A 288358-nucleotide genomic window follows, 5' to 3' on the forward strand; every position below is an offset into this window, starting at 1 on the left:
AATAATATTGGACATTTATGTACTATCCACATATAAGATGAGTAGGCCTATTGAACATATAGTTTACATATACGTTATTCATTTTATTTTAAAAAAAAATTCTAGAAATTCTAGAATTTTCCCCCTGGCAATTTTGGTTTGGACATTAATTACTGTTAGGTAACACTAAAGCAGCATTACCAGAATGGCTAGTTGTGTCAGTTCCTTAGTTTATGCGTGGGACAGGTTAGTAAAGAGAGGCATGCTCGCGTTTTGGATGACTCACTCTGGACTATGCTCTGATAGGCCACTGCTGCAGGAGATTCTGGAACTTCAGTTAGGAAAGACTTTCCCTCGTCACAGCTTTTCCCTTGAAAAGCAAAATACAGAAGTACATTTTGAGAACTAGAAACTGCTGGCTGCAGACTTTTCCTCATATGTTTAAGAAGAACCACTGAAGGGAGTTTTTTGCACTTGATTCAATCTACAGACTACACGCTGTAAATATAAAAACAAGGAAACACAAAATCAAGAAACGGGAGGCACCGCTTTGCTATGGTGTAAATTGTTAAAACTTCCTCATAGCCTGACCACTTAATGCGGAACAAATGTAGAAAAGAATTTCATTACTATTTAATCTGGTTTAAAACAATCTCTTCCTAGGTAAAAGATTAAGCTTCTTGTACCTATTCGTGGGTCCAGGGGTACTCTGCCCAAAAGAGGGAGATTTAGTTCTTCACACATTCTCTGTGCTCCTCCTGTGGTCGGAGGGAATATCTGTGAAGTATTCTGTAAACAGAGACAAAGGGTATCAAAAAAACAACACATAAAAATGATTTGATCTCTCTTTTCCTGGAGCTTTCAAAAAGGACAACAGCTTTGTGTGATGAAGAGAACGGCATTTAAGTTGTTCTTCCCTGACAATCTTTCTGTCCAGTGATCTGTTAGCGACTGCAGCATTGAGTCGGAACTCAAGAACCGGATCATTCAGATTGGTGAATGAATGATTCTGCGTCTATTTGTGAACTAGATCAACATATTCATTTAAAAGATGCTACTAAAAGAACAGTTTGTTCAGAAATTGGGGAGTGCTACTTCTCGGTGGATATCTGCAAATAACGATTTTTAATAGCATTCGAAAGTTTGAGGGTCTGCAACATTTTTTTATGTTTTTGAAAGAAGTCTCTTATGCTTACCAGGGCTGTATTTATTTTTGGGCTTGATTAAAAATACAATGAAAAAAGTAATACTGTGAAATATTTTGACAATTGTTTCCTATTTGAATATATTTTAAAATGTAATTTATTCCTGTGATGGCAAAGCTGAATTATCAGCATCCTGTCTTCGGTGTCACATGATCCTTCAGAAATCATTCTAATATACTGATTTGATGCTCAATAAACATTTCTTCTTCTTATTATTATTATTAAAGTTGAAAGGTTGTGCTGCGTCTTTGATGAATAGAAAGTTCAGAGATAAATATTTTGTAACATTATAAATAAGGCCACTTTACAGTCACTTCTGATCAATTAAATGTATCCATGCTGAATAAAAATATACATTTCTTTAAATTAAGTCTTACTTAGTTTAAGACATTACATTTGCCATTTGACAAAAGAGGATTACAGGTACTTTACTATATAATAATTACTTTATTTTTGGGAAGTGCAAATGAGAGTGGTATGAATATGGTAGATTAACTGTGCTTCTGCAACTGCATAGATACACATTGAAAACCATCATGCTAGGGATGATAAGGCATTATTAATTCCCCTGACCTGTGTTGTTGTAACAGTATGGTCTGCAGCACACTTGTTGAGACGGAATATGAACTCAGAATAGTCTTTATTTAAACTAAACGCTCAGGAACACACAGGGAAACGTAGGAGAAATCACAAACCACTGAACACATACGAGAAGCAACGAGAGACTGAACATAACGGAGTTTAAATACAAAACTCATGTTTTTATGGTCGCATAAATATACGCAACCATAAAAACAAATGATAACCAGTAACCAAGGAAATCAAAACTAAACGGAGCAGAGAAACAGGAACTAAGGCAAGCAAAATAGAATATAGAAGTCCATAACCATGACAGTTGTGAACTGAAGTAGATCAGCAATATCTTTGTCAGATTCACGTATAGATTGAGGTGAAGATCAGGAAAAATGCAAATGGTTATTGCCAATATACAGTATAACAACACTCAATTTCACTATAATCCTGATCTTTCGGACGCACGTAGAGATGGAATAACACAAATACATTCAGTTGTTTTTGTGATTTGTATGAGGTAGATATACTCATAACATTTGAGCAATTGAGTGCAAAGTTCCTTTATCAGGATTTACAGGTGCAGCATTATATTGCTACACAACAAGGTTGTAATTTACTGCATTTTTCTTTTAGTTCCAACAGATAACATCATAAAAAGTAATGAAAGGGAATAGAAAAAAGAGCTAAAAGGACTTATGTCATATCAGTCTCACTGATTTTTATGGAGAGGATACACCATCTTCTAAATCCAGATGGGAAAAAGATTTGGAGTGTATTTTTGAACAAGATACTTCCCTAAGATTCCCTAAGATGTTCATGTAAGAGCAGGCATAATTTTTTCGCTGCTAGGGGTCGCTAACCTCTTACAATAACAAAGGCGTAGATTGATGACGCAGTAAATAAGCGTGGAATCATGGAAGTTGTCGTCATGCCGATGGATCTAACGTTAATAATGTTTAAGGAGAAATAATGTTTATGGATGAGTGAATACAGTGCTGAATTAATACTCACACAGGTCAGTTTATTTGACGAATTTAACTTGTGAGGTAACGCAGCGCTGTTTCACTTGGTCGAACGTTACACTGTCATACTAAAATGCATTTGAGCGAGTTGAAAGTTATAATGTTATTCTATGTGTTAGTTTGTTGGCTAGATAAGCTAGATCAACATTAGAATAACATACTGATTATATTCTAGCATTTCATCATATTTAGATATATAACTGATTCGTTTTATGTACATTTGCTCACCTGTCTAATAAAGTACATGCAAGAGCAGCATCTCTGTCAAGCCTAAGTTTTAAGAGCTCTCGGCATCTCGAAAAACGCCACGCCGATATTGATCCTCGTTTTATTTCTCCTTTTGTCCCAAAGTGTGCTTGCCATGATCCCTAATGTTTGAACGAAACAACAACAGCGTGCCGCTAAACATTACGCATTGTCCACATCTGTCGCCATGGTTACTATGGCAGTACGAGCGGAAACCAGGGATAACGCGGATATTACATCATTGACAGGCAAATTCTTGGAAACAATTAGGATAATGTAAGTACACAATTGAAAGAAATATATAAGACTGTGCAAGTGTTTTTTGGATATTTTGATACAAAATTCTTACATATTGTACCTTTAATATTACATACTGGAGAGATTACACAAGATGATTGCATAAGTGATTCCTATTCAGAATGTCACCCTACCAGGATTTAAAGAGGTTGGCACATTATCACATAAGTTTTGGGTGTGTGCAAAACTTAAAACCTATTGGGAAAATATACTACATATTGATTATATGAAAACCTGTGGTGCTACACTGGTAGATTATGTTGATGTAGCAATGTAACATTGTGATTGTTTAAAATTAATAAAACTTACGCTGTTACAAGTATTATCACATAAGTATGTTAAGTAATATTTTTTTATTTTTGCTAACTTTATCGTATGCTTATTATTTTAATGTAAACTTTTTTTATTGATCTGTTTTATTTTATTCACTGCAGCTACCCGCTCTGAAATTAAACTGCTGTCTACCCAGAGGGAGAGGAAGGTGGTTTAGAAAAGACTAATGACTTTCATAAAAGGACAATAAACAGAATTATCACACAAGTCCTGATATGGCTTCGGAAAACTTGGCATGCAGTATACTGACTCAAATTGACTTCTATCATTCTTCAAAACTACTTTTTCTCCCTTCACGTAAGGAAGTCATACAGTTTGGAATGACATGAGGCTGAGTAAATGATGTCAATAAATATAAATCAAAAAGAAGAAAATATCAAGCTTCATCACACGAGTTCAATGAAAAAAGAAATCATGTGCAACACTGCGCATATGTTTAGTTACCTATGATCACGCGCGTGAACTCGACAATCGACTACTTTGGACTTCAACCGAAAACAGGGTGTAAATACAGGTATGAGCGCTGGCCGAATTAACTTCATTTTTATTCATATCTTTCACATCTACTGCAGTCAGATTCACACGCGTTCACTCTGAAGGAATCACTCACATTGGCTGGGCACTTGTAATGACACATCAAGGATGTTAAGAGGGTAAAAGCAGGTTTAAAATATGCCCCATTGAAGTCAATAGGGTGCAAATTTTAAAAAGAGGATAACACGGTGTAGGCAACACCGATTTTTGTCGTTGTTCTCTGTACTGACAGCACTCCAAATGTATAAAAAAATGAGCTCAATGTTAAAATTGACCGGAGTTCTCCTTTAACATACAGAAAACATTAAGGGTGATGTGTGCTGTATTTTGCCGTAAGATACTGCATTTAAACTTGTATACTATACCTTGCATTTAGGACAAACAAAGCCACTCATGTTTTCAATCACACCTATGATGGGCAATTTGACCTTTTTACAGAATCTGATCTCTTTTCTCACATCCTGCAAAGATACTTCCTATTTGAGAAGGGAACAAAAAGAAAAACATTATATAGTAGTCAAAACATGCAGTTACATTTTAATAGGGATCATTGAACATGTTTAAATGCTTGTATAAATTAAAAATACAGAAAAATTGTATATGTTGGCTGATACTTTTCTTCTCATGTGCCACGACAATGGTGACCCTGACAGCTACAAAGCAAACATTTAATTTATAGTGTACCACTGCAAAGCAGTCTGGTATTGAAAAAAAAAAAAAAGACCTTTGGCTATTTTTAAGGAAGTGTAAGTGCATTTGTGTCCTTTCACACAGCTGCAGTATAAGCCGCTCTAAACCTGAATGATTCTTGATGTTATTAATTAACTGTATAGTAATCAGTGTTTAAATGCTCAGTTGGGAGAACTATTTGTTGGGGGCTTCGTTAAGCATGTGTGCAAATAAGAAGCACAACTTGTCTAAAAACATAGACAACTTTTTTATACACTGTTCACACCATTGAGTTCCACTTCACTGGTGGTAACGTGCAGGAAACCAACATTTTTTTTTTTAAATTTCAGTTAAGTGTGAAAGCATGTTGTTCCCCACACCTCAATACATCTGAACTCATGATTAAAATCAAACTAGATTATTTTGCACTTGTTGTTTCTGTTCTTTTATGCAAATATTTTTTTTCTTTGATTTTAATCTTTTTTTAAATGCAAACTAGATCACAGTGTAAAAACAACTTCCTGAAACATGAATTGTTGCTGTCCACCTGCGGGGTGGTGATGATGACCGCCCCATCGATGCCAGCGCCGCTGAGATACTGCACAATGGACAAGTGCTCATCAGATGTTCCTGGGGGCGTGTCTACGATCAGATAGTCCACTTCTCCCCAGTCTACATCCCTCAGGAACTGTTTTATCATCCCTAAACAACAGCAAGATACCGAAAATGAGACAATGCACCATAGCAAATGTATCAATTTGCAAACAATTGCACTGTTTAGCCTCTTTAGTCTTATCTTTTTTCTCTCTCTTTAAAAATGTGAAGGCCAAATATTGTAACCCATACTCGGAATTTGTCCTCTGCATTTAACCCATCCAAGTTTGTAAACACACATTAACAGTGGGCAGCCATTTTTGATGCGGCACCTTGGGAGCGATTGGGGGTTCAGTGCCTTGCTCAAGAGCACCTCAGTCATTTCCTGCCGGTATTGAGAATCAAACCCGCAACCTTCAGGTTATCAGTCTGGCTCTCTAACCATTAGGTAACGACTGTCTTATATGAATTAATGCAATCTCAGTGATAGTCAGATAAGCAAACAGCTTGGCAGCCAAAGTCCTTTTTTTTTTTACAATTGCAGTGTTTTGATGCTTGATGTGCACCACACTGAAGCCTAATCCAATGCGTCTGCTTATGTGTTTATCTCAAATGCCAATATTTTATACATAAGCTGTTATCCTGCAGATATACAGTACATCGATAGTGATTTACTCCCTCTAAAAAAGCAAACAAAAATGTTGATGCTATTTAACCATACAAAAAAAGATGACTACAGAACTTGACAAATATGGTCATTCAAAAGTACTTCAGTTTGAGTGCATAGCATCTTACTTTAGTTTTCAACTACTCACTGCAATGTGCTGTAATAAAGGACCATGATGCATTTTTTTCCCCAAGTGTTCTAGTTTAGTTAGTGCCATATAAATATAATTGCCTGTTTGGAAAAAAGTAAAATATTGGTTGATGGTGTCGTTTATGGTTCCAACATGTCACTCAAATTTCCCTTAAAGCTGATTAAACCATATAACTGAACCTCAAAATGTTAAACAACAACTATTATTAGTTAGTTAGATGAGTCAGTGAGGCTGTTAAAAATCTCCTTAAAAAGTTCTAGTTCACAAGAGTCATTTGTTTGTGAATCGGACATCACAGCTTGTGTTGTGTTTGATGTTGCATGGAGGAAACAGTGGCCCATTAACCCTTACAAAATTATATCTGGAGAAATCACCTATCGACTGACTAGATTTTATACATTTGTTGCAGAATTATATTTTTCATTTGTGTCCATTTTAGGTGCAGTCCGGAGATATGGACTATAATCCTGATTTTCTAAAAACCTATTCCAGCCAGACAAGGCCAGCGTTACTAACAATAAGCCTTTCTCGTCACAACTCTTAAGTAAACAGAAAGTACAGAGATAACAGAGTGCTTAACACAGACAAAATTTCATGTTTGGAATGATACCGTACAAAATGTACCACACAAAATCATTCTAGATGCATAATAGTCACTGTCCTGCCAAACCACCCACCTGTGCTAAATGATCACACATAGGACACATAGATACATTAAATTATATATTATAATATATATATATATATATATATATATATATATATATATATATATATATATATATATATATATATAAAATAGACTTCTATTTAAAAAGAAAGAAAGAAGAACAGAACAGAATTTGGTTTTGTAACAGGTAAATGTCAGTGTCATAACATTTATTTGTCATAACCATTTGCATTATGAAAAAAAACAAAAAACAATGTTACTTCCTAAAATACAAAAACAACAGCCGGCTCGACATCTGATAAACACGATCGAAAATGGCTAATTGCATATTTCTGTGTACATGAGATTCAACACCAATCAAGAGTCATTCAGTTCACATATGTGCATCAATGGGGCCACTCAACATCTTGTCCATTACTGTATCAACAGAAAACAGAATGGACATGACACATTCAGCAACACACCTGTGAGAAACAGTCCTCATCACAGATGAGACACTCAGATATCAGACAGTGGTTACAATACACCACATAAGGAAGTGAAACTCCTCTGGTCTAAACTTAACTTTGTGCTTCAGATAAACAGAGCTTTTTTTGAGCATGTCATCATGGAACAGGATGCCAGTGTTTCTGTTCCTTTGTAGTAAAGGGTATAAAACACATTTTACAGTTACACTTTATTTCGATGGTCCACTTTAGACTCTCTACTAGAAAGTCTAATAATACTCTAATGACTAGTAGACATGTAGTTGCAAAGTTACTAATAGTTAGTAGAAAGTCTAAAGTGGACCATCGGAATAAAGTGTTACCCATTTAACCAATAATACTTCTAAGTCTAATGCAGAAAGAAAGATGAATTTCATACAGTACATCATGATATCTATTTTGTTTTGTTTTGACCAAGTTCTGCTAATAGTCATATCTGTCGGAACAGAACCGTTTTTAAATTTATTTTTGAAAGCAGTACTTCTGCTTCATATATATAGTTGTATTGTGGCAGGAAGCTAACACTGCCCTTTTATCAGTTCTTTTGCCCTTTTATTTATTTAATTACATTTACATGTACACTAAGAAGCATCCGTTATTTCACATTGATTGGCAGAGATAGAGATGAAAAAATGGTTTACTGAAATGAAACCTGCAGATTAACCAAGTGGAAACATTTTATTTAAAAACTGCTATATGAAACCAAAAATGCACCACTAAGATAAACTTAACCATTAAACCAACAATCCTATGACTGCTACTACCCACAAGAAATACACCACATGCACCATACATGTGATCTTTTATGCCAAGGACATAATTAGACTTGCTCTAGGCAAAGTGCAGTCAAATACTGTATACACCTCCTGTAAGTTTCCTGTAACACCAAGATGTGATTCTTCAACTCAGATTTTATACCTGCATAATGACCCTGTTTTTTTCTAGAGCATGTTCCGGCAGAGGTGATTGAATTCCCCCAGCACTTTGAAATGGAGCATTCTGGGTAGAATACAAATAGGTCACATGATTTTGTGGGCTAGTGCAGCACTACACCCGTTGATTTGACCTGTGCTGCACAATCGTGCAAGTGAACAGATACAAATAACTGCTTTAATGTCAGTTAGCACATCCGGTCACACTTTTGCCATCTTTGGCTTCCAATACAACTCACAGCTAAATTAAGACTGCATGATTATGAGGAAGGCCATTTAAACCACTGAATAAAATATATAAAAGGGCTAAAGTGAACTACAAACCATTCTTTTTGGGGCCTCTCCAGATAACAGCATCATCTGGACTGCTGAGCAGAAAGCCGATGGACATGACAGCCAAGTTGTCCTCAACATACTAGACACAGAGAATATATCAGCATGTAATAATGACACAAAACCATTTGAACCAATGAAGGGGCATCAGAATCCTATGGAAGCTTGTTTCCGCCACGAAATAAAACAATTTAAATGATAATTGCGACTTTTTATCTCACAATTGCGAGTTTACATCTTGCAATTCTGACTTTATTTCTCAGAATTGTGTGTTATAAAGTCACAATTGCGTGTTATAAAGTCAGAATTCTGACTTTTTTTCTCGCAATTGCGACTTTATATCACGCAATTCTGACTTTATAACACGCAATTGCGACTTTATTTCACGCAATTCTGACTTTATATCTCGAAATTCTGAGAAATAAAGTCAGAATTGCGAGATGTAAACTCGCAATTGTGAGATAAAAAGTCGCAATTATCATTTAAATTGTTTTATTTCGTGGCGGAAACATAGAATCCATAGAATCCAAATCAAAAGAACAGATTTAAAAAAATAAAAATAAAAAATCTCACCACTGGGGACCAGCCTGAGCCACTCTGATGAACCTGCAGAGAAAACAAAGACAGAATGAGATTATAAAACATTCAGACACAAGTATGATGCATAATTAAGTCGGTCTCTGCAGTGACATACCTGCTCCCCCTCTAAGCCCATTATTCTTGGTATAGATGGCCCACAGATGTCCACATCTAGGAGTGCTATCTGGAACAGGGAAAAAATATATATTTATTATAGATATGGATTATGTAATCATTGAATGTTTATTTTTTACATAGTGTGCCTTTTAACCAGATAATTAAGCTAAATAATTATTGTATTAATTTTTTTTTTTACATTTGGTCAGTCTAATGGTGTACCTTGCTCATAATATCTGCTTTAATAAACAAAACAAAGCAAAGAGGTTGGGATTTGAACGACATGAAAATTGCACCACTGCAGTGCAGTACAATGATGTTAACACAAGATGTCAGCGTGGCACAGCTACATGCACATACACAGTCTGAGCAGCACTGACTCATAAGTCATTACATAAGACCATCGCACTTCAGTTCCAGCTCTATACACACAGACCTCAACAACCTCCAAAACATAAATTCACCTCTGAATACCACATTACCCTGATGTGACTGGAAAACATAACCTTTCCATGGCCTTTGTGGTATGAATGAAATCATTGCGTCTGTGGTATCATGTCTGAGTGTGCAGCCTTGATTTGATGGTTATATGTGAACTCTAGGCCAGATGTGAAGCAGAGCTGTGAGATAAGAACAGATGCCCAAGTTTGTGAAACAGTCTCCCGTTGGCATCTCATTTAATAATGTCTAGGGTCTTAATTTGTATCATTGATTGATGTAGTGTGGATTTTTGTTTTATTTGTTGGTTTACTGGTTCTGTACAGCAGTTTGGAACAACATGTGCTGCATTTATATGTGCTTTAAAAATAAATTGAACTGCTTAAACTGCTTAATGTGCATTAGTGTGTGTGATAACGTCCAGAACACTTCAACAAATACTGCCAAAACTACAGAGCAGGTGAGATCGATCAATCAATCTATCTCTAGCACTAAAAAACATCTCAGCGGAGCCTCACAGAAAAAGCTGCAGATGTCATTTGGCACAGGAAAAAAAAGAATGGGAGGGGGATGATATTCCTGGCTTTTGTAAAAAGGAGATAATCAAAACTCTTCTTCATCTCTTACAAATAGACCCCCGAGGGCTGCTGCATGCCAACTCCAGCATATGTTTAGATGATCACACCAGAGCAAATCTCCAGCCATGAGTTAGTGTTTGTGTGTGTGACTAATCCATGGACATGATAGGAACTGAGGAAAATTCCAGATGTGCTGATGATTTGACTTTTTAGATCCATGGAAGGGAGCCCTTGCTTTTCCTGCAACAAAGACATGACTCGCACCTAAATGGATCAGAGATATCAACAATGATTTGATTACAAGTTCTCAAAGCGTTTGTTTAAGTGTTCAAATGCATTTAGTTTAAAAACTAAATATAGAGTCTAATAAACGTATGACCGTCTTGCCCCCGGCTTGTGTTAAATGTTATTTGTCGACGGCTGAATTAAGCAGCACTCTTTTAAACACACTCTTGTTATGGTCACACTCAGATGATGTTTATTTCTCCCTCCCTGTTCCTCTGCTTCCTGAAGGAAATTTACTGAAAGCAAACTAAGGAGTGAAAGCAGCAAAAAAGGAGCACAGAAGCTCTCTCTCAGGAAATGGCTGCACAGTGAGCAGGGTTGTAGAGAGGCTAAGACCATAGTGGCAAAAGTCAGGGATTCTCCCGCAGAGCTACAGGGGAAGTCACACCACATCCTCCCAGAGTCTCAATACTTTTTTCTGGCTACCGCTCTTCTTTTCCAGTACTTCCCTTTTTCTTGGGCTAGAAACAAAAATGTATATGCTCTCCTGTGTCTTAGTTGGCCTTCTTAAATCCATGTCTAAAAACCCTTAGGGCTCATCAAACATATGTTGAGCGAGGAAGGGGAGGATACGTCTTAACCTTACAAAATGCTAAGAATCCCACAGACCTCTTGAGGGAATATGGAACATCCAGAACAGGCCTGTTTGGTACCAGATGTAGCCTTTATGCTTCTAAACATTTGCTATGTTTCCATTGAAGTTGCTAATTTAATGCATGGATGCACGAAAAAACTAAAAACTAAAATGTATTACTATTTGCAAATAAAACATCTAACATTTAAGAGAACATATTACATAGTTTTCCCAAATTTAAAAATAAATGATACCATACTTGACTATGCAAAGAAAAGGTGATCAGAAGAAAAAAAAAACTGAGAGCTAAAATGCAACAAATGTTCATTATTTATCCCAATTAAGCAAATATTGCAAAATTTGTATTAAAATATTTTGATGGAAACCTGACTAATGAGAGGTGAATATTTGATCTTTGAGAACAATTTGAGTACAGTGCTACACAATTAAAACAAAATATGACTGTTGGTAGTGTGGCTGAGCAGTTAAAGACCTGGACTGGTAACCCAAAGGTTGTTGGTTCAAAGCTTAAAAGGGGAGATTCCTGAGTGAGTCATAATCAAATACCTCTTAGCGACTGGTCACACCACAATAACTGATCATCCAATATCTGATCAAATGTGTTAACAATACTGTTAAAGAACTGGGACTTTTAAACTGTCCAGCTGCAGGCAATTATTCTCAACCATCAAAACAAGTAGCTGCTATATTCATCATGATTCTGCAGACAGCTACTAAACCACCAGCATTTCCTTAGAAAGCAGCTTGGGATATACAGCTTGGGTTTTACATAGGCACAGCTCTCTCATAAAAGGTATTTATCCTCTGTTAAAGAGGAGGAGGAGGAGGAGGAGAGTGTTCATCCAAAGGGAAATTCTTATATCTTATTTCTTCACACGTCTAGAGGCAAGTTAGGGAAAATACGTCACTGTATCTCTACAGACAAACAGAAAAATATTTAATAGAAATGTTTAAGAAAAATGAAAACAAAAAAATCGTGGTTTCTACTCAGAGAATCAAGAACCATAAAAGGGTGTTTTCAACAGCCTAAAGCACTTAAAATGGCACAAGAACAAGACATTCTTGGGTCAAACACAAGTCTCTTCCCAGTTTCAGTTGAGCGGAGTATTCCCCTGTAATCAAAACTATGAGACAGACTCCAAATGGAAATACAGCCTTTGCTTTTTGACACAAACATATTCTAACACAGTGATTTAACATTAAAATATGTCGCATCACAATTTCATTGAGTTTCAGCTAAAAGTACAAAACTAAAGGATGTTTCAGTTCAATTTATAAACTTGATCTAATTACAACTGTACAGCAGGTTCATCCAGTTATCACCAGTAACACACAATCTTCCTCATTAACAGCTACATAAAGCTTTTCATTATGCTCTAACGATGACCTCATCCCTCATCGCACTACTCCAGTTACTGTGAGTGAACGCCACACCTGTAAATTACACTGCTTTTCCAACTCGCATGCACCTTCTGTCAAAAGCCTGAGGCACTCAACCTATTAAAATGTAAATTGAGTAAATTCAATACATAGATGCTTATTAGCAAGAAATGAGCCTTAGGGTAAACAATATGTTTACTATGATAATCTACACTATTAAAAGAACACCATGCACTCTTTTAATTCATGATGTCAGTCTACAATGTTTAACAGTATGACCTTTAGCGTTTACTGTTGCAAACCAAAATAACAAACCAAAATAATAAGAGTAGATGAATGGATGTGCTTAAACTGGGATAGTTTATCTATCTACTCCTTTTAAAAATATATTTATTACGTAATATACACACACACACTAATGTTAAAAAGTTTGGGGTTGGTATTTTCATGTTTTTTAAAATGGTATTTTTATTTGTCCAAAAGTAAAGACAATAACAGAATTGCAGTCTTCAGTGTCACATGTATATACAGTTGTAATCGAAATTTTTCAATCCCCATTGCAAATCAGTTTTATTGGCAAAATTTGCCAAGCTGTTTGCAATGAACAAATCAAACAAAAGTAATTGAAATAGCTCAACACATCAAATGTTTCAAGTGGTTTCCCCAAATTCAACTGAAAGTGCAACTTTTAATGACTTCTGCAGTCTCAAAATTATTCAACACCCTGAACAGAATCCCTCACAACAGCACAAATCTGCAAAACAGGGGTTGTCTCAAGCACACCTGATGCAACTAATCAAGGGATTCATTAGTTGCACCAGGTGATCTTGAGCTAGAACACATGTAATATCTGCTAATAACTGCTAAGTTTGTTGAGTGTCATGTTTGACTGCATGTTAGAAATATGGTCAAAAGTCAAAAGAATGGTCCAAAAAAGTTAAGAGAGGATATCGCCCTTCACAAACAAGGAACAGGATACAAAAACATAGCTAAGGCACTAAATGTTCCTAGAGACACAGTTGGAAGCATAGTCCGCAAGTTCAAAGTTTAAGGAACAGTGGTTACACTACTTGGACGGGGCAGAAAAAGGAAGCTATCAATGGCTGTAACCAGATTTCTTAGAAGGCAGGTTTAGAAAAACCCTTGAGTGACCGCAAAAGACCTGCAGCAAGACTTGGTGGCAACAGGCACTGAGGTTTCAGTTTCCACAGTAAGGCGCGTACTAAACGCATGCAGTTTCCATGCCAGAACTCCAAGACGTACACCACTACTGACCGAAAAGCACAAGAAAAGTGCTAAAATCATACATAAGCCACAAAAGTTTTGGGATTCTGTTCTGTGAAGTGATGAAACAAAACTGGAACTTTTCGGCCCTATGGATCAGCGGTATGTCTGGAGGAAGAAGAATAAAGCATATGCTGAAAAGAAAACTGCCTACAGTTAGACCTTCCAACAGGACAATGATGCCAAGCATACCTCAAATTCCACCAAGGCTTGGTTGCAGAAGAAGTCCTGGAAGATTCTACAGTGGCCATCACAGTCACCTGACTTGAACCCCATAGAAAATCTCTGGTGGGATTTAAAGGCGGCAGTTGCAGCACACAAACCCAAGAATATTACTGAACTGGAGGCCATTGCTCATGAGGAATGGGCTATGATTCCTCAGAAACGCTGCCAGAAGCTGGTGTGTGGTTATACATCTCGTTTGCAGCAGGTCATAACAGCAAAAGGGTTTTCTACTAAGTACTAAAGATGCTTTCCATGAATGTGGTTGCATAATTTTGAGCCTACAGAAGTCATTAAAAGTTGCGTTTTCAGTTGAATTTGGGGAAACCACTTGAAACATTTGATGAAGCTATTTCAATTACTTGTGTTTGATTTGTTCATTGCAAACAGCTGAAAGTCTGTAAATTTTGCCAATAAACCTGATTTGCAATGGGGGTTAAATATTTTCAATTAAAACTGTATATCACCAGAAAAAAAAGGTAATTTCAAAGCTAATAAAGTTGAAAGACTTAATCATAAAATTAACATCAAATGTGAGGTTTCTCTTTCTGTTCCACATCCAGTTTTCTCCATGTGAAAAACTCCTTATGACTGATATCAAGCATGTGCGTTAAAGTGCCTCTTATCTGCTTAAGGTTGCACTAGGAGGGTCTCTCAACGCTTTCCTGATTCTTTCAGTTCTCAGGAAGTGTGAACACCATGCAAGACATGCAACAGGAAGTACCCACTCAAGCTCACAGCCCTTCTGGAATTGACGGGGGGACTTTTGACACAGCAGATAAGTGTGAGCTATCAGCACAAAGGCCTGAATGGAAGGTGATTCACCAAAGGTCATACTAACACACACATTGGGTTTCATCTGTCAACACCATCAGCCAGGGTGACCATAGTCCCACACTCACCTCAGATGATCACAAAAAAAGATATCACCTCGATTATTTTCTGCAGGCTACAGCGTCCCATTACTACATATACCATGTGCTTGAGAAATAGTAACAGTCCCTCAAGAAAAAAGTAAATATAGAGAAAAATGCAGTTGCACAAACTGCAATCTAACAATGGAGAGTGGGATATAAAAGAAAAGAAAAAAAACATGACCCATAATTTCACAGTGAGACCTTTTAAAGGCACTTCTGAATACTGGAGGCAGAGAGCGTGGGACTAGATTCCTCTCGGCTTTTTAGATGTCGGCCACATTGGATCGCTTCATCGCTTCACATTGTGGATGTCCCCAAGCTGTGAGATTTAAATTGTTTGAGGGATTGAAGATTATTTCATTCAGTGAGCTGCCAAAGGGTAAACAGCGGACTCAGTCTGCACACGCTGACAGCACTATTGTGGCCGCAGTTTGCTGAGACGAGATCAATACAGCTCTCCCTAGTGCACTGGCTCAGAAAGAGTCCCAGGCAGAGCCGTGCGCTTCTCAATGAACCCGGTAAACACAGCTCTTTCTGCCGCAGAGCCCTACGATGCACTAAAAATAGCCAGCAGTCTCAGACAGAGAAACATTATTGTGAAGTGCTTGGCTCGGATGCTGTGATACAAACAGAAGCTTTTCCTGTTCACCGCACTCTCATAGTGATTCATCCAAGTTCGAAAGCATAAGTGTCATGTTATCCCTCAGCGGTTGGTTGGTTTTCCTATTCTGATTAATACAATAATGTTTTAATAAAGGCACTGCACTTAAAATGTCTGATATGATTTCAGAAATGTTTCTGAACGAGTTTGGAAATGTGACTTAATGTTCATAGTGCTGTAAGGAAATCTGTAAATAATACATTGAATAACAAGCTAGAATGAAAATGAATCAAAAGGTATGAGCTGTTTATATTTAGCAACTGACCTCTCGTTAATATTTAGCTGTATTGTCCCCACTGTTTTGTGTGATGTTGTTGGGCTGTGTGTGTAATATGTGCTAAATTGTGGAAAAAAAAGTGATATATATATATAAGAAAGGTACGAGTTAGGCTTTCAGCCTATTTAAATTAGTTGTGGCACTTCATATTCTGATGCGTGCAAAAAATATATTTTTAATCGAAAAGGGGAAGTCATAATTAAGTCTTGATTAAAAAAAAACATACATTCACTGGTATCACAATAGTAAGAGAAATACTGGACAAAACAAAGGCTGTGGATCATATTTAGTGATCATATTTCTACTAAAACCTACAGTAGTTGACTAAGTCGAAGGCAACATAGATGTAACTCATGACATCTAACAGGCGTATGTGCGGTTAGTTAAAAAAATAAAAACGGCATTAGAGCGGGTGAAAGAAGCTGATGAATTTTTTTTGTACATAATTTACTTCTATGGATTCAAAGGATTTATCCTACCCATATACAGTATATAAACTGGACACAGCGACCCCATAGGTTTCAACGGAGAAAAGTGAAGTCAATTAGAAGCTCTCACTTCCTGATGGCTGAGCGTACTGCGCAGACTCAAACTGAGCTTGTGACGTGAGCAACCCGTCTGTCTTCTAGTAGCTGTGCCAGGAGAAATCTGAATCATTCCCTTCTGAAACTTGCAGAGACGGAGAGCGTGAGTAGGAGCTGTCTATGAGCTAGGAGCAGGAGAAACTTTTGCTAAGTATTCTGATTAATTATTTTGTCATTTTGCCTCCACGTCCCCCCGATTGCCCGCGAGCTTCTCCTCCTGTCCATACGGTAATCTCTCTACTGTGCGACAGAGAGTCGCGTGGTTATGGCGCAATCGTTAGCCTATTTTTAACTGCTTCTACGCGGCCATAACGTAAGATAAAAGGTAATGGAGCCTTTTATACATTTTCGTGTTTCTTTAGAAATAAATAATGGACAAATGGAGTCTTTAAACGCCTCACATGTAAAGTTATTCGCTGTCAAAGTGACGCCAAAATGAATGGGAGTCAATGGAATGCTAACAGCAGGTGGGGGTCCGCTAATAATCAATGGCGGCGCCCGGGGAAGCTTCAAATTTTTACGAAACATTGGCCCCCTGATCCTACCAAGAAAATAGTACTTCAAAGATGCAGTATGTAATATTGACAGCTAGTGGTTGAAATGTGTACTGCAAGTGTCCAAATAGAAATACTAAATATTGGATAGAGTCGTTACCCCACCCTTTCCTCCTCAGACTCAACGATCACGTGCATTGCCAGATTGAGGACAAGCAACAGGAACGAGCACTTACACTGAAAGTTGATCAGTTGATTTATCTGCATTTTAATATGTCTCTGGTTGTCATATAGCTTTTTAGATGGATGCCAAGGCTTCCACCTGCGATCACTAACCTAGTTTGTTTGCTGACTTCCATGGCTGCAATACGCTAAGTTTCCCGCCAACTGGCAACCCGGGGTTTAGAAATATTATTGGGTAAATTGGCTGTGGGCGGGGTCACACAGTCCAAAACAAAACCAGGCATTGGGACACGGAACGCACATTTTACATTTCATGGCTTGGCATTATTTTTCGGAGGAATAAGTATGTGAACTTAGCATGTTGCCTAAATATCTGCAAACATATTATGGTATTTTTATGCTTTAGTACACTCCCCAAAAATTATATACAGCACCTTTAAAAAAATCTGTAAAGTTCAAATGAATTTGTTTTGAAAAAGTGAAAAAACAAACAAACAAGAAATTGACTTTTTTTTTGCTATATTAAAATTAAGTGAAATCTACCCCAACTCTAACCCTAACTTTTCAACATAATTCTGTATTAGAGTGCGATTAAACATAACTTAAATCCTTTCAAGTTATTGAGTAACTTCTACTTGTAAATCTTTTACTTGCACATTTAAAAACAATAGCATAAATAATATACATATGTATGTATAGGCTTCATTGAATCATATTTGTATTTGTGGCTTAACACATTGCGTAAAAAACAGCTGTATGCGACCCTAAAACAATAATAATAAAAATTCACAAACAATTACATGAAATCTTTAAAAAAATATATCTCAGACACCATATCTAAAACTAATGAAGCCAGGCAGAAATGAGGGAACTCACCTCTTTGGAGTCATCACTTGCTAATGCATGAGACAGATGTGCGCTGAATGTGCTCTTCCCAACACCCCCTTTGCCAGACAAAACTAGAATTTTGTGCTTCACAGAGGTCATTTTTTGTCTGATTTCCTCTATGGCTGCAATGACAGAAAACAATGTCATACACTTCAGATTTAGATGGAGCTAACAAGCTATTATAATTAAAAGAACACTGACGTTAAATAATCTTAAAGAGTCATATTAAGACATGCAATTTGCTCTTTCTTTCTTTTTTAACATTGAAAACATCTAGAATGAAACTGCTCACATATACAGCTGTAAAAGTGTAATATATGTAGCAGCTATTCAAATAAATGAATCAATGTATACCTGGATCAGGGGCTTTAGCGGCACCGGACGCACATATATTCTGGTTTGGGCATCCCTGACATGATGAAGATTTACCAGCCTGGTCACTGTTTGTGCCCGGACAGTCTAGACAGAATGACAACAGACTTTAAAAAAAAGTAAACAGACATATAAAGTGTGAATCATGTACAGATGCCTTCATTTTCTTTATTTTAACTGAGATTATTAATAAACACAAAGACAGATGGACTCAGACACAAGTTCAGAAGATCACACTTGATTTGATAGCATGTTGAAACTTGCTAACTATCTTTATGGATGTTAAAGTAAACAGTAGATACACGTCTAGGCAGCTGTCACAGGCAGTTGTAGTGCCAGACTGTCTAAAATGACAGATGTCCGTTTAAGATAAACATCAGAGAGGCACAGCGAAACGTGTAGTTGGATATGCGTATAGTTGGCGAAAGGGCAGTTTAAACTAAACTGTAAACAGATGGCAGTTAAAAAAAAGTGTGGATTCAATGTCCTTAGAGTTAATGATAAACACATTTTTTAGACTTACGCTCTGGCGCATCACTAGGAACATCCGCCATCTTTCAAATCCTGCGCAGTTCCTGACAGTGGTGCAACGACCACGAACTTCCCCGGATAATGCAGTGTGTCGAAAGTTCCGCACGCTCACATTGCGGTACTTTGACTCACAGTGTAAAGTCAAATGTAAAAATATTTTTTAAGGTTTACTCACATCAGGGACCACTTAAAGTGGAAATGAAACAGTCAGTCATTAAATGAATTCCCACTCTAATTAAAAATTATATAACAAACATGACAAATGAAAAAATAATTTAAAAAGAAAAATATAATAAGAAGAATAAGAAAATAATAATAATAATAATAATAATAATAATATACAGACGGTTGTGTTATTTACGGTTTGTTTATTTAAGGATTTCTTAACTCTTTATCTGATGTGGTCTGGAGTGCATTTTATGAGGAAGAATTCTCTGAATTACTCCTCATTTCTAGGTGGTAGCCTAACCAGTTTATGCAGATAAGTTTGTACAAAATGAGCATAGCCTACAGTAATATAACTCTTACTTAAATGTAAGCTTTGTCATCGTCCTTTAAAAAAAACAAAAAAAAATCAGTATGTGGCATGCTAAGTGGTTAATTGTAGATTTCTTAGTGTCTTACAAACTATATTTGAATGGCAAACACATAGCTTTTGAAAAAAGTCAAATATTGTGGCCTTCTGCTGCCTATTTGAGCGAAAGAAAGTGGATGAGTGGATGGTCAGTAACACTTATGTAAATCAAAAGGAATGTAGCTCTGTGACTACAAATGCCAATCATATTACCATAGCCATAACTTTTGATCTCGGATCTTCACACTCTCTCAGCTTTTAGTTAATGATTAAAATGCAGTTTTACCTTTCAGTCTCACAGAAGGGTTAACTCAAGTGTTTGTACAGGGCTTTTGAGGAAGCAGAAGTGACTTTCTGGCAACCCTGGAGTTAGTTTCCTACATCCTCCCAAGGGCAGTGTCACTGTATACAGGATGTCTTTGTGCTTGAATTGCCCAGTTACGGATGTTTCTTTTTAAATGCCAGAGAAGGACATAAAAGGCAAAAGGTGATTGTCTGACTTCTGGCCATTTGTCATCAACAACTCTTATAAAGCTTTTGAGATTGACTCTTTAAACTTCTCAGACATTTAACATATTGATGTTGTGGAACAGATGGCAACATTAACCTCAAGCTACATAAACCTACATACAAAGATTTTCTGTCCTGTATGGTGATTTATCCATGATAAAGTTTTATTGGGTCTTTTTCTGAAAGAAAAAAAAAAGAAAAAAAATTCTCTTGTGCATGGGGTTGGTTTGTTTTCTTGACGGTTGTAGCTCCCAGTGATCCGAATCTGAATTTTGGGCCCCTGAGTTCTTGGACATGATGTAATATGAGATGTCCTTTGTTTTTTAACATCCTTCACAAATGCTTATAGAGTGCAGCTGGCCATGAAGAGACACGCCCATAGACAGGCATTATGGGAGGAGATTCCCCTCGTCCCACAATTCATATAAAACCTCTTTTATGAATCCCTCAGGTGTGCTGAGGAATTTTCTCTTTTGCTGAGTTGATCAGAAAACTTTTTGTTGTTGAAAAAGCTGTACTCTCTCTGAAAAGCAGTTCAAAATATTATTGATGTAAATTTTAAAATGCAATTTAGCACTGATAAAGAAAAAAAGTGTAAAAAGTGCAGCAATATTATAAAAGTTTTTTTTTTTTCTTCTTTTTTTTTTTTTTTAGTTCATGCACACACCAGTGTAATATTGTATGCTGTCCTGTAGGGGGTGACAAAAGAATCACTGAAGAAAAAGAGAATTTTATGTTTTTATTCTTTGCATTTATGTATTTATTTGTATGCATTTATGCATTTATAAATTATGGAGAAATAATTATGGAGAATATCTACAACCTGAAACTTCAAGAATACTAACACAAAGCAGTTTCATTTGGAATAAAAAGCACATTATTGTGATTGGTTATCCCCTTACATCGCATGACCTGCACTCAAATCATGCAAATTCATATAAAAGCACTGACTCATAAACGGTAGAAAGTCACTGTGTGTCCATAAAGGTGTCTCTGTCTGTAACCTCAAATACCCCAGGGCAAGTACACAGATAGATGTCAGTTTGTTGCCAAGGAAACTATTCTACCTGGCTAGCTTAAGATGGACCTAGTCACCACTCCTTGTTCACTGGAAATGGTGTGGGAGGGTGTGTTTTTGTTTTATTGTACTGAGACCAAGAAGAAGAGAGTGTTTTTCTTCATTTATCTTACGGTTATCATGTTTACATTAGTGTCAGAGACCAGAAATGAGGGGTTTAGAATAGCTATGTTATGAATAAGGCAAGACATGGAAAGTGAGCTTGTGCTTTGAGTGTTAATATATAGCTATAACGTCTTGTAGATGTTCATTCAATTTTACGGATCAAGTGTTTTGTGCAGCACCCTTATCTTGTGCTACGTTATGTGAATCAAAGAAATTAATCATCAACCCTCTCATCTCAAAACCTTATTTTCTTTTAGTCATACACAGTCTCATGGATGAATGATTATGAATGAAGAACGGCTGCACCTGTAAACTGAAAAGAATGATGCTTGCCTTAATTTTTTAAGTACAATCAACTTGGATGTTTTAGTCATTTCAACTTAAATTACATTCAACTGACTTTAAAAAATGAGTTGAATCTTGTATAACATAGAAAAGTTGAAAATTGCTTGACTTATTTTAATGAGTTAAAGCAATGTAAAAACATGTTGTCATAACTTATTGATCATATCATTTTTTATAGTGCAACTGATCTGAGATGCCAAATGTGTGAATCTTTGGTTTTGAGCGAGCTGAAATATGGTCTTAGAGTTTCAAACTAACTTAAGTTCTCACAGGACAAAATAGGGCCCATATTTGCTGGTTAATCTAGTTAAGAAGCATGTACACAGCACACCTGCATCCAATACATTCATTTTACCTCAATTGCTTTGTGAGAAAAAGTGACTTCAAGGCCACCTGACAACTTAAAAAATTCAAGATACAGTACATATTTGGACATGATTACCTGTCCAAAGGTTTCTGGGGTGAGGATTATTATTATTATTAATATTTTAATTTGTTATGAGTATTATTTACCAGAGAATTATTTTCGTTTAAGAAAATAATCTCACATTATCAACCCAAACCATTTGAGAAGTCAATTCTGGATTGCATCTCTATTGGTTGGTGAGGGTAAAGTGATTTCATGGCCACCTGTCCAAGTTCAAGAAACACATTTGGACAGGATTACCCTGCTTCTCAGGTAAGGATTATTATTAATATTACAGTAGATCATGCTTTTCATTTAAGCAGCTATATGTAAGAGATTCTGTTCTTCAACCCAAACCTTTTGAGAAGAAGGCTTTATGATTCATGGTGGAGAAACTGAGATAAGCCCCCATCCCATGTGATAGCTCTTTCTTCCAGACCTCAAGGACAAAGACTTAAATCTTCTCCACTTCCCTCAGGCTCACTCGCTCTTCTGTGCAGATTAGCCTCCAAGGCTAGTGCGAGCAGTCTTGTCTACCGGATTAGATTTTGCTCTTGGAAGCTTTGCCATACCCCACACTTAAAGGCCAGGACAAAGGATTGTGGAGCATACTTCAATCAACACGAGGATAATCGACGAGCGCTCCAAGAAAGTGGAGAATGCGCAACTAATATCCATGGACGCACTCACCCTGAAGGGCCAGAGACATGTTCAACACTTGTTAACAAGTGTTCTCTTGTGACGGCCCTGTGGATCATTGAGAGTTGATCTCCAGTATTCCAGTACAGCCGTCTAGAGAGCGATGCGGACTGCAGTGGATTTTCATCATACACAGCCCTCACTTGTTGTACTGGAACAACATGACTTCTGTTCAATGAAGTGTCTTGATGATTCCAAGTGGAACAGTAGATGTGTTATGGATGATCCAGGATTTCTGCCAAGACTTCATTTAATCCAATATATTTGGAGGAATGCTTGTGAGAAACCAGTCTTTGCTGTGTCTATACTCAGTGCTTAGTAGGCTATTAAGTGCGGGAGCTCTTTTTTCTTTGAAAGTTAATTACAGTAATCGCCATACTAGGATGGATAGAATACATAGTGTTATTCTGACCTTAAATTCATCCCAACAGAGTATGTATGTGAGCATCGAGTGAAAACAGCAATCATTGGAAGAAACAATGACAATATTTTATTAATAACCAAACAGATGCTAAATGAACCATATGAGACAGCGTTCAGGATGAATTTATCTCTGAGGAAAGAAAGATCAACAAGATGTGTGAGTGAATTTTATAAAGTGCTGGTAAAGCAAAGAGCAAAGCGAGAATGCAAATGTGCATTGTTGCAGTGACTCAGTCAGAGCGCCAGCTTGCTGCCCAGGGGGAGTGGCTCGCTGGCAGCACCAGCCATCGCTATGATTGGATTCACTCACTACAAATGTGCTAATCTTGCCATTTCTCATTTGTCTCCATAGCACTGTAACAGAAACAGAGAGTCAGACAGAAGCATCAGTCCACATAGTCAGACTGGAGTGCTTGAGTCACACTAGAGAGTCAGAATATGACAGCATACCAGCCACAATTTGTTCTTGAGCTCTTTCCGCAGACCCTGCAGGAGATTTGCTAGATTGAGCGGACAGCCAATGAGCTGGAACAGGCCATATATAAATAAATAAGAAAACAAACACACACACACACACACACACACACACACACACACACACACACACACACACACACACGATTTGGAAAGACACATCTGTCTATAAAAAGGTCTAACAGCTGAAAGTGCATATATACGTGCATATATACAGTGTATATATATATATATATATATATATATATATATATATATATATATATATATATATATATATATATATATTAAAATAGAACATTTTGAATTGCAATATTTTTTTTTCACAATAACCGTTTTTACTTTATTTTAATCAAATAATTAATGCAGCCATGGTAAGCAATTTCTTAAAAAAAACATTACAAAACCTTTGACCAGTAGTGTATCTCAATACAATTTATTAAAATATGTATCTTGTTTATGAACTAGCTAGTAATCATTTTTTATATTTAACAATATAAAATGAACAATATAAAAAAGTGACAAAAGTAGAATCAACAAAGATTTTCAGACTAGATCAGACAAACAAAAAATATACAAAAACATGCCAGGGGTAAAATTACATTATATAAAATAAATTTGCCTTCAAAAGGCACTTTTTAACAACCAGGCAAAATGTCACAGAGCACACAGTCAACTGTAGGCTACATTATAGGAGAGAATAAATATATAGACAAAAAAACTAGAATGATACTGATGCACAAAAGTCACTGAAGGTAATGACAACTTCCTGTTCCGTAAGTGAATTGAATCAGATCTGAATGATTCAGTGAAAGTTTGTCAGACTGACTGGTTCAAACCTGTGAGTTCTTATTTTCGAACGATTCATTAAAATAATCTCATAAGAGTCGTTTGCTCGTGAATCAAACTAAACTGCGCGCAGTGCCTTACAGTTCAATAATTATTCGTGAATAGAAAAACATGTTTTTTTTCCATTTCTAACGAGGACTGAAAGTAACAGCATGCACAAATGTGACACCATACAGGTGAGTAAATAATACATTTTTGAGTTTGAGAACTGTTCCTTAAAGAAAAGATTTTCCAAGAAATCTTCCCAGATCTGAATTTTTCAGCTTTTAATTTGTCTACCTGTTCCTTATAGGCCTACTTTAAAATGCGATGTGCTGGACTGGTAATAATAATGACCACGTCCACGTGGCATTGAGCCTTTTGTTTTGGGGTTTGCGCTCCTCATAAATCCCAGCCCTGTTCATTCACATACTCAGCTGTCAACTATAGGCCTATCTTTAAGGATACACATTCCATAGAGTCGCTTATTGTTTGGCCCATATCTCACCCTTTGTTTATGCTGTCTACTCTTTGTTATGAAATCTTTCAGCTGTGTCAGAGCCTCACATGCCTCTCATGGTATAATATTACAGTTCTCACTGCTCACGTTTTATTTTGTCAGACAGGAGCCCGCAAAAGATCCGTGAACCAGCTTGGAGATTTCTCCTTGTGCGTTACGAAAAAGTGGCATCTGTCTAAGCATGAAACGGAAGCTGCGCTAGTGTTTTCTATCCTTTTGTTTATCTGAGTAAAACGGCTTCTTGAATAAGAATAAATGCGGGACTTCATTTTGTCCGGTTGTGGTTTGCTATTGCTGTGATCTCATTTGAGTGACAGATTGTCCCACCCTCGCACCATGTAGCCCACAGAGATGTCACTGCAAGAGGGAGAAGTTATTTTGATTAAAGATTACGAACACTTAAATAATATATTTAAAAAACGACGTGCACAAATCAATTAGTAGCCTATAAATACCCTACTACAACTTTCCATAAAAAATAAGAATTTAGTCGTGTCTTTATAACGAGAAGAGCCAATGGCACAACAATTAGATATTAGCAACAATTAGTGTAGACCTCCCTGATGTAGTATGATGTGTATGTGTGTGTTTGGCATTGATTCCTGGGATATCCGTGAGACAATAAACATGCTGGAACAGTGCCAAGTGATGCACGTGACACAATGTGGCAGCTGGTTGGCTGACTTCAAGGCCACACTGAAGCAGGAGGCCAATTCATTGTTTACAGACCTGGAGCGCTGCACGGGCTTGAAGAGTTTTACCTGTGCACCCCACCAGGTGTAAGATTCATTCAAATTTCTAAGCACAACAGCCATATATGTAAGGGCGCACAATAGATTTGGGTTGAACATTGGGGAAATTGAAGAGGAAACCGTTTTAACAGGGTCCTGGGGGATTTTTATTTATTTTTTCACAAAATTATATTATGTGGTAGTTCATCAACACATGCAAAATTAGTTGAAACCACATAAATGTATTAAGTAATAGTTAACATTTACTAGATTGCATAGAATATGTGAGGTGTTCTATTTTAAGCATATGGAACCTTATCAGTTTGACAGAATTGTACTGATTGTGTATGATTAGTATGTTTCCTGTAATGTTTGTATACAACTCAGTTGCATATAAGGTAGTTTTCATAAACACTTGTCTTCATGACAAATTTATTCAAACATACATATATTATTAATAGCTAATAAACTCCTCTCTGGTGTTTTTTAGCCAACTAATGAACCGTGAACACTGGATAACTTTCCTGAGGGAAAGTTAAGTGACATTATTTACAAGCTGTTTTTTTATTGACATCTTTCTGCAGTTGAAAATACTGATTGAGCATTAAACATTATACATTTCAGTCAGTTGTATTGTCTCTTTCAACATACCTTCTGATGTTCATGGTTTTTTCATGCTATAACTTGTATTAAAGTGGTAGAACAGACTAGCACTGCTGCTTGAACTGAGGTGCTACAGAGATCTGTCAAATCACATTTAAGAGAATTTGAAAGCTAAGACTTTGTTTCTTATCGGAAGTAACAAAGCACAAAGCTCTTTCCGATTATTGGATGGGAGGGGCTACAAATAATGTTTGATGTAGGGTAAAACCACAGGTGATTCATAGGGTCAAAGAGAGCCTGTTTTAACATTGTCATTTTTTAAACTGTTAATGCGTTATTGTCGTGTTAACTCTGACAGCCCTAAATTCAACACAAGATAATTTTTTTTATCAAACACAGTATGAGTTGGAATCCAACTCTGATCATCGGCTGTTTTTAAACAATCAACAATTGCTTTTATCGACCGATGCCGATTATTGGCCGATATATATCGGTGCATCCTTGCTTCAAAGTGCATGAAATCTAAGATATATTTGTCCCTCCATTGAAAGTCTAAAACATTCAAATTGTTCACAAAGAGACAGTGTTGGCCCTTGCTTTCTTGATTCAAATCACCTGGTTTCACCTAACCACCCACATCCCCAAAGTACACATTGACACATTATTGTAAAGTTTTACCAAATTGTATTACCCAGTGTATTTATCTTTAAAGATATAAATATGAATATATATTATTTATTAAGCATATTTTTACATTTTAAAAGAGTTTAATCGTTGCTTTCAGAGAAATTTATCAAATTAATGATCTGCCAATGGGGTAATTACAATAGAGAATAATATATTATTATTATCAATAATAATAATAATAATAATAGAGCCTATCTTAATTGGCTGGCAATCTTAGTCCAGACTAAAATGCACAAATGTATGAGTGTAAACAAATGTTTGTGGGGAAAATGGTGTATTTAAGTATTTAGTGTTTTTTTGCTCCAAAAACACCAACACGGATAAAAATTCTGAAAGGCTGTTGTTTGGAAACATGTAAATACAGTTTGACTTACTTTCTTCTTCGTGACAAGCAGGTGTCAGAAACAGAAAGTTGTGCTTGTTGTAACCACAGTAACAGCTGTATTTATGTTGTTCCACAAGCGCCACCTACTGTCAGAGTACAGTACAACCCTCTCCATTGACTTTGCATTACGAGAGGCTGCCTCCTTGTCATTTCTGACTTATAACAAAAAACAAAACAATGTCGAAAAGCTGCTATGTGACAAGGTGTACAGCAAACAAGCTAAAAAACCCAGAAATAAGTTTTTATAATATGACGACCCCCAAAAACAAGCATTTAAGGACAAAAAAAGTGGATACAGGCAATTGAAACAAGGTGTCATATTCATATATATCATATATAAAGGCTAGATGTCTTGTGCGCGCTGCTGGCCAATGGAGGTCGACGTCCGCACGTGGCGGCCATCTTGCCACAGTGTGCTCGCTCACTTGTTTAATGGTGCATGTACTTTTAAATAACCATAACTTGCTCAATTTTCTACCGATTTTCAAACGGTTTGGTTTGTTATAAACGTCAGAGATGTAGTTATGACACTGCATACATACACTGCATACATATGAATAATTATAACATACATGTTCAAGCATTCGGAATTATAGCCACGTTAATAACATTTGTAAGAAACCAAACCGTTTGTAAATCCGTCAAGATTTCAGCGAGATAAGAGGATTTGTGTGCGTGCTGATCACTCACCTTAATTCACAGCTTCACTGTGACAAGATGGCCGAACGGTGATGCCGGAAGTGACTGCGCCATAAGACATCTAGCGTTTATATCTATGGTCATATTACTCTGAGAACTACGTCCACTGGAGCAGGGAACGTAATCGGCGACAGTATAGCTTAGTTTACAAAAATATAATATATAAAACTGACATTTGGATATTTGACTGACAAAATGTTTACTGCATTTTTTTAGTGCATACTGAGTGTCAGGATCCCAATTTACCCATTCGTTCCAGCCTTTACCCATTTTTGTGTCCTTAAACGCTCGTTTTTTGGGGTCAACAGATTATAAAAACTTATTTCTGGGTTTTTTAGCTTGTTTGCTGTACACCTTGTCACACAGCAGCTTTTAGGAATTTTTCTGTCTTGTTATAAGTCATAAAGGAGGCAGCCTCTCGCCATGCAAAGTCAATGGAGACGGTTGGATTGTCCCCCCCCCCGGTGGGCGTGGTCTTCAGATTATGACGTGTTGCGCTCTGTCTCTATTAGGTAGGGCCGGTGATTTGCTGAATTTCGACTGCCTGCCAAATTTTTACCCCCCTCGTTGAAGTATCTACCTGATTGCCTAATCCTAACCCCCACAACTAATCCTAAACCTACCAATACTAGGGGGGTAATAATTTGGCTGGGTCAGAATTCAGCACAGCACTGTAAAGAGATCTGAAAAGAGATTAATCCAGGTGTTTTGTAGAGACACAATCAATTTATATGATGAACAGATTTAATCTAGGCTTTTATTTACATATAATCATTGATCAGCAAACTTCACTCAAGTATGGTAAACAGAAGCTCAACCGTACATGCTTAATGCGTGAGAACCAATGAGTTTTGTTGTTGCATGTCAAGCAAGTACAGTTGAGCTTCTGCTTACCATACTTGAGTGAAGTTTGCTGATCAATGATTATATGTGAATAAAAGCCTAAATTAAATATGTTCATCATACAGTATAATGCGACATGTCTCTCACCCTCCATCTCTCCAGAAACTATTACGGCAGCATCCTGCACACAAATATACTGAGAATTATTCAACTGTTTTTCTTTCTTATGCAGAATACAAAATTAGTAAGAATATTGAAGTATTTTATTGAATATTGAATATTTTATATTTTATTGAATATTGAATATTTTACAGTGAGTATATTTCAGCAAACCTGTGGGTGCTCTGTCCATCTGGATCAGTTCATTCAACAACTGTTATGGTGTCCCAGCCACATTCCCCTTTATGAATTTTTTTCAAACAATGATGCATGACCCGTTTCCAACAGCAATACAAAGCAGCACATGCGTGACATGCAAACCACCCCTAAAGACTGCCAGCTCTTTCCATCCATTCAACATCTCATGCATGCAAATTCTGGACCATCAAAGGCACTACCTGTCATTTAGTTCCCCGTCTTCACCTTGCTGTTCCACTTATTGGGTGGAACAGAGATTTAGAGTTGTGAATGATTGCAGTCTAGTTCCTTTATTTAAAGTCAATCTGAATACAATGCAACTATTACCGGTACCACCCACCTTTTCAGCCGTGTTGGTTACTGTAATATTTGTCCTATAAATTTTTTCTGTAGAAATTGTAAAGGATTTTTCAATAAAATGTTCTGATTTTGTAAAAAGTATATACAACTCAGGAAAATAAATACTTATATTTATAGTTAAATAATAAAAATAAAAAGTTAGATAAGTACAATTATCAGTAACAGTAATTATGTAACAGCTTTTACATTAAGGATTTTTACTTCCAGAACTGTTTGCAACTCATTTCATAAATGTGACATATTTCCAAAAGAAAACAGAAATTCAATGAGAAAAGATGTACGGGACTTGATTTTATTAATCTGGTATTGATTAGATCTTGGAGAATGGGCGTTACTCACCAGACTCAATGTGAGATTCCTGAAACAATGTAAATAGTTTTTTTGGCCTATTGGTTAACATTATCTAATAGTCTACGTGGCCCAAGTGACATCAGTGGAAAAGTTGTTTCAGAGAAAGAGGAAAACTTAGAAATTCCAAATACATTTTCTTTGGAATAACATCCACCAATGAATTGTTCACAGTAAGACCAAGAACATGCAGGGAAATAAATTTGTCACGATTGATTTCATGTTTTTTTCTGAACTGATCACGCTCTTTTTGTTACAGCTTGTTTTGTTTGCCAGCATTCTTGAGAGTAAAGCTAGTTTTTGTTTGGAGAAGATAAATTAGTTTTCATCCAGGTTGTTTGCACACATAGTGCCTGTTGTGTCAGCAGGGAGCCGTCCATTGAACCTTAGATCCTGTACTGAAGCTCCGTCATTAGCAAAGTGTCATTCAATCTTAGTTTACAGAAAGAAAATGACACCCATTAGATTGAATTCTGGAACGTCAACCTGTTACAAAAGGAATAGCAAGCTCATTTCTAAATATATTAGCTCAATTTATTCTCAGCTGGTGAAATCATGAAATTCCAAGATGTTTGTGAGGTTTTTCTGCATTGAGGCTGAAACAAATTTGGCATGTAGGAATGTGTGGGTGCCAGGATGGAAAATGCTGTGTATGTGATCCCCAACAGTTCAGTCCCTCCTATATGTAAACCGTATGGTCAGGCCAAATTTAACCCAATAAACCAGGTCAGGTGTCTGAGGTCAAACTGGCTATGTATGGCAAGTCACTATAGCCAACAAGCCAATTGGCCTTGCAACTACCATTTATGACACAGTTTCTCCAGGAAAACACTCAACCCAGCACAGTTGTGAGGAAGGAAGCTTTCTATTTTTGTTGCACTCCAACTAGTATAAGATTAATCCATTCTTAGCAAAGGATGACATGCATTTCCTTACAATGCCAGCTACGTGTGTTTCCCTCTTTGAATAGTGCAGGACTGGCAGGGATGTTGTATACTGGGCTACTAGATCATCAGTCACCAGTAGATGTTCGTCTCAGGGGAGGATTGCCTGCAATGACCTCAAACAGCTGTGCAAACACACTCCCAGCTTACAAATCATAGACATCTGCCAATGGATTTTTAGTGCCACATTTGAAGAGTGTGGCAGACATTCAAACAGTCAATGGTAGCTGAATGCTGATTAATTGAAGGTGTGTTAGAAGTGTTCTTGCAGTGTAATTCAACCCTGGGATATTCTAACCCGTGAGAGATGTTCAGTGACAAAGAGGCTCTGTAGGTTCTTGTCGCAAGTTTTACAAGTCAATCAGGAGTGTGTGCAGTTGTTCAGAATTGAATTGAGAATACCTTTTAAATTTTAGTTCAATTATGCCATTTTAAATCAATGTAGCAAGCAAACAGGATATAAAATTTGAATTTGAATTTATGAAGGTAGAAGTAAAATTGAATAAAAAGAAAAGAAAAATGTATAACTACTGCTAGTAGTGGTCAAATGTTGGAAATTATACAATTTTGTATTTAATTTAAGGTGAGACAGAGGCAAGCGATCACTTCTTTTACTCCATTGAATATTTTTCATTGCATATTACATACAGTATTTGTGTGGATACATACCTTAGCCTTGGCTACAAAAAACAAACAAATTATAACCACTGTTGTTTTCCAGAAATAAATATAATTAATAGTTCATGCATATTGTGACAGTTTGCCCTGATTTGAGATCACATTTGTCATTTGTCGTACTGATTTTCCTGTCAGTTATTAATACACCTTCATGTTTAAAGTTGACTAAGCACATATAAACAAAACATTTTTGTTCCAACAGCTATAGTAAAAACACAATGATAAGGTAATTTTAGTTTGAAGGACAGAATTTACAAAAATTCTTCTAAGGTTTCTGAACTAGTTGAACTTGAACCAATACTAGAGAAAACACATTTGTGTTATTGGATTTTGATGCAATGTAGTCATCATTATTGTTCATAAATTAACTGTCAGTATCGTTATGGACAGGGCTGGACTGGCACAGAAAATCGGCCCTGGCATTTTGGCCCAGACTGGCCCACTACATATGATCATAAACACCACCCATCTTCGCACGCCCTTGAATATGTTTTTGTTCAACTCCTATTCATTAAAACCACTAATGCCATGTAATGAGCGAGTATAAACGAGTGAGAGTTAACAGATGAAATCAGTACAAAATTGTAATTTATTAATACAATTGAACTATACTCCACAGTGATGCATCCAAAAAAAAACAAGATATAAGCTGCATTGGCAAAAATTTTGTGCATTTTAATGTTAAATTCATCAATCTGGTGCAGTTTGAGGGTTCAAAATGAAAAGCTCCAACCCATATTCAGTGTGCAAATATAACAAAGAAAAAAATCAAACCGATTTTAGTAACAGTGTCTGTCTATATTACACTACTACATTATAATATTAATCTCATGACAGTAGCCTAATAGCCATATATTGTAAAACAAATGCACTGAAAAATAAAGAAAACTTTCATAGTTAGTTTTGTACTAATTTCTATACTTGAAAGAGATCAGCACATGATCTTTTATTTTGACGGAAACTGCATCAAGCTTTTATTTTGGCGGAAAACATGGATAAAAACACGTCTCATTAAACTTCTAGTAAATTTCTGTAATCGTCAACTATGCAGATGTGGAAATAATGCGTAACTGGGTAATGGGTTCCTACACTCATAGCCAAAGTGTTTTGAAAGTAGTTCTGCTTACCGCGCGCGGACTCTACACTTTCTCATCTCTCTCCTGATCCTCCTCACTATCCTCCTCATCAGCCACTGGAGCTGATGAAGGTCCTGCTGCTGCAGAAAACATATATATTTTGACACATTTTACAGCGTCTGCTATTTCTCTGCACATTCCTTGCGTTTCTTCTCCATCTCTCAGACTATTTTTTTTGACAGATACACACTTGACACTGCACGCTCACTCAAAGCCCAAAGGGGGAGGTTTTTAAAGCTGTGATTGGGCCAGCCCAGTGTCAATCAAGAAAACAACCAATGGGCCGCTGATCTACGCGTTTCATGGGCCGGTCTGTCAGTGGAAAAAAAACTAACGCTTACTTTTTTTTTTGACCAATGCATTACACCGGCACTAACAGCGCCGTCAATTAAACAAAACAAAACGAATGGGCCGCCGATGTACGAGTTTTATGGGCCGTTTAAAAAAAAAAAAAAAAGTATGAGATGTATCGGCCCAAAAAGCACGTCGGCCCACCGGGCATTTGCCCGGTATGCCAGATTACCAGTCCAGCCCTGGTTATGGAACATGGAGGAAGAGCTTAATTTCCCAGAATGATCTAATTTACCCGAATTTAGACTAGTTCTTGCCCATTTTGTTGTTGTGTTGGACTAATGAAATTCCACTATTGAATGACTGTTTAATTTCTTTGCATTGCAATTAATTAAACTCCTCTTCCTGTCATTTCAATTGAAATTTCACTTCAACATCCTGTGAATGGTGGCCAATTCATTTCAAATTCCAGCTTGTGTATTATTCCAGGAGCTTATTCTTATGAGTGTTGCTCAACCCAGGTGATCATCCATCTCATATAGGACCAAGTTTACTCAAATTCTCTGGTTTATTGACCTATAGTGTATTTCATTATTTATCGAAGTTATTGAGGTCTGTTGATTCAGAAGGTGTGGCCTCAAGTCAATGGCCAGAAGCGCACATAATCAGTTGAGCTGCTGGCACAAGGAGAACAGCTCCAACAACTGACAGGAACTACACTCTGTTCAGAAGCTTGGGTACAATTAGAGCTCTTTTATAAATCTTTCATTCATATTCATCAGTAAGGACACTTTTGTCTTCATTTCCTTCCACTTCAGCAGGGCTACTGGAGCTCTTGAGCTTAATCAGAACAGGGAGAAAGCAATTCATTTTGCTTATGTCAGTGTGAAAGAGGAGCCTCTGTCAGGAGGCTAGAGAGCTCTTGACTCCTCTGCTCAAATGCTCTCCAGTGGGTCACACGTTTTTAAACAAATGAACGAAAGATGAAATGCAAATTGTATGTAAAACATGTCCAGCAAAATAAATGTTGTACTGTTCACAGCTATTGATGGGACTGGAAAGGTGTAGGAGGGAGTGTTTAAACTGGCTTTACTGCTAACACAATAGAGCTTTTTACCCCCATTCCCCCCCGAGCAAATGGGCGGTGTCTCCATGCAGGACACTATATGCACAGAGCTTAGAGTTTAACACCAGCTTATGTTCTCAGCAGAAATCATAAAAGACAAGGATCTTCCTGCCTATAACATAGTATTGTTTAAGTTTTGGAGTTTTATATAATGTGGTAACACCACTGACATAAAAATTACTTTTTGTAAGTTATTAGAAAAAAATATTATTCCAGTATAAAATAATTTATACTATTTTTTATAATTAAATTAATAAGAACTATTTAATTAATTGTTAATTATTGTAAGATACTACATTTTTTATAGTATACTTTACTATATTATATATACTATATATCCAGCTTTTCAAAAATATATTTATATTTCTATTTTGAAAATTGAAAACAACTGGAAACATGCATCTTCTCTAAGATACTTTCAAAATTAAAATAACTGTAAATATTCATTTTATTATCAAGTACTGTATACGTTTCTGAATTACAAAGTATTTAAAAAAGTACATGAATTTCTAAAGGATTTTTTTTTTTTTTTTGCCATCTAAAAGAAGTGGCAGCATATTCCCTTAAAACTCAAATGCTTTTAGCTATGATTTTTTTTTTTTTTTGTATTCTATTGTTCCAGGTTAGTTGCGATGTGGTATTTTGCATACCGTACATGGTAAATTAAATGAACTTATTAGGAAACAAACTCTTTATCATGGAAACAAACAGTCTTGTTGCTTTTAAAAAGTTCAGAGACATGGTGTAGTCCAACCCACTTCAACCCCCCAGGGTTTTACTGCTGTACTTCTCCACCTGTGACCTGGTAATCACCCACAGCATTCTTCCCAAAACAGCCTGTCGCTTCTGACCTTCCTCGTCTGCACTTTGTCACCTTGGCTGCTCAAGAATGGTTTGTTGACCCTTGCAGTGAGGAAAACACCCACATAAGAACACATGAATATGATTCATTAGAGCTGTTTGAAATGTGAAGGATCACTTTTATAGAAATTAACCATTACATTTTAAGGAAGCCTTTTTCTAGGTTGATTTCCCCAAAAAGTTTAACACACTGTGGCGCTATCAAAGCTGAAGGTTGCGGGTTCGACTCTCAATACTAGCAGGAAATGACTCAGGTGCCCTTGAGCAAGGCACCGAACCCCCAAGGCTGCCCACTGCTCCGGGTGTGTGTGTCCACAGTTTGCAGTGTATGTGTGTTCACTACTCACTACTCACTACTCCTAATGTGTGTGCCCTAACTTGGATGGGTTAAATGCAGAGGGCAAATTCCAAATATGGGGTACCATACTTGGCCTTCACATGTTACTTTCACTTAAATGACCAATGCGAGACGGGGAACGGTGTTCAGGGAACCTGTTTGAAAGCAGTCATTGTTTTTGCAATTCAAAAGAAAGAACACACTTCAGCCTTAACTTGGAGATGGTTTGTAGTTCCATTCAGTCATTAAAACTTATATTTGACAACAGTGATAAGATGGGAGAAGACTGACTTGGAAGTACAATGGCAGGATGACAGACTTTAAACAAACAATAATTAGTTCACACACTGTGCTCTGATCCTGCATGCATGCGTACAGATTCCCGATGCATGAAATCGAATACTTGTTCCATTTTTCCTTTTTCATTAGGCAGAGATCTAAAGCACAATGCTAGACTAGTGCAGAGGGTTTAGAGAGGCCAGGGTGGGGCCACCCCAGTTTTTGGCTTCACCTTATTCTGCGCTGTTTGGCAGTCAGCCTGCTGTTTCACAGCTGTCTAGATCTCCAGAGTTTCCACATCACTGCACTGACTGAGCCAGAAGCATCCAGGCATCCAGCACAGTCTGAGCACATAAACCTGCTATGTCTGATCGAAACCAGAACCTTTTTAATTGTAAAGGAAGCATAGAGGTGACGGGTGTAACTTTTTGATAAGCCATTCATAGGTTGATTTCCCCGAAAAGTTTGAGCTGCCCAACATTGCAACATTTGATATGATTTTGGGATGGGACTGTATGTTTGTTAGACCAGTGGTAGAAGGCAGTTCCATTTGGTGATGCTACTAAATCACACACTTCACCTTTAACGCACTGCAGCAGTATTTTATTTTAGTTACAGTATTAAGTATTTTATTATGACATTTATGGCACCTAGCAATGTCCTAACATGCTGTAACTTTTACTCCAAAATCTTGCATTTTAAGAATTTTTTTAAAGACCTAATGGTAAATACACATTTTACTGCTTTCATTTTTTTTATTATGTCTATCTGTGCTCTGATAGTTTTGTCAACAAAAGCACACACATCTAAAATTGCCAAGACAGGCAGAGAAAAACCAGTTTTCACCTGCATTACTTGTCTTTGTAATGTTTTGTACAGCATAAATGTGGGCTGTGGGTAAAAGCGGCTCATAGGCATTTCTCTTGGCAATGCTTTTTAAGTTGTCTTTAATTGAACAATGGCACTTCATAACCCATAGTGGATTTAAATATAGCATGAGCAAAGTTTGCCTGCTCTGTAATCACTGCGGAATATGACAGTTGAGTGACAAAAGAGGAATGCATTGACTGAATATATGGAGGAGTGTGCATGCTTGGAAACTCTTCCTTCTAGAATAGAATTTTGCATTGTTAGTTACGATTCCAGTTTTCAGAATTTTGGCACCAGAGTAAGCGTAAAAGATACATGCCTGATGCTTTAAGTTGTAAATGAACACAATCATTGATTGGGACTGTGACAAGATTTGTTTTCCCATGACAAATTCTAGACAGTACTTTGTGCAGGCATCCAAGGTATTTTCTGAAACCGCCATGGATGATAAAGGCATGTCAATATAGATAGGTATAGATGTTAACTTGAGTAAGTAGAATATATTTTGAGTAACTGTAATGCAAAAAAAATATATATTCTAAAAGCGTTAACATGGGTATTCTCGCATATTTAGTTATTTAATTGACCTAGTGACTTAAAAATTGTGTAGAATCTTAAATATTTCTTCATTACTTTACATCATATTATACAATTTATAAGATTTAAAAAACTTGTATCCCTGATTTTGAGTTTGGAATCTCACTGTACATTTATACAATTTACTAGTGCTGGTGATTAATATTCCTCTTAATTAGGATTAATTAACGAACATCAAAGTTTGTCTACTATAGTTTGAATATCAGTTCATATATTTCCCCATGTTTAAAATCAGATAAAAATATATTTGGTTTATTTAAGCACTGCTGTCCTGTTAGAGAGTCAGTCAACCCATAAAGTCAACTAGCGTAGATCTCATACACATACTCAGGAAACCCAGGGAGCCAGAATCCTGGGGTTGTAATGCAAAAGGGAGGAGCGCACAGGAAATGAAAAGACACAAATATTTGCAGATGGCTGCAGATGGCATAAAACAATGCTTTATATCAATATAGCCCTGTTACGTAATAAATATGCACAGTGGAACTACAAATATACATACAAGCTACATTGTTCTTATCTATTGATAAACAGTATGTACCGTACTTAACTATAGGCATTGTAGTAATTTTATATCGGGAGAACCATATGGACGTCCACAGAAGCAGCTACTCAGAAGAACAAGGGAGAGGTAGCTGAGCATTCAGTGGCTGAATTTGGGGGCGAAGCTGTTGGATTTAACAGTTTCCTATGTGAGTAAATCTCCTTGCTCCACTCTTCCTGCCGCTGGCCTCATTCTCAGTTCCCGCCAGGAACTTTACTAAGGCTAAGACTGAGACTTTCCTCTGCACTCTTGGTCTTCTTTAACACCACAGAGAACCACATATAGACACACACAAACCACCAACCAAATCTGTCACACTCTCTTTCGAGAGCATGTGAGAATGAGAGGAAAAATAGATGCACGAGACATTTTTAGCTGGCTGTTTTAAGACAAATGACATGTGATGTTGACTTCTGAAGTTTTAAACTTTGTACAGATTCAAAAGGAAGCATTCCACAAAGAATTCAGTACATAATGTCAACACCTAATGCTTCCAGAAAAGCTTCCCCTCCCTCCCTTCCCCAGCACAGCATGTATTGAGTTCCAGACCACACCCAACCAGAGTTCTGGGCAGTTCAGGATTTTGGAGAGGAGGAGCGCGCACTTTTTCCTCATTTCACTACTACTACGTTTACTCTGCAGTCACGCTTGCATCACTTCGTCTCCACATCTGGCTGCCTTTTCCAAACTATACAATATTTGATCCTTTTAGGCTTCTCTACAGTGGTGAGTGTGAATCATAAGTTACTTTTTCTGCATGCAAACAGTTTTTAGGTGAGTGATAAAACTCTTAGAGAGGATCACAGCATCTCAGATGTCTAGAAAATACTGGCTGGAGTCAGACAGTTGATTTATTGCTGTCTAAGAGATTTTATTTATGTGTTTGACAGTTTAAAGCCTTTTAAACTGAAGACAAGAAAGTTTGTGAGAAAAGGGGCGTTGGCGGTGATGCTTCGCTGATGAATCACCAGCTTATACTTATTACTTAGACATGTTTTGTTTACTTGTAATCTTTTTAATTATACTTTGAAGCAAGTGGGAGAATCTAGATGGACTTCAGTTTTTACATCAGAAAAGAAAAACTAGGTTTTAAATTATCCAGCAGGCTACTTAAATCTTCAGCATTAGTTCTCATGTTTGGCGGCTGTGCATTTTTAAATCTTTTAGAGCAAAGAACCACCAAGTTTGTCTCCTATATCGCCCCCTGGTGAAAGCATTTTATCTGTCAAAATAGTAAATATTTAATGAACAAACATGTTCCAGTTAAAAGATGTTGTAGATGAAAAATAAATGTAGATGTTATAAAAAAGATGAACATTAAATGTAGAGGGTGTGATGTTTTGTGCTTTACGAGACCAAGTGTTGTTCCTGAGGTGGTGCTATAACATGTTTCGCATGTCTGATTAATTTTGCATGTGTGGCATTTTATCACACTCAGTTCAGTTTGTGCGAGATGGATAGTTGCAGTGCTTTCTTAGTGGCACATTCCAGCGTGTTGCTCGTGGGATTTTGGGGGTGTTGCTCGTGGGTTTTGGGGGTGGGGAGTGTGAAGTGTGTTCATGAGGTGCAGCCGTTTTCACTGGACTGGATTTCCGGATGCCCGTCTGCTCTGCCATTACAACACAAACACAGCCGCAGCGAGTGCCATAATTCAAACCAACCTATCAAAAGCCAAACCGCCCTAGGAAAGGATATATGCACAAGCCTTTAAAACACAATATGATTTATAGTCTGGCCACTATGAAAACTCATATCCATCGTTATTTGAAACATATTTATCATTCTACACACAGTTTGTGTGGGAGTCCAACCTTTCCATACATCACCCATGCCACAACTGTTGTGGTGGCCATTTTGCACCAACTCCCCTGTTGAGAGTCTATATTGGATGATTGGATGACAAAGTGATGGCTTTTTTTCCTCCATGTATTAATTTTCCATGCTGCAAAAGTGAACGATTTTTCCAGTTGCTTGTTGACTAAGTTGTTTCCAACCTCAGTTTCTTTTTCTCTTTTGTTTTGGGTCTCTGATTGATCTAACTGATGCCACTCAGAAATGTGCTGCTTGCAGGGCTTTCCAGAGGATAGGTGGCGGGTTTTGTTTGTGGATGGGCTGTTTCATTAGAATGCATGCTGTCAATGATTGGATCAGGAAATGCCTCTCCCTTTGACTGAGCCTAAGCTCTGGATACTTTGTGTTTTTTTTTTCTCACGTCAAGCTCAGAGTGATCAAGCTACAGTTGATTCTTCCATATAGTCGTAGATTTGTTTGTAAGAGACTAAATCCCCCCCCAATTTTTTTTTTTTTTTAAAAAGAGTTTAGCATGTAATGCCGGTAGTTAAATAAACTATAGGGTTGAATCAATAACTGACTCAGAACACCATGTGAATAAACATCAATCTGAATATTACCATATTCACAGTATTGCAAAGCAAAATAAAACTTTGTTGTAAACCATTGTACTGGGTATCTGTTTATATTTTCCTGATTTGATTCACTCTGTATGTTTTAGATTCACTCATAAGAGTAATTTGTTGGTGAATCATGCAAAATTAGTCTCAATGTTATCTTAGCATCACATTCAATAGAGACTGCAAACTCATTCATAATACATGTTAAATGTGTTGTACACTGTTCACATGCAAACATAAGCAGCATTAGATCTTTAAAGGGATAGTCCTAGATAGGATACTCACTCAAAAATCATTCATTTACTCACTCATTTACTCACCCTCAAGTTGTTCCAAACCTGTATGAGTTTCTTTATTCTGTTGAACACAAAATAAGATATCTTGAAGAATATTGGTAACCAACCAAGCCACTGACTTCCATAGTATTCCTTTTTCCTACTATGGAAATCACTGGTGACCATCAACTGTCTAGTTACCAACATTCTTCAAAATATCTTCTTTTGTGTTCAGCAGACGAAAGAAATTCATATAGGTTTGGAACAACTCAAGGGTGAGTAAGTGATGACAAAAGTTTCATTTTTGGGTGAGGGTTAGGGTTTAGGTTTAAGGTACATGAAACTTAAAATGTGCCGCTACTCCTATTTACATGGTCATTGCATGTTCAAATGAAACTAACGCGACATGATTCTGAACTTTAATTGAAGGGAGACTGTAATGGACTGGGAGATTGCTTCAGCAAAACTATAACAAAGAATTTCAAATAGTTTCATCTTGCCATGAACTACTATTGTGAGGATTCGGTAGATAGTATCAGATCATTGGAGAGTTCTCTGGAAAATAATGCGGTGAAATGAGAGAGAAAAAATGAAACAGTCCTCTAATGATGTTTCTATTGACTTGAGGCTTTGTAATCTGTATTTGTTTTCACCAATTACAGAAAGAATAACACTGAAACTCATTCCTCTCCAGTGATGGGTTGAATCCAGGGTCACTGTTTTGTCACTGATAAAGTGGCTTGGAAAATGTGTGAATCGTAAAACCAGTCTGAGTCTGGGATGTTATGATGTGTTTGCATGTTGTTGGGATTAAGGCAATGAGTTGCACATGTGTTGCTGTGAATTTTGGTAGCCAAGTGTGCACAGGGGTGACATTTCTGAAGCTTAAAGACGCGTTAGCATATGAAAAACTCTACTTATGAGATACCAGCCTTACCAGAGACTCAGACCAGTTTCAAACACAAGAACAGTGTCATGTTTAGCAATAAACAGTCTCACATTCCATACTAATGTAAGAGAGGAGAAAGGAAGAGACATATATCTCCTACAGACATGTATTTAGAGATGAGAGGAGGATTTGATCATATGGGTGTGTCTGTATTGTCATGCCTTAAGGTAGTGTTTTACCAGTCAATTTTCAGTCAGAAATTTTATAGAATTTGGAGAATCAAAGGGAGCGTGAGTAAAGCAGTAATGTTCATGTTAATGCCAATAATCGCCTATACTTAAACCTATAATATTTTTCTAAGGAAACACTAAAATCATTGTCAATTCAATGTCTAATCAATTTTGTGAGTTTAAGTATAGTGTAAATTCTGGATTTTGAGATGACAAATACTGTGAAAAAAATGGCATAGAAATAGAGTAATAGTGAATACTACTTAGCCTATTACTGTGATGTTTCTTAGATTTCAATGTGTTTTCAGACTCCTGGATAATGTAGCATCAGTTTTTGAGTGTGTGTCACACTTTTGTTCAAAAGTTTAGGGTCAGTAAGATTTATTTGGAAAGAAATTAATACTTTTATTTGTCGAGGATGCATTAAATTGATCAAAAGTGACAGTAAAATGATTATGACTATTTCAAATAAGTGGTATTCTTTTGACATTTTTATTCGAGAACCCTGAAAATGTCATAGTTTCCACAAACATATTAAGCAACACAACTGTTTTCTACATTGATAATAATAATAAATGTTTCTTGAGCAGCAAATCAGCATATTAGAATATTAGAGTAATGGTGCTGAAAATTCAGCTTTGACATCACAGGAATAAATTACATTTTAAAATATATTCTATTCAAGCATATAAAATATTTAAAATTTATACTTCACAGTATTATTATTATTTATTTATTTTACTGCAATTTGGATCAGATAAATGCAGGATTGAGCATAAAAGACGTCTTTAAAAACATTTAAAAAATCTTACAGATCCCAGAGTTTTGAACGGTAGTGTTTATGACCTTAGTCAGTCTGATTTTACTGAGCATTGGCCTCAAAACTTTTCTCTTGTCTGTAGTTTTAGCACACTTAAGATTTAAAACTTGCTGCTTTAATTGCACTGGAAGCAACAAGAAGCTCTTTGGGAGTAACAAGAGTCCTCTCTTCATGCCTGATGAAAGATCAAAGGAGCTACTGAGAATCTGGACAGTGTGTAAATGCATTAATCATGGCCGTCCTGATTCTCAGCGAGAGAGGTCGTCTGGATGTAGCCGCTGGGCTTCGGCAGCGTGTCTTTTGACAGATCCATGTGGGAGCCGTTACTCATGCTGGCGGCGTGTCATCAGTGGAATGCGATGTGAAAACACAGCCTGTGGCACCTGAGCGCCATTGCTCTGTGGTAGAGCCACAGCAATGAAGATGAAAGCCTATCAGCTCCCAGTGCAGACTTTCAACCCAGCAGGCCACGCCGAGAGCCGAACGGGACCCTACCGTGTGTGAATGAGGCTCCTCCTGAGATCAGCTGCAGCAGGAACACATGTGCCTTGCCAAAATACACTCCTTTTACAAAAGGAGGAATCCCTTGTGCCAAAACTGCCCGGTGTTGAAATATCAGTGGAGAACCTCAGGGTTGTGTACAGAGACCTTAAGTCTTCGTAAAAGTTGTGTTCACACTGTGCACATAATTTTTGCTGGGAGTATGTTTTGTTTTTTCCTTTCCTTTTTTTGTGTGTGTGTCCAAAAGTACTTGTGGGTGAGGCTTAAAATGCTTTATAGACGATACCCAAAACCAAGATTTGTTTGTTCAGTACATTTAACTTCATTTCTGGCAGCCTTCCAAAGGCAGCAATTCTTGCTTTTGTGTTTTCTCCAAAAATAAGCCTTGTGTTCCCATTATATTTCACAAGCTTCAGTGGTGCTGCAGGGGTTGAACAGTAAGGAAAAGATAATCAGAGATGTCAGGAACAGATATGATTCTTGGCGTGTGTTCAGAGCTGCATAATTTCAGTTTCACGACATATGCAAGTTGTAGTTGTTAATTTGAGGAGCTATTTCTATCTGAACTCACTCAAAAATGACTTGTTTGTTTTAAGTATGGTTTGATTCAGGCATATTGAATAATATGTTTGAATTAAACCAGAATAAAAACAGGTCATTTAGATATTAAGGTCAGCATGAAATGGAAATTCACCCTTTAAATGTTTCTTATTGATCTTATTGTGAACAATTGATTAATGCATAACATTTTTTAACATTTTAAACAAAAGGTCATAACTGGATCTTCCAGTGAAATTGATGTCATAGTCCAGATCTCTCCAATAATTTTTCCTGCTTTAGCCCCTGCCCTTTCTCACAATCGGCTGAAATCTCATATTCAGATCTGCCTCTATCCCATATTCAGATCTGCCTCTATCCAATCAACAAACGATACATAGAACCAAGTCCCCGCTCTACATTTTTGTCTAACTGCTATATGTTTTCATTAGGAAACACAAATCACATGACATTTTAGGTTAACCGACAAAACATATTTACATACTATTATGGCTTTGAAGTATGTCATAAAATTAGTAGGGGTGGGGAAAAATTATTCACCAATGCATTGTAATCCTTCTTCAAATGATTCTGAATTTGATTGATTAAAATGATTTAAAATACGTTTTAATCAGAAATTTTCATTATTATTAAATCTGCTTAAAAAGCAGCTAAAATAACAGTTCACCCAAACATGACAATTCTGTCATCATTTACTCACCCTCATGTCGTTCCATACCCTGTGTGTCTCTCCTTCTTCTGCTGAACAAAAAGACGACATGTAAAAAAATAAAACATTTATACAGTGGAAGTCAATGTTGTTTGGACCCCAAAGTTCTTTATAGTATCTTATTTTGTTCCACAGAAAAAAAAGTAATACATGTTTGGAACAACATGAGGGTAAGTAAATGATGACAGAATTTTCATTTTTCACACGATGTAAGCTGTCCACACCTTACACCCACAAGTAGCATTGAAGTATGTCAGAAATAGAATAGGGCGTCAGTTTACTGTCGGGAATTTGTCGTGTCACTTCGTGCCATGCTGTATTTAGTGTAGACAGCATCACGGATTATGAGTTATAATTAATTTTTGTCACGCCTCTCACGTCTGGTGTAGACACGATGTTACACGCCCAAGATTTAACATTATATGGTAAAAAGTGTGATGTAGAATATAATTCTGCAGAATAGCAGACAAAGAAAACCAAAAAAGTATGGAGCCCAGCCCAGTATTCTCCATCACGTGAATGAAGTCAAGTGTCACAGACGAGTCAAAGATGTGTGGCAGAGGTCTGTTTGTTTCCTTGATCCTTGAAGCGAATTACAACACATACCCCATATTACAGATCTTAGCTACAGATTACCCAAGATGCCATTGACAAATATACTGTACGGCAGAATGTGTGAAAATGCTTATCTTGATGTTTTGATGTGTGAACTGCAGCCACCGAATGTTACAAGAGGCCTGTTGGGAAATAAGTTAGTTAGGACCAAGCAGGCACATTTCAGCTGCTTGTGCTTAATTTGAACTTTATTGAGCAAGAACGAGCTGTGTTTAATTTACAACTGTATTTTAAAACAAACGCCTGTCCCTGATAGGATAAACATGAGTGCCTCAGTGGAAATGAGTCTGTGAGAATGCATTGATCTTAATTAAATCATTGTTTATAGCTTTAAGAAAGCCTAGCACTTGCCTGAGAGATGAAGATGTTGTTCATCCATGGCCGTTAACCTTCACTGTTTCAGAGAATGGTTCTTTTTAGCCCCTTTCCTTTTATCCTGGCAGTGAAGGACATCTGAAATGGAAGGCGTGTACGGGTTAACTCCACACTAAACTCATCATCATTTCTGCCCGTTTCTGATCCATTGCACGTTTTTCTACCCTTTTATCTGCATTCTTTAAGATCTCGAAGTGTGAGTTGGTCTCAGGAGTGTGAAACAACCCATGAATGCTTTGTTACTGTGCGGGACGACATTTGAAACCGCCGGCCATGTCAACCGACACACTAAAACATTCCTCCTCAAATCCCTCGTTTACTTTGAGGTTTTCCCTCTTGCTCAACGCTGCAGTTAGGGTCAGGTTAGGTCAAACTGGGTGGTAGTGTGTTCTGCAGTTCACATTTGCATGTTTTTCTCATCATTTATGGATTTATTCAGTTCATGAGCACAATATTTTCACCAGACATAATTCATAAAACACCTAATCCTTTGGATTTCAGTTTCACTCAGAGATTTGTTTCATGAGCAGAGTTAGGGATGTCTGGCTGCGTCATGTTGCTGAGGAACATTCCTTTCCATGAGTTCACTCTGCTTCTGTTTTAATTCTGTAGGAGACACAATGACGCACAATGAAATGGGAGTAATTGTTGGGTCGTCTGTGCGGTAACTGCCTTTGACATCACATCTCAGGATAGTCACTATGGCTTATTGTTTTTGTGGTCAGAGAACTCAAGTCGCCTCAAAAATACATGTAACAATGAAAGTTATAAAGGTAACATTTGTTTTAATCCATTGATCTATGTGCATAACTCAGATACAACTGCAAATATAATGTAAAAACTATATTTTGAAAGTAATTTTATAAATATATTAATATAAATATATTCAGTAAAATATTTTCTTTGTTGTTAAACAATTTTTTTTTCATAACGCATTGTTAAAATATGTTAAAAACGAGAGAGTAATAGCATAATAATCAGAAAATATATAAAAATCAAGTATAATATTTTACTGGTTTCAATAATCAAATTGTTTATCAGCCTCCTAAATGGACCACCACTGTTTGCGTATAATCAGCCAATCAGCGTTCACATCACTTTCAAAAGTAATTTGTCACATGGTATTTAGATTAAAAAGGTTCTGTGGTCCCATGAGGACTGCAAAATATGCCAATATGAAAATAAAGTGAAACTATGTTGCACTTAAAGGGATCGTTCTCCCAAAAATTCAAATTCTGTCATCATTTACTCACCCTCATGTCATTTCAAACCTGTAGAACTTAATTTTTACATTTTTCTTATTTAAAAAAAAATGTTTGGGTCCATACAATGAAAGTAATTGAGGTCTGTTTTTTAGACCACATTGACTTTCATTTTACAGTTGAAATATTCTTGGAATATTCATGTTTGGAACAACATGAGGATAAGTAAATGGTGATATAATAATAATAATAATAATTTGTTACATTTATATAGCGCTTTTCTGGGTACTCAAAGCGCTTTTACATATGGAAGGAATCTCCTCAACCACCACCAATGTGCAGCATCCACCTGGATGATGTGACGGCAGCCATATTGTGCCAGAACGCACCAGCTTATTGGTGGAGAGGAGAGAGATATATAGAGATGATTAGGAGGCCATGATGGACAGAGGCCAATGGGCAAATTTGTTACACCCCTACTCTTTTTCTGAAGGACATCCTGGGATTTAATGACCACAGAGAGTCAGGACCTCGGTTTACCATCTCATCCAAAGGACGGTATAATTTTTATCTATTGCTTTAAGACAAGTACATAATAATTGAAGCAGGTCTGTTGATATTTTTACTGAAATGATTCCCAAATGAATAAAATCAGAATTAAAACAAATCAGTGCTGATATCCTAGTCATACCGTAACTTATATGCCCGCGATTAAATCCACAAAGCTTTGCTGGGTGGCATTGAAGCTTTCCTTCTCATCTCAATCATTTGTTCCATGACTGCAGTTTCTGTTTTCAGCAGTGGCCAACTTGGAAGCTTGCTGGAGACTGCGGCTTTTATGAAAAAATGACATTAAAAGTGAAACTCAAGTCAGCGTTTTCCACCAAGCTTAGGGGAAATGAGCAGGGGCTTCTGTCTACACACACACACACACACACACACGCACGCAGGCAGACATTTCTCCAACAGAAAGAAGTCGACATGGCTTATCTGCTACCTTAAAATGCTGACTCCAATTAATTTACTAATGATGGTTTGTAAGTGCTCTGGAAACCTCAAGGCTTTGGAGGTATGGCTGTCATTATCATCCCGCAGGATCGTACATCGCAAACTGAAACTCCGTTTTGAGGCTGAACTAAAAGCTGGATTTTTTTCTCTCTCTTTGTCTTGTGCAGCTGTGGTACAGGTGTCTGTGATTTGTGATTTGACTTTAGCCTGACTGATTGGTCTAATGTAGAGAACCGACAAATTTATTCATTTAAAATGGTTAGCCACACTCAAAGCCACACACGGTGTTTAGACTGCACTTATGTAACCACAGTTGTTGCAGTTCTGTTCTCACTTGTTTCATAGACATAATCCAGATCCATTATTTAAAGGAATATTCTGGCTTCAAGTTAAGTTCAGACCAGCGATATTTTAGTATTATTTATATACTATTGTAGACAGTTTTTTTATATTTTGGATGTGCTTTTTTTATATTTTAATTTGAACTTTTTTTTTGTCATTTTATTATTATAAATTTATTTTAAATATTATTATGTAGGTTTAATTTATTTCAATTTAAATTTAGTTCAGTTTTAGTTTTTATTTATTTTCCATCTAGCAATTTTAGTGCTTAATTAACAAAAATGATCAGTTTTAGATTTAGTTTTTGTTAACGATATTAATGTATGAAGGATTTTTTTTAAAGCAGAAAAGGGAAGCTTATTATACAGTATCACTTACATTAATTGATTATGGCTTTATATTTAGATATGTCGCATTATATTTAGATTGTGGCATAAAAGGTTGCAGTGGGTGGGCATTGTAGGTGATCACAGACATATTGAGAGCATGAATACAGTGATCTCATCATTTCTGCAGTCTCACGAATGCTTTCATCAAAACTAACAGTGCCAACACGATGTAAATAAGAGATTCGTTGATTATAACGGGGGTTTTGGCGAGACTCCAGAACTCAGTCACTGATAAACTCGCGCTGTTTGATTGACAGCTCCAGTGATTGTAAAGGAAGCATTCTTTGATCGTTTTCTATATATAATTTAATTACAGTTTAAACAACATTATTTTCTTCCTACTAAGAGAAACAATGTGAAGTTGACAGTTTAGTCACTGGTTTGATTTGCACATACACATAGACAAAGAACATCTGCCCACATCTGTACATGAATAATCATTACATATCGTAAATCACTGGTTCGATCACTTGGTTAGACATATACACATAATCAGTACATATCAAACTATCTGTAACAAAGCAATTGTGACACAGTAAACACTTTTTTACTAACATAAGTGTGTTGCGCTGTTCCTGTCGGATCCAAAATAGAAGGCACAGTATAGTTTTTTAATTTCAGTCTCTCTGCAAATCCAGCATCAGAAGGAAGGTTATGCAGAGACTGTGTTTTTCCACAACCTGCACTACAATACACAAAATTTTGCACTCTTCAAAAGCATGTTTATTGCTTGGTTGCTCAGTCCAGTGTTAGCATCACACATGTTGTTTACTTACTACTTGTCATGCGTGAATCAGTGGGCGGGGCTACAGTGGTAACAATGTAGAAGTAGGAGTTCTTTCAAATATCTATGACATCATAGGCACATTCCAAAATGAGTCATTTTCTGTTTAATATAAGCTGTTATTGGTTTTCAGTTCTGAAACTTACAGGATATTCTTATAGTATGATGACCTCTTATATGTCAAAAGCTCAAGGAAAATCTGATTTCATGACCCCTTTAGGACCTGTGTGGTTGTGTATTGCCGCTTTTGATGATTACAGGTTCACAGTTCCTGTGAAAGCTGAAGTAAATCAACTGTGAAGCTCATTCTACTCTTGCCCTTGGTCTCTAAAGACCTCTACAATAGATCTTTTGTTCCTAAAAGGTCTTAGGGGACAGTGCACAGACGATTATCCCTCTGTGTAGCCAACATACAAATTTCAGTATGTTCTTCCTCATGTATCCTGTATGCGGTGGGCCTCTGTCTAGTCAAAGGATTTAATTTTTCCTCACTTCTAAACCATTTACATGAATTTTCCTCCTCAATTTCCCACCATTCAGAGAGCTACTGTGACATAAACAACAAAACACTAGTTCTCTGTGTGTTAAATGCCACATTTGTGCCATTATAGATTTCAGCAAATTAACAGGCGCCTCCCAGCAGCTCTTGGGAATGCAGGGCTACTTTTACACTGTTGCCGCTGGGTTAAAGCGACACTCCCATCCCCGGGACGTGATTTTTACCCCCAGGATCGCGATTTTAATTTCCCACACCCCCGGCGATTGGGCTAGTTTTGGCCGTGATTGGGCAGGTTTTGAATAGCAATTGGGCTGGTTTTGTAAGCAAACCTGGAAACCCTGAGGCAGATGAATGTGAGCTTGCAGGGGCAGAGTCGTGAACTAAATGATTGGAGAAGTCCTGTATACATCACAAAAAGAAGTCTGACGTTTTCACCGGAAGGTTATTACATTTTGATTAAACATTATGAGCAGGGTTGGTGCTTGGTCCCACAAAGTCGACAGGGCAGCGGTATAAAGCGTACGGAATTGTACAAAAATAGAACAATTTAGAAAAAACACATCTGTACTAATTTTCATCTTAATGTCTTCAAAAAAGGTGTAAAAAAGTCATACAGTTTGAACTATTGCCACAGAATGATCTGCTCAACACATTTGCTATTGAAATCACAGATTTTTGGACAGCATGTTTTGAGATTTTCGTCTCCCGTTCCTCTTCCTCTGGCTCCTCCCCTTCCATGCCTCTACGCCTCTCAGTACAACACAGGAAGGCAACTGCAGAGAAAATTAAGAACATGTGTGGACTGAGACCATGATACACTACTATTTAATGAGACCAGCCTCCCACTTTACACTCTACAGAGGCAGACAGCTAATGTACAGCCTGGGGGGATGAAGGTCTCCAGAGGATTTCCACTACAGGCTCTGAATAAATGACCAACATGCTCCGTCTTTATTAAAGCCTACGCTTAATTCGGTTCCCAGTACCTTCCCTGACCTTACAAGAAATTGTGAAAGTTAAAAAAGAAGTGATTTTTCAGGCTTGTGATTGTAGAGACTGCTCTGAGAAAGACGAGCGTCATCCTGTATCCTCCCACATTGTGTCTCCCTTGTGTACTGAGGCTGGATTCCTGTTAGCCGACTCAGGTCTCTTTTATCATGACCGTGTTGGCTGAATCACTGTGGCTTGGTTGTGAGCTGTAATTGGGTATGTTTTTTTTGTTTTTTTTGCTTTCTATGGGCCTTAATTCTTTAACCATTTTCCCGCCTAAACTCTGCATTGCTGAAATGCCACACCCTGTGTCCCACATCCCTTCTTAAAGAGACAGTTCACCCACAAATGAAAACTCTGCCATTATATGCATGTTGTTTCAAACCTGTATGACTTTCTTGCATACCAAAGAAATTTAGCAGAACGTCTGGGTTCTTTTCTACGCAGTGAAATTGAATTGTGACTCATCAAACTCCAAAAAGGACAGGGGAATAAAACAACATAAAAGCTTAATAAAAGTAGTCCATGTGACCTTGTGACATTCAGCTATATTTCTCCTTTTGTGTTTTATGACTTTCTATCATGGATAAGAGAAAGTCATATCAGGATCTATCCCTCCATCCATCCATTGTTGATGTAAAGTGAGTTCACCACATATGGTTTTGCGAAAGTGATCTGGTCATGTATTTCACAGCCTTAGTACTGGGGTGATTTTGTCCTTTTTTTTATTGTATCCTCTAGTAGTGAGCATTAAAGCACTTAAGTGCAAAAAATGCACTTCTCACCCCCAGTATAAACTTACACCCACTATTCAAGGTGAAAGGGGAAAAAGCCATTCATAAATGGCTCGAAGCGTCTGTGGTGCAGGCTGAGACGTATAGGCTGTCTGTACATGGCCATACTGCAGTGAATCATGGGAAGCTAAATTAGCAGCCGACTCCAAGGCTCACGTGTGTGACGTAGGCAGAAGCTGACTGCATTTTTCAGCAAAACCCGTGTGAGGTTTTGAACTTAGCTTCTATCTACCGGTACTTGAACAGGGAAGGACTGAAATCTCAGTAAAATAGGACAACTGGTATCATATATGTAGCTTCCTACTCTCAAATCATGCTAAAAACAGTTTATTAAATAATAATATATAATGGTTTGACTCTTTATTGTTTATTTATTTATTTTGCTGTTAAAAAATAGTGCAAGGTCTAGCAAATGTGCAAAACAAAATTAGGTAATTAATAAAATAAATAATTTTAAAAATAATGTTTGTCCGTTAATTTCCTGTCATTGGTGTTCACTGTTCTAAAGTAGTATTTTTAAAATGCAAATAGTTGTGGAAAAGTACTTCCAAGGTCAAAGTTCAGAGTAAAAAGAGGCTGTTCAAGTGGACACATGGTGATTTTCCCACCAAATCTAGAGAATCACTGTTTACACTATTATTGCTCAAATTACAGTTCCAGTTCTCAGTTTCAGCTCTCATGAGTGTCTGTGTATTCATTCAACAGGATGTTTAATATTCATGTGTCTTCCTTTTTTATTTTATTTTTATAGATTCTCCTGCTTTTGATTTTCTGTTCCACCATCAGCCATGTTGATTATTTTGGCCGCCATCATCCTCTTCCACATCACCTCCGCAATACTACTCTTCATAGCAACCATCAGAAATGTAAGTTGATTTTTCTTTTGTCTTTTTTAATTAATCTGCTCTTACTGCTCATCATTAGTATTAGGGATATTTTTTTCAGCAAAAAATCCCAGCATTGAGCAAAACTCTCGGAATTAAACTTTGGCGTTTAAGTCATCCAGCACCATTTCTGCTAAGGTTACCTCAAATGGTGCAGCGTGCTGTAATTTTTCTAAGCAATCAAACTAAAGATTTTCTGCTTTAAATAAATAAATACAAAACTTTTTGGAGCATGTTTAGGCTTCATTAGTTCTTGAGATGTTTCTTTTATAATATTTTCTTATCATGTAACATCAAGAAGTTAAAATGGCATCATTTTGGAATTTCTATTGGAATAAATTTCAAAATGTAATTTATTTCTGTAATGACAATGTTGAATTTTCAGCATGTAGCTAAATAAATGCAGCCTTGGCAAGCATAAGAGACTTCTTCCATAAACATAAAAAACATAAACTTTTGATTGGTACATACTGTTTATTTTATATTATATTATATAAAGTAAAACTAAACTATTCTCCATCTTTTCTAGAAATGGTGGGTTTCGAACAACTCCTCCTTAGGTCTCTGGTATCACTGCAACGGCACAGGCTGTTATGATATACCAAACAGTGCAACCTCTGATGCAGGTGGGCCTAGATTATCATAAAATTAAAAAATGTAACCAGTATTTATTTATTTTATATGAACCTTGTGTCATGTTCTCTTCTTCTTTATCAGCCTATCTCCAGACTGTCCAGGCCACCATGATACTGGCCACTATCTTGTGCTGTGTGGGTTTCTTTGTCTTCATCCTTCAGCTCTTCCGTCTGAAGCAGGGGGAAAGATTTGTCTTTACGGCCATCATCCAGCTCTTGTCCGGTGAGTTCATGCCCACAATATATATTTTAAATCATATTTATCAGCACATTTGCGATTTCTCAGTTATTTCCTATATATGCAAGTCAGCTGGTCATTACACAAGTCAAGAGAGGTCTTGAATCACCTTGAAGTGGGTGGTTTTGTGACTTTTTTTCTAGTCTGTAAATTGCCCCAATTTTGAAAATGTTTGGGCCCCACTTTATAACTCCATGAAACACCTTGATTGTATAGTCTTGAAATTTCACAATATCCCTCATTTAAATAATTAAAGGCATATGCAAATAAAAAGGGCATTAGTTGTGTGCTGAAGCTTGCCGTTATGGTAAGGGACTTTACATTTCAGAAAGCAGTTGACCAATACCAACACACTGGTCTAGCCGACCAATCAAAGCACATTGTGCTTTTCGGAAGGAGGGGCTTTATAGAGACAGGGACTAAACATAGGGTTACTGACAGACTGGGTAGAGAGGTGCTGCAATAATGTAAAATATGTGAAAAATAATGTTTTTTGAACATTCAAGCATGCAAACTTGTTTTAGTTGTTTTAGTAAAAGAGCATAATATGTTTTTTATAAGTATAGCTTTAGCTACTATGTACTACTAACATTTAAATGAATCATGTGATACAATACATTTATTGTATACATACAGTACATGTTTTTACATTGTACTTGTATTTTAAAAATACCTGCATGTGAATACAGTTATAATTAATTTGTGTAATTAATAATCTATAACTACACTATTGACCCTTCCCTTCCCTTAAACACACCACCAAACCTGTGCCTAACCTTACCCGTATCCCACCTCAATAGCAGCAAAAGTGTTTTGCAATAAAATATGAACAAAATAAATACCTAACAGTTGTTTTCGAAAATACATAGTACTGTAGTTAAAGAGTGAGCAATGTTGGCATCTGTTTTATTGTTTGCTGAATGTTGAATCTGTATCTGCCACATAACAGCCTGTGAAGCTGAAATGGCAATCAACTGAAATGTTATCAACCAACTGTAAATTGCCTCTTTTTTCTTTACTTCCACAGCCTTTTGTGTGATGACCGGTGCGTCCATCTACACAGCAGAGCACTTACTCTTCAGTGGTAAGGATATTAAGGACGGAGAGTATGGATACGCCTTCGTCGTCGCCTGGGTCGCCTTCCCCATTACATTTCTGAGCGGCTTGATGTATCTAGTACTAAGAAAACGCAAATAAAGCGCAACGCACCACCTCACTAGCTGCCACCAGCTACAGCCTTAGCCAAGAGACTTTATTTGTAATGATACTTGTTTTTATATGTAGATTAAATAGTAGATCAACTTGATATATTAATCACTGCATACTGGAAACCTAACTAGATTTTATTAATAGCCTATGTCACTTTTTAAAAAAAACCTTTTTGTGTATAATTTAGTTCTACCTGCCCAGTAAAATAAAAGTAGTGCTGTGATTTAGAGTTAAAATAGGGAGTAGAAAAAGACACGAGTGGGAGATATAATAGGACATATTTATAACATGGAACCACTATGGGCTCGACGTGTATTCATACTCAATACATGGTGTGAAATTGGCCGTATACGTAACACTTAGTGTGTAGTAAGTAACATGCTATATTGTGATGTTTCCTGGTCATTATATGTGCTTGGGGGAAAAGTAACTAAAAACAACAAAATCTGAAATATTGTGCTGGCAGTTTGCTGAGCACTATATCATACTTGAAGCTGAACAAATTGTCAATATTAGTACCACGATATGTTCTCGTGTATAGTTTTTTTTTTTTTTGTAAATTGTTTTTTAGTGTTGATTAATTATATTGCATGTTTTTATTTGTTTGCAGCATTTAATTTGAAATCATTATTAACATAAGTACAGATCTGTAGTTCTTTAGGCATTGTGTTTGATTGGGGCACTTGTGATATGCGTCATATTCATGCTAATAACCTGAAGATGATGGTGTTGGTGAAGCACACCAATTCAGTTTTCCTGTCTTGTATGTAATCTTTTCATCCGCAAATTTGCTATGGAATAAAAAGCATTTAGCTAAAATTATTTAGGCGAAAGTGAAGTTAAGCTGTATTTATTATGACTAACTGCATTGTTGCTGTTAATATTTTTTTGTAATGAAGTATTATATCAACAGGCCTGAACATTTTTGTTTAATGCTCACTTTTCAGAAGGTTTTAATGAATATTAGTGAAGGCTTTTGTAATTGGAATGAAACCACAATGTGGCAGCTTTGTTTTTTTAAACGTCTGCTGACTTGTTCAGGTCTGCTCTGTTTCTGGAGACTGATCCCCACCAAGGGCTCAATATTGTTCTTTTTTAATCAAATAAATGTATTTTACATTAAAAACCATTTGAGACTCTCTTTCTGTTTTGGTGTACAGCAAAGTACTGCTGGGTCATTCTCAAAATATGGTGACAAGTATGATCCAAGACAGTTTGGTCATGGAAAATATTTAAATGTAAAAAATAAATAAATAATTAAAACAGGCAAAATTATAGTTAAACCATTTATTACATAAAATGTTAGGTTTTAGAATAAAGCATTTTCAGAGTAAAGACTTTTATTCTGAAATCTGACATTTTACAGTGAGGAAAATAAGTATTTGAACACCCTGCTATTTTGCAAGTTCTCCCACTTGGAAATCATGGAGGGGTCTGAAATTGTCATCGTAGGTGCATGTCCACTGTGAGAGACATAATCTAAAAAAAAATAATCCAGAAATCACAATATATGATTTTTTTAACTATTTATTTGTTTGATACAGCTGCAAATAAGTATTTGAACACCTGTCTATCAGCTAGAATTCTGACCCTCAAAGATCTGTTAGTCTGCCTTTAAAATGTCCACCTCCACTCCATTTATTATCCTAAATTAGATGCACCTGTTTGAGGTCGTTAGCTGCATAAAGACACCTGTCCACCCCATACAATCAGTAAGAATCCAACTACTAACATGGCCAAGACCAAAGAGCTGTCCAAAGACACTAGAGACAAAATTGTACACCTCCACAAGGCTGGAAAGGGCTACGGGGAAATTGCCAAGCAGCTTGGTGAAAAAAGGTCCACTGTTGGAGCAATCATTAGAAAATGGAAGAAGCTAAACATGACTGTCAATCTCCCTCAGACTGGGGCTCCATGCAAGATCTCACCTCGTGGGGTCTCAATGATCCTAAGAAAGGTGAGAAATCAGCCCAGAACTACACGGGAGGAGCTGGTCAATGACCTGAAAAGAGCTGGGACCACCGTTTCCAAGGTTACTGTTGGTAATACACTAAGACGTCATGGTTTGAAATCATGCATGGCACGGAAGGTTCCCCTGCTTAAACCAGCACAAGTCAAGGCCCGTCTTAAGTTTGCCAATGACCATTTGGATGATCCAGAGGAGTCATGGGAGAAAGTCATGTGGTCAGATGAGACCAAAATAGAACTTTTTGGTCATAATTCCACTAAACGTGTTTGGAGGAAGAAGAATGATGAGTACCATCCCAAGAACACCATCCCTACTCTGAAGCATGGGGGTGGTAGCATCATGCTTTGGGGGTGTTTTTCTGCACATGGGACAGGGCGACTGCACTGTATTAAGGAGAGGATGACCGGGGCCATGTATTGCGAGATTTTGGGGAACAACCTCCTTCCCTCAGTTAGAGCATTGAAGATGGGTCGAGGCTGGGTCTTCCATCATGACAATGACCCGAAGCACACAGCCAGGATAACCAAGGAGTGGCTCTGTAAGAAGCATATCAAGGTTCTGGTGTGGCCTAGCCAGTCTCCAGACCTAAACCCAATAGAGAATCTTTGGAGGGAGCTCAAACTCCGTGTTTCTCAGTGACAGCCCAGAAACCTGACTGATCTAGAGAAGATCTGTGTGGAGGAATGGGCCAAAATCCCTCCTGCAGTGTGTGCAAACCTGGTGAAAAACTACAGGAAACGTTTGACCTCTGTAATTGCAAACAAAGGCTACTGTACCAAATATTAACATTGATTTTCTCAGGTGTTCAAATACTTATTTGCAGCTGTATCATACAAATAAATAGTTAAAAAATCATATATTGTGATTTCTGGATTTTTTTTTTTAGATTATGTCTCTCACAGTGGACATGCACCTACGATGACAATTTCAGACCCCTCCATGATTTCTAAGTGGGAGAACTTGCAAAAAAGCAGGGTGTTCAAATACTAATTTTCCTCACTGTATGTAATAACGGAAATGATTTGACTATAAAAAAATATGCAGAAGTGCCTGAAAAAAAAAAAAAATCTCTCGTCCCCTTCATCTGGTGCAAATGTCACTTATGTGACATTTTCAGTTTTTTATATTTTACTCATTTTGCTTCTTATTAAGCATTAATGTAAAGTCTTTAAGTATGCAAATGTCTGAAAGTAATTTAATAAGAACATTTAATGCCTTCAATTTTAGAATACAAATTGTTGTGGAAAAATACTTCCCAGATATTTCCCGTTTTCAAAACATTAAGTTAATTTTTTCGATTTAGATGTCAGTGGTGCAACATTGTTTAATGTTTGCTTGAAATACTTTTTTTCTGGAAAAATGAATTTCTGTAGATGAATGATTGTATTGATTTTAGTCAGACAATGCTACTCTCATACCATTTGAGGAAAATTATATTTTATGGAAATTTCAGTTACAAATGTCACTTCATCTGTGAAATAAAATAAAGATGAAATCAAGATCTAAATAAATACCAAACATCAGCTCTTATAGCAGAAAATGGAACAAAGCTCAAGACTTCAACATTTGTAAATCATAAGTCATATTTCTAAGACTAGCATAGACTCAATGAACATTGGATTTAGTGGTATATTTTCATTCGAGTTGAATGTCATTTCTGCAGCAGCATGAAGTAGAATCCACAAATGCAGTCATTACAGGAAACAAATGTTGTCTCAAATGGTTTTCTGCCACTTGCATTAGACGTTAACAATCAGATTTCACTCTGTCTATTACAGCTAGTGATTGCTTTGTTGACTCATACCACTGACGACTTCATATTATGAAGGCCAGAGGCAAATTAAATCGTTTTGTAACTTTATAACCAATAAAAACAACAGCTTTTTCTTAATACTTCTGTGTTTAGTGCCTTTCAAATATAACATGAAGGACTTTCAGGGCTTACTGACATTTAAAAGAACAAACAAAAACAAACATATTCTCTTGTCAGAGAAAGAAAAACAACTAAAATACAAAAAAAGGAGAAAAACAGCAGCTTCAACTTTATTTTTACTGAACTCAACATCTTTTGAGAAATTCAAATCTTAAAAAATTCATTACTCCATATACCAATACGTTCATCCTACCTGAATCCTTATATGAACAAGGGTTCCGACTCACTAGAGAATTGTTGCCAAAATCATATTTGTCCTGCTGCAACAGTACGTATGTCACTGTACGGCCCATAACGGCCAAATATATCCTTCCCCACAACAGTAAAACACAGTCGTTTATCTCCTTTACAGTCAGACACCTTGCAGGCCATAGGAAGAGGCATGGCTTTGATCACTCCGAGGCACTTCCATTCCGAAAAAGTGCAGTTTTTGTGTTCATGGGAAACGTAAATGTAGTAGCAATCCATCTCAGCTGCGTGGGGGTCATGGCGATCAACGTTCCACGCGATGCCTAATTCTTGTGCATTTCCAATCCGAGCTAGTTTCACCACTGGCTTCTGGGGCAAGTTATGAGAAGCAGCTACAACCGGAAGCTCCTTGGGGAACGGAGTGTGTGGAAAAGGATGGAGTTTGGAGTGCCAGTCCTCCTATTAAAGAAAGGTATAACTGAAATGTTATGACTGTTATGACATAAAACTTAGTGGTGTTGTAGTAGCACATACTAAACAATTGCTTACTTTTTCCGACTGTACTGGAGAAATGACACGGTGCTCCTCCATAACACTCTGCTTTTCTTCTTTTCATTTAAGAAAATTACAGTAAAAAAGACTTGAAGACTTGTTAATATTTAGAAAAAAGAATAACAAAAACAAACATGATAAATTCAATGGCATCATACCTTTAATGGCTTTGGGTGGCGTACTTGAGGGTTTTGATGGTTCTGGTTTTGAAGGTACCAATTTCTGCAGGGCACAGATGTGAAAACAAAACTACTAAGAAACAGTCTGAAAATGTTGCAGAATGAGAGAGAGCATGATGGCATACCTGATCTGGTGGCTGGGTAACCGGACTCTCTTCATTCAGTCTGGCCGCTGAACCAGGACAAAAACACATCATTCAGTCAATACAACAGCGCATTGTTTATAAAGTCATTTGTAGAGATGCACCGATTGATCGGCTGGTGACCGGAATTGGCCGATTTTCACGTGATCGGCCATGACCGGCGACCGGCCGGTCAGTCTGACATATGCCGATTTTATGCCCGTCAAATGCACTCGGGCGCCGCATGATTAACCTTTAGAGCGGTACGGTTTCATATATGGGATTTTTATTTCTGTGCCCCTGAGAGTAGGTTATGGTGCCACATTTAGAATGTTCAGTGACGTCTTATAACTGCCAGATTCAAACTGTGCTTTCGCGCGTTGGCTGGCGCTGAGCCAGAGTCGGACGCGTTCAGCGCTGTCATATGTCACAACTAAGCAGTGTTTTCAACCTCATAATGTTTATTTTAGGTTTCAGATATTTAAATACACATAAGCACGAGTAAAACAATGCATTTGGAGTTTGTAAAATACACACTGATGTCTGTGGAAGCAGCAATAACAGTCTATTCAAATATAATTTGCCGACATGTGTTATTCATATCAGACAAACATAGTGGAAGTAACTATAAAGTTTACTCTATTATTCTCAGTTCACCGGCCACTTTCTTGCATTTATTTCGGGAGAAACTGATGAATTGACGTGCTGTAAGTTAAATCCGACTGACAGGACAACATTGCGACGCCCATCTCATGTTATAGATCAAGATTATTTATAAAGGTTTTTAAACAACCAAACACACTCACTTACACGTATTTGAGAATCGGAATATCAGATAGGCTAGTTGATGACATGGTAACTTAAGCAAGTTTGTGAATATTTTGAATAAAAAAGGAAAAGCGAAATAAAAGCGACACATCTGTCATACAGTATTAAGCCGCTTGTCCACCAGTGTCTCGATTTCTGACGCGACGCCAAAGCCCATTCATTTCCTATGAAACTACGTCAGGCAGCAAAAACGCCCCCGCAAAGCATGATGGGTCGCGTCGCGTCGATTTGGTCAACAGCGGCGCTGCAAAAAAGTATCTCGGTGGATACTTTACGCAAATGAGAGCGTCAAAACGCGGGGCAGCAGCCAATGGAAACTCGGCGGCGAGAATTTGTGTATGGCCGTTGCTATGGTTTCATATTTAAATTACACACAAACCCCGGCCCCAAGCAGCGAAAACGTCACAGGCGTCGCGTCGGAACAAAAATTGATCAGACGCTGGTGGACAAGCGGCTTTACGGTACGTTCACACGGGTCGTCAGCGTCAACGCTTGACGGAAGGCGTGGCTGAAGTTTGGCACTGACGCCATGGTCATAGCAGCGTCAGCCAATGAAATTAGACAGGAACTCAACAACAAGCTTCATTGTCATTCAATGGTCATAAAGGACCGGGTGATTGCCCACCGCAATAATTCGTTTCTCCTCCATTTTAAAATTTATCCTCAGTTTGCTGCTCTTGAACAGGATGAACGTGATTGGCTGCCGCCTGGCTACTGTATTTGCATAGAGCGATCTGATTGGCTGACGCTTCCGTCGGCGGCGCTTCACTGGCGTTGCTCGCGGCAGAAGTTGAAAAATTCTCAACTTCTGCCGCGAGCAACGCCAGTGAAGCGCCGCCGACGGATCCACAATTCTTTTCGGCAACGCTTGACGTCACCCATTCAAAGTCAATGGGAAGCGCTGACGCTGACGCCCCGTGTGAACGTACCGTTATTGTGGCTGCGGTGTATCGCGTGACGCGTCGCCATGGAAACATTAAAGGAAACGTTCGCCTTGAAAAAACTCTGGGGGTGGGGGAGTCAGTTAGAATATTTTAAACTTACGCGTGAAAGGGTTAAAGAAAAGATCGAAAATAAATATGTGTGTGTGCTGTAAAGTGGTTAGAAAAAAAATTAATCGGAATCGGCTAAAATCGGTATCGGCAGGTCAAACTCAATGAAAAATCGGAAATCGGAATCGGCCTAGAAAATTGTAATCGGTGCATCTCTAGTCATTTGATTTGAATTCAAGATCAAATACCTCTGTCTTCCTCCGTAAGGTCAACAACTGGTTTCTTAGACCGCTGAAATAAAAAGAGAACGGTTTGCTAATTTGAAGTTTATATATAAACAATTTTAATCTATTGTCTCCAGCACGGTCTGGCCATGGCGTCACAAATCACATGAGACATATTACAAATCTTATACAAGAATAAACAAGTAATGAATGACAAGACATTGAAGACAATGAAAGAAATAGTTACCAAACTCTGCCAGAACCCTTCCTTTGGTCTTCTCAATGTAGACACCACACAGTCATTGACTATTAGTGCAAAAACAATCATTTTAATCTGCTGAATTACAAACGTTGGACATTGTTGAAGCTAGAATACCATGATGATAATAGCAACAAGACCTGCTGATGACACTGAAGCGTTGTCAATGAAACTGCCTCCGTTGACTGAACTTCTGGTAAAAAATATTGCATGAAATTAGAATTCTGCACCCCAACAAGACATTTAAAAGTGATGTATAATTTCTGCACTTTTTTGGGGTAATTGTGCATTCCCACTTCACCTTGTTTTTACATTTTATTACCCAATACTCACTTAAAAATTCATCTTTAAAAACATTTGCTAAATGTGATGTTCAGCAAATCACAAAATAATATCCACTTTCATGGATTAATGAAATCAGTACATTATAATGTCGTGATGCCTAAATTCAATTCTATAGAATTGTATTTAGTGGTTTTATTTCATAAAAAACAACAACTTAATTTTAATATTGGTCTATCGGTATTGGCCATAATTAGAATTTTGCTGCATCTCTAGCAGACAAATCAAACCTACAATGACTAATTCGGCTTTTCCATTACCAGTACCAGCTCAACTCGACTCGCCTCGTCTCGGCTCGCTTTTCGCTCCGTTTTCCATTGCAGATAGTACCTCCACAATAGTACCTGGTCGTCATAGCGACGCCGCAGGAAACTGCCGTGACTTCTTCTATGCGACACACACCCGCTACCCACACACACAGGACAATGGAGGAAATCGAGTGTATGCTGTTTTTGGATGGTTTTGTTTATGTTTTTGCTGTTTTTTATTCAGGATACTCCGTCTGGCGCGTGCAATGATGACGCAGTGAACAGTGACGATTCTCTCTGACCAATCAGCAGCCTGCCGTGTTTTCACGTCACATTTTAGTATCGCCTCAGCTCGCTCAGAACCTCGCCGGAGGTGGTACAAAAAAAAGTACCTGGAAGCAGGTACAGGTACAACTTTTACACAGTGGAAAACCAAACAAAGGCGAGGCGAGCTGGTACTGTGTAGTGGAAAAGCGCCATATGTTTACGTGCACATGACATGAGTCTTCATTTTACATCAAAATTTCATTATTCTGATTATTTGCTAAGAATTGTGGTTATTTTTACCACAATTATTCATACACCCCAACACACAGGGCAGATGAACTCGCATACAGCAGGTGTGTTACTGGCCAAGCTCTTCCAGCGCATATGGATTTTTTTTTTTTTATGACGCGCCTACAGATGTCTCTATATCAATGTTTTCAACCATCAATATACTGCCTTATATTGATGCACGCAACATTATCAAAATTCATGAAATTCATCCAAACACAATGTAGTACACTCACCATGGTTTTAGAGCTATGGTTTTATTTTGATTTTATTATTAAAAGTATTACTATTGTATTTAATTACTATAATGCAGTGTTGTATGAAGAAAGATGCGTCACATCTCAGATACATTTGGAGACAGTAGAGCCGAGCTCCTCGAGTTTCTGTCCATCACACTTGAGTTCTTGCAGTGAATTGTGATTGTGGTAATTCAACAATTAAGCGGATGGCTAGAATAACAAATAGCTGTAATCATTACTTTGAAAGAGTCTGGTTTGTTGGCCTTGGTACACAAACATTAAGTGGCAATGAATGCCTAGTTTCCAGTGAAGCACACTAGTTTAAAAGACTGCAACAGCCACACATGAAAGTGAAGGAACGCCACTCAGCATGAAGCACCTCAGGGAAAGAAAAGAAATGGAAAGGTGCCAAGACTGCAGCCTTGAATCATTGCTGAATTTAAAACAACCAACCGAAAAGCAAAAGATCCACAGGGGACCACTGAGATGATTTCACTTTGATTATTCTATTAGAATAACTTCTGATTAAACAGTAAATGGAATATTTAAGTGAAGCAGGCTCTCTGCCTCATTTTCCAAACAGAATTTGAAAAGCATCAGTTTGCAGCACAAGTGTATTCAGTTTCTACACCAAAATTAACAACGATTTTTACTAAATTGGTGGCATGCATGTATTATTAATGAAGTTTGTAATATGTCTACAATACTGCAGAATACCTGGACATATAGATTATTGGTTCGGCTGGAGAGATGCATCGCTGTGGCTGGTCAGGTGGAGGACTTAAAGAAGGGGGGGACTGTTAAAAAGATAAAAAAGACAACAGTGATGGGTTATACATAAATACCTCAGCTTTTTATATATTATAAATGTCTTTCAATTATGATAATCAAACCAAATCAATCTTTGAGTTTAGCGCTTTGAGTTTGAGAAAGGCGCATTACAAATAAATTGTTTTATTATTATTATAATGATTAATCTCATAATCTAGTTCATACCTGACTGTGAGAAATCCCTAAGGATCTGAATTTTCTGATATATGTAAATACTGCATCTCCTCTTCGCTTTATCTTCCTTACATGGGCCTGAAAACAAAAGAGAATGAGACAAAGAAAATGCAAATGGTGGTTATGGCATTCAGGCCTGCAGGGCACTACAGTCAACTGGACAGTTTAATACACATATTGTCCAAAAATGCAAACAACTGAAGTCCACAGAAATGGGCATTCTGGTCACTTACTTCCAGTTTCTTGATTCTGGCATCATATTGTGGTTCACTATTCACCTCAGCGATTCTTTCCATCAAATTCTTCATCTTGAGGTCAGACTGCTCCACTGCAGTCCCAACCTTATCTGATATTATTTTTTCAACCTATCAATAAACAGATCACAACTGGAAGAGATGAAATGCAATTCTGACAAGTGTAAAGCAGGTTTTGCACCATTCAGAATTGAAGTAACAAAAAATATATGGATTTTTGATTAAGAACATATAAATTAGTACTATAACTTTTGCATGCTTCGTTCTGCTGCTAGGCTGATTACTTTCTACGCTGATAACAGTCTAACTCCCATTCCACAGACAAGGCTTAAGATAGTCCCAGACTAAAATTCATGTTTGAGCTGTTTTAACTGAAAGAAACTTGCCTTAAAATCTGTCAGTAGCATTGTTTTGTCTCAAGATGCACACCAGTAATGTTTTTTTTTTAATGCCCTAATTGCGTCCTTCGGATGGGACGTTAAACCGAGGTCCTGACTCTCTGTGGTCATTAAAAATCTCAGGATGTCCTTCGAAAAAGAACAGGGGTTTAACCCCGTCATCCTGCCCAAATTTGCCCATTGGCCTCTGTCCATCATGGCCTCCTAATCATCCCCATATATATACACTGATTGGCTTCATCACTCTCTCTCCTCTCCACCAATAAGCTGGTGTGTGGTGGGCGTTCTGGCACAATATGGCTGCCGTCACATCATCCAGGTGGATGCTGCACATTGGTGGTGGTTGAGGAGATTCCCCCCTTCTATGTAAAGCACTTTGTGTACCCAGAAAAGCGCTATATAAATGTAACGAGTTATAATTATTATTAATTGAACTAAGGCCTAATCCTGGCTTAGTCTAAGCCCTGTCTGTGAAACCGGGCCTAAATGTCACCACGTTTTGTGATGCTGTATTGAAACTAAAATCTTTTTGATTGCCGTTTTGTCTTTTGACTGTACTTAACTTAATAAAGATGAATGTCCATTCATTAAATAAAAAAATAGAAAAAGTTCTCAGTAATTGAGAGAATAAATGCGGTTTGTGTAACTTTATACGTTTGTGTAAGTTAACTGTATAGGATTTCTCAGAATTGCAATTCAGTAAATTATTCCTGTTATTCAAATTCATAATCAGCCCGTGAGTTGTGGCCAATTCAATATTAATTCCAGCTCATGAACTAAAAGGAGAATTTTGCACAACCGTAAATGTAAAGTACAATAAAAGTACTTTCATTAAAACAAACAAACAAAAAAACTTATCGAAGTCATTATTATCGTTGAATAATAACATCCAAAGGACGTAACGTTAAATGACAAACTTGCCTCGGACCGAGGGAGCTTGTTCGGTCTCTGCCATGTTTCCTCTTCATGTCTGCTCCTTTTCATAACTGAGATATAACGTTAAAGATGTAAAGCACATTTCATTTCGAATGATTCGTGATACATATTATAATGAAAACCAAACAAATTAGAGATATAATTAATCATTAGTTATTTTACCACCGTCAATTTAAACATTTGCACTTCGTTTGAGATTAACCAACGATTCAAAACGATTATTTATCGCTACTATTACAAGCATTTGGCTCACTTTAAAATCAATGAAGGGCTTTCTATATATAAACATCAACACTGAAGGAAACAAGCAAACCGGAAGTGACGTGCCTAAACAGTATACGGCAACAAGATCGCCACTTATAAGCGCTAGCGACATGGTACGAATGGTACCAGCTGCACGAATGGTAACGGCCTTTCCTATGAATCGCAACGCAAGCTACATTCGACCATGACGAACCAGACGCCACTGTTGCCACTGACAACTGCAGCTAACACTGATGCTAAAATTTACTCCACTACCCTGGTTAGGAGTAAACGATGAAATGTCCACCTAATGTGCATTCCAAATGGCTTACTAAATCTGCTGGCCTTGAAAGTAAGCTTTCTATGACCATGCAGATATATTATAACGCGTTTTCAAAACCACTGACTCTAGCGCTTGCCATACAACGCGCGTAACAAACTCCAAACAGAGCCCGCGAATGCTATCTGTGACACCGCGTGCGTTCTCTTTGAACAAAACAAAGGAATAAACAATTTCAAACACAACTCACCTGAACAGAATGCCGAATTTGTAGTAGCCAGTTATTGTGTATTGTCCCTGTGCAGGATTTCCTGCTTCTTTAAATAATATAAGTCCCGCCACGAAAGGTATTGGGCAAGCGATGCACGCTTTATGAATGAATCGTTTTTGAGTCGGATCTTTGCAATGAATTGGTTGAACCGGTTCACAAAACCGGTCTGAACGATTCGTTCACGAATGTGGCTAACGAATCAGAGGATTTCACTGATGGAGCGAAAAGTAAGCTAGCCGAATAACAGAAAGAATAATCTTTTACAAATATGATTGTATGACAATTTTATTTGTAAATTAAGTAATATAAAACATATTTGTAAGATATTTTTAGTATTAGCCTATAATTTAAATGCAAATAAATTTAGTTTATAGTACACTAACACGATTTTTTATAAAAACTTTAAAAAAAGAGAAACTTATAGGTCTAATCCTAATGGCTTTATTGGACGTATAGCATCTTGACGCGTCATGGCTGAAAAGAATCACTGAGTCGGTTTTTGAACCACTTCTTTAAAATGAACTTTAAGAAATGACCGCGGACCTTCTCTCACTTGTTGAAAATCAGCAGTGCCAATATTTTTTTGTATTCCTTTTTACTATTGGCTGCTTATTATTATTATTATTTTTTATAGGTTTCGCTCAACCTACAGCATGATGTTTAGTTTAGAGTAATTAAACTATTTTTTTCTCCACAAAATTGCTTAGCTTGAATGTAATCTACATTAACTGTTTCCCCTCAGTCTCACAAATTCAAGTTGGCCCCTTAAAAGCGCTACCCAGCGGTTGGAGATGTTTTTGCAGACTGTTGACGTCTCTGTCCCACAGGAGTTCTGTTTGAGCAGCACCACACACACATTTTACAGTGTGAGGCTTGCTCAGAAACATAATGAAATGTTTTCCCCTCTAAAAATACCCAATTAACAACGTCTTTGATTGAGATATAAAATATTGTAATCCTAACAGGCATAAGGCATAAACAATTCACACCGAATAAATGCTGCTATGCCACTGTGCGGGAAAGAAGCCATAATATTTCCATTTAATGATTATGAAACTACACTCAGTGTCATTGGATCCACACTACTGAAAGGTGTAATATACAGTCATACCAAAATTTATTCAGACACCTTCAACGTTTCTCACATTATCACAGTTTATTCGCTATAGTTTAGAAAATGGTATTAAATATGACAATTTTCACAGTTATCAAATCAGTTGATATTTCACTGGTTTTGGCCATCCTTCTGTTAGACTGTCTCACAAATGAATTAGGTTGAATAGCTGTCATTTGATAAATTTAAGTACACAATTAAATAATACCAATTTAGGTCAACCAATTACCAAGCAATGCTTAATTTTGATCAGTCTGTGGTGTAAAAAGGTCGCATTAGCAATTAAAGAAAAAACACTTAAGCAAAACATGGTCAGGTCAAAGTGTCTGAATAATTTAAAATAATAATTTATTTAATGTATAAAATAATAATTTTATCAAGTTTACTGGTAGTCCACTTTATGAAGAATTTTTGGGTATAATATGTCACAGTTTACTTTATTTTGCTATCCTCACTTACATAAATTAACTATAGTGTCCTGTACCCACTAGTAAAATTTAATTATTCTATTTTTTTTTTATATATCTGATGTCTGAATAATTTTTGGTTTGACTGTAGATAGTGTCTACAACTACATATACATTGAGACAGGCTGTCCCTGTTTATTCAGAATAGTGGTAAATCTAAATATTTTTTCCTTCCAATGACCAATACTTTATTTTAATTTTGGTTTCCCTCAGTTTTGAATATTTGATTGCATTCTGGAATAGGCTATAAGTTTGTAATCTTTGTTTGCACTGTCTTTCTGTACAGCTCACATTTTCTTTGTTTTGCATTGCAGGGGCATTCACTTTGCATTACTTCTCAAACAGACATGATACCGCTTCCCTGCATTCACGCATGACTCTATACAGCACCACAGTAGATAGTATGAAGCTGAAATACAAAACCTTCAGGGAAAACCCAGAGCTGCAGTTTGAGCGTGAACATTGCTTGATATATATAATGTCCAGAAAATTAGGGCCAGTATGATGGTTGAATGGAAATGGACCAGAATAGAAAGGGTGCTTGGTTGCTCACATTTTGTGTGTGTGTGTTTGACATGTAGAGCTAAAATAGAAACGTTTGCAGATGTGTTAAAAAACTACATTACCGAAGAACTTCACAGGCAGGAGGAGCGTGTTCTCCTTTGAGATGTAAAGGCATAGCCATGTTCTGCACCTGCTGGAGTCTGAGTCTGCTAATAAGTAAATCATGTTCATTGCGATTGCAGAAAATGAGAAAATGGCCATATCCTTCTGTACGAGTGGATAATGGGAGTTGGGGGCTGAGTCTGACTGTGCAGCAAGTGTTCTGGCTCTGATCATCTTCCATGAGCTTGAGCTTGAGTCCTTCCCACAGGATCTGGTGACATCACACAGAGAGCTTTCCTATGAGTCATGCCTGTGTTTTGAATGCGTAGTTTGAATATACCATAGCTCATGTCACGTTTACTGAAACGATTCAGAGGGGGTTATGATGCTAAAATAGAGAAGTAACGTCATCATGTGGTGCTGTTTGGGTGCGTTTCTTGAATGCAGCATCCGAGAATCAAGAAATATATTTGACAGCTATATATATAAATATCAGCTATAGCTGATCACTATTAGTCAAGAATATTGTTTTCCCTCCATCCATACTTATATTTAGAAACTGCTACATTAAAGGCTTAGTTCACTTCAATTTTTTTTTACAAATTCTGTCATCATTTACTCACCCTCAAGTTGTTTCAAACCTGTATGAATTTCTTTCTTCTGTTGAACACAAAGGAAGATATTTTGAAGAATGTTGGTAACCAGTCAGTTGATACCCCATTGACTTCCATAGTAGGAAAAAATACTATGGAAGTCAATGGGGTATCAAATGACTGGTTACCAACATTCTTCAAAATATCTTCCCTATTGTTTGCCTTCATCTGTATGTTGTAATTGTAAAGAAAAGGCAAAGTATACAGTAAAAACCTGTTATTTTCGTAATCAGATGTTCATTAGGGTGTTTTATGTTCATGTTGTTTATTAGTTAATTTAGTTTATGACCATCCCTGAATACCTGAAACATTGTCACTGTTTTTATTATTGTTATTTTTACCTATTTAACACGATTTGTCTGATTTACGCAACTAGACCAGAAAACGAGAGGATAAGCGCATAAGTGCGTGTTGAGGGTATATAACGAGCTGAGATAAAACGCTCGAGGTTCCCTCATCTCATCGAAAAGTATTGAACGACTGATGTAGAATAGAATGGAATCGAGCATGTAGCTTAAAGAACGGTCAGGTGAGTAGCCTATAATGTAAGATGTGTGTGAGAGCAGCATCTGCACTGATGATCCCCTGGTCCGAGCAGCGCTCGCTCGCTCACTGTACATTGGGAATGATGAGCTCAGTGGTTTCCGCAGTGAAGTTTGGCTCTGGAATTTCAAACGCACGTACGTCACCGAGAGGCAATCCCTCACCGAAACGATTCAGATCACTGAAAAAGCAGAAGAATCACGCCGCGACAGGTTAAAGCTCAACAAACAGAACCAAGGCTAGTCCGCAACAAAGTATTGGCAAGTTTATGAACATTTTGTTTATTATAACTTTTACGCTTATATACTACGACAGGTGACGGTTGGAATGACATTTAAACGGTCGGATGTTTGAGACCGATGACCAACTGACGAGATTTGAAGACCGTTGCTCTGAAAACTGTTTCCTTCTTAGGGGGTGTCTTGCTTTAAAACAGGGTGTAATTCTCATTTTCACCTTAAGGATGTGTTACTGACGGCATCCCTCAGTTCCAGAGAGGCTGTGGGGAAAGAGGACTGTGTGGACTGTCCTGTGGTTGGCTACTGCTTGCAGGTTCAATCCCAATTTCTTGCGGATTCAGTTACCAAAGTGCGAGACTCGCGGTTCTATTCATCGATGAAGAGTCATGGATAATTCATAAACATGCAAACCACTGGATTAATTTCATTCACATGGTTCTGTGGTTGAACTTAAAGGAATCGTCGGTGGGAATAATTATCCATATTTCCAACCTGGCTGGTGAGAGGAGGAGGACTGTTGCAATGTCACCCCATTCAACATCTTTGGAGCTTTGTGGAAGAGGGATGCTGTGAGTATCACTGTTTTTTCCCTCTCTGTTTTCGTTAAAATTCGCGTACGTGGTTCATTACGGTGTGGTGTCTAAAGGGCTATGGAGAATGCACATAAACGTTTTCAAATTCAGTCTCACCATTCAGTTACACTGATGTGAATTTGATGCAGGAAGACGCGGCTTTTTCCTGCATCATTAGGGATGCGCGATCCTAAAAAATGGTATAAAATGAAGAAAGGGGGATTGGTTATTTTAGATCGTTAGAATGTAGCTGGTTTTAACAGTATGTTGGATTTTATTGAGTTATGTTCAACAACACGCTCTTATTTTACCTGTAAGAAAACTCGTGTCACGATCATGTGAGCTTCCCTCAGGAGTGCGCTTCGGTTTTGCTGGATAAAACGAGGGAACTCGTTTACTAATGAACGAGAAAAAAAAAAAAAAAAATGAACAGAAAAAATACATTTGTCATTTGAAAAGGTTTTACATGATAGAGGACTTGTCTATGCTTCCTTTGATGTGTAACAGATGAATGCGGATTTTGGTCGAGTTGTTGATCCAACTTCGAATAACAGCCTACGTACTTTTCTTTTAAAACTGATTTTATTTTTATTTGAGCATAGGGGTTGGTCATTTCTTTTTCTTCTTCGTTTTTTTTTGTCAAATAGTGGATATTATGAACATTAGTTGCTTCTGTTGTAAAGTTGTGACGCGCATACTATACTTTCCCTTTGAATATGATGGTGTCCTATAGCGTACTGAAGTTCCAGCTGAGAACGCAAAACGAGACGCGTCAATAGGGGGCGCACTTGCATAGTGGTCGTTTTGAGGAAATTAATGAGGAATCAAAAGAAATATTCATCTATATATATTCCCCATGTTAAGATCTCTGTCACGTTGTAAGAACACTGATATCGTATTTGCCTAAAATAACAAATCAGGTCAGTTTTTTATTCACGCAAACAGCTAAATCTACATAAATTAAGCCCCCACCCCCACCCATCTCTAATTAATTACATTAAAGTAAAAGATTATATAAATGTTAAATGAAGGCCTAATTGTCATAAAACCTGGTTTTATGACAATAAAACCAGGTTTATTTACCCCCCCCCCAGTATGTTTAGAGCATGAACACGGCAAATATTTGCTTATATAAAAACATGATGTGTTGGACAAAATGCCATGAATTAATTTACAACAGTAATCAAATATACAGAACCTTAAACGAGGATGTTTCTATTGCACATCTAGCCTATATTTAATAATTATTAAATCACTGTAAAGCTAAATTTAAGCGTCTAGTCTAAATGCATATATATGCAAAAAATGCATCACATTTTGAGTCTTGGTCTCTTAAATTTCTGCTCAACTGCATTTAAACAAATCAACCATTCATGTTGCTCTACTGAATTCTTATCAGCCGAAACGAATAAATCTTGCTTGCTCATTAATTTATCTTTAATAATGATGATAAAATGCGTTATTCTTCATGAGAATTGCAAGCTTCAACAGCCCCTGCACCATATGTTGTTTCTCTGCAGTTTTATGCCTTGCTTTACAATGCATCTGTTTGCGTATACATGCTGGCCACAGTAGCGGAGGGCCTGTGAGCTTCCTCCGCTCAGTCAGTCCAAGACTTTTCATGTGATGATGTCAGCTCCGCTCTCTTCTGCCCTGCTTGCTGCTCAGATCCAGTGTCACATGTAATATTCATCATTTGCTCATTGCTAGTTATTCATTGCCTAATTCCAAAATGAGATTATAAAATCCTGCTGCGCTCCTCGCCGTTGTTGTGTAACTCCACTGGATGCAATTGTGTGTATATAGTTATCAAATAGGTATTGTTGGTAAAACTAAAGTATGCATTAAGCAGTGTTGCATAAGATTTAGATATGTTGAGTCATTTTGTGTTTCTTCTTTAAGAAGAAACTCTTAGCAGTGTATTACATGGTATATTTTGTAAATCTCTGAATGCATTATATCAAAAACAGCCTCTGTTGTGTGTGTGTGTGTGTGTTTGTTCTGCAGGGAATGAAGTCAAGCACTATGGGGCTTTCCAGGTTGGTTCTTCTGACTCTTCCAGCTCTCCTTACCCTCATCAGCGTCTCACATGCGGCAGAGAAAGTGCCCATACTGAACATTGCTGTGATCCTGGGTCAAACACGCTACATTTCCGATCGAGATATACGGGCTCTGTGGAGCAAAGATGATCCCATTGACGTCAACGTGGTGACCTTGCTGGTGAATGAAACAGATCCCAAAAGCATCATCACCCATGTGTGCGATCTCATGTCTGGGACTAAAATCCATGGAGTGGTGTTTGGGGACGGCACAGACCAGGAAGCCATCGCCCAGATTTTGGATTTTATTTCCTCTCAGACTTTGATACCCATCCTGGGGATCCATGGGGGCTCGTCCATGATCATGGCGGATAAGGTCAGTCTGTAGTATGTCAAGCATCAGCTCACCTGGAGCAGGGTACATCATTGAATACTAAAGTGCTCTACTTTTCAAATTTGTTTAGTCAATATCTGGAGCAGAAGATGAGCTTGAAATATTATTGAGATCACAAAATGTGCACTCTTAATGTGGTTTGGTAATGACAATGATGTAAAATAATATCATTAGTGCAACGTGCAGTCGTGCCTTAACTGTTCCTCTGACAAATTACAATATGGAGATATTTCACAACATATGTTCCATCAAAAAAAATTCCACTAGAGTAATCACTTTACTGAATTCAATAACAAATGTCTCTTTATACTGAACCATCATAATTTCAATCACAGCTGTCATCATGCAACACTCAGAAAGAGGAAAAAAACAAAACTCGGATTTGAGATCAGTTTATGGTACAATTTAAGATGGTAAACCCAGAGAGATGATAATTTGCCACTCTGTTGACTTTGTTCCATTTCCATTACTGACCGCCACTAACTGCACATCTGAATTTCCACTCCCAAAAAATCCCATTGAAGATCTGCATTGAGTTTATATAATAATCCTGTTTCTTATGAGCACTCACTGCTGCATTTAAATGTGTTTACTCTCTTTTCATCTCGAGATGTTGCTATATCAAATGAAGCAACGTTTTGAAAGCTTATTCTCGGGAGACATTCTTCAGCGGTACATTAAGTCATTCTAAAGCACTCTGTGTTGATCCTTAAGGAGATAAATGTCGGGACTGTTTTAACTCACAGGGACCTTTGTGTCTTCTTTTGTTGAATAATACATCACGTGCATACATTTTAAACTGTATGTCGCAAGGATGTGAGTATATACTACCAGGCAGTGACATGTAAATGTGACCTTTGCTTGGTTTACATACATCTATGTCATGGTAGCATTATTAAATCACTATATGCTACAGCTCTTCAAATGTGCTTTGTTATTAAACATTTTGTGTGCATTTTTAATGCCCTAAAGGTTGCATTTTAGTGGCATGTCAAAGTGATAGTCATTTGATTCGATTCTGAGAACCGTTACTGGTAGCTCAAGGCTTTTTCATTCTTCAGGAGACAAGAAAGCACACATGTGGTAATTAATGTTGGGTTACCGGGCAAGTCTTTCTTCATTTAGAGCACAGACAGCAGGATTTGAACCCAATAAACACAGTGATCATTGGCATGTGTCAGGGTATCCTTTGTTTTATATCTAATGTGCTTCCTCCCACTGAATGTGGCCAATGCATGTTCACGGCTAGTTACGGCCAAAGATCAACTGACTGTCTTATTGACGTTTTTAGGTTGCTTTTCCCATATATCTCCAGCCTGAAGCAATTGATTTAAGACACATGATTGTCATTTAATATACGCAGGTGATAGCCATTAACATACAATGGATTGCCATTTATGCAATTTAGTTCTTTCTCTCTTTCATCACTGACAGGGAAATGCAGTGATCTGTCTTGCCAGTGTGGATATATAAATTCTTTAGTTCTTATCCATTTATATACCCCTAATAGATCTCAATAGATTCATAATATGCACACTATGGCTCAAACTAAAGCCTCTGCTATCTTTGAGCTTGTTAGATTCTTTCCAGTGATTCGACACATTCAGAGGTAGTTGTAAATGCATGTGTCCACATTGCATTTGTAATGTACAGACTAATCTGATGAGTTCTAACAAGAGTTTTAAATTGGTAGTTGTGTGTGGCTTTTACAGAACTATTTTGATATGGCTGATATCAACTGTGCTGTTTGTGCTTTGAACACACAAATCATTCCGTTGCATTTGACACAAACGTGTTGGTGAGTTTTTCTGTACAGAGCAAACACCATTAATCTTATTGTGGCCTCATTTAAGGCATGTAGAGAGTTGTTCATGGACATGGTGTTTAAGGAGTGTGCTGATCATGACGTTCTCTTTTGGACGAGATCCGACCGACCAATAGCCTTCAAGTGCTGGCAATTTAAAGACTTCAGTTTGAAGGAAGGGCATGTGAGAGCATACCTACCACATGGACACAAAAATTAGCCCAGGACCTATCTTAGAAATTCAGCTGATACAGGAGTCATCCACATTTAGAGTTATCAAAACTCGATACTGAAATTTTAAAAATGTGACGCTTTGAGTGCTGTTGAGAGGAATCACCTCTAATTGCCCATTGTGCTCATGCGCTCATCGGATATGTCTGTGTGATTGGCTACAATGATCAGTGCTTCAGAAACATGTTGTAAATATACATCAATGACGCTCCTCACCAAGCGCTTACACAGATACAGACGGGAGCGCTGATAGACGCCTGCTAAAAACACTTCCGTGTGCTCTCAAATGCCTCTGTGCGTTGATCATTGTAGCCAATCACAGACATATCCGATGAGCGCATTTACGAATTTGATCAACAGCGCTCAAAGCGTCACAATTTTAACATTTCAGTACCGACTTGGTACTCTGAAGCATAATTGTTAGTTTTACTTCTGTCCCATTTCTCATTGCCTAGAGAAAACTGGCTTATCTTATCTGCCTCTTGGGCATAATTCTGTAGACAACCTACTATTTGCAAGCTGACACAAAGTAAAGAGTTGGTCAACTTTTTAATAGCAGTGGGCTCTGGTTTTGTGGTCAATGTTTGTTCTGTTTAAAAGTTTGGCGTCAGGAAGTCTCCTATGCTCACCAACATCAAGGATGCATTTATTTGATCAAAAATACAATAAAAAACAATAAAGTTGTGAAATAGTATTTACAATTTAAAACGACTGTTTTCTATTTTAACATATTTTAAAATGTAATTTATTCCTAATGTAATTCATTTATTTAGCAGCCTTTACTCCAGTCTTCAGTGTCACATGATCCTTCAGAAATCATTCTAAAATGATGATTTGGTGCTCAAGAAACATTTCTTACTATTGTCAATGTTGAAAACAGTTGTGCTGCTTAATATTTTATTGGAAAGCGTAATAATTTTTTTTCAGGATTTTCTAATGAATAGAAAGTTTAAAGCATAGCAAAAAGCATTTATTTATAATATTAATATTTTGTAACATTATAAATGTATTTCTGTACTATTATTTGTGATCATTTTAATGCATCCTCGTTGAAGAAAAAAAATAATTTCTTTAAAATAAATGTACTTACCCCAAACTTTTGAACGGTTGTGTAAACATAAACATTACTGCTATACATGTATGGTGTTTGCAAAAAAATATATTTTGTCAGAGTATATGACTGTGACAATCAATGGAGAACTTTAACATTCAGCTACAATCCCTTATAATACTTTTGAGTTCTGAATTGGTCCCGTAAGTCATATCCGTTGAGCGCTTTATGTTATTTTTATATGCTGATTCATTAACAAATTCATGCTGTGAACAAGCACAGCACTTATGCTTACTGTTCACTAATAATAAGAGAGCATTTATGAACATGTGAATTATGAAATGTAATTAACTCACTGCCATCTTACAACTAATAACCTGCTGTTGCTTTAGATGAGGGAACAACCACAGGGTGGAGATTTTAAATTATATTATTAATTAACTACAATGAGGCCATTGTGATGTCACAGCATTTTCTCAAAACTGCCATATTGCTGACCGCAAAAGTGGTATCAGTCCCTCCGAAGAGATGCCTTTGTCTATCCTCATTGTGCCCATAAATGTACTCTCTATTTGTGATTTCAGTGAGTGCTTATGTAGCCTCATGTGCACGATTTGCAGGTGTGTCCAGCGAAACGCCCTAGTTGTATTCATTCGAAAGGATTCTGAGCCATGCTTCTGAACAAAATAATTGCGCTATTGTAGAGCAACACAGCAGAGATTGCAAATATCTTCTCAAATTCTAATGTCCTGATCCCCTGAGCATCATCAAATATTCTTCGCAGCCATATCACCACACGACTAGCCTTGAGGGACAAGCTGAAATGGCACAGTTGTAGCTGTGACACCTCTTATGTGCTCTAAACCTCACACAGATGTTTAATGTTCAACACATTGTCTCTAGCTGTTACCTCAGAGGGGTTAAACATGGGCACCCATTATCATTCTTCAGCAGCATCCGGGAGATGGTGGCTTGCACACGGGGTGCAGAACTCATCAGATCACAGCACATGTCCACCGGACAAGCGTTACAACACTCTCTTGATTATAGTTGTGCTTTCTTGTGTGCCTGGCTCCCGTGGACAGGACAGCAAGAAAAAAGAATTTAATTAGCTATTACTGCTATTTTCAAGGCAATAAGGCTTTGCGCAGCGGTGCTGGAGAGTAATGATGAAAGGAAGCACTTTCCCACAGGAAAATCACAAATAAGATCACTTTAAAATCTCAATGGTTTCTCCTAGACTTAAATTATATGAAGAGTGAATGGAGAATTTAGCTACGCCTTATCACTTAAGGATACACTCCAGTGTCACAAGAGATTTCAAAGATGTCTCACATTGGGTCTTGTTTACTAATAATTTCTAAAGTTAATTATAACAAAAGTTTTGTGTCACATAACTAACCACATATTAAAGAAACATTTCTTATTATTATCTGTTAAAATAAAACACTTGTGCTGCTTAATATTTTTGTGGATTCTTTGATGAATAGACAGTTAAAATAAAAACAGCATTTATTTGAAATAGAAATCTATGTAACATTAAATGTCTTCAATTTAATGCACCCTTGCTAAATATATGTATTAGCCTAATTTTTTTTTTTTTAAAAGTAAAAAATAGAGTAATTTTAAGTATACAAGCATAATGTTGAATTCTTTAACAAATGATCACACACAGGTTTTACACACAAATACAATGATTTTTCATTAAATTCTTGCAAATGTAAATGTCTGAGATATGCAAATGGCCATTATATTTCTTCATTCTTACAGTATCTCAACAGAATACTGAAATCTACAGAGCTCGTGCTTCTAGTCAGTTTATGGTCTGTTTATGTAAGGTCAGTGTAAGGTCAAAAACAAGGATGACACATTTTCATTTATTCCCTCCTGGAAGCATAAACAGTTGTTATTTGGAACGGTTCTGCTAATATAATATTTGAGAAATAGAGCTGTTTTCACTGAGTGTCACGTACTGCTCTGACACACACAGGTTAAAGATATAAACGCAGCTTTATTAGGGTAATCCACAATCATAGTCCAAAATACAGGTGAAGGGTCAAAACCACAGGGCAAACAATCCAAACAATAGCAGGGGAGAAAACACAGGCAAACAGGGAAATCCAGGAAACCAGGCTGAGAGTCAGGATCATTACACAGGAAAAGAAAGAGCCCTCAGAAATGCAGCGATGACACAAACAAGACTTCACAAAAAAAAAAGAAAAAAAAAAAGAGTGAAAACATAGGGCTTATATAGGCAGGACTTAACAAGCTAATGGAAAAACAGCTGAACCAAATCACAACATAATGGCAAATCACAAAAGTCAAGGCAATGGGTTATGGAATTTAAAGTTCTTGATGAGATCGCCCATGAAGTCACAGTAGTGCCCTCTGGAGATTATGGGCACTCCAGCTGGTGGATGTGACACTGGGGAATGGCATGCTGCAAATGTTACTTAAAGGTGTGTATTTGTTTTTTTTCAGTATTAAATGCAAAATGTAATAGCCTACCTATTATGCAAAATTAACTTTTATATTGTTTTTTAACATAATTATGTGTCCGCAGGGGAGCAGCAGCTTATTTGCGTTTAAAGATACATGCACGAAAACAGCATGTTTTGCTACTCAAAAATGGGCATTTACAACATGGTATAATAAATTATCTGTGGGGCATTTTAAGCTGAAACTTCACAGACACATTCTGGGGACACCTAAGACTTATATTACATCTTGTAAAAAGGGGCATAATAGGTCCGCTTTAAAATACTTCCTCATTTCTCAGCAAGATGCAGAGCCAGCTGATAGTAAGTGATTTGTGGGTTTATGCAGCAACACTGGCTCAACCAATTGCATGCGATTTGGGGCGGGACTGTCTGTTTGTCCAACTAATGGCAGATTGGGAGTGTTCAAGAAGCCTGTTTAAAAAACTAAATTGTTATTAAAAACTAGTCATTATCTTGGCAGATTTGTGTGGTTATGCTAGAGCTTTCATTATGGTTTCTGTTTCAAGAAAGTCTATTGATTGATACAAGGTAGGAGCAAACAATTTTGCTGCAGTCCTGGATTCCCAAGCAGCTGCAAGCTGCACTCTGTGCTGGAAATGTGCCATTGACCCCTGGAAACGCTGCAGTTCAGATTTGCTGATGTCACTATTAATGAAGGATGTTATGAAGACAAGGTAGTTTGCACCGAAGCAATCTAGGGTCACAGGTTAGCCATCTGTTGTTTAATTCGTTAAATGCTGCAAATTATTTACTATCAATTATGAGGTAAATGAAGCCTCTGACATTTATTAGACAACAAAGGTCTAGCTGAGAGATTGACCCCACAGCTATATGCTCTCTTATGTAAAGACAAATCCATTGGAGGGTGTAATCACACACTGGACCACTTGCTAACAGCGGACCTTAACAGCCAAACTGTAATCTTATGTAAGGCAGGCTGAAAGTACAGGGTGAGCTTGAAAATAACAATGATTCCATTGCATTATGAAACTTGGCTCATTAATTAAAGACAGGTCAGTGCAGTTGTGAAGGGTGAAGCATGAGGCAGATGTTTTTCTGGCTTCTGCAGTGCTCTTGTTTGGCCTGGTTAAGGGCACGCAATGTTAATTTGATTGTTTTACTCTCTCACTGTAACAGTACAGGGCTTTACACAGTATATAACCACTGTGGTTACATTGTACAGTAAATGCCTGATTATTTCATCCAGAAAAGAAAATTCTGTCATCATTTACTTGCCATGTCATTCCAAATGTGACTTTCTTTCTTTGAAGTGAACACAGTATGAGAAAATTTAAATGATTGTACTGTTTACTCCTTCAATACAATTAATGTAAACTCGGTTTTTCAAGCTTCAAAAAACATGCAAAAGTATTTTAAAATTGGTGCATATTATTTGTGTATTATATTTTTTATATTTCTTTAACATATATAAATATAGAATAATATATATATATATATATATATATATATATATACACATATATATATATATATATATATATATATATATATATATATATTTACATTATGTGAAATTATACTTGTGAACGTATTCAAATCCCTTCATCCCCCCCCCCCATTTTGTTATGTTGCTGCATTATGTTAAACTACTTAAATTTTTTGTCCCACATTAATCTACACTCCATACACCATAATGACAAAGCAAAAACAGATCTGTGATAACTGCAAATTTATAAAAAACAAAACTGAATTAATTACATTGCATAAGTATACCCATTTCTGGGACACTTCAAATTTAGCTCAGGAGCATTCCAATTTGGCTTGTGGATGTTACTACACTTTAAGTGGAGTTAACCTGTGGCAAATTCAGTTGAATGGGTATGATTTAGAAAGGCACACACCTCTCAATAAAAAGTCTAACAGCTGAAAAAGCATATCAGAGCAAAAACCAAACCATGAGGTCAAAGGAACTGCATGTAGAGCTCAGAGACAGGATTGTATCAAGACACAGATCAAGGGAAGACTACAAAAAAAAAGTTCTGCTGCATTGAAGGTTGACAGAAGCATGTAGCCTCCTTAATCCGTAATGGAAGAAGTTTGGAACAATTAGGACTCTTCCTAGAGCTGGTCTTCTAGCCAAACTGAGCAATGGATGGAGAAGGGCCTTGGTTAGAGTGATGACCAAGAATGGTGGTGGTGGTCACTCTGGTTGATCATATATGGTGATGGGAGAAATGTACAGAAGGACAAACATCACTGCAACAATCCACCGATCTGGGCTTTATGGCAGAGTGGCCAGACTCAAGCCTCTCCTGTCAGTCAACATGTGTTTGCATAGCATGGCACAGCCTGTTCAGCAAGACATCATACGTCATCAGCACATTTCACGTTCGCTGTGCAGACAGAGCAAGAATGGCAGGCAAACAATCTAACTTTCCTTCTGAACCGACAACAAGTGGCAAGTATCTACATTTTAGGTTTGACAGTAAAGTTCTATGTACCGCTGACTTTGCCCTATGCAGATAATTCAGTGAGATTCGATTGTGTTGCCGCAATGTCCTGAAATCCCATATGAATACATTTTAAATAGTACAGTGCATTCTTTCCTTTATGTCGACAGGTCAACTTCTGAACTGGAGTCATTTCACAATCACATACTTGCATATGCAAGCAAGCGCTTCTGTTTCTCCTCTCACTGTAATATAAAGTTTTCTCACTGGTGAATGACACATGATGTAATCCAATAACGTTGTCTCTGGTCGTCTCGCTTCTGGTCTGTGCACGTTCATGTGTTTTGGAGGAGGTGTGGCTTTGGACGGCGATTTGGACATGCTTTCAATGCTACCAGGCTAAAGTTATCATTTCCCAGATCACCCATTGCACCTTCAAGGGTAGAAATACTTATGCAATCTACTTATTTCAGTTTTTCCTTTTTAATAAATGTACAAAATTGTCACAGATCAGTTTTTTTCTTTGTCATTATGGTGTATGGAGTGTAGATTGTATGTGAAAAAAGTTATTTAAAGTAGTTTAACGTAAGGCAGCAACATAAGAAAATGAAAAAATTAAGGGGTTTCATACCCCATATATCTCTGATTCACTGACAATCGTCACCACCAATGAACTGTTATTTGCAGTCAGATTTGTGAATGAATCATTCAGATGATCAACCAATTCATCAAAAAAGATCAGACTGAGAAGAATGATTAATTCACAATAATATCAAGTATCAAGATGTTCAGTGAATAACATCTTAAATTGAATAAAATTGTCTTTTGCACAAAATTATTGTATGACTTGAGAACACTTGGAAAATAGTGCATCAGTTATGTGTCCCACCTTTATGTTTTTATTTTATTTTTTATTTTGGTTCTTGACAATCCCAGTTTTCATTCACATTATAAAGAAGTCACCTTTTGTTTTTCACAACCTTTATGAAAGAACGTTTAGAATGAGGGTAAGTAAATGATGATATTGGAGTGCAAAAGTAGAAAAGCTTATCCAAGTCTTGAAGCAGAGATTGAAGCGCTTCTTCCATATGCTTTTTTGGAATGCATATGCCACATGAATTACATGCTTTGCTTCTAACTTTTCAGTACCTCATACTGTATTTTAGGCAAAGTAAAACTGCGTCTTCGCTGCACGCTGTTTGGCTTTCATGCGACTGCAAAATGAATAAAGCTTTCCTCTAGACTTGCTTTTCCTCCGCCGAGGCAAGATGAGAGATGCACTGCAGTGCTCATGCAGCGAACACAATTACATCAGAATACACTACTCCGTATTGGTACAATTCCTTGTCAGAAGCAGTGAAGTGTGTTCAAAGACAGAAAATGGAAGTGGGACACTGAATTAAATATATTTAGCTTTTTGCTCCATGCATTCAGTAGAAACACTTTTTATGTATGATGGCCCAGCGGAAATTACAAGATTGTTAATTGCTCACAAAAGCAAGGCATAGTCTTGAGGAAAATTTAAGGCGTATCCCGTAAGGCTAATGGGTTGAAAGAACGGCATTGAGTGGCATTGTTCTCTTTCTGCAGAGCTCAGCCTATTAATGTTAAGGACATTTAACCTGCTCTGGAATAGATCCTCTGCTTCAAAAGAGCACTCAAATGTACATAATGTACTGGACTAAGCCTATGGCGGCTTCACTAAATTACAAAGCATTCAAGGTGACTTTTCAAACTAAATAAGATTGCAAAGAATAATTGTGGACAGAAATCATCTAATTCATGAAGCTGTTAAGCACCTTGAACAAACCTTTTTCACATCTAGCTGCATTTGCTCCAGGCACTAGACTAGAGGCTGAATTTAATAGAGGTTATCCAAACAGCATTATTGTAAAATGTATTACAAAAGTGTTTGCTTGAGGATTTTGATTGGATAATTGATTAACAGAGCTTTAACATCTTAATCGATGGCAAGATATTGACTTATTTTGTGCTCAACGAGAGGACCGCTGTTCTTATTTCTGAATGGCCTAAGGTACTTTAATTAATTTTTTTGTTGCTTTCTTTTAGTAATGTCTCCATGTAGCCTAATATTCATAGAGCATACTGTATAGACTCATACCATGGCCAGCTTGGGACTATGACTGTCAATGGGCGCTGTCTTCGTTTTATTTTCCTGAACCCATGGTCCTTTTTAAAATCATCTTTCTAAAAGAGAGTAAACTAGTTTTTGTTCTACTTCTTCCCCATGTTCCTTCGTTCTCAATACATGGACATGCCTTTAAAAATAGGTCCAAAGGTAGCAAAGATAAATGACAAAACAGCTGACTTTTTTAGGGTCAGCTTTGACAAATGAGGCAGCGGACTTTCAGAGCTCCAGAGACTTCCACAGTTAGGTCGCTAATCTCAGGAGGTGGAGGGAAATGCATTTTTGTTATGCTGGAGGAAGCAGCCGAGGTCTTGAAATAGTGCTATTTGCTGATGTAAATGTATATAGCTGTTCTTAGTTGTCAGGGATGCAGGGGATAAACGTCAGACTGAGGTTTAGATTAAATGAAATTCTTGTTCCTGAAACCTTGACTGCTTTTTGTGCATGACAAAAACCAAAGACTTTCAGCACGGTAATATGTGCGAATCGTGACAGCTGTCTTTATAAAGGAAAGTGTAGAGGCGTTCTGGTTTATAAAGCGGCCTTGAAGATGTACGGAACATTGAGGGAAAATGCCAAAGGGTTTATTTCATTGGTAAGGTGAAAATGTTTGACAGTCATAAGAAATATTGTAAGGTGCTACAATATGTTTTGTGAACAATGAATGGGAAAAACTTGTAAAGAAGCAGCTTGTTCACCGCAGCTGAAAAGAGTGATTATCTTGCTGATAAATAACGGCTTCCCACATTACTCAGTTTCTGAGGTGGAAAGATGAGCTTCAAACTTGAGATTTAGGCTACCTCCTCGATGTAGGCAAAATAAATGAACAATTGAGTGTACAAACAAGCTGGGCTATGTATGTCTGTTCACATGTTATGGAAAGGTTTATTCAGACCACCCATAAAAAAAGTTACCCTTGGGGAAACTACATACATAATAATAATAATAATAATAATAAAAACAAACAAAATCAATCATTTTAAATGCTGCAAGTGAATTTAGGCATCACAACATTATAATGTACAGCATGAAAAATGGATATTCATTTTGAGAAATATTTGTTATATAAAATGATTTGTGTTTCACAGATGAAAGTAAGCCATACAGGCACATCATGCGGTGAGTAAAATATAATTTTTGGTCATCTATTCCTTTAAGCGAACATTTGATGATGGTAATCTGTTCTAAATGCACAATTATACAACCTATATCGACTGATACAATAAAAACAAAATCTCCAAATGTCAGCCTATAACTAATATACTGAGCAAAAATGATAAAAAATGGATTTAGCTTCAGAAGTCATTGTAAAGAATGTTAAGAGGAACATTTAGGTCTTATGAGTTGTCATCTGAAAAACAGTCAATAAACCAAATCAAAGGGTGGCTGTTGACGTGCTTTGAAAAACCAGGGTTACTTTAACCATGTGGCATTTTTTCAGCTTCAGGCAGGAGGCAGTCCAAGCACACCAGAACACTGGTTCAAAGCCAATTACCTTCACAGGAGGTGAATGATAAAGGAACGCTTAACTGTAAAATATCAGATTTTCAGAGAAGTTTTATTGCATTATGGGAAAGAGGCACTCGTATGCTCTATTTTATGTCTAAATTGAGATTCGAAATAGCAGATGCACTGCAAAGATCTCTCTGTGACACAGTTTCTCTCAGAAGTGTCTGTGATTATTGCCAGGATGGTGCATATTGAACTCCTCAGAAGTCAATTTGAAACGTGTTTTGCCCCAAAAGGCTGAAGACTTTACTGGAGTTTGGTGCATAGAAAGAGGGCCCAAGAGCACAGCTGTAAAATCTCCTATGCCAGCTGAGTCCCAACCCGCACAGGCAGCTGCCGTAGCTCGGTCGGACCGGCTTTGATCTGTATTTCGTGTACGTGTAGCGACTAGAGCAGGGTCAGAGGTATGAGTCTGTAAAGTAAATAGCGTCACCGAATTGCTGCCTATGGTCATCTGACTTAAGCTCTATAATTAAAATTTTTGTGACATTGCCTTTAGCCTGTCAATAGCTGCTCGTCATGGCTAATCATGTAGCATCTCTGTGTAAAGACCTTTTCACCAAAACCACAAGAATTTTGTGAAAAATGTTTTACCTAAAAGAGTATAGGGATCCAAAGAGTATCGACCATTATCAATTATCGACCAATAGTAGATATATACACTTCCTTGTCAAAAAAAGCCTGAGTCAATACGATTTTTTTTTTGAGAATTGATTTTTTTTTCCAATTGATTAAAAGTAAAGACATTTACGTTACAAAAATATTAAGCAGCACAACTGTTGATATTGATAATATTAAGAAATGTTTCTTGAGCAGCAATATTATGATTTATGAAGGATCATGTGACACTGAAGTTATGATGCTGAAAATGTAGCTTTGCCAACACAGGAATAAATTACATGGAAAATTATTTCGAATATTTTGAATTGTAATAATATTTTGAATTGTAATAATTTTTCACAATATTACAGTTTTTGTAGCAGCAGTGATGACATTATGACATTTGCTGAAACCTTAAGCACTTCATTGGCAGCCTGTGAGTCGTGTGTCAGACATGCTTAAACAGAGGAAGATGTATGTGAGGACATGCCATCACAAAAAGGACATGGTGGAGATATGCTGGAATTTTTGCCATTAAAGGGATGGTTCATTCAAGGCATAAATCATTCTGAATTTTGTCGTCATTTACTCACCCTGAAGTTGTTCCAAACCTGAATGAATTCTTTCTTCTACTGAACACAAAAGAAGATATTTTAAAGAATGTCAATGATGGACCCCACTGACTTCCATAGTATTTATTTTTCTCCATACTATGGAAGGCAATGGGGTCCATCAACTGTTTGGTTTTCGACATTCTTTCACCTCTCTATCTGCCTGTGTTAGAAAGTCTCTCCTGATGGCAATCTCCCACAGAGAACCATACTTGGGGCCGGCCAGAACGGGGCTACTAGTAGACTTAAACCATTCCGGCAAACTCTCTCTACAACTCCCGGGAGCAGACCGATCGGGGGAAATGCTTACAGTTGTAGCCTCGGCCACATCTGTAACATGGCATCCGGACCCAGCTTTGTTCCGGGTATCCTTTATAGCTTCCGTGGTAGTCATCTTGCGTCACAGGGTGACGTTGCGCCAATCATGATTGGAATAGTTGCACATGTGCTTCAGACGCGGTCACACTGAGGCATTCCCCATAGCGTCGTCGTCAGACGCAGCATGGAGTTCCTTCGAAAGGGAAGAACATATTTAGTGGATATGTATAATATGTATAATTATAAATAATAAATTGATGCTGCTTTATTGTGCCTAACCCTACCCATTAAACGCTTTATTCCCACTATTCTATACCTGTGTACCTATACCAATTTATTTCCACTTTTTAAATATTTTCTTAATTAAAAAAAAAAAAAAAAAAAGGGAGAAGAATGAGTTTGGAAAAAGGCGGATTCGAACTCTGGTCAGTCGTGTCAAACGCTAATGCCACCCACCTTAATTTCCATGCCACTGCTGCTGTCATCAGCAGGATTTCTTTTGTAATTTTGTCTGGATCAATCAGACAATTGGTGGGCAGAGTTAGTGTAAATGGCATCTGCCAACAATGAGAATTATACTAGATTCTTAGCAATATAATCTTTTACCTCTCTCTTTACCCATTTAGAAATTGAACAGTGATAAATAATGATTTCTTAACAACAGGTTAAGTAAGAATATACTGAATATGTAATATAGTGCAAATATTAAACAAAACGCTTCTCTCTAGAGTTTTTTTTTTTTTTTTTTTTTTTTAAAACTGACTAGCTGACAGAGCATCCATGAATGGCTTTCCTGAGGTAAACATAATGTACCTGGCATATTTTCAGTTCAGCTGAAGAAAGAAAGCAGTGTTACGAGTTTGGAAATGACAAGAATGTGAGTAAATGATAGAACTATTCCTTTAATAGAAATGTATTGCTTATTGTACAATTTAATTACATTGCTTCTGCAATTCAAATGATCAATTTTACACATATCAAAATACTAAACATTGAAAATGATATATTTGTGGTACACAATACAAAAGGCAGTTGTTTGTATTAGGCTGGCATAGATCCCATGCTGATTTCAGTCCCAGTCCCTCCTTGGTTAAAAAACAGTAACTGAATTCTCAGCTTCCCCAGTATCTCCGCTCTCTCTGTCTGACTTTGTCAGATGTTCTCCTCCCCTGTGGCAGCTCATCGAGTTTCCCCCGAGGGACCCCCCTGTACCTTTCAACACACTCTCTCTTATCTCTTTGTCCAACACACAAACCTGTTTGGATTCCTTAGCTCCTCGTTGCCTCTAGGATGTCAATCACTCTCTGGCACCCAGTGCTGGTGATCAGACCAGAGCATCCATCAACAACGACGGAAAAAGTAGAGGAAGCCAGGAAGAGGAGGAGAAGAAGAGGTTATCTCTAGTAGGCTGACTCGTGTCATCACCGATAACCTGCAGACATTACTGGATGAAAGTGGTTTAGAAAAAGATCTAATTCTCAGTTTTGCATTCAGATTCCTAAGTTAAGGTGTAACAGATCTGCTTAGAAATGTATTACGGTGTAAAAGAAGCGGCCTCGTTCGTACTCTATCACATGACCCTAATTAAGCTTTGATGAGGTCCCCCATTAGCGGATCAAGTCAAAATGTCTTAGTGCCAGCTCTGATCCACACTATTCCTAATGTTTCATAGCGACTTTTAAGAAATAGAGGACATTTCGACTTCTGGGTTAAGAGATAAATGAACCACAGAGACGCTTAGACGTGAAAGTAGTGCTGATGTGACATCACAGCATAGGGACCTGCTTAAAATAAAACAGTCCATCAAATGATTGTACTGTATGTAATTCAGTTTAGAGAGCAATACAAAGTGAATTGCTAAGTCACTGTGGACAAACGGCTTGATAGATTTAGTCTAAAGATGTATGTAGGAGGCTGTTCCGACCCTCTCTTTTGTCAAGCTCGCTGTGTCGTGTGCTCGTAGGCATTCTGCGTTTGTTGTTCATTGACAACAGTTGCGTGGATTTATCTGGAACGAGCGCCTCATTGTAAACAAAATGAAATGTGGTTATTGTAGCTTTCCGAGGATTTCATTTGCTCCTGTTACAGGCTGTTATCATAAAGCCTGGTGAGAAGAATCGACTTGCGGTCCCTTTGAAACTTTGCTCCATAAAGCATACACAAATGACTCAGCTTTGCAGGCTGGCTAAACATATTGATATAAGAGCACTAACATTTTTTGCCTTTCATTGAGCATTATCTTATCGTTTTTTGTGTGTGATGTGAACTACCGTTTGTGTGGACAGGCCTGAAGAATTGAGGGTTTTGACTGATGATTGTGGTTGCCTGAGTGTGTCCCTCACACACATGTGACAGAGGTTAGCGGTCTAACACCTGCTCAATATATCACAATACAGCAACTCCATAGCATCAAATGTCTAGGTATCTATTTCGGCTAAAGGAGAAGGATTTCCTTTTGTAACAAATTTACGGTAGCAGACAAAGGTTGGTACACATCTGACTGAATTTGTTTCTGGTTTCTAAAACTTTCTAAGGCTGATATCCATCCATCCATCCATCCATCCATCCATCCATCCATCCATCCAGTAAAGACGGCATTATATCTGAGGTCATAAATATCTTTCCATCCTTACATTTGTTATTTCATACATTTGACAACTTCACTAATTGTCTAAAAATTTGAAAAAAGAAATATGAAAATGTGTTAGGGTAAGTAGATATTTTAACATTGGACTGATACTGTACATGCACTGGACCACAGATGTGAAGAAACAAACACATTAAGGCAGATCTTAAGGCTTTCTACTCAATGTTTATGCAGTTTTTCTGTGACCATATTGACTTGTATATGTGCCACCATAAGACATTTGCCATTTGAATGGTTTTGTCATGGTGACTAGGCTGTACATCGATCCAGTGACACTGGGAAATCCATAGTCCACAATTTAATTTGATCGTGATTATAAAGAGAGAGAAGAGAGAAGAGAAGAAGATTATGCTTTTTGTCATGTCCTACCTGTGAATTTTGCTTGTCTTCGCCCCTCTATCCTACCATAGGTCTACACCCTATAAGCAATGTTCTGAAAGTAGGGCTGCTATGACTATCATCCCGCAGGAGATGTTTCCAACAGGATGAATCCAGTCACCTGAGCTCTGTTTCATCGGCTGCAAGTTATTACTCATCTGTGTTCCTTTTGTTTCATGCGGCCTGATTGGCTCATTGCGGGTGTGCTTCACTACTTGTTCAATGAGACAATGAGACAGGCACCACTGATTGTGTGTTTGTGTGTGTGCATCTCCCTCACTTATCCCAAAGTCAGACAGCCTTAACCTGCTGTTCCTGGCAGATTAATAATGAGTGAGGTCAACACACCTCCAGATGCATCTGACGGATAGGAATAGATTGTTCTCCGTGTGCTGGAGGTGTCTGCCACTGACGAATGCTCACAGCTGAGTCACAAGTCAGGCTCTGTTTTGGACGAAGCTTTCTGTAGAAGACAAGCTTTGTCTCTTGATGAAAGAAGAGCTCTTTTTTGTATCTACTGCCTTGATTCTGCCGGGCCTCATGCGAGGAGAGGTAAAACCACAGGAAGTCTTTAATACCTAGAGAAAGTTTTCAGTTAGCATTCCAATTTATTTCAATGGCAGTTTTTTTGGCTGATGCAGGATCCCCAGTAATATGCGGTTGAATATCTGTCATATTTGCTCAGTTCTGGACACAATTGTTTTTGAGCCAATGCAACAAATTAGCACTGGAAAATGTATGTGTACATACACACATACATACATTAAAAAGATTGAGGCCAGTAAGATTTTTTTTTACAATTTTGAATGATTCTCTTAAAATAAAATAAAAAATAAAGTAAACCAATCATATACTATGATATATAAAATAAACTTTTTCTATTTTAATATATTATAAAATGCCATTTATTCATGTGATGGCAAAAGTTTCATCAGCCATTACTTCAGTCTTCAGTGTCACTTGATCCTTCAGAAATCAAGATAATCAGTGTTGAAAACAGTTGTGCTGCTTAATATTTTATGGAAACCATGATACATTTAGAGAGTTTTGTTGATGTTTTTAAAATGATAAATCTCTCTACATTCACATTTGCATCCTTGCTGAATAAAAGTATTAAATTCTTTACAAAATAATCTTACTGACCCTTACTGACTTTTTAACTGTAGAGTGTATATTAAATAAAAAAATAAATAATTTAATTAGTTTTTCAATAATATTAAGTAATATTTTTTCCATTATATATATATATTTTTAAATGAACATTTAATAGACTTGAACTTACTTAAACTGTAAACTATCATACTACAACCTCATTAAAACTGTGGATTTGGCAACACTGCAGCCAAGCCTTGACCTCTTCAGCGCTTTCACATCATGCTGTAAACGCCACTTAAGAAAACCTGAAGCTGAATAGCTATTCATTAAGGCTTGCGAAAGGTTTTTATGCACAGTAAGTTCTGTATTGTTGTTCTGCAGCCACACAGCCATCAGAAACGTCAAGGACGGATTCTGCACTCTTTTTTCCATGTTCTGTACAGTGCAGGACCTTAGCATTCAGGAAAGATCATAGGGGTGTTTGAAGCAATGCAACAGCTCTTTCAATCTTGTTTATGCTTTTTATCGTGTTTCTTGCACGTTTATCTGCAGGTGAAAGTCAGTGCAGGGCATTATCTGTGGCGACAGTCTGCCAGTTGTTTTGTTAGTGGCGCAAATGACGAGAATGATGTTTTCTCTCCTCTGGCCTAAGAAAAAAATCACCTCAACCATCCAGTAAAGTGTGCGGCCTCTGCCTGGCTCGGTGATGAATGGGGAAGACTCTATCTGTCGCTTGCAGGCTGTGAGTCGGCATGTGTGTTTTGTGAGTTTGTGAGGGGGTGTGTATAAAGCGGAGTTGCTGTGGTTATCTGTGTGTGTGTTTTGGAGTGTGTGTGTGTGTGCCCTGTGGGCTCCTTCTCCCTCTTATGCTGCATAGTTATTAATGGTTCTTGGACAGTGCCAGCTCCCCTCCCCTCTCCTCTCTGGCTCTGAATATGGGCGGACCCGGGGCTCTTAAACTAGAGTGACTGGTACTAGGGCCGTCTGGCAGGTATAGTGGGTCATTGGCATGACTGTGAGTCTTCCTGTGTGTGAGTTGTGCAGTGTTTGCTTGTGTTTTTCTGCATGGTTTAAAGGAGGCTGGTTAATGGCTATATCAGGGCGACATAAAGCTTTCTCTCGTCTCATAAAAAGTGAATGGGCTGGATTGTTGGGCTGTGACATTTCTCTGACACACCCACTGAGGTACAGAGCAGCTCATGTTCTCACCCCTGAGGGAGTTCATAGTCCTCCTCTGGTCCGTCAACCAACTGTCTCCTTAGCATCTGCCGACTGATCCGATTACACACCGTGATGTTATTCATTAAAGAATAGTACACCTAAAAATGAAAATTCTGTCATAATTTACTTACCTTCATGTCAGTATAAATCTGTATTAGGGAAGGGAACTGGAGCTGTCAAGCTTTAAGAATGACTTAAATGGACCATAATAGCATCATCATTTTAGTTTGAATGAATCATGCACTATATTATACACTGGGGTCAAAATCTTTTTTTTTTTTAAAGAAATGTATCATTTTATTTAGGAAGAATACATTAAATACACTATTACATTAACTAAAATACTTTTCAAATAAATTATTATTATAATTTTTTTTTACTTTTTATTAATCAAAGTAAAGTTTTTAAGAATCACGAAAAAAGTTTAATTGTTTAAAAAAAAAATAGTAAGCACCACAACTGTTTTCAGCATTAATAATAAGAAAAGTTTCTTAAGCACCAAATTAGCATTTGAATAATTTCTGAAAGATTTCTGAAGTGACACTGAAGACTGGAGTAATTGCTGCTGAAAATTTAGCTTTGCCATCACAGGAATAAATTACATTTTAAAATATATTAAAACAGAAAATGGTTATTTTAATTTGTATTAGTATTAATGATGATGTATTAATAACGTTTTTAATGTATTTTTGATCAAGTGAATGCAGCCTTGGTGAGCATTGGAGCCTTCTTTCAAAAACATTAATTTTTTTTAGCAATCCCATACTTTTGAATGGTAGTGTAAGACTACTGAAGCCATACGATAACTTTGTATGATGAACTGAAGGAAATTTAAGTTGTTATTTACATTCATGATGAGAGAAGTAACAATGCTAAGTTTGTGTCAACTCATTATTTTAAGTTCCCTTATCAGTCGGTCACTCTCGACGTACGTTGTGACCGACGGATAGGAATCTCGCTAGAGAGGCCAATCTACTTTGAGTGAAACTAAATGAGCCAATGCACATTGGCGTGCAATCATTTGCATCAGCTGTTCAGCCACGCAGTGCGGGTATATAATGAGCAGAAGGTGCGACTGCACTTCAGTCTTTTGCTTCGGAGTCAAGCACCTCGATGCTCTCTACAACTCGTCAGAAGAAGATTGTGAAACCTGAGTGAGCTTTCTTTTTCGGACCTCTCCACAATGGTGCGGGTGACACAGCACAGCAGCGTGAGCAGTCTTTTTTCTCTCTCTCTCTTTCCTTTTTGTTTTTGTTTTCTGAGCAAACAAAAGCTGCTCTAACAGCTGGTAAGGTGCGCTTGAGAGCGCTCAAAGGCCATTCTCACGGCTGGTAAGACCAGCAAGGAAAGAGACAACGCGAAGACAGGTGCACATTCCTGTCTGTGTTCGCAGTGACGCTTCCCTGCGTGCCTCAGCACTAGCGAGAGCAGTCCCTAAAAGAGCTTACACAGATAGAATGCGTCTTTATAAAGATGACATTCTGTCTGTGTGTTTCTAGATGCGGTCGTTACCTGGGATCGCGATGGTCACGATCGCTGCCTTGTGTGTCTGGGCCTTGAACACGCTGAGGCAGCTTTCATGGATGAGTCATGTACCCATTGTGGGATGATGACCTTCTCGGAGCTGCGGTCGAGACTCTCGTTCCTGCAAAGGGGCAGAGTCCCCGTGCCTGCGCCTCGATCTAAAGCTTCCTTCGGTGCTCCCCGCGATGAACAGATGTCGATTGCTGCATCCGAGGGTGGGTCAGACCTCTCCGCGGACGACGACTCGGCGCCACTGCCTCCTTCGGGTGTGCCAGCAGTGCCCGAGTCGGACCCGGAGATGATGGCCATGCTTTCCCGGGCCGCCAACAGGATCGGGCTCATGTGGAACCCTCCACCATGTCCCGAGCCCTCGAGGCTGGATGATTGGTATCTCGGGGTGGCGTGCGCTGGCTCTCAGCAACCTACCCCAGTGCCTTTCTTCAGATCAGCTATGCGAACCCAGGGACCTCAGCCCATTGGGTCTTCAGGTCAACTGGGAAAAGAGCAAACTCGTGCAAAAAGAGCAAACTGGCCGACGAGCTATCACAAGCTGTGCTCCCGGGAGAATGGCGACTCCACCCCCAGGCGCTTCAGCTGATCTGGAGAGAGTTCGGGGAGGTTCAGGTAGACCTGTTTGCCTCCTCAGAGGCCTCCCACTGCCAGCTGTTTTACTTCCTGACCGAGGGAACACACAGCATAGATGCACTCCGCAAATATGCGTTTCCCCCAGTGAGCCTACTTGCACAGACACTGTGCAAAGTCAGGGATGACGAGGAGCAGGTCCTTCTGGTGGCTCCCTATTGGCCCACCTGGACCTGGTTCCCAGAACTCATGCTCCTCGTGAAAGTCCCTCCTTGGCCCATTCCTCTGAGGAAGGACCTTCTGACTCAGAGACGGGGCACTCTATGGCACCTGCATCCAGACCTCTGGAAACTCCATGTCTGGTCCCTGGATGGAGGTTCTAGGTGACTTACTGCCGTACACCTCTACGAGACGTGCGTACACCTTGAAGTGGAACCTGTTCGTCGACTGGTGTTCTTCTCGCTGAGAGGACCCCCGAAGATGTTCGATAGGGTCCGTGCTTTCCTTCTTGCAGCAAGGGTTGGAGCGAAGGCTGTCTCCCTCCACCCTCAAAGTACATGCTGACACTTTTTCAGCATATCACGACCACACAGATGGCAAATCAGTAGGAAACCACGACCTGGTCGTCAGATTCCTTAGGGGGGCGAGACAGTTAAACCCTCCTCGTCCCCCCTCCATACCCTTTTTTTTTTCACCCCTTTGATTGCACTGGCCTCTATCAAGAGGGTCGGGACCTGCAAGCATTTTTGGTTGATGAATCGTGCCTAGAGTTCGGGCCGGGTGACAACCATGTTGTACTGAGACCCCAGCCTGGCTATGTGCCCAAGGTTCCTACCACTCCCTTCAGGGACCAGGTGGTGAACCTGCAAGCGCTGCCCCTGGAGGAGGCAGACCCAGCCCTGGCTTTGCTCTGTCCCGTTCGCGCTCTGCATCTGTACGTGGACAGAACTCAAAGTCTCAGGACCTCACGCCAGCTCTTTGTCTGTTACGGAGGCCAGCAGAAGGGAAAGGCTGTCTCCAAGCAGAAGATGGCCCACTGGATAGTGGATGCCATCGCATTGGCTTACCAAACTCAAGGCGTGCCCTGCCCGCTCAGGTTACATGCTCACTCCATGAGAGGCATTGCATCCTCCTGGGCACTGGGACGTAGCTCCTCGCTAACAGATATCTGTAGAGCTGCGGGCTGGGTGACACCTAACACGTTTGCTAGATTTTATAGCCTACATGTAGAGCCGGTCTCCTCCTAAACAGGTAGAAGCACTGAGAGGCCCGGCTCTGTCGGCTTGCTGCACCCTACTGTGCACCCTTATTGCTCCAGAGTGAAAAACCTGTGAGTCCTCCAACACCCTCGGCCCGGACATGGCGGAGTGTCCGGTGCCAGGCCTTTACCCGTTGAATCCTTGAGAACCGGGTTTTGGCTGGGTTCCATATGTGTGACCCTACGGGGATCCCATATATGTATCCTTCCATGGCTGCTCCTAATCGAAGCCCGTGTCTTTCCCTTGGGCTGAGTCACCCAATATTCATATGCAGTACAACCTTTGGGCTAGTCCATATGTATTTTTCCACATAACTCCTTCGAAGAATGTGGCTTCCGCAGCATTCCCCTTCCCATAGAAAGGGCACGCTTTCCCAGTGTTATCCAATAATCTCACTGTATGGGTTATCACAGAACAACAGTGACAGATACACTCTGTGCAAGAAGGAGTAGAGGCTTACACCGGGCGCTGGATGGGGTGCAGCAGCTGTGGCGCTGTGGTAGGGATTCCTATCCGTCGGTCACGACGTACGTCCAGAGTGACCGACTGATAAGAGAATGTCTTGGTTACATATCGTCGCTGCCCGATGAAACTCACGTATGTCCAAAACGGTTACTTTTCAGGAAGTGAAAAAAAACACCGTAATTTCAAAAGCAGTTGAACGTAGCGTTGTCATACTTGGTACGGCATCTTTAAATGTAACCATATTCTTGCCAGTGTAATGATATAATCCACATTTGACCAAAATCGAGTTTAAATGGACATACGTACAGTAACGGTGGTCGATACGCGTTCTTCCGATCATTAATTAGAATGGCCAAGTCGCGTTTCATATTGACAGATGGAGGCTACGCTCAGTTTATTAAATAGCCTACGTCTCAGTTTATTAAATGTCTCTTGCAAACTATGAAGGGACAATGAATCAATACACTCATTGCTGACCCCAGGGCCGGCGCGCCCATATAGGCGAACTAGGCAATTGCCTAGAGCGGCACTTTTGTAAGGGCAGCAAAATGTGTGCCAACCGGGAATGAACAATTCACAAAATAGGCTAGGCTCTATGATCATATAATCATACATAATCAGAGAGTAGCCTTTTTCATTTCGTTTTGAATTATTTCGTTTAAAGACTTTTCAAGCTTTGTGTATTTGATGTCTTTCTCATGTCTGTGTGAGGCATACACTGAGTTTCGTTAAGTTAGGATGAGATGCGCTCCAGCTAACGTGCAATGCAAGTGACCGCGCGGGCGCCTCCATGATTATATTGTCTGCTATATATTTGCTTCTTATTTATTAAATCCACTCCAGGCAATTGGTTGATGAAAAATTGATTAAAATTAAGATACAATTTATACAAAACGAAATTCACTTTAAAGAAAGGTTTTCTACAAAACAAAACTTAATTAAGTGGTCCAAATCATGTCTGACCCGTCTCAAATTGTGCATCATATTACTCGTGCTGTTCACTTTTCATACTTTCAACAGTATAGTAGACCTACAGACTCTATTTGTACAAATTGTTGCACATTCATTTAATTCTGAATTTTGCACACACAAGTTGAAAGGCTTCAAATCAAGTTCACGGATAATTGTGCGTGCATTTATTAATCATTATGATACTAAAATCATAACAAAGTAGGCTATGCTATGTACAAAAAAATACAGCCATTTCTGTTTTTTTCTTTTAAACAAAAAAACAAGCTGCACCCTTTTTTTTTACATTTCATCTTTCATTCCGAAATAGAATAATGAATGAACGAAAAAGTACACGGACCCAACATGTAGGCTAGCCTTTTTACCCGTTATCAATCTAAATTAATTTAATTTAACTTAATTTCGTTTTTCTTTATTTAAATTTCGGGTTTTTCTTTATTTAATTTGCTTTTTTTCTTTATTTAAATGTCATTTTTCTTTATTTAAATTTCGTTTTTTCTTTATTTAAATCTACCCTTTACTGTGTCAGTAATTTATTAGTCAGAAAAATATTAGACTACCTTAAAAGTATTGCTTAAGTTAACAGACCCGTGCGTTAACATCGCCACAATAAACAGTGACAATTACTTCGTCTTGACCATTTACCGGTAAATAACAGTTGTGAATATATTGCGAATATATAATAAACTTGAACAGTTGTCAAAAACAAAAGTTTGCTGATACTTTACCTCAGACGCTTACTGAGCTACCAGAGACGCTTAGACCGGCGAGATGCCTCCACAGGGCGGGAGATACGCGGCGCGATTGACAGCTTTGACACCAAATGGATATACGTGAAAATCAGATGACATGATTTCACAACTTTTCATTGGTCATTTAGATATGTGAAGCATACTGTATACGGAAATGAACCTGGACATTCTATACGTCGAAAAATCTCAAAATCGGCAAAATGGACATACGCGGTTTTCATCGGACAGCGACGATATATCCCATCGCGACGTACGTCCCATCGCCACATCTGCTGCTGCCTATCGGGGCGGCCAGCTTATCAGGCTTGGCTCCTCTGTAAAAAAACTGAAGTGCAGTCGCACTTGCTGCTCAATATATACCCATACTACGTGGCTGAACAGCTGATGCAAATGATTGCATGCCAATGTGGTTTCACTCAAAGTAGATTGGCCTCTCTAGCGAGATTCCTATCCGTCGGTCATGACGTACGTCTCCATTCCCTCCTTCAGGGAACGAGGGTTACCATATGTAACCGAGACGATCTTTTAATTGAATCAGTTGATTCTGGCAAAAAAGAAAAAAGAAAGTCTAATTGATTTATTAATAAATCAAACTAATCCGGTTCTCGAATTCAACTTGTTTACAGTTATGTTTACAAGCACAGTTGTGTTTACAGTGTTATTTTTGTGTAGTCAAGCTACAGTCTCGAATATCTGAAGGATTAAATAAACATCACGTTACCTCTTTCAGCAAACATACAACAGGGCTGATTGTAGTTGTGTACAGTATATAGTACATGCTAGGCAATTACATTATGTAGGTCTGTAAGAACTTTGCAAAATTTTGTTGAGTACACTTTTATAACTAAAGCGTTTACATGACAAATGATTGTTTAAGTCCAATTCAAAAGTGCATATAAACACACTTGCTGTTAATCTAATTATTTTTTAAGTGGCAAGAATGTCCCGCACCTACACACCGTAACTCCCTCACACATTTCCATTCATTGAAATGTCAACATACATGCCACCCTCTCTCTCTAGACATTGAAGTCATACATAGACTTGCATCACCCGCCTGCAGGCTCTATAGAAGCTGCTGTCTGTCTGATGTCCTCTGTGGGTTTGGGGTATAGTCAGAGGCACACGTTATTCCTGAATCATTAGTCACTGCAGTAAAGCACGCTAAGCCGCATGGCTCTGTACCTCCTCCTAGGTTCCCTCACTAAAAGCCAGTGATGATTGCTTTAAACTGGGAGCTTTGCCAGGGAAACCATGAGAATTACAAAATCAATGATACGCCAGAAGAGTCATTCAAGGGTGCCAGGCTGATTCTGCAGGCAGCTATCCTGCTTTATTGAGATGGTGACGTAGTGAAGAGAAAATCTGTGGTGCGTATGGGGAACAGATGAGAGAAATGAGGGGAGGGATTGTGGGAATTGAATGATGGGTATGAATGACTGGAGGGACAAGAACAGGGTGGTGGACTCTGTGGCCCGGTGTTTCTTAGACTGTTGTGGAAGAAGCGTCCAGCCATCGCTGCTAAATGAGGCATTTAGAAGATCTCTGTAATATCGCTTTCTTGCTTTGTCCCTATGTCTTTTTGCTGTTCAGAGGTTTGGTGCAGATTTGGTCCATGCCCTGGAGAGTCATTATTTCATCCCTTGCCTGTTATCGATTCTTTCTGTATTGTACCATATAGCCCCTGCTTGATGGGGTGGATGGCGTTCGTCACTAAAGGATTTGTTCTTATCTTCAAGGTTGTCTGGCCCCATGTTGGGGCCGACCTTGTGAAAACAGCATGTCCATTACTCCTACTCTGACATCTCTGACAGAACCTGTTAGTCCAGGCTTCAATCTACAGAGCAGAAACTGCCAGCCCACACAGATACCACCTGTATCAGACCCTTCTAAATCTACCAGGTATGACTCACCTACACAGGCTATTAGGACATGTTATACAGATTTCCAGATTCAATTTGATTCTGATTCAAAAGTTTTTCCAATTCCAAATTGATTCAGTTGTACATAGTTCTGTATAATGTCTATTTTGCATTCAAATAATGCTGTAAATTATACAGGATATATACTATCTAAAACACTTTTTCAGGTGTTTTAGATCGATAACTTGTCTAAACTAAACTGAACTGATTAATAAAAGTAATTTGAATCTGGTAAGACTGACTGGTCGCACTGTATAATTTTGATTCTGTGAAAAAGAACATGCTAAGATTAATGTGAATATGGCTAAGTTGTATGTTTTTGATTCACTTACAAGAACTACCTCACATAAGTGACATTTGTTCGTACATCAGGTGACACTGATCACGTATGTTTTTGATTTGCTTAAAATAACCATCTCATAAGAGTTATTTGTTTGTGAATCGGACTACACAGCTCACGCTGCAGGTTTTTGAATCACTAAATGGAAATGGCTCCTAAGAGTCATTTGTTTTGTGAATTGGGCTAAACGGCTCACGTTGTATGTTTTTTATTCACTTAAAGGTGCCATGACATGAAATTTCCACTTTCTGAGGTTTTTTAACATTAATATGAGTTCCCCTAGCCTGTATATGGTCCCAAAGTTTCTAGAAATTTTCATCGGTGTAAATCGAGCTTTTGCTATTTTTCTCTGCCTTTGAGAAAATGGAAGCTCAACCGGGCTGATCTTGAATCTCCTCCTTATGACGTTATAAGGAGAATTGTTACCTCCCCTTTCTCTGCTTTGCCCGCCCAGAGAATATTTTCCGCCCATGAGAAAATGAGCTAGGAAGTAGAACGCGCGCGCGCGCGATTTTAGTTTGTCCACGAGAGATATCATGGCTTTTGAAAGAGCAAAGCATAATAATTGCTCAATAATTGGATGTACAAATGAACACCGAAGGGTACACACAGCTACACACCTCGGACAAGTAAGTCAACAAATGATATATAAGTGTGTTGCTTTACTGTTTATGGTTACCTAGCTTCTTACACGTAGAATGTGGCTGTCACATTAGCTATGCAGCTATGCAGTTACTTACGCTAATGTAAAGGTAGACAGCATCAAGTTACACACACTGTTTCTTTGTTATTTGGATAACCGTTCTCCTGTTGGTTATATGGTGCGCGCGATATCCGCATTTCAAGATCGCAGAGCTTGATAAGATAAATTACAGACGTTACAGATCTCTCATGTAAAGGCAACAGTAGGTTCGCGTTAGCTACATGATAATAACTGTAAACCATCCGAATAAAGTACCGTATCCAGACATAATATTTTAAACTAACCATTCGGAAACATCCTGCTGGAGTTGCAACTTCTTCATCCGTTGCTTCTCCATCTGGATCAGATTATGGGTCAAACTAAAATGCTTGAACGACTGCGTGTCTTTGTGCCATTGCAAAAGGCTATATAGTCCAGGCAAAATAGCGTTTTACGACAGACTAATTGTAAAATAATTTTTTGCAGCTTAGATCATTTCTATGAGGTGTCCAGAACAACATACTAAAAGTCCTAAGAAATCCTAGCTGAGGAAATATGTTAAATTCTCATCAATCCGAGATGTGTGCCAATAAGGCCAGGCAACTATACACCCCAATGGGGCTATTTTTTTCCTTTACTCCTATCAAAATGAAACTTTACACAATGAAAGTACCCATGAAAAGTAAAAAAATTTGTATTACAAGTTTCTTTGAAAATTAATTTGAATATGCAAATGAGCTATACACTAATCGAATATGCCCAAAATACACCCAAATAGGCTTAATTTTTTCCTTTACTCCTACCACAATAAAACTTTACATAGTAAAAGTATACATGAAAAGTAACTTTTTTTGTATTACAAGTTTCTTTTAAAATGAATTTGAATATGCACATGAGCGCCACACTTATTGAATATGTCCTAATTTGCATAGGCAGAAACATCATTCATATGTATGACAAATACATCAGCCCAATCTTCATCCAATCATCCTACTGCCAATGGGTGATGGCAATGCTGCTATTAGACTGGACTCTAACCTGAAAACTGCCTGGCTTGGTAGTGCCTGCCAGGGGTATAACCCCCGCCGGTATAGTCTTCAGGGTCACGGAGGCACACAAGCCTCCCCACCACGACAAGGTAGCAACAACAGGGGAGGTTTCTTTTTGGTGTTTTTTATTTTATTTTAGTTTTTGTTGTTGTTGCTTTTCTTTAACTAACCTAGATATTGCTGTTGCTAGCTTCTCATAACACGGCAAAGCTACTTTACAAACGGTGGAAGTCTGATGTGTGGCCCGCCTGGTCTGAAATACTTGCTAACTACAAAAAGAGAAGCAGTTTTGGTGTCTGGCAAAATTATTTTAAAGAGCTGGAATGTCTGGATAGTGTGTCTATCTGGTTTTTTATCTGTCTTCTGTGTGAGAGTGAATTGTTTAATTGGCAAGAATGACTTCTGCCTGTAATCTCGTAATCTTACCAACAATGCCAATCATTTGTAAATGTACCAGGCCAAAATTTAATCTCACCACGTTACTAATGACTGAGATGGCTATTCTGACTTTCTTCTGATGTTATCTGTGGGGGAAAGTCATTAGGTAAGGCTTGTTCACAAAAAAACTGGAGGCAAGAGTGTGCAATCAATTCTTAAAGGGTTAGTTCACCCAAAAATTAAAATTCTGTCAGTAATCACTCACCCTCGTGTTGTTCCAACCCCGTAAGACCTTCGTTCATCTTCGGAACACAAAATAAGATATTTTTGATTAAATCTGAGAGCTGGATCACTGCTCCATAGGCTTCTAAGGGGTTGAAACTTGCCGGCCCAGAATAGTTATTAAAGACATCATTAATATAGTCCAAGTGATTACAGTGGCTCAACCATATGTTTATCAAGCGATGAGAATACTTTTTGTGCGCAAAAAACAAACAAAACTAACGACTTTAATCCACTATTTATTTTCTTCTCTGTGGGCCTGAGTGACTACACGTAGTGTTTTAGCGTAGCGCTTCTGTGTTGTACGTCTATTGTTGAACTTGTAAAGTTCTATTTTTGGCTCCAAAATGAGTTACTTTGCCTGGACTAATATCCAACATAAACAAACGTGCATGGTACCGTTGCGCAAGATGGTCAAGGCCACACCCACCCTCCACCTTGCGCCGCCTTTCTCCTCCTCATTAGTATTTAAAGCTACAGGCACCGAAACGGCCCGTCTGAAGGAAGCTCATTCTGGGACTGGCTTGTAGTGGCTATAATTCTGCACAGAGGCTGAATTTTTGGAAAGAGATTTCAGATACAGTACTAAGGACCACTAAGGCCTATATTAAAGCCTACAAAAAGTAGCATGTCATGGGACCTTTAAAAGAGCCGCCTCACAGAAATAATTTGTTTGTTAATGGGGTGACACTGATCATTATTTTTTGATTTGCTTAATATATATATTTTTTGTGTGAATCGGGCTGCAATTCTCGATCAGCATGTTTTTGATTCACCACAAAGAATCTTTTTAAATCTGACAACACTGGCCTGTTTGTTTTGTGTTGTAAGTTTATTTTGACAATTCCTACCATTATTTCTCTCTTAATTTATACAGAAAACCTTTTAAATTTGGAAAATGTTAACGTAAATTCACAATAGGATCCAAGCAATGTTGCTTAGTGAGTTAATTCAGCAGAATGCAGTGATATCTGTCATACATTTTCAGCCACTGAAAATAAGCACAAAATAAAAAATAAATCTTTAGATTTTAAGATGCCAAATCAGAATGCATTGGGAAAACCGATATTTTGTAGGCTATAAACCTTTAACTCAACTTGTTCTGGAAGACTTCCCTAAAACGAGATGTACTGCGAATGCAAACACTCCTCCAATCAAGACCCCCTGCTGTGAGGCAGACTGTGAATTATTAGAGTGATGGACTACATTCAGATAACCCTTGTAGCTTTTTAGGTCAACTTTAACCAGTCCAAAAGCATCATTATTAGATGCTAGATTGGTACTGTTTTTTTTCTTGATAGTAATGAAGAGATGGCCATTTGTATATTTCCCAGCCTCCAAGTCTCGTGACAGCAGCATTGATTTAAACAAGGCCATGCCGCAGAAGAGGTACAAAAGGTTGCTTGTTCAGAATGCTGAAGCCATTTTTTGGATCCCTTTTAAAACTAATTTACTTGTCTTCCAGCAAACCCTTTGACGACGCACACAATGGGTAGGAAGCGTCTTCTGTGTACCGTAGGGACTGCTTTGCACATGTTTTTTTGGGGCTAGTGTAAATGGTGTTTAAAGGACGTCACTTAAAAACGCTGCCAGGGGACTCAGGTAATGGGCTCTGGGAATATAAATCATACCGTCCCTCATATCGACTTTTAACATTACACTCACATCCGCGGCACAAGAGCAGCTAAATCGCTCTCATATATGCAGGGCTGTAAATAAATAAACAGTGCCCCGTATTTTCTCTGAAGCCTCTGGAACGTCTCCAGACAAGGAAATGTGGGACTGACATGCCTCACTGCTGCACTTTGCCTGATTAATACAGCAATGTTTTTTTTTCTGCATTATAAACTGTCCTGTGCACTTTAATCTGAAGATGAACTGGGTCACATATTCCTTTCCTTCAAAACTAATTATAAGCCTTGCACTTTTAAATTATAAAAATGATCTTATCCTTTCCACTGGCCCTATCTAAGATGACAAGATTAAGAGGGGAAAAGAGGGTTGTGCTAGGAAGATTTATATCTCTGAGAAGTACGACACATAGACACGGTCCTTTAGGAAGAGCTGTTTGTATGAATTCCTGCTGTTACGGTTACCTTTTTTTCGCTGCTTATGGCTGACTTTAGCTGACTGGCTCTCTCTCTAGAACGAGGGAATAAAAGTGTGTGAATTTACGAGGGGGGAAAAGAAGCTGATGTGGTAGTGGGATCCATAATCTTTTTCTGTTTTGTACGTGTGACCGAGAGAGGGAGAAATGTGCGGTCGTGGCCCTGACTAATAATGAGGAAAGATGTAGCTTATATATTCATTTAAAGCTGGCTGTTTTTAGCCATGAGTATAGGACTATTTGGGCTGCGGCAAACTTAAAACTATCACTGTGCATCCTGCCGTTGCTGTATCTGTGTTAAAAAGGTGTATGGTGACATATTTTCATATACAAAAATTGTACATAAATTAAAGATGCAGTAAGTGCATGTAAGATGATGAGCGAACGACAAGAAAGAACAAAAAAATGAACATACATTACACAAAAGTATATTTGAGCAAGAGTTAGTCACCAGCAACACAGCAGCTCCAGACAAACAATGACACTCAGAACAGTCCTGTTTCTATAGCTAACATTATGGCAAACAGCACATCTTGGTTCTGCGAAACATTGCAAAACCAATGTTACTCACGTATGAAGCAGAAACAATGCAACCTTTGCATCCATTTTCAGGCCTTCCTGCTTAGCTCTCTCCAGCACTGGAAAGCTTTTCTAATATTAACATGGGTCCAAAAGCTATTGCCTGATCATAACCCTTCTTTTTCCATTGGGTTATTTTTAATATTTTTTACCTAGGTTCTGGTTAGTTTTTCTGTAACTCAGTTGCTGAGTCATTTTTACTCTCAGTACAAATGATGAAACCCCTCACACACGTACCCCAGCGCTGGGTCAGCGTTCAGTAAGCCAATGTTGGGTAGTCTGTGCCAAACCGGTTAATTTGTCATTTTGTGTTCTGTTCTGAGAGAAAACTTCCTGAATGAAATTAAGGTTTGTATTACATTGTTTTCCTATCAAATTATTACTGTACAAATAGGAAAACGTTTGTAGTTTCACATTTTACCTTTTTTGGTTACATGTACGTTGCAGCTAACGCCTGCTTGGAACGCTATCTACAAACATAACATACACTGGATCTACACTCAAAGCAAATGACAAGCAAAAAAGTTTCACCTTCCGCTAAAGAATATACAACCAGGGCTGAAACACAACGCAACATTGCTGTCAATTGTAAGATTGTCATTTAATGAACTGGAACAGCCTACTGATACCAATTTTACAGATTCCCATTGGCTCCTCCTGCTGCTCCTGTCACGTCCTAAAATGTTTGCTAAACGGTTTGAGTATTTTATGATTGTAAAAGACTGACTTTCCATTAATGGATTTTCCATTAAAAAAAATAAAAAAATAAAAATAATAATATATATATTATATTTTAGAGAGCATTTTTAAAAAATGGAAAACCTTTTATATTAGGTTGAAATATACCTGTATTGTCAGTGTAGACAATATAGGTATATTGTCTTTACTGACAAAAGTATAAACAACCTGTCAAAAAACAACCAGCAAAATGGGTTAATGTATAAAACCCAACAAGCTTGGTCAAAATAACATGTTCTGTCATATATTTGCCCAGCATTGGGTTGCCAAATTTTTTTTAGAATGTATAACACGTTTTATAAGAAAATGGAAGAAGTAGATTACACCCAAACTGTCACGTCTCAGTGCTCGTTTGGACTTTAAGTGTGTGTTTTGATTTGTTCCTGTTTGTCTTTGACTTTTCCAGCCACTCCTTTGTTTCTATGGTTACTGTCATTATCAGTTCAGTTGTTTCACCTGTTTAGTCATCTTCGTCATCTATCTCACCTGTGTTCTTTTAATCAGTGTAATCTATGTTTGTATTTAAGTTCCTTGTCTGATCTCCGTCTGAGGCCCTGTTTACACGAGAACGCTCGCGGGTGAAAACGTAAAAATATTTTATCAGATGTGCCTTTCGTTTAGACGGCGACGGCATTTTTGGGGCTTAAAAACGCAAAAAAGTGAAACCACCCTCCAGAGTGGAAATCTTAAAAACGCTCCACCGTCGCGTTTCCGTCTAAACGGTAAAAACGCAAAAGTCTGCTAGACAGTGAAGGCACCGATCAGTGCTTCACATTGCCACCTAGCCGCCTGGAGTGCATACTACATTGAATTTCACACACTTTTTGCGTCACCATATGCACGCAGATTTCCCCCCCATAACGCTCGTCTAAACGCAGAATAAAAAGTGATCACTTTTGCGTTTTCTCTTCAGATCGTTTCCGTGTAAACGTAGCCTTAATAAACCTTCGTTGTGGAATTATATCCTCGTTTCCGTCTGCCTTCCTGCAATCCACTGTGACACAAACATAGTGTATCTAAAACATGTTTAACATTTTAATCCCAAATAATTTCTTGATACATTAACTGTTTTCAGTTTTGTCCCAGTCCTCAAGAATCGATGTAACCTTTCTTTTACTGTAGCCCATTGTGTTTTCCAGAGTCTTTTGTGGAGAGAAATGTCATAGTCCCCAAGAGCTCATTGGTACTGTCTAAATGACTTGTTCCTCTTGTATCTTTCCAGCCAATTTGAGGTGCAGGACAAACAGAAACACTGCCAGCCTTCCTTCTCCTGTATCCAAATCACTATGTGCTCAAATTTGACTGTTCATTACATTCTTTCAGCACAATCAGATTCAGACATGGCCAACAGGGCTTCCCAGGGTGTAATCAAGATCAGATGGAATCTTCACAAAATAACGTGTTATTATTGCTGATCTATAGTGTTAAACTCTATATTCTGATATATGCCCGAGGGTAGAGATGACAGGGGTCAGTCCTATTGCTCAAATCCTGGATGCTATTTGCTCTCAGCTGAACACATCACTGATGTTTATTATTAATTTACCTGCAATTTGCCATACAAACTTCACCATCCTACTTGCAAAAACCATCAATTTTTAAAAACATAATTTGGCTCTCTGATAGATCTATAATTTAGCAGCTCCTCCTAAAATTTGGCATATTTTTGCAATTACACCCAAGGCCTTAGGTGGGAACTCTAGGAATGAATATTGCATTACTCACACTTTTTTTTTTTTTTTAAGTAAAGTTAATTATTTTAATATTGAAGATTTGTAGCCTTCACTTAATGAAAATTAATTATTATTAATCATTATTTATTCACATTCATGTTGTTCCAAACCTGTATGATTTTTTTTTTCTTTAATGGGGCAAGGTGAATTTTTGGAATTCATATCCTGGCCACTATTTTCAGTATTATGAAAGTGAATGAGAACTGGGGATGTTACGCTTTATGATGACAAAAAAGCACCAGTTTCAGTGTTTCCCCTACCACTGTTTTGGTGTGGCATTCTCTCGCAAAGTTATTTGTATTCCCATGCAAAAATTTTGCATTCCCTTGCAAAGTTATTTGCGTTCCCACTCAAAACCTGTTGTGAGCTCGGACAGACACTTCCTGTTTAATGTCCCGCTGGCAGTGCTTCAGAGCTTCGTACGTTAATGGAGCGTTTCATAGTGTTTGAACCTGGACTCGAAATGTAAAGGAATGCGGTCAGTGCTTAACTCAAGGAGTTCAGTGAAGTTGGCAATATTTTCACATATGCTATTCGAAGTTCCCGGATCAATATTCATGAGCTAAACTTTGTTAAAACACAAATGACACATATTTACAATCACAATAACCTAGACAACGAGCTACAACCCAATTTTCCTCAAAACGAGCTTTATGATATAAATTTGTCTCTAACCAGCCGATTGAGAGACAAGTCAGAATAAGGGACCGTCTGCAAAGTGCAAATCCCAAAACCCTTCTGCACATTTTATATTATTAAACATATTCAGTAGCTTCACTGTGACACACTGTACTGTCACCAAATTCAGTTCACACATCACTGCTCTCCTGCTGGTTATACTATAATACTTAGTTTGATAAAAATGCATAATTTTTATGATTATTTATTATGAAACAATATCAATAACTTCACCATTTTTAGAAAAAAAATTCAATAACTTCACACTGTTATACAGTGTAATGCCATCAAATTCAGTAAGCAAATATAATGCAAAAGCTATGGTTGTAGCTATTATGTTAGCTGCGTACGGTACCAATATAATTTGTGTAAATAATAGGCCTACTTATTTTTTATGTGCAATTACTTCCCAAACTAAGTGTTAGAGCTGTTAGAGCAATGAACTAAATTTGGTGTGTTACAGTGAAGTTATTGAATATTTTTCATAATATAAAATGTGCAAAAGCAGTGTAGTATGACCAGTGGGACACCATTGATGTGTAAACTGAATTGGGTGGCACTACAGTTTGTAACATTGAAGTTAATGACTATTTTTGTAGTCACGTTTTTGGGTTATATTGCACTCTGCAGACGGCCCTTCGTACTTGTCTCTCAGCCGCTTGCTCATAGAGATCCATTTAGCCTATATTATAAAGCTCGTTTTGAGGTTAATTTGGTTGTAGCTCTACGTTACTGTGATTGTAAATAAGTATAATTTGTGTTTTAACAGCGTTTAGCTCACGAGTTATTGATCCGAGAAGTTCGAATCTGTGAAAATATATAACTCCACCTTGAGTTAAGCACTGACCGCATTCCTTTATATTTGAGTCTAGTGGTCGACCGATATTGGTTTTTTGATTGCCGATGCCGATATCTTAGAGAGCAGGGTGGCCGATGGCCGATATAAAGCCAATATTTTATATATATATATATATATATACTTTATATTTATTTTAATCAATTTTTAATAAATTAGAAATAAATTAGAAAACAAATCTTTAAAATAAACATGCTTATACTTTAGATGGCAACTTCTTGAATCTGCAGTCCTGTTACAGTTTTTTTCACAAATAAAGTAATTGTTTAAAAATATATGAATATGTGAATAAAAAGGAAGCAAACACTGTACTCAGTAATCTGGTAATTTCATGCGCAATGGTAATCATAGTTTTTCAAATAAAGACAAGGTAACGCTAATTTTACATACAGCACGGTGAAAACGATATGAATATAACACAGTGGGTAACAGGATATAGCACAGCATATTTTAAAATTAAGGATTTAAAGTTTTTCGATCGCGTCTCCTGTGAGGCTGATCTTCTGTTTGCATTCACTCACTTTGCACGGACTGACCGTCACTCGCAGTAACACGTTTATGCAGGCTACAAATGCACACTTCACAAGATATCACAGCTAAATCTGCAAGGTTTGTGAAATTAAATGTTTATTAGATATTCAGATATTTGTTTAAATGATGTAGATGCGCATTTGCTGAATGTTGACGGTAAATCAGCCTGATTGTTTGCCTTTTCTGTTACAAATAATATAAAAGCAAACGCTTTACTTTTTCGCTTACCATTTACTTTCTTTGTTTACCAGTTCTGTCTAACAAAGTATTAGATATGACGGACAGAGATCGTAAACTAATGAGACGGAGAATGTGAGTGAGCGCTGTGTGATCAGGCGCTGCCGTTCTCTTCTCAGGCGCTGGTGTTCTCAGCGTCACCCGTCAAAATAAAAGTCCGGAGTGCCGTCAAAATAAAAGGCCAACACATCGGCCAATCAGAAAAACTTAGCGGCCGATGCCAATATTTTAAAAATGTGGCCTTGACGATATATCGGTCGACCACTATTTGAGTCCAAGTTCAAACACTATGAAACGCTCCATTAACATACGGAGCTCTGAAGCACTGTCAGCGGGACATTAAACAGGAAGTGTCTGTTCGAGCTCACAACAGGTTTTGCATGGGAACGCAAATATCTTTGCGAGGGAACGCAAAAGTTTTGCGTGCAAAGTTTATCGGGGGAACGCAAAAGTTTTGCGGGGGAACGCAAAAGATTTGAAAAAAAAAAATTCTCCTATCACAAATTTTTTCCACCACCACATCCCTTTAGGGGCTCCGTACGATATAGCAGTTCAGTACACTTGAAATCAGTTTGCGATATAGACCAGTGTGTGAATATTAAACCGCATAAAGACTATTTAAATACGAATCCTACATGTTCTGTGAGAATTAAAGGAGCAGACGACGCGCAGTTTCATTTACCTCACACACACACACGAACGCTGAAGCACGTGTGACGCTCGAGCTGTTTTTTTTCCTATTTGAGGACACGAATGCATTAACTTCATCGCCGGACTCTAGATCCGCTCTGAAAGTCACTCCGTGAGCATTTAACCGCTTCATTTGAGAAAAAACTATCTATCAAAAAGTGTTTGATTTCATGATTAAAAGAAATTGAATTAATGTTTTATGTCTTCATTTGATTACCAGAAAAAAACACAACACTGAATTAAATGTTTTTTTTTTTTCATTTCTTTCATTTTTACTGTTGAGTCACTGTAAGATTTGTAAAAGCTTTATTAATCCTTATGTGGAGATACATTCAGTGTTTTATACGTCATGGTGTTGTTAGCAAATAATTAGTGTTGTTAGATTATAACACAAGCTTTTAGGCCAATGTTGAGAACAATGTCACACATTCTTGAAGGTGAGAGTGTGAAACTTACCTCGCAAAATCCCTGAGGCTGCATACATCAGCCCTGACTTCCTTAAAATGGAGCAAGAAGAAGAGCAGGTTGTGCTCACTGCACCAAAAATATTCCATCCACCATTTTATAATCCTGCCTAATTACGGTTAATGCAGTAAAAACCTTGCATATATCTCCTGATCTGCTACTGTAAGACCAAACGCAGTCCCCAACTCCATTTGTAGGACATCAGTGGGCATTTTGTCATTTTAAAGGGAATCAATGTAGGATAAAGGGGTAATTTATTCATCATCAAGGTGCTCGGTGGGAGAAATTGTCTATCGGCAGATTTTGGATTTAGCTACCTGGCAGTCAGTGTTCGGACAAATGTGCTGTAATATAGATAATGCTAAATCAACAGTCTCATAATATATCAAGTCTTGCAGCTGCTAGTGTACATGCAGGTCATTGTGAATCCTATCGCGGGGGTAATTGAATGTAGGTCACCGGCCATGCTTGTGAAGCCCTGCTTTGCTTGTGTGTTTGTGTGTGTGATGTTCAGCGGGAGTGCTGTTGTGTTGCTGTTAATGAATGGGGAGCGAAACACAGCTTAGTCAGTGCTAACAGCAGGGGTGTAAAATGCTGGCTAGACATGATGTATGGTGGTGTGGTCATCTAAAGAGTGAGAGACGGAAAAACTTGAGTTGTGTCCCAAAATGATGCACACTAAACTATACACTACACACTTATACTATGTACTCAACCGTGTAGGGAATTAATGTTTTTAAGGTTATTTTGTCATTCAACATCAGAGTCCGATAGCCCCCATATACAGTACATATACAGGTATATATATATATACTACAAAATGACATAGAATAGTGTAAACCTGGGATGCACCCTTGGACATTCTGCTAAATCTCTCTCTATTTTTGTTTCCCGCAAGAAAAAAAGTGGGTTTGGCACAACATGATGGTGAGTAAATGATAACTTTTCATTTTTTGGTGAACTATCCTATATAGTCAACATGTAACACTGTTAACACACAGCTCATTTTACTTATATAATTTGGTGTTTTTCTCAGTTAAACAGGGTATTCAATCAGAAAATTATGTAAGCTGGGAAAGTGAAGTGAAAAGTTATTTTTAAGGGAATAAACTACTCATCCTAGGAAGCATTGCTAATCGAACCAGAACAAATTGACAATATAACTAATGATTTTATAGTTATTGATTATAAATACAATAACTTTTTTTCTCAGTTAATTGAAAAATATATACAAATACAAATATATAAGTAGTTTGAGATTTGCAGTACAACTGAGTGGTCACTGGTCATTTTCTGTTTCTATGTTAACAGCAACTTCTTTGATTAATGGATTGTGGGTAGTGTAGGTCTTCACTGGGAATTCGACAATTTAACACAATTAAACCTAAATTTGGACTTATACAGAAGCATATGTGCCCAGGCTGGGCGTCTGATGACCTGTGTCGAACATGATGGACAGGCAATTAGAGCTGGTCAGAAGTTTGGCATTGTTAATGAGTCAGCACCTAGCGAACAGGAGCAACGTTCAAATCCCATTAGTCTATATCGGCAGGGGATTACCGTCATTCGATCCCTTTCCATGTTACGATAGAGGAGGTGCAAAAGAAATGTATACAACCAAAGAAGCTTGAAGGAGGCGGGAGTTAGTACTTGTTGACAGCGTTATACTGTCGAGCAGTTGATTAACGCTGCGCACTGGAAGTTTTATCTCCGCAAGCGAAGGAAAACTCAGACTCTGTTAGAACAGTAACTTCTAGAGATTCACCAAACCCCTGTGGAGGATTTTAACACGTTCCAGAACACGGACCTCATTCACACAGTACAACAAAGCCTCCTCCTCCAGCGCTTTGATGCCTCTCACTGGCTCCCTGCACCAGCAGTGCTTTTGTTCAGCGGGAGCCAAACTGTCATTTATGCATGCAACATAGTTCAGGTATAAAAGGAACATTGGGCTGTATCGTTGTTCTTAGAGCTTAATCAATCACGTCTTGGGAGAATAGATTCTGGGTCCCAGCTCTAGTTATGGCCAGGTGACTGATAAGTAGTATTGATCATTCCTTTTTTCCCCCCATTACCTCTGTTGAGACTGATGGAGCCCTGTGTTTCCTATAGGGAGCTGTTTTCAGGACCATGGACAGCTCTTGGCCACCCGCTGCTGCTGATTCCACTGCCACTGGGTTTTATTATTTATGGACATGCTTGCCCTTGAAATCAATGCTGTTTTTGATTTATTTAGCCGCTTTGTATCTGAGGGGATTTCTGAGAACATATCAAACCTTATATAGAAAATATACGCCTTACCATAAACCAAGGAGTTGTGTTAAAGAGATTCTGTCATCATTTTAGTTCCAAAACTTCTATGACCTTTTTTTTAATCAGTGAAACTAAATACTAAAACAGTGTTGGTCTTAATTGTCCATGCAAAAACAAGGAAAAGCATGCAGAATCAACATAATGGTATGATAAAACTATAATTCACATCTTCTGAAGCCATGCAAGAGCTTTGTGTGGGAAACAGACTGAAAGTTATTACTCATTTTTCATTTTCTCCTCCATTGAGCTGTTAACCGAATCATTGAATCAGTAAGTCAAACGCGGGTGAGTTTCCTACAGCGGTTCTAACTCGCTGCTTAACTTCCATAGTATGATGCATCATTGGTGAAATTAATAGATTTCCAAAACTGTAGTAACTTTGTTGTCTGAACCATGTTGGTTCAACAATACAGAACTGTCATTATTGACATCACACAGGTGATGGAGTAATAATATCTGTTAATTAATCTCTTTGAGGTCAATAATAATATCAGATTATTGCTTTATTATCAGATGTTTGATTTATTCGCAGGATCCCTCTTAATGTACGTCATAGTGATCCGTACATTCGCACATGCACACTCTTCAAAAATGGCACTTTCTGTTTAAGTCCACATGTGATATTAACAAGAAATTATGTTTCTAACCACAGGTCGAGAGCTGTTCCAACCACACAACTTTGCGATGCTGTTTACGAATATTTGTTAGAACTATGCTTTCCGAAAATGCAGAATCGTTGAACTATGTTGGTAACGACGGAACTTGCACTCATAGCTTGCTAACGATGGTTTGGGAAACGCACCCTTGATTATTGAACGAATCATTCTGACTAGCTGTGTAAAGGCCAATTCACACTGCTCCAACAGACGCAACAGACACTTTGTCCGGTTTGGTCGGATCAGCATGTCAGAGTCTGTTGGCATCTGTCGAAGCTTGTTCTCGCCGATTAAACATGCTGAATCGTAGTTAGAATGCCTGAGAAGTGACGTGCTGTAATCTGGTGACTGGCGCCGTTGGTCTGCGTCTGTCGGTGCAGTGTGAATTGGCCACAATTCCATAAAGAATCAATCGATTAATTTTTCAAAATCCCTTTGTGTTCCACAGAAGGGGAAGTCATATGGGCTTGGAATGCTGTAACAAATTACAATCAATGAACTAAACATTCATTGACAATAGCAGTGGTCCATATGCATGCAGGATGGCAGATTTTCTATCCATTGACCCACTTTTGGTGAGTGTGGTTTCATCCAGTTAATTATGTTTTTTTGCATTTATTAAGAGTACATCTCTAGTTTTGACTACACATATTGTGGGGTATTGTTTGAAGCAGAAAATAGAGGGGAGTAAAGGGAAAATCTAGGCCTACATGTAGAATTGTCATAATCTCATTCTTAACCCCTCGCCAAAACGTATTGTCCTATTAAATATATGTGAAGTGATCGAATCTCATTCCTCAAGTAATTGTTAAAGAACTAGAAATGTAATTGGAAGCAGAATAGAATTCTGCACTAGTCCCATCCCTACTGCCGCATCTCCTACTTCCCCATTCCCACATCTAGTTGAATAACCTGAGGAGGGAGAAGTTGTGTGCAGCTTGCTGCAGTGCAGTTACTGCCCACCCCATCTCTCTCTCTCTCTCTCTCTCTCTCAGCTGCGCTTTTTTGACTGACTTTCCACGTATTGTTTTCTCACCACTGCTCTCTCTCTCTCTCTCTCTATTTATTATGTGCTCCTTACTCTAACTGTTGTTTTTGTTAGGAAACAAAGCCGTGTAAGAATTTGCTTCTTTCTGCACCTCTCTCTCTTTCTCTTTTGCTTTTCTCATGTTCTGCGCAGCAAAAAGCCCCTGTTTTTTTTAGCATTTATTGGTTGCTTCCACTGCCTTCTAATGTGAGAGAATAACCTTGATAATGTGTTTGTCAGGGGCTGATGCATGTGTGCATGCGTGCGCGTGAGTGATGGATCTCATCTGGGACTCAGTGCGGGGTGATAACCGCTTCCAGCTGCTACTTTTCATCCATTATCAACACAGCTGGATCAACCCCCATCCTCTCTGTCTCCATCTCTGCCTGTCTATCTTCTTTTTTTTCCAGCATATTTTGCTCTACCATGTGCTCACGCCATTCACATGGTGATCACATTCCTCCTCAGACGACACCCGTATCGAAAGCTGGAGTGTCTTTTTGCTGACTTGCTTTATATCGCAACTCTTGCCTGCTAAATAATTCACCTCATACATATGGGGCTGTGCTCCCATTCAGAACAGTTCCCTCCCTACCTACATGCACTGCTCAAAAGAGTCGGGGGATTGTATTACATCTGTGTAAACACGTGCGAGGGCTTTGATACTTCTGCACTTTTCAACTCGTAGCCATTTTTAGCATGTTTTCTGCATTGACGTTTGATCGCAAAGGGAGAACGTGCTATAAAAAGACTCGTTTGAATGTCTCCAGACTGCTTGCTGAGCCTTTGGCGTCAGAGCACTTTAATAACTGTCTCAATTAGTCATTGTTTCTCATTGCTTGGGCCCTTTTAAAATGACACCCTTCAATTTAGTTTTCTGTGGTGGGACAGCGTTTCTGAACTCTTTCCAAATGAAATTGCTGAAAGTGCAAGAGATATCTATTAGAACTTCCTACTATCAGGGGAACAAAAGTCCATCTCATTAAATCATGTTAAGTCTATTGATTTTTCTTTTCTTTTTTTTTATTTATCTGCTGTTGCTTTTGTCTTTCTGACAACATGAGCCAATCTCATCCCCGCCTCAGGGAGTATTGGGACAATTCCAAGACTGAATACCATGATCATTCAAGGATTTTGTTTTTGTGATGGAAGCCAAAACCTCTGCTCGTACAGCTGTAGATCTAACCAAAAGCTCATAAGCCCTAAACATTTAAAGAACACTAAAAACATGCTAGAGATGCATGATATTTCAGTGCCATAACTGTTATAAAGTCTATATACAATATATACATTACTGTTCAAAAGTTTAAGGTTGGTAAGATTAAAAAAAAAAAAAACTCTTCTGCTCACTAAGGCTGCATTTATTTATCAAAAATACAGTAAAACAGTATGAAATACAGTAAAATAATATTACAATTTAAAATGTCTGTTTTCAATTTTAATAATTTTTTAAATGTAATTTATTCCTGTGATGCAAAAGCTGAATTTTCAGCACCCATTACTCTGAAATCATTTTAATGTGCTTAAGAAACATATCTTATTATTAACAATGTTAAAAACAGTTAATTTTCTTAAAATACCCCTGCAGTCAATCATTTTAACCCTTAAAACTTATCTTTGATCACCAAAATGACATATTTAAAATATAAACAAGTAGCTTGTAAGTAACTCTACACCCTTTCTTCATTTAATATACGTAGACTCATGAATATGCAAATGAGCCCCGCCTCTACTCAATCATGCCAGCTCAGAATACCTGATCCACTCTGTCAACTTTACTGTAGGAAACACTGCACAATGGCAAATGGAAATACTGGTTTACTTCAGCCATATATGTTTGAACCAGAAACTGATTCAGAAGAAGTGGAAGAGTGAATTATACAGGCTCATCTACAAGTCGACACATAACGGTAATTAAAATGATTAGCCTTTTTCTTTACTAAGTTATCAAACAACTAATAATTAGTTGCTAATCTTACACAAACCATGTTCCCGTTCGCCATCTCAGTCTGCCTTTTTAAAAATCAGTATCCTTAGAAATGCTTTGAACAACTTAGAACGTCAGTGGAGAAAGGTGTATAGTTCACTATAACATCGTAATACACATTATATACATAATTCACCCGCTATATTGCTAAATATACCGTACCTGATTTTTCATATCAACAGAAACATATACTGGGATAACCTGGCTTCTCTTGAGACTCCACTGCTTCTCAAGTTCGCAGCATAGTTATTATGATATGCTAAAGCCCACCCCCCCTCGTGACGGGATTGGTTACAACATGTTGCGGCCCAGTATAGTGATGGGGGCACTATACTGTCAAAGAGCACCGTCCTTCGGATGAGATGTTAAACCGAGGTCCTGATTCTCTGTGGTCATTAAAAATCCCAGGCTGTCCTTAGGAAAAAGAGTAGGGGTGTAACCCCGGCATCCTGGCCAAATTTGCCCAGTGGCCTTTGAGACTGTCTTTGGTTCACTGCAGTTTTAAGGAGCAATGGTGCTGACTTATGACGTTGCACATGGTTTGTCTTAAAACATATTAAAAACACCACATAGATATGTAACCAACATTAAACGCTTGATTTTCTCCACAGGGGGACTTTAAGTAGACCTATCCTTTGATGAATATAACAAAATCTTTTGTAACATAAATGTCATAAACAAAACATGAACATAAACATGTAACATAAACAAAACTTTTGAACAGTTTATAAGTTGATATTGGGAATTTGTACATACTCATTTCCCCTTATTTTTAATATATATATATTTTTACATGCTTGTGTCTAACGCTCACTGAAAGTTACTCTTTAATAACACAATATTTAAAATCCCCCTGTAGTCAATAATATTATCCCTTAAAACCTTAAAAGGTAGTTTGTGACATCAGAAACACCAGCGATTTCAAACAGGGTCTTTGGTTCACTGCAGTTTTAAAGAGAAAATACTCAGTAATGGTGTTGACTTATGAATTTGCACATGGTTAGTCTTAAAGCATATTAAAAACACCACATAGACATAACAACAACATTAAAAACTGATTTTCACCACGGGGGGATTTTAATAACTTTTAAATGTATTCTTTTGCAAATCTCAAAATTAATTTTCAGCTTTTATACTGTAGCCTACATTATAATGTGGTGAATGTGATGCCTAATAAGATTGATTTTAGTTTGTTTTTTACATTTAAAATGAATTTAAAATGTATTCATTTTATTTAGATACAGTTGTATAGAATTTAATGAGTTATCGCCATAACTTAAAAATAAATATTGATCAATATCATTTTAAAAATGGTGTATCGTTAATTGATGCATAGGACAGGTGCTTTTATCCACAGCAAATTAAAGTCCATTCAAGCTACTGTACACCTTTGATCAGAATTTGTGTTACAGGGCTTGTGGTGCTAGCGATGCAGGTGTTGGTTACCGCCTGTGTGCTGCTTTGAGCCACAGCTCAGTGACATACGGAGAGCTCAGGGATTTATGTTGTACTAATGATGTCCCTATAGGTCATGGAAAACATCCTACAGTTCTTCTGAAACACCCGCTAGAAATAAATGCGCATACTTGAAGGATGGGGGCTTCTCTCCTTCCTGTCCAAGTGGCTTTATTAATTGCCTGGTTTGAATTTTAAATAACTTAATTAAACACTCTAGAGTTGTTCCAACAGGGTCGCCACAGAAACAGTCACAGTTTCTTTTAGCTACCAATCCCCGCATGCCTGCATGTATGATTGCCTATACCCTGACGACCTGAGCAGTGCAAGTTTAATTGACAGAAAGAAGAAACTTTAAGTGAGGAGCTCTTAAGTTTCTCATAGGTATTTTGGAGGGTTTAAGAGCTGTGGCCTAGTGGTTAGGTGACATTGAGCTGTGATGGTCATGTGGATGATGTGAGTTGAAGTCTGTCATTTTTTGTCATTTCTCTTCTGTCAGTGTTAAAAAAATGGCACGAGCCCCCAAAAGGAAGACAAACACAAGCTCCCAGCGTTCCCCTCTAAACTCAGTGGGAGAGGTGGTGGGTCTGCACCATTACTCAGCTCACAGGCTGCTCGTGAGGAGAATGTTTCAATTACAAAGCTCTGATTGATGTTCTCTCTGGTCATCTGGCATGCAGCGAGGCACAATAATCAGAGGATTCCTGCTACAGTGAGGCTGACACCACTGACATAAATGAGCAACAAATCCAATCAAATCCAATATGAGCTGAGCACTATCAGTCCTCTAACGCTGGGAGGGAGATCTATAGTCTTCCATGCCAGACCTCATGTCGGGATTGATGCATTGACTTCAAGTCAATAATGCTCTCTTAAGAAAATGACACCAGTTTTTACACTTGAAAACTAATCAGGTTTAAAAAGGAACAAAGAGTATTTGATTGAGACCGTTTAAGTGGATCTTATGGGAGCAGCTTTGCTGTATAAGTGAAAAAATCTTTGAAACACTTTGAACTGTGTGTAATTAGTTTAGGAATGCATGTTAGGAATGCATATAAATTATGTATTATAAATACCAAAAATATGATAATTAATTTCATGTTATGTCCAGTAACTGATAAATGGCCAATACTGTATTTTCTAAAAAAGAATAAAAAATAAAAAAAATTTTAATGTACAAAAATATATATTTTAATTATTGGTTTGTTGTTAAATATGCTGTTTGAATTTTATATTGATATTATATTTTAATACTAATAATAAATATTTTTATATTAAATATCAATTTTACTATTTGATTTCAATATTAAATATGTAATATATTTTTACATTTGATTTTTTTTATATAACAGCCAATAGGCAATATGGCACCAATATATTGTGCATGCTTGTACAGAAAGATACATTACATTTAAATGATTATTTTATTGTTAAATAGATAGTTTGAAAATTATTTGAATATTACATTTTAGTATTCATATTAAATATGAAGTGTAATATTAAATTAAACATTAAATATTGATATTTTATTAAACGTGTAGTACACAGTATCTAAACTAGAATTTGTGAGGCATGCTGGGTAATCGTTTTTGTGTATTTAGAACAGAATCAGGTTTTGTGCATAGTTTTACCATGCATTGTTTGTACATAAACAATAGAGAACTGTTCTTTATTGTCAATTTTAGGCATGATTAATTATTTTGCTATAGTAGTAAAATATCAGCAGTACTTATATTTGACCACCAGAGGGCCTTGCTTTCTTTCTCTCTCTCACTCAAGAAACACAATCAGCAACCGTAAGCTAGTCTGCCTCTGTTCAACGCAACTGTGCTATGCATTGTGTATGTGTGAGAGAGTCAATCCTCGCTCCGCTATGCCGTCTGAATGCTGATGTCTTACGCTGCAGCAGTGGCCCACTTATCCAAGTAACCTCGCGCAAGTCTGTCTCTTCCTCCTCTTTCATCACTCACTTTCCATCTTGTCTTCCTCCTCCTCCTCGCTCTCTCTTTCTCTGACTGGATGGATGAGGAGGGGTGAATCTGCCCACAGGACTGAAATGAGGACGCCTTACTGCTGATGCACACACTTCTGCTCAAACAGCCCACAGTTCTGTGTTCTAAGGTGTGTGTGTATGCATAATTATTTGTGTTTGTGTTTTGCGTGCATTCCTCTGCACACATGCTCAAGGTAACGTCGCCGGATATTTGGAGCAAGTTGATCCCTGGCAGCCCGCACCAGGCGGCATCGTGTGTATGTGTGTGTGTTTGTGTTTTTGCTAATGGTGACTGGCCTTGGCACATTAGCTCAGGGAAGCGCTGGAGCTTGTGACAGCCGAGCCAACGGCAGCCTGCATATGTCCACCCCGGCATGGGGAGTGTGGCTGCGGCATCTGGGGTCCTTTCAGAGGCACACATCTGCTAAAACATCAAATACGGGCATTAAAACAAAGCTTCCCTGCAAAGGACACAATCCCGGCGCTCTCGAAAAAAAATGTTCCAAAAGTTTTTTTTTCTTGTAGTAATGCCATAGAAGAACCATTTTTCTTGGAAAAAAAAAGACAAAAATGGTTTTAAGAACTGTTTGCTGAAGGGTTCTTTGAGGAACCAAAAATGGTTCTTCTATGGCATCACTGCAAAACTTTATTTGCAAGAGTGTAGATGCTAATAAAGAATCTTTATTTTTAGTTCTATGTTTCTATGGTTGTGCTAGACATAGTGATAATACATAGTAGGGTTGTGTGAGGTTCCCACAGTTATACGGTAGCCAAACAATATACGTCACATGTATTTCACACTTTACGACATGGAAATCGATTTGTAATACAACAAGAGAAGCCCCTCAAGCTGTGAGATGGTATCTGAGAACAAAGGGAAGCTGTGATGGTGTGAAGAGCTCATGATGCAGTAGATCTGCTCTGGTATTGAAATAGCTCTGGAGAGCGGATCCACGCCGCAAGTGCTGGTTTTATTATCAGGCCAAATTATTTTCAGATAACGGTGGTTTGTCTGAACATATGTTGGATATGTAGAAACAAAAGTGTCTGAGCAGAACACTTTTAGTATGTGTTTTAGTATGTTGTTGTTTTTTGTGTTCTCAAAGCAATTTATAATGGCTTTGTATCCGCTCTGTACGGAGTTGGACTGATATAAAAAGATTTTTAGTGTTTCTTTCCTTTATGGCCATTTAACTGGGGCAATAGAAAAAAGATAACATTTATCTGATGAGACATCATTGTAGTCATAAAAACAGTACAAATGGTTTTAAAAAGACAATACGTTTTTGAAAAAGAATTAAAGCCATATTAAAGCCTTTATGAAGTACTTTAAATGGATAAGATGCCCTGATTTATTTTTATAGTGACTGTAACAGGAGCCTGTGTAGCTATACTTTGCAGTTGCAAGGTGGCCTGCACTACCTGGTGAAAACATAATAATTAAATCTTAATTGCAGCTGCTTTTTGGAAAAAAATAGAAAAAATAGGGTTACACTTCATTTTAAGGTGTCATTGTTACAGTGTATTCATATATTTAAGTACTGAGTAATTATAATTAACTACATGTACTTAGGGTTAGGGTAGGATTAGGTTTTGGTTGAGGGTTAATTGCATGTAATTATGCATAATTTACTGTTATTACTATGGTAAGTACATGTAACAAGGACACTGTAAAATAAAGTGTTACCAAAAATTGTATACTATATAGTATAGTACATAGTAATAGTATTTACTAATAATTTTTTTCAGGATTTGTTAATTGAAATAGAAATATTTTGTAACATAAAAGTCGTCTTGACTGTATAAAATTTGGCATATTCATTTTCAACAGTAGTGTAGGCTATATATAGTCGAAAACATGGTTTATTTTGAATGGCTGTCAGTGGATAAAGGTAACTGACTTGGAAACTATTTACCACACCATGACGATGTCTTACTTTTTTGTTTGCCTGCTTTTAATCTTAAAATATGAAAATATGATAAACAAGTCAGAATACAACACGTGTCAGTGAAGAGGCATGCTTAAGATGAAATTTGAGACGCATGGAGAAATTAAGAAAAATGAAGAAAACAGAAAATATCACTTTTTTGTCATTTCCAGTTAAACAGTAATTTTGTAAAATTTTGCAAAAAGTGTAGAAATATTATATTATTGTGGGTATTTAGGATACTTAAAATATTAATTATGAGATTAGCCTTAGCAAGTCAAAGACAACATTTTCACCGTCATTTCCACCTCAAAATGCAATCAAGCACAATATTTTAATAATAAACTCAAAAATCATTTGAGATGTGGAGGAAATTACACTTTTGACTGTTTTTTTTAAAAGTCCACAAAGCTAAATGTACCCATTGTTGAAGAAACAGCCATCTACCAGCAAGGGCTAACCAGCCAAGTCCAAAGACCTTGGGCCATCATAAAAAGTATAATAAATGCAGCGGGTTTATGTGTAATTTAGAGGATCACAAATTATTATTAATAACAGAATACACTTTCCAGATAGCCCAATTCATCATCACAGGACCTAAGCCATGGCTCTGTCGCATCTGTCTGATGCTTTGCCAGAAATTCCACTTTGAACTTCCCAGTCTTTTCTTCCATTATTTAAGGAAGCTCACTCTGCACTTTGGCTGAATCCGAAATCGCCCCCTAAACCTTCAATCACTATTCCCTACGTTAGTATACTAATACGGTTCACTTGAAGGAGTGAATGAAAACAAGTGAGCGAATTTGGACAGCCGTAGAGTGTACATCGGCTCTACACTCGTTATTGTGGTGCAATGTGGGATAGAATGAGTGCACTCAATAACGTACACTATGGTTTCGGACACTACTACAAATGACTGTCCCCTCAAATAATGCCCTATTAGAGGGTATAGGGGGTATTTCCGGATTCAGCCTTAGATTTTAGATTCGCAGCAAATATGCAGAACATCAGTGACAACTGCTTCCCATTGGAATGGGGCGTCCCATTGTGGTGGTGGTTTAGTAATTATAGCCTCTGTAAACACATTTTCACCTACTTAGAGCAATGTTTTTTTTTTGCCCTTTCGACAGTGCTCAAGAAGTAATATGGCAACAAGCAAAGATAATGATTGCAGTTCCTTGACCATAGAGGCCGCACATAGGGCATCGTCTTTATTAGCCACCGCCTGACTAATTAATCACTGTACTTAGCAATGCATAACTTATAGCAACATACACAAGAGCAAGGAGAGTTTCAGCTCTGTAGTAAGTGGTCATCTTCAACGCCCTTGTCCTGCTTACAGCAAGCACATGACTGAGGGAGTCAGAAATAGCACTCTGAAGCAGAGAGGAAGGAGGTAAAGGAAGAAAAGGAGGTCAGAAAGATTGAGCACATATTTATCTACAGGTAAAATATGTCACACCGTGTCCTAACTACACGCGCTGCGACGCGTGATAAAAGGTATCTTTTCCATGTTAATCAGAGTTTTTGTCCTAACCAGCCGTGACGATTCTATTTTAGAAACTGTTTCTATTTTTCTGCGACATCGTGGCTGGAACAACTACACAAAGTGTGGCAATGATAATCTCAGGTACTGTTTATGTGCTTTATTTAATGTTAAAAGCATGCAATGTGACTTTGAATATCATTCAGTGCTCCCAGCTTTGTAGCTGTAAAAGCAACAATGGATAATTCACCTCAGATCTTGAAATTAAACAAATTGGAAGCAAGAACGTTCAAACTGTGAACAAACAAGTGTATTCTTTGACAAAGATTGTTTTAGTAACTCAGTAGCCTATGCATTTTTAATAATGTTTAAATGGTGTAATATTTGTGAATTTGATTATGTAGCTTATCCATTTTCTTGCGATTGCCGTCAAGATTACTCTCTGGTGCTGTGCACTCGCCGTGAGACTCCGCCCACACTCTGATTGGCTGTGGGTTTTGATTGATTTTCACGCACCTCGCAGTCGCGTCGCGTCTAGTGTGGACAGACAAATTATTTGTCGCTGGAATCTTATCGCATCGCGTCTGGTTAGGACACGGTGTCAACTGTTTTGCTTGATTGTGACTTTTAGCTTCAATAGTGTATGTAACACAGCTAGCTGTGTTGCGCTGGCAGATCAACTCTCGTCCCCTTGTTCGTGGCCCAGTTTGGAAGAAATTCTCAGTGTGTCGAGTCAAAGGCATTCACCCTCAGTTTCTATAAATGCGCAGTAATGAGCTCGCCCCCTTACCACCTCACGCTGCCCTGCCTGGGGGCCTAGGCTTCATTCCAATTAGCCTGTTGCAGTTAACGACCATGAAATGAGATTTGGTCACCCAGCCGATCAGTGGTCAGCGGCCACTCAATGGGAAGGATTAAGATCACCCATAAATATTTAAGGAAACATTGCGTATACATAACGCAAGCGCTTGTCCGCTCAAGAGGGACCGGTGGGTATACTGCTCACTGGTGTGTCAATAAAAAAGGATTGTTCATGAAAAATGCATGCAACACTTGCTGTTAGAAGGGGTGACATTAGCACTCGCTGCGTTCGCTGTGCATTCTACTGTACTCTGTGCATTGTTCATAGTCATAATGCAGCGGTGGCATTTGTGACATTGATATCATCTAGTGTGATGAGCATTTTCTCTTTATAAGAGTGCTGCAAGAACTGGATTGTACTCTAAAAATGAAAAATGGAAATTTACTACAAGCTGATTTTATTACAAATATATATTTTTAAATCTGCTAGTGGTAAAGTCCTATTTTTCTTTTTAATTTAAATTTTAAGTTAAATTATATTCTTTCTTAATAAATTAATAAAATGTTAATAAAATAAAAGTTTAACTAGCATTTAAATTATATATTATATTAAATATATTATGATATTTTACAATCAGTAATACTGATAATAATAATAATAATAATGTAATTTATTGTGTATAATTAATCATGTTTAATTAACTAATTAATTAATTAACACATTTTATTAATTTATAAATTAATTCATTAATTTATTATTTATTTGTTTAAAATAAAACTTTAAAACATTGGGTCTCATTCACTAATAATTCCGTGGATTAGCCTATTCATATTTATAACTTCTCACTAAAATTGTTCGCCTAATTCACAAAACGTGTGTACACACATGGATTTATTATCTCATTCTTTATCCTTGTTTGAACGTTAATGAAACTGGATATTGTAAATGAGCAACCGCATACACAAGGTTACTAATTTTCATAAAACACACCCAAACCATGTCCATATAAGGGCTCTCCGCACACCCTTTCCTTTTTTGCACTCTCAGCATACATGGCGCTCTCTAAAGACGCGCTGAAGCAATGCCAAGTGTGCCATCCTCAAAACAAGTGCACACACAAAAAACACCTTTAATACAGACACAGATACAGTACACAATACAGACCTCTGATTAGCTAGCTGTATATAACTCAAAACTGCAGTATATATACAAATGTGTACCTCTCTCTATATCTCTCTCCCCCTCTATATATATATATACTGTATATATATATATTGATGAAATATATTTCAGATAAATATGTAAATTTCATCTTAACAAGTTAATAGGACCAAAGTAAGAGATCAGAGTAAGTGATTTTGCATACCTGATCCTGAACCAAACCAAAAACAGACATGACAAAGCTATTCTGTATGTAGAGTGCTGTAAAACTAGTCTACATTTCATAAATGAATGTAAGAAGATGTAATGTAAGTCCTTTCTTCCCTATTGTGACGTATATCCGAGTGAAATGGCTTCTGGACTGAGAAAAATGTAGGGAGGGATTTGTTTATTTGTAATAAACACTGCAATATTCAGTAAAAAAAAAATGAGAATGGTCCATTTAAATTTCATGGTGACTTCAACTGCACTTTTTATTTTTTTTGAGAGCTGAGACCCAATGACCCCATGTCAGTCACAATATGTGTGATTCAGCATGTCCTTTCTGTGTGACTCATCAATAGCATCATCTATGTGGCCTGTCAAAACGAGTACATGTATGCATGTTATACCACATTTTCTTCCTGTCAACCTCAACACTGCTTCCTGTAACTCCCTAAACAGAGCAAAGGATCCGTGGGTGGACAAATGTGTCTGATGTTGATTGTTCTCACAGGAGCAACTGTCGTATCTCATATGATGAGATAAGCTCACTCTGAACGACTGACCTCCTTGTTTGAGCACATAGGGCCTGAAATGATAATGCTTCTTATGTTCATAACTTTTTAGATTTTTTTTTCTGTTTACCGCAAGCAAGAAAAAGCAGGAAATGGAGGAATAACTCATTAGCAACCAAGTTTGGGGAAATGATAAAGAGCCTGCAGGCTAAAATAAAAGGCAGGCTGCAGCGCAGTCAGCCTTGCATTGCGAGGCAGCCTTGTGGAAGAATAGGAACCCAAGGGCCTAGCGGAGAGATGGGCATGCTTTAGGGTGGGGGTGGGGTGGGATGTTAATGCAGTCTTTGGATTCAGCAAACAGTCCGCAAACAAACAGGATGTAAATAAAACGCTGAGACATTTTATGGTAAAAGTAGCTCTATTTTTTTTTTCCGATTCACTGCAGGTCATTTAAATCTACAGAGCAATCATTTCTTCTTACAATTAAAAGAACCTAAAACTTAGTGTGAGCAGTCTTCTAGAGTGTCCTTTAAACATGATGGTGTATCTGATCGTGAAAGACTTCCTGAAATACTCACAGTCATGTAAGACCTCAAGGACATTTCTTTACCATAGTCTGTCGTTTTAAAGATGCCTTCTAAAAACATCCATTTGATCGTCTGGCTATACTTGAGCATGCATGTCCCTGATGTATCTCTTGTCATAGGCAGAGCGTGCAATGGTGCATCTGAAAATCTAGGCCAGAGTAAGATCTCCAGCAGGCATGTGTTCACAAACCCTGTGGAGCTGGGCCTGCTTCCTTCCTTCTCTCGTCTGTGATCTGAGTAGGGTTGCACCAGCCATTCGTAAGTTCTTATTAAATTGAAACGTAAAGTCCACTCTAGAGGCTTAGTAACTACTGTATAGTTTATATAGTTTATAACTAACTCTGTAATTTATTTGGTTGCACCATTTGTTTTTAAGCCATAGCATAGCGTAGCTAAGCTCTCCTTAAAGTAATGCGTAGTCACATAATATGATGTTTACCCTCAGTGATCCAATAGCAGCCTTCAAATACGTGAGCAGAAGTTGTGTTGAAATGCCGTGATTTTCAGTTTATCCTTCATTCTAATTTCTTTTGCCTCATGTAATGGTAAAAATAAGTTTCCATTAAATACGATACTACTTAATCATGAATAACATAAGTGTAAGTGTATGTAAATAACATTCAGAAACTGTATTTGAATTAATAAGGATCAACAAATAAATACGGATACAAAAACAAACAAACAAGAAATGGCATTTATTTATTATGACTGATTATATTTGAAATGCACAACAGGCTAATGCACAAAGTGGCGTGCTGTTTAGGATGGGTTCATGTTGAAGAGCCGCTAACAAAGTCGCTAACTATTCACATAATGTTCTCTCTCTCTTAAAATGTAAGCGGGTGTAAAATGTCAGCATTATCATATAGCCTATGTCTAAAGAATTGAAGTCTGTCGGGTAAAATAAGAGCTTATTGATGCAGTTCAATCCATCTGCTATTTTATTCCAACCGTTACTCCTGATCGGAGGCTTCCATAAATATTTAGTTTATACGTAGACTAGAGTTACACTTCAACTAAGTTTAATGATGCAACACAAAAATATTTAGTAGTGTGTAAGTTAAAACTAGGATAATTTACATCAAAACTAGGCTAAGTTGTAACTTTGGTTTATGTATCATTGATGTTCCATTGACAGCAAGAGTCCTTTCAAACTCTAGAGAATATTACCTAATACTCCGGTTTTGATGCAGCTAAACAGCTCAAAATTATAACATTTTTGCAAAAAAATGTTCACAGCACTGTGAAACTTAGCAAATATTTGATCATCTTTTGCACTGTTTAGTTGCATCGAATCCTTGTGTGCCATCCAAATTTTTTTTAGCTCAAGTTGAAGTATATTTTGAAGTATATTAAAATATGGAGGTAATCCCCTAATTTCAGTTTCAGATCACTTTTTAAACCCTTTTTAAAATATATTTGTAAATTTTAAAACAATTACAAAATTATTATTTAATAATATATTCTTTGACATTACAAAAAAAAATTAAATGTGATTTTATGAAAGATATATGAAAGATATTTTGAATGTACTGTATACTCTCTTGTAATTTCTCTGTAGATGTCCTAAAAACTTTTATGTTGTAAATAAGCCATTCTATATTTAGAGTGTGATGCAACCAGTAAGGGGCAGTATGAAATAGTCCTGGTCTCTGATTATTGTATATTTCGACTATACTTTCAAATCAGTATTATGGAGTTCAAAATCTTGCCATGCATATTTTGGATTTGATGTGAATAGGCCCGGTGCAGGGAAGGTGAGAATGACAGAACGAAAGACCCTCTCTATCTAAAGTTTTGAGCGGGAGAAAAGGTAAGTCACGCGGTGCGTGCAGCCCTGCTTAATGAAAAGATAAAGGGACGTTGGCCTAGTGCTTGAGCGAGGGGAGAAAGACAATACAGTGGATGTGCGGTCTAGACCAGAACTCCCTTAGGGACTGATCTGTCAGTGGCAGAAGAGAGAGAGAGCTGTTTTTAGATCCTTGCTGGCAAACCTAAAATCGATCCTGGGTGATTGAATTTTCAGAGGGAGGTGAGTGAAGATAAATTAGGCATGCCATCACACTGGGCGTGTGAAGGGAGAGGACTGGAAATAGAAATACATAAGATCAAACCCCCTGAAAGAGAATTTCAGGCCTGTGCTGGGATTAAAAGATGCAGCTGTTCACAAATAATGGTTACAGAATTCAGTGACAGCTGTAAGAAGATTCATATGGGAATTAAAGAAGCTACGTTTTGATTGTAGTCTGCCTATATTTACGTGTGCTTCTCTGTACCTGAGTATAGATATTTCATGAGAACCCACTGAACGGGTCTGAATGTGAACATGATGAGTGACACTATTACTATTATTACTACAATTTAACACGCAGGAATCATATAAATTAACACACCCACTCATTTTGTCACCATTGATCACAGATTGCACAGATTCGCCGAACTGTGAAATCAAATCTCGCTTAACCAACCATTATGGGCTGCTTGGAGGACTGTCAGAAAATCTGTTCATGCTACCCATGGGGCCTACACAGGGAGGCCAGGTAAGCTGTAAACCCGATCCCAGCCACACGTGGCAGATACAGCTTTGTGCAATGACTTGTGCTTTATAGAGCATGGCACTCTGACAGTCCTGTGGGAATGGGATTACGGCTCAGTTACGACTCTTTCGCTCTCCTTCACTACTGATTTACACCATCACAGGGGTGCGAACCCACGTGGCCGCTGGTCCACTAAACGGAATTCCCAACAATGTTAAAACATGTTTTGTCAGGTTACTAAAATGTTTAGCATCTAAAATGAGCAAATGAACAAAAAAATATGAACCAAAGGAAATTGCACTGAAACGGCACATTTTAGTAGGAAATTGTCTTAAATGTACGGTTCACACAAAAATAAAAATTCTGACCACCATGACTTTCATTCTTTTGTGCAACATTAAAAAAGATAATTTAATGAGTATGATGGCAGTATTTTTAAATAAAGCACCCAAGAGTGTCTGCAAAAAGTCCATGTGGCTTCATTTCCCAAGTATTCCAACAGGAGTTGGTTAAAAACAACTTGATATTTAAGCAATTTTAACTGTAAAATCAGGCCACCATTAGTCTACCTTTATGAGCACCACAAAGTGCTTCACTCTTTAGTCCAGTAGGAAAAAGAAGATGTTTTACTCCTTCTCCTGGTTTTTCTACACACCAATGTAAAAGGTGCATGTCTGCCAACTACTGGACTGAAGTGTGAAACTTCAGATGTCAGCTTGTAATTTGACCAACAATTAAAAAAGAATGCAGAAAATATGTGCAATTAATAGGCATGTTAATTAATTCAATCTGAATCGATTGACAGCCCTAGTTTTTACTTTTTACAGTGTACACATGCCGTCTGTCCTGGAAACCAACCGGCTAGTGAAAATCAGCTTACAAGCGCATGCTCTGTCCACTTGCTGGACGAGGCTGATGAAAATGATATTTTAATTGGATCAACATTGTTGTGATAAAGCGATCATCTCCCTCACTGAGTAAACACAGTACTGTGGCTTGAGCACTTTTTGATATGATGTGTATGTGTGTGGAGACTAGAAATTGTCTCACTCTCTTACAAAGCCAAGGCCTTTCCATCTTCTCTGAAAGCTCTGGTGCAAATGAGCTGGTCCCAACTGCAAGGATCTGCCAGAGAGATTTGAACATCAAATCACACAGGGGTTTGCAGTGATCGCTGGGCTGAAACTGTAATTGGAAGATGCAGTGAGCTGTGCAGCATTGGCCGGATGCTCGGTGAGATAAAACCATAAAAATCTCTCCCATCCAAGTCCAAACTTCGTCCCCACATGCTTCCCTCAAGCAAATCACTTTGATCTTCAATTTTCCTCGTTCTCATGCACACCTCTGTAATCTCATGCACCTTTTCAAAATAATATCCTGAAAGTGTTTGCCACCCAAAAAACAACACAAAACAAAAAGCCATGCAGTCTTCCTTCAGAGAAAAGAGAGATACCCATTGTGGAGTTTTATTTACTGTATGTTACTGCCATAATTGCCTTTTTGTTCTTTTGCCTTTTGTGGTGGGAGAGTGTTTTAATTTTCTAAATATTTTCCAATAGCTCTTTTAAATACCTGAGTGAAAATGGGGCAGGTGTTAATGACAGTGTGATTCATTATGGCACAAACCTTCCGGACCCCTTAGAGAAGATCTCAGGTGGTGTGTTGAATCCACCGAACCGTATCTGATTTGTAAACGTGACTCAGTGGCGGTTAGATTAATCTTACAAGCGGTATTACTGTAAGTGCAAATCAATCTCTACTGTATTAAGTGTGAATCTAAGTGCTTGTGAATGTTAGTGCAGGATGTGAATTATGAACTTAAATGTGAAGTTTAGTTGGAGTAGAATTGGGTCGCTTTCCTCATCTGTCAGTGTGAGACACTTCCCCTGGCTGTAAGCTGCTGTTTTTATTGATCGATGTGTGTTTATGTGTGTGTGCAGCCATTTTAGAAATCTTTCATAAGCTTTCACCTGGTAATTACCCTGATCCCCAGTGTCTATTTGTTTGTAAATCTCTGTTAGGGAGAGCAAGTATCCTGAGCAAGCACCTATAGTCCACTGAGATCTACTGGGTCTTATTTTGTAATTGAATCTTAAACTCGTTTTTCATGTTTTCTCTCACACTCATACACATTGGAAAAATGGTTTAAAGTAGTCCTCATCTGGTTATTGTTATCTGTATCTTATTGTTGTTAGTTAGTCAAGATGGACATTAACTGGACTAAGACAGTCAATTGCTTGTCTAAGACTCCTGGTCTATCAGCTAATGACCAGCTAATAACCAGGTTAGACTATCTAGAAACCAGCCATGTTTTAAAACTCAGACACCAGCTTAGGCTTAAGCTACTCCTTTGCAATAAAATAGACAGCAAATAAGCAAAGCTTGGTAGCTTGGTAAAGCAAGCTACACTGTATATTTGAGAGATAGGGTTAGAGAATCATGTACATGTATGCGGTAAGTGACATCACATTCTATACTTTTCTCTTCACAAATAATTTGACTTATGACACAATCCTGGAGAATTGAGGGCTTCTTTATTTAGTGCTGCTGTCTAGGAGCTCCGGCTCGGCCCATGTGAGGTACAGCTTCCCGCTCTAATAATCAATCTGCTCTGGACCTCCAGTCTGTTTGCTTTCCTGTTTTATAGGAAACCCTGTCTCTTGCTATCACCTTACCCAATCATACAGGATGCTGTGCTGTCAAATGAAAGGAATTCTTGAGGAAATTCACTGGAATTCCTGAGGAAACTCTGCTTTTATGGATTTTAAGCAAGACTCTGTCAATATCATATTTATCATTTTTTAAAAGGTTCAAACACCAGTGGAGTGTTTGAAATTGTTCTGGTGAGTGTGTGTGAGAAAGGAAAGGAACAGCATTTTGATGGCTGAGTGTGGTTGAAGGGAAGGAGCATTTGGCAGAGTAAACTATGCACTAATGAGGTAAAACAACAGGAACAGGTGGCCTAAGATTGACTGAAATATTGTGCGTGTCAAATCTAGGACTGATTCATATTCTCTCTGTCTCCCTACGCTCAAGTCAGGGTTCTATGTGAGTTGCATTCAGGGTTGGTTTTGATTGCTGTAGCTGACAAACACATATGCACACATTCCCACACACATTCACACATTTGACAGCATTGAAAGCAGGGGACTTGCTGAGGGGCAGGATAAAGTGTCCTAGAAGGCCCTGTCTATGTGCCGACCATTTCTCTTTTCCTGACATGGCTGACCTGGTTTCACCTATAACCAGCAGATTGCCTTTCACTGGTTCACTGTAAACCCTAACAAGTTGGTACATCCATTGTCTCAAAGTAATTATGTGTGTAACTCAATGCTCACATCTTTGCTAACACAAGAACACAATGATTGGAAGCACTTCTTCCCTCCTTCTATACTAGAGCAATCAGTCTGCTCTTATAATTCAATAAGAATAATAGATTGATTTTATCTGACTAGTACTTGTTCACACTTTCCCATGTGGTAAAGATATGATTAGTTAAATAATGTGAGCTGGTCATTTTGGGCCAGGGCCAAAAAACAGTGAAATTTGGGTTTTTGTGACTGTGGCGAGCAGGGCGAGGCCGAAGGCCGTGGGAGAACGGTGCGAGGCCGGTGGCGTGATTGCTGATGAACGACACCTGCGCGATGCACTGGCCTCATATCTCTCACGGAGGAGCGGAAACATAAAAGGAAGAGCGACGTCAGTGAAGGACGAGAGAGGCCAGGGCTGGACTTTACGTTGTGTTTTGTTTCTTTTTTATTAAATGTGGCAGCGTTTTTTTTTTGGCCAATGAAGCTTTATGCAATTATTCAAAACTAGCGCAAAATGCCCGTGCAAAATCAGTTGTTAGTAATTGTTGGTTTGGTGCCCGTGAAAGAGACTGTGAACGCATTGAATTCAGGGAGCAGGCTAGGTTACTACAAATGATGGCTGTGAATAAACTATAAAATTCAGAAGTAAACAGTATAGCTGACTGAGTGTTTATGTATACCACAACCTTCTAAGTGCTAGTGTAAAATGCCCGTACAAAATCAGTTTTTGAGTGTGTTTTTAGTAATTGTTGGTTTGGTGTGTTTGAGTGCTCATTGTTACAATTACACAGCAAAAGTTCAGTGACATTTTTATTTGTGCATGGTAGAAAGCACACAGTGAACTCCGAGAAAACGCTACGCTTGAGCAAACAGTTTGTGAATAGGCTACTACAAATGATGCCCTTGAACGAGACTGTGAACGCATTGAATAGGATATGTTTAGTTGGTGAATACCATAGGCTACTATTACACAGTAGCGATAACTTTAAGTGCACCAGAATGAAATCTAATATTCAGAAGTAAACAGCATTGCTGACTTGTAGATTCAGTTAACATCCACAAATGAATAAGCGCGTCGATTCAGGGAGCAGTGCAAAGTGCCCGTGCAAAATCAGTTTTTGTGAGCTGATCGCCGTCAAAAAAGTTCAGGAGATATTTCTTAGTGATGGCTGATTTCAACAGTTTCAGTATGATAGCATTTTGAAAAAAAAAGTGTCATGAATTTATTGCATTTTTGGGGAAAAATAATCCGTTTTTATAATAGATCTTTGAAAATCCAAATCTGGATTTGAATTTTTTATGTTATTATAACCTAAAGATGCTATGTGAAAGTTTGAAACAGAAAATAGTGGTTTTCATCTTGCCACTTTCTTGGTAAAGAAAACACACTTTTACTCAATTAATCCAAATGGATTTATCACGTTTTGGAACCAAACTATAATATCCAGAAGTAAACAGTGTAGCTGACTGACTGTCAGAATGTTTATTTTTAAACCACAACCTTCTTGGGGCTTCTTTGAATGATACAACTCTCTAATGTCAGAATGTTTATTTTTAAACCACAACCTTTTAAAAATGATATATTTAACGATATCTTTAGCATTTCTCATCCAAACAACGTCAAACTTGGCACTGCACTTACTCGTGCCCGTAGCGAGACACCTGTCAAGTTTGAAATCCATCGGACTAACGGTTCGAGAGATATGCGGTTAACAGACACACACACAGACACACAGACAGACGTTTCTGTAATTTATAGATAGATGCATATGATCACTCTGCACAATAATCTAACAATGTGAATCAACACCACAATAACTGAAGAAGCAAACTTTGCGAAACGCAAATATTTTTGGCCACGGCTGTACATGTAATGATAGAGCTTAACACATAAGGGTTTACAGTTTTCTAAATTATAAGTTGTTATTTTATATGTATATCTGTAATTTGTCACTATATATCGACTATCTGAGGCATTCCTCCATACGTATACATAGCCTAGTTGTTCTGACCCCAAGAAACCTCAGTGTTTGCATGTTACTGTAGCTATGAGATCTTAACTGATCCCTGATCTGTGTCATGTACACGCACGCTCTGCTGACTGCGTGGTGTCCGTGTGACTCACCGCCCCCTCGGCCAGTGTCTGATGCATTACATAGCAGAGCGCTGGACATGTCCCCTTTGAAGTTCACCTTTAATTGCATGCTTTGTGTGGAGGTTTTTGTCATGGAGTTGATGCAAGGTAAGCGCCGTCTCCTGTTGTTGTGGATGTTGTTTCTGCCAACTCACATATGCCAGGACTGCTCAGTGAGACAGAGGCATTCAACACCACGTCCAAACTTCTGTTGTGAGGTCAAGGTGGGTCTCCATGTGTGTACCGCAAGTTTGTACCTATCAACAGACATTAGACATGAGTTTTAAATACCACTGGGCAGCAAAAAAAGAAAGTGGAGAGCAGAAAAATTGGGGTAAATCTCCTCAGGCTGTTTGGGCTATAAATATCTGACTCTCATTTCTTTGATTTGCAAATTAGGAGGCGTTTTTTCTCTCTCTTTTTCCATTCCTCTCCTGCATCACACTATCATTTAGGGCTGTGCCGAGCATCTGTGATAATCTCTCCACTAACACAGCATTACAGGGAACTGAGGGTGTAGCACAGGGCCGTGTCAGATCCTTTAGTCATGAGAAGCAAATGTTGTCTGTTCAGCTCTGTCTGCCAGCCCCATCCAATGACAATGTTCATTAGTGTACACGGACACAAGTATGCTCTTTTACTCTTCTTCTGTTTGTGTCTCTTATCTCCCCTGTCTCTGGCTCTGTTCCAAAACCTAGTGTGCTGCCTGGCTGCCTTTTGCCTACATAAACAGCTGCCTTCTGAGGAAGCATCCTAACCGAAATGGATCCTCATAAGTAACCAATTTGGAACATTCTACATAGGTAGCATCTTGAAGCGCACTGAAGACTCATAATTGATTTGTTTGCACATTGTAAGCTAACAGCATGATATTGGGAATTTTTTTTTTCATTTGAATTATTATTTATTGTAATATTTCATTATTTTAATTAATTAATTTAATATATATACAGTATACTACAATTCAAAAGTTCAAAAGGTGCGCTACGATTTAAAACATTTTTTTTAAGTCTTTTATACTCACCAAAGCTTCATTTATTTGATCAAAAACCGTAATATTGTTAAATATTATTACAATTTAAAATAACTGTTTTCTATATGAGTTTATTTTAAAATACAATTTATTCCTGTGATGGCAAAGCTGAATTTTCAGCAGGCATTACTTATGTTTCCAACCACATTTTTGTGCACATTTTTGGATATCGCATAAAACACTCTGGATGGAAACGCCAAGATGGGCATCAATTATGATAAAACTTATGCGCTCAATTGAGTCGTTTTTTTTATCTGATAAGAAGACATGCGCATAAACTATGATGGAAACACATTTACCGAATAAATACCTCAATGCGCATAACTGGACCAACCAGTGGACCGATCTCGTTGCACAGCATCTAAAATGCTGTTTTGGTTTCTCTGAAATGCCAGGGCAAAGTCTGTCGTCAAAGTGGTTGAGTGTAAATTACCAACACAACTGCGTTCCCAAACAGCAGACATCTGCCTCCGAAAGCAAGATAACTTGACCTCGTTTATTAGTTTCGTCTGGACTCCGTGAGGCGCAAGTCATTTATTATAGACGAAAATGATTATTTACAATGGCTTCTCCTACTTTTATTAGTGATATTTAGCACCAGTTTATCAGGAAGCAGCGATTTTGTTCTCTTCGACTCTCTGGATAGAAACAGTGGTTTATTTGCAAACGTTTTATGCGATATTCCAATTTTATGTATAAGTTAAATTGGCAGCTTTGGATGAAAACAATTTTCTAATTTTTGAAAGTCCTTCAGAAATCATTCAAATATGCTCTTTGATAAGACTACATTTACAGTGGATCAATTGAATGCATCCTTGCTGAATAAAGTATACATTTATTTTAAAAAAAATCTTACTGACCTCAAACAGTTGATCAGTAGTTTATATTTTAAATTATTTTTTTCAGTGTTTAATTATTTAATTTGTATAATTGGTAAATGTATCAATATAATTAGTATATTTCAAAATTCATGCTTTGTCCGCCCTTTCTTTCTCTCATTGTAATGCATTATGTGATTGCCTTCTCTTTTAAGTACATGTATGGCCAAAATAAGGGTATAGGAGGCAGCATATTTATGCTACCTACCTTTTAGAACAGCCTTTGCATCGCAAGCCTGTTTATGATGCCTAAAAGTGCTGCCTACAATGACAGCTCACTAGGTTTTTTTTCCCATCTCTTCCCAGGAGCGACAACAATCTGACTACAGATAATTATGTGTGTGTGTCATGGGTGATTGGGAAAGTGGGAGGTTTGGGGAGGCTAGGCATCTGATCTTTGTGTGTGAGCAGGTGAGCCCTCTCTGTAGAGCACAGCTCTTTAAGAACAGCTTGAGTCTGGCGCTCCTCCTCTGTTCTCATGCAGAGAGAGCTTTACCAACATGTTCTACTGCCCTCTCAAAAGGGGGATTGGAAACTTTGAAGGAGTGAAAGTAGGTCAGCAACTTTTGCTGTGTTCTCCTCAGCCTTTTGATGCGAATTAAGCAAACGAGAAAAAAACATTAAATGGTAATAAAGCCATGTATTATTTGTCTTGCCATTTCAGCATAATGGCAACTTGCTGCCTTGGAATCTTAATTAGCTGTTTTCATTTTTTAGTGCTCAAGTGCTTAGGTTTAAATTCTGAGGCGCACTTTAGTCCAATGTTGCAGGTCTCAGCGCACACGGAAAGCTTTTCGGCTTCACCTGTACATTGAAGTTGCTCAGGCTAAAGCGAGATAGAGGACAGGACTGGGCGGCTGATCCAGTTACACTTCCCTCCTTTAGCAGTGTGGATCACAGATGGCTCACACTGTCTTATATAAGCACTTTAATTTACTGTTACTAAATGTTTATATTTCTCTGCTCATGCCCTCATGTTGAATGCCAGAGGGGGCCGTTTGTAGCAGACATTTGATTCGATGCATTTTTATGAGCACTGCAGAGATGTCAGATTGCTGTATTTCAAAGGCAACAGCTGAGACGTTTCCAGATGCTTTTGCAAAATCAGATGATTTTAAAGAAGTCTTATTATGTTAATATGTTGAGGAAATAAGGCCTTTTTCATCTTTTTTAAAGGTCAGGTTATTTTTAATCTTATATGGTATCAACTGTGTTGATTCTAGTCCAATTAGACTGCAGTAAAACAAGTACAAAAAAAAAACTAAAACATTATTAAGTTAATTATGAAGTAGGTCTGAATGGGAGGCTTTACTTTAGACACCATAAACAGTCTCTGAAACCAGAGAAAAAATAAAATAAATAATTTGGCCATTCTGTTTAATGGATGCCTGATGATTTAAACTCATGTTAATCCTCTCTGATTAATACTTTTTTTTTTTTTTTTTTTTTGCAATCAGAACAGTTTTTATCTGGCAAAAAATTTAAAGTAAAAAAAATAAAAAAAAATTGGGTGAAATTTTTTTTTCACCCAAACTCCATTTGGGTGATATTATTTGATCTGAACTGGTGAATTTACACTAAATAGGCTAATAATGCAACTAGAAAACATCCTAATTTATATGAATGAGATGAAAACATAGTGATCTATAGCAGTATATCATTAAATGTTCATAGAAAACAATGTATGCATGTGGAATCAAATTAATTGGTGAATTGTTTTAACCTTCTGTTCATTAAAATGAACTGTCCAAATGAACCAAATCAGTAAAATGAATCATATTTCACAGTGCTTTACATACTATTTGTGAATGCTAAATGTTCAGTGAAGATTTTTTTCTTTGTTTGGAATGTAAAAATGAAATTCAGTACTGTATATGAACAAGATAAAACAGCATGCATTAGTTGGCAACAGACCGGAGTGTCCCAAGCTGTTTTTTAGTCCCAGCGCATCTCTGACATCTGATCTTCCTTAGGTTCTGTCTGATAAGACCAAACGTCTGCTCTGGCACAGGTTGAGAGTGAACCAGACATCCTGTCAATCAAGCTGATGAGTACACAGCGAGGCAGAAAATGAGCCACAAAGTCAATAGAGGGCCGGTCAATGGTGACACTTTGGCTGTTTATTCTTGTCCTTAGGAAAGTTCACAAAAACTTTTGCCATGGTTACAGAGGGAGCGTGTCTGTGTATGGCAGAGGAAATCTAATGTTGAACACATGGTGGTTATATTAAGACAGATGTGGCAAGCTGAGCTTTTTACACAAAGCTGCTCCATCTCTGTTTTCGCCTGATTTGTCTCAACATCGCAAACTACATTTTCCCATTTTTATTGTCTCACTTCAGAATTGAGTTTAAAGTCACATAATATTTTTTCAATTTGTGTAAACTCCAATAGAAAAAAATACGATTCTAGCACAATCACTGTCAAGGAGAGAATTGTGAGTCTCTGCTGCAGTTTCATTCGTTTGCTTTTTCTGTTTATCCAGCGTCTCCTGACTACAGTGATGGAATATAATGAGTACGATTATTAGCTTTTGTCGAGAGATTTTGAGAAAGCTGAGAAGCAGGAGAGTTACGCAAAAGGCTTCGCAATTCAATTACAATTGATTCTCAATTATGTGATAAAACAGAGATTTTTTTTCAATTACTCAAGACTAAATGTTCTTGTGTTTAGTCTATCAACTTGTTCCCAGATGTTTCTCCTAAAATAGAAACATCTCCCTGCCAGTTTCTTTCCATCAGCATTTTTGATGATTTTCATAAAAGTTTCATGACCCCCAGAATATTTTGTTGTACGAATATCTGAACATGCCATACCGGTATTTTAAAAGAAAGAACAAAGCCTCTACTTTTAACCAACCCCCCCCCCCCCCCCCCCCAAAAAAAACAACAACATTTTATTTTAGCTTCATGTATTCTTTTTTTTAATCAACTCTTGAATGTGGGTAAGTTTCATAAAAAAGGCAGCATTTTTAGCAAAAAGCTGAGAAAATCTTCAGAACGATGATCAAAACATAGATGGAATAGATCGAGTCCATCTTCACAGTCCTATAACTCGTCCTGGGTCGACATTTTATTCTGTAATATTAGGCAGTTTTGATTTATATGCTGTTTAATGTTGATGATCGCGTTATTCACATATGCATCTGCTTACATATGCTATGGCTTGTTTCTGCTTCTTCTTCACGTCTTTTGATCTAGAGATTCAGTACTCTTTCAGAAGTTGTATAATAGTGAAAACATGGAAAACCGGAAAATTCTGGGGCAGCAGTGGCTCAGTGGTTCATGTAGGTTGTCTACAAACCGGAAGGTTGGTGGTTCAATCCCCGGTTCCACCTGACCAAGTATCGAGGTGTCCATGAGCAAGACGCCCAACCCCAGCTGCTCCTGACGAGCTGGATGGCGCCTTGCATGGCTGACACCGCTGTCGGTGAATGAGTGAGTGAATGGGTGAATGTGAGGCTATATGTAAAGCGCTTTGGTGGCCATAGGTCTGTGAAAGCACTATATAAATGCAGTCCATTTACCATTTATTGAAGCCTGTGAATGCAAGTGAATTAATACTTTTTTTTTTTTTTTCAAGTGTGTGCATTTTCTGGGGGATAATCACAGTTAAAATCTGGTTGACATTGTACGTAATATTACGCTGGTGCTGAAGTGGAGTATTTTGTGTACGTCTATGCTTGAGTGAGTGTGTGTGAACCGTTGCTTGGTTTCAGGTTCAGTAGCTCTGGGTGGTTACGTCACAGCCTCGAGCGTGTCTGATTGACATCTCCCAGGAGTGCCGTTTGTCTGCTGAAGTATAACAAGTGCCAGTTACTCTGTACTGTTTGCTGGCAGCCAATCAAAATGAAATGGGAGCACTTAACACGGGCTGGTTGCGTTCCCCCAGCACCTGCCATGTGACGAAAGATGGAACAGTGTTTTTCCTCATCCTGTTTGGCTTTTGTTTTGAAGTTGATTAGATATGGCATCTTCTTTGGTGGTTTTAAAAAGTTAGATGGTGACGTTTGCAGCTGAAGTTTCTCTGTAGTGCAAATGGACACAGCACAAACCACAGGGCAGAACATCCATCCGTTCCAACACTCGGGCCCTGCCCAGAGCCGCTGTATACATAATCTTATTTAGTCTAGATGTGTGTGCGTGTGTGTTCTCTGTCTACTTAATAAATGAATGCAAGCTAAGGAAAAATGACAAAGAAAACTGCATAAGACAATTGATGTAGAGCTGTAATGTTAATTATTTGGCTTCTTTTGGAAGTGATTAAAATGCCAATCCTATAATGCAGTGCTACACTCTCACTCTTTCTCTCTCTCTCTCTCTCTTGCTCTCGGCTCTCCTCCCAAACTGCTACTTAAAGGAATAGTTCATAGAGTAATTAAAATTCTGTCATCATCTACTTGCCCTCATTTCGTTCCAAACTTATACGATTTTGTGTCTTCTGTGGAACACAAAAAGAGATGTTATGTAGAATATCCACTCTGCTCTCTTTCATAGTAGTGGATGGGCTCCAAAAAAAAAAAAAAAAACGCACCATAAAAACATAATAAAATAGTCCATATGATTCAAGTCTTTCAAAGCCATATAATAGCTTTGAACATTCTAAAACTATTAACAGGCATTTTCGTTAATTGCAATGAAGCTGAAATAAAATAAGATGAAATATAAGATGAAAAAATGGAATTTACAAATATTGCTCTGGCAACTAGCTAGTACTAAAGTACTAAAGTAAAGTACTAAAATTACTAAAACTAAAATAGAAATAGAAAAAATTAAAAATGATAAATATGAATAACAAAAAATAAATAAAGCCTAAGCTAAAAGCTAATTCAAAATATTAATAAATACCATAAAAGTATATTAAAATAAAATAAAATAAAATAATAAATAACACTGAAAATCTAAATGACTAAATCTTGCTTCATAGCTCTGGTCACCATTCACTTTCATTGTATAGAAAAGAGCAGCTTGGACATATTGCCTAACATCTCCTTTTATGTTTCATGGACTAAAGAAAGTCTTACAGGTTTACAGACTTGAGGGTGAGTATAGGACATAATTTTAAGTAAGTGTATCATGTGCTCCTTAAACGCAACTGAACACAAATAAAATGAATCATTTATTTAAAGCTTCATTGCATCTGTATGAAAAGCAGCAGAATATTTTGATGTTGATGTTCTGTCATATAATGCTTTGTATTGAGTCATCAGGTCATTCCAGAGAAAAATATGCCTGCTCTTTGTTACATGCTCTGCCACATCCGATGATTACCAGCCATCGTGACACTGACCTCTCTGGCCGCCTGTATGATTTGGGGATTATCATCTTCCTGGACAGGCTGCGTCACAGATCATGACATGTAAAGATTGAACAAACAGCTTGAGTAGAGTGCAAACATGCAGTTCTCCTCAGAATGACAGCACTTGTAATGTGATTAGTAATCTGATGATGTAAACATAAAGGACTCTGAAGGGAACGTCCTCAGGAATTTTCTGACAGGAGTGGGGCAGTGCCCACAGAGAGAGAGAGAGAGAGAGAGAGAGAGAGAGAGAGAGAGCGAGCTATCTATGCTCTGAGAAAGTTTATCTGCCTTTGTCAGCTTGCCCCTGTGGGGTTTTGGTGCTTGTTAAAAAGTCCTGACAGAAAAAACAGCAGCAGTAACAAAAAGACAGTTGTGAATGCAAGCTCAGTGAGCGTGTAGATGAACAAATTTTTTTGCCGTCTGCTATTTTTAAACTTTATCTCACACAAAAGAGCGTCTTTTGCCCCTCGTTGCCTCACTTTGCGAACATATCTAACTCTATAAAGACAGTAGCTGATCATCCGTTTGACCTCATCATATGTTTTCTTAATTATCGTAATGCGTCTTTAAAAAACCCCAGCTTAGATGAATTGATTAAGCTTGTGATGTTTAAAGTGCAGGCTCAAACTAAGACTCAGTGTTATTTTAAAGTGCTTTAGGGGGCTCAGTGTAAGAGGGAGCCACTGTGATCATTCATTCATTACCGCCGCTTGTGCGAGGTAAAATATATCCTCTGTTCTCTATTGATCTCCTAACAGTTTCCAGCAGGGATCAGGTCTTATTCTGAAGAGGGCATGGGAATTAATGAAGGGATTTTTCCGGGTGAGCATGGAAGATTCATTATGATGGGTTAAAAATGTAGGCAGTGTTCTGCTTCTCTAGTTTTCTGCTTTATGTCTTCTTTATCCCACCGGGTTCTGGTTCCTGTGAGCCAAAGATTGAGAGGGGTTTTCAAGCTTTTTTTGGTGTATATATGAGCAATATCACACGAGTAGGAGTGCGATATGGCTCTCTATCAGCACAGTTGTGTTTAGGCCGTAGGCACGAGGCCGTAGACCGAGTGCCGCAGGCAATCACAGCAGTGCTGATATAGAGCCATATCGCACTCCTACTCGTGTGATATTGCATTTATACTACAGTTCGACGGCACAAGTGTGTAAATAATTAAGAATCAACTATGGAGTGTCTTTAAAACCCATCTTTTTTGTGGAACTACTTCCTTCCACCACAGATTCAAATCTCAAATTGACAGTTTAACAGTTAAGCCCAAGCCGTTACTACAGTAATTCTAAAACGTCACTTTATAACTAGCAATGGAGGAACATTGAGTCGCTTCATTGAAACTTTATTGTATTATGTAGAGAAGAGTATTATGAGAGAGAGATTGATTAAGCAAGTGTATTACCTGCATTAGTTTTAGCACTTATTCTTCAGGTCAGTCTGATATCCATAATAAAAAATCAGTTTGAATGTCCTCTGAGTAAATCCTTAGGATCCTTTTAACAGTTAAGGGGATTTCCCATGACAGCACTTGTCAATGCATGTGTCTTCTTAAAAGTATAATAAGTTTGTACAATAGGAAATAAACACAGGCAAACAGTTAAGTCAAAAGTACAAAAGCAAGCCTCTAGTTATTGTATAGGATTTAAGTTAAATAAAAATATAAAGTTATGAAACTCGACTTTGCCGATTTGCTCTGGAACAAGTAATAGATCAATAAGGCCAAAGATTGCCCGTTTGATATACCCAAAATGAATTATGTCTCAAAGTTAACCACTATCTACATAAGAGCCAACTGCAAATTCCTGAAGGACTGGCCAAGATAAAGCTGTTCTCTGGAGCTCAGCCAGGAGCTCATATCTCCGAAAACATCTAAACATTTTCAAAAAGGCTCAATTTATTCGCATATTTGAGGTCTAAACAACTGCGTTCTCTCCTAAAAAACTCCTAAACCTACATTCTGTGACACAATAACAGTAGTATTTGTAAAATTATAGTGGGTTTGCTCTTCCGCCATTGATGCTTGCTGTGAGAAGTGCTGCCAGTATAGATGTGGCAGAAACATGTGGAGTGATACAAACGGTGAAACGGTTCCCGTGGTGATGGTAAAATATAGCGTATATATGCAATATATATATATATATATATATATATATATATATATATACATGTGATACATTCTATAGAATATATGTATAGGCTATATATACTGTAGCTACATTATAGTAATGTTGGGTGTATCCTGAATCCTGAAGAGGACCAGTCTTTAGAAAGCAGAACAGTAATAAAGTCAAATTCTGTCATTTGTCATTTGAAAATATTTTTTGTACATAGTTACTGTTTTGCCTTTGTAGGTCAGACTAGATTACATGACTGGAACACAGAGCCGTTGACGGTTTGTAAATCCTTCTTAAACCAGGTTCTCTCGTTAATAGTAATCTGTATTTCACTTGTATTGTGAGGTGAACACCTTTTTGAATGAATGAATGAAACCTTTATTGCCCCGAGGGGAATTTGTTTTGCACTCAAGGGAGCCACATTGAACATTAACACAGATAACATAGAGGATACAGTAAAACAAAACAAACAACAACAACACAGTAATGGTGGTGACATACAATCATCAATCCAATCACTAAAATGAATCAATAAATAATTAAATAAATAATCAATAGTACACATTTAAAAATGTCTATGTGCCTGTGTCTGATCTGTTCAGTAACTGAATGCTCCTCGGCACAAATTATGTAATGGCACGTTTGGTTTTTGTTAGGGGCATTCGAAATCTACGTCCAGAGGGGAGGGGGGAAAACTCTGAGCAAAGTGGGTGGGATGGATCATCCAGTATCCTCAGAGCCAAATTGAGGGTATACTGATCTGTGAGATTGGAGATGCTTTTAACATCAGATCCAGTAATTTTCCTGCCCATTTTAGTCACCTTGTCCAGCATGTTCCTGTTCTGGACAGAAAGACCCCCCCCCCCCCCCCCCCCCAGCACTGGATGGCGAAAGTCACCACACTCTGAATGAAAGTTAAATAAAACAATGTCAGTTGTGTCGGCATTGAAACTACGCAGTTTCCTTAAAAAATAGAACCGTTGCTGTGCTTTCGAGTATCTTGCTAGTGTGTTGGCAGACCAGAAGTTTGTGATCAATAATAGCGCCCAGATACTTATACTCCTCCACAGTCTCAATAACTGTCCCTTGAATAGTAACAGGTTGCAGTGGAGGGGGCCTTTTCCTAAAATCGATCACCATTTCTTTTGTTTTTGAAATATTTAAAATTAATGAATTTTGATTGCACCGTTCATGGAAGTGGTCAACCTCAGTCCTGTAGTCCTGTTCATTATCTGTTAAAAAACCGACTAGGGCAGCATCATCTGCAAACTTCATCAGTGAACAGTTAGAATGGTGGCTGACACAAACGTTAGTATATAAAATAAATAACAATGGTGATAAAACACATCCTTGTGGCACTCCCGTGTTTGTCATGATGGTTCTAGACTGGCTGTGACCCACCCTCACATACTGTTGTCTGCCTGTTAAAAAGTCTTGAATCCACTTTACAAGATTGAGGTTTGTCAGCTTCTCTATCAACATGTGTGACTGGATGGTATTAAAAGCTGAAGAGAAGTCTGCAAACTGGATGCGTACATGCGAGGCAGGTGTTTCATGGTGTTTGACCTTACTGTCTAAGGCAGCTGTCAGTCACTTCCCCCTAAGACTATGGGAGCATTCTGCAAAATCTGTTTTTGAGAAATTCATGACAGTTATGTAATGAACACTTCATGAGACACTGGCGTAGTCATTACTCAGAGCGCAGCATCCATAGGTTTACAGACCCTCTTCATCATACCTCCACCCATCTTCTCTATCTTTTCCCTTTTCTTTTTTGCTCAAACATTGTGGAGGAATTTCATTAAATATTCAAAAGAAGCTGTTCCAACAAGATCATAAATAATGTTCTCTCCCCATTGTGACACACAAAGTGATGAACCTTTTTATCGCAAGTTTTTCAGACATGATCTTAAAGAGAATAATCACGTCTTTTGTTCACAGGAGAGCTAATTGCACTTCAGTGAGTGGCGTTTCACTAGGGCACTGTTTTTTTCTTCCTTTCTCTGTTTCTTTTTCTCCAGTACCCCCACCCCCCATCTCTCTCTCTGTCACCAGCATGTCAGTATAATTGAATTTCTGCACACGTTCCCCTTTTTCATCAATCACACGTGCTGATAAGGTGGTTTAGGAGGGACACTCAGGCGGAGCCCAGAGAGAGGGAGATGAAAAGAGAGAATGAATAAGGAGAGAAAAGGACATTGAAGGAATGGAAAACAGAGAGAAAGACTATGGAGTTGTGTAACTAGTGACGGTGGTGGTGCAGTGCGGTGCTTTGTAAGTTCACCTGAAAGTGCCCCACAAAGTGGATTCACAGGGAATTCAACCATCTTCGGTGAGATCAGAGCCAGCCCTACCATTTTGGTGGAACCTATGGTTTCACCTAACCACCCATATTCCCAAAGTAGCCTACACATTGACATCTTATTGTAAAGTTTTACCAAATTGTTTTACTCAGTATAATTATCTTTCAAGATTTCAAGTTGTGCTTGTTGTAACCACAGTAACAGCTGTATTTCTGTTGTTCCACAAGCGCCACCTACTGTCAGAGTGTGAGACATTGCATTTTCTTTCAGCCTGTCTGCTGCTTTTGTTCTGTTCAGTGTGAAAATCAGACCGATGTTTTATGCAGAAAATACACAGTGTTGTAAAATGTAACCGGTCAATGGGAAAGAAGCTAATGTGCAGTCTACAAAACTAAACAATTCGGATAAAAAGGTAGGAATTGTTCACGTATTTTGAAGAGCCCGCAACAACAATCATCATTCATGTTCATAACCACAATATGGATGAGAATGACACTGTTACATTTGCACAGCGTCTTCAGAGCACTTGTGAAATGCTGAAATAAACCGATAAGACATGATCCAGCAACTACCATTTCAACAGTATCTTTTCAGAATTAATCACTTACCCTTATCTTGCTCGCTTTCTTTCCTCTTTTTGTACTAGATTGATAGTGCTGCCTGTTAATTTTCAAACACTAACACGCGCAAACTTTATCAAAGTTATTATTATTTAGTGTATCTATACACCTGGCATAGGGCCCTCTAGTGGCCACAGAAATTTCAAATCATAGGGAGCGTAAATGTTCAGCCTAAACTACACTCACTTCGCAGGAGGTGGAGGATTTACCCACCAGTCATTGCACACCACCTGATTACTATACTGAGTTTGGCTAATTTAAACACAGTGAAAAGGAGCTGATGCTCCAGCATTTTTATTCAGCTTAATTCCAAACTGTGAATCTGGTAAAAGCTTATTTATCTCTCTCAGAGGTCCAAAATGAAGCAAAATCTCATTCATTGAAATATGTTAAATGCATTTAAAGGGGTCATGAACTGGCTTTTTAAAATTTTTTATATTGATGTCTGAGGTCAACTTATGACGTTCGCTTGGTTTTTACATTCAAAAACATCAAAATGAAAAAGTAATAGGCTATTTTCTACCCTGGTTTTGAGCCTAGCTCCTGAAACGCTCGGTTTTTATGGGCGTGCCGCATTGAAGACTTGGAAGTAAACGCCCACTGCTATGATTGGATAACAGTTTTGCATATTATAATGAGTTTCATGTAATGCGCGAATCGGTGGGCGGGGCTATACAGGCAGTGTTGAAAGTAGGCGTTGATCTTCTTCTGCGGAGGCGGTGTTTGATACCCTTTGACGTCATAGATCCCCACTTTGAAAAACCTGTCGTTCGCTGTGCCTGGTGTCAATAACAGCTTTTATTGGACTAACAAGGACGTTTTCAGTTCTGAAAATTACAGGATATTCTTATAGTATGATGACCTCTTATATGTCAAAAGCTCAAGGAAAATTTGATTTCTCAGTTCATCACCCCTTTAAATTGTGGAAAGTCCCCGTCATGATAGAAAAACAAATGTGAGCACGTGTTCTTTAGCATGTCACATAATTTTTTTTGTGTGTGTGTGACAATAATCAGTATGCAGAAATGTTGATATACACATATTTACATGGCTGTCCCATGCATGGGGCAGGGCCCAGTGCAAGTTAGAGGAAGCTTGGCCCATCTCAGTTGTTCTGCGTTCGCTGCTGGGCCCCCAAAAGGTCCAGCTGCTCCTTATACAGTAATGTGCATACTGCAATGGTTCTTGACCAAACATCCCAGGGACATCAACATTTTTAATTTAACAAAACAAGCTAAAATACAAAATAAGCTACAAATCAAATTATCTTTTTAACCTCTTTAACAACAGTTTTTCCCTCTACTATGAAGCAGCCTGATTTTAAAAAGTGTCATGCATAATTCTAATAAATTGTCACTCTCACTTGGAATTTCTATAATCAATATAGATTTTCTATTAATGCAGAGCTCAGTGGGTAGAAAAGTCCAGTTTATAATAAATATCTTAAAGTCATAGGACCTCTGAATATTGGGGGCCTTGGAGTCAAAAAGGTTGAGAACTTTTTATACTGAAAGTAAATGTGTCTGTTAAAGCCAAATCCACCATTGAGCTGAACTGAAACCTCTTGGCATTTCTCTTGTTCTTTTTCAGACTTATGTTCACAAATAAGTATAATTATGTAAGTATTTTCATTCCAAGGATTGGCATCTGACAAACAAATAAAAATCTTCAACAGAAATAAACTAATAAAAAAAAATAAAAAAAGTATTCAGTAATCATCTTGAATGACAGTAAAAGTCATAAAATGAGAGAAATCATGTACTTTAATATTTGGGATAAAATTTCTTCTGCATAGGTAAGATGGTGACGTATAGTTCTGTCTCTTTGGCTATAGTACTGCTCTGTTTATATCAGCCTTTCTCTTTCTTTCTTACTTTGGCTGCACTAATTTGCTTTATTCACTAAGAACTCTATACCACACTTAAAATGAGCTCATGGAGCAGCTCTTAAGACCTAGGGCCAGATTTACTAACAGCTTGCACCAGCGCAAACCCTCTTTTGGCATTAAAAAAACTACTGTCAGGATTTACTAAAGACACGTTGTGAAAAATTAGCGCTGAAAAGGCGTGGTTATTAAAGGCGGTGCAAGACAGTGGCATTAGCAACAAGAACATTATGCTACTTGGTGGAGTACCACTCCATCAAAAGCAAATTGACAATTTATAGAATTTTCAAAGTCACAATTGCTGGGCTGGATGCTGTGATTGCGTTAACACTGTGTGGCTCTTCTGTATTATTAGACTAACTCTGCTGTGTTTGCTCTGCTGTTCTGGGAATGATATGAGTTGTAGGGATAATACAGCCACCCCTAAGCGGACATGTGAAGCACTTTAGATTATCCACATGCTCGCTCGCATACAAAATGGCATATTTACAGTAGATTGTGTACATGCACTCTTGTTGCTTGCTCAGCCAATGACGCCAACCTATATTGGCGGATCATGTCTCCTTGTAATGGAGGTCTAATCAGGCTAACAGGCATGAGAGATTGTGGCCACTTGTTCTTGCCACTAGATGCTGTGATCTGAATATCTTAGTGATTGTTTCTGAACAGAGCGATCTAAATGCCTCTAATGTGTCTGAGAGCTGTTGAGATATCAAAAGAGCACCTCAGATGCTCTTAGTGGTTATTGATGTGATTCATTGCATTTGATTTCTTCAGAAATAACACGTTCAGTCTGTCAAGTTTGTCGGCTGCTTTTTAGATTTAAAACAGTGCAAGTACACAAGGTAAATTAAGTGTTTTTGATGTGGTGCTACGAAGTATGAGCTCGCAATTAAGATTTCACCTTTTTTTGCAGAATGATTGATGTCAGACAAACCCCAGTATCACATACAATAAAGGAGTTATCAGAGAACTTCAGAAAGTCTGAAGATCTTAAGCGATGTCTTTTGAGAAATATCTCCACTCCAAATCATGTTTTTTTTTTTTTTTTCAGATAGGCTTAGAAATAAGATACAGCACGGTTCCTATTTTTGAGCAAACAATATAGCTTTATCGCCTCTGGCTGGTAATGGCATCTTGTTATATGAAGAAAATGGCATTGAGAAAGCTCAGCAGCAGGCAGGTGTAGTGAACAGCAGACAAGATGGCACCACAGGTTCCCTCGTCACAAAAGGAGTCCCTTTGTTCCACTTTGATGAAAAGACAAACGGGTGTGATAAGACCCTCAACAGAGGAATATCACAAACAAGTGACCATTTTGATCAGGATTGTCAGAGGTGAATGGCAAGAATGAGGACATCAACGCCCCACTGATCACAGGCTAATCTCATGACCAGTTGCCCATTGTTCACCTCAACCCTTCATTCCTGAAACCAAGGTGTAGACCAAGCTCCACAGGATGGAAAGGTGGGACGTGATGGGCGGACACTTGGAATGCTACGACCCAATCACACCACTACCGTAGGAAGGCGGGAATTAGTAACCCTCTACCCAACTGGAAGGAATAAAAGCTTTCCCAAGCGAACACACCCTCGTTCTGAGTTTTTGACGTGAAGATGGAAGGAACAAGAGGACGACCAAGGTTATACTATCGCGAGTAAACCTTCAGCCGCACGGACCTTCAAGCAGCCCAACCGCTTCTGCAGAGGACTTCGGCTCCAGCAATCAACGCCTGACCTGCACGAATCTCGCCGTTGTAACCTCCAGCCTGCAAAGGACCCTGTGGATCGACCACCGCCTGACCTACAGTTCTCCGGATTACACAAGGACCAGCAGCGAACCCCCAGCACTCAGTGCGGACTCAACTGTTGGAAAGCGATCCAGTCTACTCCCACTGCGAGCGGAAAGATACCAGTGGAAGACATACCCCATCGCCGGACTGATCACCCAACCACGTGGAACGTAAATATAAGCTAACTAAACCTCTTCCCAAAGGCCTTGGCATTAGATTGTTGCTATATGAGATTGCTATTTGTGTAGAGACTGTTTATCTAGGGTCAGCGTATACAGATAGATTCATTAGACTATTACTGTTTCATACCAGCATCCAGAAAGACCACAATTGACTCCCCCATAGACTGCTAATTACCCATTCATTGCTTTGTCCAATCCGTTGCTTATCTACTTGGCATTCATTTTGTTAACGTCCATTTGTGTAATAGTTTGTAGCTTCTGTTTGATTATTGATAAAATTTTCTTAGTGGTTTAGTCATTTTCCTTCGAAGTATTTAGTAAGTGTGATATCTTGTATATCTTTTTGTGAATAAATTCATATTATTGCAAACTGTGTCATTCTTGTGTTAATAATCAGAGGCTCTACAAGCTCGCCAGAATCTCACTAAATCCTCCAGATTGATCAGATGTGATGCAATCTTCCATGATTGTTCTTTATTGCCAAGGTGAAATTCCTTGGTTGGTGCCCCGTATGGGAAGGAATCATCTGACATTGTCAAACTCAACTTAGGTGGCGTGTGACCAAAAACTCAATATTAATATTAATACTAAATATTAATATTAATATTTAAGATCATAAATCACCACACAGGGATGATGGGAAAGTGGGGAGGAAATTAACTAGTATTGCTACACTTCAGATGTGCAGACAAATCTTCTTTCACACCTCTGAAGCTGATTACACATGCCTGTCATGTCACACTCTGTGCTTTGCTGTGAAATTACATTTACTGTAGACAACAATGCAAAATCTTTATAAATGTACTTTGTGAATCATACTTTTCATGCTGCAGTTTGTGGCTATAAATTGTATTAAAAACATTATGCTAAATATAGCCTAATATAATTTAATATAATATAAATTGTTTCACATCACACATTAGAATAAATTTGTATACATCGAACTGTATAAAATATCTTACTTTTGTTCATCAGTGTCTTTTGTTTCTTTTTCATGGTCTCTGTAATTGTTGGTTTCATTCATGTTGCAGAAAGAGAACACAATGTTTTTAACATGACAATTACCCCTCCCTCTTTTTCCATCATCTCTTGAGTTCATTCGCAGAATGATGTCAACGAGGGCTCACTTTGCACAATCTACATGTTCACCCCACACATAGCACCCACTAGACTGATGATTATGAGGTCACGTTTGGTTAACCCTACACTTCAAGAGTTGATGGACAACTGTGGGGAGCTGGCAGCTTGAGCTGATTAATCTTTATGCCGTTATTTGATACATTTGCGTTGACATCTCCAGATCTGATTTAAAAGAAATTGCCACTCAAAACTGTGGCTCTTTAAGATAACATCATGATAACATTTGAGTAATAATTAAAATCTTTCCAAGGTGAGACAGCGAAAATAAATTAGGACTGTCTTGTCGTCGATCCATCATTTAAGTAAATACGTCTAGTCTCATAGGGGCCAGTTCACATAAATACTAAATACAAATAAAAAAAAATATTTAAAAAAAATGCTAAATGAAATACCATAGTAAATCTAAATTTTTAAAAAAATGCATATTGCATAGAATATTTAAAATAAATATTTCAATTATATTGCTGAGGCTAACACAAGATTTATAAATCGCACACTAAGAATCTATAAAGTGCCACTGTTGTACACAATATTTCAATGCAAAAAAATTCAATGCAAAAAAAAAATTTTTTTTTATAGAGTTTATAGATTCTAGATTCAAAATAACATTGTAATGCTTTTTCATTATCGTAGAATGCATAATGGGGCTTAGTGTGCGATTTATAAATCTTGTGTTAGCCTCAGCAATATAATTGAAATATTTATTTTAAATATTCTATGCAATATGCATTTTTTTTAAAATTTAGATTTACTATGGTATTTTATTTAGCATTTTTTTTTTAATATTTTTTTTTATTTGTATTTAGTATTTAGTCTTTTGACAGTCTATGGATTACTCAGAAATTTGGCTCCCTATCAGTCAGTATCGTAACGTCGATGTGATGACGTAATTGGGATCACTTCAGGGAGCCCTAGCATCTTCGAGTGTCTACAGAACGAGCCAATGAACGTTGGCGTGGGTGAATCGCGTCACGCAGCGCGGGTATAAACAGGAAGCAGGCGCACACACACATTGTCTTTTCACTTCGGAGGCGAGAGGTTATTTGACTTCACGAGTGCTGCAAGAAGAGACTCTACAAGTTGGAAAAATCTTCTAACTCTGTTCCAGCGTTGGTGTGATGGCACAATCAGCGTTGGCCGTGAGTTTATAGCTCACAACGTTCTCACAGCATTATACTGTGTGTGTGTTTCGGTATCGGTGGGCGTTCCCTGAGTTTATACTCTCTACAGCCACGGCTACCCCTGGGTGCCTCAGCACGGAAAGAGTTTTATTTTCTCTTTTTTGTTTTCAACTGAAAGAGCAAAATTCCGCTTGTGCGTTTCTGGGTGCGGTCGTTCCCTTGCGCCAGCAGACGGCAACAATAGTTGCCTCTCGTGTTTGGGCATTCAGCACGCTGAGGCAGTTTTTGTGAATAATTCATGTTCCCATTGCAGGAATATGACTATGGCAGCGTTAAGATCAAGACTCGCTTACCTCAAGGGAGGTGCAGTCCCCTCGCCTATGCCCCGATCTAGTGCCTATTCTGGACCTCAGTTTGGGGGAAAAAACGTTTACATGTAATCTCTCAACCAGTTTAAACTGCAGAAAGACATTAATAAAACAGCTTGAGAATAATATCTCACGTAGCATTACATTTGCCTCTGGCAAGTCATTTAGTGTCCACAGCTTGTTAGTTCACTAGAGAAATTAACTCTAGAGGGGAGCATTTCACTAAATATATGCACTATATAAGCTTATTTAAGCTTAAGCTTAGCCTGTGTTTAAATAAAATCTTTCATGAAAACAAGATATGACAGTAACTGTCGATTATATTTCAAAAATGAATTGGAATAGAAAAGTAATTGAAAAATAATTTTATAATTAGATGTAGAAGTTAATACAAAACCTGCCATTTACATGTTTTTTTATTTATTTGAGTGTTGATTATTATATTTAAATTAAATAGCAACTGAATTTAATAGTTTGGGCTCTGTTGTTAACTGTAACCTTTAATATTATAGTAATGTGTTTGTAAGGGCCACGTATATAGTTTACTGCATTAGCAGAGATAGATCTTTTTCGATCCTAGAGAAATGGAGATCCTTAAGAAAATGTTAATTATAATTGAATTTATTTAATGAGAAAGACACAATTTGTTCAATAAACCACTGTTTACTAAAAAAAAATAAGCTATTTTATGTTTAGACACCCCCCCCCCCCCCCGCTGTACCAAACCCGAATAATAACAATGACTTAAAAAAAATTATTTAAAAAAATCATCACTTTAATGAAACTTTCTTATGATCCAAAACACTACAGCATTTCCATTAAAATAATGTGACATTTTATTAAATCTTGCAGAAAAAACATAGACAAAAAACTCATTATCAGCCCACCGACTGGCTAATAAACATCTATTGCAAAACCACTCAATGAAGCGTCTCCAGTGTCGACCCCATGTTTCATTAACTATCCGTCACCAAAACAGAAGATAATCACTGCGTATCTCAGAAGTGACTTTTAATGAATGTGTTATATTGGGCTGGCATCAAATGAAAAGATCGACAAAGCCCGGAAGAAGATCTGATATGGTGTTCGAAGATATTGATGCCGCTGAGTGCCAGATGGTTGGTCATTTAAAAGTAACATGACGGTTTTGGTCAAAGCAGATTTGTGTTCAATTGGGCCATGGTTGTGTGTGTGTGAAGTGTTATCCACAGTTAGATTGTGTTTACTTTGCAGCGTCAGTGTCTATTTAGTTTCCCCGGTGTGTGAAATTGCCAATGTCAAGCCAAGCTTCCTTAAAAATAGCGAACCAACTAAGTAAAACATTTTTTCCTCCCAACATATGCAGACTCACTACATGTTGCTTACTACAGGCATCTTTCACACATGCACACATTCACAAACACAGATGCCTCATCTTACAACTGTATTGATTCATGGGCTATCTTTCATTTCACATTTATGAGGCCATAGTCATTGGTTTGACATTGAAATGGTGATGGGAAAACTAGCATCCACGGTGATTGAGAAGGTTAATGAAGGCATGTTGCGTTCCTTACAAGCTTTCGATCCTCTCATTCATAAAATGACTAAAAAGTTTGAACTCAAGAGTATGAATCTTAAAATGATTGTGTCCTTTGTTCCTCAGAGGGCCTGTTAAAGCTGTGGAATTGTGGGACGCTGGAGGGAATAGTTCTAAAGGCACATGGGGATTGAATCTGCTCAGCCAGAAAGAACTGGCTCGGTGCATCATTATGATTAGACTGAGTTCATCAAGGCCAGAGCTGCACATATCAGATGGATCTCAAAGGAGTTAAAGAACCAGAATAGCTCTTCTCTTTCTTTTTTGTCTCGTTACATTTTAATAAAGAACCTTATTAACTTTTGTTAACTTTGTCAGTCTGTAAAACTGAGTTCAGAGCTCCCTAAATATTTAAATAATTTCTTTTTTTCTGGCTGTTCTACTGTATTTATTTGAGGGAATTATGGAATTTTAGCTGATGTTTAATTTAAAGTTTATTAGGGATGCACTAAAAATGATTGTTATTTTTAAAATGTTTTTAATGTTTAACTTTAAGTGAGCATTAGATGCCGGCAATTGTAAATTAAAAGTAAAAAAAAATATATAGACCCAAAAGCGATATGGTACTGATGTATTGTTGAAAGCCTATATTTATCATGTTGTGACTCACATCTTTTTATCTTTGTTTGTTCAACAGGATGTGAAATCAACATTCTTCCAGTTCGGGGCCTCCATCCAGCAGGAAGCACTGCTCATGCTTAACATCATGGAAGAGTACGACTGGCACGTCTTCTCCATAGTGACCAGCAAGTTCCCAGGCTACCAGGATTTCATCACCATTCTGAAGACAACGGTCGACAACAGCTTTGTCGGTTGGGACCTCCAGAACACCATAACCCTAGATGCTGTGGACGGGGACACCAGAACCCAGATCCAGTTGAAGAAGGTGCAGTCTCCAGTCATCCTCTTGTACTGCTCCAAGGACGAAGCAGCTTACATCCTGGAAGAGGCCCGTTCGCTGGGCCTGACCGGGTTCGGGTACATCTGGATCGTGCCCAGCTTGACCACGGGCAACCCAGATATCACTCCAGATTCGTTACCCTCTGGAATGATCTCTGTATCCTACGATGACTGGGACTATCCTCTTGAGGCACGGGTTCGAGATGGGCTTGGGATTATAACCACAGCAGCTGCAGCCATGTTGGAAGAGTTTGGGGACATCCCTGAGGCCAAAACCAGCTGCTATGGCCAAATGGAGAAAACCAAGTTGCCGCCCAGCGCGTTACACAAGTGAGTGAAGGACGAGAACAGGCTTATTATCTGTGTGTCTACAATATGTTAGTGTTTTCTGTCAACAGCCTGTCCATCTACTTCCTGCACTTTAAAAAGTGGAAACAAGAGGGATATTTATGTGAGAAAAACAGTTTTTGATCAGTCAAGTGGAAAAGGGAAAAGGTGGGAAAAAAACAACCCAAGAGGTCTGTGTTAGAGACATAGGGCATATCGGGTAAATAAATGCAAAGTAAAGTCTCAGCTTTCTAATGATAGAACTATTATGTTTCTAGGTGGCCATCATTAAAACTTGTTTTTAAGAAAATGGCCTCTAAAGATTGCAATATATAATATATACATATATAAATATATGTATTCATATTAATGAATACTTTTAATTAAGACATCAATATCAGGTTAAGTAAAAATATAATGCAAATATCATATAGCGCCTATATGTAAGTTTGGGGTCAGTAAGTCTCTTATGCTCACCAAGGCTCCATTTATTTAATCTAAAATTCTTATTAAATATTATTTTAAAATAATTATTATTATTTTTTCTGTTTTTGGTCAGTCAAGTGGAAAAAGGAAAATACGGGGTGGAAAAAAGCAACCCGAGAGATCTGTAAGAGAGAGGCATGGGTCGGGCGTATGCAAAATTCATTGTTACATCCTGCAAGTATATTTCTAAGTGTGAGCTGCGTTCTTGAGTAAGCTAATGGTCGAATGCAGTGAAGGGGCAGGCGAGCGACGCTGAGGGAGGTTTTTAGGGAGTTGCAGAGTGCTGCTCAGACACCCAGAGGTGGGTACTGCTGCACTTCTCAAACTCTCTCGGGACAGCGCAGCGCTCCTGTGCTTTTAATGAATAATGTTTTACACAGCGTCCTGAGAGAGCCAGTGCTGAGCAGAACAGCATGGACTTTGCTAATGCGCTTGGAGAACTCTCCAAATATAAAGTGCTCTTGATGAGCCCGGGTGCTTTTGTTCCTTTATGCTCCTGCGTTGGAGCCGGTGTCAGCTGCAGCACCCAGCTTACATGCTGCCAGTCCTTAGTCTGTCTCACCCATATGCCTCTGTACCTGCCAGTGCTGAGCAGACACGCTGAATTGCCCCATTTGCAGTGGAGCGGTGTTGCCTGAGATACACGTTCACCCTGGTGTCTACGGTACATTAATCCTGATAGTCTCAGCACAGATGGTCAAAGGCTTGGCCAGAGATCGGCTCTACTAGAGCCAGCAAAGATGAAGACTCGTGCCCTGAATGCATGGGGGGGTCTCTTTTGTATTCTAGACTTTTTAGGCATGTAGATCATCCGAGGGAAGGAATCGGATTCTTTGAAAAGCCAACCTTGTTCTTGGACTGAATGATTACTGTAAAAATGTCAACACGTTCCTGTAATATATTAGATTTTCATTTCATTTTACACTGTGGGCCCTATCTTGCACCCAGCGCAATTTACTTTGTACACCGACGCATGTTTCATTCCTATTTTGCACCCAAGCAAAGCGCGCTTTACCCTCCACAGAAGCACGTCGCTAAACTAGGGAATGAACTTGCGCTCTCTGCGCGGTTCAGCGCAAAAAAGGAGGCGTGTTCCGGCGCAAACAATCCCTGGTGCTATTTTACTGTTCCATAAAACAATTGCGCCACTGGCCAGAAAAAACCTAGTCTAAAGTCAGTTGCGCGTTGTTCATTATGCTATTTTAAGGGCGCATGCTTGACCATAATGTATAGCGTGCACAATGCGCATGCACTTTGATTCTCTCATCTACACAGAAGCAGCAGTTTTCATTTTTGCAAATCATATTATTACGATAGATAGATAGATAGATAGATAGATAGATAGATAGATAGACAGACAATTTATTATAAAAGCATACATCTAGCTTACACATTTACCCACATTATTATTTATCTGTTTAACCGAAGCTAATTTGGGTGTGTTTCTCCATCCCCAATGTCACTTCTCTCTCTTTTACGGTCGTGACGAGAGCGTTGCTCTCCTCGGCTGTGAACCGCTCCTGGTGCGTGCCTGGCAAATCTGCCGTTATAATAGCAATACGCCAAGGAAAAGCGCGTCTGCTCTTAAAGGGAATGTGAGATGACGCTCTGATTGGTTTATTTCACGTTACGCCCAAACCACACCTATGAATAATGAAGCTACTTCAGACCAACCCCTTTTAGATTTGCGCCTGGTGCAAGAGTCATTTATCCCGCCGGGAAAATAGCAACAGCTCCGAGACCCGCCCACAAAGTTACTTGCGCTTTGCGCTTTGACACTTGCGTTTCAGATCGTTAAAATAGGGCCCTGTATGTGACATTCTCATTTTGAGTCACTTTGACCCAGGAACACATTTGGAGTTTTATGCACTGGCAGAAAAAAAGTCTCAACTTTCTAATGATTAATTACTACTATGTTTAATGTTCTAATGGTGGAATTATGTTAGAATTATAAAATATAGACTATCTATAGATATAATTACATTTGTAAATTAATCATTTAAATGGGGCTGTCATAAAGCCTCAAAAGTTGGATTCTAAATAGATTTTTTTCCCCTCCTATACAGACACTTTCAGAAATTATAGAAAATCTTCTGTATTTAAGTTGTAATGTAATATAGGGAATATAACTGGCGCAGCATTTTTTTTTATTTTTTTTTTCGGGTGACAAAAAAAAAAAAAAAAAAACTGGCACTTGAACCTTTTTCTGAATTTCATGTTCTTGTTAAAATTGAGTGTCAGAAGCCTGGGTGAAATATGCAGTCCCCAAGCAAAATGTTCCTTTATGACAGATTTAAGACTGTCATCTGAAGTGCTGTGAAAAGCGGACCTTAGCAAAATTTAGACTTCATATATCAGTGACGAATACTGAAATTACCTGTCAACAGGGGAGAGGCATGGCAAGTCCAATGTGCCTCCTCCCACATGTTGGGGACCAAGGGTAGCTGTCAGCTGTGCTCTATGGAACCATACATTTTTTAAATAAAGGGCACTTTAAACACTCCCACTGAGATGGGAGCCAATCTGACCACCCCCAGCAAAACACCATTTCACAGAGGGCAATGCTACAGGAGTCACTGCTATTACTTTTAACTTTCATAGGCAAAATGTAATATGACTTATGATAGTTATAAAGCTCGATTATATGTGTGGGCAGGACATTTCCTGGCAGTGGCAACAGGTCATTCTCTTTTGGGGAGGGTTAGCAGTGATGTCATTGTGCCTTTGCTTTAAAAAGGACCAGAGTCTTACCCTCAACTCAAAGCCTTTGTGGGCTGGAGTGAAGGGAAATATGAGCTCCTGTAGAAATAATACTTTTATATGGCCATCACAGCGCATTAAAGGGAGTTAAGTTGGCAGGCAGCAGCACAATGGGAAGCATTATAAAGAGCTGGGTTAAAATAACTGTCTTGAGCCTTGACTGTCCTCCCTATGGGGAAGAAGGCAGTTTTTTTTTTAAGTGTCAAAGAATTGGTTCTACGGAAGCTCTGAACCGCAACGTAAAAAAATTTTAATAAATAAAATTCTGTAAAAAAAGAATCTTCTAAATCTTAAAAAAATTAAGGAGGCTTAGACGAGGCCCCCCCGAGTTGTAGAAGTGCAGTTTACTAATATTAAATGTTAACTAATGTAGTTAAATAGTTTAATAAATAGAACATTATTGTAAAGTGTTACAGATTTTTTATACACCAATTCAGATGTCTCGTGAGTTCAGTGTTGGACAGGTCAGTTGTTTAAACCATAGGTTTAAACCATTCATTAAATTGAATCGGTTCAAATGAATCATTAGTTTGCGAATCAGACATGTAGTCTACGGCACGCGTTGTATAATTATCTCAGCAGTTTAGGATATCGCACAAGATTAGTCAACACAGAAAACATTTCATCACTGGATAGTTTTTTTTTTTTTTTTACACCATCGTGTCAATTGATTTTGATTAATATGCGCGAGGGAGAGAGAGAGCAAGACAGCGCTCGTGTTGTTTGAAGACGGTGAAGGTGAGCGCGCGCACGCGGCTGGGGCTCTCTCGCTCTCGCTCTGCTCGTTCTTATATGCGCCCTGTTAAACTGACAGGACTTAAAAACACATTTCACTTTATGATGGTTAAGATGTGCAATTAATCCGCGAATCACACACACACAGCAGAGGTGGGTAGAGTATTCAAAAACTGTACTCAAGTAAAAGTACAAGTACTTTTACAAATATTTACTCAAAGTAAAAGTATTAATCTCAATAGTTACTTGAGTAAGAGTAAAAAGTATCCAATGAAAAAACTACTCAAGTAGCTAGTTACTAGTTACTTCGGATCCTATATAGGCCTATATATACATAACATGATATTATTTAGATATTTTTAATTTAAATGACTATTATTATCATAATTATATAGGCTATCTTTGCAACAAAAACAGAGGAGACAAGCATTATTTCTGCCATCTGTAGCCCGAAAATCATTGCCTGTCCTTTGGTTTGTATAATAGTAACTTATACAGCTACATTTGGATAATAAAGATCTTCATCGCTGGCAAAAATATGATGCATTTGCAGGTTTGCTTTCACTTGACTCTACTGTAGGCCCACGGCCACTTCATCTAACGCTCTTTGATGTTCTTAAATCTTCCTGTTACGACTCCGAGTCGAGTGTGAATTGAAAGCGCTTCAGACGATTCAGTGCGTGCAGGAAACTGAACAGATCATTCAAACTGATCCGCGAACTGATTTAGACAGATCTGCCAACTTGTTTGATGAAGTCTTTGAACAGAATCGACTCAAAAGAGTGATTAATTTGTGAATTGAGCATCGCTCATGCCCAGATAAAAGATACAGCGTGCTTGGTATAAACTACGCATTTCACAAAATGTATTGCATTAAAATAAAGTAACGAGAGGAACGTCGCCCAACGTAACGAAGTAAAAGTACAGTTTTTTCATTAGAAATGTACTCGAGTTAAAGTAAGGTGTACTCACACTAGCCAGTTTGAACCGTGCCCGAGTGCGTTTGACCACCAAAGCGCGGTTCGTTTGACTAGTGTGAGTGCTCCGAACCGTGCCCGGGTGCGGCTCGATTAGCCGGCCCTGGCCCGCTTGGAAGAGGTGGGCCAGAGCACGGTTCAGTTGGACTCGGGCGCGGTTCGCATGCAGTGTGAGCGCTAACCGTGCTGGAGCACGGAACAGGACGCATATAACAGGAAAATATATATATATATATAATGACCAGGAGAACAGCAAGGATTTGCCGTGGAACAAATAAATGTAACCTTATTATAACCCTAATTTATATTTCCTATTTAGTTTATAATTATTATTGTTTCTCTCTTTTTTATTACCTATTTAGTTTATAATTATTATTGTTTCTCTCTTTTTTATTACCTATTTAGTTTCAAGCTAATAAATTTAATTGACCACCGTGGACCAAACGACTCAAAATTATCCACAAAGTAAACAGAGCGATGGACTCCATTGTGTCAGAGAATGTCTAATAGGAAGAGAATTGGCACTCTCTGCTTACTTCCGGTTTCTGGACTGGCTGCAGTAACACGTATCTGTCCATGCGGGGGCGCTCGCAGGCGAGTGCAGAATGAATGGAGGTCTATGGCAAAATACCCCTCAAAATCCACTTTTCTCAGGATATAATTTTTTGTCTAGTAATTTGAATGTTGTATTCGAAAGGAGATGCAAAGAAATTACACATTGCTGGGTGTTCGATTTATTAGAGTCACTTATTTGCTTTAAAAAGTCTTTTAAAATGTCAATGACGTCATACACATCGTACGACTAGACATACAGCTTTACGGCAATCCTTCAGTCACTCTGGTGCTTTCACGCTCTGCACTTTCTTTTCACTCGAGGCATCGACAACACAGCTGGCTAGAAGAGTTTTTGTTTTGTTTGTTTCTGGTCCCGCTTCGGATGCCATGATGCCATCAAGCGGTATCTCTGGTCGTAATCAGTCCTTCACTGACCAATCAGCGTTCATTAGCAGAATGCTAGCGTGTTATGGGCAACAACAACTCAACCTGTAAGAAATCGAAAGGACATAAGTACTCGTTCATTCAACTTTCGACCTATAACCCATGTTGAACTTGCAAAACCTACAATAAAATCTGAGATTTCTCAACGGCAATTGGGTGAAAGATACACATTTAGCCGTATAGCCCCATAGACTCCCATTCAGTCTGCACTCGCCCGCGATCACCTCCAGTGGAATTCTAATGGAACTGCAACCAAGATCTATACAATGGGGCTAATAGGGAGTGCCAAGGCTCTCCGTAGACGGGCTCTGATTGTGTTCAGTGAGAGCGCCGCTCTTCCTGTTTATCCCGAAACCGTCGCACCATAATGACGTAAGCGTGCTCCGGCACGAATGCTGAAACCCTATGTGAGTGCAGGCCAGAGGGGGAGTGGGGAGGGGGGACAATCGTACTCGGGCCCGGTTCATGGCAACCGTGCCTAGTGTGAGTACACCCTAAAAGTACCCACATTTAAATCTACTCTTAAAAGTACAATTTTACCAAAAAAATACTCAAGTAAATGTAATGAAGTAAATGTACTTCGTTACTACTCTGACACACACACAAAAACTTCTACGGAAGTCTTCTTGTAATTTTGGCTAAAAAAGTCTATGGAAGCCCTGAACCGCAACGTAAAAAAAAATGAAATATTACGACTTTATTCTCGTAATGTTCTTTTTTTTTTTTTACGTTGCAGTTCAGGGCTTCCGTAGGTTCAGACTTTTTAGCCAATCAGAAACTCTCTGGCTCACAGTCAATTTTAGTCATTTTTGTAATGTTTGGGCTTGCTGACATGCCTGTTGAGAGTGGAGTTTTGTAGAGGATGTGTGATTGAAGTAAGTAAAATAATCTGTCTGTCTGTCTATCTATATATTTGTCTGTCTGTCTGTCTACCTTGTACTTTAATTTGTAATTTAGTTAGAATTCAATTAACTGGTTATTAGACTCTTACTACTGTTCTTGTGTCTACAGTAAAGTAGAGACACTCAGACAGAACACACACACCCATTAGTTCAATGAATATGGTGGAATGATCTGGTCAAGGTATGAAGAAAAATAAGCCTGAAGATGGTTTTTAAATTTGTATTTATTGTCAATATCCATAAGGTCTAGAATCCATTTTTTCGAGTCATGTTTTTATTTTAAAACCTTTGGTTGGAAGGACTTTAATTGACCTGAATGTGTCCTCAGGGGAGAGGAGAGAGAGCAAACACCAGTCACTCCCTTCTCCTCAAACGTGCTGTCAGGACCATATTTGCTCTTATATAGTTCGCTGTGCCCCACTTTGTATCTGATGCACTTAGTACCGCAGGTTTACATGTGCACTCATTCTGCCATTCCCTGGGTCTTTGTAACGTCTGCCTGAGCCCCAGGTGAAAAGACCTCCACAGTCCCAGCTGTCCTGGTATTGTCGCGCTGATGCAATGCTCTCTTATGACACTGATTGAGCATTGCGCAGATACCTGTGTCAGAAAAATGATTGGATTTGTTTGTATATCACGTCCGGAGTTATTACTCAAGGGAGAGTTGATTTCATTTACACGTTCCATCATGCCAGTGGATTCAGCTCGAGATGTGCAGACTCCCCATAAATTAACTACTGTAACTTCATGTAGGAACATTTTCTTGCTTCTCTAATGACTGAAAAATGTTGCATAGGGAACATCTTGCCTGCCCTCATTAGTGTCAACCCCATTACTATAAATGCCTAAAGAGGAACTGTTATATTCAGCTGTACTCGACTGGTTGGAGTGCAGCTGCCTACTTCAGTTTGACCACATATAAAGTACTGCAAACATTTTAAGGCCAGTTGTACCACTCACCTATTTTAATCTGTCTGATTCCAGAGCAGCTGTGTGGCACTTTCAGGCACACCTGCTGTAATGAGGACTCTGATGAAGGGTTCACAGTGAGCAAGTGTGGGTCAGGGGTGGTTATGTGTTTAATTAGGGAGAAGTGAGCTGTGCTCAGGTTGGGTTCTTATCCTTGTTGCACTAGGTTGTCTTGACATTGTGGAGATGGTCATGGAAGGGCTGTTGGGTTGGGTCGGGTCTGGTTGATGTGCTGGTGTAGGGCATTGTGCAAGGGCATTTTGCTTTTGTTGACAGTCCTTATTGGTACCCTAGGCAAACATTTTATGCTATCATAGATGGATATCTATCTGCTGAGAACCTATAGCACTATTGACACACTGTGTCCAGTGTCTGGTTTCCTCAGTAATTGGTAAAAGGGACTCTGCAGGTGTGATCAGTGTAGTGATCCATGGCTCACAGTATTAGGTGGAGACTAGTTCCCCAAAGGGAACTAGGAGGTGTAAAATATGAAAGAAGGTTTAAAATAAATAACGGAGCCCATTGTAAATGGAAACGTCTTGTAGTGGAGGAGAGCAGAGCTTATCGATTCTTTTCCTCTCCCGCAGTCTGATGTAATTGGATTCAACGATATATCTAGGGTGAGTGGGCCTTCTCTTTGCCCCCTAAATGGGACCCCAATCAATTCAACAAGCTACTCCGTGCCATTCAGTCATTAGACGCCCACTAAGACCAGTTTCATAAATCGATCATCGCACCACACTTCTAATTCTGCTCACCTGGCAGGACTGCAGCATAAAACATACCACCAGACTGTACCCGTGCCGCATTGTATGTCAAAATGACTGGGTTGTAATAACTGAAGGAGAGGGGCAGTGTGATGTGTTTGTGTCAGCTGGTGTTTTTCCTCTTGAGTCTCTGAGGTAGGCCAGACGACATGGTGTGAAAAGTGAGAAGGCTACACAATGTGTTTCTCGGTTTATCGCTTTTAAAGTGATATGACAGGAACATGGTGGCATTGTGAAAAGTGAAGGATCCTGTCTCTATTCACTTGGGTTTTACTTTCCCTGAAAAAAGCTCATCATCATCATCTCATAAAATCAGTTTTTTGAAAGATGAATGAAATTGTAATAATTATAGGGATTATAGTAAATATCTCCAAAAAATATTGCGTTTCACATATTTAATTATTATCAAGACATTTTGTGGTAAAAATCAAGTTTTAATGTTGTTTATATGCCTATGTGGTGTTTTTAATATACTTTAAGACAAACCATGTGTAAATGCATCAGTCAGCACCATTGCTGACTATTTTCTCCTTAAAAACTGCAGTGAACCAAATACAGTCTTAAAAATGTGGTTTGAAATCGCCTATTTCCTACTGTCACAAGTAACCTATACAGTCAACGTGTGGGGTGGGATTTTTTTAATCATTCATGTCATGCTCTGTGGGCATTTTTTACAGAGTGTGCACAAAAACACCTTTATAAGAGACAGGAAAAATCATCAATTACTGTTATGTGTCCGACGTTTTAGACTTGTATCAACTTATAGGCGACCCTGTATGAATCGCTTTTCCTCTTCTTCCTCTGAATCTGTTTCTGGTTCAAACATATATGTTTGCATATAGCCTATGTATTACTTCTGCACTGTAACTGCAAACACAAAAAGAAAAAGAAAAAAAACTAATCAGATATAATGCAACAAATGCTATTAAAGTGCTTGTAATGAACCCAGACTGATCTATTTTATGTCTACATGCTCTCTCTTTCTATTTCTTTGAAGATGAGGACAAAAGAAAGAATGGTTGTGATTCATGTAGATTTCATTAGATACTAATAATAACTCGGGCAGATTTTTCATCTTCACTTAATGTGACGTCTGATTTAGGTCAGTCGTTAGTCTTCAGATAGCTCATTAATTCCTCTTTTTGTCTTCTTGCATGTTTAAAATGACCTTCATATGTTATTTTGATCTTTTAGGTATAGAACGAACATCATTAGGATGAAAAGTTATTTTTATGCCTACTGCAGCAGATAATATTCGTGTCACCTGACCGCTCTATTTCTGGACCTGATGAGTTCTCTGCTTCCTGTAGGTACATGATGAACGTGACCTGGGATGGCAGAGATTTGTCCTTCACCGAGGATGGTTACCAGGTGTATCCCAAACTGGTGGTGATCGTGTTGAACAAAGACAGAGAGTGGGAAAAGGTAAGGCTGCCGAAAACAACTGACCTTCTTAACTGCGTCATTATAATTTCATTATAACTCCTCCAAGCAAAGCGTCATTAACAACTGTTCACACAATATTAGTACCCATGAATTCGCCATCTTAATTACACCCTGGAACGATGTAAAAGTGTGTCAGTGCGGTAATTACCTCAGACACACACTGCCAGAGTCCGCAAATTCAGAGGTGTAATTAGGGCCGTTTTTTTCCTTTTAGACCGTAATCCTATCCAAGCCCAAACGTACGGAAACACACATGTCCACATTAGTGCTGGTATCTTGGATGAGCGTGTCGCTCTTTTATCTGTTCTAGGAGAGAATGTGCTTCAGTGAAACCAGTGCGGGAGGAATAATTGGAAAAGCAAAACAACGGGAGAAATTGATTTGTGGAGTTCGCTCTGCAAATCAATCAATAGGAGCCTAATTGACAGAATAAGGCTCGCACTGAGAGACAGACTTGGTTATGAATACACATCCATGTGGCAAACGGCACATTTGCTCTGATTAGGCCTCTTGATTTCTTGTTGGAAGACCATGAAGATCATCAGTAATATAAAAACATCCCAAAGAAATTGCGTTATTTTGAGGGCAATCCGCATACCGGTGGTCTGTCCTAATATAACATTCTATTGCTCATTAAACGGCAGTTATGATATTGGGTTTGTATTACAGTAGGATACAATACACTAAATTAGCTCCCAGAGGTGGTTAGAGCCTTATTATATATCTGATTAGTAAAGCATTCTTGTGGGCTCCATTACAGTGGCTCTGTATTTTTTTCTTGCTGTTTTGACTGTCGATTGAGCTTTTGGAGTTTCATAAATCTCTAATAAAAAGCATCCCATGTCGTTCAGCTCATTGGGACTAGATACTGTAGTATTATTAGTGTTTAAAGCAGAATACATTAGGTGACAACAACATTCATTGTTCAAATTCTCTTAAGTGTCTTCAAAAAAAAAAAAAAAAAAAACGGACTACCAAAATATATTTATTTATCATTTTAATAGGATTAAATTAGTAGTTGATACATTTTTGTAAGTGTAACTCACAGCACTTTAAACTTGTTTCATCTATGCAATATTCTCCGAAATGCCAAATGGCAGTGTGGAGAAAATATTTGCTGAACCAACACGAAATGCAGTGAGAAGATATAGTTTTATGATTCACTTGCCAGGTAGTTCATATTCACTGGTTGTTTTCAAGAAGTGGACAAAACAACAAAAACACTAGCCAGTATTTTACACTTTTGTCTTTTGTTCAGAGCTGCAAGTTAAGTTAACAGTTTTATGGTTTCTATTTTAGACCTTAATTGAACCCAATTTAGTCACACTAATAAAATGTTTAAACAGTATAAAATAAACAAGCTTTTCAAAAGAATGTATGAATAAGAATGTCAATTCCATTTGCCAATTTTAAAGATGTTTTGGTATAAACCAGGTTTAATTATTCAGAGTTCTGCCAATACAATTGTCACAGGTTCAGGTCTTTTAATTGATATTTTTATTGATCTATCAACTGATTCATATCATTTTCTACAGTTCATATCATGAAGTAGGTCATTCTCAGCGTGGTCAAAGCTGATTCAGTGAGATGCAGCACTGGCCAAAAGTGAAATGAACTGCACAAGAGAGGCTGAAACTGATTCTCGATCCAATTATGATATTGTGATGCATCTCAATGAATCGTGACGTGTTGCAATGCATATTGTAACGTGAGGTGGTTGTCAGAAATGCCATGGTACTTTGGTATGATACTTTTATGCAAGGATGTGTTAAAAGTGACTGTACAGAAATGTAAAATGTTACAAAGATTTCTATTTCAAATAAATGCTGCTCTTTTGAGCTTTCTATTCATCAAAGAATTCAGAAAAAAAATCCATAAATATTGATATTTACAAATTTTAAGCAGCACAACTGTTTTCAACATTAATGATAATAAATGTTTCTTTAGCAGCAAATCAGCCTATCAAAATGATTTCTGAAGGATCATGTGACACTGAAAACTGGAGTAATGATGCTGAAAATTCAGCTTTGTCATCACAGGAATAAAATACATCTTACAAAAAGTTAAAATTCTTATTAACAGTTATAAATCTTATTAAATAGTAATAATATTTCACAATATTACTGTTTTTACTCTATTTTTCATCAAATAAATGCAGCCTTGTTGAACGTGAGACTTCTTTCAAAAGCAATAAAATCTTACTGACCCGAAACTTTTGATCGGTAGTGTATCATGGTATTTACATTTTTCCGCCATGGTAAAAATAAATAAATAATAATAATAATAAATATCCTCCTGATTTCTACATGGGATCTGACTCTTTTGTGATGGCAGACAGCCCAGTTGTTGGGCCTCAGTCACTCTAAAAATAGCCTTTGACTCTTTGCACTCTGCGCTAGCCAGTGGCTATGTACAAACGTAACGGTCTCCTCCCTTTATCAGGGAGCTGACAGCTGCAAAGATCAAGCTGCTATGGTGCCAAATTAAATCCACATGAAAGTAATTACATTAATTAATTCCATGTCAAGTTGCCTCTTGTTGATGTTGATTAAAGCGGATAAAATGTTGAACTGGTTGTCACTCTAGCTGTGTGCTGTCACATATTATTTTTCACCTTTGGACAGTGTTTTGGAAACAGATGACAGAAAACATTGGACTACAAGTGTTAGGAAAATAATTACAACTTAGTTGGAAATATCCACACAAATGTGGCGACCTCACGGCAGACTACTAACTGCCTACTGACTCATCAGTGAACCTTCTCAATTGGGTTTCATCTCAATGGATTGAAAATATACAGCTCGCAATAATGCACTAGCTTCATGGTGGAGGACAGAAGACCATCAAAAAATCATAAAGGTGAATAGCTTGAGGACATTACCCTGATACCACAGGTCTGCCTGTGTACAAGACTGAAGGGAACTCTTAAAATCCTTTAGTAGAACACGCAGAATTACATGTCAAACGTGTAGCTCTAAGGAACATAACCGCAGAGTAATGCAGTTTGACACCACACTATGTTGATATTAATCTGACAAAGCCTATTCATCAGTGTGAAGTGCTGGCAGAGCAAAGACAAAAGCATGGGGCAGATTTACAGCCCTGTTGAACCAAAGCAATATCTCACACCTTGCCCTGACGACATGTCCACGTGGCCATTAGTGTGCAACACGTCATAAAGCATATTGCACAAAGACTGCACCAATGGCAGTAACTGAGCACAAAAGCTATGCAGAATGACATTGATCATGCATCGATAATGCATAGTACTGTAAATGCCTTAAACAATGTTCCTTTATCGGGTAAAGGTCATAAACGATCCATGCAAAACCTGATTGGATTCGGTATACATCGTTTTTTGTATATTTTACAAATTTTGCTCTGCTCATGAAACATGTTTGAGTGCATGTTTGTTCAAGTTTTGACATCAAGACAGACAATTAAAATTTTTTATGTAAGCACATTTTGTCAAGTTTTTATAAAAAGCTGATTTTTGATAGTTATCAGTGTTTTGTTATAAACACGGTTTTGTTTTGGGATAACCCGTTGGGATAACCCGTACCCGTTTGAGTTGTTCAAAATTCAGACAGATTTCCATTCATTAATTTTAATGTGAATTTTGTTGGAAACAAAACTATGCATTACATTTCCAAAATACGCATAAAAACTATGAAATTCAGAATGAATGATTCAGGAATTTAATGAATAGAAGGTGGTGATTTGCATATGTGCATTTGGAAAATCTATGCACATTTTTTGTCATCCTGCATTTTTTGGCAGAATTACAAAATGTGAAATCCGGCTACTGTCAACACTATATTTGTCATATAGTCATTAGTATAAATTTAAAATAACTTCCATATTGCCATTGTTTTTTTGTTTAGTTTTTTGTTGCTTATTTCACTAGAAATCATCAACTCTAGCTCTAAAAAGAATGACATCCGTTCATTTTGTCACTGCAAATCACTATAAGTGTGAATGTCCCTTTATGCTTATAGAGCTGCAGTAGTAGCAGCAGTCGATAAGCAAGACATTTCTTCACTGGAGCACTGGGAAATCTTTGGAAATTTGTTTCAGCTACCTTTTGAACTACGGTTAGATATAAAAGATCAAATACAGTGTTGGGTTTTGGCTGTAAAAACCATTGTCTGTGTAAAACAATGTTTAATAAGGATATCACAACATTGCAGGCTGCAATGAAAGCAGTTTACACATTTTTTACAGTCATTTTCATTCACAAAGTATATGTAATTGTGATTAGTCTGCAAGTTATGTCTGGGCAGCTCTGCCAAACACAAACATCTGTTTGTTCTTTGTTTGTTTCAACTGATCTTATTGTGATTGGAACGGTTGTGTTGTCATCATGACACTGACAGCAATGTCTGTCACCTCTGAGCTTCTTATTTCTCATGCTTTTTTGTGTGTGCATTCATTAAAACACCAAAATAGATGCATTAATGAAGAGTATGCAAAGTCTTGATGAAATGCTTCAAGTGTGACTGACATTTCAGAGTAGATACAGGAGCAATATGACTATCACAAGTAAATATCACCAGTGCTCTGCTCATATCAAACTCCTTTTTCAGTTTAAGAAATAACGTCTCAGTTACTTATGGTAACCCTCGTTCCCTGAAGGAGGGAACGGATACGTACGTTGTGACCGACAAATAGGGATCTCGCTAGAGAGGCCAATCTATTTCGAGTGAAACTAAATGAGCCAATGCACATTGGCGTGCAATCATTTGCATCAGCTGTTCAGCCACGCAGCACGTGTATATAATGAGCAGAAGGTGCGATTGCACTTCAGTTTGATGACATACGTTGTGACCGACGAATAGGAATCCCTACCAAAGCGCCACAGCTGCTGACCCCATCCAGCGCCCTGTGCGAGCCTCTTGCCCCTTCTTGCCTGGAAGGATGATAGGAGAGGGCTTACACAGAGTGTATCTGTCACTGTTGTACTGTGATAACCAATACAGTGAGATTATTGGATAACACTGGGAAGGAGACTCAGAGGCAGGAGGACGCTTCCAGTGGCGAGCAGATTGAGGGGCCGCAGGCGATGGGGTGGAGGCAGCAGCTGACCGTCGTGGCAGGATGTGTTTAAGAATAAAGAACTTACTTTTCACAATCCTCAGATGGATCCGTTGCTCCTCGAAATAAAACTAAACCAGCACTTCTGAGGTAAATTTTCCAGGATTATTATTACGATAGTATTATTCCACACAGCGTCGCAAGACGACGTAAAGTACATGAATCTGATAAAACTTGATGTGTTTTATTGACCTGATGTGGCCGTTCACAGGTTTGCTGATTGCCTCAGATCATTTGCGTTTGAATAGTGTGCGCTCTGCGTGGGCGTGTTCACATTAGCAGATAATGAATTGAAACGAGAACGACTGACATCTCTCTCTTTACATACAGATTACATAAACAGAGAATATTTGTTTTCGTTTTGAATTAGATAATTTAATAGTAGACACTTAAATGATTATAAAGATATATTGCTCATGCCTGGGTGAATAGTATTCGCTGAGTTTTGTTAAAGTTTAGAGACGTGCTCCAGAAAAAAAGTTCACGGAGATGGAGAGGCAGAAAGCACACCCTGTTTATTTTCTTTATTTTACAAAAGCACAATGTTTTGTTTCGATTGGAAGTGGACACATAAAAAAGTAGACATTTTACAGTTTTACATATTTCTTAAGTCTGTATGACCATAAATGACGGAGTATTTAAGTCTATTTTGCTGCTATGTGAAAAAAATCTAGTAAAACGCGCGGCACGTTTGCCGACCACAGAGGGTTAATGACCCCAGTCTGCTTTTGTAAAGCCGGGAACTGCTGGGCAAAGTTCTCGACCGCATCGTCGAAGAGGCCGATCTGTGACACGGGGGAGTTAAGGAACCTGACTTTGTCGGTCTCCCTCATGTCAGCCAGATACAGCCAGAGATGGCGTTCCTGGACCACCATATTGGACATCGCATGACCCATCAATCGTGTGGTCACCTTCGTCGTGCGAAGCGCAAGGTCCATCGCGGCACGAAGTTCTTGGAGAACTTGGGGATCATGACCACCCTCATGCAGGTCCTTCAGTGCCTTGGCCTGATGGACCTGCAACAACACCATGGCGTGTATGGCAGGGGCGGCTTCCCCACAGGCCTTGTAAGCCTTGCCGGTTTGAGTACTTGAGTCCGATGAGTACTTACAGGCCCGGGAAGGGAGACACAGTTCTCCGCGCCAAGTGAAATTAGGGCACAGTTGCATAGCAACGGCCTGCTCCATTGGTGGGATACACATGTAACCCTTAGCCGCCCCACCATCATGGGTGGTGAGGGAGGAGGAGCCACCGGGACGGTTTCTGGCAGTAAAAGGTGCCGTCCACGCCTCAGTGAGCTCCTCATGCACCTACGGGAAGAAAGACACCGGGGTGGGTTGCTGAGAACCAATGTGCGCCACCCCAAGATACCAATCGTTCAGCCTTGAGGGAAGGTGGACACAAGCCCGATCCTGTTGGCGGCCCTGGAAAGCATGTCCATCATCTCCGGGTCCGATTCGGGCACCACCAAGCGTGCTGCACAAGCCCTGAAAAGTGAAGCCAAAACGTCTCGATCGCCCCCTGGTGACTGGTCCTAGTATAGGTCATAAGCCCCGCCTCCCCGTGTTATTCAACGGGACGTGAGACCAACTAAACAATTAAATTACACTTCAAATATCTTTTTTCCAAAGGTGGTTTCTTTCATTTGCTGTCGTTTTTATCACGCTGATGTTAGTTCAAGTGTCTGTTTCAAAAATAAGTTGGTTTTTAGTTAGTTACGTGATGCGGTGGTGTAACGTCATGATTGACAGCTGTGATTGACAGGTTCTCTGAGCGAAGTAGTCACTGAAGCACCAACGGACATTTTTTCGGGATCTTCGGAGGACTGAGGAGATTGTATTTACTTTATTTTAACAAGTATCTTGTCGTACTGCAATCAATTTTTAAAAAAGTGTGCAGAATCCACTCTCCCTGAGTGCATTCTGCGAGAGTGAGGGCGGAGCGTTGATTTCGCGGCTTTACTCCCTGCTCACTACTGCGCAGGTCTGGTCCCGAGATCGCTACTGTGCAGACTCAAGTTCCAATATGTCAGCGCCATATCGGGACTCAGGCGGCTTCAGTTCTCATCAATGGAAGAGAGCGAAGGGGCGTCGTCCATCTTTTTTTACAGTCTATGGGCACCACTGTCACACCCGAAGGGGGCAGCGGCGCCGAATCGTCATCCGCAGAGAAGTCTGACCCACCCTTCAATGCACCTCGTGGATGGTCCAGCGCGTTCCGTTGGCGGCTCTACTGGCTGCGGACTGTGGGAGGGATGAGGGTTCCTAGGAGGTTGGTTCCCTTGAAGGAAGCGTGCTCACCGTGATCCTCAGGTCACCCGCACCACCGCCTGAAGTAACCCTCAGAGGAGGGTTAGATCGCGGCGGAGGCACTGGGACCTTTGCAGGAACGAGAGTCTCGACTGTAGCTCCGAGATGGTCATCTTCCCACAATAGGTACATGACTCATCCATGAACGCTGCCTCAGCGTGTTCAATGCCCAGACACGCGATACAGCGCTCGTGACCATCCCATGATCCCAGGTAACGACCGCATCCAGAAACACACAGGTAGAGTGACATCTTTAAAAAGACACACTCTACCCGTGGAAGCTCTTTTAGGGACTCCTCTCCTTGGTCCTGAAGCACGCAGGGGAACAATCATAGCTAACACGGACAGGAATGTGCACCTGTCGTGTGCTGTCTCTCTCGCTGGCGATCTTACCAGCCGTAAAAACAGCCTTTCAGCGCTCTCACGGCGCACCTTAACAGCTGTAAAAACAGCTTATTTGTTTTTGCTAAAAAAAATAAAAAGAGAGAGAGAGAGAGAGAGAGAGAAGAAGAATTCGACCACGCTGCTGTGCCATATCGCCCGCATCAGACTGGAGAGGTCCCATTGAGAGCTTGCTCGTCGTAACACTCTTGTTGTAGAGAACACAGCATCAAAGTGCTTGTCTCCGAAGCAAAAAGCTGAAGTGCAATCGCACCTGCTGATTATTATATACCCGCTCCGCGTGGCTGAACAGCTGATGCAAATGATTGCACGCCAATGTGCATTGGCTCGTTTAGTTTCACTCGAAGTAGATTGGCCTCTCTAGCTGATAGGGAACTATTGTTTAGTAGTTTTTCTACAGCTTTTTTTTTTGCTGTGCTTTTCTTTTGCTGTGTTCAGTGACTATTCTCAGCATAGTCCACAGACTGAAATCTGAAATTTACCTCAGTAATATATAACAAAAAAATCAACATGAAAAAATAAAGAAATTGTACCTTGCAGAACCATTATACAAATATATTGTTATCATTTTATATGGTTTCATATTTTGAAGAATATGGTAAAATGTTGTTACTGCCATCACTATATCGTTGTACCTTTTTTTTTTTTTTTTTTTTTTGGATGCATATAAATAATATGTGTAAATTTATTGTTTTTTTTCCCCTCCAACTTTTCACTTTGCTTATATATATATATATATTAGGGCTGTCAATCGATTAAAATTTTTAATCAATTAATCACATGATTGTCGTGAGTTAACTCGTGATTAATCGCACATTTTTTTATTTGTTCTAAATATACCTTAAATTAATACTTTTCAAGTTTGTAATACTCTAATCAACGTGGGCATGGATAAATATAGATGCTTTATGCAAATGTATGTTTATTATTGAAACCATAGTCAATATAGAGCATGAAGACAAGACATGTTTTAAAGGTCATAGATGTTTTTTCAAAGAACTTGTTCATGTCTATTAGACACATGTAGAAAGAACAAAGAAATACCATGTTCCCATTACTTCTCTTTCTTTGCACTGAGCAATTTACTAACAAAAAAATGTTTAGATTTTCTGAAAATGCTAAATGTACATTTATTATTTATTATTACATTATAGTTTGTCTCTCTCTGTGCCCATTTTGATGAAGCTAAATTCTCAATAAAACTGTTTTCATTGGTATATTTTACTGTTTCTATTGTCAAACAACGCAATGAATTTGAAATGGTGACTGAAACGCGACCCAATAAACATAACCAGCTCTCCCTTCCAAGACGTTAAACTGCACAAAAATTCTGATAATCGAGCCGTCGTCTGGTGAAATCAAATACACATAAGCTAAAGACAATATCCGTGTATATTTGTAAAATTAGAGAAGCAACATAATATCTGTTTAACTGAATTAAAGCGCTGCTCCTCCGCGCGAGACGGAGAGAGAGAGAGACGGTACGTTCACACGGGGCGTCAGCGTCAGCGCTTCCCATTGACTTTGAATGGGTGACGTCAAGCGTTGCCGAAAAGAATTGTGGATCCGTCGGCGGCGCTTCACTGGCGTTGCTCGCGGCAGAAGTTGAGAATTTTTCAACTTCTGCCGCGAGCAACGCCAGTGAAGCGCCGCCGACGGAAGCGTCAGCCAATCAGATCGCTCTATGCAAATACAGTAGCCAGGCGGCAGCCAATCACGTTCATCCTGTTCAAGAGCAGCAAACTGAGGATAAATTTTAAAATGAAGGAGAAACGAATTATTGCGGTGGGCAATCACCCGGTCCTTTATGACCATTGAATGACAATGAAGCTTGTTGTTGAGTTCCTGTCTAATTTCATTGGCTGACGCTGCTATGACCATGGCGTCAGTGCCAAACTTCAGCCACGCCTTCCGTCAAGCGTTGACGCTGACGACCCGTGTGAACGTACCGAGAGAGAGAGAGAGGCGCGCGCGTGCTGAGAGAGCCGGTAGATTCTCAGAAACTAATTAAGGTTTGGGCGCTTTGTTGAAGGAAAAAAAATCGCTAAAGGGGTCTGCAATGTCGCTAAGTTGCCAACACGGTGTATCTCCATTTCTCCAACTAGGGTTGGGCCACGGGTCGAATTTATTCGAATTAGTACGAATTAGCCAACTTTTTATCATTCGTACGAATTCGTACGAATTGGTCGTGAGATAGCGTTGGTCAAACAGAAAATATGCGCTGCGTTAATCACCCGTTAAAAAAATTAGTGCCGTTAATATGATTTTGCGTTAACGCGTGATTAACGCGCTAACTTTGACAGCCCTAATATATATATATATATATATATATATATTTTTTTTTTTTAGCTGTAATAGTATTTCATAATATTATTGTTTTTTTTCTGTATCTTTGATCAAATAAACGCAGCCTTGATAAGCATTAGAGACTTATTTCGAAAATATAAAAAAACTTAATGTTTCCAAACTTTTGACCTGTACTGTATATATATATATATATATATATATATATATATATATATATATATATATAAGTTGCCTTTGATGTAAATGGTCTACTTATGGCAGTGTAACATGGAATGGACAAAACAAAGTCTCGGCCTCACAAAACCACCAATCATTCTGCATTCAAGCCAAACAAGCAGTGCTGGCAAGACCCTGCTCCAGATGTTGTGTTGAGGGCTGGTCTGAATGCCTATTAGAGATGAAGGAGTGATGAAGAAGGCTCCAGAACCCGAGGCTTGATGAGGCGAGCATGGGGGGTGGGTGGGGGATGGGTGGTGGATGGGGTGGGGTGGGGGGTGGTTGAGCTACTACACTGTGTTTCTGTTTTGACGCCAAGCCGGAGAGAAGTGCTCTCATGGAGAGCCAGGAGGAGAACATGATTGGCTAATTAAAACAGATGAAGACTGAGCATCTTGGCTGCTGATGGGCCTCTTCAATGCCTGGAAGTGACTGGTACAATCAGGGGTCACATGACCACTTGCTCCGGTCTTACAGGGGCAGCAGTGTGTGCGTGTGTTTGTGTGGCACGTACTGCCAACATAACAGTGCAAGTCTCAGTATAAATCATGAAACACACAGTCTGTGATGTGCAAAGTGCTGCTGAATCATACATAGGCAAGTCAGTAAATAATTAACATTATAATCTTGGCTTTGTACTTACATATTCATGAATCTAACACTGTAGTCCACCATGCACACTTTGTTCACCTTGTTTAGACCATATAATATCTAGTTGTTTGCTTTATTTGTCTGCCACACGTGTCCAATGCTTGAAAAGTGTTTGTTACAACACCTGAAGCAAGCATCCTTAAGCTCATCTCAGTGGCTCAAAGCGCAGATATTACTGCAGCCAGTGAACTTGGAAATCATCTGAACCTTGAGTTAATCAAAATCTGATCCCCGAGATCTGCTGGACCGTGGCTCACTGAAGTTTGCCCTCAGAATTTCATTTATTGACAGAGCTGCCGCACGGGGCCATGGCGCTGAACCTGTGGGCACCTTAGCCGAGAAATATATTTATCTGAGTGATCTCTCCATGACAGAGGATTGACCGCTAGATGGAGGAAAAATTTGGGACTCTGAGGGGCATAATTGCTGGTCAAGTAATAGTCGACATACAGAATTTCTTTCTGTCTGTCTTTTTCTGTCACATATACACACATGGAACAATAAAAAGGAGAGTTCATTGCTCACTAAGTTAGAGGTGGTGGTGGGATGCCTCGTTCTTGCAACTGAATCTGTGGAAGGCAGTTGTAAACTATGTCAGTGTGAAATGAATCTCACCGCCATTTTTGCCTTCTCACAGTGGAAAATGACTGTGCCACCTGGGCAAATGCTGGGGTCTGACCTTCCAACAGCTCTCTCATAAAAGAAAGATAGAAAAAAAAAGAAGGAAGACAAACTTAGTCTTTGTTTTTTTAATCTCTTTTCGCAATTCATAATTAATGTAACTTCATTATAAATTGCTACATTTACTCATTGTTCGTTTCTTATTTTTGCTTTGCACTGTTAAATTACTTTATCTTATCTTATTTAATTTAATTTAATATTTTTTATTTTATTTTATTTTATTTGTTTGGTTTATTTTATTTTGTTAATACTAGTTATGTTTTGCTCTATTGTGTTTTGACTTTATTTTACACTGATTTGACAAAACAAATGTGCAGAGAGAAAGAAAGAAAAAGAAGCAAACAGATAAATACAAAGACAGACAAGGCTGGGAGCTTTAGCAGGGCTTCTGTTGCCTGCACTGGCTTTGACTCATCCAGCAGAGATAAGGTGTAATTCTCTTTAGTAAGCCTGGTGTGCTTCTCTTCACCTCCGCTGTCCGTCATACTTACAGCTGTGCCCCTCTCCATCTCCACCCCTCGCTACACTGACAATCACAGCTCTGCCCTTCATAGCCACTGTGTTCTGCTGTGGAGATACACTTGATGATGTGCTCGTCTGCTGCCTAATTTTACGCACTATCAAATCAACAAAGTTTGACTGATGGGACGGTCAAGTCTCACTGCATGTTGTCATGGTCAACAGTGAGGTGCTGTGCCCGGTCATTCTCAGTCTGGACACAGGAAAGCAACAAAAAAATCCTGGGGCTGGCATTTTATTAAACATTTCACAGAAGATTTTATCCTTTCAGTGACAATCGCCCTAGACTGACCTGAGGTTAAGTGTTGGCCTGTCTGCCCCACCATGAGAGCCCTATCTGGCCCACCTTACATCATAAAGCTGGGCCTAGTACAGTGGTAATAGTACTTTCGTCTCTATATCTTTGACCACTACATCACACAAACCCCAGGTTAAAAGAATTATATTATGTATATATATATATATATATGTATATATGTATATATATATATATATATATATATATATATATATATACACACACACACACATACATATATACTGTATACAGTATATATAGCCTATATATTTGTTACAGTGTGTCATGTTATGTTGTTATTTTATACCATGTCATTTTACAGTATGTTATGTCATAATGTTATGCTACAGTATGTTATGTTACAGTTATTTTACAGTATGTTATGTTCTCTTACATTTACACTTTACAGTGACATACAAATGAGGAACATCACAAGCAACATTGCAAGTATACTGTATATGTTATTTCAATCTTATATTGTATAATTCTAACATTAATAGTTTCTTACTGAAGAATCGCTGTGAGAAACATTAACTGCATTTTTATTTAGGCACCTTTGAATAATAAAAACATCTTTAAACATCTAAATTAGCCCCACCTCCACTCAACCACACCAGCTCAGAATAGAATGGTGCAGGTATGACATCAATTTGTAGGTCAAAACGTGGAAGTGAGTTAGCATTTTAGCATTTAGCATCGTCCTGAAGTCAATGTTTTTTTTTTTTTTTTGTTAAATGGCTGAAATAAGGTCTGTGGTGAACACAAGCTCAAGATACTTTCATGTTTTATGCTACAACATAAAACATAAATTTTACCCCACTCGTGATTTTTTTAAGCTATTACGTGTCTTGAAAAAGACAAGTTTTTTCAAATGCTAAATGCTAACAAGTGGCTAAATGGGACTAAAGAGGGTGTCAAGGAGATTAAACATCCTCACGCTGAACAAGTAAGCTCAGTCCGCTTTTACAGGCTCATTATGCTTAATTGTGCTCTTATAAACTATTCTAACTCACGTTATAAACGTTCTGGGAAAATGTTTTTAGATAAAAACTGAAAGAGATTGAAAGATTGAATTTGTGGGATCGTGGTGCAGTTTGTTTAAAGCTTACTTTTAGCTTTTTACCTCTGGAGACTGCATTTAGGCTTCAAAATTCATAAAAGTTGTGATAATCTGTGAAAATTATCTTGATGGACAAAACGTGCAAAAATCATAAACTTTTGTTGATCACAGAGCTTGTTTTTAGCGATAATCCAAAAGCCAATGGGATGCTAACTGCCGGTTGGCCTACAAAGTGACGTCATACCTGCACCACTCTATACCTGATCCACTCGCTCAACTGTAGTAAACGCTGCACAATGGCAAGTGGAAATACTGGTTTAATTTAGCCACATAATGTTTGAACCAGAAACGGATTCAGAAGAAGAAGTGGAAATAATTAAAATAATTAATTGGATTAGTCTTTTGCTTGACGACGTTATCAAACGGCTAATAATGTGTTGCTAATGTTACACAAACCATGTTCCCGTTCGCAATCTCACACTGCCTTCTAACAATCAGAATCCTTAGAAATGCTTTGAACAACTCAGAACGTCAGTGGAGAAAGGCATATAGTTCACCATAACATCGTAATACACATTATATACATAATTCACCCGCTATATTGCTAAATATACCCGATTGTTCATATCAGCAGAAACATATACCGGGATAACCTGGCTTCTCTTGAGACTCCCCTGCTTCACAGCATAGTAATGATATGCTAACGCCCCGCCCGCACATTGACGTGGTTGGTTACAACATGCTTGTGACAGAGAACAAGGGTGATTTCAAACTGCGTTTTTAAAGCTGTCTTTTGGTTCACTGCAGTTTTAAGGAGAAAATACTCAGCAATGATGTTGACTTATGAATTTGCACATGGTTTGTCTTAAAGCATATTTAAAAACACCACATAGACATATAAACAACATTAAAAACTTGATTTTGACCACAGGGGGTTTATATAACAAAACCGTAAAATATGAAGGTGCATTCTTCAAAATTTAATTGACCTTTTTTTTCAGCAGACCTATTATTGTTCTATTATTTTTTAAATACTTTCCAAAGCATCACCATTATAATTACAGCTATAAAAAATTTCCCAAAATAAATGTAATAAATAAATAAAATGTTTTCACCGTTATTATACAACTTCTGTAATCTCCAGTACTTCAAGTACTGAATCTCCAGATCAAAAGACATGGGAAGAAGAAGCAGGAACAAGCCATAGCATATGTAAGCAGATGCACATGTGAATAATGCGATCATCAACATCAGCATCAACAACAGCATATAAATCAAAACTGCCTAACGTTACCGAATGAAATGTCGACCCAGGGCGAGGTATAGAACTGTGAAGATGGACTCGATCTACTCCATCTATGTTTTGATCATCGTTCTGAATCCGATCCAAATGTAGTCTTTGACAAAAACAAGATTTTGCTCAAAATGTTGCTTTTTCATGAAACTTACCCAAGTTCAAGTGTTGATAATTTTTTTATTTTTTTTTTTAAATAAAAAAAAAGAAAACCATGAAGCTAGAATAATTTTTTTTTGTTGTTGTTTCAAATATATTTTTTTCTTTTGATATATTGCATGTCCAGATATTTATACAACAAAATGTTCTGGGTAGGGGCTATGAAACTTTTGTAAAAAAATGATCAAAAATGCTGGCGCTGTCTGGCAACTTTTTTCAAAAACACTGGCGGGGAAAGAGTTAATGAATAGAAAGTTCAAAGAACAGCACTGATTTGAAATAGAATTCTTTTGTAATATAATGAATGTTTTTACTGTCCCTTATGATCAATTTAATGTGACATTAATTAATAAAAGCATTGTTTTTTTTCATCAAAATAAACTTACTGACACAAAAACACTGATGGAATATCTTTGTTCTATTCCTTAATGTCTCGTGAGAAGTATGCTAGATGTTTTCCGATACTCATCTGTATCCGTAATAAAGTCAAGCATGTGATCCTATGGAGAGGTGAAACGTGATCCTAGTGTGGCTTTTCCATACTGTGTAATTATTGGTGTCACCATGAGCTATCTGCCTCAGCAAACAAAACGAGAAGAATGAGCACAAACCTTTCGGTGGCGTTATGCAGGTGTGACCGGCGGTTTCACCACACAGCTTTCTGCCTGTCTGTATGGGGAGAAGCCGTGTTCAAAATAAAAACATCAGAATTCACCGCATGCGTGAGTCCCCTAAGAAGAGATTTCATTCAGCTTTCTTCTTGTGAATAATTGTTTACACAAATGGCTTTTATTTTGGAGTGGATCGGAATGTTTTAAGAATGGTGCAGGGCATTAGGGAAAGGTAACAGTGGTGTTTTTGACTACTGATGAGCTGAAATGATGCACAAGTGCCCTCCATCTCCTTGAAAATTATGCAGAAAGCCTTTCCATTCTGTCTTTGTCTGTCACTTTCGTTCTCCCCCTCGCTCCCTTTGCTCCCGGCCTCATCGGCCGTGTGGCAAATTGCTTGTGTTGTGTAATTTACTCGGGGGCCGAAGCTTCCCGTCAGGAATCCTTTCTGGGGGGTCAACTCTGTCCTACTCATCTCTGCTCAGGAGCGGCCTCTTGATAGTGCCCATAAATCTGGGTATCGTTGATTATTTTGATACTATTGTCCGACAGAGTAATGGAATGTCGGCCCTCTTAAAGTAATCCTCCTATCTGCGTGACCTACCCGAGACCTGCAGTGAATTGGCCTGGCCGCTAAGCCGTGGACTATGGTGGCAAGAAATAAGCTGATGTCCTGCTTCCATTCTTCTTCTCCATCTTTTTCACCCAGAGAGAGTGGGAGAATACAAGTGCTGTACTATAGCATTCAACCTGTACTGCTGTCACCTTGAAAAACAGCCCTCATTTTTCACTGTTGTTTTTTTTATTTTTTTTATTTGGTGTTTTATTTAAAACACACACCTCCCCCAAGCCCTTCCCCCTTTTCATATTGTTCAGTCAGGGCTCATTAAAACGTTGAGTCATCATTGAACTGGACCAGGGCTGGGTTTCCCGAAACCTTCTTAACGCTACGTCGTTCTTAAGTTACACCTTAAGTTGTACCTTTTCGTTAATACGTGTTTCCCGAAACGTTCTTAGTTAAGTATACCTTCTGTAAGTCATACGTTCGGAAGGTTGGTCTGGACCACTCTTAGCTTTACCTTATCACTGTTGCAGGTCTATATGAATATAACTCTGAAGTTTTAATACACCCAGACAGTATTCAATTAGGCTAATTCAAGTGTTTTCATGTAAAGAATAAAATTGTCATTACACTGATTGTTGTTAGATTTTTAATTATATTATTATACAATATTATTAATTTAATTAAAGAGCACTTTTAAAGGCCAGTGAAAGCATAGGCTACTGTCAGTTAAGTCCTATTTGGACGCTAATATTGTTTCTCATGGGCTCGTACGGTATTTTAAACATTTACAGGGCAAGTCGGTGATTTTAGTGCCGTCCGAATCCATAATATCAGTGTTTTTTCTCACCCAACCCGTGTAAAAATCCCTGGCCAAATTAGAGTTTCCAATAAGAGATTCAAAATCTACTGTTTAATTCCTTTTTGATCACTGCCGAGCACCGTACGTAAGATGTACACTTTTATTACTGAAATGCTGGAAAGTATTTCCAAGAACAATATTTCATCACAGCTCCACCTCAGCGAACAAAAATCAGAAAGAGAATAAAGCACATAAAAAATTTAAATGGTTATTATGGCAGCAATATATGATACAATTAAAAAATATGTAGGCTAGGCTATTATAGGCTATTATAGTTTGGATTATTTTTTATAATATCCCATGAGTCCTAATAAATGCAATTTCAACTATTTCTGAAGTGCTTCTTTTATAAAGAACACCGCTTTCTCACATAATGCAGTGAAGCAGCCCCTGCACGAGAGAATAATTGATTCTCGAGCCATCGATATCAACCAATTCAGCACCATCGGACAGCACCGGGTAACGTCGCACGTAAGAAGGTATATCTTAAGCAGCTTCCTAAGGTATGGTTCGGGGAACACGCCTAGCAATGGTATACCTTTAATTAAGTTATACCTTAAGAGTCTTCGTAGCGCGCTAAGAGACAACGTTATCGGAAAACGCAGCCCAGGTGTCATATGATTAGCTTTATGTGCGGAACAGATTTCAATTTAAGTGACTGATTGTCTTCATCTTCATTAGACTGCTGAGATCGAATCACTGAGTCAGTTGAATATAAGAACCAAATCAGTCAGATTTGTGAATTAATCATTCAGACAAGATACAGGAACTGGATCAAACAATTCATTGACTCAAATGAATGATTCATACACATATGTTACTTACAGTGTTACTTCTCTCATGAACTCTCATAAATACGCAGTCCCACACATGCTGAGAAAAAAAATTAAGAATTAAGTATTCATTCCCACGACTTCTTATTCCATTCCCCAAATTGTGGCAACGTTGTACTTATTGATTTCCTTGTTTTAGTTCAATTGTGGCCACGATTTAACTAAATTAAAATGATGGAATGAATAAGTACAATGTGGGCATGATATAACTAAAATGAGGGAATTAATTTGTAAAATGTGGCCACTATGTAACTAAAACAAAGAATTATTTTTTATATATAAGTTGTGCCCACAATTCAATACACTGTAAAAAATAAAATAAAAAATAAGGCCCAATGTTGTTAATATGAAGAATTTTTTTTTTATATTGATTTTTCACAGGTGGTTTACCTGTATTTTGAATCATGGATTGTTGTGTTTTAGGCTGTGTGTCCACCAAAGCGTTTTTTAGCCAGCTGTAAAGACTAGGCGGTAGGCGCCCTGCTGAAAACGCCTGGCTGTGGGAGCTTGAGAGTGATTCGGCACCGCAGTGTTTTTTTCAGTTAAGATGCTTTGCTATGATACTGAATGTCCCCGGAAGTTTTACTTGTATCTCATTTCACATATAGTTTGTTTCTGTATTGTTTCTATATAAAAATGTCGATACAATGTAAAGTATTTGCTCTGGCTCTTGTTTTAAATGATTTTGTTACGTTATTATACTTGTTGTTGTCATCTGTTGACATTGTACAAGCAGAATGTGCTGTTGGTCGGTGTGGTATTTGTCCTGCCCCTCTTCCACTATGATTGGACGGTTGGGTAAAAAGTGACAGTGATGAGCCAAAGTTGGACGTTTTACCAAAGTTCAACATTTTTCAACTCTCGGCGACCAGTAAAAAAACAATTGGAACCATTGAAAACAATTGGAAAAATACGGGAGCCACTGAAAAAAAAAAAAAACTGTTTGGTGGACTCATGGCTTTAGGGTCAGAGAAAATATCCATAAACTTAATGGATAATATTTGGCCCATTGGAACAAATTCTTAATTTATGGCCACAATATCTATATTTTCTTCCACATGTCATATGTGTTCAAAACAATTTTATGGCGAGTAAATAATGAATTAAAATTTTAAGGTGAACTATTCATTTAAGCGTTTTCTTTTTTTATATGTGAACTATTAATTTATGCACTTTTTTGGATGTGATTTGGAACTTAAATTTAGCTGGGAATATTATTAAGATGGGGTGTCTTTGATTTCATGTACTGATTTGGACGGATTGGGCAAAGGGTCTGAATTCATAATGAAGGTGCACCAGACAGAGCAGCATCTAATTTAGAATTTAAGGTATTTGACAAAGGTCAAAATTAATGAAGAGAAGCAATGTGAAGGAGTAATATACCACAATGACATGAGTTTTTATCCGGATGGAATTCCCTTCTTCAAAGGGCCTCCAAGTTACTGAAAAACAGTTGGTATTTTGCTCTGTGATTTTTACCCGAGGTTGTGCGAGAAAGACACAAATGTATTCGATCCATGTGGAATTAAAATCACAAAGTACATCTTTGAAACACAAATTTGCCTAAAATCCTTAAAGAAAACTATTCCCATCTGAATAGGCTTTAGCTGGCTGGCGTGAGATGAAGCATAACCCGAATGGATTGCCCAGGCTCAAGTGTCAGTAAATAGACTCAAATGACGTCTAAACTGAGCAGGTCATTGTGCAGGCAGTATGGGTGATGCTGTGGCAAAACTGTGGCCGAGAGGCAGTTCATCAGACAGCGTCACTGCTTTTAATCAAAGAGTGGGTCACTGTAAATCGTGACCAGAGGCTGTGATGAAAACGACTGCGCAGCAGCACCTCATGACGCACATTGGAGCCCTGTTGTCTTTTATTCCTCTGTTTATCTTGCTTTAACTCTCTCTCTCTTTCCCATCTTTATGTCTCAGTCAGGCAGAAATCCCATACTACTCAGTCCAGCTCTCCTCTACCATCATTGAACTATAAATAATAAACGCCTCACACTTAAAGCAGATCCATCCTCTTAAGATGTTACGGAGGAGTTTGGTTTTCTGGAACTAATTAGAGCTTCAGCCTTGGTGATTAAACACTGCCCCAACTTTGATTGGCAGCCAGAGAATCTGTTGTCGCTGTCTCATGTTGGCTGAATGCTGGATCATGGATCCACGTGGGACTTCAACATAAGAACAACTGCCACCCACACAGAAAACCCAGACTTGACTTGACTGATTGATTCCACAGTTTGACAAACAAAAGAGAATATATTTGCTCTCTTAATGGGCTGAACAGTGTGCACCACATAAACGTATGAGTGTTTCTTCCCTCTCTTTATTTGCTGGCCATTCAAATACTCATAACAAACAAGCTGCCGTCATTTACTCACACTCGTTGGTTCTGTATGACTTTATTACGTCTGTGGAACACAAAATGATTACCATAATTTTGAAGAATGTGCTGGTCTTTTTATTCCATGCAGAGTGGGAGTGAATGGGAACTAAGGCTTTCAAGTTTAAAAAAGGACAGAAAAGTACCATAAAAGCATCACAAAAGTAGTCCATATGACCCATCTGCTATAATCAAATTCTTCAGAATCTCAATATGTACAGTACATTTTTGTGACTAACAAATGCCAATGTCTAAGTTGTAACTGATTGGTTGAAATTATTATTCACTTCTGTGTTCAGTATTTTTTGTTTTATTTCATTATTTTATTTTATTTAAATTATTATATATAATTTACTGTATTATTTATTTTAATATAGTGAATAGAAAGTTTTCAATATAGTTTTTAATGTAACTGTCCCCTCACAAACTACATATTTATATAAAATAACCAAAATTAGCAAAAGTGTTTATAAATATTTGGTCTGTTTCTCACACAAAACTATCATATGGTTTCAGAAGACTTAGAATATTTTTTTTGACAAGAATGACCAGTATATTTTTATAAATGTCTTCTTTTGTGCATTTTTAGGTATACTGCTCCTTTAAGAAAGTTGGAGAATATTCTCATAGTCTCTTGGGCATCTGTGTCCATCACTGTACCAAGAGCATGTCAGTGAACAGAATTACATTTTTGTCAAATACTCCAATGTTCTGAAGCACTGATATGAACAATTAATCAACCCTCTGGGTATGACTCCCACATCAGCACCCACATCGTAATTCATTTATGCGTCTTTTGGCCCTGGTAATACATGATGCTTGTAGAAATATATAGAGTGAAGTATCCAAGGTCAATACTCTGCAGCAAGCTGCAGCTCTACCATTGTGGAATTTTGAGTGGGCAGCGGCAGACGCGTTGCTGAGCATCAGCCGCTTTCAAGCTAGCTATTTGGTTAGCGCTTATATGCACACAGCCCCTCCCCTCTGCACAGGAGTCATTAATTATACCTCCTCAACCGAATTAGACATGGAGCATTTTATCTTAATAGCTCTCTGCAAGCAAGCCTCCAGGATGTACATTATACTGTTTTTATCTGGCGAAGGCGTTCTCATTCAATTCAATTCCTCTCTGTCGCTTTTGAGGGCAGAGCATCTATGAAGGCTTGTCACAAGCCTTCCTCATCCTCATGGGGCCTGAAGGTGAAGCCAGAGCCCTCCGATATTGTGTGGCACTCATGTAATCACTCCTGAAGGGGGGAGAATTTGATTGGAATAGAAGCAGGTTGAGATCTACAAGCACAGAATCTATTTGCACCGTGACCATGGAAATGCACAGCGCGCAAACAATTAAAATGCTAATTTCCCATCCCTGTGGTAAAGTGCTAATGACTTTTCTAGTCATCCAGCATCTAATAAATAGTTCCCAGTGAAGGTTATAGCATGCAGTTTGGAAACCAGTTGAGGACATGCATGCACTGTGGGTTAGTGGTGCAGATCGATACATACAGTGTTAAGTATACAAGTACTTGAATTCACTGGCAATAGCCTGTTCCTATATATATATATATTTTTATATATTTTTTATTTTTATTTATTTAAACATTTTATTTTATAATTTTTTATTTTATTTTGTATAAATATGTAGTTTGTGAGGAGACAGGGATACATTAATTTTATTAAGAAATATTTAAAACAATTATTTTATAATTTATTATAATTTTAAATTAGTTCATTAATAATAATATTAGAATTATAGATAATTATTTTATAAAATGTATCAATGAATGGTTTAAAATTATTTAAAATTTTGATAATAAAAATATTATATTAATTACATTTTTTGATACATTTATTTCAATTGCCTTTAGTAAAATAAAATAATCGGGATTTTTATGTAGCTCTGTCTCCTCATAATCTACATATTTCTTGTGTGTGTTCCTGCAGGTGTTCATAGTGGGTGGAACTATAAACACTCGGGGACAGTCTTATCAGCAAAACAGACACATAATCACAGATAACCATGTCTGTTTGAGTGAACAGAAAATTGACTGTTTTTACAAACATTTGGTGATATGTCAACTGTTCATTAGCTGCCAGATGCTCTGATATTTGACAGCAGAAATAAAAAGTGCCGCACCCTGTCTGAGAGTAAGTAAAACAAAGTTTGATATATCACACTTCTGCTTGGCGAAAGAACTGCCCTGCATTTTCAAGAGATGGACTTTAACATTGTCATGGTTTTGGTCTATATGTATTTTGGGACACTTGGTTTGAAGTCCTTTCTGTTCCATTTTGCCTAGCTTCCCTTTTCCTGTTTCCTAGGTTGTCATAGTTATTCATTGTTTAATTGATAAGAGTCTCACCTGTTCCTCATTGCCACTGTGTATTTAAACCCTCAGTTGTCTTCTGTTCTTTGTCTGGTGTTGAAGTTTTGTCCTGGTGTTACTGTGTGTTTATTAAATGTTATTTCATTGTTTGTCTGCATCAAGCATCCTTGTCTGGATTATCAAGTCAAGCCAGCATGTGACAACCAACGATCTTCCCCAGCTTCAATACTGACATCCCCTATAGCACTGGTTTAGTTACTTCCTCACGTTTCATCTAGATTATTTGTCAATAGTGATTTTACTGTCAGTATGGCAATGTTAGTCTCACTTAACTTCTTAAAAGTTTTCGCCATCTTCCCAGGACTTTTTACCCCTTTTTTGCAAGTAATTTAAAGGGCCTCTATTATGGATTTTTGAAAATGACCTTTCATGTAGTGTGTAACATAGCTCTTAAGTGAATGAAAACATCCTGCAAAGTTTTAAATCTGAAAGTGCACTGTATATAATGTTATTGTCTTTTAAAAGTAAGAGTCTACTCTGAGTCAATGAAATTAATTGTTTTTCAAACGATTCATTAGCCGTTTCGTTGTGACGTCAAGACGAAACATTAGCATATTGCCCGCCCTCTTATTGCTCGCGCAGACACCAGGGAAATGAAGAATCAGTGGTTAAAAATCATCTTTACCACGATATCACAGCAGTATAATCCTAAACTTTTGCTGTGTTCCCTTTATTTCACTGACGACTGCTTCTCAAATCTTGGAGTTCAATGCAGGATTCGCAAACCGCTTTCTCTTGAAAGATGGTGTTCAAAATACAGTACTTAGTTTTGAGTTTTATATTGTGTAACTGTTAGGTCTCCTGCTAACTGGCTAACTCACATTATTACTGTCTTACTGAAATACTTCTGCTAATCAGATTGTGGGCCACTATTACCTATAACTGTTCTCACTACTTTGAGGAAATATTTGTTTTACCAATGTTTATGTTACATCTGGGATTGAGACCCCCATTTATAAAACTGTGCGTAGGAACCCTACTAAAAGTGTACGTGCGCCCGAAAGCCAAAAATGGCGTACGCAAATTTTTTTTCAGACTTATAAAACCGTTCGTATGCCAGAACCAGCGCAGAATTCACTTTATAAATCCCAGTCAGCGGAAGATTGTGCGCACATGCGTCTCCACCCCGAAATAACCATATATGGAGCTTACAACGCCTAGTTTTACTATGCAGATCCTCATCTGCATATTATTTGCATATGATTATTCATCCACGTGATAACGTTTAACGGTACAAGACATTACATTAATAAAAATCAAGTAGTTGCCTATCCTTGCCTTGTTTTCGAATACATAAATCAAATAGTGTAAAATACATTTCAGAGAAAGCTTTTCTCAATCTTTTCCACTGGCCGAATTGTATTTTTAATTGATTTATATTTTTAATGGAAACAGATAGGCCTTGGGCATTATTTGCACAAAACTATTTTCTCAGACAATCTGGTATTATCATGATAAGCAATTATCTCTGTGGTTAAAACATTAAAACACAGCACGCCACAGGAAAAATGTTCAAAAACATTGCATCCACAACAAATATTTATATTGATTGAATATAACAAATGTTGTACCTTCTCAGTAATGATTTCATGTTTAAGTGTTTAACTCCATTCATTTGAATGGCATATTTAATCTAAATGTTTATATCAAAAGTAAAACATAGTTTAAATAATTATTTTATTTATTTAAACTGTTATTTGCGTCAGTTTCACTAAACGGCCAAACGCGCTCGCTGGCGCGGACATTTAAGAAGGGATGGATATTTGCTTCAAGTGACAGGCTTGGTGAGTGACATTATATTTGTATTATCTTTCTGTATATGTTTCATTTTAATTCTAAATTCTAAAAGTGACCAAAAAGACATTTAACTCCAGCTCACCATCGGTGTCGCCAAACTGCTCCGTCTCCAAAATGTTCGTACGCATGGGTCAGAGTTTGCGTGCAGGTGCGCAAATTTTCCCGTCAAGTTTGTTTTTATAAATCACAACTTATGCGTCGGAAGTGGCGTACGCCTCTTTCAGGGCTTGTTTTGTGCGTACGCAACGGTTATAAATGAGGCCCCAGATCATTCACTCTAGAGCTCGGCTAATGTATACATGCACTGTTATTGATACAGTTTCCACGTGTTCACCGCAATATATTAGAAAAATACTCTGTAAATAAATTAGTACAAGTAAAATAATCGGTTTGTTGATGGACATGCACTTGTTAATGCTGATGGTGAGGAATTACAGTTGCAACATCTCATATAATGTACCTCAAACTGAGTAGTGTTTCACTGAGAAACATCCTGTTCGAGTTGTCCTTGCGATGGAGGTTCGGGTTGAATAACAGTTCTTCCAATGTTTCATCATCAGACTCACGCTCGCATTGATATGGTAAAATCGACGTCATTGTTCGTAACTGTGTTTAGTTTACGGTGTAGGAAGCCTCAGGATAAGCAGAGCTGTTGTTGTTATGGCAATGGGCGGTTTTGTTTTCTACGCGCTGTACACGGTATGCCAATCACAACAGGCTGAGCTGTCTGGCCAATCAGAGCAGAGTATATCGCGGAAAGGAGGGATTTAAAGAGATTGATTCATTTGATGAGTCGTTTGAGAGTCACTGAAAATGTGATGATGTGCAAATGTATATTATGAGGAAATTAATCAGTTTTTTTTTTAACCTTTGATGCATGTAAACATGTTGTAGGAGAGTCCACAACAACATTAAAAACTTTAAAATTGGGGCCCTTTAAATACTTACAATGCCATTTATATATATATATATATATATATATATATATATATATATATATATATATATATATATATATATTTATATTTATATTTATATTTGATAATTGTATGTGAACACGTAAGACATAAGAGCCCCCCTTGGTTAATGTGTGCCTGTATCCTAGGGGTGTGCGATATGACGATTTTTGATCGTGGACGATTAAAATGTCTCCACGATCTGCTTTTGAAGAAATATCGTAGAATCGTGCATTATATCTGTTCTGGCGCCTCTGTCCCAACATACTGAACAACGTGACGTATATTCACATAAAATGTTAAAGCAGCGGAACGGGACACTGCAGTTCACAAAAGTTCACAATTTGCATGTGTTTTAATGCCTTGTCGGTTAAACATTTAATTCACATGCTGATGCGCTGTTCTAACGTGTGCGTTTCTCAGCACGTACATGTGAAGCTCACATGCACTAAAAGCCTGTCTACCAGCGCCTGGATACTGGACTAAGTTATCTTTCGAGTCTTATTGTGCTTACACACAAGGTTTACATAAACAAAGTCGGTTATGTCTAAAGTGAAAGCAAACTTGAGAAAATTGAGAGAAAATCTGCTTGTCAAATGCGTGTATATTAGACGCGTCGTGCGCAACTCTTAAAGAGACAGTAGTAATAGTAAACACGTTGCCGCTTGTCCTTAAAGGGATAGTTCACCCAAAAATAAAAATGATCTCATCATTTACGCACTCTAATGTTTTTCCAAACCTGTATTAATTTCCTTCTAATATTTTCTAATATTTTTCTAATATTAATATTTTGACTTTGACTTCCATAGGAGAAAAATTTACTATGGAAGTCACTGGGGTACATCAACTGCTGGGTTACCCACATTCTTCCAAATAACTTTTATTTTCAACAGAAGCAAGAAAGATATTCGAGTTTAAAACAACTTGAGAGAGTAAATTATGATAATTTGAATTTTTAGGAGAACTATCCCTTTAATGTTAACAACACAATGCAAAGAGAAAATCACTCACTGCCCTTGACTGATAACTTTAATAGTAGATTTAATAAGTATCAATGTATAATTTATACAGTGAAGTCTGTTTTGTTTTATTTTCATATTTGTTCATTTAATTACTTTCTTCAATGCTACTGTTAAATACACCTACTGTAGCTGAAAATATAAAGCACTGTTTAGCCTATTTAATTTGTATATTAAGTTGTGTATGTGTAATGTGTATCTTTGATCTTAATATTTAATAACAAAAAAAATAATGACAAATATTTTTATCTTCTCCCCTGTCTGCCATTTTTTTTATATATATATTTTGTTACCTAAGGCTCTGTTTTTAAAATAGTGACATTAGATTGGCTATAATGCTAAGTCACAAAATAGTAAAACCAACATAAAAAGAATCATGATAAAATCGTGAATCGTGATTTTCCTGAAAAAAATCGTGATATGATATTTTTGCCATATCGCCCACCCCTACTGTATCCACAATAACCTCATTTCACTGTCATAGTAAACACGAACATAGTAAATTCAAATGAAATAAGAAAACAAACTTACTTCTCTATTAAGAGCAGTAATACAATGAGGAGGAAATTAAGCATCTTAATTTGGATTCTCTGCTCCATTGCTTCACAAAGTTCCCTTTTAATTATATTTATCTAATGAGGTCATTGAAATGCATAGGCGCAGCCTACTTACTTCGCATAGTGGCGGGATGCAACTGTTTTCATCACAGGCGCTACATTGCCTGTGTTGTTTTATTAGATTTTGAGTGGCTCAAACACTGCCATTACTTAGTGTCTGGAGCACAAGTGCCTTTCTTCATTAATTTAGTTTATCCAATTTCTTTGTCTTTCTCTCTCTCGCTTTGCAAGTCTCTTCCTGTTTAAGTGTGTTCTTGGTTTATGCATGGTTTGTAGAATATTCACTGTTCATAAAAGGAAAAAGAACAAAAGAGAGAAGATTTCACAGCTTGATTGTAATGCCTCATAAATGCATTATGTAGGATATTTAAAACCCTTTCCTTTCACTACTTTTTCAAGTGCAAGGACATTCTAAATGGTTTTCACACAGTATGGTTTGCAGCTATTTGTGGTACGTGTAGTATGTTCTGATTGCATTCAATGTACTACACAACTTTTTCTATTCAAAGTCAGCAAGTTTAAAATGTAGTGTAATGGATGTAAAAGTTACTCAATAATCGCTTCTTGTTTATTTAGTAGTTGTTTTAAAAAAGCAATATCACATTCCCATTTGTGTTGTTGGCTTGAATATTGACATATTGTTTATATCTAGTCTGAAAGGTCTTAAGACATCAGTTATAATGGATCTGCTCGTGTGCGAGGTTAAATCGTGCAAGCAGACCATCTACGGGACAAGCCGGATTCCACCATATCTTTGTGTACACAATAATAAGCTTTTACATTGTAATCCTTTTATTTTTAATATTTGGCTAGTTTGTGTGCTGCTGTGTGTCCCTGTGTGTGTGTAATAAGCAGAGTGTATATGCACGTTGTGCACCCGTCTATAGGTGCATATTACTAATGCGCCATTTAAATTACAAAAAAATTATTTTGTTGCCTCAAAATGTCAATGTGCCTGAACACACCTCGTTTCCAGACCAGCATGCCCATGGGCGCACAAATGGGCACAAATGCATTTGCTATTTAAACAATGTGGCTCAGGATGTGAAAATGCTAACTGCGTCGGGTTGAAACAAAGAAACACTTGCGTTGCACCTGGCACTGCACTGTGCCGAGTGTATGATAGGCATCCTGGAGTGCCATGTCTGGATGTTTACAATATAGGTATGTGTGCGCATTTGTAATGAATGTATGCTGAAGTGTTTCAAGGGCAACAAAGTTTCAAATACAAATGCTCAAACATATATAATCCAAATAACAGAGGAAAAATAGGGAGAGAAAGCTGAGCCAGAGGCCGAAATGAGCAGAATGAAAGCAAGAGAGAGAGTGTGTGTACTACTCATGAGACGGTGGAAAGAAGTTAGATAAGAGAGAAAAAAGCAGCAAGAGCTAGGTTTTGCAATTTCTGAATCCTGTTCCATTAAGAATTAATAGCTCGGTGCAGTTTCAACTCAAGGCAGCATTCTGTTGTTCTTAGCATTTGCACTCTGTTTTCATTGGTAGGCTTGCTGACGTCAGCTCACCCTTCCAAAACACACTGAATTATTCAGTTGCTTGTGGCCTATCGCTCCATCATCAGCAAAGTACAGCGACATATGTGTCCTGCGAAACATAAGCATCACTATCGACACACAAAGTGGGAATTGGGCCCGAATATTACACGTCTTTACTTCAGCGTCACTAAAATGTTTGCACGCCATCTCTGTAAATGACTGACAATACAAGAGGAGTCATGTCCTTTTATTTTCAGAAAAGAAAATACTCTGAAAACATTGAATTCATTAATCATTCTTTTAGGGTGGGAAGCCTGACAGAAACGGCTAGGAGTTACTTTTGTCTTCAGCTGAGACAGATAAGCTGGGTGAGCCATTTTTTCCCCACAATGCTTGACAAAAGAAATGTACCATCAAACCAAATGAAACAGATTAATGAAATGAAATTTTCACACAGTAGAACAAGAAGCTTTGAAGAAAGTTGGAGGGGGGAATTCAAAAAGAAAGGCGCTTTGACTCTAATAAGGTTGCGGTTGAATCGGCGGCTGTGCTGCTGATAAAGGGAATTGTGACGGTGTCAGACACGTCCTCAGTCTCCGGTTCATCAGGAGTAGGAGGACCGCGATTATTGCTTCCTCCTAAAACTCGCTGATAGGATTAACAGCATTAACCCAAATTTCCTGCTTTGACACTGGTTAGCACTACTGCAGCTAGTGAGATCACTGTTCATCTTTCTCCAGTACACTGACCTTGCACACTTAGGAAAGTCTGGTGTATCTGAGCCATGGATATTTGACTGAGACTCCAGCAGATCTGCTTGGTATCTTGACATCATGACTGAACGTCTTTTTCAGGGGGGTTTTCTTGTTCCCCAGAGTGGCACCAATCTGTGTATCAGCCTGGTATTGTTGGCCTCGCTCCTGTGTACATTATACTAATTTGACGAACAACTTTTTCCCTAACTGTTTAGCAGAGAAGTATGCATATTCGGATACAAGGAATGTGTTATATGCAAGCTTTTCATAATGTTGTTTTATTATTTATTTATTTATTGTTAATTAAATTTTAATTATACTGGAATCTTTTAAATTGACTGTCATCTTTATTTTATTTATTTATCTTTTTCCTGTCACTGTCTTTATTTTTGTGTATTGATGCATATTCAGACACGGGGACTATGTAGCACTATTTGATGAATGTGTTGGGCTGGCCTCTGTGGATCTGATATGATTTGCTCTCAAGCATTGCTTTATCCCCACACCTTGCCCTCTGGGACAGAGAGAACGATACAAAGCAGAGATGGATCCTCAGCAAATACAGGCTTAGTGATCACAGTCTAGCCACAGAAGACTGACAGACAAACATGGCATCCAGAGGAAAAATGACTCTGTGCTTATTGTGACACTGGTGATGTCAAGACAGAAGCAGACTTTCCCTTTCACAACTATAATTTGAAAAATAAACTCATTCCACATTCAGCCAAACTGAATGTTTATGCACCATGTTTAGTTTGATTATTTTTTAATGATTCTTATTATAATTAACACCTAATTTTTCATTAGTTTTTTCTTTTTCTTTCTGTCACTGTTATTATTGTGTGTATTGATACATGGCAATATTGCAAGTAAACAACAATAATGGCAATAAACAAATGTAAAATTAAGCAAGAATATGAATCTCCTCTTTTTGATTTATTTCCAGATGGGCAAATGGGAGAACCAGAGTTTGACCTTGAAATATCCGGTGTGGCCTCGCTTCAACTCGTTTGGCGATGCAGAGACAGACGACAATCACCTGACCATTGTAACACTAGAGGAGAAGCCCTTTGTCATCGTGGAGAATGTGGAGCGCCTCACGGGCACCTGCATGAGAAACTCTGTGCCCTGTCGTAAACACATCAAAGAGTGAGGCTTGTTTTTCTTAACCTCCCCTCATGCTCACCTTTCCCATCACTCACGTCACTTCAAAAAACATTTTGGCCTTAGAGAGGTGCAAAGAGGCATGTAAGCGTGTTTGATATATGTTGAGTGTTGTTGACTGCATGACTACATATATCAGTCAAGTCAAGTCACCTTTATTTCTATAGTGCTTTTTACAATACAGACTGTTTTAAAGCAGCTTTACAGTGATAACAGGAAAATAATGCAACAAAGTTTGTTTCGTCTGTACAGCAGATCTAGAAGAAAATAGTGTCATAGTCCGGCTTAAGTAAGTTCAGTAATGGTTCATTTTTGTTGTAAAAAAGTTATTAATTTAGTTCATTTATATATGTAGCCGCTCTGGAGAAAACAGTGATGTAATCGTCCAGCTCAGTTCAGTTCAGTTCTCATACAATGGTGTCAATGCAGGCAGATCAATAATATTGTTGAAGCCAAGCCAAAAGCCAACCAAAACTCCATCAGGTGACAGAATGGAGAAAAAAGCAGGCTCAGTCGAGGGGCCAGTTCTCCTCTGGCCAATGAACCAACTGTGTACAGTATGATTATGATTCAGGCAGCATTACAGATCAGAAGTCGGAATATTGGATCGTAACATTCAGATCCATCTGGTTGAAGATCGGAGTCATCACGGCAGTATGGAGATGGGTTTGTTGAGGATCAGTGCCGATGGCTGTCGTGTTGATGAGTGTCTAGGCGCAGGTCCACCATCTGATCTGGATGCAGAGAGTAATACAGAGAGGCTAATATTAGCATATATGCCATTTTTCTTATGATGTAACAAGTACGTCGGGTGTAAGTGTGGTAGAGTGTTACTGTCCAAATGTGGTAGAGTGTTACTGTCCAAATGTGATTGGAATGAACATTTGATTTTTATAGGTGTAAACTGAGTCCTAGGTGCTTATTGTCAGAGAGACATGAAGGTGTTTTAAAAAAAAAAAAAAGTATACTACTGCTTAAAAGTTTGGGGTCGGTAAGATTTTTAAAATATTTTGAAAGTCTCTTGTGTTCATTTATTTTTTATGTGCATTTAATTATTTAAACTATTATTATTTATTATTAAACTATTAATATTAATATTATATTATTATTATTATTATTATTATTATTATTGTTATTGTATTGTATTCTGCCACTAATTATTTTTGGTGGAAACCGTGATACTTTTTTTTTACGTTTCTCTGATGAATATAAAGTTCAAAATAATTTTTATTTAAAAAAAATCTTTTGTAACATTACAGATGTATTTACTGTCACTTTTGATCAAATTAATGCATCCTTGATGAATAAAAGTATTAATTTAATTTAAAAAAAAAAATCTTACTGACCCCAAAATTTTGAAAGGTATTTAAAAGTATTTAAAAGGTCACAGTCATAAAAATTGTTGTGATCTGTGAGCCATGATTAATGCAGACTGTGAGAACTGCCCATGTCCCTTAAAGAAATGCACAGGGGCTTTTATTGGATTTCATACACTGCTAAATAGGGCGAAGAATATATGACCTCATAGAATCACTATAGCCTGCTCTGTATGCATGAAGATTAGTCTCATCAAAGAACTGAGCGCACACACACAAACACTCGAGAGAATACATGGATTCCACACATGTCCACTTGCAAACAGGCCAATGCTCTCTGTTGTTTTCCTCCAACGGCACAATTCCCACTCAAGCATCCATTGTGCCCGTTTGGAGGAAGAGGAGGAGGCAGGAATTACTGAGGCATGCAAAGACACTGGCAGGATAGACCTGCCTGCCTCTCTCTCTCTCTCTCTCTCTCTCTCTCTCTCTCTCTCTCTCTCTCTCTCTCTCTCTCTCTCTCTCTCTCTCTCTCTCTCTCTCTTTCTCTGTGTGTCTCTCCCTCAGCCTTACTTTATTGGTTCCTCATCTGTTTGCTTTTATCAGCAAAATTACTCAGCCAACTTAACTACTTAGCCATAATCACAGTAAACAAAACTAGAATTTGTTAATTTTAGTGCATCAGAAAACCCAACGGGAACTTCTGCCCTGATTCAACCTAACGTAAACAAGATCAGAGAGTTGTTATTATCTTCTGTTTTATGATTAAATTCTGTGTGGTTTGATAAACAACCTTTAAATTACGTTACCAAAAGCTAAAAGTTTTATGGTAAAAGCTATAGAGAATTTCCCACTTATTTGAAAGCTCATCTGTCAGTGATATGCACAGTATTAATTTGCATAAGTATTGTCAAAGGCACAGTTCACCCAAAATACACTATCGTTCTAAAGGAAATTAATAATTTTCTTCAGCATCGATGCATTTAATTGATCAAAAGTCACAGTAAAGGCTTACATTGTTTCAAAAAACATATTTTAAATAAATACCATTAATTTGGACATTATTCAAAGAATAAAAATAAATAAAAAAATCCATAAAATTATAAAGCTACATAATGTTTTCAACATTGATAATAAATGTTTCTTGAGCAGCAAATTAGAATGATTTCTGAAGGGTCATGTGAAACTGAAGACTAAAGTAATGATGCTGAATATTCAGCTTTGCCATCACAGGAATTACATTTTAAAAATATAACAATAGAAAACGTTATTTTAAATTGTACTAATATTTCACTATATTACTATTTTTACTGTATTTTTTATTAAATAAATGCAGCCTTGGTGAGAATAAGAGACAATTTGCCAAAAACAAATTGTACCGACTTCAAACTTGTCATTATTTACTCAGCCTCATGTCTTCTCCAAACCTGTATGACTGTAAGGAAGTCCACTGAAAGAGAGTTGCAGTAAGAACCCATGTGCAGTTTAACAAATGTGAACAAAATAAAAAATAAACAAAGACCTGACTTGAAATATGAAACAAACATGACACAAAACAACGTGACATATCCACCCCCTCAAAAAAGGGCAGCACCCGACGCCCTAACGAACCACCCAACAAAATAAACACAAAACAATAAATAGTCTGGAAGGGTGGAGGAGTGGAGGCGGTCTGGGGGAAGGGATGGAGGGCCAGGCCCGTAAAGAGGAAGAGCACCTGGATTGTGGTCTAGACTGTGCAGCGGTGGCAGACTTGGACCATGGAGCTTAGGTGGACCTGGGCCGTTGGGCAGAGGAGGGACTGGACCGTGGAGCAGTGGTGGACCTGGGGCGTTGGGCAGAGGAGGGACTGGACCGTGGAGCAGTGGTGGACCTGGGCCGTTTGGCAGAGGAGGGACTGGACCGTGGAGCAGTGGTGGACCTGGGGTGTTTGGCAGAGGAGGGACTGGACCGTGGAGCAGTGGTGGACCTGGGCCGTTGGGCAGAGGAGGGACTGGACCGTGGAGCAGTGGTGGACCTGGGCCGTTGGGCAGAGGAGGGACTGGACCGTGGAGCAGTGGTGGACCTGGGGCGTTTGGCAGAGGAGGGACTGGACCGTGGAGCAGTGGTGGACCTGGGCCGTTGGGCAGAGGAGGGACTGGACCGTGGAGCAGTGGTGGACCTGGGGCATTTGGCAGAGGAGGGACTGGACCGTGGAGCAGTGGTGGACCTGGGGCGTTTGGCAGAGGAGGGACTGGACCGTGGAGCAGTGGTGGACCTGGGGCGTTTGGCAGAGGAGGGACTGGACCGTGGAGCAGTGGTGGACCTGGGCCGTTGGGCAGAGGAGGGACTGGACCGTGGAGCAGTGGTGGACCTGGGGCGTTGGGCAGAGGAGGGACTGGACCGTGGAGCAGTGGTGGACCTGGGCCGTTTGGCAGAGGAGGGACTGGACCGTGGAGCAGTGGTGGACCTGGGCCGTTGGGCAGAGGAGGGACTGGACCGTGGAGCAGTGGTGGACCTGGGGTGTTTGGCAGAGGAGGGACTGGACCGTGGAGCAGTGGTGGACCTGGGGTGTTTGGCAGAGGAGGGACTGGACCGTGGAGCAGTGGTGGACCTGGGCCGTTGGGCAGAGGAGGGACTGGACCGTGGAGCAGTGGTGGACCTGGGGCGTTTGGCAGAGGAGGGACTGGACCGTGGAGCAGTGGTGGACCTGGGCCGTTGGGCAGAGGAGGGACTGGACCGTGGAGCAGTGGTGGACCTGGGGCGTTTGGCAGAGGAGGGACTGGACCGTGGAGCAGTGGTGGACCTGGGGCATTTGGCAGAGGAGGGACTTGGACCATGGAGCTTAGGTGGACCTGGGCCGTTGGGCAGAGGAGGGACTGGACCGTGGAGCAGTGGTGGACCTGGGGCGTTGGGCAGAGGAGGGACTGGACCGTGGAGCAGTGGTGGACCTGGGCCGTTTGGCAGAGGAGGGACTGGACCGTGGAGCAGTGGTGGACCTGGGGTGTTTGGCAGAGGAGGGACTGGACCGTGGAGCAGTGGTGGACCTGGGCCGTTGGGCAGAGGAGGGACTGGACCGTGGAGCAGTGGTGGACCTGGGGCGTTTGGCAGAGGAGGGACTGGACCGTGGAGCAGTGGTGGACCTGGGCCGTTGGGCAGAGGAGGGACTGGACCGTGGAGCAGTGGTGGACCTGGGGCGTTTGGCAGAGGAGGGACTGGACCGTGGAGCAGTGGTGGACCTGGGCCGTTGGGCAGAGGAGGGACTGGACCGTGGAGCAGTGGTGGACCTGGGGCGTTTGGCAGAGGAGGGACTGGACCGTGGAGCAGTGGTGGACCTGGGCCGTTGGGCAGAGGAGGGACTGGACCGTGGAGCAGTGGTGGACCTGGGGCATTTGGCAGAGGAGGGACTGGACCGTGGAGCAGTGGTGGACCTGGGGCGTTTGGCAGAGGAGGGACTGGACCGTGGAGCAGTGGTGGACCTGGGGCGTTTGGCAGAGGAGGGACTGGACCGTGGAGCAGTGGTGGACCTGGGCCGTTGGGCAGAGGAGGGACTGGACCGTGGAGCAGTGGTGGACCTGGGGCGTTTGGCAGAGGAGGGACTGGACCGTGGAGCAGTGGTGGACCTGGGGCGTTTGGCAGAGGAGGGACTGGACCGTGGAGCAGTGGTGGAACTGGGGCGTTTGGCAGAGGAGGGACTGGACCGTGGAGCAGTGGTGGACCTGGGGCGTTTGGCAGAGGAGGGACTGGACCGTGGAGCAGTGGTGGACCTGGGCCGTTGGGCAGAGGAGGGACTGGACCGTGGAGCAGTGGTGGACCTGGGGCGTTTGGCAGAGGAGGGACTGGACCGTGGAGCAGTGGTGGACCTGGGGCGTTTGGCAGAGGAGGGACTGGACTGTGGAGCAGTGGTGGACCTGGGCCGTTGGGCAGAGGAGGGACTGGACCGTGGAGCAGTGGTGGACCTGGGGCGTTTGGCAGAGGAGGGACTGGACCGTGGAGCAGTGGTGGACCTGGGCCGTTGGGCAGAGGAGGGACTGGACCGTGGAGCAGTGGTGGACCTGGGGCATTTGGCAGAGGAGGGACTGGACCGTGGAGCAGTGGTGGACCTGGGGCGTTTGGCAGAGGAGGGACTGGACCGTGGAGCAGTGGTGGACCTGGGGCGTTTGGCAGAGGAGGGACTGGACTGTGGAGCAGTGGTGGACCTGGGCCGTTGGGCAAAGGAGGAACTGGACCATGGAGCAGAGGGTCATGGTGCACTTGCGGACCTGGACCGTGGAGCGTTAGCAGACCTGGACCGTGGAGCAGAGGGTCGTGGAGCAGTGGTGGGCCTGGAACATAAATGGCCTCCATAGCATGAGGCACAGTGAGTTCATGGGTGGCCTCTGTGGCCGTAGTACTTAACAGAAGGGCATGGTCAATGTATTCTGCCAGGAACCAGTCTACAGTATCTTTCCCACAGGAAGCCGCAAACAAATCACATATTCTTCAATGGGGCGATTCCCCTAGCTGTCTGTAAGAAAGTCCACTGAAAGCAAGTTGTAGTAAGAACCCATGTGCAGTTAATTTAACATAACAAATAAAGGTCATAAACAAAAACCTGACTTGAAACTTGAAACGAACATGAACTAAACAAACTCACAAACAGGGGTTACAGTGAACAAAGCTAGACAAAGGAACAATGAAACGTGAGGACTATATATACACAAAGACTAATAAGCAATAAGAAACACCTGTAAAAAAAAAAAAAGACAATAAATCACAAAATAGAAAAAACAAAAAAAGAAACATGACATGAAACAACCAATCAGAACATGACACATTCACAAGGGGGGCACATGGCAGGATAACATGAGGAGCAAGGGAAGCACATGACTGTGACTAAACTTCAAAATAAACTACATGAAACATATAAACATGAAACAAAACCCAAAACAATGTGACAATGACAACTTTTATATTTTATTGTAGTTTTGCATTCTTTTTAAACCTTGAAAGCTCCCAGTCCCCATTCATTGTAATTGCACAGAAAAGTATGACCTCAAAAAATAAGTAGATCTTCAAAAGTTCTTTTTTTTGTTTCATGAAAAAAGAAAGCCAAATTTTATTTTTATGAGTGAACTAATCCTTTAACCTCAAAATAATTAGCTGTAATAATGTGGTTTTTTTTGGCCCAGTCTGACAGATAGACAGTCTAACACTTCGACTAATTTTTGTCAGAGATAAATCTGATGATGTGGTATCCTCAGCTGTCATTTTACCCTCTACATCAGCTGCCACTGAAGTCTGTATATGCAGAAACTGATGCAGTGCCAGCTTGACAAGCCACAGACACAGATGAAACATCCTTCTGTGACCAGGACACGCACACACAAATGCAAACAATTCAAGATCACTCTGCGCCATTGAGATATTTGTGCTTTCAAAGCAAATGTCAAGAATTCAGATATCTGAAACCTGTTGTCAACTCAGAGTATAACCTCCATCTTTTAGCTCCATCTTTTATCTGCCTAGATTTACTCACTGTGTTGTCTTGGCAAGTGACCACATTAGCATGCCATGTTTCTCTAAAAGAAGAAACAAACATGGCGGACAGTGTGTCTTCATAAGAATGCAATTGGTGTAGTAAATGCAGCAAGGAAGTGGTCTGGTAACATAAGGGATCCCTTCTTATTGCCGCTGGGGTAATCGAAATGTGAAGAAGACTGTAATAATATGGATTCTGCCATGTGAGAGTTTGAATAGAGCCTCTGCAGGAGCCGGGGGAATTCACCGTGTGCGTCATAGCCAGCACAGAGGGGAAGAGATTGATTTTAAACTGGATTTTGCCTAGGCAGTCAAATGTGTGTCTCTCTCATTGTGGAGACAGGAAAGTTTGTTAAATTCTGCAGTCAGAAGGCAAGCGGCCACTTCCTGCTGCCAAACACATTCCTCTGCTTTTATGCGATCAGTGCTAGGCCGGCTTTACAATAAGCTTCCCACCAAAACACAATAGCAGGGAACACACATTTTATTGCTCAGCTTTTCAGTTTTTGGTAGACTGCATTGTCTCTGTATTGTAGACTAATTTATTTTGTTCAGATATTGGTTGTAGAACAGCTAGGACAATCAGTGAGCACTGTCACTGATTAAAAATGTATTCTATTCTATTCCTTAGTATTTATTCCCCAGGCTTATGCAATGCACATGCACTTTCTCTGGCCATTATTTTGAAGTATTTGATATTTATAGCTGTTGCAATCAGACTACATCAGGGGGACACGATAGTTCACAGTGAGAAGAAGGAATTGGTGCACATGGGAGCAATCACATGGGAGACAAAGTATAAGTGTTTTTTTCTTTTTTTCTTAGTGTTGATCTGTTTAAAGAACATAGAAAGCTGAGTCTTAATTAGTTTCAATCTAAAAGTTAAATGAGGCTCCCAGGTGGCTTTGCTAGTTTAAGTGTTTTCTGTATGAACTCCACAGTGGTGATGCTCTACTCACTCAGATGGTGGCCTGATTACTAATGCAGCTCTGTCCTGTCTGCAACCCTGTCGTTTTTTTAAACCAAAGTAAAAAAAAAATCTACAAGCTTAGCTGCTTTGTACAACTGCCTGATAATTGTATATAGTGCTATATTTACTTTAGTCTCTCATAATTGTCCAAAACATGCCTTCCCCAGAGAGGATGTTGTGCAGACTTGTGGTTAAGCATCTGAGCTGTTAACCAAAATATTGTACGTTTAAACCCAAGAAGAGACAGTCCATTAACCACTGCCATTGTGCCCTTGAGCAAAGCATTTAACCCCAGGCTGCTCCAGGAGGACTGTCCCTGTAATAAGTGTACTATAAATTGTCTTGGACAAAAGCAAAAGTTTCACGTGTCCCTGACTCAAGTGTAAAGATCTCTGCGGATAAAAAATATGCACAACTCTTTCTCACTACTTGTCAATCTGACCATGTTAAAAACATCTGATCAAGTGACCGTGTTAAATACAGGTGTATATGTATGGAGTTAATATTGTGCCTTAATTAAACAAACAAATCCAGCATTTTGCAAGCAAACTTGATCTGCTTTGCTACGGAAAACTCGACTCGCAAACAAACAGAAAGCAACGTGCAAGTACAAAGGTCAATTTGAGCGAAAATGCAGTGGAGTAACACATATGCATTGTGCAAATATAAATAAATGAGCCTAGATCATATTTCACAAATAAATACAAATCATCCTACAAATTGCATGTAACCTTTGAACAAATACCAAATCTAGTGCATACAAATGCATATCTGTCTGTTATGATTGTGAGACACTTGGCTTTTTATGAGATCTCTCAGCTCGATTTTCTCACAAATGTGTCCAGGCAGATTTTCTCACAAATGCAGTTGAGCAACTTCCTCTTCTAAAACAGTAGATGGCGCTAAGATAGGGGATTAATTTAGCGCTAGTCTCCCGGGAGAAGAACTGATTTAAAACTTGCCTTTGCCTACAGCTGAGGAAAATGACCGGTGAACAGGTGAACCTTTTTAAGGTTTTCTTTTGCAAAATGTTTATTACATATCTTGACAGAAATCCACATTAGCACTTAGTAGCACTTCACTCTCTCTAGGATAGGGGAATCTATAAGCTGAAAGCTCTGCCATCATATGTTGCTTTTTACATTTTTGTAAAAATGTTACATTTACTGAACGAGTCTATGGGCCCTATCTTGCACCCAGCACAATTGACTTTGTACACCTGTTCATCATTCCTATTTTGCACCCGACGCAAAGTGGACTTTTCCCTCCACAAATTCTGGAATGATACTTGCGCTCCTGGGGGCGGTTCAGCGAAAAGAGGAGGTATGTTCCGGCGCAAACGTTCCCTGGTGCTATTTTGCAGTTGGCGTGTAGCGTGTGCACAACGTGCATACACTTTGCTTCTGTCATGTCTCATCTATACAGACGCAACAGTTGCCATTTTTGCAAACCATACATAATTACAAGGAAAAATATTCCACACGAGGGAAATCATTGTGGTGTCCATGAAGATGTGAAAAAATAGGCTTAAATCTAGCTTACACATTTACCCAAATTATTATACGCCTGTTTAACCAAAGCTTATTTGGGTGGGTTTCTCCCATCCTCATACAATGTCACTTCTCTGTCTTTTACGGCCCTGACGTGAATGTCGGTCTCCTCGGCTGTGAACCGCTCCTGGTGTGCGCCTAACAAATCCGCCGTTATAATAGCAATCTGCCATGGAACAAGCACGCCTGCTTTTAAAGGTAATGTGAGATCTGATTGGTTTATTTCACGTTACACCCAAACCACACCTATGAGTAATGTAGCTACTTCAGACCAACCCATTTTAGATTTGCGTTGGGCGCAAGAGTCATTTATCCCACCAGTATAATAGCAACAGCGCCTGAGATCCGCCCAAAAGTTACTTGCGTTTCGCGTTTGATACTTGCGTTTCAGATCGTTAAAATAGGGCCCTATTTCTTTCGTTCTCCAAAAATTAATGAGAACATTTAATTTGATTGAAAGGAGGGTCCCATTTATTTATTTAGTTGGAGTTATATACAATATACAATTGTTTCTTAACTTGCCTGTGACATATGCAGTGCCCAAATTATTATTTTAGACAGACAAATGAAACCCTCCTTTCAATTAAATGAAATGTTCTCATTAATTAATGGAGAACGAAAGAAATAGATTCGTCTAGTGTAGACATAATCACTAATTTAGTCATTTCGCATGTGTCCGGTGTAGAATTTTTAAAAAAAAGCAACATATGATGGCAGAGCTTTCAGCTTATAGATTCCCCTATCCTAGAGAGAGTGAAGTGCTACTAAGTGCTAATGTGGATTTCTGTCTAGATATGTAATAAACATTTTGCAAAAGAAAACCTTAAAACGGTTAATTATAAAGTAAGACAGAAACACACCTGTTCACCGGTCATTTTCCTCAGCTGTAGGCAAAGGCAAGTTTCAAATCAGTGCTTCTCCCAGGAGACTTTATATATATTTTATTTATATTTATTTATACTTTAATAAAAGTTAATACAATTAAATTATAGTTAAATAAATTGATACATTTTAATGTTATAAGCCTTCGTTTTAACACTCATAGCCCCTACCTGGTATACAATTCAATGTGTCTGGCTAACCATTTGGGATTGGATTACACCCGACAGATTTTAATACCAGGTTGTAAACAGGATATTTGTTTGGGTGAGGTAATATTCATCAACTGAGAAATGAATAAAGGGGTGAATGAGAATATGAACACTAGACATAAGCTGGAGTAATGCAGGTCCTACTCCAGTCAAGGCCTCCTGACTGTGTCTAAGAGCAGGACCTTCTCCCCCAGTCCAAATTAAATAATAATCTTGACTGCCTTTAAATAGAATTGTCTTCCTCCTCGCTCGGGAAAACAGGAACCCCTGTGCAATTAAGTCGGCACAGATTGGCGGTGGTCTTTACGAGGCATCAGAAATCTCCAGCCAACTGCAATTTTCACCAGAGGTTTGGCACTCCCTTGATGGCTCCCAGAGTGGCTCTCATGGGAAAGCCCTACTATTCATTGTAATTAAGAAATATCTCCACTGCCGGCAGCAAAAGGCTCTATCGTTCATGCTTCAGCAGACTATACCTACTGTACAGTAACCCCAGCTAGAGCCTGATCTGCACAAGCAGACAGCTGTCCAAAATATGCTTTAGACACACTGCAGCTAAATACGATGGTGACTCCTCTTCTGAGTGCTTAATCCTGTTTTGTTTACACAGATATTGGTTTTACATGCAGTGAAAATCATGTGAAGCTCACATATCCAATATACTGTTATGCCGGGGACACACTTAACGACTAGATGAAACATTCTAAGACTGAACTGAACACGCTTACAGACTGTTTCCAATGACTGGAGCAGATTTTAAACACCGACTGTCTGTTACTCGGCGCGTTTGGGCATGATCAGTCGTAAGTATCAAATTACATTCATAATCGGCCTTAGTGTCCCCGGCTTAACTATACTAAATGAGGGCTACAAAGATAGCAACTATCATTTTGCTCCTATTTTTTTTTTTGTTTTGTTTTGTGATTTATAAACATGAAGTAACAATGATATAGTGTGTGATGTAGGTAGTCATGAAATAAGAGACTTGAAATTCTTATCACTCTGAGTACTAAATTTCTTTCTGTTCACACTGACCTTTGAGCTGAATTTACTCTACAAAAACTCAGGGTTGTGACAAAATTGATTGTGTAACCCATAAATTATGTTCCAGAGAGAGCAATGTTTATTTAAAACAAAAGGCACTTCTGTAATTGACAGTTTAGTAATAAGTGTTTGTAGTTGTTAACATTTCTTTCGTTAAAAATATCTGACTTAAAATGGATTAAACTCTTGTTATCTACACTGCCTTTTGAAAGTTTGGGGTCGGTACAATGTTTTTTATTATAAAGAAGTCTCTTTTGCTCACTAAGGCTGCATTTAATTGATACAGTAAAAACAGCAATACTATTACAATTTAAAGTAACCATTTTCTATTATATTCTATTATAATGTAATTTATTCATGTGATGGCAAAGCTGAATTTTCAGCATCATTACTCCAGTCTTCATTGTCACATGATTCTTCTAAAATCATAAGAATATGATGATTTGATGCTCAAGAAACTTTTCTTATTATTACCAATGTTAAAACAGTTGTGTTGCTTAATTTTTTTTTTTTTTGTGATTCTTTGAATAGAAAGAAAATTGTAATAACAATGAAATTTTTTTTAATGTAATGCATTCTTGTACAATACATGTATTATTTTTCTTCTTCTTCTTCTTCTTCTTTTAAACTGACTTCAAAATACTGACCCCAAACTTATGAATGGTACGGTTATTTTGCTCAGTCATTGTAATTTCAAGAGTGACTGCTGTATTTTTTAATGCACAAAACTGCATTTCTTACTGCTATGAATGTTCATTGCAACACATGCCATATATCTCCCCATACATGGATGAATCTAGAAAATGCATCAGTCAGCTAAGTGTGAAATGGTCCTGACATCATGATTCAGATATTTTGCTTTAAGTTGAGCTTTGATTAATATGCTCTATTCATCAGCAACACCACCGAGGGAGGAGGAACATACATCAAAAAGTGCTGCAAAGGCTTCTGCATCGACATACTCAAGAAAATTGCTCGGAATGTGAAGTTCACCTATGACCTTTATCTAGTGACCAACGGGAAGCACGGGAAGAAGATCAACAATGTGTGGAACGGCATGGTGGGAGAGGTGAGAAGTTTTAAATAGCCAAATCTGCTTTTCCATTTACAGAGCTAAACAAAGGTTAGACTGAATAAAGTTTTGTTCACAGAAGCTGAGTGAGCTTCTCTCTCTCTCTCTCCACTGGAAGTAATCACTCAAAGCATGATAGCAATCAAATGTGAAATTGGGGAAAGGAGCTAGATATTTGTTCAATTTGGATCCAGAAGGAGTGAAATGCTGTTGAAACTCAAGTTTCATTTGGTTGCAAAAATAAATTGAAATGTCCCAGGTGTTCTGTATATAAACTAAGCAGATTTTGTCCAAACCTTTGTGTTGTCTTGTCTTCTGCCACAGGTGTTGACCAAAAAAGCAGTCATGGCCGTGGGCTCCCTGACAATCAATGAGGAGCGCTCAGAGGTCATTGATTTCTCCGTCCCCTTCGTGGAAACGGGGATTAGTGTGATGGTATCCCGTAGCAACGGAACTGTCTCTCCATCAGCGTTTTTAGGTAACTATCTGCAGGGCACAGCAGCTGTTTTCCTGATGATCGTGAGAGGCGCATCTTATTTCCACCTGTCAAAATATTGAGGTCTTCTCACCAATCAAAGCACAGATCCAACAGGCCAATAGAGTCTCCCACAAATCTGCTGAAGTGGACCGCTTTTAGATTCATAGCACCCTGAGTGCTTCTTTATGCTTGATGGCACTAGATCAGCAAGCCATTATTTAATTAGCATAAGGCCAATAATTATAGGGTCTGAGAAACCTCCTCAATGGACACTTGCCAGTTTTCCATTTACTTCCCATGGTAAAGCTCTTTAATCTCTTCAGCTTGTCTATAGTCACATACCATGCAGAATGCCTGCATGATAGTCGCTGACTGTGTCGTTTTTTCCCCTGATCTACCTGTCTCTTGCTCCTCCTTCTCCCTCGCTGCAGAGCCCTTCAGTGCGTCTGTGTGGGTGATGATGTTTGTGATGCTGCTGCTGGTGACTGCAATGGCTGTCTTCATGTTTGAGTACATCAGCCCCCTGGGCTTCAACAGGAACCTCGCTCAGGGCAAAGGTACGTAACTAGCACCCTCAGCTACTCCCTCCCCCTGCGGTTCCCCTGCAATGCAGTTGGTCTTCCAGTTTCAGGCACTCGTAAACCCTTGCCCTGCTCTGATAGAGCCTGTCTCATAATCTGTACCACAACCCCTCGGTTATTTTGCAAAACATAAAGGCTTAATTTATACTTAATTTCACTGTTTTCAGTGCTGAGTGGCTTCAGGCTCCGAGTTTTCAATTCATTTTCATTTGATTCAAGTGGATCAGATTTAATTCATGTAGTCTCATTTGGAGGGCTTTTGTTATGAGGCACTAAAAAGCATTTCTTCTCTTGTTAGATGACTCATTTAAAGCTTAGATTTTTCCGTTTTCAAAAGGGAAACATGTCAAAGAATTCTAAAGATAAATCAGCTGTCTAGTTCTACACCCACCTTACAAACGAACCGTTTCCAGCTTCACTTCTGTGTATTTACCCCAATGTTCCACTGTTAACTCTTGCGTGCAGTTCTGCTTATATGAAAACAATGAACTATTCAAGAATATAATGATTAACAGCTGAGCAGTAGGGTGTTGTATGTTGTCATTAATATGTGCAAGAACTCTAATGACCATGCAGAGGGGAAACTATATTATTTCCAAAATTAAAGCATTGAAAAAGGCACTTTGCAACACATTTGTCACAAATGAAGGATGCTAATGAAAACATGTCTTCCGCAGACCCCCACGGACCGTCTTTCACCATGGGGAAAGCAGTGTGGCTGTTGTGGGGCCTGGTATTTAACAACTCTGTGCCGGTGCAAAACCCCAAAGGCACCACCAGTAAATTCATAGTGTCCGTCTGGGCCTTCTTTGCTGTCATCTTCCTGGCCAGCTACACTGCTAACCTGGCTGCCTTCATGATCCAGGAGGAATTTGTGGACCAAGTGACAGGTCTAAGCGACAACAAGGTAAAACGATTTATATATCCATACCACCATTCAAAAGTTTGGAGTCAGTAAGATTTTTTTTTTAAAGAAATTAAAACTTTATCAAAAGTGACAGTAAAGCCTTTTACAAAAGATTTCTATTTCAAATAAATGCTGTTGTTTCTACTCATCAAATAATCTTGAAGAAAATGTATCAGGGTTTCCACAAAAAGAAAATATTAAGCAGCACAACTGTTTTCAACATTGATAATAATAATAATAAATGCTGATAATTGATCATAATAATAAATGTCACAATATTAGACTAATTTCTGAAGGATCATGTGACATGAAGACTGGGGTAATGATGCTGAAAATTCCGATTTGACATTACAGGAATAAATTACATTTTAAAATATTGTAAAATAGAAAACAGTTATTTAGCATTGAGCATAAGATACAATATATATATATTTATATAAATATTTATCATTGTTATATATATATATATATACCCCAAATAACCATTTAATATTATTCACATTCTTAATGCCTTTTAAGTCATGTAAGGATATTTATTTGATAGGTCTTGTGGCAAGGGTGTATGTCTCCCAAAGAGTCACAGTCAGTGGTTTCGATCCTGTAATAGTGCAACAAAGTACTTTGACCTTTGGTAAGACATTGCAGTCCCTGCTGGGTATTTACTGCAGTCTAGAGTGTTTTCTTTGCAGACTTGAATTAATGTTGACCGCTGGATGTTTTGTTCATAAGGCACGTATCCAAGACTAACGAGTGTCTCTCCTTTACATGAAAACAAAGATTTCAGAACTGATTAGTATCAGAGCAGAGAATCCTGTCAGAGCAGGAAAGTTGGTTGAGGTGGTTTTTGTGTGTGTGTGTGTGTGTGTGTGTGTGTGTGTGGTGGTGGTGGAGCTAGTGAAAAATTTGGCAAAACAAGTATAAATCTAAAATATATTGCCTGAAAATAAAACAAAGCCCAAAGCTCTTTGACATAGTTTGTGAACTCTCTTATATAGTAGTAAGCTCGATTAAAGTAGAATCATTTGTCTTGTTCAGCTGTCATGGGTCTTTTAGTTGGTGTTTTACTGCAAGCTCCGCATTTGTGAATGGTGTTGTGATGCAAAATTTCATCTACAGAACACAGAGCATTATGCTTTTGTACAACAGACAGTAGTGTATGTATGAGTGTGTATTTTTCCTGATTCCCAAATACAGATTTTTTTTGTCCATTCAGAAAATGTGTTATTTAAGTGTTGCCATAGCAGCCTATTGAAAATAAATAACCATACTGAGTCAAGTACAGGGAGAGCAGCAGGTGTAGACTGGCTCGAGAAGAGCTCCTCAGCTACTTGTTCCAGACAAAAAGGGCATTTATTTGGGTTGTAATAGAGAATTAAAGGTATAATAAGACAGGCAATGTCAGTTCTCTAAAAAGTAGGTCAAGAGGAGAGGTGAAGCCATGTATGGGCCTGCAGGAAGAAGATATGAAGAGTCACTCATGGCATGAAGACATGAAGAGTCACAGTTTGCTCATGAAGACACATTAAAGTGACATAACTCTGGTCAAATTGTCAACAAACAAACACATTCAAACACTACTGTATATTATCGCTTCTGTATGTAGGTTTTAAAAGTACTAGAGAATGAAAAGTCCTTTGTGAACTTTAAAAGATTTGGCTTGTATAAAAATTTGTTCTTATTGGAAGCAGTATTTTTTGGAGTGTAAGTGATAAAACTCAATGTTTTGTAAACATAAAATAAAAGCATTTTATTTCCTGTTGTTCTTTTATCGAATGTTTATTTTGTTTTTTAACTTGTAGTTTCAGAGCCCCTACTCCTACTCCCCTCCTTTCCGCTTTGGAACAGTCCCAAACGGCAGTACAGAGAGAAACATCCGAAAGAATTACCCCGACATGCACCAGTACATGGTGAAGTACCATCAAACCGGGGTGAATGATGCGCTAGTCAGCTTGAAGACCGGGTATGTATATTACACCCTCACTGTTTGTCTTGTCAGTCTGAACAGAATGGTTGAAATAGTGAGTGAGTCATTGTCTTACATGCTGACCGTGCTTCCTTAAACTGGCAGGGCTATTATTAATGGGATTAGTTTGCCCAAAAATGAAGATTTTGTCATTATGACTTTTTTTCTTCTTCAGTGGAACACAAAAGGTACATTTTCCTGGCCACTATCAAGGTTGTGAAGTTACAAAATGTCTTTAAAACTCAGTTATTTTAGCATTACTTATATTTGGTATTTATAAATATTTTGTATTAGCTTTTATTTTTATATATTAATTTCTATTAAGCATTATTTTATTTTTATTTCAGTTTTAGTCATTTTAGTACTGCAACTTGAATTTGTTTCAGTTTTTTTTAACTTTAATGTTTTCATATAATATTTAAATTTATTTTATTTCAGCTTTATTTTAGTTAACAAAAATAATTGTTCATATTAAATTAAATTATTAAAACTATATTATAAACATATATTATAAACTCATATTAAAATTATAAACCTCTCCCCATCATGGCCACAGCTGAATTAAAGCAGCATCTTGGGTCAGAGAACAAAAGAAACATTAAAAAAAGAGCAAAAATTAACAAAATTAACTCTTCTGTTTAATGAAAAAAAAAAAAAAAAAAAAGTCAATCATGATCGCATGGCCCTAGTTCATTGTCTGACAATCTGACTGGTTACTAAGACAATTCAGTTTAATGTAATTCATGAATGACAAGCAATACTGCCTTCTGAATATTAGGGGGTACAGTGAAAGAGAAGAGCAGTAGATCAGCAGCAAGGGATATTAAACAGCTTTCATTATCTCTCTAAATGGCAGCAAAACTGTGCTGTTGTATAGGCTTATTTGTGGATGGGTACTGCAAATGCACAATAATAAATTGCCTTGCAGTATATTAATAAAGTGTCAATGATTTTCTTTGGTTGTACACAGCATCATTTCTTGCAGCTCAGCATATCACTACACATACTGTAGATCCAGCCAGCACCGTTACAAAAGAATCATTGAGCAAATCTACTGGATGTCAGCGTGATCCCTGAGTTACATTTGACATTCTTGAAATGTCAGACAACCAGACTAATGAGTCTTAGACAAAGGCTTTTCCAACAGAGAGATCGAGTTTGACAAGCAGCCCACCATGGCTCCAAATGTCAGTTTGTAGGTGGGGTCGAAAGTCGGGTGCACACAGTGTGAATTTTTTCACGTTTTTGCTGTTTGAGACAAATTTCGTAGTAGACTTATGTCATGAGCTGATCATATAATGGCTTTGAATGAAGAGGCACAAACTTCCTTGTTTATAACTAATGTTTTATTTATATAGGGATTAGCATGATAAGAAAAAAAATATTTTTGTATATTTCTTTTGTGTTTTGACTGTGATGTTCAGTTGAGTTTATAATAATAAATTATACAGTCTGTTCCCAGTGTTATTATTGTTAATCCAAATAAAAAATAAATAATAATAATAATTAATTGAAATAAAGCGAAAATAAAATAAAATAAAATAGACACTTTATAAATATACTGCAAGGCAGTTTATTATTGTGCATTTGCTGTACCCATCCACAAATAAGCCTACACAACAGCACAATAAAAGCACAACATCGAAATAAATTTTTTTTTAAAAAAATTAAAATAAAATTAAATTACATCGTCAAAGACTGAAAAATTGGGTCTCACTTGAGAGACCCAATCACCTTTGAAAACAGCCAATGGAATTGGCGTGTGGAATTTGCATGCCAAGCCACTCCCCTGTACATACGGGTATATGGCACACATCCACTCATTCAGGTTTATGTTGAGGAGCCGAGACAGGGATCCAGGCCATTCAGCAGGGTGGTTCAGGGTTGTGGCAGGAGTGACATAATGTCTCTGTTTCCTCCATCAGGAAGATGTTCCATATATGTTAGTCGCATTCGACGTTATGTCGAAGACTGAAAAATGGGGCCCCTATGGAAAGTGCCACAGCCACTGCCACATAACTGTGTTATGAGTGTTGGAGACACAGATGCTGGCAAGCTTTACTAATACAACTGCTATCATACAGTCATAACCTAACCAGTGCCCCACGTAAGCCCAAAGAATAATAGGCCTCTATGCCAACGGGATGGAAGGGACAAGGCTTACCATGAAGATGGTCATAGCTGCTGTTCCTTTAGTATGTTTACTCTATGGGAAGAGTGCTTCGGTTCTCTATTCCTATTTTTTTTTTCAGCCATGACCAGTTTTGTTAACGCTGGGGAAGCGTACCTAGTCCAATGTAGACGGACGCTACAGAGGCCACATCCTACCTCTAGGGAGAAGCATGTGGAAATACACAGATGGACTGACCCGTGGGGCAGTGCTACATATGGAAAGATCTCTGCGGTAGGTCCTGCCTAGACAGGGATGGAACTACTACATACGCAGAGACGGGGCAGAGCATAAACTGCCCAGGGAAAGACACAGGTTTACAGACAGGGAAACCGTACTGTGGATGAATACACAAATGGGATTACCAAGGGGGAATCACAACATATGGGGCATCTAGCCCAGTATAAAGGCTGACAGGCCAGATGCCTCTGCCGTGTCAGACTGCCGAAGGATGCTCACAGGAAACTCAATCCATGGCTTCCTGAATTGGGAACTCACCTGAAGAGCAAAGAATGCGCTCGTATCGTCCCTTAGAGGGGAATGGCGCTTCAAACGAGACACCGAGTCAGCCTTCTTGCACATTACCTGTTTGTACCCAACACATGGGAAGAACCCGGCTCCACACGGAGATTGTAGAATCTCACAAAGGTATTAGGTGTTGCCCAGCCCACAGCTCTGCAGATGCCTGCCAAAGAGGCACCTTGCGCCAACACCCAGAAGGAAGCAGCACTCCGAGTGGAGTGAGCACCCACTCCTTACTCCCTCTTGATGGTGGAAGGGAACGTGGTCAGGAGCGCTGTCTTTAGAGACAGGATTTTAAGCTCGACTGACACCAGCAGCTCAAAGGGAGCTCTCTGCAGACCAGAAAGGATCACATAGAGTTCCCAGGAGGGATGAGGCATGGCCTGGGAGGATTTAGCTTCCTGGCACCTCTCAGGAACCTGATGGTCATGTTTACTTTCCCAGTGACCTACCGTCAATTGCAATGTGATGTGCCGCGAGAGCTAATCGGGCATTTCCAGGGGTAGAGGGTTTAGTTGCAGCCTGAGGGACGTCTCTGGTCGTGCCGGAGCAGGTGTAGAAGCCGCAGGGGGACGCCTTCTGTGACGAGCAGGCTGGGAACCAGCCCGTGGCGACCTTATGGCGGTGGTATCACGACCGGGGCAGGATGTACTTAATGGCCTCAGTCTGCTTTTGGACAAAGTCCTCAACAGTGTCTGTGCCCAGTTCCTGCATCAATACTGGCTTAGAACTACCCTTGTGCAGTTCTTTGAGTGGTTTGGCCTGATGGGCTTGCAGGATGGCCATCACATGCAGGATGAAGGCGGCCTGTCCAGCGGCACTGTAAGCCTGATTAGGACAGGAAACTACTGCATCCAGAAACAAATGGAAAGCTCTTTTAGGGAAATCTGCTCTTTTGCGTTGAAGTGCCCAGGGGAGAATAGCTGTACTTAACTGTGCAAATTCTCTTTTTTGAATGGTGAAACACCACTGAATGCACCCTTTCACTGGCAATAGAGACCTCCTCTCGTATGCAAGCTCTTTTAGATAAGGAAAATGCTTTTTGTGAGGCAGCCAATCGTGGACCTGTGCATCTTGAACCGAACCCTTCATAGGCTTCCATTCAAGATGTTGACAGCCAAACGCATTTTCGAATGTGTTCGTCCGTTGGATTGGTTTGCAGTGATTGTCCTGAAGGACATGTACTTTCATGTCTCCATTCTTCCTCGACACAGACCGTCTCTACGGTTTGCTTTCGAGGGGCAGGCATACCAGTACACGGTACTTCCATTCAGGCTAGCCCTGGCTGATTCTAGCTCACTCTTGAGAGCTGGTTTGCGAACACAGGAACCTGGTGCTCTGGCACCTCACCCTTCTGGGCCTTCGGGTTAACTGGGAAAAGAGCAAACTCTCTCACGAGGATCCGGAGGATCTCTTTTCTCGGTATGGAAATCGACTTGCTCGCCATGGATGCGCAGCTTACGAGCGAGCGCGTGCAGTCACTGCTGAATTGACTGAGTCAATTCGAGGGCAAGAGTGCGGTTCCACTGAAGTTATTTCAGAGACTCCTGGGGCATATGGCATCCACAGCGGCCGCCACGCTGCTCGGACTGCTTCATATGAGAAGCTGCTTCACAACTTCTGCACTGGCTTCGAGTCCCGAGATGGGCATTTACATTCCGGGAGAGCTGAATCGTGCAGCCAAAAAGCTCTCACGATTTCGGCCACATCCCGGGGAATGGAGACTCCATCCCCAGACGTTTCAGCTGATTTGTGAACAGTTCGGCGACGCACAGGTAGATCTGTTTGCCTCCCCAGACACCTCCCACTGCCGCTGGTTTTATTCCCTGACTGAGGGGGCTCGGATGCATTAGTGCACAGCTGGCCGCGGGGCCTCCGCAAGTATGCGTTTCCCCCAGTGAGCCTTCTAGTCCAGTCATTTTATGAAAAAAGGTTGAACAAATTGCAACAGAAGCAAACTCAACTGATTTTGTATCCTCAATATGTCCTGAGTAAGGAAAAAAAAGCCCCGAAGAATCCCATTAGGGGAAAGTTTCGAAAAAAAGACCCAAATATAGCCTATTCATATGCCTATTCATTCTTTTTTTACATGAATAGGGTAAAAATGTAAACCTTTAGATATCACCATGAAAAGTACTGTGTTGATTACTAGCATCAAGACAAACAAAAAATGTATTACAAGTTTTTTTAAATGGTTTGTTAACATGGACAAACGGTGCATAATCTAATTACGTATGTGCTAATTTGCATAAATACCACAACAGATCTAAACATTGGGTATAGCCAGGTGAAAATGTCTTGTTGAATCTTGTTGACACATAACAGTAAAATACTTAATGTTAAGGTCTGAATGGAACCCATTTAGGCTACCCATGAGCATGAATACTTAGAGTCAGGAAGAAGTACTTTAGAAACCAGCCTTTATTAATTATTATTGCAGAGATGGGGTTTGGGCCTGGGTCCGTGGAACTGTTTCTGGGGATTCACTTTTTACTTTGCCTACCTTTTGTCTTCTGCATTCTCGTTACCATTGTCTCCTGTTCTTCCCTCAGACTCGTCCCCCAGAAACAGTCCCACGGACCCAGCCCCAAACCCCATCTCTTAAAAATTAATAAAATAAACTATACCCAATGTTTAGATCTGTTGTGGTATTTATGCAAATTAGCACATTCGTAATTAGATTATGCACCGTTTGTCCATGTTAATAAACCATTTAAAAAAACTTGTAATATATTTTTTGTTTGTCTTGATGCTAGTAATCAACACAGTAATTTTCATGGTGATATCTAAAGGTTAAAATGTTTACCCTATTCACGTAAGAAAAAGAATGAATAGGCTATATTTGGGTCTTTTTCGAAACTTTCCCCTAATGGGATTCTTCGGGGCTTTTTTTTCCTTCGGGCCGGCTAACTCTCATGTGATCTTGAGACCCTGGCCTGGATACGTGCCCAAGGTTCCCACTACTCCTTTCCAGGATCAGGTGCTTACATAGACAGAACGCAGTGTTTCAGGACCTCAGACCAGCTCTTTGTCTGTTTTGGTGGGAAGCTGAAGGGAAAGGCTCTCTCCAAGCAAAGGTTGTCTCACTGGATAGTGGACGCCATTGTCTTGGCTTACCAGATACAGGGTCGACCATGCCCCCTAGGGGTGAAAGCACACTCCACCCGGAGTGTGGCTTCCTCCTGGGCTTTAGCGCATGGCGCCCCGCTAACAGACATCTGTAGAGCTGCAGGCTGGGCGACACCCAACACTTTCGCAAGATTCTATAAACTCTTGGTAGAGCCAGTGTCCTCTCATGTACTCGCTTCCACTAGCCAGTAAGTAGGACCTGCTCAGTGTCATCGCTTGCTGCGCCATTCCACTCCACGGACTGGATACGTGCGCTATTTCACTCCTTAGACCCCTGAGTTCTCCTTAGACCCCTAATTCCTCCTGCACTGTCAATGCCGTCACCAGGTGCTTCCATGTGCATGGTTCCCCGCTTGGGCAACCGCCACATGTGTATTTCCACGGTAAGTCACCACCGAGCTCGTGTCTTTCCCTCGGCAAGACCTCTTGCCATCTCGAGGTTGAAACATTCCACCCTGCGGGCTGGATACCTCTGAGTTTTTCCATATGCATCCCATACTCGGGTCATATGTGTATTATAAGTCCTCCCTACGGGTAGGCGCTGTCTTACATATTTCACCTGGGATATGCCACCCAGTGTACCTTGGTATTCTTGCGTTAAGCCTAGCCCTTTGTCCGTGCTAGTCTCACGACAGGGAGCTCAGACTTGCACAGGGCACTGGAAGACAGCCGCTGAGCGTGATTGAATTGGGACCCCCATTTCGTCAGTCGCTGACATAACTCGGAGTGACTGAACGAAAGGGAACATCTCGGTTACGTATGTAACTCTCGTTCCCTGAGGAGGGAAGGTGAGAGGCTTCTAAGCGAAACCCCCATTTCGTCAGGCACTGACGTAATGTCTCCGTTCCCTCCTCCGGAAACAAGGGTTACATACGTAACCGAGACGTTCTTCATCTCCCTTTCTCTATTTGCGTGTGCTGTTTTAATTTTTTTTTTAATGCCAAAGGACCCCCATATATGATGACACCATTCCTAAAAAGGCAGTTAAGTATTCTGTGAGAAAAAATGTGCTATATTTAAAAGATAGCATGTTGTTTCCAAAACAAAATAATTGGCTTTTGCTTGTCTTTGTACTACAGCCAGAGGGAAAAAAAAGAAGAAGAAAAAAAAAAGGATCTGGACTAAAATATTTATATATTTACAGTTAATATATAATAAGTTAATACATATCTTTTTCTGTCCAGTGTGAGACTGTTATATTTTCACTTCAAATTTACTGCACATTTCACAACAAATATTATTCCAAAGGAGCATTACAGAGAATTGTTCCTCACAAGCCCCAGTGAACAAGCAACAATGGCAAGGCAGAAGATGCAGGCTTATATAAACAAACAATTCTGGAAAGTATGCAGGCTTGTTTTTTATTTCTTACTGTTGAAATGCATTTTGTATTTTTTTTCTCTGAAATTTTCTCTTACAGACAACCCCTGGCATAAAATAAAATAAATAAATTAAGCCTAAATCAATCAAATAGCTTTTATTGCTCTATTTCTCCCCATTGCTTGTGATGTGATTGCACCCAGTGCTGTCTCTCACCTTAAACTTGTGACTCTGTGTCTACATCATAACAAGTTAAAATGTGTTATGATTCATGACAGTGGTGTTAAGGCATGAGAATGACTCAGAACATTTAACCTCTCTATTTGCCATCTGAATAGTGTCTGTGCTCTTTCCTTTCACCAGCAAACTTGATGCCTTCATATATGACGCAGCTGTGCTGAACTACATGGCCGGTAGGGATGAGGGCTGTAAACTAGTGACCATTGGCAGTGGCTACATCTTTGCTACCACTGGCTATGGCATTGCCCTGCAGAAAGGGTCGCTTTGGAAGCGCCCGGTGGATCTGGCCATTCTCGCTATTATTGGAGATGGTAAGTGCACGCAAGCCTGGCAGCAGTCCAAAATACTGTGCATGTTTGAATGGGCAGCTTGAAAGCCCTATAAACGCACTGAGTTCACTGTTGTTCAAGTACTATTGACCTTTCCATGGAATCCCAAACATAGAACTGTAAGGATGTAAATTCTTATTAAATACATATATTCAAAGACATATATAGGTAGTGAATCACTCCTTTTTAGGTTATGGCCTTGGAGGTCCACACGTGCACTATGAGTGGCCATAATAATTTGTAAAATAATTAATTAAATAATATTTTAATTATTAAAAATGATTATAATTCAGTGGATATTAAAAAAACCCAATTATTTTTAATTATTACATTTAATAATTTAAACTTATTTATTAAATAATAAATTCTGTTCATTCTAAATTAATTTGTGGATTCAGTGTGTAACTATATTTATGAAGTTTCTGTTTTAGTTGCAAAAACTATTGATTACGATCATAGTGCAAAAAAAGAAGAAAAAAAGGTGAAAAACAGGACATCCATACTTTTTTATACATTTTTACCCCCCAGAAAACATCGGCACATTTTGTGTCACCTACTCATATTCATGTGCATGGTTTTATAACATCTTAGAATATTTATGTGTGGTGCTGTCTCTACATGCATGTTGAAAATATATTTGTTCCTCATTTGAAAGTCACTTTGGATAAAAGTGTCTGCTAAATTAATACATGTAAATGTCTGCCCTAAGGAGTTTTTATGCAGTGTAGTAAAGCCAGAATTTGCAGTGTAGTAAAGCCAGAATTAGAATGTGTTGTTTTCATGCCGCAATGTCCATCTGTTACATTATTTAGCCTTCTTTTAGTTCAGATTTCTTCCTACATAGACATCTGCAGTATGTCTCTCATACTATATGCTGTTTCACAGTAGTGCTATATGGAGAGCAAAGAGAAAAAAAGTCTCAGATGGTGAAGCTTGAGCATATAATTTTATTGATCCTCACTTTGACATGTTTTGCATGGGGAGTTCTGGAAAAGGAGGATATGTCTGTGAACGGTACCAGTGTGGCCCACTGAAGTGTACATGAAATGGGAGACAGAGCTGATTGATGACGTGGGCTTGGGCATGTGCATATCTCCACAGGTGAGATGGAGGAGTTGGAGGCTCAGTGGCTGACTGGGATCTGCCACAATGAGAAGAATGAGGTGATGAGCAGCCAGTTGGATGTGGACAACATGGCTGGAGTGTTTTACATGCTGGCAACCGCAATGGGTCTCAGCCTCATTACCTTTGTCTGGGAGCACCTGTTCTACTGGAGACTCAGATACTGCTTTACTGGCGTCTGCTCAGGCACACCCGGCCTGCTCTTCTCCATCAGCAGGGTAAGGCTTCTATTCTGTCTTTGAGGTCAATAAAAAATCGTAATGTTATCTTGAATAAGACATTATATTTAATAAAATATAATAATAAATGATAATAATAATAATAATTAATAATAGTAAATAAATAATTCAAATTAATATTATTGATGGGCAGAGTCATACTTGTACAGTATATTTGAGCTATTCCTAGTAAATTTTAATGTGGGAGGGACAATAAAAAAACTTTTCACAAATTATTTTGAGATCAAGCAATAATTACTGCAGTAGACCCCCTAGGGGTTGCGAACCAGCTGCTGAAGACCCTGGTTTTGGTGTTGTATTGGATCACCCTCACAGTTATTGATTTTAATATCATGCCACAGAAGATGTCCTCTGCCTGAGTTTTCCTGTCTTGACAGTAGAGACAGCCAATGGACAGCCAATATCACTCAACCTAACTTGTGACAGTGTCAGCAGTAATCCAGTTGGCATTTGAGCTCAGTATTTACCCTGACATGGCCAGTGTTTGAAAGAAAAAGTTTGTCAGAAATTTTATTTTCGACCACTGGTTCCATAGCCACAGAGCTTAAAATGACAACGCAGCAGTCTGTTTTGACAGCTTGATTTCTAGCACAGCCAAAAGTTTAGAATGTCTTTGTTTAGTTTAGATCGCTGATGGGTTTGTGCACATGCTGTCAGTGTGAGAATATGGTGCCTCTGATTAACATCTTTAAGGTAATGAAATGTTGGTGTTGACGGACCCAAGCATAACTGATAGAATGTTTACTGGTGAAAATAGATTCATAGAGCTAGAGAGAGGACATGATCATTTTTCAAAATAAACCCACTAGCAATTCGTTTTCAAATTTGAAGGCATCTTTGTCACCGCCTTAATCTATGCCCTAAATGAAAACTTCATAGTGCTCTTTGATCTCACTGATGGGTACATTTGCAAGTCTCTGCAGTAAAATCAGATATCGGGGTCTTGTAATACTGTAAAAAGAACTGAAAGCCATATTATTCACAGACACCATGGTCAGTGCATGAATATTGAGCTTTATTCACTTGTTTTCCATAGGGTATATGGAGTTGCATTCATGGTGTCCATATCGACATGAAGAAAAAGTCATCTGACCTGGACTTCAGTCCACAGTCCAACATGCTTAAGCTTATCAAGTCCGCCAAGCAGATGACTAATATGACCAATCTCAGCGGCTCCAGGATCAACTCTCCTAAACGCGGCAGTGAGTTCATGCATTCGGCAAGCCCCATGATCATGGATATGATGGCGGAGAAAGGGAACTTCATCTACACTGATAATCGCAGCTATGCCCAAAAGGATATATACGGGGACTCCAGCGACTTGCAGGCATATCTGTCCAACCGCCATAAGGACCATCTGAACAACTACATCTTCCAAGGTCAGCATCCCCTCACCCTCAATGAATCAAACCCTAATACTGTAGAGGTGGCGGTAAGCGCAGACACAGCCCAGACCAATGCAAAACCCCGAGCTCTGTGGAAGAAATCTGTGGATACTTTGCGTCAAACACAAGGGCCTGATACCCTAGACCCCCGTTTGTCCATGAAGAGTCAGAGGTACCTGCCAGAGGATGCTGCACACTCGGATATCTCTGACTGCTCAAGCAGGGCCACCTCCTACAAGGATCCAGACAATAACAAGCACCTAAAGCCCAAGGATAACTTAAAAAAAAGATCGATGACGTCAAAATACCCTAGGGATTGCAGCGAAGTAGAGCTGTCCTACTTAAAAAATAAGCAGGGCGGAGCGGGCCGGGAGAAAATCTACACCATAGACTCTGACCGGGAGCTGAGTCTGCACTCAGAGCCACAACACTACAGGGAAGGCAGAGCCTTTACAACCGACGATTTGGATTTTGGTGAAATTTACTCAGACCACAACGACAATTACAGGAAATGTGACCAGCCCATCATCCATCTCAACAGCAGCCCCCTGCATCAAAGTGAATCTGACCTCCTGCCTGACAACGCCTACAACAAACACTACAGCTTGAAGGAGAAGAACCTCAGTCCGCACGAAACCAACGACCGATTTAAACAGACTCATTGCCGGAGCTGTCTTTCCAAGGTACCCAACTACAGCACGGGGCCGTATGCTGCCGCACGCTCGCCATATAACCGGTGTGAGGCATGCATCCACATGGGCAACCTGTACGACATCAGTGAGGACCAGATGCTGCAGGAGGCCATGATCAGCCCTAGCATGCACCACGATGACATGTTTAGCCACTACTGGCCTCAGACGGACGGGCCACACGTACAGAGGAGGAACAGACTGAGGCTTAGCCGTCAGCACTCCTTTGACAATATCATGCTCGAGAAGCCCAAAGAGATTGACCTGAACCGGCCGGCGCGGAGCGTCAGCCTAAAAGAGAAGGACCGCTTCCTGGAGGACAGCCCTTATGCAAACATGTTTAACATCAAGGCTGACAAACTGTTTGGCAGTAGGTCCATGCTCTTTAACCGAAGCCTGGAGGAAAGCAAGCGTAGTAAGTCACTTTACCCCGATCACCCCTCAGACAACCCCTTCATGCAATCTATACGGGACGACACTCGCCTGGTCCACGGCAGGAGCTCCTCAGATATTTACAAACAGTTGGCTCCCATCAAAAACAGGAACGAGAACAATCTGAGGTCCTCCGTGAAGTCCACCACTTCATACTGTTCCAGGGATGGTCAAATACCCAATGACATGTACATTTCAGAGCATGTAATGCCTTATGTAGCCAACAAGACTAGTGCATACTCAGCTCCCCGGGTTCTCAACTCTTCGCAGTTTAGCAATAGACGAGTGTATAAGAAAATACCTAGTCTCGAGTCAGATGTTTAATGCTTTTTTGTGAAGTTGAACTATTTACTCACTTAGAATGCCACATTCACCTACATCTATAAAGTACCCGAGATATCGCTCTTCTTATACGAGCGATTTCCAAAGGTTTTCAGCATTTTAAGATGCCTTCTGGGCGTAAGCCAATAAAATGTGGTCCAGCATGGAAGTTGTTAATTATCCCCCACACTTGGCCTAGTGCTAGTGTGTACTCAAAACGCTGAGTGCTAGGACAGATGTACTGCTTCGAAGTCCGACCCAAAGCCATGGTGGACCGAAACAGATCCTAGGGTGGGGTTTCAGGTATTTGGCCCCACATTGCATGTGACAAGAGCGTACCTGTATCAGACAGACTGTGGCTGGAATAGTTCCTGAACTTAAGGCAAGCAAGGGTATTTCATTCATTCATTTGCACTCAGCAATTGCATTTTTGCTTTTATTACTATAGACTTGGGATTTTTGGCATTCTAATCCCTATTTAGAATTTAGACTCTTCTCTATCTTATTTGGTAGCACAATAATCATTAGTTAACCGCCCACCTCTGCTTTATAAACAGAACTTCTATATTACTGTCAGGAGTAGATTTATTTTGCATGTGTGTTTATTTTCTTGTCTTATTTGTTTTGAAGATATACTTACATTAAGGTGATTTCATTTGATAGCTGAGGTGGTGATCTGTGCAATGAAAACTTGACCTGTATGTAGGTTGTTCGACTAGGAATATTGTGTTGATCCTCCATTTCAAGATTTTGGGGAAGTTTTTGCGATGGAAGTTTGTCGTGCATTTATTTTGTTCAATACTTCCATCCTGTCACTGTACACTGTGAAACCGAATCAGAGCATCACCTCTCGAAGACTGTTGTTTACTGTAGCTCAGCGGAGCTTTGCTTCGCTATTGCGATCCACTCATTTAATGTAACGAGGGCCATGTGTGAAGCTTGAAGTCTGAACTAGAGCATTGGTTTTCTGTTGCAGTCCGTAACACGGTCAACACGCTATTCACATTGAGGACTACCACGCAAGATCTTTGTTCTGCAGACCTATTACTAAACTTTATACTGTACGAACACACTCAATGAACTCCATGCAATGTGAATCATAACACATAGCCAAATCGTGTATTAGATCAAATACCTCAGGATGGTTCTGTGTCATTTTGTGTAAGGTTTTTTCTGCACCACCGAAAGGTACATTCACGCATGTTTCCCTCCACTCCGCTATGGTTGTCCAAGGACTTCCATTGCAGTCATGTTTATGTGAACAATAGAGAGGGGATCTTTCAGCCATCTTTGAAACAAGCTTTGTTTACGATTTCAACGTTTGTTGGAAAACAGGATGTTTATCGACATAACCGTGTTATATGACTGCTGTAGCAGCTTCCACTCTCATATCAGATTTGCTTTCTTTGAACTTCCCCAATAATGTGACATCTACACTTATCTTGAATATGTCATCACTGTCACAATCATGAACATATTCAACATATGAAGTGCTGCTTTAAGAAGCTAAAATATCAAGGTCTTGTAATCATATATGCCATACATAGTTTTTACTCTTTGCAACTTGTTTTTCAGTTATTTTTCACCCTTGTAATAACCCCAGTCTTTAAGGAAAATGTATTTTGATTACATGAACATGAATTATAATAATGGCATGCAACTCAATTGTAACTCTTTCTATGTTTTTGTTATGATGTTATGATCACAAATTATTTGTAACAGGGTGCAAATATAGCATATAAATGAAAAGAAAATGATAATTCATATTGCAGAGCTGCAGTTTTGGGGAAATAGCAAGGCATTAGCCTCTATTATTAATCACAGAGCTACATCTGCATTGATTTCATATCCTTTGCGAGGCGAGGTGAATATCCTTGCTCTTCCTTGATTAGCAGGTGAAAACATCACCAACTATGCTTTCTGTCTCTTACCTGTCACATATAGCCAGATTTAACCTGTAAAGAGAGAGAGAGAAAAAAAGTCGGGTCTGCTCTTTTCGGGTCTGCTATCCCTCCAAAGATATGACGTCTTCTTGATTTTCTCTATTATCTATGGTTTGCTGTAAGAATAGAGCTTTTTTTTAATCCCTCAAAGACTTAGCAACTATTTTGAATATAAGGCACTTGTATATTGCTTGTAAATTCTTACTCAATTAATGAAAGTTAAGATGATACAGAGTAAACAATATTTTTTGTGTGGGTTTCACAGGTCTGTACAGTAGCACTCGTTTTCTGTAGCATACGTACGAAAAATGACATCACTCACAAGGTCTGCATCGAAACGTCACCTTTCGAGATTTCAGAGTCTCCATGCAGTTTGTTATCAGGGATTGTAGCCCTGCAGTTTTTGTAAGCTTGAACATTTCGGGGCTGGGGTGAGGGTGGGGGCTACAGGCATTGAGGCAGATTTTTTTCTAAGTAAATACTGTCAATCCACTTGAAGGTGAGCTTGGATCAAGCAGATCAATGCGAGGAGAACTGGCCTCCTTTTCTCATAGACATACTGCACAGGGGTCGTCATGAGACTGCAGGGTACGAATCCATCCTGCTCATGAACCAAAGCTCTGTGGCCACTCTGGCCTGTCGTTTAGGCCGCCAAACTTCTGGGATTTTTACACAAAAACATCTTGAAAACCAAAATGTACTTTTTACTTCATCATTTTGTTTTTGTCGAAGGTTATCGGAGGCGGTCGGATGTGTCGAGTGGAACAGCGCAGGTCAGGTATTGATTGCAAATGGAAACAGATGAACTGTGTGGGATTATTTTATGTAGCAGTTTTTGGCTAGGCAAAAGCCATCTGTAGTTTATTGAAAAATCTATTATATTATATTTTTGGTTTTATTTACCTCTCATAGAATAGTGCACAAATGTGAATTTAAAGTAGCTCAGATGCTGATTATTTCCATAAGATGAGTTAGACTAGGCAAAGTAGTTGAGTAAGTCAACAAAGGAGGATTTTGAAGTCACAGAAAAAGTTAGTACTTTCTCAATTACACATTAAACAGCAGTTAAGGGTTAATCTGTTTCGTCCTTCATGTTTGTTACACTCCACTTCTTTCAGCAGAGATGTGTGTTTGTGTACGTTTATTTGTGGATCATGAAGAGAGGGAGTTTTAGGATCAACGGCTAATGGCACTCAGTTTGTATGCTGAATATTTACACTCTAAAAGTCTTTGTAGACAACAGAGATGCCTCCATCACCGCAAGTTTGTCTTTTATAAAAACCCATTAGACTAAAAGATACAACCAATTTTCTTTCCCTTTGAGGCAAATTTTATGACCGCTTTGAGCAGAATATCAAAAAGCGAAGCAGGGAAGTGAGACAGTTACTTAACACAACAATAGATCTCTGCATCCACATGGAAGGCCATTTGAAATCTATTCTTTCCTAAACTGATATTTTGCCAAGTGCAGTGCAGTAAGAAGGATAGGCCCTTTTCGTCTGCCAGGCAAGCTGGTGTACTGTCACTGCATCATTGGCTGTGTTCCCATCGAGGTAGTTTCAAGGAGAAATCACCTCAGCTCAAATTACATCTGCCAGAGCCACACAAGGCACGGTGAGAAGGGGCAGGTGGCTAAAGACAGGAGCGGGAGTCCTCATGCATGACTGTGTCGACTGCAGCTCACTCCCTTTTGTTCTCAGGCCGCTTTATAACCCTCAGGAAGACGTTTGCAGGGGCAAAAATGGCAGCTTGGAAACAACTTGTAAATGCTCACTGTCAGTCATGCGGCTCTTTCAGCAATGGCATTTTTATCATTGCATTACTGACATGATGATTATCTGCATTGCTCACCTGTAATGCATTTCCTGTGATGGATATTTTAAATGTTTGATTATTTTAATAGGGAATCAAAAATGAAGTATGAGTACTGACCCTAAAGGTGTTTTTTTTTTAGTTCTTTGTTTGGTTGTTTGAGTTTGAGCAGAGCTGCTGGAATACTTGCACTTATTAAAGGAAATAGGAACGCTGCCTTCCCTGTAAAAACAACGATTTTGATCGTAGTAGAATCACAGTAGAAAGAAGATTTGTTTGAAACGAATCACTTGTGTTTCCTGTTTAATAATCACTCTTGTGAGCTTTGCATTCATATTTTATGTGGTTAAAAGTAGAAATTATTTTAGAACAGTGTTTTATACTGGGGCGGGTGGGGATTGTCATGTGACTATAACCTATTTATCACTGAAACGTGACCTGCTGCCTAAATGTTATTTTATAATGAAGCATTATCACTTGTGTGCGTACTGAAATGTCTTAAGAACTTTTTTAAGTAAGTTGGAAGTAATCGCTTACATAAAAGCTGACACAAACTTGCATAAATGAAATCATTTCTGCTATTGGCAAATTGCATGAGAAAGTACTAAATCATTGGAGCGGTTTAAACATATCTCCTGTACATTTCGTTTAAAATATTGTGTTCAGAATTTGTTTTGTTTTTTTGTTCTCTGCTTTTTTTATGTGTATGAAGATCATATTAAAGGAACAGGTCTGATATGTGACTTGTGAAATGTCAATACAACGTGGTTGCAGGACGTGTGCTGGGTTACAAGATGTAAAAACATGTATATAAGTCAAAGTTTCATTTTTCTAATAAAGGCTCTTTCTGCCACTTTATATGATCACTGTATCTGTTGCGGTATGTTTCCGAATCCCAGGCTCCTGGTGAATATTACAGACTCAGATAGTTCATGAAGCGGGGGGTTGGGAACTGACTGACAACTCTGGTAATTCCAACAGTCATGATTAGTACATGCTGTAATGGCGACAAATGTGGCACTCAGGCTTCAAGTCCTCAGTCTGAATATGTGTGCAACAAGGGCCGTGACCCAGCAATATTAGTCAAAAGTCAAAAAAGCAGCTTTGCTATCAGCAAAAATGAAGCATTATGTGTGCACAATGAAGACGCTCTGTCACAGACAGCACTGAGAAATGGAAGGGATTTATCCGTTTTGTCATTTCCTTAGTTTTGCATCATCCACTCAAAATTATTAACTGATTCAAATATTTGACATTTCAAGTTTTAGTGCAGTCATTAATTATGCAGGATTACAGTATTACTAGCATCAAAATATCATTAAAATGTATATGTGATATTTAATCATTTATTTATTTTTATATTATTTTTAACAAGTATATTTCTATTTAATACATTTTTTAAAACCATATCCACCAAACCAAAAAAGTTCAAAGGTTATTCGGTCACACTTTAGTTCAGGGTCCAATTCTCACAATTAACTCTGACCTTTGCCTCAATAAACTCCCAATTACTGCCTATTAATAGTTAGTAAGGTAGTTGTTAAGTTTAGGTATTGGGTAGAATTAAGGGATGCAGAATAAGGTCATCCAGAATAAGGCATTAATATGTTCTTATAAGTACTAATAAACAGCCAATATCCTAGTAATATACATACTAATAAGCAACTAGTCAACTGAGAATAAGACCATAAACTAAAGTGTAACCGTTTATTCTTATAATCTCATCAAGTATTGTTACTTTTTAATGATCCAATCACACACAGAAAGTGAATCATAATTTGTGCTTTTTTTCTTGACCACTCATTATTAAAGTAAATGATTCTGAACTGTTTAAAGACAACAGAGAAAGTAGAAAAGAGAGAAAGTAGTTTCTCTAAATAAGTCAGGAATAATTACAGGCCATTTTCCATCAATTTCCACATTGCAGCAAAGGTTATACTGTTCTATAACTTGCACCTAACCAACGTAGCTCTGCCTTTTGTTTGGAGGTAATGTGATATTGATTATATCTGGTATGACCGGGACAAATACTCTTTCAATATCTAAATAAGTTTTATGCTTTAGAGAGAAGAATGCACTATCTCTTATGTCTTTGCTATTTAATGGATCTCTAGGCTTCTGGTATTCATGGTTGAATACACTGGAACAAAGCACAATATTGTCTAAGACTAACAATGACTCATTTTCACTGGGAGAAAGAAAACAATTGAAGATGTAATCTTTAGGTGGATTAAAACTGTTCAGAGTAAGTGAATTGGTTTAGATGGAATTACTTGCAGCATTTCAGCACTAAAGAATTTAAAATCATCTGCACATGAGGATGCTAACAATAAACACAACGTTACCTGTCTAAATTATTAATCAGCCATGCAATAGTTTCTTATTTTAATCTTATGAGTAATCTCTTTTTTTTTCAGAAGAAAGAGAAATGAAAAAGAAATACAAAAGAAAACCCTGTAGGCGCTGAAAAGAAATACGCAATGACAGCAAATCTATGGGCATCTGTGTGCTATGAGCTACTTGCATGCAGAATGACTTCAGCTGCTGATGTGCCTTTGTTTCTCACTGAAGGGAAATGAATAAGTTTGCTCAGCTTTGCTTATTTTCAAACACTGGCTGAAGTAGACTCTTGATCACTCTCTTATATCTTCTGAAGAGCTGCAATTAATCATCACAAGCGTGATGTGGACTGGCAGGATTGAACCTGTAATTAATTACTTTACAGACTAGCCAACAAAACCCACTTTAAGACCGTTTACTCTGTAGTTGACACAGGCTGACAAAATATAGCATTCTAAGCTAAACACTGTCCTTCTCCCTCCTTTTCTTCTGTTGTGATTCTTCTCTATTTAGCAGAACAAATGAAACTCAATGTGCATGAATCCTAACAACAAATCAGATTTTTTTTATTATTGTAAGGTTAAAAATTAACACCCTGCTTCAGTTGACCTTACGCTAATGGTGTGTTCATGTCATGTCGGAAAGATTTTTATGAGTTGAATGCAAATGAATGCCACTACATTTATGGGTGGGAAACTCTGGATTTTCTTTGAGCTTGGATTTTCAGAGTTGGCGGTGTGTCAGTGAGAACATGAAAACTTGGCGGATGCAATCTGTAGTTGAAGGTAAATTTGTTGAAATGTATGAAATAGATATATTTTTACATTTACAAAACTAGCCAAGTTGCATGTACAAAATATGATAGTGTTAAAGAAGTAGAGTTAAAAACCTTGCTGTATTATTATTATTATTATTTTGTACATTGCCATCTTGCTCCAACCAAAGTGATTTGATCACACCTGACGTTGTACAATTCCGAATTTCCCATGGAGGACTTGAACGCCTCATAAGCTCTGGGCCCTCAGTTACTGTTTCTAACTCAGACACACATTAGAACATCCCATAGAAATAAACTGGAGCTGTCCTTGACCAGAAGTTGAGTAAACTTCCCACTCTTAGAAAAAAAGGATTCTAGAACCTTAAAAGGTTCTGTCAGGCAATTCCTATATAGAATCTCTTAGGGGTTCCCATCATAGGATGATTGTATGGATTTAGTTTGAATTAATTTTCAGTTTTAATTAAATTTTATGAATTTAGCGTCTCGAAGTAGAAAAAAATAGAATAACCCATTAAACATGAAAGTATTATGTAATCATTGAGTCAAGAACCCCACTTACTGGGGAATGAAAACTACAACACATAATTGTTGCGTCAGATTTGCCGTTGTATCACAAACATTCATGCTGGAACATTAACTAGTTTTCTGTAAGCCAATATAACAAGAAAATATAGTGTTAGAAAAGTGCATTTCATTAAAAAAAACAAAATGTAAACAAGAGGGGGAATTTGTGTACTGGATCAAACAAAATTGGACTACATAGGTGCTAGAGGGGTGAAAGTTGGTGATGAATCTAAGCCCCCGGCTTTCGGGGAAGGACTGAAGTTGATATTACCTGCTATGATGCGACACAGCTGTTTACCATCACTGTGCAGCTCCTGTAACTGATCGTTGTTGTGTTGCATAGCAACGTTCTGTTCTGTCAGGGACTACATCTTCTAGCAGAGGGGTAACACTTTAATGAATTTGCTTAATAACATTTTAATGAAAATTTGTGTTCTTAATCTTTTTGATATGCACAAACTGTATTATACAAGACATCTGAGTGCCTAGTATAGTTTATTATAGTGAGCGCAAACCAAATCATCACTCAGCAATCCTTCTTCCTATTTAAGAAGTAATTTTTATTCAGAATGGATATATTCAGATCACCGGGGCTTGCTGGCCTGAGGTAATGTACAGATGTAATGGCTCATCTTTCTGGAGTCATAATGTAGGGGGCACAAGATTTACGTGATACTCAATAATGCTCCATGCTCTAAGATACCTTCTAGCATTATTAAAAGTCAAAAAGTTATCTAGGTTAGCAGTATGGATCCCCAAGCTGACTGCTTTGAATATGATTTCCAGCAATTGAGGCAGGCTTATTTGGGTATCTAGGGCACGTATTTAAATGCATGTGCTTCCAGCTCCATGTTGACTGCTTATCTGTGCAAGCTTATTCCACATGCTGCGTCTCTCTCTCTCCACCGTCCTTTATCAGGTTGTGACCTTACACAGGAACTTCTCAGATCCCAGAGAAGAGAGAGAGAGAAAGAGAGAAAACATTTAATATCCTTCATAATTCAATCAATTTAGCAAACTACTGTATATAGACATGGGAACAGTAAAATTATTATAGATGGCAGTAGAATTCTTTCAATTGCTTTGGTTTTATTCCCAGATTTGAAAGGGTGCTGAGCATTACCCTGAATAGGAAACATTAAAACCAGTGATGTTAGGGGGTGTTACAACTAATGGATTTGTTATTGGGGTTAGAGACGGGCCTAGCCTTATCTCTACCTTCACCTGACAGATCCAGTGCCTTCTCTCAAGGTTTGGAAGCATGCACTGCAGTTACTTCCGCCCTGATTGAGGCACCAACACTGCAGCTATCTAGTTCTGAGGAACTAGATGTTGTTAGTGTCGAAGCAGGAGATACTGAGGACTCGCCACCTCAGTCTCATGCTTTTGAGGAGCTTGTTGAGGTTGTAACGAGAGCGGTCGAAAGATTAAGCATCGATTGGCCGGCAGATAAGCAGGACGTTCATTCTAGAAGCAAACTATTAGAACGCTTCCTGACGCACAGAGGTGTCGAGATCGTGGGATAAACAAGTTTCATATAGAGTTTATAGTCCACAAACATCTCACTATTCCTCTATCACAAACTATAAAGAGCACGGTTATGGGGAAATGTCAAAGGTGGAAGAGACGCTTGCGAGCTATCGCTCCCCTAAATCAGCATCTTCACTTAAGGCCCAGGTATTACCCACCATGCCAGTCAGAACAACTTCAGCTTTGGTGGGTAAGGCTTATGCGTGCCTCCACACCATGTCACTGCCACAGGCTTACCAGGCTGAATTGTTAGGAGACCTTGATGAGGGTGGGGGTATTGGCCCGAACGTGGTTTGTGAACTGCGTCGGGCCACAGATTTGTCTCTCAGGGCCGCCAAGGAGACGGCTAAAAATATCGGCCGTTCTATGGCAGCCCTGGTGGCCACTGAGAGACATCATTCCAAGAAGGCTGCGGAGAAAAGGTCCTGACGTCCGAGGGTACAGGCCAATGAGGGAAGCGGGAAGCGGGAATTGTTTTCAGGATTACTAGATAGATACAGGCAGGTGAGTTTTTATCAGGGCTGAAGCTAAACTCTTCAGGACAGTGGCCCTCCAGGACCGGAGTTGCCTATCCCTGGCCTATAAAAATGCTACGACACTTGAAAACCCAAACACCCCTCTCTTGTTGCTAAACCAGTAGATTTTTTCCGACGAAAGGAGCGAGAGTTGCAAGGCCAAAGGAAATTTCTAACTAAACAAACAACAATCCCTGCAAAAGCTCAACAGGCATCAAATGAGGTGGCATATTTAATTGCACAGGCAAAAAAGCCACACACGATCGGGGAAACCCTTATCAAACGCGCTATAGCAGTAAGACGGGCTATGCATGGGGATAAACTGGCCGTGAGCTAGAAGCAGTGCCTCTGTCTAACGGGACTATGCCCGGCGCATCTCCGACATGGCCCAGGACATAAAGTGTCAGCTGGTGGACAGAGTGAAGAAAGGGAAATATGCTTTACAGATAGATGAATCCACAGATGTATCAAACTCTCCCCAGCTGCTTGAATTTGTCAGATACAGTTTTGATGGAAAACTTAACGAGGACATTCTGTTTTGTACCCCGCTTGAGGGAACATGCACAGACGAGGACATTTTCACAAAACTTGACAACAAACTAAAAGAAGAGGGACTGTCTTGGGGCGAGTGCATCGATGTGTGTATAGACAGTGCTGGAGCGATGCTGGGGAAAAATAAAGGTCTTAAAGCATATAGACATAAAGCAAGAGTCTTGCAAGTGGCGCCTCATGTAAATTTCACGCATTGTATTATACACAGAGAAGCTCTTGACCCAGAACTTAAACATGTTCTTGAGACTGCAATAAAAATTGTCAACTACATAAAAGCACGTCCACTCAATATCAGGCTGTTTGCCACTCTCTGTCACGAACTGTTCCACACTGAAGTCAAGTGGCTTTCGTGAGGGAATGTGCTCAGCCGTTTGCTGTTTGAGCTGCGGGACGAAGTTAGCTTATTTCTGATGGAGCATGGGTCCCAGCTGACCACCTCGCTGATCCTGACTGGTTAACAAGGCTAGTGTATTTGTCTTGCATATTTGAAAAACTTAATGGCCTTAATATGTCATTGCAAGGTGAAAACACAAGCATCATGTCACTGAATGATAAAATCCATGCATTCACGAGAAAACTTGAGCGCTGGACTGAGTGAGTTGAAATGGGTAGGATTGACATGTTTTCTGAGCTGGACGAATTCATGGAGGAAAATTAACTGAGTGTTAACATAGTGAATAAGTCTATCACTACCCACCTTCAAGCCTTCCTGGAACACTTCAACAAGTATTTCCCAGAGGAAACAGCTCCAGAACAATATGACTGGATAAGATCACCGTTCACTGTAACGAGGGCAAATCATCTGACATCCGACCTGGAGGATGCACTGGTTGAACTGTCAAACGACCGAACTTTAAAGACAGCGTTTAATTCCAAGACGCTAGCTGAGTTTTGGATTTCTGTCGAGAGGGAATACCCACAGCTATCCAAGGCCGCTGGATGTACTAATGCTGTTTGGCACTACCTACATTTACATGTGTTGATGATCATACCAATAAAATGTCACCTTTTACTGGTTAAAAAACAAACAAAAAAACAGCACCATAAAACTGCATGTCAGGCAAAATTGAGGGAGTTCTCACCCATGCAGAATGAACACATTTGATCATTGTGAATAAGCCCCAGTTACTTTTTGGGTGAAGGGCTGGCGGTTGTTTGCTTGTGACGTTAAATATGCAATGCAATCATGCAGCTATTGGTTGTGGGGAGTTTCTGACAATTTAACATTTGAGATATTATTATTCTGATAACCTCCATTGACAATTTAATATAAAAATTCCCGTAGATACCTTATAAAGCGGCTCTGATTTTTTTTACCCTAATTATGTTTCACCACCTTGAAATCATCTAAGCTACATGGAGGACAACAGGCTCTCGGTGAGCCAAAGGCACATAGTTAGCCATCCATGCGATGGCTTCAAGGCTGGTTTAAGGACAAGATGCAAGACAACCAGTGACTCATTGCTGTATGTAACAAAGATGTTGAATATCTCTTTTAATAAGCAAGAGAATGACTCATGTGGACTAACTTTAGTTTGAAATCTTGATCTAACACTCTCTCATTTCAGTGAGGGCAAAGACAGTGCTCATTGTTCAATGTCTTCCGTTATCTTCATGCAGTCAGAGCTTTGACTGTCCTTCACAACTCAACAGGCAGTGATTTGAATTTCAGGCTAATTTAGTTAGCAGCGAGACTGTCTCCGGAGAATTCCACTCCATATCTGAACATATGGACAGTGTCTCAGTGGTGAGGCTCCATTTGGGGGAAAATCTCCAATTAGTCAGAGAGATGCTTTCATGGCAGAGCTATTTTCTCCATCTTTATATTTAGATAATGAGCACTATCATATTTAGAACATTTGGTCATCTGGAGGTAATTAAATTCATCACACAGAGCAGACAACGTTGGCTCATTAACATTAATACTGTAAGTCAAAGCCTATGTGTAGAAACTAGTATCAAGTTTAGTTATCAGGATTCGCTCAGGGGTCCGTTCGTGGTCAGTTTTGACAGAAGTGGATGGGGCTAATCCATATGGCCGGCTCCGTTATTGAAGGGAGCCACGATGCATGAAATTAAGTGTTCACGTTGACCATCCCTCATCGTCCCCTTCTTTTCTCGGCTCTGCTAACTTTTGAGCTGCTCTCTGCACTGTAAGTTTAATTAGTACCAAAAACTGCTACCTTTGCTGTAAAGTCAAGAAAGAAACAGAGAAAGTCACAGCTCGGATCAATTCGGCAGCTCCTCTGGAGTTTCACTCTGAGACACGAAGTCTAGTGTTGTGAATGCTAATGTCAGAGACTAGCGCACTGCTTTAAACCTGCACATCCGCCTTATCGCTTATCTATGTGCAGACACTTCACAGAACTGCAAATGACCCCAAAAAAACAAGTTTGAGAAAAGTTGCTGAAAATTCAAGGGCAGCTTAGCAAGATAAAAAAGGAAGCACTAAGCCATTTTAAGGTGGTTGTTTAATATATTATCTTTTAATGAATACAATGATGGGGAAAGCAGTTGAGACAGATTAAATTTGTCAGACAAACTGGCTTATATTAGGCGCTCATATTACCATATAGGCATATGAATTCTTATGAAGAAACATTTTGCTCCCTAAGGTGAAACGGAATTTGCACAAAGTTTGGTCCTTGCAAAATCTGTGCGCATTGTTTGAACTGTGCAGATTGTTTCAGTGCAGCATTTCAAATAACACCATAACATCAACGTCACTAAAAATAAGTCACGCTACAATTCAATTCAGTGATTTGGAGGGCCAATCATTATCCTAATACATACTGATAATCAACTATGCTATCAACTATAAAATTTCGATGCCAGTGGATATATAATAGTGTGTTTTATTATCTCATCTGCATGCAGTGAGCAGTTTTATCTCATTCACTTCCTGCCTTGCCAAACAGTGTGGTCTGTAATTAGAATTTCAGATGCACAAAGATATATTCAACTTATGTTGCACCGAAGGGGTGGTTATCCTTGTGGGAACGAACCTGTGTGTCCTTATTGGACCATTATTTCCCTGGGTGAAATTCCCAGGGTGGCGTAGTCGGTGCATCTGCGAACTCAGACGTGTGTGAGTACCAATATTTTATACCATAAGAATAGGAATATGATTGGATAGATGAGAAGGTAATAAGTGACGTAACAATTGAGTCTTCCCGGCAGAACTTATGCTAGAGCTTCATTTCTTGTCATATTTTATTACCATTTTCTAAACTATAGCGAATAAACTGTGATAACGTGAGAAATGTTGAAGGTGTCTGAATAAATTTAGGTTTGACTGTATATATATATAAATCTATATTAAAAACCCCTGACTGAGCCGCATACTACTTGTAATATTCTGCAAATTTTCCATATTTGTCTTTTTAATTAAAAGCTTTAAAAAATGAAGAACTTCACGCTCCAAGGACAGAACAGAACTCTCTTGATACATCACATGGTCCAAATTAGACTGTAAAAAGACATTAGTTTCCAAATAGCTAAGTTACTGAAAACATCCTCCGTTGCTTTTAACCTGAAGTCACGACAGGAGCCATTTAATACTGAATGTGGAGGCCAGCCATTTCAGTGGGAGCTTCAGTTTGACCAAATTTCATCATTGTTCTCTCTGAGATATTTAAATAGATGATTCATAGCTCCTTCAATGACTCAGGGTATACATTTTTCAGCAGGTCTAAAAATAATTTATGAGTAGATTTTGGCCTGTTCAGAATGTGACAAAAATGGCCTATAGACATTTTTCCCAGTGTATCGCACAGATTCAGTTGTCAGTAAGTAGACAGTGAGCGTATGTGCATGTCAAACACCTCGGATCATTTTTATCTGATGCTTTTTACCCTAGAAAGCCCAATTTACAAGGATAGCAAATCTCCCAAAAGCAAGTCTCACAGTGTGTCTCAATTTCAGGGTTATAAAAGACAAACGCTACATGACTTTCACTGAACATCCAACCCACTTTACAGCAGAATACACAAGCCACGGTAAGATAATACTTTAATCTTGACAAAGTTTTTAAGCAGAAAAAAGGGGATTTCAGTTAATCTGGGTAAGGGGTTTATTATGTCTTTGGGGTTTTCTGCTGTTTGGTGGTTTTGACAAAAGCCGTAGTGACACCTTTCTGTAACACCTGCTTTGCAAAATTTGTGTTAATAACCCTTGCTAACAGGGTTGGCTCAAGGCTTCAAAATGTGAATTCATTTTGATCACTCAGAAATTGTAATAAACCAGATAAATGGGTCAATCAGAAGACACAGGAGTTGAAGGAGGCAGGGGTACACAGAGACTTTTCCAGCCACACTTTTTTATATAAAAAATAATCAATGGAATGAAATAAACAATAAACACACAAAAAGTAGATATGAATCAACAATACCCTTTAAAGAAAATAAATTGTACACAATTTAATTGTGACTTAAACTTAGTTACAAATTAAAATAATCACCCAAATTAAATACAAACAACGTCAACAAAAGACAAATGTAAAAGTTTTAGTTCTTTTCTTTTTCCCTTTTAGCTAGTTGGTTTCTGTTCTGAGTTTCCTTATAATTTAGAATTTGCTTTATTGGCTTTTGACCTAATTTAGTTACACCTAATTAACAGGTTTTATTAGTTATTTACTAGGTTTGGATATATCTCTTTCGTTTCCTAATTTCAGTGTATTTTGTGAAATGACCTTTTCACAACCAAAATTAAATAAAAATTTCCCAACAAAATATAAACCAACAAAATAAATGTACAACACCTTTCGTTACCACATTAATAATGAAAGAAAATATGTAGGAGTTATATATCTCTTATCAGATCAAATAATTATTTTCAGTTCAAAGATTTCAGTCCAAATAACAACAAAAATTAGAATTTTCCCCCTTAGTTCTTAGATAATGTCAGTTCCAAAAAAAAAAAAAACCTCAATCCTTAGGTTCAAAAGAGAAGAACTCCTACAGATGAACGAACTGCAGAAATGAAGCAAATCCAATGGAAAATGAGAAAAGTAGATCCAAATTCGGTTTGTTTATGGCTGGCTTGCCATCTATTTTCTTCACTCGTCACACGACTTGAAAGAACCACAGTACGAAAATCCAACTTCAAAACACATACATGCAAAAACTGGCCTGCACACAACAAGGCAATGTCCTTAGTGATTTCTCTTTACTTTAGCATCATTCAGCAAATTTCTGAACAACAATTAACATTGTAATCACACTTTACACATACTGAAACATACTTTTTCTGTTTAGTCTCACATTAATACTGTACATAGACACATTCAACTCACCAATTCCTCTGTAAATGAACTGTTCTTGTTCATTTGTCTCTCTTCCAGGTTACACCAGGTGAACCACGATTAGTTTTGTTAGTGTTAGCTTGGCCTTAAACATCTACAGATCAACAGGAACTCTATGCAGGTAAGTATCGAAACAAAAACTTCTCAATCAGTGTAGCTGTTACATTAAACTGATTCTCAATGAAATTCTAGGTTCCCTTTCGAGAGTGGTAACTCTACATTGCGTAGCTACGCTGTGGGAACTCCTCCCTTCTCCACTTTTTTTGAAATCTTATGGGCTAACGCCAGCTTTGAACAGCTGGCCAGTTGTCGCGAAGTATGCAAATACTGACTGGCTCGTGGGCAGTATAAAATGCATGGGCGCGACAATTGCGTCAGAATCTCTTTCTTCACGCTGTCATCGTTGAAGTTGCACCTGAGGGCTAGTTACCTTTTCTACCTTGCATCCGATGGCTAACCTTTGCAGAATTTGTGCGGGCCCCATTGACCCGCCCCACACCTACGAGAACTGCGCCACCTGCCTGGGCCTGGCCCACGCCAAGGCGGCCTTCTTGGACTCCACGTGCGTGCACTGTGCCAACCTGCCGGTGCGCACTCAAGAGGGTTTTTGCTATTACGGGGTCGAGGCCCACTGCCGCCAGCGAGCCGCTGGTGGGCCCTCCCCCACCCAGAAACGACAGTGACGACGAGGCCTGGGGCCATAGTCCTCTGCCATTGCCACGCACCGATCCTTTTCGCGGACACGCTGGACTCGACGTGAAATGCTCCAGTAAAAACGAAGTAAGTCTGGTATCTCCAGTCGAGCTGCCGCCAGGCTGCTTCGAGGAGGACTCTGTTCTTTCACGACATCCACGAGCACATGGTAAAGTCGTAGTCTGCAGCACAATTGGCACGCGTCTAAAGGGACGAGGCGGAAGCCCCCCGTCGAGGAGACTGTTGCTGTGCATCTGTGCCCGTCCGTTCGTCTGTGGGCGCGGATCTCAGCTTGCAGTCCAAGCCATGCAAGTTCACGGCTCATCTGGCTAAAAAAAGAAAGGCTCCAATCACTCCCTCCGGGCTCCTTGGTGACGCTGTGGAGTCAGTTACTGAGCATTTCTCTGAGGCGCAGAAGCACGAAGGCTATGAGTCACGAATATTGCCCCATCGCTCATTCCAGCCCTCGTCGAGGTCTCTCTCTGTCAGCACCTTGTCCCGCCTAAGATTGGCTTAGCAGCCCGCTGCGACTCCGCACTGAGCCGGATCTTCGCCGTAGGCAGTGGGCGGGACTGGGAATGTAGCGTCACGGACCACGGAAAGCGCCGTCCTAGGGACCATCCAAAAGGAGAAGAGAGTTCATTGGAGGCCCCGCCCCCAAGTGCCGTGTTCTGCATCATGTCCCCTCTGTTCCTGTAGGCGACATTTGCAATGTTTGTGTGCTGCTTGTCTGAGCTCCACAATAAGAGCACATATCCCTTCACACAGGGCCGTTTCCTCCTCATACACTCAACACGGTGTCACTCGCCCTGCCCCAAGTAGCACGGAGTCGCAGTCCGTGCCTATATTGGCCTCCTGATGGAAAAACGCAAGAGTGCCAATGTTCCCCCGCCGTGCACAACACCGCTCGTGCCCGATCGGCAGCCTCCAGTCTACAAACTGGCAACAGCGGGCAACAGCGGCCATAGAACTATACGGCCGGTGTCCTTTTCTAGACGTGTGGACAGTTATTCCAGGCATTTCACCTTGGCTACTGGGGATAATTCAAAACAAGTATTCTCTTCAGTCCAGACACAGACCACCCCGTGTCAGGCGTGGGTCCGTCACTGACTTATGTACATACTGATATGTGTTTGTGCTGTTATGTTGCCCTGTATTATTCAGTGCAACTGGCTATTCTGATCTAACTGCGTATATTCACAGTTGTCGTCGCTACGGCCACTGACGCTACAGACTGATATGTGATTATGCTGTTGTGCTGTTATGCTGCTCTGTATTGTTCAGTACAGCCTAAGATTCTAGCTGATATGCACTTCTGGTGTACTTGAGGTGAGCAGCTCATTGGTCTGGCCCTGCCTACCAGCTGTGAGCACTCCCAGAGGAGTGACGCTATTGGCTGTTGTTCTACTATGTGATTGTTGTAAATGTTGCCAGGATACTGACGTTGACCCGGTGGTTCCCCCCGTGTCGGATGTTTGGCGCTTCCTGCAGCACAGACTGGAAAATAATGTGAGTGCATCCACACTGAAGGAATACGTGGCCGCTACTGCTTCGTTTCGTTCCCCGGTTACGGGCAATCGATTGGAAGGCATGCTCTGGTGGTCAGATTCTCAGGGGAGTGAGGAGATTATGTCCTTCACGGCCGCCGTGGGATCTAGCTCTAGGTTTGAGGGCTCATTCTCTACCGCCTTTTGAGCTCTTGGTTTCGAGTGCTATTAAGGAGCTCTCCCTGAAAAAAAAAAAAAAACGGCTCTGCTCCATGCCCTTGCTTCAGCTAAGTGCATTGGAGACTTACACGTGTTCTCATGGACGGTGATATTATCTGTTTCGGACCGGTGACTGCAGTGTTACTCTCCGGCCGAGACGGGGCTACATGCATAAAGCACAGAATGTTTCTCTGCCCGCTTATCTGGTGAGTTGTCATCCTCGCGTGACACTGAAGCTCAGAGCGCTGTTTGCCCTGTCAGGGTTTTGCGGATGTATGTGAATTGCACGGCCGCCTTCCTTCAGTCGGGCCAGCATTTCATGTGCTATGGTTGCTGTACTAAGGGAAAGACGTTAAGTGTCTCAAAACAGATACTTTCTCACTGGATTGTGGACGCTGTCGCGCTGGCTTACGTGTGCCAGAGGTCGCTGTTCGATCAGCTGTGCAGAGTTCAGTCGTGATTCTGACGCAATTGTCGCACCCATGCATTTTATACTGCCCGCGAGCCTGTCAGTATTTGCATACTTCACGACAATTGGCCAGCTGTTCCAAGCTGGCGTTAGCCCATAAGATTTCAACAAAAGTGGAGAAGGGAGGAGTTCCCGCAGTGTAGCTACGCAATGTCTTGTTCCCGCCTCTCAGGGAGCCGAGGTTTACGATAGTAACCGAGAGGCTTTCTTTCAGGTATTTCACAATTAATTCTCTAAATCACTCTTTCTCCTCTCTGTATTCTATCTCCGTTTTCCAAAATGCGTTGCTCACTGGGGCGGAGTCAGTGCTGCTGCCTGTTTTTTTCTGATTGGATGCCTAACATCTGCAGTGCTATTTCCAGTTCTTATTAGTTGCAATTTGTTGCAATAATTTACATATTACTTATATGAATAATAAAATATATGATTTACATATTATAATAAACTATGACATTGTCACAAGGTTTTGTTTGCTGTTCTCTCACAGCAATTTTAGTTTAATATTTAGTTAAATACTTTTTGGACAAATTAAGTTTGGCATAGACTGCAAATGTACTAATTTGAGTCTGGGTGTTACGAACTGCTCTGAGACACGAAGGTTGAGGATCCAAATGCAGTTATTGAACAGGGTAATCCAAAAACGTAATCCAGAGCATGGCAAGGTCAAACACAGGCAGGTAGTCCATACAAACAAACACAACAAGGCAGGGAACACGGGCAAAAAAGTAATCCACGGAACAGGCAAGAAATCCAAAAACCAAGAGACATGAAACCAGGGAGAATGCTCGGAATTGCAGTGTGTAACACTAAACAAGACTTTGCCGATAATGAATGAGAAAATCAGGCTTATACGGGGTTAACTAAACAAGATAATGATACACAGGTGAATGTGATAATGGCCGAGGAGTCCTGGCAGTGAGAAATGTAGTTTGTGAGGGAATGACAATAGTCTGATGTGGAGTGCCCTCTGGTGGCTCTCAAGGGTACTCCAGCTGGTGACCGTTACACTGGGTTACATTTCTCTGACATATTTCCTCGTTTTCTCTGAAACAACAATGAAAAAAAGTAAAAACGTAATGAACTGAGCTTTCCATCTTTACTCTCCTCATGTTACGTTGCATTCGGAGATCGACTACTTTTGACTGACAAAATTCCAGCCACCGGAAACACTAACTGATAAAGTGAGTCGTACAAAACCTTTCTTTTTAGAATACTTTGTGTACACAAACAATGTTGTCAATGCTCGAGTTCATGTGTAGAGCCCCTGGTGATACTTCAAGCACAGTTTCATGTTGTGTCGAGCCTCCTTAGTGTTTTAAAAATAGCGATTTTGATGCTATCACTGTAGTGCCCCTAGCACTCCCCTTTAAAGGTGCTCTAAGTAACTTTTTAACCTTAACTGAACAGCTTCGGAGTCAGTGGAATGGTTATATTACTTATTTCGGGTTGAATGGTGGTGGTTTCGCACCCCCCGGGTGCCCGAGAGCGGAAAAAACTCACTTGCAACTTTGGGGCGGCAGGGCGCCGGCCTCGCCGTCAGGAAGTATCGCGTGATATCAGGTCTCGCGATGTAACGAATTGCTTGACGGCACTGCACACGTACACGCCCCCATTCAAGCACCGGCTAGCTATAAGCAAAGGGCAACGATAGATTGAGTTATGGATGAGCCTGTAAAAAAGATGCAGAAAGCTAGGAAATCTTTGTCGGAGGACCAACGAAAGAGGAAACGGGAGACTGACCGAGCAAGATGTCAGACTCGAGTAAATATCGGACCAGCTTTTTCAGAATGGCGAGAACTGAGAGAAACAGAAGCCTGCAAAACGGATGCTGACCTGGCTGTTGTTGCACTTGTAAGTATCTTTGGAATAAACTGTGTTTAATATTTAAATTTCAAGTAATTGTGACCTCAGGATGTTTGCTATTGTCTGTAAAGGTTTTTATTATGATCGCTGTCTGTTACGGGCTTACTAGTACAGTAGATACTATAACTTTGATGTTAGCATTGTCATTAGCAAACACGTTTGATTTCTGTAGTTGTTTGGCCGTTCCTCTGTCGGTTTTATTTGTGTAACTTACACTTTTATTTTATGTCACTAAGTCAACGCGTCTGATAATAGGCAATAAACATGTTGCACATATCATGATCGAGCTAGAAAAAACGTTCTGATGTTTTAGACAAGCAAAGGTAAACCATCATTCTACCAGATGAACTTATAGACCTTGCTAATATAACTTTAGACAAATATTAGCCTCCGATATATATATATTTTTATGCTCATGCCCACTCTCCCAAAAACAAACAAACACGAAAGTAGTTCGCCTCGTTCATATAGTTCGTTCCCGGTAAAAATACTAGTATGCATGACAACACAATAAAAAAAAAATCGCCATCAGTTGGAAAGAAAATATTGCTTTACTTGCCTCGCTAGACATAACTGGTTTTGAAATAGCTGGTTCCTCTGCTCAGCTGGGTTGACAGCTGATCAGCTGGGTTGCTCGTGGCGAGGGGGGAGGGACAACAGTTCCTTTTTATGACAGTGTGTTTGAAAGCATTTACTACCAGACACTAGGGGGAGCTTCGTAGAGAAAAAACACTCAGGCTTGCCTGGTGTCCCTTTAAAAAGGCAATCTTAAAAGTGGCGTTTCCATTCTAATTATGCTTTTATACGAATGTTTGACTTTGGTAGATTAAGAAAAATAGCCTAGGTTGCAATTTGGCGAGAGTTACCCTTTAATGTAATGAAAATATTATTAAACATTTTAAATGTTCAACCTTGTTTCACGACACTCATCACATCTGCTCACTGTGAACCCTAATGCTCAAAATAATGAATTGGTTTTAGTAGGGTAAACTTAAATTAAACAAATTAGTTAAATCTAATTAACTAATATATATATAACTTTCTTTTTCTTTTGAGTTCACAAAACTGGCACATTTTAAGTAATCTGAATTGTTTCATTGTTTTGAGTTTTTTGAACTTGTTTCTTTTAGACAAACTTAAATTGAACTAAAACTGGGCTGGGATTTCTATTTCCCTGCATGCTTTGCCATGACACTCGAAACGATTTGTTCAAAACAATCTCTTTAGCAAAGTTCATACTATTTTCTGTTTATTTTGATAAATCAAAGACACATATTTTTAAATATAGGCTATGTCAACAAATGGAAAAGTCAGATGGCTATTATTTATCATGTTAATTATTGTGCCTTTTTTTACCACAAATACCATACTTTTACATATTCTTCCGTTATTGAAAAACTGTTGCTTTAATTACCTTGAACAAAACTAAAAATCATTAAGAAGACCTTTGTCTCAAAATATATTCAATAATTTTAGCGATTCTCATTTGCTACTTAAATCTACATTTTTAAAAACATTAAATATTAGGCCTAGATCAAATTATCACAGAATCAACTCTGCGCTGCTGCCCACAATCGCGTCAAGGATCAGCCACATGCATCTTGAAAAATGTCTTAACTTAAAAAATTTGATGTAACTGATTGCCTAAATTTTCGAGTTTTGTCAACTTATTCAGGTTTACAGTGGTAGTTCACCAGTTCAACTAAGCATTCAAATGAAAAATGTTCTGTGCTTTCATGCCAGATTGTAATAGAGCACATTACACTTCTGTACCCCTGAAAAATGCAATAGTTTAAAAGTTCTCTTATGCTACATAACAGCACAAATAATGTGATTTCTTCATTACTTTGATGGGACTATTATTAAAGTGGATGAAAATAGAACATTTAAGATTCCAGAATTTAGCATAAAATGGATAATTAAAAAACAAACCAAAGCAAAATCAATCAACAGATTTTCAATATGCTTTATTGGTTCTTCTCTTCATTCCTTTTAATTGTTCCCCCTTTTCATCTTTTTTTGCACAGTCTCCCCTCTTTCTATTTATTATTCATATTAGTATGCAGAATAACATTCAGAGTAAGTATATTTCTGTGTTGCACTAATGAATCACAATCTTGTCAGTGGCAACATAACTAAACCAATATATTTCCCTTTAAAGTTTTGGTTTTGCTGAGACAAAAGCAGTCACTGTGATTCAGAGAAACAGCTCAGCTGAACGTTATACAACATGTCAGTTTATTTGCTTATAGTACATGAATAATTAATCAGCTGCACAGCTCTATGATTATGATGGAAGTATAAATATTCATATGCATTTAATATTGAATAATGGAATTGTATTTATTTGTTTGGTTGACTGATTCAGAAACATTGCCAACCTTTCAACTGATTAATTCTTATTTATGCCCTTTAAAAAGCAGACGATGCAAATGAAGAAACTAATACAAACATTCAATGTCTGTATGTGTCAATTTATAAAAAGGATTTAAATATTATGCACTGGCTTTTACAGTATCTGACCTTATATGGTGGACTTTGGGAAGTATTAAGTGATGAATCACAGTTTGATGCCATTCCACTCTCCATTGGGCTACTGTGCATTGCCCTTAAAATAAATATGGCTTTACAACATCTGGACTGTTGTTATTATGCAAGTATAAACTGGTACCATCTGTTTTCATTGACGTTAATTATCATTCCATTCTCCAGACTTCAATTTAGGCAATCATTTGGGAAGCAGGAATGCGTGGCTCAACCGTCCATTGTTCCCTTTAAAATGAGAGCCAACTGTGAAAGTGTTCTTCTTTTAAATGAGCAAATATGACCAGTCAAACCCCAAAGAGCTTAATCTATTTCCATTTGAAGTAAAATTATGTGTATAATACTTGGCAAATGAAACCACGTGGTGATTTTTTTTACAGATCTATTGATAATAGGCTAATAATTAAAGCTGCAGTCTGTAGTTTTTCCTCTTTGTCGCCATCTCTGTTCGAAATCAACTTTACGTGGGTTGTGCCTTGGCACGGCACAGCGCGTATGAATCCAATGTTTTGAGGAGAAGGTGCGGCTGTCAGTCACTGGTGTGGATACTGTCATTCGGAATCACAGATTCTACTTTTTGGAAGTATGACCAACATAAGAATTTTCACCGGAAAATGTGATCTGAACAAGTAACATCCACTTTTGTTCTGACCAACTAAGGAAAAAAAAAATCGAGCTAAATCGAGCTGATTAAATAACAATCACTTATTATATCACATCAAACCGTGCAAATTATACTTTGTTCTCAAATTGATAATGTTAACAACATCAGCATTGCGTGACTACATTTAATGCCCTTCCAATATTTATCCTTGTTTTCGCTTGGGCCCGGTTGCAGTCTTTTTTTTTTCTGTAGCCAAGCAAGTCCGAAGTCTTTTGCATTTTACAACGGGTGAATCTCCAGTTGTCATCTTTCTGAATCCGCCATCAAATTGATAAGTTTAATTATATCAAGTGCTGTGAGAAAAGGCTATAAATCTCCATCTCCAACATCCTCACACTCATAGCCTACTAGCCGAGACTCCTTCTTTATGTGTACAGATGTGACGTAATGACGCAAAGACATGCTCGAATTTCCCGTTGAAATCCACCAGTACCACTGGAATTAAAAACATTATTACAAGCTTGCCGTTTTGAATGCGAGCTAAGGCAAGCAGATAGTTTTGAACACTGGCTAGTTACGTACTTGCTCAAAAATTTATTTTGGATAATTTTTAACCCAAAAAAGTTATGGACTGCAGCTTTAAGTAATAGCATAATTATGTATTATTGTATTATATTATTTTTAATAATTTATAATTAGTCTGCTATTAATATATCTGTAAAAACATTATTATTAATATTGTGAATATTGTTAATACTCAATATATTATTGTTGTTGTTATTAATAATAATTGTTGTTATTAATACATATTAATTGTAATTATTATAAATATTAATTCCCACTAGAGGAATGCACTGCTGATGTAGAGTATGTGCACTTTAGAATCCCAAAGAGACTGTAGGAAATGCACAGAAAAGCTGCTCTCAGAGCACATAACAGATGGACAGAGCTCTGACTGCTGACCCAGACATGCACAAAAACAACTAAATGTGAACGCACAAAAAAACAAAAACAAGAATTACATAACATTGCATTCACGCACTCTGAAGCACAAACATACACAGTGTAATGATTTAAGAGTGACAGCAATGAACTACGGCTCCATCTTGCAGCATCGCCATCAGAGGCTGATATCATCATTCACTTGTATCACCGCTCTAATTGACACTTGATGCAAATATACTCTCCAAACTGTCAGAAGCATCATCCCAAAATAGCCAGAACTGGAGGTATATTGAAAGATTTAAGTCAAAATGCCTGTCAACCAGTTCATGACAAATGCTTGGCTGCACTGAAAGTGGTAAGGGGCAATAGTCAGCTGAATGCTGATTAGATCAGCTTGTTAAAAGCAGGTCCATCACTCATCATTCTGTCTAAAGGACAGGAAGATCATTTTTGCAGAGGAATAAAGGGAAACAATTCAGGATAAAAAGACTCAGTTCTTTTTTATTACACTGAACAGACACTATTACTGAGGCCAGCCTAACTGAAACATGGAGATGTCCCCTGCTAGCCAGCAGGACCATGTGTACGAATATAATGTTAACAATCCATTAGTCTGCAGGAATACACAGTGGTACAGAATATGTTCAGATCCGGATTCTTGTTTAATAAAGTATGGGGTTGCAATACACACATGCTGTCAATTCTATATAAATAATAATGGCATGGTCACTGTTATTCAGAGATTCCATTGGGGCTGGTATTTCATTCTCCTAAGTATTCCTAAGTAATGCTGGGTACACACTAAAATATTTTTTAAATCTTATAAGATTTTCAAAATGTGAGAGACCACAAACATGAGGACAAAAAAAATCCTTGATTTAACTGTTTTGCTCCTATAGTGTGTGGTGTGCCATTGATGTGACAAAGACAGCACACCACACACAAACAGATTTTCAACCAGAGTCATCTTGTCATCAAAAAAAAAAAAAGAAGCTCTGCCACACACTATAGGAGCAAAATGTGTACTGGTACCTATCCTTATGTGGATGTCCCATTAGGCGTAATGGTTTTTATACTGAGCTAATTATATTTTCTAGCCCCTTTCCCCAACCTACCTAACACAGAAAACGTTCTGCATTTTTACATTTGAATAAATATGGGTCCTCATAATGTAGGTCAAACCAGTACACACACACACACACACACACCTATTCTGTTGCTATTTGGCTACCTGGTACATCCATTGCAGAAGCTATTTCTGACCAACTCTTGTCCTTGTCAAGTCTATTGTGGTATGTTTTACATGACACGTTGTATAAACACTCGTGCTGTTGTCACAAATCGACAAGCTGATCCATCTCTGTTGTGCTGCGCCTGCGCCATGACTGTTTGTTATGTTTCCGTCTTCTCTCAGCTTGCTTTCTGATTGGATATTGTTTCGTTTCACGTGATAATCTCCAGAGCGTGTGCGCGTTTGTCCTCTGGGTTCCCCCCACACATCAGGATTTATGATCGTAAATATTCAACATGTTGAATATTTACGATTCGCGATCGGGGCGGCTCCGACGTTCTTCCGAGCAGATTCAGTCACTCTTAACACACCTCACACTAAGGGAAAATCTAGTTTTAATTAATTAATTCCGTTTTTAATTTTAATTAAACACCTCGCAAACATACTTTATCAGTAGAATTTTTTTGGGAATAATTCGTTAAACATGAAAGTATTATGCAATTTTTATGTATTAAGTTATGTATTAAGACTCCTTATATAGAACCTTTTGTTACATAAAGGTTCTTTAACATTGAGTTCTATATAGAACCCCATTGAACTTTTTTTTCACTTTGCTCCTAAATGTTCCCCTCTTTCTCTCTTTCTGAAATAATTTAAGGAGGCAATATCTTCATGTTAAAATGTTGCAGCATAACAATCTAACTGTAAACTGTCTGTTCATGTTCCAGTGCATTATGGGTAGCCTACTTGTTTTCTCACATATTACTATGTCTCGAAATAAAAAGTTCAGTTTTTAATTAACTAATATTTAAGTATCATAATATAATTTGTTTTTATAGTCATAGCAGTTTTTATCACATAAATGATGAGGATCAGGTTTCAGAATTCAAATGAATGAACTTGATCATTTTAAATCAGTACATTTACTCTGAATCCAATGAGTAAACACCATTAGTATGGCAACAGTAATACATTTTCTTAGGAGAATATGAGAATGTTTACAGCAAAAAAAAAAAAAAAAAAAAAAGTAAATGTGCACAGGACCTGTGTGAATGGATCAGATTCTTTCATATTAACCATCTGAATGAACCAAACAATGTAAATCCAAACCAACATTAAGATCAAACATGGCAGAAATAGTAGTACTCTGGTATGCTATTCTAATGTAGTAATTTGAACCTGAACAAACGGATTAATCAGAGGAGAAAACATAGCTTATTACTGGAAAATCCACACTATTTACACACTATAACTGAACTCCTTAAAGTAAGGAGTGTTGCTACCTTAAGTTACTTACTTGAGACATGGGGAGTTAAAATTGTAATAACTATGCTGACACACACAAAAACTTAAGGAGTTCATTTTCTTAAAGCCACAGAGTGATTTTTCTGTGTCCTGTAGCCATTCCTCCTCACATAACTTTGTAGGTCTGAAACTATTATTGCAAAGCAGAAAAATATGAGTCAGGTCAAAACTGCTGCAAGAAACATTAAAGCAGCTTGCATGAGGAGAGTCAGTGTGGAGGGAGCACATGCCCCAAAACATGCAAAATGATTCTTCAGTGAGAGTAAAATGTGTTTCGACAAAATATCAAGGCAGGAGAGAGGGGCAGCGAGAAAAAAGGAAGAGGGATGAATTTGAATAACCTTTAGTGGAATTGGGGAGGAAACAGCACAGAGAATTACAAATTTGGTCTTCTCTAGCTTTTGTTTTGTGATCAGTGTGAAACCAGCCTTATTTGTCCACCCAGCATGACGCTGTCCACACGTCAGCGAGCAAAGGAAAATCAATAGGCTCATATACAAACAGAATGGTTTTTTTTTTTATCTTTTTTTTTTTTTTTACTAATTATGACATCAGCTACATGTAACTGTGCTTTGCTGATTCGTTTACTTATTCTGCTGGTCACACCATGATCCTCACAACATTGTTTATAGTGGTGTGATCCATCCAAACACTCCCAGTGGTCCAAAATACAGCTTTACTCCACACCGTCTTCAGATTTAAACACTGTCAGACACACTGGCAGTTTAATGTCTTGTGTGCTGGGTCATATAACTTTATAAAGTGCTCTTATCGCCAAACTAGTGTTTTATCGTGGGGGGAAATGAAATCAATGCATCTACAGTATATGAGTGGACTGTTTAGAGACAGTTCTTCTATTAAAAATGCACTGTAATTATTTTTGTTTATGCTATGCTTACTGATATGGAGGCATCATGCAACAGCAATTGTTCAGATTACTGATTGTTAAATGCACTTAGTCAGACATTAATTCTGACAAGTGGCAACAGGCATATCAACGTAAAAAAAAAGCTTACAAAGTTGTGTGAGTTGAGCTAACTTAAAAACTTTTGTTTGTCTAATGAGTAACAGGTAGTCTTTTGAACTTAAAAATTTGTGTCACGGTAATTATATTGTTTAGCATTTAGCAATGCAGGCATCTACAATCTTTGTTTTTCATCTCCATGTATGTGTCAGGTTTGCACAAACGAAACAAACAAGATGGTAAGTTTGATATTTTAATAGCAGAATGGATCGGACACAGCGTGAAAGGTGAGTAAACAGGAAGTAGATAATCAGATGAAGCTTAACTGAATGATAACCAAGTCTCTCTCTCTCTCTTGCAGATGAAGATGATGAAGTTTCTCTGATGACGGAATGAAGACAGGCTGAAGAAGATCGGGATCAACGGTGAGTATGCAGGTAGGTAATGTAGAGAGTCTGTGTGTCATGAATCGACGAGATCAGACAATGACTGAATGGTGAATGCAGGTATATATGGGTGAGTGAAGATGAGATCCAGGTGACGGTGATTAGTAATCCGGTGATAATGAACGGGTGAATGACTGAGTAGGCGGAGTGAGGGAATGAGTGGGAAGAGATGGTGATAGAATCCTGACAGTATGCCAGCTGTCTTGGTACTGGTGGCAGTATGTTCGCAGGTAACGTCCAATCTCCTGAATCTTCCACTCAGTCTGGCCGTTGGTCTGCGGATGGTATCCTGATGATAGACTGACAGAGACCCCGAGAAGCTTAAAGGCGTGCCACACCCGGGAGATAAATAGGGGTCCCCTGTCCGAGACAATGTCTTCGGGAATGCCGAAGTTTCTGAATACATGATGAAATAGTGCTTCTGCCGTTTCTAATGCCGTGGGAATACTAGGTAAAGGTATCAGTTTGCAACCGTTGGAAAATCTATCCACAACGACGAGAACACAGGTAAATCCTCCTGATCTAGGAAGGTCAGTCATGAAATCTACTCCGATGTGAGACCAAGGGCGTCTGGGTAGAGGTAGTGGTACGAGTTTACCCTCAGGGAGCTTTCTGGGAGTGTTGGTGATGGCGCAGACTGAGCAGCCGCGGACGAACCTGGAAACATCTTCGGAGATGGACGGCCAGGGACGTGCACAGGGGGGTTGCTCAGGTTGCCCGGGCAACTGCCCATATGCCCTTCTCGACTCACGTTGCCCTTCCGAGGGGGAAAAAAATAAATAAATAAAAAGTACAATGGATGCAGAATTTCACGTAGGCCTAGATAAAAAAATAAAAAAAATCGCAAAGCCTCATTCAATTCCATTCGGGCACCGAAAGTGAAAATCAGTAGGGGAAGGGCAAACTCTGTTTATGTGGCTGCAGCGCTGCACGCGACCGGCACCTGAGCTGAGCCTGCATGAGCGGCCCTAGAAGGAGATTATCGCGGTTGTCGGGTGAGACTCAACGTTGTCGGAAAAGGTGAGTTTGTGATGTATAACAAACGAACAATCATCATCAGGGTTCCAGACTGTGACCATTTTTTGAGAATGTGCGAGTTAAAAATTGTATGTGGTCGCATTTTTGCGAGTGCATGGTCATGTACTACTCAGTTTAATTCACGCATGAATTTTCCTGCATTGAACTTGTTTTAGCGCCTGCCAAAGTGAATTTTTGTCCCGCCAAAGTCTTATTTGATCGGTGAGTAATGTAGATGAACTGCTGCGCTTGTGACAGCGCATGTTTAACTGAAAGAACGAGCAGAGAGAGAGAGCGAGAGAGAGACCCGATTGCGCGCGCGCTCTCTCTTTCTTCGGAGCCAGGCGAAAGTGTAAACAAGACCGTCTCCAAACTAAGCGCTGTCTTGCTCTCTCTCCCTCGCACATATTAATCAAAATAAATCGATACGGCGGTAAAAGGTCGGAAGACCAAAAGTTTCATGTGGAGCATTCTGAGATTTTTTTTCTCTCCTGAATTACCGCTGGGTGTGAATTGTGCTAAATAAGTTGCCTTATCTTCTCTGAAAAGCGTTCCGGACATTCAGCTGACATAAAACAACACTTTAATTAAACGAAAAAAAACTATCCAGTGATGAAATGTTTTCTGTGTTGACACAAATCTTGGATGTCCATGTCCTAACTGCTGGGATAATCACACAGCGCGCATGACACGTCCAATTCGCGAACTAATGACTCCTTTGAACCGATTCATTTTAATGAATGGTTAAAACAACTGCTCTTTCCAGCAGTGAACTCAGGAGACGTCTGAATCGGTGTATAACTAATCAGTAACACTTTACAATAAGGTTCTATTTATTACATAAGTTACATAAAAAGTACAGTTTGCTTACTCAAGCTTAAGCTTTAAAATAAATAAAACCACTTGTTTTTTAAAAAAGCATATGACTGCATTTTTCCACACAGTGCTATCAAGAAGAATCGTTAAAGAATCGGATCGATAATCAGAATCGTCAGTGGCATTATTATTGATCAAATCTGTGTTATTAGTACTAGTTAAGGTGATTGAGTGCTGTATTTCAGTGTTTTACTTCTTTGCGTAGGCCTATATATATTTTAATAAAGACCCTGTAATTCTCAGTCCTTCATATAGCCCTTTTTGGGGGGGGGGGGGGGGGGGGGCACAGGAACAAAATTCCTGTGCACGTCCCTGTGGACGGCCACCAGTACCGTTGACTGAGAAGCGAGAGGGTACGCTTGCTACCTGGATGTCCAGAGCCCGGAACTGTGTGAGCTGAGTCCAGAAGGGGAGTGCGAAGATGTTGGGGCACGAATGTACGCCCTTCTGGACCTCCCGGCGTAGCAGAATGGCGAGTGTTTTCCTGGGAAATCTGCTGGTCGATGTCCCAAAGAATGGGACTGAGGATTACGGCTGGAGGGAGGATGGGTTCATAACTGAGATCCTCAGAAGATGAATGATGGAGTCGAGAAAGTGCGTCTGCCTTGCAATTCTTACTTCCTAGTCGGTAAGTAACAACAAAGTAGAATCGAGTGAAGAAGAGTGCCCAGCGGGCCTGACGAGGATTCAATCTTTTTGCCTCCCGAAGATATTCCAAGTTACGATGATCTGTAATCACTTTGAACTGATGATTTGCTCCCTCCAGCCAATGCCTCCATTCTTCTAATGCCAGTTTTATGGCCGACAGTTCCCGGTTGCCGATGTCATAGTTTCGCTCTGCCGGGGTTAGCTTTTTGGAAAAGAAGGCACATGGATGGAGTCTGGGAGGCTCACCCTGCCGCTGTGACAGCACCGCTCCAACCCCGGTGGAAGAGGCATCAACCTCAACGACAAATGGAAGATCTGGATTGGGATGAACGAGGATTGGCGCAGTCGTGAAGGCTTCTTTGAGGCGATGGAAGGCCTGGAGGGCATTGGGAGTCAAGGACAGAGACTTCTGTAGAAATTGGCAAAACCGAGGAATCTTTGGAGTTCTTTGATAGATGTGGGTAATGGCCAGTCTTGGATTGTTTCCACCTTCCTCTGGTCCATCTGGATACCGTACCGTTATGGACCTCACACTTCTCCAGTTTCAGGTACAGCTTGTGTTCTCTCAGTTTCTCTAGTACTTGGATGACATGACGATGGTGTTCAGCAAGTGAAGATGAGTAGATGAGGATATCGTCAATGTAGACAATCACAAAGCGGTTGAGGTACTCTCGGAACACTTCGTTCATGTACCCCTGGAAGACTGCTGGAGCGTTAGACAGCCCGAAGGGCATAACCTGATATTCATAGTGGCCAGAGGGGGTGACGAACGCGGTCTTCCACTCATCTCCATGCCGTATACGGATCAAGTTGTATGCACTCCGAAGGTCTAGTTTGGAAAATATACGAGCCCCACGCACCTGTTCCAAGGCAGCTGGGACCAGAGGAAGGGGATAGCTGTATTTGACGGTTTGAGAGTTGAGATGGCGGTAATCGATGCACGGCCTCAAGCCTCCGTCCTTCTTACCCACAAAGAAGAAACTTGAAGCGTCAGGGGAGGTTGATGTGCGGATGAACTGTTGTTGCAATGCCTCCTCCACATACTCCTCCATGGCCTTCTGCTCCGGGATGGACAGAGGATAAACACGACCTTTAGGTAGAGTGGATCCAGGTAGCAACTTGGTTGCCAGCTTCTTGCTGAACACATCCTGGAACGCCTGGTACTCCACTGGAATCTCCACTTGATGATGTACTTCAGGGCTCTCAACCGAGGTGGAACAGACAGGAATTTTGGACCTTTTATTTGACATTGATGATGATGATGAGGATGATGAGGAAGAGGAGGTTTTCTTGATGGAAGATAGACAGGACAGATGACAGGTCTCTACCCAGCGCAGGATTTCGCCAGATTTCCAGTGGAGGGTCGGCTGATATTGGACCAACCAGGGGCGTCCCAGGATGAGCTCAGCAGTGGACTCCTCCAGCACCATAAAAGAGATTTTCTCCGAATGCAGACAACCAACACGCAGCGTCAGAGTAGGTGAATAGTGACGAATTCAACCTCGACCCAGCGGTTTTCCCTGGATAGTTTGTACCTGGAGGTCTTGAGTGCTGCGGCGTTTGCGGATGTTAAATTTTTGGAGAAGCTGGGTGGAAATGAAATTCCCCGCTGAACCGGAGTCGATGAGGGCTTGCGCTGAGTCACAAATACGTGAGGTTAGGAGATGTACAGTGGTGCGGTTTAAGGCTTCAATTTTGGGTGAGACTTGAATGGTACTCACCGCTGGGCGTGGAGGTTGAACGGGACAGGTACTGAGAAGATGTTTATCAGATGCACAATAGAGACAGATTATGGAGGATTCGTTGCTGATGCTCCGAAGCTGGAAGGTGGGTGGAGCCGATCTCCATAGGCTCTGGTGCTGGAGGAGCGATTGATGGAACCGTGGGCGGAGGACATACAGTGGGAACCGGAGAATCACAGGCTGACAGTCTTTGCGAAACTCGAATGTTTTTTTTGAATTAATTTCTCAATTCCAAGACTGTCGTCGTAAACCACCATCAACTGGCGAATATTAGGATTTAACCCATGACGAATGACTGAATGGTGAATGCAGGTATATATGGGTGAGTGAAGATGAGATCCAGGTGACGGTGATTAGTAATCCGGTGATAATGAACGGGTGAATGACTGAGTAGGCGGAGTGAGGGAATGCGTGGGAAGAGATGGTGATAGAATCCTGACAGTATGATTTTACATTTACATTTAGTCATTTAGCAGACGCTTTTATCCAAAGCGACTTACAAATTAGGACTAAATTAAGCGAGTCATCATGAAGAGGCAAAAACAACGCAAGAAGTGCTCAAAATACGAAGTTCAGGCATTATTCAGAGTAGCATAAGCCCGATAAGCGAGGTTTTAAAGGGAAAGGGAAGGTTTTTTTTTTTTTTTTTTTTTTTTTATGAGGTTAAGTGCTCACAGAAGAAGAAATTGAATATACATGTAAATGTACATCAAGCACAGCAGCGCAGTTAAAACTAAAACCAAACATTTTACCCAGGCAAATAAATTACATACAAAAGTTGCAATGAGATGCACATATTATATTTCAACTCACAAATCTCAGACATGGTGATGACCAACAATTGCAGTTCAGTAAAAATATGAACTCTAAACCATATGACAGCTAAATAACAGCAATAACAACAATAACAGTAGCAGCAGCATAAATCAAGCCAGTAAATGCAAAGCAATAATAATAGTTACCACATAATTTTCAAGCTGCAATGCATGCTGGGAACTGGCACGACATTGTTCAATGTAAAAGGTTACATTGTGTGTGATAGGTTTTTTTTTTTCTTTTTTTTTTAACAGTGCAGGGCTTTGTGGTTTAAGATCTGGAATCCCAAAGGTCACAACTTCAAACCCCTGAAGTTTCTACTACCGTTTTGCCTTTGAGCAAAGCATTTAACCTCTGCATGCACCAGGATGATTGTCCCTGTAGTATGTACTGTAGATTACTTTGAATATGAAAGTGTCTGCTAAATGAATAATGTAATGGTGCTGCCACATGGGATATCTGTGGAAGAACTGCAGGCGGACTCGTGTATCTCCTAACTTAAATTAGCTTACATTAAGCCTCTAGGTCACATCCAATGTAATGCATGAGGATGATGGACTTTAGCAAAAAAAGAGAGAGCGTGATTAATTAATTTGTTTGGTTACACAATAGCTTTTTATTGTGTTTGTGTGTGGCATGTTTTGTTACCAACGTCATTGTTGGAAAGCTTCAATTGTTTTTTTTTGTTTGTTTTTGTGCAACAACAACAACAACTGCAAAATTGGCTCTTCAGAACAATTGGCCTTTCAGTGCTACTTTCCGTACAGAGTAGATAAATTGACCAATCAGAGTACACTGAATGCCCAAACGTAGTTTGTGTCTTAAAATAGGACCACATCAATATTATTTGATGCTTTTCTCTCCATCACTCCCCACAAACTGATTGATCACGTCAGGGATGACAGATGAGAGAAGGTCATTAGGGCATATTTTACCCACAGTGCTGTGCAATATCTTACATATACTGACTCTGGACTGCATTCGGCAGGCTCAGGCACACATTCAGGCAAAAGCTCTATTGATCGATTCAATAATTACAGAGCTGACCTCCAGGAAGTGAATGCACCCAAACACAAGCACTTAAACTCAACAATTATTAGTCCTTATTAATTATGCAACTTATTTTAAACAAGACAGCTTTAAAAATCCTGTTAAAAAGATAGTCTCTTAAAGCAATGTTATACCCACAGATCTTATTTTACTCCTAAAATTGCTATTCTAACAACCCATAGGAAATTCCAGAGGGAACCCATGGCGCATTAGTCTTCCAGTATGGCCTACAAGTGGATGTCAAGACTAGACAGCTTTATTTAAGTTTGAAGGGAAGAAAAAAAACATACAAAACCACTGCTAGAGAAAACATATTCAATGTCGAGCAAAATTCTAAATTGAAGAATTACCTACCTGTCTGTTAGACAAAAAAAAAACAAAAAAAAAACACTCGTATATCTATATCGTCGCTGTCGGGCGGAATCCTCGTATCTCCAAAACCATTATTTTTCAGGAAATTAAAAAACTGCATATTTTTTGAGTTATTAAACATTGTGTCGTTAAAGTTGGTATTATAACTTATATTTCTATCATATACTGTTGTATACCAACATTAACACAACATTTCTGCAAAATCATGTTTAATCGGAGACGAGCTTTATGACTTGGGAGCGGGGAGATACGAGGTTATACGCTGTCATTGATTAGAACGGTACAGACACAGACGTCGCTGCTGCCGGCAGTGTTCATCAAAGTCTGCGGTCGCGTTGAGCCTTTTGACAAGAGATAAGGCTTTAAGAGCTATTCATATCTAATGATTGTGGTTACATACATCTTCCTAAACTCCATTTTAAACGTTTAAGAGATATGAGTGCGCAATACCAAAATACTAGGCTGTCTAAAATAGGCGGAAATTAATCTGCACACAAACAAAGTCGGCGGTCGCGTTGAGCCTTTTGACAAGAGAAAAGGCTTCAATAGTTAACCAAAGCTAACGACTGTGGTTACATACATCTTCCTAAACTCCATTTTAAAGGTTTAAGAGCTATAAGTGAAGCAGAACAAAAAATGATGAGCTGACTAACGTTAGCTGTCTAATAATAGGTGAAAATTTGCCTAATCTGCACGCAAATTTACCTTCGTGGCTCACGGGCTTTCCTTCTGCACCGAAGCATTACAGCTATCGATTTTTAACAAAACAAGCCTACTCAAATGTATCTATGTGACCTTTGGTTTTCTTATTCGACCCGGTTTGTCCCACCCTTCATTAGCACACACACACACTCGAAATGTGGATGACAGCTGACTTTATTCTCCTGCACACAGAGCAGTGAAAGAGAGAAGATGGTGAATCGTAAAGTTGTATAAAGCTCCACCCACAGCAGTTCTCTTTAGCTCTGCTGCTCTCAATATCACAGTAAACATTACTCATTCACATTATAGTGTACTTAACAAAACAGTAAACAAAAATAAAACAAATCTGAAGTGTAATAATCTCTCCAGGAAAATTACAGACTTTGTAAACAATTCAATACTGTCTTTTCATTCTTAAACTTTGGTTTGTGATCATATAAAACTGATTACACAGCTTACATCATCCATTTTATGTTACTTTTAAATGTATGAAATTAATGGAAATAACATCTAGTATTTTTAGTAAAACCATGAATTAAGTACTTTATAAAACACAGTTCGTACCAAAAATTTCTTAACAATACAGAAAATACAACTTCATGAACAGAGTTAATTCTTAAACACTATATGATAAAAACATTTACCTGCACACAGAGCAGTGAAAGAGAGAAGATGGTGAATCGTAAAGTTGTATAAAGCTCCACCTATTCGAAATACATTTCACCTCGTTAGAAAGCACATGGAAAATGACGCAGTTAGAAAGATCGTTGAGTGCATCCAAACTGATATAAAACGATCAAAATACTCATAAATATAAACAGATAACACTCTCTACAAAGCAATCAGTGTATATTGTGAGCAATCCTTGCATACAGTGTCAAACATCTTGTATAAAATTACATATTTTTTACTTTTAATGTGGAGCAAACACAGAACCGACTCACCCACAGCAGTTCTCTTTAGCTCTGCTGCAGATTACTCAAACACAGTGTCCTATAGCGCCACCGATGCAGCCAATAGGAAACGCAATCCCATTATTGCAGGATTTACTTAAAGGGACCTCAACTTACAATATTTATCTCGTTACATACACCCCCCTTAAATCCTGCTTAATGGGGACACACAATAAGAAGAAAAACCAACAGCAAATAAAGGGAAAGAGACAAAAAAAAAAAACGGGGTATTGAACTCCCACTTCATGTTTTCAATCAATAAAGAAGAGAAGAAAATGTACAAGGAGTATGATTAACTGTCAATCAATTGATTCTCCCATAAGGAGTACATAAAGACAAGGAAGGCGCCTACTCCCAATCTTACAGTAGACTAAAGAGATGCCTGTTACACCTCAAAATTTCATTATATACTAACTCCCAATTTGATTTCAAATCTCTGTATCAGTATGTTCCCTTTATGTTCTCAACTATGCATGAAATCAAATGTCACTGTTTATGTGAAAATGCTTTTAACTAAATAAACAAAAGAACTCACTGTAGAGTCTGAACTTTCTATGTGTTGTTTGTTCATTTCATAAATCAGTCTTCTAGGAGGCTTAATGACTCTGCCAAGTCTTGTTTGAGTTACTGCGGCATCAACATGTCTTGGCTGTGTGCACACCACAGGTTCCTTTGCAGCTTCATGCTTAAACTGTCCTCCTTGAGTCGAATCAGTGTCTTGACCATCCACTTCAGGTAAATTGATATCACTTGTTACATTTTCATCACTTCTTTCGACATCACTTTGCACTTTGACTTCACTCCTTTCATTCTGGTTCCCAGTGTCAACACTCACGGAGTCCAAGATTTCCGACACACAATCCGACACATCAGGTAAGTCTGTTCGGTTGGTATGACCATCTTCCTCAACAAATTCATCAGGATTACTCAATACCCAATTTGCAGTTCTGTTATCATGGTCAACATCTCCTTGAGCAATTTCATCATCATGGTCAACTTCATCTCCTTGAGCCATGTCATCATTCACGTCATTGCACCTTTGATCCTGCTCCTGAGGTTCATCAATCGGTAGGAAGTTCACAGGTAACAAAAGATTTCTATGGACTACCCTCACTTTGTCTGAGTTGATTGACCGGATCCTGTAAACATTGATGTCAGGGTAGACAATCATGACTTCATAAGGAGATGACTCCCATTTGTCAGCAACTTTTCTTCTCCCCTTTTCACCTCTGTTCGCAACCAGCACTCGATCACCAACAGCCAGTGGACATCCTTTCACCTTTCTGTTGTAAAGTCTGCCATGTCGTTCCTGTTCTTTCAAGGTGTGTACCTGTGCTATACGTGCTGCTTCACGCAAGTCATTCTTCAACTTAGACACAAAATCCTTTAAATCCACCACATCCTCATTTAAAAGCACATTCTGAAACAGGACGTCAATTGGGAGACGAGGAACTCTGCCAAACATAAGAAAGAATGGCGCAAAACCTGTCGTCTCATGTTCTGTGCAGTTGTAACAGAAGGTAAGTTGCTGTAGCATCTGTGGCCATTTCGATTTTGCTTTAGGAGGCAATGTTCTGATCATGCTTCCAAGAGTCCTATTGAACCTCTCAGCAATACCATTACCCATAGGGTGGTATGGTGTTGTGTGTGACTTGTCAACACCCGCCATGGTCAATAGTTCCCTGATAAGCTTGCTTTCGAAATTAGCCCCCTGGTCAGAGTGAATTCTCTTGGGGAATCCATAAACTAGAAAGAAGTCATTCCAGAGTCTTTTTGCAACTTGTTTGGCTGACTGATTCTGGCATGGAAAAGCATGGGCCATTTTTGTAAAATGATCTGTCACAATCAGCACGTCCACAGACTTTCCTTCTCTGAGCTCTGCAGACCAAAAGTCGATGCAGACCAGCTCCAGTGGCTCTGATGTTCGGATACTTTCTAACGGAGCACAAGCATTGGGTTCTGAGGTTTTACCAACCACACAGCGGCAGCAATTCTTCACATAATCATCAATATCTTTTCTCATTCCAATCCAGAAGAATCGTTGTCTCGCTAGTGACAGTGTTCTACTACGTCCTTGATGTCCTGCTGCATCATGGATTCCATGGAGAACTTGTGCTTTTAAGGAAGCAGGCACAACAAACAGGTACAGTTTCTTGTTCAGCTTCGGATCTCTTTTCACCTTGTACAGTACACCATCGCAGATGACAAGTTTATCGTGGTGTTTCAACAATCTACGCACACTTTTGGATTCTCTTGCTTGTTCTCTCTTAGATGGTTTCCGACATCTTTCAATATAGTACCGAATCCGACACAAGGTGCTGTCCTGCTCCTGCTCATTAACAATGTTGCTGTGCTGTAGCGGAGGGCTTAACTGTTGCGGTTGTGAGATGACTGGTACAGTCCCCATGACTTCACTCAAGCCGCCAGTAGAATGAGCTGCCAACACCGCAGAAACTTCCTGGCTCCCGGAAGAACCTGAAGGCAACAGTCCATCACTGTTTGGGTCACAAGAAGCTTTGTCACCCTTAAGCACCACCTGATGATTACTTGTGCACTTGAAAGCATTTTGGACAGAATTGTCAACAACACCACTGACATCCTTCAAGAGAGACAGGTATGGTTCAGTGATAAGGCGATGTCCTATACAAGACTGGACAAATGGCTCACGACTCAGAGCATCCGCAACAACATTTTTCGATCCTGGGACATACTTAAGATCAAAACTGTAAGAGGCTAGTTTTGCCACCCACCTCTGCTCACATGCATCTAGCCGTGGCTTAGTCAGAATATATGTAAGAGGGTTATTATCGGTCCACGCCGTAAAGTGTCTTCCTCTTAGCCAATGGCTAAACTTCTCACAGATAGCCCACTTTAAGGCAAAGAACTCTAATCTGTGAGCTGGATAGTTCATTTGTGAGCGAGACAGGGTTCTACTTGCAAAGGCTACAGGCCTGGCAATCTCTTCACCTGGCAGAACTTGCGACAATACAGCTCCCACTCCATCAAAAGATGCATCTACAGCCAGAATGAAATGTTGGTCAAAGTCTGGATGAGCCAGTGTCACATTTCTTGTCAGTTCTAGTTTGAGGGTGCGCAAAGCTTCTTCACAATCAGTTGTCCAATCAGCTGGGGAAAGTTTGAGGTAACTAATTTTCTTTCTTGGTTTACGTCCTTTCGTGATAGGAGTCTGTTTGACTGAACCTGATGTTAACTTGAAAAGAGGCTTAGCTTTTGCTGAACATCCTTCAATAAAATGTTGATAATATAGAACCATTCCAAGAAAGGACCTGATCTTTTTCTGACATGGTGTTTTTCCATCGGGTTCCATCAAATCAGAAGCTTGTATGTTGTTAATTGCCTCAACTTTACCAGGATCAGTCTTAATCCCTTCTTCACATACAATGTGTCCAAGGAATTTCACAGATCGTCTCAAGAAAAAACATTTTTTCGGAGCCAGCTTTAGATTGTGATGTGCCAACCGCAAAAGGACCATCTCAAGGCGTTGAAGGGCTACTGACTCAGAAGGAGCAAACACCATCAAATCATCAAGGTAACAGAGAACACTACTGAAATTCTCATCTCCAAAAATAGACATCATCATTCTCATGAAAGTGGCTGGGCTATTAGAGAGACCCTGAGGAAGCCTATTGTACTCATGGAGACCAAATGGCGAAGAGAAAGCAGTGTACTTTTTGTGTTCTTCCTCTAAGGGGACATTATAATACCCTGAGGTAAGATCCATGGTGGAAAAGAATGTGTTGCCACCCAATGCCGCCAACACATCGGACTGGTGTGGTAATGGGTAGGCATCTCTGACAGTCCTCGCATTTAACCACCTGAAGTCAGTGCAGATCCTGAGATCGCCATTCTTCTTCCAGACTAGTACGAGAGGGGACGCATAGTCACTATGTGACTTGCGGATGATACCTTTTTCCTCCATCTCATTTAATGCTGTCCTCAGTTTAGCATATTGGCTCGGTGGTATGCGTCTGTAAGGAAAACGGAAAGGTCTTTCATCTGTGAGGTTGATTCGATGGACAACGCCTTTGGCCTCTCCACAGTCCATTTTGTCTCTCGAGAAAACAGACTCATGCTTCTCAATAAGCTGCAACAACTTGTCTTTCCAGTGGGCAGACACTTCACATGACTCCAAGTCAAGTTCACCAAGGTTCAATTCACTCAAGACACGCTTCATCTCTTCACCGGATCTAGGTGGTAAGGGTTCCTCAATACACTGTAGATTTGACTGAATCTGTTTTGGTAGCGGCAAATCTTGCACTGCAATACAAGGCGACACGTCAGCTATTTTTGCATTTCTCTTCAACACAACTCTGTGATTAGTGGGGTTGATGACTTTCAAGGGGATAGAACCATCTCCCCATAGTGGTGTTATGACCCTCCCGACCAATATTTGCCTTGGTCTCGATCTAGACTCGGTTGGTTCCACGATGACAGTGCTGCCAACTGACAAGACAGAAGACTGAGGCAGCTTACCCCAAACTAGATGTTCAGTTTGTGGCTCTAACGTCACACTCCTCTGCAACTTTACGGTACCGACTTTCTCAGGTATGGATTCACCTCTCCACCTCTCGGCATTTGAGAAAAGGGATAGAAACATACAGCACTCATCACTCTCATTGTTACTTGACTTAGACATGAGCCTCCAGTAACCGTCAGTTTCTCTTAATTGCATCAGGACTCTCTTTATGACGTTCGTGCCCAAAATCATCTCTTCAGTCTGTCCAGGCACAACCAAAACAGGAATTGTCATGGAGCAGCCGTACACTGTAGCATTAAGATCATAGATTGCAGTAGGGGAAACATGATGGCCACCACAACCAACAATGACAATATCTTGTGCTGACTGTCTCGTCATATCTGGGTTACTTTTCAACAATCGTCCTTCTGCAGACTCACTAAGAGTACATGCCATTGATCCACTATCAATTAAAGCTTTGAAAATGAGATCAGTCTCAACTGAAACGGATGTGTAAAACAAGCTATCAGCTTTTTGAACTCTCTGAACACTCTGAAAGATGACTGTTTTGTCTGAAGTTACATCACTGAACATTTCACATAAGGACTCATAATCTCTCATCTCACCAAAACTGGATACGGGAGCTTCACTCTCAAGATCTACGTGATCCTCCCTCACACGTAGATCACTCAGTTTGACTGCTGATTGCCCAAGGGAGCATTCTTCCCTTCCTTTGGACACCGGTTTCTAGGATGGTCAGGTGAAAAACACTGGAAACAGAGCCTGTTGTCTTTACAGTGAGTAAAAGCAGAATGTGAGGTGTCCTTACACACCAAGCATGGCGCCTCATTCAAGCCTGGAATTCTAGACATGCTGCTTCTCTTCCTGTACTCCTTGCTTGCCTGTGCTTTACCACTATTATTCATCAGAACTCGTTCCAGCATATCGATCACCTTTTCCAAAGCCATATTTTCTGACTGTTTTGACTGAAGAGAATCCTGTTCAGCTTTTACCGTGCATGGGCCAGGACTTACACGCATCTCATTCATAGAAATTTTCCCACATTCATTCGGCCTATTTCCTTTTCCCGTGGCCCTGAGACTTTTCTCTGAATGATACTCGTTCAGGATCTCTTGCACTTCATAAGCCGTCCATTTGTCAATGGTTTTTGAACGAAATGTTAGCGCTAGATCTGAATCCGGACAATTTCTAATGAACATACGTGTGACCTCAATCAGTTGATTGTCTAGCACCTTGCCCTGCTGTTTTAGACACTCAGCCGTAATGTCAGCAGTATGGTTCAAGCGCAACCAGTAATCAAAGGGATCCTCCTGAGGATCTGGAAGAGTTGTATAGAAATCTTGCAGTGGGATAGGAGAATACTGTTGGCAACTGAAATGCTTCCGTAAAATGGTGTAGATTGCATCAGGATCTGTTCTGATATTCAATCCGCTAGACAGCATACCCACTTTAACAACATCTTTGGCTTTACCTCTCAGGTGGATTAAAATTTCTTCACCCTGCTCTTCAGTAGGCAGAAATCCCTTTCTTATGAAGTTTTTCATGAGCTCCACCCACTCATCAAGTGTAACAGTGTCTGATGCGTTGCCTCTGAAAATTGGAGGATCTTTAACTTCCCTCTGACGCACTACTTGAATCTGCGATGCACTTGACGTGGAACTCTGCTCAGGCATGTATCTACTATTGTGGCTATTTTGAGTATGCTTAGGTGTAACTTCTGTCTGACCGTGCAAATTCAAATGTTCAAGGATACTGTCCGCCAGTTGTAGGCCTACTTGCTGCACTATGATACCCATCTGACTCATCATGTCACTGGTAAGGACTGGAGTTGATGTGCTAATTGGCTGCGTCGTTTCAGAACTGCTGCCATTTACACTAATAGGGTTCTCATTACCATTTGGAGCGGGACTCACATTAGCTTCTAACCCCATACCATTGCTAATGTTTGGGAAGGGAATTGGTGTTGTTAATAAACCTCTCCCTCGACCAACACTAACTGGAGTGCCCATGTAGCGAGATTCAGTTAACCTTGCGTTCTCCATAATCAATTAATGAGAGCATAAAAGTAAGAAAAGAAAGGAAAAAAAAAATGCAAAATATATTCTATAATAGCAAATATTCCTGATCTCAATAATAAAATAAAATCACTTCAAAGTGTCTATTCAAAAGTCTCTTTTCATTTTTTTCTTTGTCCCGTGATAACTTTAAAGCTTAGCTGAAAGTCCTGTGTAGAGAAGAATGAAGACAAGCCCGCCGGTCCGATGTTCAGATGATCTTCGACCACCTTGACTGAAGTCCTGAGTCACGGCACCAATGTGACCTTTGGTTTTCTTATTCGACCCGGTTTGTCCCACCCTTCATTAGCACACACACACACTCGAAATGTGGATGACAGCTGACTTTATTCTCCTGCACACAGAGCAGTGAAAGAGAGAAGATGGTGAATCGTAAAGTTGTATAAAGCTCCACCCACAGCAGTTCTCTTTAGCTCTGCTGCTCTCAATATCACAGTAAACATTACTCATTCACATTATAGTGTACTTAACAAAACAGTAAACAAAAATAAAACAAATCTGAAGTGTAATAATCTCTCCAGGAAAATTACAGACTTTGTAAACAATTCAATACTGTCTTTTCATTCTTAAACTTTGGTTTGTGATCATATAAAACTGATTACACAGCTTACATCATCCATTTTATGTTACTTTTAAATGTATGAAATTAATGGAAATAACATCTAGTATTTTTAGTAAAACCATGAATTAAGTACTTTATAAAACACAGTTCGTACCAAAAATTTCTTAACAATACAGAAAATACAACTTCATGAACAGAGTTAATTCTTAAACACTATATGATAAAAACATTTACCTGCACACAGAGCAGTGAAAGAGAGAAGATGGTGAATCGTAAAGTTGTATAAAGCTCCACCTATTCGAAATACATTTCACCTCGTTAGAAAGCACATGGAAAATGACGCAGTTAGAAAGATCGTTGAGTGCATCCAAACTGATATAAAACGATCAAAATACTCATAAATATAAACAGATAACACTCTCTACAAAGCAATCAGTGTATATTGTGAGCAATCCTTGCATACAGTGTCAAACATCTTGTATAAAATTACATATTTTTTACTTTTAATGTGGAGCAAACACAGAACCGACTCACCCACAGCAGTTCTCTTTAGCTCTGCTGCAGATTACTCAAACACAGTGTCCTATAGCGCCACCGATGCAGCCAATAGGAAACGCAATCCCATTATTGCAGGATTTACTTAAAGGGACCTCAACTTACAATATTTATCTCGTTACATCTAACCTAACTATTTTCACTCGTTATTGTCTATAAAACAGAGAGTTATGCAATGATAGGCTTACTGGCGCCAGTAGACAGACCCTTTTTCTCCCATAAATAAAAACCTTGCTACTTGGGGTATTTGACATGCACAGTGCCAACTTCGAGTCAGTAAAATAATAATGAAAACAATAATTTAATGCTGGTATCCAAAACATTTAATTCAATTCAAGTATTATATTAGATAGATACATTTTAAAACTTCAATGCACACGTATAATAAGCCTAGTAATAATAAGCCTAGTAATACGTAGACATTTAAAATACATCAATAACTGATATCATAGTTTAACACAGATAAAATCAGAGTTAAGGCTTGCTTTACGTGTTGCTCAATCCTGAGGAGACAAAATGCCGGATTATGCCGCGTAAACTCCTGCAGCGGAGTGAAGAAGAGGTGGAGTTACGAGGATTCTCAGACAGTTTAAGTGTCCAATGGAGTTACGAGATTTGCTCTCAAGCTATTTTCAACACTTATGATTGGTTAATAATTTGTAAAAATAACAGAACCACGTGGGGACTGACCAATAGCATCGATTTGTGAAAAAATATGAAATTGACAAAATTTGGACATACGAGGTTTCCGCCTGACAGCGACGATATATATATATATATATATATATATATATATATATATATATATATATATATATATATATATATATATATATATATATATATTACAGTTACAGTTACTGTACAGTATATGACTTTTGGTAACACTTTATAATACTGTTCCTTCATTAATGAATAACTACACAGGAACAAATGAGTAACACACTATTAACATTCTAGTAACTAGCCTACTAGTATTAATTAACAAGAAACTCTGATTAACGAATTAGTAAGTAATAGCGCTCAGTCGAATGTGGTAGTTCACTATTAGCCAATCAGTAACTACTATTTTTCATACCTCAATGAAGACTAAGAACTACTATATACAGGTTCATAATTAATATTAACAAAGCATAATGTAGCCTACAAGCTGTCCGGCGGAATCCTCGCATCTCCAAAACCATTATTTTTCAGGAAATTAAAAAAACAGCATTTTTTTTTTGCTATTAAACATTGTATCGTTAAAGTTGGTATAATACCTTATATTGCTATCATATACTGTCCTGTACCAACATTAACATAATTTGGGGGAAATGTTATGTTTAATTGGAGATACGAGATTTATGACTTGGGATAAGGGAGATACGAGGTTACGTTGTCATTGATAAGAATGGCACGGACACAGACGTCGCTGCTGCCAGCAGTTTTCAAAGTCTGCGGTCACGTTGAGCCTTTTGACAAGAGACAACGCTTTAAGAGCTAATCAAAGCTAATGATTGTGGCAACATACATCTTCCTAAATTCTATTTTAAACGTTTAAGAGCTATGAGTGATGCAATACCAAAATAAAACGATAAACTGACTAGGCTGTCTTATAGGCGGAAATTAATCTGCACGCAAACAGAGTCAGCGGTCGCCTTGAGCCTTTTGACAAGAGAAAAGGCTTCAATAGTTAACCAAAGCTAACGACTGTGGCTACAAAACTCCATTTTAAAGGTTTAAGAGCTATAAGTGATACAAAACAAAAAACTATGAGCTGACTACTGTCTAATAGGCGGAAATTAGCCTAATCTGCACGCAAACTTGCCTTTGTGGCTCACAGGCTTCCTTCTGCACCGAAGCATTACAGCTATCGATTTTTAACAAAACAATCCTACTCAAATGTATCTAACCTAACTATTTTCACTCGTTATTGTCTAAAAAAACAGACAGAGTTATCCAAAGATAGGCTTACTTGGCGCCAGTAGACAGCCCTTTTTTCACCCATAAATAAAAACCTTGCTACTTGGGGTGTTTTACATGCACAGTGCCAACTTCGAGTCAGTAAAATAATAATAAAAACAATAATTTAATGGTGGTATCCAAAACATTTAATTCAATTCAAGTATTAGGCCTATATTAGATACATTTTAAAACTTCAACACATGTATAATAAGCTTAGTAATAATAAGCCTAGTAATAATTAGATATTTAAAATACATCAATAACTGATATCAAAGTTTAAAACCGATAAAGATAAAATATCAATATTTTAACCGAGGGCGGGGCTGAGTGGGGGGGGTGGTGCGGGTGCTGCGTGCACCTGAGACCCGCGTTTCAATAGCACGCGCTCTCTGTAGGCATGTTCACATTAGTAGATGAGTTGCTATGAGAACGACTGACATCTCTATCTTTTCATACAGATTACAGAGAATATTTCTTTTCATTTCAAATTAGATAATTTAATAACAGAGACTTAGGCTACGTTTACACGGAAACGATCTGAAGAGAAAACGCAAAAGTGATCACTTTTTATTCTGCGTTTAGACGAGCGTTATGGGGGGGGAATCTGCGTGCATACGGTGACGCAAAAGTGTGTGAAATTCAATGTAGTATGCACTCCAGGCGGCTAGGTGGCAATGTGAAGCACTGATCGGTGCCTTCACTGTCTAGCAGACTTTTGCGTTTTTACCGTTTAGACGGAAACGCGACGGTGGAGCGTTTTTTAGATTTCCACTCTGGAGGGTGGTTTCACTTTTTTGCGTTTTTAAGCCCGTCGCCGTCTAAATGAAAGGCACATCTGATAAAATATTTTTACGTTTTCACCCGCGAGCGTTCTCGTGTAAACAGGGCCTAAAATGCTAAATATATATTGCTTATGCCTGTAGTATTCAATGAGTTTTGTTTAAGTTTAGAGATGTGCTCCAGAAAAAAAGTTCACGGAGACGGAGAGGCAGAAAGCACACCCGGTTTATTTTCTTTATTTTACAAAAGCACAATGTTTTGTTTCGATTGTAAGTGGACACATAAAAAGTAGACATTTGATTTAACAGTTTATTTTTTCATATTTCTTAAGTCTGTATGACCATAAATGACGGAGTATTTTAAGTCTATTTTGCTGCTATGTGAAAAAAATCCAGCAAAACGCGCCGGCGCGTTTGTCGACCCCAGATGATTAGCCTAATAGGAAGGAACATAAATTGTGACTAAAAATATATGCTCACTCACATCAAGAAGCCGCTGCGGTGGTGGAGTCCATGCAGGAGGGTAACCACTGTACTAAATACAGATAAAGCTAAAGCTAAAAATCTACGCTAACTTGAAGCTATCCTAACTGATGCAATACTATGCTACTAACTAACTACGCTTCTAACAATACTACATTAACTACTAATTAACTAGGCTACACAAAATAATCTAAATAACTAAATGCTATTCTAACTACATGCTAATATATGCTATCCTGATCGTTTTCAATACTCGCAATAATACTTGCAACAAGATGCTTTTATACTAGGGGCTGCCAAGGCCGTGGTGAGCTCGTACCAAGGGCGTGGTGAGCTGGTACCCTCTTACGTCACAGGGCACCACAACTGCCAATAGGAAAATTCAACTGCAGTAGCCACCTTTCAACCAGAAGAGGGCAGCACTCAGACGTTTTTACACCATATATTGTAGAATTAAAACACTTTACACCCAAATGTCAATTTTTTTTACTTGAATCAATGAACTGGACTAATAAAGCCCCAGTCTTACAGATCATTAACTAAAAAAAAAAGTTGTTTTAGGGTTTAGTTACCCTTTAAGGCTTGCTTTATGTGTTGCTCGACGAGGACTTCTTAATCGTTGCAACTTTCAATCTTGAGACAAAATGCCGCGGAGTGAAGAAGAGGTGGAGTTACGAGGATTCTCAGACAGTTGAAGTGTCCAATGGAGTTAAGAGATTTGCTCTCAAGCTATTTTCAACACTTTAGATTGGTTAATAATTTGTAAAAATAACAGACCCACGTGGGGACTGACCAATAGCATCGATTTGTGAAAAAATATGAAATTGACAAAATTTGGACATAGGAGGTTTCCGCCCGACAGCTACGTAATGGTAACCCATTAGTAATGAATCAAGTGTTACTACATCTTTCTAAAGGAACTACTAATTATTTGGATCAGTTTTCTAAAGTGAAGATCATGGAAACACACTATAGTAATGACTAAAGTGTTACCAAATCCATTGGAAGGAATTACTATTTAAAATCTTACAAAAATCTCAAAAGCTTACAATGACTTCAGTCAATATTAGGTCGTTATCATTAGGGGGGGGGGGGGGGGGGGGGGGTCGACCGATATGTGATTTTCAGGGCCGATGCCAATACCGATTATTACAGATCAAGTAGACCGATAACCGATATTTTGAACCGATATATAGCCTATGTCTAGTGTAAAAATATAAATTAATGTCAAAATTAAGAATAACAAAGGGTTTTGACAAATACTTTCTTTAAATGCTTTTAGACATATTTAAATCTGAGAACTGTTAATAATAATAATAATAATAATAATAATAATAATAATTTAAAAAGTGCAGGGAGCACCCAGCAGCATTCTGTAAACATTTTGTAAAACTTAAAGGTGCCTTATGTAAAAATTGAGGTAAAAATATCCAAAAAATGAGCTACATGCATCAAAAGAATGAGAAGAAATAAGGGCGATGATGTCATTAAAAAAATGTCAAGTTATAGTGCTGCAGAGATATCAACCTGAATTAGCATTAGCATTAATAGCCACGGCCCGACAGGTGTCGTAATACCAGTTTCGGCCATGGGAGGCGGTATGCCGGCAACATAACCACCAGCCAAACATGCAATACACGAATAACTCGCACGGCTTGTGGGCGTACTTGAACCTGATGTCAATCGTGTGGAAAGTAGCCTACAGCCCACTACTACATTCAAATAAAATATGATAAAAAAGGAACAGAACCAGAGTAAACATTGGCACTGCTTTCCATCGCTGGAGACAACTAATGGACATGAAAAAAATGAGGTTTGACTTCGAACTTGCAACATTTCTTTTGGATTGGTAAGTAAGATGCTGTTAGTATTTCGTTAGAAGTTTGTTTTATATGTTTGTGTAGATTTTCGGGAAGTTATAACATAGAAATGTATCGAAGGCTGTTCGATAAACGTATATAACGTTCATAAATACAGTATTGTAATATAGTACACACATAGCACAATCTCTATTGCTCTTTTTTTCTTGCCAACTACGTGACCTATATTATGTATATTAAATGGCTTTCCTGAGGTAAATCTGACATAATTGTTCTCCAGCTGTGTTATTGACCTCTTCACGATGATAAAAAAACACTGATTGGTCGATATTATGTATGAGGAATACATTTTGGTAAGTTGTAGCCTAACGTTACTGTATCTTTCAGTGTTCGTGATTTTTTTTACTATTAGCTAGTAGAGATGATCGGTTCACATGCGCTAGGGATCTGTCGTGTAACATTTACAAGCGCAAAAAACGGTATTTAATTGACAGAATCTGAGAGCTGAGATTTTTTTATATCATAACTAACCTGCTCTGTCTAGTCTGTCGGTCTCCGTGTCCTCTTTGCTTCGCGATTTTTCTGTGCGTGAGAAAATTGATGTGTGGGGTGAGAGCGTGTGAAAAGTGTTTGCGTGTGTCTCACGGTTAATGCGTGAGAGTTGGAAGCTCTGGTTACGTTGGCGCTAGCTTGGTCAACATCAGCAAATGCTGTCTGTCAAATTAATGTAATTCAAACTAACAATAAAAATGTAATATGAACAAAACGAATATGAACATATTCACTGGTAAAGGTGAAGGGGAGTAGCTTGAAGATATTCATACTCTAGAGTAGACCAACTCACTTTCTGGAGGTATACTGCCCCCATCTGGTATGGAATGTGGAGTATGAATTTATTTATTTTTACACAAGGCACCTTTAAAGACTCTATTTTAATGGTTAAATTAAATTTTAGTAATCAAAAAGCATTTCTGATTAATTGAAATCATTAAACTTATTCAATTTATTTACAGTTTAACAAAAATTACATTTTAGGACTGTCAGGGTGTGGTGTAGGTTGAAGAAGACGATGAAGGCAGAAAGCTCCCCTGCTGAAAAATCCAGCTAAAACCAGCCTAAGCTGGTCAGGCTGGTTTTGGCTGGTCTCCCAGCCTGGTCATAGCTGGTTTATCAGGCTGGTTTTAGAGGGGTTTTGAACACTTTTTTAGCTGGTCAGGCTGGTCTAAGCTGGTCAGGCTGGTCTTAGCTGGTCAGCCTGGCTGGTCATTGTTGGGCTTAGCTGGTTTTAGCTGGTCAGGCTGGTCATTGTTGGGCTTAGCTGGTTTTAGCTGGTCATTGTTGGGCTTAGCTGGTTTTAGCTGGTCATTGTTGGGCTTAGCTGGTTTTAGCTGGTCTTAGCTGGTTTTAGCTGGTCATTGTTGGGCTTAGCTGGTTTTAGCTGGCCAGGCTGGTCATTTTTGGGCTTAGCTGGTCTTAGCTGGTCAGGCTGGTCTTAGCTGGTTTTAGCTGGTCTTAGCTGGTTTTAGCTGGTCAGGCTGGTCTTAGCTGGTCATTGTTGGGCTTAGCTGGTTTTAGCTGGTCATTGTTGGGCTTAGCTGGTCATTGTTGGGCTTAGCTGGTCAGGCTGTTTTTAGCTGGTCAGACTGGCTGACTATGTCTTCTCTATTTTTCCTGCCACTGTGTGTTGTGACAAATAATGTAAACAATTCCAAGTATACTTAAAATAATCTTCAGGAGCACAGGCAACAATTCAAACAAATTCCTTTTATTTGATATTGCAGCCCCTTAAAACAACCCATTGATATGCTAACAGTAATGTACAAAATTATTAATTGAAATGATTAAAATGCTAAAAACTATAATAGTAACTAAAGGAGAACAATAACAGAATTATAGAGATACATTTTACATTACATTTTTCTTTTCTTTTTTTATGACATCTTGTATTTTTTGGGATATGTAATACCCCACTTGCTTCTCCCGCTTCTCTTTCTCCTTTTTCGGGTTCTTTTTGTTTGAGCCAGTCACTGAAGCAGACTTGAAAGATAAATAATTTAGATTATTAATTTGTCACTTTTCAACTAGTAAAACTTAGAAAGGTAATCAACTAATGTAAAACCGTTTTACTAAATTGGCTACGGCTACATAAAGTATATGAATGAATGAATGAATGAAATAACAGATTACCTCTCAAAACTTGCAGCTTGGATGGTGTCAGGGGAGGCTTTGCAGAGTGTTTATTCGTGGGACACTCCTTTCCTGACACACTTCTGCTCTTTAAAGTGTTTGTATGTGGATCTTCAAGACAAAACATAAATGAGCTTCAATTGTATGAAAAAAAACACTCTTCAAAATATCTTCTTTTATGTTCTACAGAAAAAATAAACTTATACAGAATATATTCCAGTTGGTAGCTATAAATATTGTGACGTTACTCCTACTTTGGCTATGAAGGATTCAAATTTAAGAATATGTTTTCAGATATGCTTCCTTACATAACATCACGGTGAAGAATACTGATTTTAGCATTTGAGGTTTTAATTTAGATAGTATATAAACTGAGAAAGTGATTATTGAGTTTACAGCAAGATATTCCTGCCCGACCTGTTTTTTCCTTTGTAAGTTAAATGAGTCAGATCACGGAGACGCTAACCTATTGTCTTTAATGGCTCTTGGAGCAAGAACCACAGTCCAGACGTTGAATCGTTTGGCTGATTGGATTAGCACATATGCATTTGAGTGGTTATGCTGATTGGATTGAGACTGCCGGTCTGTGGCGGGTTCCTTAACCTGTATACTCATTTACATGCTTTGTTTGAATTTGTCTCCACCCCAAAAGTCCCTCCTCCTAAAATGCCTATAAGATACCATGTAAAGTTATGTTAGATTAGATCATGTTGGAAGTTTCTACAGCCGCGTGTGGAGTTCTCAATAAAGAATAACTTCTGTTGAACGCGATCCCGACTGTCTCACTGGTCTCTGCTTCGATCAAAGAAAACTTTACAACAGCTACCACATCAGAGCTGCATTTTTTTTAAAGATCTCAATATTACAAATAAGAAGCTGTATTTTTTTTCCTACAAAGATATCTAGTCATTTCAGTGAGATCTTAACAATTTGTGTGGAACCTTTCAGCACGTGTCAAGCAACTTCAGTCTGGGTAGATGCCATATTTAATTCCAAGTGAATCAAAAATGAGGCTGTGTGGAATATGCATACAGTCAGTTCAAAAGTTTGTACCATCTAAATGTGCTGGATCTTTTTACTTCATCACCACCCATGTTTTCTAAAGTTGATTTTTTTCAATATTTCATCAACATAACAGTACATTTAACCGTCTGTCTTTTACAGACAGTGTTAGCTGTAGCTTTGATTTCGAATTAAAAGTCTCAATATGTGATGATCATTAGCTTCAATGCAGAACATTAATAACTATGATTGGGACTGCCATATATACATACATTATAATGAGCAAAATATTGCATTCAAAACGTTGTAAATTCTTTGGGATTAGTTGCTGTGTTTCAGCCATAGACTGTAAAAAAAGAAGGACGACGCCCCTTCGCTCTCTTCCATTGATGAGAACTGAAGCCCGATATGGCGCTGACATCTTGGGGCTTGAGTTTGCGCAGTAGCGATCTCGGGACCAGACCTGCGCAGTAGTGAGCAGGAAGTAATCAACGCTCCGCCCTCACTCTCGCCGAATGCACTGAGGGAGAGTGGATTCTGCACACTTTTTTAAAAATTGATTGCAGTACGACAAGAGGCTTGTTAAAATAAAGTATACAATCTCCTCAGTCCTCCGAAGATCCAGACAAAATGTCCGTTGGTGCTTCGGTGACTACTTCACTCAGAGAACCTGTCAATCACAGCTGTCAATCATGACGTTACACCACCGCATCACGTAACTAACTAAAAACCAACTTATTTTTGAAACAGACACTTGATCTTACACCAGCGTGATAAAAACAACAGCAAATGAAAGAAACCACATTTGGAAAAAAGATATTTGAAGTGTAATTTAATTGTTTAGTTGGTATCAAGTCCCGTTGAATAACACGGGGAGGCAGGGCTTATGACATATACTAGGACCAGTCACCGGGGGGCGATCGAGACGTTTTGGCTTCACTTTTCAGGGCTTGTGCGGCACGCTTGGTTTCAGCGTGTTGTCCTGGGAGGAGCGCATCCACAACAGGAGTTTCACTATGTAATAGTTGATTACTATTCAAGCCACTAGATATCAACTAAAGTGGATTTTCAGAGGGAAACAAATAAATTAAATTGACTTTAGAATTCACAAAATGACAGTTAATTGCATTAACATGCAATGTAATACCTATGAGTTACATAACAATGCATCTCTATTTAGTTTTTCACCGATGTCTAGGGGCTGTTTACACCAGGGCACTTCATGCGTTTTCTCAGATCGGATTGCTGTCTGATTTATCAAAACGATTCCATTTACACCTGGTTACATCAATGTGTGTGTGTGTTTTTTTTTGTGTTTTTTTCGGATATAAATCCGATCTTAAATTCCCGCTATTTGCAGATTTAATGGAGTGCACGTCACCGAAAGCAACAGATATGAGATACATTATTTTATTGATCATCAGCTAAAATTTCTGAATCAAAGCCCGCAATAAGAGAAAGCAGAAACAGCCCTGGTAAGATCATTTCGTTTCTTTACATTTAATGAAGATGATTGTGTGTTAAGCGTCTGCGACTTACTTTCACTTTGATTTGCGATAGTTTGCACGTTGGTTTGATGAATAGATGCTCATCTGCGGCGATGCGTGTTGCAGTAGCGTCATCATATCTGACTATAACATGACATATAGCCTATAACATGCTCTCACGTTTATTTTTTAATAAACCATATTCAACAACATATAAAAATGAAATAATCTTTAGAGTAAAGCCGCAGCCATCATTACCAAGCGCGAACCATTGACAGTGAATGAAACGAAGCGAACTTAGCCTGCAGGCTGTAGTGTGACATGCGTAAACCAATGGTGCAAACATAATCATAGAGATGACGTGCCACAGGTTTTTATTTAAAAGAAAAAACGTAGCTTGTGTTTGTATGTAGGTCTAGGCAATTTATATTCACAATACTTAATAACTAATATTATTTTATTGAATTTGTATTAAATGTTTGAAGAGGTAAAAAAAAATATCGGTCGGTCTTAACTAGTGTTGGGCGATATGCTCCATTTTCATATCGTCCTATCGTCAGCCTGTAAGATCGGTGGTACGCGATATTATCGTGAGGGGGCGGGGCTTACTTATTTGATCATTAACTTGCTTATTTACTCGTTAATTTGCTTGTTTTATTAGTTCGTTTTATATATGAGAATTGTTTTCTATTTTGCTAGCAAAGTTGGAGTGTTTATCAATAGGCTAAATCAGGTTATTTCCCGGTATAGTGAGGTAAAAAAAAAAGATCCTTATTCTTGTATCTGACTCGGAGTATTTCAACATGTCAGCGGGAAATTTACGGACACACATTATCCTCTCATGCCGTTACAGATGCAGCATTTTGACTGTATTTCTGCACGAGATGAGAACACGTTTTAATAATTTCTTGGGTCAAGAAAGAGTCAGAGTTTGTGATATATGTCATCCTACCAGTGCTCTCTCTGTCTGTATGCAAGTGCACTTCACACATCGCACTTCAATAAGCCCGAAGAACGCGGGTTAATGTGTTTTAAATGCTGAGAGAAATCAAAGGCAAAAATCTAAAAGTCGATCGGTTATACTTAAACTTATGACTTGACTCCGATAAAGGAAAACGGGTTAATGTGTTTACATGACATGCATTGCCAGTTTATTCAGCATAATCGAGTTAATAACGTGCATGTAAACGCGCTCATTCCCTGAAAGTGAAAGCAGAAACGGACTGAGCTTTCGCTGCATTAACAGCACGTTCTCTCAGAGACGACGGTGGATATAACGGTATAGCAACTATCTTAATTTACTGGCTTAATATTTCTCTTGTGGACTTACATTATTGACAGTGAAACAATTAGAAGAATATTACTTGTTAAACAAGTGTTTGAAGTAGGGGTGACCCCGAATAGTCGAAGAAACGATTGGAGGAGCCTGATTCGACTACCGATCTCACGGTCGAATCTTCGCACAGGTGTTATGAAACGAGGATCATGCCACTTTGGCTATATGAGAGCGCTCAATGTCTGATTTCACATAGAACTATCGGTTTTCTGTCAATACATTAATATTCAGCCTATTATGATAATGCTGTATATAAAAATGTGCAAAGAAATAAGCTTTTAATAAATATTTTTAATGTGCGTGAATAAATCCAAACACCCCACGTCCGCGTGACAGATTTAAGTTTCACTTTCAATCCGTGACCGACAGAGGAGCGTCTTGGCGGCAAGGATTTACATTTTTAACAATGTCTGGGATAAGAAACTTTAAAGTGTGGATGTACACCGTCAGAAAGGATATTCTCCAAGGCTGGATTTAGCATCAGGAAAACCATGATCGCACTTCTGCCGGCCAACGTTAAGTTTCACGTTAGAATGTATTTTATCCGCGCGCACAATTTGAAAAGACTCCAGCGGACACAGACAGAGTGAAAGACTGGATTTGTTCTCTCGATCAGGTAGGGTACAAGTGATTTAAAAACTTTTCAGACGGTTCTAATTTGATTTTTGGATGCTGTGAGTGTGAACATTTTTAGCTAAAAAGACTGCCTCTCCAGTTTAGCATTTATTGTTGTTTCTGCAGTTAAAAAGACAAAGTTGAAAATTCTGGCTACTATCGTTATTTTAATAGTTTCTTTATTTTAATTTTCTTTATTGATCTGTCAGGGTTATCTAATCTTTATTTGTGGCTTGTGTTTTGAATATATGTTCCCCTGCACTTTAGGCATTTTGCACACATTTGCTCATCTTGTGACTTGATTCTGATTTATTTCGTTTTGTATTTTTATTTATTAGAAAGGTATATTCTGTTCCAATTTAATTTAGTAAATTAATTGTTTATTTTTTTGGTGCATCGATGTTGTGCTCGCACAGGTAATTTAGCCGATTTAATTTGATTTGCATGTGAAATGCAAATCCTGTCCGTGGCCTTTCTGGAGTTATTTATGTTATTTCTTAGTTTTATTGATACAAAATGTTTTTATACATTTTCTTCTATATCTTTGTGTGATTTTCTGTACATGGTGGCTTTGAAATGTTAAAGCCCCGCCCCCAGCCCCACCCCTACACACATGATTCGACTATTAGTCGACTATAGGCAAGACATGACGATTCTGATTCGACTATGAAAATCCATAGTCGGGGACACCCCTAGTTTGAAGTTGCTTTTGATTTTCACAGACGGCAGAGTTGTGCTGCGTTCTTGAACTAAAGACTTTTATTAGGCCTATATAATTTTAGTGATATTATTATCATTAATATTTTGTAATTGTATTGTTTTTAGTGTTATTAGTGTCATTCAATGTTTTGTTAATGTGCTATGGAAACAAAATACTGACGAACAACGATGCCGTCTTCATCTTGGCTCTAAATGATGCGTCTGTTAAAGCAAGCACTCTTGACAATTTGTGAATGGATCTCATACGCACGTCGGTGATGTCGCAAGTGTGGTTATGTGGTGATGTCGTTATGAATTTAGGCAAGGCAAATTAATTGTAGTTCATAATTAATGTACCCATTAATGTTCATGTTTCAGTACCCATGGCTACATATGGGTGTGTTCATATGGATGAAAGCCTGTTGTGTTCAGTCTCTTGATTTGTGATAGTGGCAGCTATTGTGAAACTCAACTTGTCAAGGTGACCGCATCAAGGTCTTGTCCTGAAGAATCACAGGGCCAAACGCTAGGGATTATTTCATCTGATAACAAGAGCATAGCCATAAGTTTAAGAACTCTAATGATATCTTTAGCCCCTGATATTGCATTGGGGATATCAATTCAAACATTTTAAAGGCTAAGAGTATGAGCCACAGCTGACCAGATATCTGTGAAAAATAACTTGCGTGCCTGAACCATATTTAGCATTTAAAAGTAAAAAGAATTTCAGTATTTATCAGTAAAAAATACATACAAATAAATAAATACCCCTGAGTATGGTGTCTGTCTCACTGGCCAACATAACTCAAAACAGACCTAGAGAAATAAAATATACCAATGACCATGATATCCTGTTATCATAATAGTTAAATAAATAATTATAACTACGACCATTATACCATTATATTTGTCGCCTATTATTTAGCCTACAGGCTTCTCAAGGACAATCACACTGAAAAATCCTGGGGTTAATGATTTTAAAATGTTAGACTTCTTTCAAAAGCATAAATCTTACAGACCCCAAACTTTTGGACAGTAGTGCATTGTATGTTTGAGGTGGTTTTGCTTACTAATCATATGGTTCATAGCCATGGAGATTTTCTTGGATGGGGATGCAGCAGGCCTTCAGCATGATGATCTACAGTAGGAACATAACATGCAATTTCACAGAGCCAACACTGTTACATAGGATTTACAATAGGGTTTATTACAAGAAACCAAGCCAGAGCAGAAGTGAACTGCAGAAAAGAGAAAGAATTATATATTTAGATAATATATTAAGATAATAATTAATTATATATTAATATAAATAGATGCATATGAAATTAATAATTCACCCTTTGTTGTAGAGGTTTTTTTCCTGTTGCTCCTGAAATCACTTTTTTTAAATCACTATTTGTAAGTGACGTCACTGATTAACAGTGCAGCGCATTCTTTCAGGTTAAATAAATTAGCTTACTTCCAATCACCCATTGACAAATTACCAGCAAAACAAAACTATCAAAAACTGTTATCTACACAAAGATGTGGTTAAAACCCCAAACTTTTATAAACAAGAGCTCCAGTCCGACTATAGTTAGCCTTAACGTAAGTTAGGCCTAACTTACCTCTTCTGAAACTGGTTGAGATGCTAACGGACTTTTTCGAAGACACAAAACCATTTCTATAAAGTAAATATTCAACAGGAGCGTGTCAATTACACGTAATAAAGGTGTCAGGGACGTTTGTATGTATTATTTGTATGAATTTGTTGACTAAACTCACCTGAAAGCAGTGAAAACAACAGCGAGAGACAAGAGTTTTGCTGTGTGTCAGTTGATGACGTTTCCCGTTTCCATCTGCTCTCGCGCGCACAGCGCGCTCGCTCCAGTGTTTGAATGGGAATGTTCGAATGTTCACGCGCACGCACATTAAAACACTTCAAAGTCACGCAGCATTTAAATAAACATCTAGAATTAAAAAATCATTAATATTAAATCATGAATTTAAAACTCATTGTGTAGTTATATGACCCATTCATGTGCAATATGCCAGGTTTATGGCAGGCGAGTAAAAAAAATTGTGACAGTGACAGAAGTATTAAAAGTTTTTTATTTTATTTTTGAAAAATTCAATTTACATTTATATAATGATAAGTTGCATTAGAATACTAATAATTGCGTTATATTACTAAATGGCAAGCAAACAAACAAACAAAAAATCTGGGTTCCAGACGGTTCCAATAATTAACTAGTGTATATTATAATCAACTTCGTCTATATTAACTTATTGTGTGTGTGTGTGAATTATTATTATTATTATTATTATTATTATTATTATTATTATTATATATATATATATAATATTGTGAGATGTTCATCAGCTTGGCTAGGCTGGGAGACCAGCTAAAACCAGCTGACCACCAAATTGTCCAGGCTGCGAAACCAGCTTGACCAGCTAGGAAAGGCTGGGAGACCAGCTAAAATAAGCTATAAGCCAGGCTGGGAGACCAGCTTGACCAGCTAAGCCAGGCTGGGAGACCAGCTAAAACCAGCTAAGCCAGGCTGGGAGACCAGCTTGACCTGCAAAGCCAGGCTGGGAGACCAGCTAAAACCAGCAAAGCCAGGCTGGGAGACCAGCTAAAACCAGCTAGGCCAGCTAGGCCAGGCTGGGAGACCAGCTAAAACCAGCAAAGCCAGGCTGGGAGACCAGCTTGACCAGCTAGGCCAGGCTGGGAGACCAGCTAAAACCAGCTAAGCCAGGCTGGGAGACCAGCTTGACCAGCTAGGCCAGGCTGGGAGACCAGCTAAAACCAGCTAAGCCAGGCTGGGAGACCAGCTAAAACCAGCTACTTCCAGCTTAAACCAACTAAAACCAGCCAACCAGCTTAGGCTGGTTTTAGCTGGATTTTTCAGCAGGGTCCAATGCAAAGTTTTACTTACAAATATAACTGGTTACAGACAGGAAGGCAGGATACACTCACACCAAACACAACGTTACATAGACATAACTATAACTAAGAACGGACAAGGACTAACTGAACAGAGGGAAACTAAATACAGACACAAATCAACAATGATGAGGTGAGCACAGGTGACACGGATGATGAAGACGATGAACAGGTTGGTAATTGAGGGAGTGAGTTCAGGTGTGAAGACACGAGGGATTCTGGGAAGTGTAGTGCAGACGAAGACAGAGTGGTGCAGACGATGACTGTGACAAGGACCCTATGAAAAACCGAACTTTTATTTTGACGGGTTGCCGTGGAGATCTTTGAGTTTCTGTGTGTTAATGATATGATAGCTTTTCTCAGTTTGAAGTGTTAAAAAGCTCATGAAGTGACTCAAAGCGGCAAGTGGAGATATTTATGCAATCATGTCCTCATATAATGATGCGGCTGAAAACAGGCAAGCGTCACGCATGCTCCAGTGTGTGTGTGTGTGTGTGTGTGTGTGTGTGTGTGTGTGTGTGTGGTAAATGAAATCACGCGTCTGCACCATTCATTTAGAAACACGCAGGATTCATTTCATTTAAATAGTCTTTTTGTGGTTTGAAATTCGATTTGATTTGTATTGACCTGCTTTTTAATTCATCAAAGTTGACAAATTCTGTGACATTCCGCTTTATACAGTAAATTACGTTTTTGTGACTGGATTCCGCGATTCCGTCCGTGTTTTCTACATCACGGAAATCACAGGGCCCCATTATGTTGAGGTGTTTTGCAACTTCAGTGTAGTGATTTATTGCAACTTCCGATTGCCCGCGAGCTTCATAAGGTAATTTCTCTACTGTGCAACAGAGAGTCGCGTGGTTATGACGCAATCGTTAGCCTATTTTTACAAAAACTGCTTCTACGGGGCCATAACGTAAGATACAAGGTAATGGAGCCTTTTATACATTTTCGTGTTTCTTTAGAAATAAATAATGGACAAATGGAGTCTTTAAACACCTCAGATGTAAAGTTATTCACTGTCAAAGTGACGACAAAATGAATGGGAGTCAATGGAATGCTAACAGCAGGTGAGGGTCTGCAAATCAATGGCGGCCGGGGAAGCTTCAGTTTTTTCTGAAACATTACCCCCTTGATCTGCTCCGGAGGGCTGCGGATCGCCGGTGTCGGAAGGCAGCCGTTCCGCAGTCAGTGAAAATAAACACATTGACTTTAATGGAAACCTATTGACTTTGCCGCCGTTCCGCAGTTGGTGGAAATTAGGGGTTAACTTTGAGAGACAACTGATGCGTGATCAGTGAAGCAGCTCCAGTCAGCAAGTTCTTTCGATGTGAGAGTGCAAAACTCTCAGTGCCTTCAGCTTTCCGCGTTGATTGGCCGGACTCGTGACTCCCAACAAATCAGATGGGCGGGGACATTGGTCTAGTCTACAGAGCAGTGTTCATTTTGGCAGCCATTTTTGATTAAGTCTTAATGCGGCGTACACTGTGCGGTCTGTGCGATTTCAGCAAGGTACCTATACACTGAACGTGTAGATCGCATGCGATGTAAAGCCAAAGCTCAGGATTTATGTGCTCACACTATACGGTCCGAACGTCGAGCTGCGAATTCACTGCTCACACTATATGTGTGAAATATGCGCGAATCAGCGTGACCCTCGTGCCGGGTTGCACCTATAGACGATATCATGTATCCAGAGATATTGTCAAAACAAGCATCAGCTATCAATATCAAGATGATTTAGCATTTCCAATTTATGTATTAAATTATTATTAGTATTATTGTTTTATTATTATTATTATTATTATTATTATTAGGGAAGGCCTAGGCTACTTTTATTATTAAATTGATAGGCTATTAGGCTATAATTAAATTGCCACGCAATAATTTCATAGCACATCACCGCATAACCAACGTGCTGTGAGGATAATACAATATTACATAGAAGCTTAACTTACTCCTCCTCATTGAAAATTGTCTAAAACATTTAGGTCGATTACAATGAATTATAGGCATATAATTAATTATTAACAGTCTATAATATGTCCGAACACTGCAATAATTCATCAATGAAAATTAAAAACAGCTTTATTTCAAAAACAGTGTTTAACAAATTAATAAAAGAGGCAAAGTGTACATCGCAGGTGGCTTGGAAGAAGTGGGTAATGGTTAATCCATTTTGCAACACGAACTGGAGGTAAGCAACAATAATTTGTAGCTAGGTTGAACTACAGAACTTAAAGATCTCCCTCTTTTCTTTTCTTTTTTTTTTTTTTTTTGCTGCAGATGAAACTTCTGTTTTCGCGCAGATGCAGTGAGGGAAAAAAACACTGAGTTTAGGGCAATCGGTTCATAGCTCTGCTTCAACTGTGCGATATAGTGACGATAGGCCGCTGTACGTGAGCTGTTTCGTTCCGACAAACGGGGCACTACTTTTTCTTTTGCTCAATATGTTCAACGTTAATAAAAGGTATCCAAGCAAAAAGTTCTCCACGCATTATCCTGCAGTTAATGAGAAAAGTGTAATTTATTGGCGCACTATATTGACTGCGTATTGAGACATATAAAACTGTTGAGCTAGATTTTCAACCAATCAGCATCGAAAATGTAAGTAGGTCAGAGACGAAATCAAGCCAATATCACTACGCACATGTAAACATGGAGGAGGACGTAAGCTGCGCATCTTCATCTGATAGCGGCGATCAAGCTCGATTAACACCCGTAAAGTGTATTCTTCATGTCGGAAAAGATGGTGGGAAAGGTCCGCAGCCCTTTACTGAAGTCCGATGGGAAAAAAATCAAGCAATGTGCGTAGGAATGGCTCAAAACGTCGGACACTACGGAGCTAACGTTAGCTATTGCTAATAAACATGTTGCCCTCCTGGACAAACCGGTCTCTGATGTCCCAACAACTACGGGTTTCACCCGGCCTGCTATTGGCGTTTTATAGACAAAAAACGGTTTGCAAAAAAAAAACTTGCATCACAATAAGTGTATTGTGATTGTCAAAACATTTTAGTAACTAAACTGAATTTTATTAGGTTTAGTGACAACATGTTACAATGTTTATATGGTATGCCTACAATTTCTGGTAAGCTACGTTTTAAAAAAAAAAAAAAAAAATTTCTTGAAACAAATTTCACGATTTCAATTCAATTCTTGTCATTTGATTTAATATTGACTCATTTGGATAAATATTAGGTACACAAGATAGGCGTTAATTTTTCTCAAGAAAAAAAAATACATAGGCTACATACAGCCCTATCAGCTGGTAGTATTATTTAAGGTTAAAACTAACTCAAATTAAATATAATGCGTTTTTTATTATAATGACAACTTTATTTAATGATATAAGTACAAATATAATAAATATGTAATATAGTACACATATTTAGCAAAATACTCTCTATATAGCTCTTTTTCTAGCCAACTAAGGTGCCTATATTATGGTCATTAAATGGCTTTCCTGAGGTAAATGTTATGTGACATAATTGTTCTCCAGCTGTTTTATTGACCCCTTTGTTTGATTGATTGATCGATATTGTGTAAGAATATACATTTCGGTAAGCTGTAGCCTACTGTTTCTTTCAACATTGTTCATTCGTGTTTATTTACTATTAGCTAGTAGAGATGATCGGGTCACGTGCCGCTAGGGATCTGTCGCGTCACAATTACAAACGCCAAAACGGTATTTATTGTTTGAATTTCGTAATAAAATTCACAGAATCTGAGAGCTGAGATTTTTTTCATATCATAACTAACCTGCTCTGTCTAGTCTGTTGGTCTCCATGTCCTCTTTGCTTCGCGATTTTTCTGTGCGTGAGAAAATGGATGTGTGGCGTGAGAGCGTGTGAAAAGTGTCAATTGCGTGAGTCTCACGGTGAATGCGTGAGAGTTGGCAGCTCTGTTATTATATTTTGGCTTAATTCTATTTGTTATTCAGATTTTACCTCAAATATTACCTTTGAATTGGAACAACTACATAATGAGAAGTAATTGGGATGTTAATGCTACAGTAGAAGTTTTCTTGATAATCTTATCATGTTTACTGTCCCTAGATAGCAACTTCAGGTATATCACACATTTCAAACTGGTTTATTTTGTACTTCAAGTGGTAATTCGGCATTTTTGGGTTTATATGATAAACAGGTTTGAAAGTGCAAAATTCCCAATGTTTTCCCTTTTTTTTCAAAATGGGCACCTTTAGCATAATTTTTCTCAAAAACTGCAAGGTTGTGTGTGGAGAACTTTTTCCTAAGGAATCTCTATATATTTCTGATGTTCAATATAAAAAAAGAAGGTAGTGCCCCACTTGGTGGAACAAAACCCTATTTCTAGGCCTCTTTTAGGCTACCAACAGCGGCCTACGAGGAGCGACCCAAATTTCTAACATGCCAGAAATTCATCCGACCATCCGATTGCCGGTCGGGAGAGGTTAATCTCCTCTCGTTTCCCCTGTATACTGCACGAACACTGCTCGACAAACAACGCACGACAAAGCTGAAAATCGTCCCGACCTGAAAAAATGGAAAATCTCACAGTGTATGCCCGCCTTTAGTCTTCA

The 288358-nt window shown here is 38.8% G+C and overlaps 4 protein-coding genes and 1 long non-coding RNA gene across 14 annotated transcripts in view; 2 read left to right on the forward strand and 3 right to left on the reverse strand.

Annotated features, from left to right (window-relative positions):
- The window catches only part of nubp1 (nucleotide binding protein 1 (MinD homolog, E. coli)), a 22340-nt gene extending 3165 nt beyond the window's left edge, over window positions 1-19175 (reverse strand). Inside the window, exons 1-10 of the mRNA XM_084117704.1 lie at window positions 19068-19175; window positions 18527-18631; window positions 18161-18294; window positions 9385-9453; window positions 9264-9296; window positions 8682-8772; window positions 5406-5560; window positions 4555-4665; window positions 666-768; window positions 266-349 (exon numbers count right to left, since the gene is read on the reverse strand). Of these exons, the coding sequence (XP_083973830.1) occupies window positions 266-349; window positions 666-768; window positions 4555-4665; window positions 5406-5560; window positions 8682-8772; window positions 9264-9296; window positions 9385-9453; window positions 18161-18294; window positions 18527-18631; window positions 19068-19098 (916 nt within the window). The 5' untranslated portion in view covers window positions 19099-19175. The remainder of the gene's footprint in view (window positions 1-265; window positions 350-665; window positions 769-4554; window positions 4666-5405; window positions 5561-8681; window positions 8773-9263; window positions 9297-9384; window positions 9454-18160; window positions 18295-18526; window positions 18632-19067) is intronic.
- A 19107-nt stretch (window positions 19176-38282) lies between these two features.
- Window positions 38283-55199, forward strand: emp2 (epithelial membrane protein 2). Its single transcript, XM_084123379.1, has 5 exons — window positions 38283-38439; window positions 51856-51970; window positions 52518-52614; window positions 52706-52846; window positions 53889-55199. The coding sequence occupies exons 2-5, from the start codon at window positions 51893-51895 to the stop codon at window positions 54056-54058; spliced, it is 486 nt and encodes a 161-aa protein (XP_083979505.1). The 5' UTR covers window positions 38283-38439; window positions 51856-51892; the 3' UTR covers window positions 54059-55199.
- A 2257-nt stretch (window positions 55200-57456) lies between these two features.
- atf7ip2 (activating transcription factor 7 interacting protein 2) lies at window positions 57457-66224 on the reverse strand. Of its 7 annotated transcripts, none has more exons than XM_084114912.1 (12): window positions 66068-66224; window positions 65280-65344; window positions 63940-64071; window positions 63698-63784; window positions 63419-63498; window positions 61458-61510; window positions 61306-61364; window positions 61083-61125; window positions 59018-59064; window positions 58872-58935; window positions 58711-58769; window positions 57457-58620 (listed from the first exon to the last, which is right to left on the reverse strand). In XM_084114912.1, the coding sequence occupies exons 2-12, from the start codon at window positions 65340-65342 to the stop codon at window positions 58219-58221; spliced, it is 1089 nt and encodes a 362-aa protein (XP_083971038.1). In that variant the 5' UTR covers window positions 65343-65344; window positions 66068-66224; the 3' UTR covers window positions 57457-58218. The 7 variants fall into 7 exon arrangements, with proteins under 7 accessions (XP_083971038.1, XP_083971042.1, XP_083971043.1 ...); XM_084114916.1 differs by having other exon boundaries at window positions 61458-61507; window positions 66068-66207; XM_084114917.1 differs by having other exon boundaries at window positions 58711-58766; window positions 66068-66207.
- Window positions 66225-69957: 3733 nt separating this feature from the next.
- grin2aa (glutamate receptor, ionotropic, N-methyl D-aspartate 2A, a) lies at window positions 69958-229149 on the forward strand. Its single transcript, XM_084087006.1, has 13 exons — window positions 69958-70279; window positions 72290-72697; window positions 155108-155700; window positions 165603-165717; window positions 195955-196157; window positions 208540-208711; window positions 209039-209192; window positions 209624-209749; window positions 210451-210680; window positions 212480-212640; window positions 220148-220335; window positions 221455-221693; window positions 222751-229149. The coding sequence occupies exons 2-13, from the start codon at window positions 72293-72295 to the stop codon at window positions 224542-224544; spliced, it is 4380 nt and encodes a 1459-aa protein (XP_083943132.1). The 5' UTR covers window positions 69958-70279; window positions 72290-72292; the 3' UTR covers window positions 224545-229149.
- Window positions 229150-275199: 46050 nt separating this feature from the next.
- LOC311067736 lies at window positions 275200-282738 on the reverse strand. 4 transcript variants are annotated; one of them, XR_014603275.1, is made up of 7 exons: window positions 282630-282738; window positions 282473-282528; window positions 281936-282003; window positions 281634-281681; window positions 281339-281407; window positions 275727-275837; window positions 275200-275576 (listed from the first exon to the last, which is right to left on the reverse strand). It is a non-coding gene; the product is annotated as an uncharacterized lncRNA (long non-coding RNA). The 4 variants fall into 4 exon arrangements; XR_014603276.1 differs by lacking the exon at window positions 281634-281681 and having other exon boundaries at window positions 275202-275576; XR_014603277.1 differs by lacking the exon at window positions 281339-281407 and having other exon boundaries at window positions 275203-275576.
- Window positions 282739-288358: the final 5620 nt, after the last annotated feature.

The sequence above is a fragment of the Abramis brama genome (genome assembly GCF_963993115.1).
Source record: "Abramis brama genome assembly, chromosome: 1".
NCBI classification, from domain to species: domain Eukaryota; kingdom Metazoa; phylum Chordata; class Actinopteri; order Cypriniformes; family Leuciscidae; genus Abramis; species Abramis brama.

Coding starts and splice junctions, on each gene's coding strand:
- grin2aa (XM_084087006.1), top strand. CDS start 72,293: ATGAAGTCAAGCACTATGGGGCTTTCCAGGTTGGTTCTTCTGACTCTT. Junction 72,698..155,107: donor CCATGATCATGGCGGATAAG/GTCAGTCTGTAG, acceptor TTTGTTCAACAG/GATGTGAAATCAACATTCTT. Junction 209,193..209,623: donor CTCTCCATCAGCGTTTTTAG/GTAACTATCTGC, acceptor CCCTCGCTGCAG/AGCCCTTCAGTGCGTCTGTG.
- emp2 (XM_084123379.1), top strand. CDS start 51,893: ATGTTGATTATTTTGGCCGCCATCATCCTCTTCCACATCACCTCCGCA. Junction 52,615..52,705: donor CAGTGCAACCTCTGATGCAG/GTGGGCCTAGAT, acceptor CTTCTTTATCAG/CCTATCTCCAGACTGTCCAG. Junction 52,847..53,888: donor CATCATCCAGCTCTTGTCCG/GTGAGTTCATGC, acceptor TTACTTCCACAG/CCTTTTGTGTGATGACCGGT.
- atf7ip2 (XM_084114912.1), bottom strand. CDS start 65,342: ATGAAAAGGAGCAGACATGAAGAGGAAACATGGCAGAGACCGAACAAG. Junction 61,126..61,305: donor AAGGGTTCTGGCAGAGTTTG/GTAACTATTTCT, acceptor TTTTTATTTCAG/CGGTCTAAGAAACCAGTTGT. Junction 58,936..59,017: donor TTACCCAGCCACCAGATCAG/GTATGCCATCAT, acceptor TGTGCCCTGCAG/AAATTGGTACCTTCAAAACC.